Source organism: Podarcis raffonei, chromosome 13 (assembly GCF_027172205.1).
Source record: "Podarcis raffonei isolate rPodRaf1 chromosome 13, rPodRaf1.pri, whole genome shotgun sequence".
Taxonomy (NCBI): Eukaryota; Metazoa; Chordata; class Lepidosauria; order Squamata; family Lacertidae; genus Podarcis; species Podarcis raffonei.
Genome location: NC_070614.1, coordinates 15,615,292 through 15,903,649, shown reverse-complemented (window position 1 = coordinate 15,903,649; position 288,358 = coordinate 15,615,292). Strand labels below are relative to the sequence as shown.

Here is a 288,358-nt window from a genome sequence, read left to right as displayed (position 1 = left end):
TCGCTCTCAATGGGACTGCAGCCCACGCAGCTCTGGGAGAAAGAGGGGAGGGAGGGAGGGAGGGAGGCAGGCGCTGCTCCAAGCCCACCGTGGACTTTGCTAATTACAGTTTGTCTAGATGAGTCAGATGCAGGCTTTTCCTCCAGTCTGGGGTTTTGCATCGGAGCCAGCTAGCAGCTGCCTTGGCATCTTTGCAAGACAAAAGGGTTCATTATCAACCATCCACGCATTCCCTTGCATTGCTAGTTAAGCTTCCCTTTATTGGCCTTTTTTCATACCCACCCAAATGCTTTGCATCATCTGCTTAGGGCTACTGGTGGCCCGTGGGCTAAATCCAGCCCACAACCAATTACCTTTTTTGGCCGTTAGTCATATACCCCTCGATTGACCAAAAGGGGCCTTTTAAGCCCCCTAACCATGCCCCCCCCACATTTCCCTTCGCTTACTGGGGATGGGGGCAGAAAATAACCAGCATCCTTATAGCGAGTCAGGGCACAGATTCTTCATGCCTAATTCTGACCTGCTCGGAGATTTATAAGATTTCTGTTTATTTGGTTTTGCAGAGAATGCATATTTCATACTGTTCAATGATCTGTATAGATTATATAAAGAGTTTATATTGACATTGCATTGTTGTACTTGGTCACCGTGTTGCCTTGGATATTACTGATAATTATTTGCAACACAGGGGTTTAACTGCTCAGACTGGCAGCAGATTCTCCAGCAACCTTAAGCAGGGGAACTCCCCACTCAGAGATGTTAGGGAGAAGTTGAAGCATGTATTCTCCCCACTTGTCCTCCTCTCTTGCTCTCTCCAAAAGTCTGAGCCTTTGACTGTGTTCCTAGCAAATGCTCACAAAGGCCCTGCTGCTCCCCACCTCCAGATTTCCAGAAACTTCCTGTGGGGCAGAGAGAAGGGAGGGGTGCGAGCCAGCCCTCATGGACCAGGGGTCAGCAAACTTTTAAAGCAGGGGGTCGGTCCACTGTCCCTCAGACCTTGTGGGGGGCCAGACTATATTTTTTTTTGGGGGGGGAATTAACGAATTCCTATGCCCCACAAATAACCCAGAGATGCATTTTAAATAAAAGCACATATTCTACTCATGTAAAAACACCAGGCCAAATCACCCAGAGATGCATTTTAAATAAAAGGGCACATTCTACTCATGTAGAAATACGCTGATTCCCGGACCGTCCATCGGCCGGATTTAGAAGGCGACTGGGCTGGATCCGGCCCCCGGGCCTTAGTTTGCCTACCCATGACATGGACCATCTTTCCACACCGGGGATTGGACTGGAACTTAATAGTCCCAGCACCCATGGCAGGACAGTGATGCTGCACACATGATTCCTGATGTGATGACTTTGAGGTCTTCTAAGTGGGAATCACATCCCATCATTTATCTGCAAGGGATGCTGGGACTAGAAGCCCCAGAGTTAACCCACGACAGGGGCACATGCTTCACCAGGGCATGGGAGCAGTTCAAAAAAGCCGCCTCTAGAGCTGCGACTCCCCAAGATAATATTTTTTGGAGGGACCTTAGCACAGGAAGAGAGGCCACTGGCAAGTTGCAATATTTATTTCAAACATCAATTGTTCTAGATCTCTATGGCCCTACCTTTGCAAGGATCCTTGCAAAGGGACACGGGTGGCGCTGTGGGTTAAACCAAAGAACCTAGGACTTGCCAATCAGAAGGTCGGCGGTTCGAATCCCCGCGACGGGGTGAGCTCCCATTGCTCGGTCCCTGCTCCTGCCAACCTAGCAGTTCGAAAGCACAAGTGCAAGTAGATAAATAGGTACCGCTCCAGCGGGAAGGTAAACGGCATTTCCGTGCGCTGCTCTGGTTCGCCAGAAGCGGCTTAGTCATGCTGGCCACATGACCCGGAAGCTGTACGCCGGCTCCCTCGGCCAATAAAGCGAGATGAGCGCCGCAGCCCCAGAATCGGCCACAACTGGACCTAATGGTCAGGGGTCCCTTTACCTTTACTAGATCTCTATGGCCCTACCTTTGCAAGCATCCTTGATCTGAGTGCTCACAAGACCCACTAAAAGGGAACCTCCAGCAAATCTAGCTGGACACCAGGACTTTACACATAGACCCCAAAAACCCCACCTAGCATCAAATGATCTAGAGGACGGTAGGCAAACCTTAGAGATATACTGCATTGAAGAAAGCTCTGAAGGCTCTGCCCCGACTCTGGGTTCACAGCAATGAAAGCTGTGTCTTGTATGAGGAATGTCAGCCGCCACTGTTGAGGAAGAGGAGGTGACGTTCATAGTAGGATCACAATGGTCAGGCTCCCTTAGCTGGTCAAGAGAAACTCAGTCTAAAGAACTTGCTTATTTGGGGGAAAAAATGTGTGCCTTCCCTTCCATTAACATTCTCAGCATGGTTCACATCTGAAGTATAATGAAAATCAAAATATAACTAAGAAAACTAAAAAAATGTAGCTTAAAAACTCTGGAAGCATGAACAGTCAGCTAAAGCCTATAAAAGAAATAAGCTGGAAGCCTGGATTAAAAAAAGAAAGTCTTCACCCAGTGCTGATGTACCATTGAACTTGGTGCCAAGCAAGCTTCTCAGATGCAAGATGCCATCACTGAAAAGGGTCCCACTTTACACTTATTTAATTTCGGAGGTCCTCTCCCAAGCCTGAAGATAAATGTAAGTTTCAGACAAGCCTCGGTGGTCATTCAGTAAGAGCTGTTTGGCAGTGGAACGGACTCCCGATGGAGGTTGTGCACTCTTCTTCCTTGGAGGTTTTTAAGCAGAGGTTGTGTGGCCATCTGTCATGGATGTTTTAGCGAGATTCCTGCCTTGCATGGGGTTGGACTAGATGACCCTTGGGACCCCTTCCAACTTGATTTTATGAAATGGAAGAGCCATAGCTCAGTGATGAAATGCGGCCCTTGCTTGTACAAAGTCCCAGATTCAACCCCATTTTCCTTTAAAGAATGAAGAGCTGGGATTGATTTGTGCCCAAGACTGAGCACTACAAGGCTACATGGGCCACCAATCAATATAAGGCAGGGGCATATGAAGAGCCGCACGTTACTATTGATTTCAGCACAATTGTTTGATCACTTGACTTTTTTCTAATTCATTCTCAAGGGAGCAGTTCCTCCTGGGCTCGTGGGAAAACTGTAAAAAAAAGAGAAAGAAACTTGGCTTTTCTGAATCCTGGGAATGAGAATTGCGAGTCACCCCTGGACAAAACCTTGCTCAAAGAGGCCAACGCAGCAGGAGTCATTAGCTCTCCTAAATACTCTTGCAGCAAACATGGGCCAACACAACTAGAACATGACTGCCCTCTCCTGGGCTTTTCAGGAAAGTCAAGGAAATGAAGCCGTCTCGTCCCAGAACCGAATGAATCAAATTCACAGGAAGCAGGCTTATGCCAATAACTGCCCTGGCTTATCAATACCCATGCAGAACCTTCGCATCCACAGGCAGCAGCCTCCAGCAAGAATATGTTGGGATCAAACAGCAAGGAGCAGTCATCACCGCCATGACCCACATGCAAGATTCTCATCGTTCGGCTAACATGCCTGGCTGCTAGAAGAACCCATTGGTCAGATCCAGCAAGATGACTACCGTATTTTTCGCTCTATAAGACGCACCAGACCACGAGACGCACCTAGTTTTTGGAGGAGGAAAACAAGAAAAAAAATATTCTGAATCTCAGAAGCCAAAACAGCAAGAGGGATCGCTGTGCGGCGAAAGCAGCAATCCCTCTTGCTGTTCTGGCTTCTGGGATAGCTGCGCAGCCTGCATTCGCTCCATAAGACGCACACACATTTCCCTTTACTTTTTAGGAGGCAAAAAGGGAGTCTTAGAGAGCAAAAAATACGGTACATTTTACCCATTTCAAGAAATGCACCAAAGCCCTAATAGAAGCCATTTTTTCAAATGTTTGATGTTTTATTGCTTTATTATAATCATTATTATTAATATTCTGTTGGGAGCCGCCCAGAGTAGCTAGGGAAACCCAGCCAGATGGGCGAAGTATAAATAATAAATTATTATTATTAATATTATTATTATTATTATTACTATTATCTTTCTACAAAGCAAGGCTCCTCAAGGCTACTTCTCATCTGACGTGCTGCGCTCCAGGATGGATGTCCAATATAAATACACATGTAGAGTTTACCTGAGTGGCACATGTGCTTTTGGAATATGGCTGCTTTTAGAAGTATCTGAGGAAAGGGGGCCAGACCCTTTTCAAATTGCCACTCTCGTGTATTTTGATATAGTCATACCTTGGTTCTCGAACTTAATCCTTTCCGGGAGTCCGTTCGACTCCCGAAATGGTTTGAAAACCAAGGCACGGCTTCTGATTGGCTGCAGGAGCTTCCTGCACTCAACGGGAAGCTGCGGAAGCTGCGCTGGACGTCTGGCTTCTGAAAAATGTTTGCAAACCGGAACACTTACTTCTGGGTTTGTGGCGTTTGGGATCCGATTTGTTCGGGAGCCAAGCTGTTTGAGTACCAAGGTACCACTATATACACCAGGGGTCAGCAAACTTCTTTAGCAGTCCACTGTCCCTCAGACCTTGTGGGGGGCCGGACTATATTTTTGGAGAGGGAATGAACAAATTCCCATGCCCCAAAAATAACCCAGAGATGCATCTTAAACTCATGTAAACACACCAGGCAGGCCCCACAAATAACCCAGAGATGCATTTTAAACTCATGTAAACACACCAGGCAGGCCCCACAAATAACCCAGAGATGCATTTTAAATAAAAGGCCACATTCTGCTCATGTAAAAACACGCTGATTCCAGGACCACCCGCAGGCCGGATTTAGAAGGCGATGGGGCTGGCCCCGGCCCCCAGGCCTTAGGTTGCCTACCCACGGTATATACATATTCCACTTAGAACTTGAGAGTCAACCTACCCCCCAAAACACACACTGCAACCAAGCAAGCTCTGGACCCCCTAATGCACAGCTTTCCAAACTGTTCGTGTTGATGACACTTTTTAGACATGCATCATTTCACGACACAGTAATTCAGTTTCACTAGCAAACCAGCGGTCTACCTGCTCCCTTTTCAGCCAGTGCTCTTTTCTCCCAATCACAAGATGTATATGACAAAAGTGTTTCTCACTCCATGAAAACGAACTGGGGGAAATGACTCTGTAAGCTGAAAGTGGAGACGAAAGATGCACTTTCCCGTTTGTTTTGTAGCACAAGAAAATCTTTACTATAAACTTTATTTTATTTTTAAAAACGCATCTGGCTTGGAACAATTTAATCCACCCATCCCAAGCCCTTTCCAGTGGAGAAAGACATGGGGCCAATTTCCTTTAATCTGGGGACGGGGAGGAAGGAAGGGAAAGCTGCTCTTTGACATTGTCAGCCCCAGGGATCCCCTAAGCTATGAGGCGACACCAAGGGAGAGTGGTAACTCTGCTTACGGGTGCAGCTGTATTTTATACCCAATGATCTTCTGCCAGGTCACCCCTAGTGTAACTCTCTCAGATCATAAAAGCAAAAAAAAGGTTGATCTGCCCCAATCCTTTGCCCTCAGTTGGAAACTTTGGTGACTCAAAACACACCGCATTCTGCAGTGAGCAGTTGTTGCCCAGTGCTCAGCAGTGGCAGCTTGTGTCCATTGGCACTGGCAAGAATCCAGGGAGCCCAACAGTAGGTGGCGCCAGAGCCACAGGCAGGCAGAGCAGACTCATTCCAGCTTTGCTCCATTCCGCTTCCCAGCTGAGTTCTGCAAGGGCAACACTAAGACTAAGGAAGGAGAGGAAGCAGACAACGCTGGTTGTGGGCTGGCAGAGGTTGGTGGGGAGGTGCCCCATCTGCCCTAATGGACCAGCTTCCGCAGGTTAGCTTCATAAAATGCAAAGCTAAGGTGGTTGGTTGAAGCTCCCATGGAAACTCAAAAGTTTAAATAAAAAAGAGGGGAGGAAACTGCCTTGGTCTTCTGCATCACAGCTCTTCTGTTCCTACCACCAATCTTCCAAATATTTCTACATTGGGAGGGGCTGCAGGAGAGCTGTTTGACCTGGGCCTCAAGCTCAGAGGCGGTGCTCAGATATAGACCCAACTTGTGGTTATGCACATTGGGCCAGCCAAAATGCGGCATCCTCTCTCTCAGCTAGAGACCTCAAAAGTTGGACAAGGTCTGGGCCTCTCTGCTCCCAAGACAACCTGCTGATCTGCAGTAAGGTTTGATGAAACACCATTTTTGAGCTTTGGGCTTGGCAGCCAATCACAATAGCCAGCAAGGCTGCTCTTTCTTCTATCCTGGTTTGCAAAAGCATGTGCCCACTGCCTGGCTCAAGGGGGTGATGTTGCAGGAGAGAAGTGGGTGGCGCTCTCTCTCTCTCTCTCTCTCTCTCTCTCTCTCTGTGTGTGTGTGTGTGTGTAGCAACCCCTCTCCTCCAACCCACGCCACTGAGGCTGTGTCCCAGCCCAAGGCACCAACATTGTCTGATTTTGAAGGAGGGATTTTGTGTTGTCAACAGCTTTTTAAAAAGGTTATTCATGTACAGTGGTACCTTGAGTTAAGAACTTAATTTGTTCCGGAGGTCCGTTCTTAACCTGAAACCGTTCTTAACCTGAGGTACCACTTTAGCTAATGGGGCCTCCCGCTGCCACCACACAATTTCTGTTCTCATCCTGAAGCAAAGTTATTAACCCGAGGTCCTATTTCTGGGTTAGCGGAGTCTGTATTCTGAAGCATCTGTAACCCGAGGTACCACTGTACTGTACTGGAGTACACAAGCCAGTCACCAGGTGAGAGGTTTTCAGTTCACCACCAGAGGAGCCTGGAGTTTGCATAATTTGCCAGTGAATTAAAGGATATGGGGTCAGCAAACTTTTTCAGCAGGGGGCCGGTCCCTCAGACCTTGTGGGGGGGGGGGATGGACTATATTTTTTTGGGGCGGTGAACAAACTCCTATGCCCCACAAATAACCCAGAGATACATTTTAAATAAAAGCACACATTCTACTCATGTAAAAACACGCTGATTCCCGGACTGTCCGCGGGCCGGATTTAGAAGGCAATTGGGCCAGATCCAGCCCCTGGGCCTTTGTTTGCCTACCCATGGGATAGCGGCTACATGGTTTGCTTAAAATTCCTCTGGAAGTGGGAAGGCAAAACCTGAACATTTTTAAAAGGTGAAAAACGCATTTACCACCACTAGAGGGTGAGCCTTGCTTGCAAAAAGACTTCAGGGCTCTTAAACATCTCTTGGTCCGGCGGCAGCAAGTCGATTGAAGAGGAAACAAGATAACACGGGGAAGTTTTATCTCCAACACAAGTGTGTTTAGCCAGCATAAAGAGAAGGGTGTCCCCCGCTTTTGTGCTCTCAATCCCTTGAACCTAAAACTACGCACGATAAACTTTGGTTCCATGGCGTCAACAGCCTGGACAGCCGACGGCACAGTGCCAAACAGGGAAATAATTAACCACTTGCCCTATGGATCGCTTCTCTTTGCTCCCAGAAATCCCTGCAGTACCTATAGAATTAAGATTATTAGGGGCAAGCCGGGACCGGATACATTCACTAAGGATACGCTGGAATTTCAAACCTGGCGTCTGAACTGTGGTCCCGCCAGCTCAAGGAAGCATCTCTCCAGCACGTTCCTTGGGATAACTGGCTAGAAAGACTGTCATATTGGCCACTTGCCTGTGAGCCAACTTGGGTGGATGGTTGCCATTGGCTGAAGTGTGGAAAGGAATGGCTCACTCACTTGAGCCACCTGTTACCATTTGCTTTGCAGGGATACTTTCTGTAGCACCTCTACCTTGGTGCATACGGAGCATCGTAGTTGTGGATTGTATTAAGCAGATCAGGAGAGTTTAAGGTGGGTAAGGGGGAGTTACAGTTCTGGACTCTGTGGCCACTGGACCCCTTTCCCACCCCAGGCACACATAATTCCACTGGGTGCAGATTAGAATTTAAGTCATTTCCTTTCCCATCATAAGGCTTTGAAAAGATTTTTTTCCCCACCTCCACTCATGTTCTTTTGATGCACTTGAACGAAGTCACTCCGGGTTATAACTCTCAACACTGTGAATGTTCATGAACGTATAACAGTGGTTCCCAATTATCCAAGTACTGTAGATCCCCCGTTTTTCAAAAGTCAAGCCATGGCCCCCCTACTTTTGAAAATGCTGATATCTCTGTGGTACTTTTTGTCACGTGAATGGTGCCACAGACCCTCCGTCCGTGCGAAACCCCTGGGGTCCGTGAACCACCAATTGGGAGCCATGGCTCTATAACATCACTGTAACAGCCACTTTTACTCAGTTGCACGTAACCAAGGGTTGGGGGAAAAAGAATGAATGGAACTGGTTGCTTCCAAAGAAGAGAGACTTCTGCTTTTCTTGCTTAGGAAGTTTGGCATCCAAGCTGAGAAGGCCAGATTGCTGACTCTGATTATTTAGTGCTAATTGCTCATTTGCTCTCATGATGTCCCTCCTGCATCTCCCTGAAACCTACAAGAGTTACCGTATTTTTCGCTCCATAAGACGCACTTTTTCCCTCCTAAAAAGTAAGGGGAAATGTGTGTTCATCTTACGGAGCGAATGCAGGGGGGAGGCAGGCAGGAAAAGCCCCCAAGAGCCGCACACAAGCTCTGTGCGGCTCTTGGAGGCTTTTGCCCAGGAGTGAAAAGGGACTGACGCGGCCAGTCAATCCCTTCTCCCTCCTCGTAGAAAAGCCCGCAGGAGCCGTGTGCTCCTTAAAGGGTGCACAGCTCCTGTGGGCTTTTGCAGGAGGTGGGGGCATTGCCATAGCTGCGCACAGCCCCTCCTCTTTAGCCAAGGAAGCCTCGTGCAACCTCTCCAGCTGGGAGCAAAAGCCAAGGCAGCAAGCAGGATCCATCTTGGCTTCTTTGCTCTTTGGGGCTGGGGGGGGGGATAAGGTTTTTTCCCTTGATTTCCCCCTCTAAAAACTAGGTGCGCCTTATGGAGCGAAAAATACAGTAAATGCCTATTTAAACAAAAAACACGCGTACACAAACTCTCTTGGAATTCTACCTTAAAAAGAAAAAAATGTGACATAGCACATCTACAGATGCCTGGAAAACTGCTCAACTATAGATCGCCTCTTAAAAACAGCACCTGATTTTCCAAAGAGGGAAGGAAAGGCACTTCAGTTTGAAGAGGAAAAGGGTAGGCAAGGAACGCCAGAGTGGGGGGAAAGGAGTAGAGTGAAGAAACCGCAGCTAAGTTGAATGTTTACCCTGGCTATTTTGGAGCCGTTTTTAATCTGCTTGAACCAAATCAAACACTGTTGATATCAGTTTGAATGGAGCAAGAATCAAATACGGGGCCCAGATAGCGACTCCTACGTGACACTACAATGTTTATTTCAGCGCACGGCAAAAAGCTGCTGTTGTGCTAATGCATTTGGCAGGGGCAGAAAACGCTCCATGCTGCAACCCCTGATAACACAGCCATTAAGTGCAGCACGGCCTGTAAGTATGGGAATCTGCAACCAGAAGAGAATGTGTCAACTGTTCAGCGATGTGATCAAACCTGAGCACGTGGCACAGCCTTCCCTCAGGTCTCCTGCAGTTTACAGAGCCAGCTTTGCTGGCTGCAAGGTGGGGTAATATCGCTACATGTTTATCTCTAGCTACCTATAAGCAGGGGTGGTGCTGTGGTCTAAACCACAGAGCCTAGGGCTTGCCGATCAGAAGGTCGGTGGTTCAAATCCCCGCGACGGGGTGAGCTCCCGTTGCTCGGTCCCTGCTCCTGCCCACCTAGCAGTTCAAAAGCACGTCAAAGTGCAAGTAGATAAATAGGTACCACTCTGGTGGGAAGGTAAACGGCGTTTCTGTGTGCTGCTCTGGTTCGCCAGAAGCAGATGCTGGCCACATGACCCGGAAGCTGTGCGCCGGCTCCCTCGGCCAATAAAGTGAGATGAGCACCACAACCCCAGAGTCGGTTACGACTGGACCTAATGGTCGGGGGTCCCTTTACCTTTACTTTACCTATAAGCAGACAGAGTACTACTGCCCAGCTTCCAGTTTTTGCCTTTTCCTGTTGCGCAAAGAAACAAAAGCATTCATGAGAAACATTCCTTTTTAACCAGGCCTTTGGTTGATCTGATTTACATCCTATGCCCCTATAATATGTGCTTTTTTGGGGCAGCTACTGGGTTGTTGTTTTTATTATGTATTTTGTGGTTTTATATCTTGATTTTATTCTGTGAACTACCCTGAGTATAGGGCGGTATGTAAATTTAATAAAAATAAAATAAAATGAGATATTTGGAGATGGGGGCAGGTTACAATGTGAGTCAGCCAATCGTGTTCAACAGAATTTACGGCATTGCCATCGTAATCTCGAGAGTCATTAAAGCCAGGCTTCATCTTTGTAAGCCTCCACTTCTACCCATGAAGACTAGAAACTTTTAAAATTAAAAACTGAGACTCTCATATCCTTTGCTGTTGTGCAGGGTACTTGCTACAGCCTATTATTTGTGAACTGACCCAATGGCCCCAATTGTGATAAAACCTTATTTTATAAGTGAATCATAGAATCATAGAGTTGGAAGAGACCACAAGGGCCATCGAGTCCAACCCCCTGCCAAGCAGGAAACACCATCAGAGCACTCCTGACATATGGTTGTCAAGCCTCTGCTTAAAGACCTCCAAAGAAGGAGACTCCACCACACTCCTTGGCAGCAAATTCCACTGTCGAACAGCTCTTACTGTCAGGAAGTTCTTCCTAATGTTTAGGTGGAATCTTCTTTCTTGTAGTTTGGATCCATTGCTCCGTGTCCGCTTCTCTGGAGCAGCAGAAAACAACCTTTCTCCCTCCTCTATGTGACATCCTTTTATATATTTGAACATGGCTATCATATCACCCCTTAACCTCCTCTTCTCCAGGCTAAACATGCCCAGCCTTTTGCAAGTATCTTTGCAAATATATTATACTTCCAATGGCAGCCAGGATGTCCCCGCACAAACGTACCTACTGAGTCGGCAGTTCTGCCCCAAACCTTTTGCACCAAGAGCTAGCTTCTGCACGGTGGAGGGTGACGGCTGCCATCCATCACCCTGAATATTTTACTATTGTTCAAAAATGAGTTACCTTGCTGTCTAGCCTTCGGGATCTGCTTATTCTAAATAAGAGGCAGGCACACACCTTCCAAAAAAGAAGATCTTTTTGGCCCATGAAGATTTCTACTTGTTTCAGCCATGGCAGGACAATACTCTCCTTGCATCCTGGGACTATATAAAGGTAAAATAAATCAAAACCGCTCAGCTGACCACAACGTTCATGTATGTAACCTGGTTGGTAAGAACAGCAAGTGGGTCTGCAGTTCCACGGACTGCACAGTCGTGCAGTGTTCTTAGGTTCCGTCACAATTGCACAGGGGTTCTGTGACCACATGAATGTGCACCGCTCATGTGAGCAGCACATGACAACCGCATGCCAATGTCTGCTAAACCTGCGTGGGGCACAGAGAGACAGCCCACCACCTGGCTGAAGAATTACATCGCATCTCGGCACCGTGTGGCTTTGTAAGAACCCCTTCAGCACCAAGCGCCCGAGTCCACGTGAGCTGAATCTGAGCCATCTCATGATGTCGTAAGGAGAGTACATGACCAGTCCAGAAGGCAGGAGGTTCGCCATTACGTTGGGAGTCTATGAAGAAAGGCAGTCAGTCCGTCACAGTCCACTGAGATGTTCTCTCGCCGCTCACGTCAGGTACTGCACCACGAGGAACATGAGCACGCAGGTCACAATCATGCCTCCGATCATGAAGTACTTATCCTGGAAGGCACGTTTCTCAGTGAGGCGCATGACTGTGTTGGATAAGCCGAGCATGTTTACAACATCCAGGATTTTCTTCTGGGTGCCCTGAAGGTGAGAGAGAGAGAGATGCGGCAACGTTAGGGAAACGAACAGGCAGACTCTCTGAATGGCTTCGGCATCCTCCACTGTCAGGTGTTGTTTACTGAGAATCACAGAATTGTAGAATTGGAAGGGCCTCACACGGTCATCTAGTCCAACCCCCTGCAATGGAGGAATCTCAGCTAAAGCATCCGTGACAGGTGGCCGTCCAAGCAGAATGAGCTTTTACAGAACAAGGACTTGCTTTCCACATCCCTCTGAATCCTCTGCCTCCATCCTCCCCTGCTGATCTTCTGTTGTCAGGAGCTGGTTAGGTTTACCATGCCATCCCAAAACCATACTTTCAACACTTAAATTTTTTTTTGGGGGGGAGGGGGAATATGGAACCCTCTGTTTGATTTAGAAGTTTCCTTTCCAGCAACACTCCGTTTTAGACAAATGGACATACTGTTTTTTAAAAAATGGCAGCACCAGTGCTCTCACAAAGCATCTTAGGCTGGGTGGCAACAGGGTTGTGGGTTATGGCCCATATGCTGGAAGGTCAGTGCTAGAGAGGCACAGCTCTCACCAGGAAAGCACAATCTGTCCCATGGCTATCACCCACCTGCTTTTCCATGCAGGTTTTACCTGTGCTCCGATAGGACCAGGAAGCAGGAGGAGGAACAGCCTTCCACCAATCAGAATCAGCACAGTAACAAAAAAAATAAAAGTATATGACCCCTCCCTTCTTCAGGAGTCAGAAATCACTGGTAAGCCAGGGGGATATGGAACAAAATGCCACAGTGGAGAATGCCTTTTTTAAAAAAGAAAGCTTTGGTGGCCAAATTCCATATAGAGTGGTACCTCAGTTCTCAATTGTAATCTGTTCCAGAAGCCCGTTTAGCTTCCAAAAGGTTCAAAAACTAAGGCACAGCTTCCCATTGGTTGCAAGAGCTTCTTGCACTCAGCGGAAGCTGCGTCTCATGTTTGAGTTCCAAAAAAAGTTAGAAAACAGAAGCATCTACTTCCGGGTTTTCGGCATTCAAGAACCGAAACGTACGACAACGGAGGAGCTTGGGAACCGAGGTACCACTACATATATATACAGTTGTACCTCGGAACTCGAACATAATCCGTTTCAGAACACCGTCCGACTTCCGAAATGTTTAGAGTTCTGAAGCACGGCTTCCGATTGGCCGACAGCTAGGTTTTTGCACAGTGGAAGCTGTGTTGGACGTTTGTGTTCTGAAAACCGGAGCACTTACTTCTGGGTTTTTGCCGTTCAGGAGCCAAAACGTTCAAGAACGTTTCAAGAACTCGCTGTTCGAGTTCCAAGGTACCACTGTATTTCACTTTTAAAACTGTGTTTGGTGAAGGCTTTCACTTCACTGAGGTCCTCCCTTAGGAAGCCAGAATTATGCTGCAGACTCATGTAACCCCAATGCTTCCTTTTCCACAGGGAATCTGTCCTGGAGCAGTGCCACAATTGGTGTGATGGAAAAATCGGGAGTGGCTCCAAGAACAGCAGCAAAGGCGTGCTGTTGTGTAGGGCAACAGTGAGAAGAGAGCCAAGAAATGCTACAGGTGTGATACCTCCGTGCTGCCTACTGAGATGCAGATACACAAAGAATGAGAATTCTCACCCCAGAACTCTGAAAAGGAGCATTCCACATTTCCATCTAGGAATATTCAGCCTGTGAGCTCCCATCTAGGGAGAGCCACGTCGACATGCTCATCTGATCCGATGTGATTACCAACGGGATGCTAAAAGGCTACAGTTCATTTCCAGGATGACATCACTCCAAAATGAACATTCAAGCCTGCAAGGTCACATCCTGTAACGCCTTAAGAGGCTGGAGTGGGTGTTTGGACAGCTGTGTTCCAAGTGGGGCCAGGGCAGCGCAGGGAAGCGGTTTCTCTAGCTTGGCAAGAACATCAGGGGTTGCCCGGTGGCTCAAGCCTACCACACCCAGCCTGCTTCTTGCAGAGGAAAAGGGCTGGGGTTGGAATAAAAACAGGCACGGGGTTCGGAAACGGCATTTACGTCAGCGGCTACCAAGGACACTTGAGCTTTTAACCTCTGCACGGCAGGGAGTGGCGGCTGGGGAGACAATAGCACCCGGCGTGGCTTAGGGACCCCAGAAACTGCATGCCATTGATAGTGGAATGCCCAGAGAACAGGGCAGAGAGTTAGGAAGAAGACCCCGAGTGTAGAAAGTGACAGAGATGCAAGGAGGCAGAACGGCTGGTTGAAGGGCGGAAGGAGACCAGAGCCAGCAATAGCTAGAGGAGGAGGAGGGCAAACAGTGGAGTGAAGGAACGGTGGGCCAATGAGAAGAGGGAAGGTAGGGGAAACCTCATATGCAAATAGTCTTGCTCTTTTTAGGAACCGCTGGCATGGAGGATCCTGATTCAGGAAAAGGTTTTGGATAGGATAGGCAACCTTCAGATTCTCTTTTAATTCACAAGAAGCTGCCTTATACCAGGAACAAAGGAATGATCCACATTTTGAAAATTGAGATGAGTTGAGTTGAGTTGAGGGTTGAGGTTGGGGAGTTGAAGAAGGAAGAGGGAAGAATAGGCAGTGGGTTGGTAGAGTTGTATTGTGAGAGAGTGAGAGGAATTGTTAGGTGGAGTCAGATAGATAGTTGGAATAATCAGTTTGGAGCTGTTAGGAACTAAGAATAAGAAACTGACAAAAGAACAATTAACTGAAACCATAAGCTTGTTCCTGCATTTAAAAATAAACTTGATTATTTGTTTATGTTAACAACTGACTGGACTCCGTGTGTCCCCGTGAGATACGGGGTGGTGGCAGCAGAAAAAGCAATCGCAGTGGCGGCACAGGGTCAATAGACCGTCAAACGTCCGGGGGTCCTGTGTGTGATCGCTACACTTGGCTTTGCCGTACGGGGGGGGGGGAGGAACAACAGAGGAGTGATAGGGTGACCGAGGAGAAGTTGGAGAAGTGACACAGAGGGCAAGAATGAAAAGAACCTGCACCTGAGTTTTACTTCTCAGAATTCTGGAAAGTTATCAGAATTAAAAGAGGGGAGAGAAGAAAAAGTGGGTGCCTACTCCCCATATATAAATATATTTTAAAAAGCTGAAGGTCCCATCCTATGCCCACCTTTAATGTCATTCTCTGATCCCTCAGGCCCTGCAGAATGCTGGTCCCGCTGCCAATGAGATCGTCCATGCCACGGTGAGCATTTTGGAGGGACTCGTTATGCTGCAAGGTTTCATCGATCGGAATGGTGGTGTCAGAATCCTGCAAAGGGGGAGGAGGGAAGGGAAGCATGTTGGTTATCTTTCCTTGGCACTCTGAACCCAGAAGGAGAAGGGTGTCAACAAAAGCCCATGTTTTTTGTTTTTTTAAAAAAAGAATCGGCATTATTCTGCAGCAGTGAAGTTCAAACTTTCTGTCCTTACATTTTCCACATAGGACTGACTGCCACAAAATCGAGCTGCTGCTCCATGTGTCCTCAAAGACTAAGAAAACTCCCCATGTATTACAGGAGAAGATTGGCAGTGGTGGGAAAGTTGCCTTGTGTGAGTTTGGACATCGTTGCTGATCTCCTTAAGTGCTAAACCCCATGTTTTCTCGCCACCCAAAAAGACCCCATTTGAGAACAACAGCTGTTAAATAGATAAACACTGGGACACAGGAGGGAGGCGAATATTAGCACAAATCTACTGGTTTTACGGGATGACATACGTTAGTGGTGAATGTTCGGGCCAGAAGCTCCTCCCGCTGTCTCTCTTGCTGCTCCCGTGCGTAACGCCGGTGCTGGAAGTTCCTCAACGCCGTCTGCAGGTGCTGGATGTCGTATTTCAGCTGGTCGACTCGTCTGAGAATGACAAAGTCACAGAAAGGAGGAAGAAAGCTTTGATTTTCATGTAAATACAAGAACAACGTCTAGCTACAGTAACTTGTCCTATGGTACAGTCTTATTAAGTTTCATATGCAGTACACAAGCAATACAGTCGTATATTGGAAGTCAAATGGAATCTGGTTCCGGAAACCAAAGAACAGCATCTGATTGGCTGCAGGAAGCTCCTGCAGCCAATCGGAAGCCACTTCGGACGTTGGGGTTCCAAAGAACGTTCGCAAACCGGAACACTCACTTCCGGGTTTGCAGCGTTCTGGAGTCTAAAACGTCTCAGTACCAAGGCGTTCAGGTTCCAAGGTACAACTGTACATTTATTTATGCATTATCAGTTCAAGTAGTCTCCACAGAGATTCTTGTGCTGTGGGTGGAATAAAAGTATCTTCTGTCTTATTTATAAAGGAAAAGAAAGGAAGCCAAGTCTCGCCAAAAGTGTCTGTCCTTGAAGTGCCTTTAATTACCCTTCTGTGGCGAGTGAGGCATTCCGATAGAGCTACATTATTCCAAATATTATTTACCCAGATTTCAATGGGGATTTCTATGGGTTGTTTCCAGCATCAGGCTACTGTGAATCAGGTTGCTGATAATAGAAAAAAAACCACACTAAATCTCTGCATTCAAGGCTATTGTTTACATTTGAGTCTAATGGGAATAAGGCAAGAACTGAATTGGGTGGAAGGGATTGCTGTGTAATTTTGGAAATAATGGGAAACAGCTTTTCCTAAAAGGAGCATGCTATCATGCAACTCCACCAAGCATGAAAATATGAACCTATCACTCTGCAGCCTTTCCAGCAAGAGGAGAGATGCTAGTGTTTATTTTGGCTAGGCGAGTCCAGTGCCAGCGAAATATAATTTTAAGCGAGGCCTCCTGAAGACGAGCAGAGATTGTTCGTAGGGTTGGGTTGTGCCAAACTGATTGCCATGTATGACCTGCAATTATGATCCCCAAGTCTCTTTCCCATACCGCCCAAAGGCTTCTTGTATCAGCAGGTTTCTTTCCTCAAGAGCTCAATTTTAAGCTGCCTTCAAGTTCTTTTGGAAATCAATGCAATTAAGAAAACATTCACAGGCATAAGAAAGAGAAAAGCCTGCCACGTAGCCTGATTCGTTCGTAATAATAAATTTATGGCCCTGCACCTTCTATCCCATATGGAAGGCAGCAAGCAATGCAGTACCATCACAACCACAACCACAACTTGCCCCAAGGACAGGTCAGAAGGCTGCACTAATATATGTCCCAAGTCACAGGAAGTAGTTTGGGAGGGCAAGGAAGAAGGTAACTCACAGCTTGGCGTTCTGCCGCTTGCTAGGAGGCTCCTTGTTACAAAAGATTTCCAAGCGTTCCAAGTTGCTGAAGATCCTGTCTATTCGCGCCTGGATTTCATTTTCCACCACTGAAAGAGGAGATGAGAGGGGGGAAAGTAAGAAACATCAGGGCCAGATGGACACTCACTGTTTTAACCAGCACATACCTTCTTGCCAGGCTTTGCCAGTTAAGCCTTGCCCACGCTGTGTGAAATGGGAGATTTCTACCAGAGAAAGTGGAAGGTGCTCATGTTCCTAGTGCCACCCATCACGGAGCTAGGTGGAGAAGGTGCCCACCACAACCATCGGGCCAGGGACTGCGAGGAATGCCCTGCCACTTCAGCATGCGGAAAACACTTCGCCACTTGACAGTAGCGGTACTGCAAACATTTGTTTTGAGTATTTTATGGAATGTGGAAAATAAAGCAACAAACAAGGAACAAATCCCCTCTATTTAGGGCACAATGGGCAAATACACATACATTTTGGTGGGGGGCAGGACATTATATATATATCTATATAATATATGGGGACGCGGGTGGCGCTGTGGGTAAAAGCCTCAGCGCCTAGGGCTTGCCGATCGAAAGGTCGGCGGTTCGAATCCCCGTGGCGGGGTGCGCTCCCATTGCTCGGTCCCAGCGCCTGCCAACCTAGCAGTTCGAAAGCACCCCCAGGTGCAAGTAGATAAATAGAGACCGCTTACTGGCGGGAAGGTAAACGGCGTTTCCGTGTGCTGCGCTGGCTCGCCAGATGCAGCTTTGTCACGCTGGCCACGTGACCCGGAAGTGTCTCCGGACAGCGCTGGCCCCTGGCCTCTTAAGTGAGATGGGCGCACAACCCCAGAGTCTGTCAAGACTGGCCCGTACGGGCAGGGGTACCTTTACCTTTACCTATATTTTATATATATATATATATAGCCAGAGATTCATGCTGTCCAAATTTCTGCTGCTGTTGGCAGCAAATATTCTTGCTGCCAACATATGAGATGTATTTGTGAGAAATAACCACCTGTGGGTTCTTTTTTCGCTGCAGGATTCTGATACTGTGCATAATCTTCTCGGAAATTACAACTGTCCAAAAGTTTCTTAGCTAGGCAGCAGTATCCAAATCATTCAAGTGCCTGAGTCACCTTTGTGTTACTGACTACTGCTACCAGAGGACGCTTTATCAAGCCTTTAAATTTACATTTTAATTCCCTCTTTGGACACATAAACCAAGATAATAAAGCAAGCTCTGCTAAAAAAGCTGCCATTATTATTATTATTATTATTATTATTATTATTATTATTAACAACTCTCCTGTATGTTTTCCACAATCCTGATAAAAAGTTAGCCAGAATCTTTGCATTTTAGAGCACTATCACCAAAGTTGATTATAAAATCATAGAACTGGAAGGCACCACAACAGACAGCTAGTTCAAGCCCCTGCCATACAGGAATCTTTTGCCCAACATGGGGTTCAAACCTCTCCAACAATTTGGGCCAGCCTGTAGGGGCACGTGAGAGAGCCGTACAGGGGTCATGTACTAACTGCGGTATATTTCAGTGTGGTTTCTCTCAAGTTTGTTGGACTCCAACTCCCATCCGCCTCAGCCAGGATGGCCAATGATAAAGGAGCTGTGGTCCAATAACATCTGGAGGGCCACATGTTACCCACCCTAGTCATAGAAGAATGCTTCTTCTAAAATGTGACCTGCCAGCCACATTTCTTTTTTTGCAATTATTTGTATGTTGAAGTGCCTTTCCAAAAGGAAATTTACACCACTGGGCCAATGAGGATATAAAAAATCTACCACCCACAGCTTTCCCCATATCCTACCCTTCACTCACTACAGTGGTACCTCGGGTTAAGAACTTAATTCGTTCCGGAGGTCCATTCTTAACCTGAAACTGTTCTTAACCTGAAGCACCACTTTAGCTAATGGGGCCTCCCACTCCCGACGCGCTGCCACCACACAATTTCTGTTCTCATCCTGAAGCAAAGTTCTTAACCCGAGGTACTATTTCTGGGTTAGCAGAGTCTGTAACCTGAAGCGTCTGTAACCCAAGGTACCACTGTACAGCAAAATGGAATCAGAGAATTGTAAGTCAGAAGGGACCCAGAAGGTCATCTATTTCAACCCCCTACAATGCAGGAATCCCACCCACAGCTGTCCCTGGGTGGGCTTAAACTTCCAACCTTCTGGCTAACAGCCATACGCACAGACCCATTACACCACCTAAAGGTCAAAACATATTAATGGTTTCACTTGGACACATATTGGAAACACAGGTCAGGGAGCACTGGCCAAGCCAACAGTGAGGTTACCCTCTTCTATTAATTACTCACAGTGGACTGACTGCTTGTCTGATGTCTCGAGGCGGCCCATGTATGACTGGACCTCATGGACCTGCCTGTTGAAAAGAAGAAAAGTTCTAGTCAGCCACAAGGGTTCCGGCAGAAAAGGAGGATTTCTCAAGAAGGCAAACACACGGCAGAAATGAATCATCGGTGCTCAGAGCAATCAGAATATTGAAGTAAAACCCCTGGTATAACAGGAAAAATACTGTGCAAGTCAAGGGTAGCCAACCTGATGTTCTCCACATGTTGCTGGACTACAAATCCCATCATCCCCGGCAGTGCAGGCTGGAGCTGATGGGAGTCCAACAACATCCACAGCCACAAGGTACTATGATGGCCATCCTGGCAGTATGTAATCTCATACTTTGCAGAACAGATTTCCTTAACATTTCTCATATACAGTGGTACCTTGGTTCTCGAACGTAATCCGTTCCGGAAGTCCGTTTGACTTCCGAAACGTTCGAAAACCAAGGCGCGGCTTCCGGTTGGCACAGATGCCCCAGAAACCCTAGCTGACAACCGCATCGGACATTTGGCTTCTGAAAAATGGTTGGAAACTGGAAAACTTACGTCTGGGTTTTTGGCGATCGGGAGCCAAAATGTTTGAATACCAAGGCGCTCGAGAACCAAGGTTTCACTGTATTCTCTGAAATATTTACAAGGCAACAAGGACACAGGCAAAAGCAGAAATACAAAAAGCAATCTGCCTCATCACTTGTGGCAAGACTTGCTTCCAGGTGACCAGAGAGGGAATATTTGCAAAAGATGGCACTTCTCTTCTTATGGCAGAAATGACTGGCATGGAGATGCATAGTTGGTTTGAAATCTCTTTCCATTGGCTAAAGGAGCATCCAAATTCTGAATGAACACTGTAGCACTTGAGCCACTCTATAAGCAAGAAAGTTAAAAGCTGGGATATCTCGCCGTGCTTATCTGGCATTTCTCTTTGGGACCTCCTCCAAAACAAAGAGTGGGAATGGCTCAGCCCTGCCAACTAGAAAACCTGTTTTGGAAACAGACTGAGGATATCAGGCCAGAGGCAGAGAAAAGGCAACAGGACGTGGGAGATCAGGTAGGGCAAGGAGGGGAAGAATGCTCTGCCCCACGGGCACCTCCTGGAAACGGATGCGTGGCAGAAAAATCACTTGAGCACACCAAGAGAATGACTAAAAGCAGGGGTCAATAAAAGGGGGGGGGGTCATGAGACTCAGCATGTGACAAAGAGAAGCAGCTCAGGTGTGCTAGAGTCTGATGGGCAAGACAGAAAGGCTGCAACACTAGCAATGCCACAGAGAGCCATTCGCTTTGCAAGCACCTTCTTGGAAATCATCCTAGCCAACTATCACTAGAGCCTAGAAGGGATCAAGGACTGATTCAGGGGAAGCACCAGTTGCTGGATGCCAACTCCCATCAGCCCTAGTCAGCATGGCCAATGGTCAGGGGTGCTGAGAGTCCAACGACGTCAACATATGGAGAGCACCCACTTGGCTACCCCTGGATCTGTCGGTTTCTGCTGGTTTGGGACAGAGAATTGAATGAGATGGCCTTCAGTCCAACTCTTTATGATTTACTCAACTATCTGTAGCTCATTTTCATTTTAGTCAACACAAACAGGCTCCACCAGATGAGGAAACAAGCACGACAACAGCTTCAGCAACCTCTGAAGCCTCCACAACCTTGCTTAATGTTTTAACGTTTGGAAGGTTTTCAAGAACATGCCAACTCAACATCTGAGCACATGCCAAAACTGAGCACATGGTATGTCCATGACTAGCTCTGGACATTTTTTTAAAAAGAAAAACACCATAAGGGCATGTAATGTTCTTTTCATCAGATTGTCAAGGTGTATGGTTTTTAAAGCTTTAAAGATTAAACAGTGTAAGATGCAGGAATGTAGGACTTGGCTACAAAGTTCAGTGCTAGACTGTAGAAATAGGCTGGAACTGCACTCGCCAACATGGTGCCCATGGGCATAACGGCACCCTTGAGGTCTTCCCCTGGCACCCACTAAGTTGTGAACACCCCACTTTGTCATGAAGTACCATGGGTTGTTATCTCCCCCAACCCACTGAAAACTACAGAGTTGTAAAGAAAGAAGATGGAAGAGTAATGCTCTTTCCCACTTCCTCTTTCAGCATGATATATAGTTTTCAAGCTCAGATCAGCAGCTTAACAGAATATAAAGTGTCTGAGGTAAAAGGGAACGAGAAGCAAGTAACCAAAGAGAGAAAGGGAATGGAGACAGAGAGGGAGAAGGCATATATTGCTGGCATCCATCTGCCTCAAGAGACAATGGAAGAATGCACCATCAGAGATGAAGTCAAACCATTAGAAAGATACAGCAGCTGCTGTGGCTGTACAGAACAACAAGGGAGGGACATGTTTTATTGCAGCTGGGGCAGATGAAGACATCTGGTTTCGCTGTTACAGATGCACACACATAAACGTTGGATCCAGTAAAATAGATACTTTTGAAATTGCATACTTTTCTTATGAGTTCCCCTCATTCCCTAATCATCATCAAATCCATCTCCACTGACCAAAATATAAAAGTCACATATCTGGTGCTTTCTAGCACCACCATGATACAACAGGGATTCAACATGCATGAATTCTTATAGATCCTCATATTTCTCCTGAAAATCACCACCAAGTGATAGGAGACCGTTTTATCCACAAATGGTTTGTTGACGGTTTTAACATCCCAGGCAAAAATCATGAAGATCCATGCCGTGGGTCTGTGGTGGACAAACACCAGCTCCATATTCATACTGTGTGTTGCACTACTTTAAACTTTAATATAATGGTGGATTTTGGAGGATGCTGTGAATATCATGCAAATTCAAGAGGAGCCATGTTAGTTCCACTGGTTCCAGATTTTATCCAGACCTCCTGGAAGATCAAAGATTCTGTGTGTGCTTACTCAGTCTGGGGCAAGAAAGAGAAGCCGAAAAAGTGATGCCCATGGCACTCTCACAAGATTCCAAATTTGCCCATGGGTTCAAAATATTGGCAACCCTAGAGAATCACTCTAGGATTACAAGGGTGATGGCAAAGAAGAGTCTGTTTTAAAGAGGCACTGTGTTTAACACTCAGGATTTCAAAAATCTGAAAGCCATCCCTTCCACCCAGGCCAGAGTTGAGTTTGTCAGAACACAGCTACTACTCAAAGCCATACACAATACAAAAGGAATGTGTCTATGGCTGGGGGGGAATCCACTGTGACCCAGTGCCTAGAGAACAGAGTCTGGACCTTGTGTAGATTAAACTACACATGTAAATCTGGGGAATCAAAGTACAGCTTAATCTTAGATTTTAATGGCACAGCAATCGCTCTTAGTTTCAGTCTCGGTTGCCCAGTATCCAAATGGATGACCTTTGAGTTGTTACAAGGATGAACAAGATACAAGTGAGAAGCCCTCTGCAAATTTCTTATCCCCATTTCTCTGAGTGTAGGACCCATACAACTCAATGAGACTTACCTCTGAGTAGACAGGAATAAGATTACACAGTAAACAATGGTTAGCAATCACCTGACTCCTGCTACCAGGACTACTTACTCCCATTCCCAATTATGAAGTCTCTCATAGTAGAGAGGAGAAGGAAAGATTTCCAACAGCAGCCCTCATGACAGACACTAAGTTGGTGATCTCCCTTTTCTTCTATCCTCCAGAGCCCCAAGTGTATCCACTAATTTACTGGTGCTGATTTCAGGCAGAAACAGCTCCAAAGTAGTCCCTATTTGTGAACCTGTCCTTGCCACCTGATGTTACCCTTTGGTATCCCATATCAATGACTGTTTCCTCCCTTCTTCCCAACATAGATACTCAGCCTGCTTCCCAAGCTTCACGCTGCTTCTACCCCTACACAAAGAATCACCATCCTGATTCTTTCCTGTTCTCGCTTCCCTCCCAATATGCCCCCAATTATTTATCCCCATCCTGCTGTTCACAATCTCCCCCACCCAGGGCTGTGTTTTCAAAACTTCTTATTTCTGAATTGAAACTGGAGGCCTACCCAGTGGGATATAGCTGCTGAACGAGATTACAATGATGAGCCGCATTATGCTAAAACTTTCACCATGCTGTTCCACAGAGCCTTTGAGTCAGATGGCGTAACAAACATAACAAAATGGGGTGGGAATAATAATGCCTTTTTTTTCGGCCAGAACTCACCATAACTGAGTTCTGGCACATCTTTGGTGTGTTCTGGCACCTCTGTGCGACAGAGACAGAGGGTGGCATGGTGCTCGGGGTTACGCGGTGGAGTTTGTATTTTTTGCCGCGGCACTGCGGCAAGACTTTTTTAGGTCCTCCCCCTAAAAAAAAATCTCAGCAAGTTCCAGCAACAAGCGCCTATGCAGCAGATCTCATGACAGGAAGCAAAATCCTCTTGAGCGACAGATGGGCGTGAAACTCCAGTGCATTTGAATGCTGCTCTGTATCATTACATCTGACCAACTGCTGCAAAGAGGAATTACTGGCTGCTCTAGCTTTTGATAGCACAAAAACTTTTTTGGTGGCGCAAACAGACGCACCCCCACCCACCCTGCTTATCAAAAGTTTCTACCACTGTCTTTGCTGTTCGGCCGAGAATCAGTGACAAAAGCACCAAGGCTAACTCCCCCCCCCCCCCCGCGCAATATAGAAGGCGATGTGCTTCATATTCAAACACTGTCAGGCGAATGATTAAGAGACGTTGCATGAAGATTTTTCAGTGGGTAGGCAGGCAGGCAGGCACCAGAACCAAGTTACACTTCGTTCAAACTGCCACAGACTTTTTACTTACGTGGCCTTCCACTCAGCCCCTCCTTCTCGATATAAATACAGGGGTACCTCGGGTTAAGAACTTAATTCATTCTGGAGGTCTGTTCTTAACCTGAAACTGTTCTTAACCTGAAGCACCACTTTAGCTAATGGGGCCTCCTGCGCCGCCGAAGAACAATTTCTGTTCTCATCCTGAAGCAAAGTTCTTAACCTGAAGCACTATTTCTGGGTTAGCGGAATCTGTAACCTGAAGCGTATGTAACCCGAGGTACCACTGTACTCAGTGCTGACCTAGTACAGCAGGGCTGTTGCTACGATTCACCTATACGAACGGGGGGGGCATATAAATGCAGATTATGAGTTGGAATATTACTGCCCTCCGTCCCATTACCATGACTACCACTTCCCTCCCCCACAGCCACCCCACTGAAACCTCCCTCCACCCCACGGCTCTCCCTCGGTTTCCCCCCATTTACTGAAACACCTCCGCCCCGCCGCCGTCTTCCCTCCCGAGAACGAGGTACTCTTGTTATTACTATTATTATTACTATTATTATTACTACTACTACTACTGCAACCTCCCGCCCCGCACACGCACTTGTTGGTCTGGTGGTAAAGCGCCTCCATGGCGGCCGCTCGGCTGACTGGGCTCCCACACAGCTCCCACTCTTTAACACGTCACCCGGTCCCTAGACCGGCGCTTCCGGTTTCCGGCTTGCCGAAGGCCCCTTGCCTGTGACGTCACCCGCTCGGCGCCGTCTGCCCCTGCCGGCGCCTGAGCAACTGTTGCAGAGAAAGGAGGCGGGGAGCGGGGCGGAGCTGGCAGAAAAGTCAGCCGAGTTGATTTTTATCAAATCAAGTCGCTGCGCTTTCTAAGCCGGGGTTTTGGATTTAAACTGCCTCCCCACTACTACTACTACTACTACTACTACTACTAGTACTACTACTACTACTACCACACACAGTTGATGTCAGTTTGCAATCATGCAGTACGTTTTCATATTTGCATGCGCTGCAATTGACATATGCAGCTGAATAATAATATTAATGGCAAAGTCCATTCCATCTCTCTCTCCCCGTTCTGCAAGAGTACAGAAGGCGAAAATAACCCTATCTGTCCTCAGTCTGCTGGAGATTTTGTTATTTTCACGCGCTGAAATGGACACGCGCAACTGAATAATAAAACAATAATAACAGTGGCACCGCTCTTTTCTCTCTTTTCCTCAAGTGTTGTTGTTGTTGTTTAGTCGTTTAGTCGTGTCCCATTTAGTCGTATCCGACTCTTCGTGACCCCATGGACCAGAGCACGCCAGGCACTCCTGTCTTCCACTGCCTCCCGCAGTTTGGTCAAACTCATGCTGGTAGCTTCAAGAACACTGTCCAACCATCTCGTCCTCTGTCGTCCCCTTCTCCTTGTGCCCTCTATCTTTCCCAGCATCAGGGTCTTTTCCAGGGAGTCTTCTCATGAGGTGGCCAAAGTATTGGAGCCTCAGCTTCAGGATCTGTCCTTCCAGTGAGCACTCAGGGCTGATTTCCTTAAGAATGGAGAGGTTTGATCGTCTTGCAGTCCATGGGACTCTCAAGAGTCTCCTCCAGCACCATAATTCAAAAGCATCAATTCTTCAGCGATCAGCCTTCTTTATGGTCCAGCTCTCACTTCCATCCATCACTACTTCCTCAAGTGTAGAATAGGATAATGTTATTTGTCCTCTGCTCCAGAGATGCGTAGGTCTCTGGGTAATCTGAAGTAGATAGCAAGCAGGAGTGCCAACTTGGCCCTGTGGCCGTGGGTGCCATGCAGTGTGCATGGCCCTGGCACCCAGATTTGTGGGTGTCCAACCCCTTAATGGGGAATTTTGTGGGTGTTCGGGAACCCAGGGCCCCAGGGAGTTGACACCTATGTCACCAAGAAGAAGAAGAAGAAGAAGAGTTTGGATTTGATATCCCGCCTTTCACTCCCTTTAAGGAGTCTCAAAGCGGCTAACATTCTCCTTTCCCTTCCTCCCCCACAACAAACACTCTGTGAGGTGAGTGGGGCTGAGAGACTTCAAAGAAGTGTGACTGGCCCAAGGTCACCCAGCAGCTGCACGTGGAGGAGCGGAGACGTGAACCCGGTTCCCCAGATTACGAGACTACTGCTCTTAACCACTACACCACACTGGCTCTCTGATTCCCATGCCACCAACAAAGTGACTCCTCCAACCCCAGTTATGTTGCGGGAATGAAAATTGGAAAGAGAAGGGAGGGTGTAGTCTAACAAAAATTGCCACACACAAACTATTAACTCAGTCCAGTTCTTCCGTCTATAATTCTTTTTGCATCTGGTATCGGGTTTGTGGGTCTCACGGTTTACTTCAACCTTCCTGAAGGTTGCCCACCACCCTTGTCCACCTTCCATTAAATTCGCTACTGTCGTGATTCTTCTCAGCTCCCGCCCCCCCCCATGCCCACTCTCATGAAAGGGGAAAATTTCTGTGAAGAGCATTCATGCATTTAACAGAACCTCAAGGTTCTGATCCTTATTGTGGCAGTCTAAAAAAGGAAAAGGGCAAGAAACAAAAGGACCAGAAACAGCAATCGGAGATGTGGAGGGGAAAGATTTCTGACTTTCTTGAGGACACTAATTGATTGCCTGGATTGAGACAAACAGGAATGAAATAGAATTTCAAATCCAAAACTTTGCCCCACCTGTTGTGGGGTGTACATCCAGTGTGAATGACTATATTTTGCCTGAGTGAACAATTGTGCTCTTTCTGTGCTCTCTTTCCAAATCCCGCCCCTGGAAAGGCATTTGGTCTGGCTGGTGTTGCAAAATTCTGGACTACAAGAGGGACCTTTTGATCTGATGCAGCAAGGGAACTCTTACGTTGATGCTTACCTTATGAGAACTTAAAATGCTGGGTAATTTCTAAATACCTTCTTGGTATTATCTGAAGATAATTGCCTTTCAGGAAATTCATGGCATGACCTTCAACTGCTAATAGATTAAGGAGAAACGTGCTTCTAATTATTCAGCCACAGGTCAAACTGAGGACTTCGCAAATTTACAGGAAATTACCTTTCCACTAATATAACCAGCTCCACATTCCTTGACCGTAGCTCCCACCTCCACCCACTTCTGTTCTCCCACCCCCAGCTGGGGCCTGTATGGCCCTTTAGGAGTTGAGGACTGATGCCCCCTGATTTTAAGTGACGTTCTTGTAGGTTGGTCTTTCTCAAGCTCAGCTAACAATGGCACCTACAGTCCTGTCCCAGTAAATTAAGTCTTCTTCTTTGGCGATCACTCGTGGCTGAGTAAGATTGTCTTCCATAAACATGGTTTTAACAATGTAAGTGAGTGTGGAGGCCAATTCTGAATCCACATGTCCTTCCACAGTGGGGACATGGCGAAGGTTGGCCAAGCATGCCTTCCTCTTAGCACGTTTCTCCCTTGTGTCCAGAGTTCAAGCGTCTTCAAAGCCCATGACACCTTTGGTAAAGGCTGTTCTCCAATTGGAGGGCTCGCAGGCAAGTGTTACCCAATTGTTGGTGTTTATACTACATCTTTTAAGATTTGCCTTGAGACAGTCTTTAAACCTCTTTTGTTGACCACCAGCATTATGCTTTCCATTTTTAAGTTTGAAATAGAGTAGTTGCTTTGAAACGCGAGAATCAGGCATCCGCACAACATGAATTACCGGTAAGTATGGGTGCAATAACAGAGGACATTGAGGAGCTGCAACTAATATAGTCATATTAATGCACATGGATTACTGTTGGGGTTTTTTGTGTGTGTTGTTGTTGTTTTGCTGGCTGGTAAGCGCACTTTTATGCTGGCAGGCTTTTGCATACTAAGGTGTCTGAGGAAGGTGTGGTGCAAGATGTGAAGTTTGGGAGGAGCGTGGCTCACCTGGGAGAGTCCTGGGGGTTGGGTACAGAGGGCAAGGGATCCCTGGACCTAACGCTCCCCCATCCTTCTTCTCGTATTGCGGAGCTGCCTTTTAAAAATCTTTAGGAATGCCAACAAGTGCAGAAGACGGTAACCAAAATAGTTAACTGGTACCGACCACCATGAACATCTCACTCCAGGGTTAAATATCTTCAGTGGCTCCCAGTTTGTTGTCAGACACCGTTCAAATCTGCTGGTTTTGACCTCTAAGGAGCCCTCGACAGCCTGGGGCGAGTGTCTCTAAAAGCCTTTTCCCACATGAACCTGCCTGCCAATTAAGATAATCTTCAGAGGCCCTACTCCAAGTGCTTCTGCTTCTGGGGTCAGGCAGGTGATTACCCAGCAGAAGGACTTTTTCTGACACGATGTCCAGTCGAAGGAGAGCCCTCTCTCCAGACGCATGTTCACCTGGCACCATCTGTTAGGCACAAGGCCCCGAAGGAGGCAAAGTCTTGGGCGGACAGTGAGGAGGAGGCAGGCGATTGTGAGGGAGAGTTTGTGAGAGTGTTAAAGTGTTCCTCTTTGAAGGAGAACTATCTGAAAATCATTTACAGATGGTATCTAAATCTGAGCAGACTTGCTCAAATTTATAAGTCTGAATCGGAGAAGTGCTGGAGATGCAATGCTCAACCATAGAGCACAACATAAAGCAGAATCATAAAACCACCCCCAAACAATAAAAACTAAAAGACAAGCAGCTAAATGCCAAGTGTAAAGCTTTTAACAGGCCTGGGGAAACAAGAAAGTCTTAACCTAGGGCTGGAAAGATTGTAATGTCAACAATCTGTTGAGGCGGGTATTCCGAATATGGGGTGCCACCACGGAAAAGGCCCACTCCTTCACAAATATAACACATCCAGGCCTGTATGAGTTAGTTATGGCGAGACAGAACAGCATCAGGGTGGTCGTGTGAACCAAGCCACCAACACGATCAATTGTGCTTTCCCAGTGAGAGAGGTCAATTGATACTGCCTCTCTCGTTCTATATTTTGAAAACCGAATTTATTTGTTTGTTTAGTCCAGGTGCAGCTACCTGGTACATACATCTCGAGAAATGTGGATGGTTTGGAGGAAGGGGGAGACCAGTAAATTGGCTCAAATAGCCAGCACCCAGGAGCATGAAGGGGTGTGTTTAGCACACACACACAGAGAAAGCATTTTGTTTGAGGAAAAGCTGTTGTATTGTAAACAGGATAGAATGAGATGGAGACAATCACTTAAGGCTTGTCTGCTGTGTCCTCAGGTCATTCCTGGGCAGGATCCTTGCCAGCAGCATCTGATGGCGAAAAGGCGATTGCACATTAGCAGATCTTGTTAACTCTGAGGGCAAAGGTTACAATTTCCTTGGTCTGACTGAGTGATTTGCAGATATACCGTGCAGTCAACAAAAGCAGGAGATGGCCTCTCTGCTGGTCCTCCGCAAGGGTGAGAGCTACCCTTTTTTTGTTTGTGGCATAAATCCCTCACAACAGCCTTTCACCAATTCACCCCTCAAGCCTCAGAGGACGCTTGTCTTCTCATCTTCTACGCTGCCCAGGGCACTTGCCCTGGTAAAAAGCTGCAGCAAAGGAGCTTTCCATATCAGTCATTTTAAAGCATATATCAAAAGAGAATTGTTCATCAGAATGCAGAAGAATTGCCATGCTGGGTGCGGAATCTGAGAGGGAACAAAAGATCCTGCAATCCAACCCTCTTCCCTTCTGGACTGAAAATACAGGGTCATAACATGCATGTTGACACACTCAGTTTCCAACTATTAATTTCTAATGTTGTGGCATGTCAAGCATAGTGCTGTAAAGTTGGAAGGGATCTCAACCGTCACCTAGTCCAGCCCTTCTGCAATGCAGGAATCTCAACTAAAGAAGAAGAAGAAGAAGAGTTTGGATTTGATATCCCGCCTTTCACTCCCCTTCAGGAGTCTCAAAGCGGCTAACATTCTCCTTTCCCTTCCTCCCCTGCAACAAACACTCTGTGAGGTGAGTGGGGCTGAGAGACTTCAAAGAAGTGTGACTGGCCCAAGGTCACCCAGCAGCTGCATGTGGAGGAGCGGAGATGCGAACCCGGTTCCCCAGATTATGAGACTACCGCTCTTAACCACTACACCACACTAAAGCATTCCTGACAGGTGGACACCCAATCTCTGCTTAAAAACTCAGAGGAAGGAGAGCCCATTACCTTCTGAGGGAGTCTGTTCCACAATCAAACAGCTCTTACTGTCAGAAAGTTCTTCCTGAAGTTTAGTTGGAATCTCCTTTCTTGTAACTTGAAGCCATTGGTTTGAATCCTACCCTCCAGAAAAGGAGAAAACAAGCTAGCTCCATCTTCCATGTGACGGCCCTTGAGATATTTGAAGATGGCTGTCGTATCTTATCTCGGTCTCCTCTTTTCCAGGCTAAACATACCCATCTCCTTCAACCGTTCCTCATAAGGCTTCGTTTCCAGACCCTTGGTAATCTTGGTCACCTTCCAAGCTTGTCAGTATCTTTCTTAAATTGTAGTGCCCAGAACTGGACACAGTACTCCCAATGAGGTCTGACCAAAGCAGAATAGAGTGGGACTATTACTTCCCTTGATATTGACACTATACTTCTGTTGATGCAGCCCAGAACAGCATTAGCTTTTTTTTGCTGCAGCATCACACTGCTGACTGATGTAAAGCTTGTGGTCTGCTAACAAGAACCATGAACCTGGCCCGGAAACATACAGGCAGCCAATGCAAGATTTTAAACACCTGCATTACATTTCGCTGGCAATCTGCCCCATCAACAGTTTGTTGGCAACATTTTCCACCTGTTGCAACTCTGAAAGAATGTCAACTCCCACAAAGTGTTTCTAAAGAGCAGTTATAATTTTAGTGTTTTGTTTTTTTAATGATCCACTAGGTGCCTCCAAGCATTTAGGACAGGCATCCCCAACCTTCGGCCCTCCAGATGTTTTGGACTACAATTCCCATCATCACTGAGCACTGGTCCTGTTAGCTAGGGATCATGGGAGTTGTAGGCCAAAACACCTGGAGGGCCACAGGTTGAGGATTCTTGATTTAGGAGAGCACTCAAAGCAAATGGAACAGTGGCCCATCTTCAGACAGTCTCCAGATGTTTCCACCATCAGAGGTAAGGCCAATGGTAACCAGAAAGAGAGAGACAGAGCCTTCTGAGTGGAGGTGACTTTTATTAAGAATTCCCTCCCAAGAGAGACCTGCCTGGTGCCTGCATTGCTACCTTTCCATGCCTGGCAAATATTTATTTTCTCCAAGTCTTTTCAACGTGTATTAATATATTTTTTTGTCTTTTAACACACAGGTTGTTATATTCAATGTATATATTTTACCATGCTTTAGTAAGTATCCAGGAAGCTCTACTGAAATATGGTAGAGAAATAACTATGTTGTTAAGAGAAGCCTTGGTGCCCTATAGAGAGTTTATATTCAACTAACTTTTACTCAGAGCCAATGTACTGAAATAAACGGCTGTGCCTAGCCTAGGTCCATGAATGTCAATGGATCTACTCTGAGTAAAAGTTTGTTGGAGACAACCCCTCAAGATGTGAAGCGGCCTTTATGCAACTGCCCTTTTTGGAATTTGATCCAGACGCTCAGAAATGTCCCTTGTTTTACCAGCTATTCCTAAGCTGTCTAAGAAACATGCCTGCCCTTCTTAATACCAATAATTTTATAGGGGGTTGGGGTTTGTTTTTTTTAAAAGCGAAGGAGTGCTGGGCCTGAGGGCACAGTGAAGGAATGAGGAATTTCAGTTAAGTGCTGGATGGATGCCTCCACATTTGGTTGGTTGGTCCCCCTTCGGGCCACGATGGGGCCCGCCTGTCCGAACGTTGACAGATTCGCTCTTACACAAGCCAGAGCTCAGAAAAATGCCTCGAAGCCCTCAGAGGGGGAAGAGGAAAACAAGAAAAGTACCAGAGGCTCCCCCAACATAAATGCTTACGAGTGACAGTCGGCTTATGAGATCCCAGTTCCACCAAAAAACCTTTTTCAATTTTTTGAAGAGGGCCCTCAGTTCTGAGGGAACCACTTCTCTGGGCAAATAAAAAAAAGGCAATCTAGACTCTTTCATTATTTTATGGTTCCCACGTAGGAGGCCACTTGACAGGCTCCCCCAGTTTACAAAATGAGCTGCTTCTGCAGTCACGTTCAGCTGTCCTGATTTTATGTGCAAGGAACAGGAAGACCTTGTGAGGTAGGAATTTGCTAAGCACTCTTCCGATGGTGTGTGTGTTTTGTTGTTGTTGAAGTCACCAATATTCATAGTTAATTTGACCGAACGCAACCAGCTTGGTCTGGCACAAATTCTCTCCGCCAACTAGTAATAGTCTCCCTTTTCCACTTTGTACCATTTCGTGCAACTGCACTGGACTGTTGAAAAAGATCGGTTTCTATTTTGACATACTTCACTATTTGCTCTAGAACAGGTATAGGGGAACCAGTGCCTTTGGGATGTTGTTGGACTCCCGGTTTCCATCATTCTTCACCTTTGACTGCTGACTGAGGCTGATGGGAGTTGGAATCCAAAGTTTAGAGGACCACAGATGCAAAACAGCCTGCATCTGTTTGACTTTAGCTGCTTTGTTTTATTGTTGATGTGTTCACTGCCCTGGGAGGAATAAAGGGTAAAGGGACCCCTGACCATTAGGTCCAGTCGTGGCCAACTCTGGGGTTGCGGCGCTCATCTCATTTTATTGGCCGAGGGAGACGGCGTACAGCTTCCGGGTCATGTGACCAGCATGACTAAGCCGCTTCTGGCGAACCAGAGCAGAGCACGGAAACGCCATTTACCTTCCCGCCAGAGCGGTACCTATTTATCTATTTGCACTTTGACATGCTTTCGAACTGCTAGGTTGGCAGGAGCAGGGACTGAGCAACAGGAGCTCACCCCGTCGCGGGGATTTGAACCATCAACTTTCTGAACGGCAAGTCCTAGGCTCTGTGGTTTAACCCACAGCGCCACCCGCGTCCCTCCTGGGAGGAATGGCGGGATATAAATTTATTAAGTAACAAATCATAATAATACACAATCCCATTCTAACATTTTCCTCTACTTCCCACTCAGACATTGGACACATTCCTATAAGGCCCCCAGCACCATGGCAGAAGAGAAGATCCTGGAATGTCCACTTTTCCTTAGGATGCCTCTATTTTCATCAGAGAAACGTTGGAGGGTATGGTAGGACATCCCTCTTTTCATCAGAGAAATAATGGAGGGGGAGGATGTCTCTATTTTCATCAGAGACATGTTGGAGGGTATGGAATAGGATGTCCCTATTTTATCAGAGAATTGTTGGAGGGTATGGAATAGGATGTCCCTATTTTCATCAGAGAATTGTTGGAGGGTATGCTACAGTGGGAAGAAGCTTAAAAGGACCGAGTACCAGAACGGTGAGGTGCTGTCTTTACTTATGGACTTAACTGAGGGCACAGCTTGCCTGGTTTTGGTGCAAGTTCTGAAACCTGGAATATTAAGTACCCGTGAGAGGTTTCTGCTTGACAGATTGTGTTCCTTGTCCTGCTCACTAACTAGAAAGAGTCTCCTCCACAGACACACATGCCAGATGATATGGGAAAAGGCTTCCAGGCAGAGCCCGGGATGCTTTTTCGTTGTAGGCCAAAGTTGGAGAACCTGTTGTGTCTCCAAAAGTTGTTAAGAAGAAGAAGAAGAGTTTGGATTTGATATCCCGCTTTATGACTACCCAAAGGAGTCTCAAAGCGGCTAACGTTCTCCTTTCCCTTCCTCCCCCACAACAAACACTCTGTGAGGTGAGTGGGGCTGAGAGACTTCAAAGAAGTATGACTGGCCCAAGGTCACCCAGCAGCTGCATGTGGAGGAGCGGGGAAGCGAACCCGGGTCAACAGATTACGAGTCCACTGCTCTTAACCACTACCCCACACTGGCTCTCAGTGTGCTACAGTTCTCAGTTAAGCTACAGGTCCCTTCAGCCCCTGCCCAGTCTGGCCAACTGGCTGGAAATATGGCAGTTTTAGTGTGACAACACCGGAAGGGCACAGATTCGCCATCCCTGCTGGAGGCATTGTAGGTATTAAATCTGGAAGGAACCTTCTGGAACCTATTTGGATGCCCTTGTCACAGAACTATTTCCCTCACTCTCGCCCCACTTCCATTGCTAAAGACCCTGTGATGCTGTTCTATGGGACTGCAATATTTTCAGCTTTTTAAAACGGAGAACGTCTTTTCTTTTCTTTTTAAGTGCATTGGGGATTAAAAAATGTAGCTGCGTCTAATTACAATTGCCCCCAGGCTCCACGTGTTTCATGAAAGAAATTCAATGTCTTATCGCTTCTAGAACATGAACAGAGCTATTAGAAACAGGTCAAAAGTTGAAGGCACTCTTCTGGGCCCAGCTATGATTCATTGTGACTTTTTAATCCACCGTTGTGTGGCACCATTTCTCTGGCAGGAGTTCTTAGCTTTGAACAGCTATATGTGACGGGCTTCAATTCAGGATACGAATATTTCCCCCATCACTGCATTTTGATCCGGGGTGGGTGGGCAGACAGACTGCACTGGTTGAATTTCTGCCTAGCAAGTAGCTATTTAATGGCGCAGAATATTTGCCGAGGGAGAGAGGAACTGATAGGAAACCCAAATTCACCTAGTAGCCATTTTGGGACAGGGCTTTTGCAATGCAGCCGACAGCCGCACAGGCCTGTCACAAAAACTTTGGTTAACTTGTGACAATGCATGCCATCTGGAAATGCAAGACTTTTGGGTGGTTTCTGCAGGTGCAGCTACACTTCTCCCTATGCAGAAGAGATAACTGGAAGGGCATCGTACGCATGCATGTTCACTGTCTGCGTACATTATTTACCAATTGTACAAAGGTATGCTTCCTTTTGCCAACAAAGGTCCGTATAGTTAATGCTATGGTTTTCCCAGTAGGGATGTATGGAAGTGAGAGCTGGACCATAAAGAAGGCTGATCGCCAAAGAATTGATGCTTTTGAATTATGGTGCTGGAGGAGACTCTTGAGAGTCCCATGGACTGCAAGAAGATCAAACCTCTCCATTCTGAAGGAAATCAGCCCTGAGTGCTCACTGGAAGGACAGATCCTGAAGCTGAGGCTCCAATACTTTGCCACCTCATGAGAAGAGAAGACTCCCTGGAAAAGACACTGATGTTGGGAAAGATGGAGGGCACAAGGAGAAGGGGACGACAGAGGACGAGATGGTTGGACAGTGTTCTCGAAGCTACCAGCATGAGTTTGACCAAACTGTGGGAGGCAGTGGAAGACAGGAGTGCCTGGCGTGCTCTGGTCCATGGGGTCACGAAGAGTCGGACACGACTAAATGACTAAACAATAACAATACTTCCTTTTGTCTATTCTGAACCTGGAAATGCGGTCCATCTCTAGCAGTTTAGGAAGACTAGCAATACTCTGGGTGCCATGGGTGCCATAGCACGTTCCCAGCCTTTTACAGCTCTGTGTGGGTGCAGGATCAGGGACCCTCACTCTCCTCCATCCCAGCATGACACCTATCAATCAAGTTGATGGAGGCGGAGGAAGAAGAACGGTGCAAAGATAGGATTAAGCAAGACTCGGCAGAAAGCCCCCAATTTCTCCACATGGTTAATACCTAGCCACCTCACAGCTAGTTTAATGACAAGCATAAAATCAGATAAACAAAAGAAATTCCTGGCGTCTAGGAGTTTGGGGTAATTAGACTTTACCCTGGGATATTCAGACTGGCTGCCGTTGAGCTCTTGGAGTGTGAACAAAGTTGGAAGAAAGACAGAGTCAGTGTGGGCCAGGTCAGAGGATACTGTCACCCAGCTCTGACCCCCCCACGCATGGAATCTTAATTCTGGAAGGGGTCTGGGATGATATCGAGCCCAAAGCCCTGCTCAGTCCAGGATGCAACTTGAGCAGCTTCTGCTTAAATATCTCCAGCAAAAGAAAACTTTTGGAGGCAGACTGTTTCACTGCAGAACATCTCCTACCCCATGGAAGTGTCTTCTCTTGTTTGGCCAAAATCGCTTCCCTGCCCACTCAACTCATTGGTTCTAGAAGGCTGTGTACACACCACAGGTTGAAAGCACATTCAACGCACGTGATTTCCCCCAAAGAATCCTGGGAACTGTGTTTTGTTATACGGGTACAGGAATTGTAGCTCTGTGGGGTGTAAACTACTGTTCCCAAGTTTTTTTGGGGGGGGAAGCAAGGTGCTTTTAATGCGATTTCATTGTATGGTGCATACATCCCAAATCTGCTCCCTCTTCTGCATGATGGCACTTCAGATATATCTGAAAACAGCTGTCACACCTTCCATCAACATTCTCTTCTGCAGGCTGAGTACACCCAGTTCTTTCTACTGTTCTTCACATAGCTGTCAACTTACAGATTTGAAAATAAGGGACCAGCAGCCTTGAAAATAAGGGACCAGCAGCCAAAATAAGGGACCTGCAGCCTCACCTGTTCCAGGCACTCCAGTCTTCCTGTCCTCCTGCAGTCTGGTCATAGAATCATCATAGAATCATAGAGTTGGAAGAGACCACAAGGGCCATCGAGTCCAACCCCCTGCCAAGCAGGAAACACCATCAGAGCACTCCTGACATATGGTTGTCAAGCCTCTGCTTAAAGACCTCCAAAGAAGGAGACTCCACCACACTCCTTGGCAGCAAATTCCACTGTCGAGCAGCTCTTACTGTCAGGAAGTTCTTCCTAATGTTTAGGTGGAATCTTCTTTCTTGTAATTTGAATCCATTGCTCCGTGTCCGCTTCTCTGGAGCAGCAAAAAACAACCTTTCTCCCTCCTCTATATGACATCCTTTTATATATTTGAACATGGCTATCATATCACCCCTTAACCTCCTCTTCTCCAGCTCCCTTAGCCGTTCCTCATAAGGCATCGTTTCCAGGCCTTTGACCATTTTGGTTGCCCTCCTCTGGACACGTTCCAGTTTGGTCAAACTCATGCTGGTAGCTTCGAGAACACTGTCCAACCAACTTTGTAACCAGAAGTTCAACTGAATAGAATCTGAATCACATGCACCACAAGGCCTATGCAGCCTTAACTTAAGATGGCTCCCCGGCCTGGCTTTGCACTGCAAAGTTTGCAGCAGCACGTGCAACAAAATGGCGTCCAGCATTCAAAAAACCCCTCAGCTTGCATTAACTAGCCACACACAAGGCATGCAAGTTCCACCCCCCAGTTGTTCTTAGCCTTCTTATTGGGTGAGCAACACAGCCAAGCAACACAGTTGGAGCCTCCCTCCTCCCTGGCCGGCAGGGAAGGAGGGAGAGGCGCTGCCTCCTTTGAAATTTAAGGGACATCATTTAAGGGACATTTAAGGGGCATCCATCAATAAGGGACAGCAGCGGGACATGGCGCTGGAATAAAGGACTGTCCCTTCAAATAAGGGACACTTGACAGCTATGGTTCTTCGTTGGACTTGTTTTCTGGATTATTTGATGTATTTGTTATGTACTGAAGTCCCTTCACCACAAAAAGAACAACAAAAACAGATCACATCAAATACAAAGAAAATGTTACATATAAAATAAAGTTCTTCCATATGTTGAGACTTCCGTCACCCTCAGTATGGGTCCTTCGTTTCCTTGTTGACTGCATATTTGTATATTCTTTAATATGAATTATCCATAATCTTTGTAGCATATTACATTGCAGAAGTTAACCAAAGCATGTCAAGGATTTCATGTGAGAACAATGTTCTTTTAAATATAATCTGAATAAATCCCATTCTTTGTTAAACTTTTGGTCTGTCTGGTTCCTAATTTTTCCTGTCATCTTTGCCAATTCTACATATTCAAGTACTTTCACCTGCCACTCCATTTTAGTTGGTATTTTATCTCCCTTCCACCATTTAGCTATCAACATTCCCGCGGCGGTAGTTGTATACATGAATACCTTTCTCAGCTCTTTTGGAATATCTGCATCGATGATTCCTAAAAGAAAGGCTTCCAGTCTTTTGAGAAAAGTTAATTTAAACATTTTTTAGAAATTCATTATAAATAATTTCCCCAAGGAGGGGACGCGGGTGGCGTGGAGGGGATACGGCTGGCGCTGTGGGTAAAACCTCAGCGCCTAGGACTTGCCGATCGCATGGTCGGCTGTTCGAATCCCCGCAGCAGGGTGCGCTCCCGTCGTTAGGTCCCAGTGCCTGCCAACCTAGCAGTTCGAAAGCACCCCCGGGTGCAAGTGGATAAATAGGGACCGCTTACCAGCAGGAAGGTAAACGGCGTTCCGTGTGCTGCGCTGGCTCGCCAGATGCAGCTTGTCACGCTGGCCACGTGATCCGGAAGTGTCTGCGGACAGCGCTGGCTCCCGGCCTCTAGAGTGAGATGAGCGCACAACCCTAGAGTCTGTCAAGACTGGCCCGTATGGGCAGGGGTACCTTTACCTTTACCTTAATTTCCCCAAAGTTTCTTATCTTTTCACATTTCCACCACATGTGGTGCATTGTTCCCTCAGATTATTTCCATCTCCAACAAAGGTTTGAGCTGGTTTTGTCAGCTTGCTTGGTGTAATATACCATCGATAAAACATCTTCATATAATTTTCTTTTAAGGGAACGCATTCCCTTTTTATCCTGCAGACACAGCTGTCTCACTTCCAATGTTGCCAAACATCCATGCAGGTAAGTGACAGTTCATAAGCATGCCTAGATCCAGATTGTGTAGCCCAGGGGTTGTCAACCTGGTCCCTACCGCCCACTAGTGGGCGTTTCAGGATTCTAGGTGGGCGGTAGCGGGTTCTACAGCACAGCCAGATGGGCGGGGTATAAATAATACATTATTATTATTATTATTATTATTATTATTATTATTATTAGCTGAATCCTCCTTCCATCAAGCACTGGTGGGCGGTAAGGAAATTTTACCATCAAGAAAGATGCATTAGTGGGCGGTAGGTATAAAAAGGTTGACTACCCCTGGGCTACACAATCTGGATCTAGGCATGCTTATGTGGGGGACGCGGGTGGCACTGTGGTTTAAACCACAGAGTCTAGGACTTGCCGATCAGAAGGTCAGCAGTTCGAATCCCTACAACGGGGTGAGCTCCCGTTGCTCGGTCCCTGCTCCTGCCAACCTAGCAGTTTGAAAGCACGTCAGAGTGCAAGTAGATAAATAGGTACCGCCCTGGCGGGAAGGTAAACGGTGTTTCCATGCGCTGCTCTGGTTTGCCAGAAGCGGCTTAGTCATGCTGGCCACATGACCCGGAAGCTGTACGCCGGCTCCCTCAGCCAATAAAGCAAGATGAGCGCCGCAACCCCAGAGTTGGCCATGACTGGACCTAATGCTCAAGGGTCCCTTTACCTTTACCTTTACCCCTGGTGTAGCCAATGCCTATATTTTAATCTGTGTTAGTTACTGTGTACACTGGACATATGCGTGTTGGATTTTACGTGTGCACGTCCAATTTGAACGTGAATACTCTCATCTGGCTGTCTGGTGGTCTTGAAGGTAGAACAAAGGCCTCAGGTGGCAAAAGAGGAAGGCATGTTGTCGTTCTGCTCCCCCGTCAGCAAATAGAGTCAGATCTGGGTAAAAGCACTGTTAAATTTAGAAGCTAGTTGCCTTGAGTAGAGGATATTGCTAGTGACTCCATAAAAGCCAGGCCATCCTGTATATCTGATAGTACACAAGCATGCCAGTGGCTAGCCTGAAGCGGTAGGCAAACCCACAACACACACACAGACAGAAGTTTTCGGCTTTTAATGAATGCTAAATGTTTGTAGAAACCTTTGACCTTGCACTAATGGCTGAAGCTGACCATGTCAAGACCTTTTCTAATCACCGGCCCACCCATTAGATTCAGCTGCTCATTTCGGTGTCACAAATGGTACAGGGCAAAGTTGTTACGCACAAGATAGGTTGTCTGAAAGAAGGGGGGGTGTGTGTGTGTGTGAAGATTCCTGCCTTGAGGGAGATGAAGATAGAGAGAGAAAGGAAAGACACACTTCAGGAGAAAAACTTGTCAAACTCATCGCTGAGGGTATTTTACAAGAGAGGTTAAAGAAAGTCTGGCTGGAGGGACTGCAGCTAAAAACGGGGTGGCCAGAGAAAGAATTGAAGAGAAAGGCATGTTGAGAAATGTCCTTAGACAGCAGTGGTGGGGTGGGGGTGGGGACTTAATTCTCAGTGGATTGGCATCTGAGTCCTTTTGGTAGAGGCTGCCCCATTAGGGCAAATGAAAGCATTTGATTGATCTCTTTATCAGTTTGGTTTCCTGTTGGTGTTTACTCCACCCTTGGCTAGCGTAAAACAAATGAGAAACCCACACTGGTCAAGTTAGCTGGTATGGCTGGTTTCGCTGTACCTCGGTCCTCAAACGCCTTGGTACTCAAACAACTTGGAACCCAAACACTGCAAACCCGGAAGTAATTGTTCCAGTTTGCGAACTGTTTTCGGTAGCCGAACGTGCTCCGTTTGAGTGTTACGCTTCCGTTTTGAGTCCCACACTTCCGTTTTGAGTGTTACGCTGAGGTCTGTCTGTTTTTGCTATTTATTTTGCATTTTTGTTTTTGCGGCTCTTTTTTTTGTTTTTGTGACTGTGTGGAACCCAGTTCAGCTACTGATTGATTGATTGTATGACTGCAGTACATTGTTTATTGCTTTCATTTTATGGATCAATGGTCTTGTTGGATAGTAAAATTCATGTTAAATTGCTGTCTTAGGGGTTGTTTATAAAAGTCTGGAACAGAGTAATTCATTTTGCATTACTTTTTATGGGAAAGCATGCCTTGGTTTTGGAATGCTTTGGTTTTCGAACGAACTTCCGGAACGGATTAAGTCTGAGAACCAAGGTACCACTGTAGTGGCTAAGGAGCTGAGCTACATCTCAGGAATGTTGTGGTTTGAATCTCACCTCTACCATAAGCCTTCAGCAAGCGACTGTCTCTGAACTTCACCTCCTAAGAATACTGACCTAGCAACCTGCCTTATAGCAAGCCAGAGAATCGAGCCATGATTATTCTGGTTCCATGTTGTTTAGACTGACCTGCAACAGCTCCCTCCAGCATTTCAGACAAGAGACTTTCCAAAACTTTTAGGACTTTTCCTTAACTGGAGATGCCAGGGAAATGAATTTGGGATTATTTTTTTTTACATGCAAAACATGCTCTATCACTGATCTGGGAACCTGCCCCAAATATCCTTTTTCCCCTGCTGGAGGGCTGACAAAAACCACCCTCTTCCCTCACTATGGGAGCAAACAGTGTGTGTGTGCAGGGGGTCATCGGGAGTATGATGGAGGAGGAAAGATTAAAAGTTCCTTCCCTCATGCTGTGGTTCACACACGAACCCACATAGGTGTGCCGGGTACAGCCGATGGGAACTGAAGTCCAAAATATCTGCAAGGCACTACGTTGGGGGAAAGCTGGCCTAGGATATACAGTGGTACCTCAGGTTGCATACTCTTCAGGTTACATACGCTTCAGGTTACAGACTCCGCTAACCCAGAAATATTACCTGAGGTAATACTTTGCTTCAGGATGAGAACAGAAATCGTGCTCCGGCGGTGTGGCAGCAGCAGGAGGCCCCCATAGGCTAAAGTGGTGCTTCAGGTTAAGAACAGTTTCAGGTTAAGTACAGACCTCCGGAACGAATTAAGTACTTAACCTGAGGTGAAGGGAGAGGGGAACGGTTAATCATTAATATTATCTACACATAGTAAATTCCGGCACTCTGCTAGGATGGCTACACAAGCTCAAACTCAAAAATGCAGTTATTTGCAAAGCCTAAATCAGACAGGTCAGGAGACCGTTTCCTGTCTAACCAGCTATCTGAAACTGCTGATGCTAGCTACAGGTCAGAAGGTCGTTTCCTGCCTAGCCAAAAACTGCTGTCAACTAAAAACCACTAGCAAGATGTTTCCTGCTTTACTTCTGCTTTAAGTAATGCAAGATAAGAAGAGATACGAAGGAAATGCTTAGCTAGCAAAAGAAAGACACGTGTACAAGAAGGTGGGAGGGGGTGCTTACTGAGCAGAGAAAATGCTTAACCAGCAGAGGAAGTGCTTAGCTAGCAGCCTTAGCCAGCAAATATTGGGGGGGAGGTATGGGAGGAGGGTGAATGCTTTCAGGTATAAAAATGCTTGCTGAACATGGTAACAACACAGTCAGATTTCAGAAACTATATTCTGCTGACTGTCTCTGTGCACAGATTTGCAATAAATCTCTTTTCTCTGACCAAGAAGTCTCTGGAATTGTTTTTCCCCTCTGGCCACGGGGTTGGCGGACCGCTGGACCTCCGGGTACTGCTAATCTAAGGCTTCAGTTTTGGGGGCTCGTGTCCGGGATGGGTCCCCACCCCACGAAAGGTGGACCGAGGGGCCAGACTCGACCGGGTGAGCAACCAGGACCAGGGCTCGCAATCTCCAGCGCGCACCCTGCCAGTTTGTAGGGGGAGATCGCCACGCTGTGCCTGAGCCGAGACACCCAGTCGGGAGAGAAAAGAGGACTGGCCAGGAGGGAATCCGCAGCGGAAAACGGTAAGCCCAAGGGAAAGGGCGTGGGCCCCAAGGAAAAGGGGGGCGAGGTCTGATCAAGCCTCACCTGGTTGTGCAGAGGGCCGCCAGGAAGGGAACTGGCCGATTGCAGTAGAGTGCCGCCAGTAAGGTTGGGTAAAAGGGAAACAGAGGGGAAATTGTATTGGTGTGTTTTGTGTGTTGCATGTTGAAATTATAATGGTGTGATTTGTATGTTATATGTTGCATGTCGGATACCCCAGTGACTGAATTGTTGTCAAGTGTGGGTCGGGGCTTAGCGTCCCCTTGGCCGAGCGATTGCAGGGTTGTGCATTTTCTGCCAGGGCGACCTCGGCAGGTCACAATCTGTAGTGCGTGGAGTGTGAAAGAATTTACAGCCCATTAGGTGCGGGGTATCTGAAAAAGAAAAAAAAAAAAATGGGGTCTGGGGCAAGCCAATGTAGTCCTCTGGAATGTTTTTTAAAGAACTGGAAAGCGGCCACAAAGCATGATGATTGGGGGTTCAAATTGAGAAGACAGAGGATGAGGACATTGTGTGAAGTTGATTGGCCCCAACAAACTAACTGGCCCTCGGAGGGGAGCTTTGATTTGCAACTAATCAGCCCACTATATCAAAATATCTTGAACGTCCACCCAGACCAGATCCCTTATATTTCTACTTGGAAAACCAATGTAGAAAAGAATCCACCGTGGTTGAAAGCCTGCCAAGGCGACGCCCCACGAAATACAATCTGTACAGTTCGACCGGCAGGGAAGGCAGAAAAGCCCCCGGTGATACCAGACCCAGAAGATGAGGAGGGGGGAAGTCATTAAACCGCCGCCACCCTATGCTCCACCAGCTGCCCCTCTAGCGAATCCCCCAGGCCCAGGGCCCCAGGACCAGGGAGGAGCCGGCCCTCAGCCTGAACCCTCCAAGGTTGATGAATTAGAGAGCGAAGAGGAAGAGGATGATGAGGAGTTTATGAAGGGACTAATTGAGTTAGCAAAGAAAGGAAAAATGTGGACACAGTATCAGACATTGAGATTGCAACAGTATGTACAACCCTATGCGAAAGAAGTGGATGTTAGTTCCCATTTGTTGGCAGCAGCAGGATGTTTCCCAACACAAGGGAAGTAATGGCAGAAGGAATGGATAGAAGCAGCAACCAGTGCGTCCCTCTATAAGTCCCATAAGGCACAGAAAAAGGGTGGGACTGCAATGATGCCTCTATGCAGAGTGTATGACCCACCAGCCCCCCAGGACAGGGTGGGGAAGCACCACCATGCACTTATACAGTCCAACATGTGCCTTTTTCAAGTGCTGATGTGTGCAATTGGAGAAATTAGAACCCTACCTTTGAGGAGAACCCAGATGATATTGCCAACGCCCCATTATAAAGGCTGCCTTTGTAGCTCAGGCAGCGTCCAATATTCGCCAAAAGAAAAAATCCAGAAGCATGAGGGGTGCATCGGCCATGGGCTGGAATAGATGTTGAAGTTAGCTCAAACCACTTACAATCAGAGAGATGAGGAAGCCCAGAGGAAAAAAAAAAAAAAAAAAAAAAAAGAAGTATCAAACAAGGAAGTTGACGGCATTACAGGCTACCACACCCACCCCTCAGGAAAGAGGAAGTGCCCGGGGAGGAGGGCGAAGCCGTCTTGGGAGGAATCAGTGCGCCATCTGCCGACAGGAAGGGCACTGGAAGAGAGAATGCCCTATTCTATTATTAGGAAGAGATTTGTTGGTAAAGTTGCAAGCCCAAATTACTTTTAAGCCATCGGGAGAAGCCACATTGTCCACTATGTCACTTGGGGAACTGGTTGTGGAGGCACCCCTGAGGGAGTACTGGCGCCTCATGATAATAAAAGAAGAGGAGGGACCCATCCCCGCCAGTATTCTGGAACAAGTGAACCCCCCAGGAATGGCAAAGAATATCCCACCAATAATTGTGAAGCCCAAGCCATTTGTCAATCCTGTTGCAGTAAATAAGTATCCCATCCCACGAAGGGCGACTGAAGGAGTGTAGGTGCATCTAGAGCGACTGCTCCAACATAGGATCTTGAGGCAATGCCAATCACAGTGGAACACCCTTTTGTTACCAGTGAAAAAAGGAAGCAGGCTATTATCCTGATACCAGAGCCAAAGAACTGCAGAGAACTCTGTGGCTTTCTGGGGTCTGCAGGATTTTGTAGGATATGGATATTTAATTACAGCATCATTGCCAAGCCTCTACATGAGTCAACCAGAGGAACTGAGAGAGACCCCTTTGTTTGAAGCACAGAACAACAGCAAGCCTTCGTGGATTTGAAGAGGGCACTACAGCAAGCCCCAGCGCTTGGCATCCCAAACCCTGAGAAACCCTTTACTCTATTCGTGGATGAGGACCAAGGGACAGCGAAAAGGGTTTTGTGCCAAAATTGGGAAGCTGGCAACAGCCAGTGGCATACCTAGAGCCCTGACCCTAGCAAAGGGACAGAAGATAAACATTTATACTCTAAGTATGCCTTTCTGACTTTACATGCCCATGGAGCCTTATGGAAGGAAAGAGGTTTGCTTACCTCCAGAGGAAACCAGGTGGCCCACCCACAAGCCTTATTGAACCTTCTGGATGCTGTATGGGAGCCCAAGGCAGTGGCAGTTATCCATTGTTATGGACACAAAACTGGACTAGGAGAAGTGGCCAGAGGAAACCGACTAGCAGACAGGGTGGCCAAGGAAGCAGCCCGAGAACCAGCTCCCGCGTCAGTTATTGGAGCACTGGTCCCTGGAAGGATCTTGAACACCGCTGATAAGCCAATATACACCAAAAGGAGAGGGACACTGCAGATGCCCAGGGGCTGACCATGTCCAAAGAAGGATGGTACCTTACTCATGATGACAGAATATGGATTCCAGAGTCCCTTTCTCGGCAGATTACTCAGAGATACCATGAGTCCACCCACATGGGACCAGATGCCACAACCAGACAGCTGAAGCAGTGCTTCTACATAGCCCACCTCTACCAACTGGCAGCCCAGATCTCCAGGAAATGCTTGCTGTGTCAAAAGAATAATCCCAGAACCGGACCACTGGCTCCCCCAGGGATTCAGCACAGTGGAACGGCACCTATGGAAGATCTTGTCGTGGACTTTACTGAATTACCCCGTTGTGGACCATACCGCTACCTGTTCGTGGCGATCTGCACGTATACAGAATGGGTTGAAGCCTGGCCCACCAGAACTGAAAAGGCATTTGAAGTAACCAGGTGCCTGCTTAGGGAGATCATTCCCCGCTATGGACTACCTAGGTCAATAGGATCTGACAATGGACCAGCCTTTGTCCACTCAGTTTTGCAATAACCCCCCCCCCATGCTAGTCAAAATGTGCAGTTTAATAATTATGTGCAGTAATTCTCCCGAGATTTTCTCTCTGTCTTAACAGGTGGACCCAGGCCCACTGCTGTTGAAGTTGCTGACCTCACCCCTTGGGTCCACCACACTTAAGTGAAGAAGGCTATTTTAGACTGGACAGTTACACCAAATCCTGATGATCCTCTGAAGCTAACCATCTCCAGAAGAGCGCCAGACGGCTGGACAAGTGGATGGGAGGGACGCCCGCGGGCAGCGTCCCCAACGTAGAGACTTTTTTTTTTTCCCAGCAAATTCTGAGGCACCGCCAGGACTTTTGATATTGGGGCCAGAACTCTTTGATATGGTCACTCCGTGTGTCAGGCCTCTGCAAGGGTGGATATATATATATTCCTGTGGGTATATGTTAATATATGTAGAGGGAGAAGCCCCTTTCGGATACAGTATGTTGGGAGGAAATCATGAGAGTATTAAGCATCCACAAGGACAGGTGGGAAAATTGGTTAAGATAATAAGCTCCTCCTCAGAGAGGTGGGACACAACCTCCCAAAAAGCAAGGCAGCTGATAGAGCACGAGTATCAGTGGGCCCTTCAGCAATAAAATAGATATGTCCTAGATAATATTTCAGTCACCATTGATCACATGGAAACAATGATAGCTGAAAACCCGCTGAAAGCCACAGGGAGTGATGCATGGGGTTGGTTGTATTCCTGGCTGCCTGATGGCAGTTGGCTCAGGAATGTTATAGTATTATTAGCAGGACCGCTATTAATCCTTTTGCTTCTTTGCCTCTGTATCCCCTGCTTATTGCAATGCTTGCAGCAAATGATGCAAAGACTCCTGTCACGGAAGCTAGGACCCACAGTCATCGCTGTGATGAGGGAGTATAGGCCCATACCCCAGAACGAACCTAAGTATTAGGTTGTTCAGAAGAAGAGGAGGGAGTGAAGGGAGAGGGGAACGGTTAATCATTAATATTATCTACACATAGTAAATTCCGGCACTCTGCTAGGATGGCTACACAAGCTCAAACTCAAAAATGCAGTTATTTGCAAAGCCTAAATCAGACAGGTCAGGAGACCGTTTCCTGTCTAACCAGCTATCTGAAACTGCTGATGCTAGCTACAGGTCAGAAGGTCGTTTCCTGCCTAGCCAAAAACTGCTGTCAACTAAAAACCACTAGCAAGATGTTTCCTGCTTTACTTCTGCTTTAAGTAATGCAAGATAAGAAGAGATACGAAGGAAATGCTTAGCTAGCAAAAGAAAGACACGTGTACAAGAAGGTGGGAGGGGGTGCTTACTGAGCAGAGAAAATGCTTAACCAGCAGAGGAAGTGCTTAGCTAGCAGCCTTAGCCAGCAAATATTGGGGGGGAGGTATGGGAGGAGGGTGAATGCTTTCAGGTATAAAAATGCTTGCTGAACATGGTAACAACACAGTCAGATTTCAGAAACTATATTCTGCTGACTGTCTCTGTGCACAGATTTGCAATAAATCTCTTTTCTCTGACCAAGAAGTCTCTGGAATTGTTTTTCCCCTCTGGCCACGGGGTTGGCGGACCGCTGGACCTCCGGGTACTGCTAATCTAAGGCTTCAGAGGTACCACTGTATAATGTAGACACAGCATAGGGAGCCTGAAGCTTGCATCCTCTCAGGAGGCACAGTGAAGGTGCAGGCTTAGAAGTTGACCTCTCTTCTTCAGCGCTCCCCCTGCCCTGCACCTCTCAGCTCGCTCTGTTGGTGGTAGAGGAAGCCTGTGAGGTCAGGCGGTGGAATTTTAGCTGCAGGCGTCTCAGGCGAGATGCTGTTCAGCTCAGCGATCTAAGGTGTGGGGCTGCAGCTAAATAGGAGATCAGCCGTTTGGCGAGGCCAAGGCCTGGCCCGTTCTGGAGTCTCTCCAACATATTTATTCCTTTCCTTTCGCTCCCACCTGCAACGCCAGCCGTCAACCTTTATTCTTCATGTCTCTGGTTTAATCTTTAATGCGTCTCCCATCGCCCCAGGCTTGACCCCACCCACCCACTCCATGAAGCAGAGCCACGATGGAAGCCATAATTACTTTCTCCGCCATTTTTTGTTGGAAAGGTATATCTCGTAGGCGGCCTGATCACTGATTTCTACCAGCCGTCCCGCCTAGAACAAGGGCGGCAAGGTTGCACAAACAGGAGTCATGAAACAAAAGTCCCATCAAGGCCTGTGTGTGAGCCTTGTTGAGGCTTCCCCTTCCACACCTCATCAAAATGGCGTATACCAAGTGTTTCGACAAGAAGGCCTTATGGAGAGCTGAGGCACAGTGGCGTAGCACGGGCAGGGCAAAGGGGTGGTTGCCCCGGGCACATAATAGTTAAGGGTGCAACATTTCAACACCCCCTGCTGCCTCAATAAAAGGTAAAGGGACCCCTGACCATTAGGTCCAGTCGTGACCGACTCTGGGGCTGTGGCGCTCATCTCGCTTTATTGGCCGAGGGAGCCAGCGTACAGCTTCCGGGTCACGTGGCCAGCATGACTAAGTCGCTTCTGGCGAACCAGAGCAGCGCACGGAAACACCGTTTACCTTCCCGCCGGAGTGGTACCTATTTATCTACTTGCACTTTGAGGTGCTTTTGAACTGCTAGGTTGGCAGGAGCAGGGACTGAGCAACAGGAGCTCACCCCGTCGCAGGGATTCGAACCACCGACCTTCTGATCGGCAAGTTCTAGGCTCTGTGGTTTAACCCACAGCACCACCCGCGTACTGCTGCGCATTTTCATTGAAAACGGCTTCTCCATGCAAACCAGGAAGCGACCTCTCCAGACAATGGAACAGCTCTTCTTTTCTTATCTCCTGGGTGACACAGTTGCCGTTAGGCAGTTGAATGCACATGTGTACTCGGTCCATTTCCCTCCCTCCCTCCTTCCCCTCCGCACAGCCCCCAAGCACTGGCAGCCCACGCTACACCACTGCTGGGGCACATTCCGTGAACTTAGTATTGGGCCTTTATTTGCATTTTTCTGACTCATATTTACAACTTCCTTTTGTTGTATTAGGACTGCTTTCCCACACCCTTTTTCCTAGGAAGACTACCAGCTTCCCGCACCTGTCTCCTGAGTGGGCGCCTCCTCCATGCTTCAAAAGAAAGGGCAAGGATGGAGATTGGTTGAGGCAGCTGGTTGAGAATATCGGTGGTGCAGCTTGGATTTAATGGTCTTACCCGAGGGAGAGGGGTGCTTTTGACAGCCATGTGTGTTACTTCATTTATGGAGCATACAACGAACATGTTTCTTTCCCTATTCTCACCCCCTTTCCATGCTGTGCTGCTTCTTTTAATGTTCCCTACAAACAAACAACCAGGGACGTAGGTGGCGCTGTGGGTTAAACCACAGAGCCTAGGACTTGCCGATCAGAAGGTTGGCAGTTCAAATCCCCGTGACGGGGTGAGCTCCCGTTGCTCGGTCCCTGCTCCTGCCAACCTAGCAGTTCAAAAGAGCATCAAGTGCAAGTAGATAAATAGCTACTGCTCTGGCGGGAAGGTAAACGGCATTTCCGTGTGCTGCTCTGGTTCGCCAGAAGCGGCTTAGTCATGCTGGCCACATGACCCGGAAGCTGTACGCTGGCTCCCTTGGCCAATAAAGCGAGATGAGCGCCGCAACCCCAGAGTCGGTCACGACTGGACCTAATGGTCAGGGGTCCCTTTACCTTTACCTAAGGTGCCACTGGCCATTTTTAAAATTTTTTTAATTTATTTTGATTGGCAAGTTGGTTAGGGACAACAGAGTGGGATATTGCAGGCCTGGCAAAAACTGGAAACCATAAATGGAGCCTGGCAAAGTCCAGTATCTTTTGAGATCCCAACTTTGGTTACCCCTGAGCAACTTTTCTTCTGCCCCCTTTTTTGTTGTTAATTGAATCAACAAAATATTAGCGGGTTGCCAGCCTCGCACCTCAGGCACTTCTCCGAGCAAACATCTACGGCAGTGGCAATCCCTTCCTCTACTCCTCCCAACACGTTTGCCCTCTGATAGTCCATGAGGAATCTAATAAATGACTGCCCTGAGGAATTCCTAGCAATGCATTCCTTCCTTGACACCCTCTATCATCCGGGCAAAGCTCTCTCCTTATGCAGGTCTTCTGACACATTATGAAACCGCAAGTATTTTAAGCTGAGTCAAAGGGAATGACAGTGGTCTGTAATCCAAACTGACAAGCAACCGAAAGGGCACTGGTGGGAGGCAGTCGGGAGAAGGAGAAGAGTGAGGGAAAAGCCCCCAAAGAACAAAAATAATTGTCCTTTGCAGCTGCTTTCGGTGGGGCATGCGGAGGTGTTGAGGAGAGGTGATGAGCAGAGGTGAACCAAATGCCTCTGGGAATAGGATGTGCATGTAAGGCCTCTGGTGGTCAAGGGGAAGTCTTATTTGTCAGGAACAGTACCCAACACATCTCCAGCATATTCTTGCCTCATACAAAACCCTCCAAGGAAGCAGACCCCACAGCTGAAGGCCACCTGGTGGGTTGAGAGCCAGTGTGGTGTAGTGGTTAAGAGATGTAGATTCGTAATCTGGGGAACCGGGTTCGCGTCTCCGCTTCTCCACATGCAGCTGCTGGGTGACCTTGGGCTAGTCACACTTCTTTGAAGCCTCTCAGCCCCACTCACCTCACAGAGTGTTTGTTGTGGGAGAGGAAGGGAAAAGAGATTGTTAGCCGCTTTGAGACTCCTTCGGGTAGTGATAAAGCGGGATATCAAATCCAAACTCTTCTTCTTCTTCTTCTTCTTCTTCTTGATGGTACATCAGCAATGTCTAGGCAACATGATGACCATGTACATACGCAATAGACATTTTTTATAGAATACCTTCAAACTATAACAAGTACAAAATGAAATCTTTAGTCTGAAAGTCTCTGAAAATCTTTAAATGAAGCGAGGTACCAGCGTGGTGGGAGGATATAGAATTGCTTCATAAACCCATCTTATTTTGAACGAATGTATGTAAATGAAAATATCAATGCTCCTGTAATTGTCATTATTACATGAGCACTGTTCCACAGCATTTTACATACATTCATTCGAAATAAGATGGGTTTATGAAGCAATTCTATATCCTTCCACCACGCTGATGGAGAACTCTATGAAACAGCAGTCAATATCCAGAATCACTTTTCAGTGTTGGACATCATATTTGCTGAATACACAAAGCTTCACAGCTTGTCTTTCATCATACAAAGTCTGGTACCTCGCTTCATTTAAAGATTTTCAGAGACTTTGAGACTAAAGATTTCATTTTGTACTGTTATGGTTTGAAGGTATTCTATAAAGATTGTCTATTGCGTATGTACATGTTCATCGTGTTGCCTAGACATTGCTGACGTTCTCTTTTCAACACAGGGGTTAGTTTGCCTACCTACGGGTTGATGGTACAGGCAGGGCTTTTTTTTTCAGCTGGAACTTTCCAGAACTCAGTTCTGGCACCTCTCAGGTGGGCGCCATTGCCATTCTAAGACAACACAGGAGGCATTCGTGGTGAGTTCCAGCACCTCTTTTTCCAGAGAAATGACACTGGGTAGAGGTGAGATTCAAGTCACAATGTTCCTGAGATATGGTTCAGCTCCTTAGCCACTACAGTGCCAGTGTGGTGTAGTGGTTAAGAGCGGTAGTCTCGTATTCTGGGGAACCGGGTTCGCGTCTCCGCTCCTCCACATGCAGCTGCTGGGTGACCTTGGGCTAGTCACACTTCTCTGAAGTCTCTCAGCCCCACTCACCTCACAAAGTGTTCGTTGTAGGGGAGGAAGGGAAAGGAAAATGTTAGCCGCTTTGAGACTCCTGAAGGGGAGTGAAAGGCGGGATATCAAATCCAAACTCTTCTTCTTCTTCTTCTACAGCTAAACCAGCCATACCAGTTAAGTTTGCCAGTGTGCGTGTCTCGTTGGTCTTCTCAAATATCCCCAAAACAGGACATCTGTTCCTTGTTTCTACCACAAGTGTCCCTAGATGCTGGACTGCTGCTTGCATCTCTATCCATGGGCTGGGGAGTTGGCCGCTGACAATATCTGCATAGCCACAGTTTTTCCACCCCTGTTGTGGTGGAGATGAGAGCGCCACTAGCAGCAACAGGGGAACCTACACGTATGTGACAGAGACAGCTGGAGAGATGGGAGTCTCGCCACCATTTGGTCGAGCAGATCTGATCCTGGAGCAGCACAAGGCCAAGCAGGTGTGGGCCTGAGTTCAGCAGTGGAATAAAGAAAGATGGCAAACCTAAGAGTGGTTCGGAGTAAGTTAGAGCAAACCTGTTTGCCTCCAGTTCATGGTACTTTGGTGGTTTCTTATAGTTCAGTCGGTAGAGCATGAGACTCTTAATCTTTGGGTTTTGGGTTCAAGTCCCATGTTGGGCGAAAGATTCAAGCATTGCAGGGGGTTAGACTAAATCCCTCATGGTCTCTTACGATTCTGTGATTTTGCATGATTCCGTTCCGTTCCAGCCAAGGGCACTGTGAGAGTAGGGAGGAAAAAAACATAATCCCTAGTATTTTTTGCATCAGGCCCCACCCATTATTATTATTATTATTATTATTATTATTATTATTATTACACCACTCATCTGGCTGGGTTTCCCCAGCCACTCTGGGCAGCTTCCAACAAAGACCAAAAATACACTAAGATGTCACACATTAAAAACTTCCATGAACAGGGCTGCCTTCAGATGTCTTCTGAATGTTAGGTAGTTGTTTATTTCTTTGACATCTGATGGAAGGGCGTTCCACAGAGCAGGCGCCACTACCGAGAAGGCCCCCTGCCCGGTTCCCTGTAGCTTTGCTTCTCGCAATGAGGGAACCGCCAGACGGCCCTCGGCGCTGGACCTCAGCGTCCGGGCAGAACGATGCGGCAATGTTTCCGTTTAACTTAATCTATGTGTGGGGTTTTGTGTCAGCGTCGTTTGTGCAGGTTCTCTTTCCTAATGTCTCAACAAATGAAACTGACCTGTATAAAATGTAACTTGAAAAAAAAGAGACATTGCACATACTTTTGTAAACCAAGAAATCTTTAATAAAAAATACATTTTAAAAAAAACATGGATGTTTCGTCCTCTCTTACAATGACTAATAGTTTTTATTAGATGCATCTTCCACGCAGAAGTGTTAGTATCTGCAGGGTTGGGGGAACCCCAACATTGCAGAAGTTTGGAGGGGGGAATATATATGTTTGGGAGAGTGGGAATCTAAGGGAACCCTGAGATCTCTGCATATAGTAAAGGTAAAGGGACCCCTGACCATTAGGTCCGGTCGTGGCCGACTCTGGGATTGCGGTGCTCATCTTGCTTTACTGGCCGAGGGAGCCGGTGTACAGCTTCCAGGTCATGTGGCCAGCATGACTAAGCCGCTTCTGGCGAACCAGAGCAGCACACAGAAACGCCGTTTACCTTCCCACTGGAGTGGTACCTATTTATCTACTTGCACTTTGACGTCCTTTCGAACTGCTAGGTTGGCAGGAGCAGGGACCGAGCAACGGGAGCTCACCCCGTCGTGGGGATTCGAACCACCGACCTTCTGATCGGCAAGCCCCAGGCTCTGTGGTTTAACCCACAGCGCCACCCGCGTCCCTCTGCATATAGAGTGGTGTATAAATTCTAATAATAATAATAATAATAGGAGAACTAAAACAGCCCAACAAGGTCTGAGCATGTGGACACAAAATGCTGACTGTTGGGTGGGAGGAAGGAAAACTAACATGGGTGGTGGAACTGGAATGGAGTCTGATGGGATAGGGCTTGGCTGGGTGGCTGGCTGGGATTCCAGGAGCATTTGTTCTGTTTCAATGAGATGTTAGGCAACCCCCAACCCACCCCATTATCTTGTGGCAATGAATTGTTCCTTGTCTTTTGTGTAAAACAGTAATTCCCAAGCTATGGGTTGGGGCACATTAATATGTTCCTGGAGTGGAATGCCTCCGGTTTCATTCATTCCTTCATTTATTTCCGTGTGCCCAGTATTAGCAGTTGCGCTTGAGGGTTTTTGCAGCGACATCTGACTTGGGCACACTCCTGGGGATGGAAAACGGGACAAGGCGATTTCTGCTGGGTTCTCGACAAGGCGATTCTTCTTACGTCCAACCCTGACACACAATGCCCCGCTAGATGGACTTGTGTCTTTGGGGCCAGCAACGAGGAGGCCCTGTTTAGCTCTCTCGCGTTTTTTGTGTTAACTCCAGTGATGTCACGTTACCCGCCTTGATTCCCCGGAATAAAGCGGGGGGGGGGGTGCGCGCGTAAGCTCGATTGCAAGAACGCCGCGTTGTGCTATCGCATCCTTGCACATTCCTGGAGACACACCCGCTGGTTTTAGTTACACCTCAGAGTTCAAAGTTGAGCACCACAAGGCATTATTATTTCTCGGGACATGTTGTTGTCTGTCCTGAAAGAATCCTACTCTCGGTCCCCCTTGGGGCTAATAGTCGCAGGAGATTCCTCATGTTTAAACCTGACCCGCCATCCTCTGCACTTTGAGCGGGAGGAAACTTGAGAAGCAAGGCTGGCAGCTACAGGGTTGCAGAGTGCGAGCGAGTGTGCACGCGAGCGAGCGAGAGGGAGAGAATGTCACTTGCGTGTCTCTTTCCACAAATACCTTCCCCATCAGCAGTTCCTTGATCCCTTCTCTGGAGCAGGAAAGGCGCACACCTGTGCTCCTATGCCGTTTGGATGCCTTTAGGCTTAGAAATGACATGGTGCAGCAGAGGAGGAGGAGGAGGAGGATGGGGGTAAAGAAGAACTTTCCTTAATCTGCAAATGGCGGTTTCGGATGACCCCCCCTCCCCCTTTCCCCCTGGATTCTATTTCATTCCCTTACTCAGAGCAAGGCATGCCAGGGGCTGAAGCTGAATGGAAGCCAGGAGTATTGAAAATAGTTTGTATCTAAACCTCCTGGGCTAGTCCGGGCACAAGGGCAGTAAATTGCTGGCAAAGGGGTGGGGTGGGGAATATTCATGTCCCTTGGAATGTTCCTCCATTCCCTAAGAAAGGCCGATATACAACTGTTTATATACTGCCCACCTAGCAGTTTGAAAGCACATCAAAGTACAAGTAGATAAATAGGTACCACTCTGGCGGGAAGGCAAATGGCGTTTCTGTGCACTGCTCTGGTTTGCCAGAAGCAGCTTAGTCATGCTGGCCACATGACCCGGAAGGTGTCTGCGGACAAACGCCGGCTCCCTCGGCTTATAGAGCGAGAGGAGCGTGCAACCCCAGAGTCGTCCGCGACTGGACCTAATCGTCAGGGGTACCTTTACCTTTACCTTTATATACTGCCTTCATCGGAAAGGCCATTGGAGCTGGTGAAGTTTGAATGATTGAGGATAATAATAATAATAATAATAATAATAATAATAATAATAATAATTTATTACTTATACCCCTCCCATCTGGCCGGGCCTCCCCAGCCACTCTGGGCGGTTCCCAACAGAATATTAAAAACACAATAAAACATCACACATTAAAACATTCTCTAAACAGGGCCGCCTCCCACACTTCAAACCTCGTCAATGTCACACCAATGGGGTGGCCTTCTGGGTCAGGCCAAAGAGATGGAGCCCCTTATAGGTTTTGAGGGGCTCTCCTCAACATGTCCTCTTGTGGGGCCCTTCCTCTGTCAGTGGGCTGTGGCCAGCTGACCTAGCTGTGGTGGCAATGCTATGGCCAGCCTTGGCTGGCGGGTCTGGCCACTTTGTGGTTACCTGAAGTTTCCCAGAATGATACTAGGTCATCATTCTATTCCATGGTGTTGGTGGTGGTTATATTTATACTCCACCCCTCTGACTGGGTTGCCCCAGCCACTCTTCCAACATATTTAAAAACATATGGTAAAGGTAAAGGGACCCCTGACCATTAGGTCCAGTTGTGGCCGACTCTGGGGTTGCGGCGCTCATCCCGCTTTATTGGCCTAGGGAGCCGGCGTACAGCTTCCGGGTCATGTGGCCAGCATGACTAAGACACTTCTGGTAAACCAGAGCAGCGCACAGACTGCTAGGCTGGCAGGAGCAGGGACCGAGCAACGGGAGCTCACCCTGTCGCGGGGATTCGAACTGCCGACCTTCTGATCGACAAGTCCTAGGCTCTGTGGTTTAACCAACAGCGCCACCCGCGTCCCTATTTAAAAACATAATAAACCATTAAACATTAAAAAAACTTCCCTATAAAGGGCTGCCTTCAGATGTCTTCTAAAGGTTGTCTAGTTCCTGACCTCCTTGGCTGGGAGGGGGTACCCTCCAACATTTCTCTGGTGAAAAGAGGGACGTCCTAAGGAAAAGCAGGACATTCGGGGACCAAAACAGAAACTGGGGTGGCTTCTGTGAATCCAGGGCTGTCCCTGGAAAATAGGGACACTTGGAGGGTCTGTGTCACTGCAGCAAAGCATGCCAAGTGTTTTGAAACCTGAAATGCGTCTCCATGGTCTGAAGACATTTTGCCGCCTGAGGCAGAGAAGAATATGACACACAAAAACCAACTGGAACAGCAGCTGAATCTGACTCCATCGTCTTCCATCACCCTGAAGGCAACAACAAGCCACCTTAGCTTGATGCCATCCATGCCACACAGCTCTGTCCTTCAAGACCTCTCCGCCACTCACAGCCTTCTGCTTCCTCAGGCCACTGCCTCATTCTGCCCAATGGTAGGGATAGATGAAACTCTCTTAACACTTTAAACACCTGGAATGCAAGTTCCCTTGTAGATTACAGTAGATTACAGATTACAGAGGAAGGTTGCAGAACGACAACTTGCATCAGCCCTAGCAAGCATGGCCAAGGGGCAGGGATGGTGGGAGCTGGAGCTCAGCAACATCGTTCCTCACACCTGGTCTAGGGCTTTGCCCTGGGAATTACTGCCATGAGAGAACATCTGAAGGTGAATTGCAGCCCCAAGGCTGCGGTGGAAGAACCCCCTCCCTGTTGAGGTTTGCGACTATAAAGAGTGTGTATGAAATATATATGCTCTTTCACAAGGCTTTTGAACTCAGTTTCTCAGGACATTATTTTTTTTTTTAATATGTGCAGCTGATTATTTCCCTGCAAGGTTTTCTGGTTTTCATTTCATTTGCATTTTAGGGGTTTTTTTTAATAAAATGATTTTAAATTAGATTTAAAATGTTTATTCCACTTCTCTGTAAGAGTAACCAATGTTCCCGGCGGGAAGGTAAACAGCGTTTCCGTGCACTGCTCTGGTTCGCCAGAAGTGGCTTAGTCATGCTGGCCACATGACCCAGAAGCTGTACGCTGGCTCCCTCGGCCAATAAAGCGAGATGAGCGCCGCAACCCCTAGGTCGGCGGTTTATAAACTTATGTTCATAAATCTACAAGGCAAATACATACATACACACATACATACATACATACATACCTTAGAATTCCTATAACATGGTGAAGGGCAGGGAATAAATAAATAGTTGTTGTTGTTGTAGCAGCATCTATCTGTCTCGAGAGATAATGGAGTGTGCCTCCAGGGGTGAATTCAAAACGCTGTGTTAGCAGCACCAAAGTGACCTCCCCGGGGTGCAAGCCTGGGCAGTGTGTCTGGAGGTCCTGGGCTGCCCAGACAACAAGACCCCTTCTTGGCCTCGCTGACGTGGCCCAAACGAAAATAGGGCAATATATTTGGCACCAGCTTGGCTGCGGGAGTTGCCGGAAGGAGGTGTACAAGGCACCACTCAACCTTCTTAAGGACTCCACTGCAGATTTGTGTAGAGCACTGGTGGCCAAACTCAGCCCTCCAGGTGTTTTGGGACTACAACTCCCATCATCCCTAGCTAACAGAACCAATGGTCAGGGGTGATGGGAATCGTAGTCCCAAAACATCTGGAGGGCCGAGTTTGGACACCACTGGTAGGACTTACTCCTTAGTCTTTTCTTCTCCTGAAGATATCCTGCAAGGCAGCGGAGCTCTGGAGTTTTTTTTTCCCATAAATCACAACACAACTCAAATTACTGTTGGAGCAGAATAATGGTACAGTGGTACATCAGGTTAAGTACTTAATTTGTTCTGGAGGTCCGTTCTTAACCTGAAACTGTTCTTAACCTGAAGCACCACTTTAGCTAATGGGGCCTCCTGCTGCTGCCGTCGCGCCACCGAAGCACAATTTCTGTTCTTATCCTGAAGCAAAGTTCTTAACCTAAAGCACTATTTCTGGGTTAGCGGAGTCTGTAACCTGAAGCTTATGTAACCTGAAGGGTATGTAACCTGAGGTACCACTGTACAGTGGTACCTCGGGTTAAGTACTTAATTCGTTCCGGAGGTCTGTACTTAACCTGAAACTGTTCTTAACCTGAAGCACCACTTTAGCTAATGGGGCCTCCTGCTGCCGCCACGTTGCCAGAGCCCAATTTCTGTTCTCATCCTGAAGCAAAGTTCTTAACCTGAGGTACTATTTCTGGGTTAGCGGAGTGTGTAACCTGAAGCTTATGTAACCTGAAGCGTATGTAACCTGAGGTACCACTGTACTGTACATTGCACATCTCTTCCCAGTAATAACATATTACACTTCAGTTCGAACCTAAGCATGAGGAGGAGGAGGAGGAACGGACACGGAGCAAGGGGAACTGCATCTCTTCTAAGCTCCGGGGGAATTTTTACGGAATGAATTTCTTTACCACCCGACATCCTGTCCGATTTCCCCCTCTGCTTTCAGAAGCAAGCTGAGGCCTGTCTGCCAAGCAATTTGAGGATAACATTTCTTGCATCTGCCTTGACTTGGATGCTGTGGTTTCTTCAGGTCAGTCAAGTGATGTGTCCAGAAAATTTGTGTTTATTGGGTGGCCGTGTGTCCATCTGGACAACTGCCAGAAGTTATTCCTCTACAGTGGTACCTCAGGTTACATACGCTTCAGGTTACATACGCTTCAGGTTACAGACTCCGCTAACATAGAAATATTACCTCGGGTTAAGAACTTTGCTTCAGGATGAGAACAAAAATTGTGCAGTGGCATCGCAGTGGCAGCAGAAGGCCCCATTAGCTAAAGTGGTACCTCAGGTTAAGAACACTTTCAGGTTAAGAACAGACCTCCAGAACAAATTAAGTTCTTAATCTGAGGTACCACTATATTTGAAGGGACATCTGGTCTGAGTCCAGTTTAAAGATAAAGAAGACATAAGAAGGGGCAAGTAGATAAATAGGTACCACTGTGGCGGGAAGGCAAACGGCGTTTCCATGCACTCTGGTTTCCGTCGCAGTGTTCCATTGCGCCAGAAGCGGTTTAGTCATGCTGCCCACATAATCTGTGGACAAATGCTGGCTCCCTCAGCCTGAAAGCGAGATGAGCATTTCAACCCCATAGTCACCTTTGACTGGACTTAACCATCCAGGGGTCCTTTACCTTTTTTTTAATTATTATGTCTACCCCAGCTGCACATTCTGCACCAGAAGCACAATTTTGCTAGTGTTGGGTTTTGTCTGTTCGTCCGCAAGCCCTCCTGATAAACATTAGTCAGGCTTGTGATGTAGAAATCAGGTAGATATATAAATATCAGAAGGGCCCTTGGCCTTCAAGAGAAGCATTCTGGGAAACTCCCGAGGATTAACACCTGTATGCCGCACGAGCGGTGGGAGGAGAGGCAGCGTGCGCCAAGTCCTTAGGAGAGTGGTATGGAATGTGGTTGCTTTGTTAGGTAACACTTTGGAAAAAAGCCCCAGCACCTGCAATATCATCACAGCAAAGGTAGCCAGCGGTTTGCAAAGTTGGGAAGCTCTTGAAACCTAAGAAGAATACACGCATGCCTTTATGAATAAGGTCACACCTGGGCCCTGAAGGGAAGATGAATACATATATATGTCTGAGCAAGATATGTGTGTGATCTAATATCAACTTATTGCAAAAGAGAGAAAGGAGGCACACGACACCAGTTGGTGCTTTTTGAGCACAAGGCAGCTCCCCGTAATCATCTAAAAGCTGTAGCTCAAAGCTTCTTTGCGTGTCTTGGTGCGTAGCACTTTAGGCCTTGCGTGGGGTATACAAAAGATGGCCAAACTCTTGCTTCAGTAATACTGCTCAACAAATACATTTTTAAAAAGTCACAGTAAGTTTAAAGAAAAGAAAAGTAGTTGTTCATCGCCATTGTAGTAACTTGATATAAGACAAATATCAGCATTAAGTCTCTCATAAATGCACACCATACATTTCAAAGAGTCATAGAATTGTAAAGTTGGAAGGGGTCCCGGCGGTCATCTAGTCCAACCCTCTCCAATGCAGGAATCTCAACTGAAGCATCCATGACAGATGGCCAACCAATCTCTGCTTAAAAACCTCCAAGGAAGGAATATCCACAACCTCCCGAGGAAGTCTAACAGCTTACTGTCAGACGGTTCTTCCTGACGTTTACAGTGGTACCTCAGGTTACATACACTTCAGGTTACATACGCTTCAGGTTACAGACTCCGCTAACCCAGAAATATTACCTCAGGTTAAGAAATTTGCTTCAGAATGAGAACAGAAATCGTGCTCCAGCGGTGCGGCGGCAGCAGGAGGCTCCATTAGCTAAAGTGGTGCTTCAGGTTAAGAACAGTTTCAGGTTAAGAATGGACCTCCGGAACGAATTAAGTACTTAACCCGAGGTACCACGGTAGTCGGAATCTCCTTTCTTGTAACTTGAAGCCATTGGTTCAAGACCTACCCTCCAGAGCAGAAAAGAAGCTTGCTCCATCTTCCATGTGACAGTCCTTGAGATATCTGGTTATCACATCTCCTCTCAGTCTCCTCTTTTCCAGGCTAAACATACCCAGCTCCTTCAACCATTCCTCATACGGCTTGGTTTCCAGGTCATCTTGGCCGTTGTCCTCACATTTCATGCAAAAGAATCCTGGGAACTATACTCTGTAGCTCTGTGAGGGGGAACCTACAATCTTCCTGATTCTTAAAGGGGGTGTGCTTTAAACAAATGGTGTGTGCCCCCAGTCCAAGTTTTGGAGGGATGGATTAAAAGATATAAATGACCAATATATCTCGTTGACTGCCAAGGAGTCACCAGCGATGGGAAGAGTGACACAATGGAACACCTTCAGAGAAATTGCTTGGCACATTGTAGTCAATCTAAGACATCGGTTTTCCCCAAATCTTGGTCTTTGGGCTTTCTTAGGGACTTGACAACTACCAAAGAACTTCCATTGCAGGCCGTGCAATTTGGGAACGGCATGATAACTGCTTCCTTTGCAAATTATGAGGAATTCATTATTGGAGGGATTCATGGTCATCAGCTAGACTTCCTGGAGGGCCATTAGGGTGATCAGTAGCAGGCCAGTGGTTCAACCACTACAATTCTAAACTGGCCTGCCAGCAAATATTTTTCACCACAGATACCCCTTTGTCTAATATCCTTTGTCCATTGTTTGCCTGTGAAGAGTGTGTAGCTAGAATTTACCTCTCTCGGTGGGTCAAAAATGGCTCAGTGGCCTCCGTTTATTCAATCTTTGAACCCAGATTTTCCATAGAAGACTGTCTGCACTGTTTGGGGAGGAGCCCCTTATCTGAAATTCAACATTATTTCACACACCTGTAATTAAAAGTCACTACAGTACGAAGTACGGACTACTGTGAAGGTGACCCAGAAACTACAACTAATCCGGAATGCGGCAGCTAGACTGGTGACAGGGAGCGGCCGCCAAGAGTACATAACACCAGCAAGAATACTTATTGCAAAGTATTGGAAGACACAAGATTTACCCACCCTGGAAGAGTGGCAGATGAAGGTGATGGACTATATGGAATTGGCGGAAATGACTGGCAGAATTCGAGATCAGGGAGAAGAGTTGGTGGAAGAAGACTGGAAGAAATTTAAAGACTATTTACAGAAATATTGTAAAATTAATGCATGTTAGAATGATGTTGGATTGAAATTAAGTGGTTTCTAGCTGTAATGGTATAAAAGAACATGAAAAAACGGTTTTTTATAAGTAAAAATCTAATGTTATAATAACTTAAGATTAAAGATCTGGGTAGAATAAAGAGGGAAAGAAACTGCTAAGTTAATAAATTGAACTGGAATACAAAAAAGGGAGGTAAGAGGAGGTCCGGGAAATAAGTTAATGAAAAATAATGTGATGAAAAGATTGATTGTTTTTAATTGTTTTTATTTTGTATTTTGTATTTTGTATTTTTCTATTTTGTAATGTAAAAACCCTAATAAAAATTTTATATATATAAAAAAGACTACATAACACCGGTCTTGAAAGACCTACATTGGCTCCCAATATGTTTCCAAGCACAATTCAAAGTGCTGGTGCTGACCTTTAAAGCCCTAAACGGCCTCGGCCCAGTATACCTGAAGGAGCGTCTCCACCACCATCATTCAGCCTGGACACTGAAGTCCAGCTCCAAGGGCCTTCTGGCAGTTCCCTCACTGCAAGAAGTTACAGGGAACCAGGCAAGGGCCTTGTCAGTGGTGGCGCCCTCCCTGTGGAACTCCCTCCTATCAGCTGTCAAGGAAATAAACAACTATCTGACTTTTAGAAGACATCTGAAGGCAGCCATGTTTAGGGAAGTTTTTAATGTTTGATCTTTTATCGCTTTTGTTGTTGTTGTTGTTGTTGTTGTTAATAATAATATTCTGTTGGGAGCCTCCCAGAGTGGCTGGGGAAATTCAGCCAGGTGGGCAGGGTATATATAAATATATTATTATTATTATTCGGAGAAATGGAGCAAGGTGAATGGAGAAAGATCTGGCTAGATGGAGGAGAAGTCAGTTGGGAGAACAAATGCAGAGAGAGTTATGGTGGGGATGAATTAGAAGGCGTAGGATGAGAATCAAGGTAAACTGTGTGCATACAGGTGCACAATCTTCTGATTTCTCTTTCCTTAATATTTATTTCATTCTTCACAGCTCAGTGTGGGAACATACTCTATTGAAAAGCATTGCAATTCAAGTGAGGCATACAAAGGTTTTATTTCTTTTATCAGTATGTTTCCACCATTTGTAGCCTGTCTTAACACACACACACAAACACATCGGTGTTGCAAAATAGACATGAGCTAAGGGGAAAGTCACTCATTAGAAAGCCTTGGGAATTGAAACCTATTCACAGCCCACTTAGAAGTCAGGAGATGGGACTTGGCTGAGCAGCTCAGGAAGAGAATTCCAGTTGTGGAGCCACCACTAAAAAGCTCTCTCTGGGGCTATGTTTTTGCCGCACTAGTCATTGTTTTGCTTCACTTGTAGAAGAGACCTCATAGAGAAGCCCCAAAGAGCTCCTAAAAACCTGGCCTTTTTAATTGTTACCTCCTACCTTTGTATGCCCCAGCCTAAAACTATAGGTTGCTCCCTGATCCCCACAAACATCTCGCCTCTGAACTGTGCTGAGGTAACAGGGTTGAGAAAGTCTCTCATGCTCCCTCGTTCTCATCAAAACTGGGATTAAAATGTCATGGGAAATGGCTCCTTGGCAAACGGAGTGAGCAAGAATCTGCTCATCCATGCTGAAAATCCCATTGCCTCCCTCACCTTCTCCACTCCTCCCTCCCTTCCCCCCAGACCTCCATAAAACTTTATAAGCAATGGATTGGTGGTAGTTGACAGTTGGCTTTAGGCCCGCTTCTGAAGAATCAGGGATGAGAGAAGTTCTCATAGCCAATGTTTGCTTTTTTTATTAACCCATCTGGAATGCATAGAGAATTTCACCATACTTTAAGGACACCATGGATGTTTGCCCTCCATCTTAGACCCTGTTCTAGCAGCAGCCATTCCGGTCAACAAGACCACCATCTTCGAAAGCCTTTCCCATGTTTTCATGCTATGAGATACGCAATAAGGAAATAAAATGGAAGCATTAATGGTTTTTCCAATGGTCATTCCGCAACAAACAATAGCTTCTATCCAATTGCAAGTTCTCTCAAACCTTTCAGCAACTCTGAAAGGCACCTCTGCTTTGCTGAGTGAAATATACTCCAAGTCACATAGTGATTTCATGCTCTTTATTGCAGCTCATAAACAGTGAATGACTTTCCCCCCAAAACCTCAGGCTTTATATACATTATTTACACAATGGGTCCCGTGTGATTGGCTGACAATGCTTCCCTCCTGGAGCCTGATTGGGCTGCTCCTGCAGGCCAATCGGTTGTTGCATTCTAGGATCCTACTGACCTAATAGGCTGATTAACTTCCTCCTGGGGCCTGACTGGGCTGCTCCTGCAGGCCAATAAGATTGTTGCATTCTAGGATCCTACCTACCTATTTTTCTAGGATCCAAGCTCAGTACATAACACCGAGGTTTTTGTTGGATGCTCAAGACAGCAGACTTGGCCTCAAAACAATCCCATGAGAAATGTTAGGCTGAGAGTGTTTGAGATCACCTAATGGGCTTCATGGCCATGTATGTATTTGAATGTGGGTCTTTCCCTCCAAGTCTGTAACTTTAACACAGAGTTGTAGCCAAGATGGTGTCCTTCAGGGTTTTTTTTTACTACAACTCCCATCATCCCTCATCATTTATCATTCTGGCTAGGACTGATGGGAGTTGTAGTCCAAAAAAATATGTGGAGGGCAGTGAATTGGCTACTCCTGGTTTAACACCATACTGTAAGTGTGGCAGGTGATGAATAATCAGTAATGTGATTTAAATGGGTTGACGCAGCTAACTTTAATCAAAATAGGAACTACCCCAATTGTTGAAGAATGTGGTTTGCAGGTATCCAGTGTACTCAGAACCTATATACTCATTTTTCTGGAAGTGTCCTCAGTGTCTACTGTGTATGCATCCTTGAACTGCTATAATTTTCACTCTGCTCAGCAGCCACCTCCCCTATGACAATATCCACTTTAAAACCGAACAAACAGAGCTCCTTTTAAAAGTGAAAACTGAACAAAAGATATTTATGGGATTTATGAGCACGTCAAAGATCAGCGCAACAGCTCTGGAAAAGCACAAAAGCTACAGCAGTACAAGATACACATATCTATATATACCCATTAAAAATTAAGACATACACTGCGTTAAGTACAATTAAAAGTCATACACAATGAGGACAGTGACAAAACCCTATCCATACAACTTTATGGGAACTGTACAAAGGACATAAATAATATAAATATTCTCTCCCAGCCTAAACAGCTGTACATTTTTTGAGGTAGGAAAAAACCTCACATCTTCCCTTAATGGAATTAAGAGTTTATTACAGTCAGTACTTTGCATTGCATCCAGCGGTTTGTTAAATTAACAAAGATAAACAGACCGTTCCCTTTTTAAAAAACAGGTCAGCAGTACCCACAATGCATTGCTCTGGAGGCATGTTTCTACTAAAGAGAGAATTCTTTCAGCATTATCAATTCTGCCTTCCTTACAGGATTGTCAAAGTCCGGGTCTACAAACATCTAGTTCTTTCTCAAGAGTACATTTCTGGAACTGAAAAGTTGCTGGACTACAGTTCCCATATTCCCTGAGAGTCCAGCAACACTTGAATGGCCAAACCTTAACTGCCACTGCCCAGACTATCTCCTTAGAAAATCTCCAATTGCACCTCCCCACGTTCAAGAATTGAAATTTTTAAACGCCATCTACTGTCCTCTGCAATGATTCAGATACCTACCAAGTTGCCCGCTTATGACTCCAGTTGCTCTGTCACTAGGGCTGGGCGATATATCATCTAAAACTGGTTAGAAGGCTCTATCGTGATATTGGTTTCATAATTTCGGAACTGGCAATGTATTGCGAATCATGATGCGTGTGTGCTATGAAAAATCACAATCTGGGAAAAACCGTGAAGCCAACCAATGCCTCTACAGTGGTAACTCGGGTTACAGACGCTTCAGGTTACAGACGCTTCAGGTTACAGACGCTTCAGGTTACAGACACTTCAGGTTACAGACTCCGCTAACCCAGAAATAGTGCCTCGGGTTAAGAACTTTCCTTCAGGATGAGAACAGAAATCACGCCGCGGCGGCAGCGGGAGGCCCCATTAGCTAAAGTGGTACCTCAGGTTAAGAACAGTTTCAGGTTAAGAATGGACCTCCAGAACAAATTAAGTTCCTAGCCCAAGGTACCACTGTACATTGCTCCATCCTCATTTCAGACATGGTGATACATTGGTATATTGCAATGTTTAACTGGTGATATATCGCCATGTTGAAAACCGGATATTGCCCAGCCCTATCTGCCACCGTGCACCAAACGTGCGAACTTCAAATCAAAACACTTGTCAAAGTTGTTTGAGTTCATGTGCGAATCCTTTCTCATTTGAGGTCCACCCAGGCCTCAGCTCAGCTTCCTAGTAAAAGAGAGGACGTGAAGAGCTCAGCACCAATTCTGCGCATCTCCAGATAAAATATCTTGGGTAACAGGATTAGAAAAGCCTCCTGCCTTTGCCAGCAGCCCAGCAAGGAACCTCTGAACCACAGTGCCTAATATAGACCCTCCAGGTATCCCTGTTTTCCAGGGACAGTCCCGAAATTAGAGAAGCCATCCCAGTTTCTGATTTGATTCCGGAGTGTCCCACTTTCCCTTAGGATGTCCCTATTTTCATTGGTGAAATGTTGGTAGGGGATGGAGTTATGCAACCTCTGAGCCAAGGAGATAAGTAACTCTACAACCTTCAGAAGACATCTGAAGGCAGCCCTGTATAGGGAAGCTTTTTAATGTTTCATGTTTTCATCTAATTTGGAAGCCGCCCAGAGTGGCTGGCACAATTCAGTCAGATGGGCGGGGTGTAAATAATAAAATTATTATTAGTAGTAGTATGGAATAAAGGTAAAGGGACCCCTGACCATTAGGTCCAGTCGTCACCTACTCTAGGGTTACAGCGCTCATCTCGCTTTACTGGCCGAGGGAGCTGGCGTACAGCTTCCGGGTCATGTGGCCAGCATGACTAAGCCACTTCTGGCAAACCAGAGCAGCGCACGGAAACGCCGTTTACCTTCCCGCCGGAGCAGTACCTATTTATCTACTTGCACTTTGACGTGCTTTCGAACTGCTAGGTTGGCAGGAGCAGGGACCGAGCAACGGGAGCTCACCCCGTCGCGGGGATTTGAACCGCCGACCTTCTGATCGGCAAGTCCTAGGCTCTGTGGTTTAACCCACAGCGCCACCCACGTCCATGTAGTATGGAATACGACATCCTAATTTTCATTGGAGAAATGTTTGACGGTATGGAGTGATGCGACCCCCGAGCCAAGGAGATATGTAACTATACAATCTTTAGAAGACATCTGAAGGCAGCCCTGTATAGGGAAGTGGTTTTTTTAAATGTTTAATGTTTTATTATTATTATTATTTTGGAAGCCACACAGAGTGTCATAATAATAATAATAATAGAATAGGACGTCCCTATTTTCATCAGAGAAATGTTGGAGGGTATGCATATACAGCTCATTGGACCAGTCCCGCCCCCAACACACTTGCAAAACCAACCTGGTAGACCACACACTAGGTTGTGTGCGGCATGGCAAGTCAAAAGTCATGTGAGCCAGCTCCTGCAACTGGCTTGACTCATTTGGAGTTATTTAGCACCACAGGCTTGGTCAAGCTGTCCTCTGCATATGGACCCACTGCAGGCTCTAGTACTGTATGCAGATTATTGTGGGGGAGGGAGAATAAATAAAAAAAAGTCCCTCCTCTTCTCTCCCCCCCAATCCTCCTTTGATCCAACAAACCAGCCAAATGTCCTCAAATCCCGTGGGAAGCCTCGGAGAGAATGTTCCTTAAGGATTAACACATAAATAATGGGTCAGCTCATGCTTAATAATTGCCAGGGTACTTAGGGTGGTTGAGAATAACGACCAATTAGAGCCCAGCTGGCAAACATGTGGAGATTATCATTGCATCAAATGGGATTTGAGCTCTAAGGATGCCTTTGGCAAATGCAAGAGTATGCCAGGAGAAATGTAGCAGTTGCGCGCTGGTTAAAAGAGAAGGTGAAACCCCCAGTGGCCCATGGAACATAGAATGCGGTCCCCAACATGGAATGCAGAGAACCTCTTGTTGTAAAGAAAGGAAGGTTTCCATTCTTGGTCACAAACAGGGCTGCTAGGAGCAATGGCTGGGGTGGAAGACAGAAGGAATAATCTGACCTGCTCCTGTGGATGTTGGCAGATAGCTCAGTAAAAGGGACAGGACCCCTGGACGGTTAAGTCCAGTCAAACTATGGGGTTGCGGCGCTCATCTCACTTTCAGGCCGAGGGAGTCGGCGTTTGTCCACAGACAGCTTTCTGGGTCATGTGGCCAGCATGACCAAACTGCATGGAAACTTTGCTTACCTTCCCGCCACAGCGGTACCTATTTATCTACTTGCACTGGTGTGCTTTCAAACTGCTAGGTTGGCAGCAGCTGGGACTGAGCAACGGGAGCTCACCCCGTTGTGTGGATTTGAACCGCCAACCTTCTGATCGGCAAGGGGCTCAGTGGTTTAGACCACAGCGCCACCCGCATCCCCTAGATAGCTCAGTACACAGGGGAGACCCAAGGGTGCAAAGCAGGGCTGGTGAGGATTGTGGCTTGGGGGGCACAGCTGTCAACTTTTCCTTTTTTAAAGGGAAATTCCCTTATTTTGAATAGGATTCCTCGCAAGAAAAGGGAAAAGTTGACAACTATGCTTGGGAGGGTCCATGACCTATAGAGATTCTAAGAGATTGATAAGAAGATATCTGAAGGCAGCCCTGTATAGGGAAGTTTTTAATGTTTGGTGTTTTACAGTGGTACCTCGGGTTAAGTACTTAATTCGTTCCGGAGGTCTGTACTTAACCTGAAACTGTTCTTAACCTGAAGCACCACTTTAGCTAATGGGGCCTCCTGCTGCTGCCGCACCGCCGGAGCACGATTTCTGTTCTCATCCTGAAGCAAAGTTCTTAACCTGAAGCACTATTTCTGGGTTAGCGGAGTCTGTAACCTGAAGCATATGTAACCTGAAGTGTATGTAACCTGAGGTACCACTGTACTGTGTTTTTTATAATTTGTTGGAATCCGCCCAGAGTGGCTGGGGCAACCCAGTAAGATGGGTGGCATACAATTAATATTAGTAGTAGTAGTAGTAGTAGTAGTAGTAGTAGTAGTAGTAGCAGTAGTATTAATTATTATTATTATTTGATCCTGGGCCTGAGGTTCCCCATCCCTTCAGCTGATCTTTAAGTACATTGGTCCTGTACTCAGCTCTCACCTGTGGCTCCTAGAAGCTGTCAGCATGTGACAGTGGCCAAATCCTGGGAATGGCTTCGACCGGCTGGATAAATTGGGTGAGGGTAGCAAATGGGTCCCAACCGCTCTGTGACTTAGGGACTTCCCCTGCATGAGAAGACAGGCTCCGGTGGATTGAGCAGACCTGACCAATAGTGGGTCCAATGGTCAAGAAGGCAGTTTCTGCACGTGATGTAGAGGGAAGACAAATGGGGCATGTCAACCTGGGAAGGTAGCCCATCTAGAAGGAGGAAAACGCTGGTCCTAAACCTCCGCTGCCTTGCGGGATATCTTCAGGAGAAGAAAAAGCAAGGAGTAAACCCTACACAAATCTAAAGTAGAGTCCCTAAGATGGTTGGATGGCGCCTTTTACGCCTCCTTCCGGCAACTCCTGCAGCCAAGCTGGTGCCAAATGTATTGCTCTGTTTTCCTTTAGACCCCATCAGCGAGGCAGCCCAGGACCTCCAGACACACTGTCTAGGCTTGCAAGAACATCACTTTGGTGCTGTTTGACTTCACCCCTGGAGGTACACTCCATTGTCCCTCGAGACAGACGGATGCCAACAACACCCATAGCTGTGCGGCTGATGTGTTGCTACTTCCTCTACATCACAGACAGGCCGCATACACACCATGCATTTAAAGCACAAAGAATTCTGGGAACTGTAGTTTGTCAAAGGTGCTGGGGGAAACTATGATTCACAGCAAGGGACCAGCTGAGAATCTGACAAGAATTGCTTGCGTAGGACTTTTAGTAAGCAGGAGATAAATTATTTCCCTCCATAGCATCGAAATCCAAGCTATCACAGTTTTTTTAACCCGTTCTTATTGGCCTTAAGGTTTTGTGGCAGAGCAGGGAGGCTGAACCCTCCTCTCCCAGGTCAGCCAGTGTGCTAGCAGGGGCTGATGGGAATTGCAGTGCAGAACACCTGGAGGATGCCAAATTGACAAAGGCTGCCATACACTTGTCCCACTCCTCCCCCCCCACAATATGGCCATCAAACTTTAATACTTTGCAGGGCTGGTGTAAGCCAGGCTCCCTTAGCCACAGCCCCCCTTCCCCTCCCACGATATGGGGATAGCAATGATGGATTTTATTAGCATTGGAAGGATAATTTTAAATATATATATTTATGAACCTTTTAAAAATAGTTACATAAGACCAAAGTTTTTTTAAAAAAACAAAACAAAAACTCCCATCTTTTTAGTTACCTGAGCAGCAACATTACCGCCCAACCGCAGCTACACAAAAAGTAAAGATTTCTCTGTTGTTTTCTATGGGTAGTTATTACTTCCGCCTCAGGGAAGGCCAAAAAGCCCCCAGCATCAAGCTGAAGTAAAAACAGCATCAAACTGGCTCCCTCCTTCTGATATTGGGTGGGTCACTTTAGATTTTTGGTCCGTTTTACTCCTTTGTTGCTGCGACATCACGTCTGGTTTAGCTTCATGACACTAACGAAGATCACACAAGCCGCTACAGCCAAGTAACCAAAAAAACACACACCAGTATTGTGGGCAGCTGAGGCCAAGGGCTGTGAGGGCAATGAATGATGAACGGCATCTAAGCAATGCAATAAAACACTCTTTTTAAAAACACACACACCAAGAAAATCACATGAAAGAAAGCAAGTATGTTTGACTCAGGCTTACAGACAGACCTGTCATGGAAGCTGCCCAGTCCTTAGCCGCTTTAACTCTTTGCTCGTTTCACATAAAAACAAGTGGACCTGTCCATCTACCCTCGCCCGCAACTATAAATAGTTCCACTGGAAATAGTGTCCACATTCCCCCGTCATTGCCCAATAGATGCTTCTATTTGCAAATTCAAGCTATGAGAGTTTTCTTCTTCTTCTTCTTCCCCCAAATCTTAGCCTAACAAAATGGAGGCAGGTGCTGGCATTCGTCCATTCGCACTTCCTGAATTCTCTGCTCCTCCTCTTTGTGCTCGGGTCCCTTAAGAACGCAGCACCTCATCTCTGCCTTCTCAGGTGTGATGCCCCACAACCCACCCCAAATTCACTGCAGGGCAGAACCAGAGACCATGCTTATCCCTAGGGGGGTACAGCCCAGTTCTCCTTTGAGCAGGTCGTGTGGGGTCACGCAGGGTCAGGTCCAAATTTTTGTGGCGCACGACAAAGTGCCTTCTCACATAAGACACCTCAAATGAGTCCTGGCAGCAGCAGTAGCCTGAATCCAGCGCCGGCTGGCATGGGGCAACCGTTTAGATTTCTCACAATGACCTCAAGCGATGTTACGCCAGGCATTGTGGGAGATTTAAATGGAGGTGCTCAGCTGTTTTTCTAAAGAGGGACCGGTGTAGAAATCAGTAGTGGGCCCTGCTGGCGGGGCTGCAACAGCTGCCCGAGGGTGCCATCGGCCGAAACTGGCGCTACCCAGAAAGAGGCACGTGGTTCAAAGAAAATGCTGCGTTGGGGCCATGGAAAACCCATCCATTCACCCTCCTGGAAGCTCATTGAAACAGATCTTCCTGGGCTAGCTGCGACTCAAGACCCCTGCCTTAAACCAGACCCTTGGGCCTTGTTCTAGAGAAGTTCTGGCAGCTTGGTCCATGCTTTGCACAGCTCAGGTTCCAGTTTCATTTGCCGTTTAGAAAATTTGGCTGGGGAAGACCCCTTGCGCAAGACCTCAGGCAACCACTCCCAGCCAAGAGTCCTGGGCTGGGCTAGATGGACAACGCAAGGCAGCTTCTTAGATATCTTACAAGAATAGGTCCTTGACTCTTTTCTTGGTGCCGGCCTTCCCACAGCAGAGGCAGTCCTGGAGATTGGCTGCTGGTCCACAGAACCGTAAAATCCAGGGCTGCAGAACTCCTGCAGCTTCCAAGTCCCACCCCTTGCTAACTTCCATATCCGATGCAAAGGAGAGGACCGAGTCGAGCTGCCGGCCTTCTGTGCGGTCCAAGGAACAGCAGGCCGGTCTCCCCGCAAGATCTGCCAGCGCCCGCGTCTCACTGCTTGCAGCTATAAACCACTTCCTCCTGCATGCACTGCTGGCATTCGACGTAGCAGCACCACTGCACCTGGCAATGGCAGGAGAAGGTCACCATGCGCGTCTGGATGTTGTAGCCCCGGCCGCAGCACATGCTGTCGCAGTTGGCCTCCCGGGAACAGGTCCTCCCGGCCGTGCCCACTGAGTACCGGCTGGGCCGGCAGAAGCTGGGAGAGTCTTCCATGTAAACCAGGTCGGTGGGGCGTGGGCCGGCGGGGACTTTGGGCAAGTGGCTGTGGGGCTGGGGGCTTGCCAGCTCCGACTGGCCCACCGCGTCGTTGGTGGCACTGAAGACCTTGACGGCGCCGTCGTAGCGAAGCTTGAGGAGCTTCCCCGTCTCGTGGAAAGGCGACAGCTGCTTCCAGCAGGTCCGCACGGCACACGAGCCAGAAACCCCGTGGCATTTGCACGTGGTCTTGAGGCCGTTCTTCACGGCCTGCGGGAGGGAGAGAAAGACGGGCATTTGCTAGGGTCACGAGTGGAAAGCCAAAACGCTGCGAGGGAATAAAGGGGGGAAATCCTGAGGCCACTGAACAGTTACGCACTCTTTTGCAGTCGTACCTCGGTTCTCGAAAGCCTTGCGACTCGAACGTTTTGACTCCTGAATGCCGCAAACCCAGAAATAAGAAGTAACGTTTTTTGGAAGCCGAACATCTGACGCGGCTTCTGATTGGCTGCAGGAAGCTCCTACAGCCAATCAGAAGCCACGTTTTGGTTTTTGAATGTTTTCAGAAGTCGAACAGATTTCCGGAATGGATCCCTTTTGAGAACCAAGGTATGACTGTATTTGTTTTTTAAAAATCTAGTTACTGTTGAACGGAAGTCCTCTTTATTTTTTCCATTTTTGTTATTACCTTTATTTCTTGTGTTCTCTCTTTATAATAATACAGTGGTACCTTGGGTTACATACACTTCAGGTTACATACGCTTCAGGTTACACACTCCGCTAACCCAGAAATAGTGCTTCAGGTTAAGAACTTTGCTTCAGGATAAGAACAAAAATCGGGCTCCGGCAGCGCAGCGGCAGCAGCAGGAGGCCCCATTAGCTAAAGTGGTGCTTCAGGTTAATAACAGTTTCAGGTTAAGAACAGACCTCCGGAACGAATTAAGTACTTAACCCAAGGTACCACTGTAATTTTATTGTTTGTACCCTCCCCCCTCCAGCTGGGTTGCCCTAGCCACTCTGGGTGGCTTCCAGAAGATATAAAAACAAAATAAAAGCTTAGACGTTAATGTACACCCTAACTGTACAAAGCCCATGCTTCCCATTTTCTGGACCCTGCCCACCACTAGCATGCGTCCCTTGAAAGGTTCCCCATGTGGTAAACATGGCCCTCACCGTGAAAAATGAGTCCCCACCTCTGAGGCAGAGAGTTGGGACTCTCAAAAGCAAAGCTTTAGTGTCCAATTGCTTAATACACGCTTGCGCCGTGCAACTGTGAAAAGGCACACAGCATGGAACATTAGTTCTCATGGAAGGACAAAGATATGGCATTCCAGGGCCTAGCTTGGCTCTTGAGGCTGGAGATTGGGGAGAACCAGGGACAATCTGCTTTTGCTACCCCCCCCCCTCTCTCTCTCTAGGCAAATTGTGTGGTTTGTGATAGGAATTGTGAGGTCTTAGATATATGTTAAATGTTCATAAGTGTACCAACCAAGCACATACATAGATCAGCACAGGAAGACCAACCTGGAACCATTTTGATTCCCAAACTGTCCCAAACTGACCAAATGTTTTCTCTGCAAGGTCAAAGGAAAATGGAAAAGCCTCCCCATTGTCTTTTCCTTCACAAATCCTGTCTTAAGGGTATGTCTGTGTTTGAATAGGGTATGAGCCTGTGACATGGCCCAGGAACTAAGTATTTATCATTGCAAAAGACTGGCCAGGCTACCCAGGCAATCCAATCAAGTAACCTGCCAGACAGGAGAAAAACAATATTCAAATTTCTGTTTTAGACCGCCTTTTCTGTGATGAAGGTGTGATGTATCTGAGGGGTGGTCTTAGGTTACACCCCTTCTGTGATGTATGTATGATGTTTCTGGGGGTGGTCTTGATCTAAAAGGTAAAGGTAAAGGTACCCCTGCCCGTACGGGCCAGTCTTGACAGACTCTGGGGTTGTGCGCCCATCTCACTCAGCGCTGTCCGGAGACACTTCCGGGTCACGTGGCCAGCGTGACAAAGCTGCATCTGGCGAGCCAGCGCAGCACACGGAACGCCGTTTACCTTCCCGCCAGTAAGCGGTCCCTATTTATCTACTTGCACCCGGGGGTGCTTTCGAACTGCTAGGTTGGCAGGCGCTGGGACCGAGCAGCGGGAGCGCACCCCGCCACGGGGATTCGAACCGCCGACCTTTCGATCGGCAAACCCTAGGCACTGAGGCTTTTACCCACAGCGCCACCCACGTCTTGATCTACAGGGTGGCAATTTCAAAAGTCTTTATAAGGCCTTGTGCGCCATTGTTCTGTGTTCCTCCTCCTTTCCTGCGGGTGAGGGGAGCACCCTGTTGCAACAGATCAATAAAGATCAAGCTTACTAGCTGCTTTGCTTCTCAATATTCTCTGGTTGGCCTCTGTTATTCTCTCCTACCAACAGGGAACCTATGGGCTCTTGGATACCCCATAAGGGAAAAGGGCAATTTTTGTTTACAACAGGCTCCTCTGTCCTCACCTTAATGCCAACGTTGGTGTTGTGGATGTCCACCTTGGCGCGCAGGTCTTTCCCGACCTTCTTCTGGCCCAGGAAGTTTTTCAGGAACCTCGTGCTGTACTTGAGGTTGTCTCCGCACACTCCCCACTGCCACGCCTTGCGGTTCTCCAAGTCCGGAGAGTCGTCACAGGTGCAGCGCTCCATGCGCCCAGCGCTGCAGGCCCGCGCGAGGGAATGGGTCAGAGCTGCCGAGGACACCGCGTACAGGAAGGCTGTTTCCTTGAAACCTGAGGGAGAGGAAGCCAGGGAACCCAGAGAAAAGGAAGTAAGAAAGAGTAGGGAAGCCAGTGTGGAAGAACGGCAAGGGTGTCTGACTACGAACTGGGAAAGCCGGGTTCAAATCCCGCTTGGGCATGAAGCTCACTGTGCGACCTTGGGCAAGCCTAACCTTAATGTACCTTGCAGGGTTTCTGTGAGGATTACCTGAGGAGCGGGAGAACCATACATGCCACACTAAACAGCCTTGGCCCAGTATACCTGAAGGAGCATCTTCCACCCCCATCGTTCAGCCCGGACACTGAGGTCCAGCTCTGAGGGCCTTCTGGTGGTTCCCTCCCAACGAGAAGTGAGGTTACAGGGAACCAGACAAAGGGCCTTCTCGGTAGTGGCGCCTGTCCTGTGGAATGCCCTCCCATCAGATGTCAAGGAAATAAACAACTATCTGATTTTTAGAAGACATCTGAAGGCAGTCCTGTTTAGGGAAGTTTTTAATGTTTAATTCTATTTTTAATATTCTGTTGGGAGCCGCTCAGAGTGGCTGGGGAAACCCAGCCAGATGGGCAGGGTATAAATAATAGATATTATTATTAATAATAATAATGAGATCCTTGGAGCAAAAAGTAGGATAAAGGTAAAGGTAAAGGGACCCCTGACCATTAGGTCCAGTCGTGACCAACTCTGGGGTTGTGGCGCTCATCTCGCTTTACTGGCCAAGGGAGCTGGCGTACAGCTTCCGGGTCATGTGGCCAGCATGACTAAGCTGCTTCTGGCGAACCAGAGCAGTGCATGGAAATGCCGTTTATCTTCCCACCGGAGCGGTACCTATTTATCTACTTGTAGTTGATGTGCTTTTGAACTGCTAGGTTGGCAGGAGCAGGGACCGAGTAACGGGAGCTCACCCCATCGTGGGGATTCGAACCGCCGACCTTCTGATCGGCAAGTCCTAGGCTCTGTGGTTTAACCCACAGTGCCACCCGCGTCCCGAAAAAAAAAGTAGGATAGAAACACAATAAATAAGCAACTGTTTTTTAACAGCAGCCGGTACCCTAGTTGCTCAGAGTAGTGAACAAGCGTGACAAAGGTTTTCACAGGGGGTTCTACGTTATCACTTGATCGACTCTGGCCGTAAGGTGTTCAGAAATGCAAACCTTAGAACCTCTACCCTGGTTTGCTTTTCTTTCTTCAATGATGGCGTTGGGGGGGGGTGAGGAGAAGGGGGAAGACCCAAATAGAGAAATCCTAGATTTTTCTTCCCACCCCAATTTTTGGAAGCAGGCACTCATACCTCGTTTCAGGAGGTCAGCCCGTCCATCCAGACTGCAATTCCAGCGCTCGTTGCGAAACTGATACTGGCACTCCACAACCCCGAGGCGGATGGCATCCCGTAGGGTCTCGGCCAGGCCTGGCTCTCGGCGGCAAAGCCTTTTCTGCTTACGGGATAAGCGGAGCAGGTCGCATTGCTTCAGGTGAGCCTTCCAGTGGGCAGGGTTGTTCGAGGGCCCCAGCAGAGGAAACTGAGTTAGCGTTTCCTTCCCAGTCAGGCTGAAGGGTAGAAGAAATAAGTTATGGCCTTAAACAGAGTAGAACCAGCAACAGCTATTTCCCTGCTGCAGATTAACATTGGCAAACCATCAATAATATACCTGTCCCTGGGATGTCTCCCAGGTGTGTACAGGTCTGGTTCACACATGCAAGTAAGAAATCAAGTGGTTATCCGTTTGACGAATGGCAAGGGAATGTGTGAACCGATTCCATTGAAAATTACAGCAGGCCAAGATGAACTAGGAAAGCTCTCTATGTAGTTATATGTGCAGTGCTCCCAAGATACACACTGGCTCTGATATGCAGAAGAATGAATTATTATTATTATTAGTGCATTTTTTCTTGGGGTACGCAGGGGTACGCATACTCCTAAACATTTTTGTGAATCTAAGTTTGGCCTCATTGAGGGGCAGTATTTCAATATGAGTAGGAAATTGAGAACACCCCTAAACATTTTTTTAAAAAGCACTTATTATTATTATTATTATTATTATTATTATTATTCCAAGATTTGAATAGTGTCCAGAATGAAATCCCAAAGAAAGCCTTGACGGTATTTATGTAGGTGACTACAGCGGCAAGGATCCTCTATGCTGAGAAATGGAAGGAGGAAGGAACGCACTCCAAGGAAGAATGTTTGATGAAAATCTTGGAATATCCAGAGATGGCAAAATTGACGGCGCTGATAAAAGATACAAATTTAGAACCTTTTAAAGAGGACTGGAAACCCTTTCTAGTCTATATCAAAAGTTACTTCCCATGTATGAAGACCACAGCAGGGTTTGAAGTGTAAGAAAATAGCAGAATATATTAAGAAACATGCTTGAGAAAATGAAATTAGGTAAGATGGAACCTTAAAACACAATTCTATGTAATTCGGGTTATAAACATCGATGTCTCGTGAGCAGGAAGTCACTAGTTTTCTTGAATCGGAATGTAATTGTCGAGTAACAAATTCACTTTCTATATGGAAAAAACAACCCTAAAATATGATTTAAAAATAAAAAGCTGAGCTTGAGGGCTTGTGAAGAGCTAGTTAAAGGAAATGTTCAGTATTAAGAGCTAGAGGAGGAAAAAATATAACCAAATTGCAACCCTCCAACTGACTCCCATGTGGTGGTACCTACATGGTTTGTTGAAGATGTATCTACAGGCCAAGAATCCCTAATGATATCATACAAAATATGGGTGGGACCCAAAACACCTAGGAACATAGGAAGTTACCTTATACAGAGTCTAGCTACGTATTGTCTACATTGATTGATAGCAGCTCTTTTCTGGATAGGATAGCCCAGAGCATGGCTAGACTCTTAAGTCAAATCAAGACAGGTCAACGTCAACACAGTATACATGGATGAAAGCTGCCAACTTCTGCAAGCAAAACACAATTGCTAGGGTTTTAAGCACAGCTTGGTTTAGGAACCAATCCCGAAAGTTTTCTAGATAATAATAATATAATAATGGTTTATTATTTATACCCCGCCCATCTGGCTGAGTTTCCCCAGCCACTCTGGGCGGCTCCCAATCAAGTGTTAAAAACAGTACAGCGTTAAATATTAAAAGACACAAGCTTGTTAGCTTTAAATCCCTGTATGGCTTGGGACCAGGATACAACCTGCCCCTCCACTAAGGCCAGCTGTGGAAGTTCTCCTGCATACTTGCTACACCTTTCTGGTAATTGGCAGGAATGTTAGAAAGCACTTTTTCACCTATGGAACTCCTTGCCCCAGGATGTTGTTCCTCCTTTATGGCATTGTACTATTGGTTTTGTCAGACCTTTGGCCTCATTGCCGGTTGGCTTTTATGCTGCCCTCTTCCTCCTTTGGTTGTTTTTCCTCATAATTTTACTGGCTGCTGTGCTTGATATTTAATTGGTGCTATGAATAGCTTTTATCCTGTTGTTAGCTTCCTTGGGGAGTCTGGGACATGTCGTGAGTGATGTTATAAATATAATAAATTGGCCTTCTTGGTGTCTTCCCAGCCTTTGCTGCTTATTAATATTGAATATCACCGACAAGCGTCTATTGAATCCGAACCAGGTATCTGTGACTGCACAAGCTTTACATTGTCCTAGTTGAGAGGAAGAAAGTATTTGGCCAACGAGACTGAAAAGTTAGGGAGGAAATATCAGTTACTCATGCAGGACACCACTCCTTTAACACCAACAATGGAAATTATTGCAACAGCTCACCCAATCAAGTTAACACACATCTGCCGGCCACTCCTTCCCTCAACCCCAAGACTTTGCTTAATCTTAAACCAGGGCCTAGCGCTGTCACCAATGTCATCGTTCTCACCAATTAAAGAGAACAACACCAGCATACAGCCAGCACAATAACAACTGTGAACAGCAGCGAAACCCTGAGCCAAGCTACAAATGAAAGGATGTACGACTGGTCCTATGAATAAATTTTAAAAGTCTAAAATGAAACGCATAGCCTTCAGGTCTGCAAAATTTGTTCCTTTTCACTACAGGCTATTTTTTGCAATTAAAACCCTGACCCCCAGCAAAGTTGCTTTGCCATCTGCAAAAGAACCAAAAGACGGTGCCCATATTTTATTCCCGTAAGTGGGGAAGCAGCTTGGGAGCAGGGATTGAAAAACCTGTGAGGGTGGGGGGAAGGGCTGAAATGCACAAGCCCCCTGCATAATAGTAGTAGTAGTAGTAGTAGTAGTAGTAGTAGTAGTAGTAGTAGTAAAAATTTATTATTTATACCCCACCCATCTGGCTGGGTTTCCCCAGCCACTCTGGGTGGCCCCCAACTGAATATTAAAAACACAATAAAACATCAAACATTAAAAACTTCCCTAAACAGGGCTGCCTTCAGATGTCCTTTAAAAGTCAGATAGTTGTTTATTTCCTTGACATCTGATGGGTGGGCGCCACTACCGAGAAGGCCCTCTACCTGGTTCCCTGTAACCTCATTCTTGCAGTGAGGGAACTGCCAGAAGGCCCTCGGAGCTGGACCTCCGTGTCTGGGCTCAATGATGGAGACACTCCTTCAGGTATACTGGGCCGAGGCTGTTTAGGGATTTAAAAGTCAGCTCCAACACTTTGAATTGTGCTCGGAAACGTACTAGGAGCCAATGCAGATCTCTCAGGACCGGTCTTATATGGTCTCGGTGGCCACTCCCAGTCACCGGTCTAGCTGCCGCATTCTGAATTAACTGCAGTTTCTGAGTCACCTTCAAAGGTAGCCCATTGCAGTAGTCCAAGCGGGAGATAACTAGAGCATGCACCACTCTGGCAAGACAGTCTGCGGGCAGGTAGGGCCTCAGCCTGCGTACCAGATGGAGCTGGTAGACAGCTGCCCTGGACACAGAATCTCTGCTGCAATCAAATTCACAAACCATATTCCCCCCTTTTCACAATTAATTTGCCCCTGGGTTTGTCTTGGCAAGCAGGAAAAGCATGATCCCTTTATATTTCTCTCCCGATGTTCCCTTTAGTAGGGTAACTGGTGGTCGGCCGCTTCTTTTGCGATGCAAAAAGCCCATTCCCAAAGCTGGACCCTTGCTGGATCCGACACAACACAGCTTGTCCCCTGAAGATGCTGTGTGATAGAACCTGTGATCTATCAAGCATGCCTTTGCCATAGTGCAGCCAAAAGGCCTCCAGCACTAGGAGAACAAGCCAACTGAGAGATACTTATCGCTTGCCCTCCCTCCACAACCCCGGCAGTGGAATGCTCCTACCGTCTCCGCTCTCCAGAACTCTTCTTCCGGCCGGTGGGCGGCGGCGGTTAATCATTAAACGAGTAAATTTCCAAACTACCAAATCAAGATGGTAGCAGTTTCAAGGGGATGTAAGCCCTAGGTCGGGGTGGCCCCGATACAGCTGCAGTCCTTTTCCCTGCAACTCCATCCATCTAACTCCCAGGTTTCTATCAGTTCAGGAAGTAAAACAGGCTCCACCCCAAAAGAAGACAGTTGTTTCTACATGCTTAGTGGACTCCAAGGACCCTGGAACAAGGCATCCAGACAGCCTTCCCGGTCACTCATCTCTTTGTCTCTTTTACATCTGCAGGTGAGGCAGTGGAAGAGCTGGACCGGTGTCTTGCCTCGATAATGATGAGAGCCAACCAATTGAAACCCAATCCAGATAAGACTGAAGCACTGTTTGAGGGTGGTACCCTAGACTGGATCGCTGGGAGGCTGCCTGCTCTTAATGGGGTTACACTTCCTCTGAAGGAGCGGGTTCATAGCTTGGGGTTATCTAATCAAATACCTTTATTGGCACCACAGTACAGTGGTACTTCAGGTTACATACGCTTCAGGTACATACACTTCAGGTTACAGACTCCGCTAACCCAGAAATATTACCTTGGGTTAAGAACTTTGCTTCAGGATGAGAAAAGAAATCGTGCTCCAGTGGCGCGGCAGCAGCAGCAGCAGGCTGCCCCATCAAGCTAAAGTGGTGCTTCAGGTTAAGAACAGTTTCAGGTTAAGAACAGACCTCCAGAATGAATTAAGTACTTAACCCGAGGTACCACTGTATAATATTTATTTATACATACATACATAGCCCGCCCATCTGGGTGGGCTTCCCCAGCCACTCTGGGTGGCTCCCAACAAAATATTAAAAGACAGTAATGCATCAAACATTAAAAGCTTCCCCAAACAGGGCTGCCTTCAGATGTCTTCTAAAAGTCTGGTAGTTGTTGTTCTCTTTGACATCTGGTGGGAGGGCGTCCCACAGGGCGGGTGCCACTATCGACAAGGCCCTCTTCCTGGTTCCCTGTAACTTCACGTCTTGCAGCGAGGGAACCGCCAGAAGGCCCTCGGCGCTGGACCTCAGTGTCCGGGCAGAACGATGGGGGTGGAGACGCTCCTTCAGGTATACTGGGCCAAGGCCATTTAGGGCTTTCAAGGTCAGCACCAACACTTTGAATTGTGCTCAGAAACGTACTGGGAGCCAATGTAGTATAAACATTTCAGGTCACTGGGATAATTAAAAGGACAAGGGTGAATCTGTTGAGGGTCATAAGGTCACACTGTGATCGTGTGCACTTAGACATTCTGCTTTGCTCTGTCTGTTCCCCGAAAGGATAGTTCATTGGGAACCCTTTTCGGTAAAATTGTGGCTAAAAAGGAAGCTACTAAAACAGTAATATCTTTGTCCCGATCTGCCAGGAGAAACCTCATTTGACTTCTTCTTGGAGTTATAGGCCAGAGGTCCAACATTTTGCTCAGCATCAGTTGGCGAGGTCTACTATGTAGCGAGCAATCAAAGATAATGTGGTCCATTGAATCTGGTACTCCGTGGTTGCAGGCACACAAGACGGGCTTGATATGGAGTATGTGAGAATCTACCTTTGGTCACTGTAGAGGGGAAGGCATTTAATCTCGCGAGCATAAAGGCTCTTTGATGGGAAGGTAGTAGTAGCTTGGGGTTATTCCTGGATCCTTTACCATTACCTGAGACTCAGGTGGCCTCAGTGGCACGGAGTGCCTTCCATCACCTTTGGCTGGCGGGAAAACCTAACTACTGTTGTCTATAACTCTGTTGAGGAGGGGCGGGGTTATTGGGTTGCTTTTGTTTTTATTAAGTATTTTGTGTTTTTAGATTATGATTTTACGTTATAACCGCTGCTATAGGGCAGTATACAAATTTAATAAACAACAGAGAAGCTTAACCCTACTTGATGAACTCCCTGCCCTTAAAAACACTTGGAAACCCAGCTCAGAAAACCCTCTGGCAGACGTCTAAAAACTTGCTGCCATTGTAGAACTCTTTGCACACCCCTACCTACTTGGCGGGTGGCGCTGTGGGTTAAACCACAGAGCCTAGGGCTTGCCGATCAGAAGGTCGGTGGTTCGAATCCCCGCAACGGGGTGAGCTCCCATTGCTCGGTCCCTGCTCCTGCCAATCTAGCAGTTCGAAAGCATGTCAAAGTGCAAGTAGATAAATAGGTACCGCTCCAGCGGGAAGGTAAACGGCGTTTCCGTGTGCTGCTCTGGTTCGCCAGAAGCGGCTTAGTCATGCTGGCCACATGGACTGTGGACAAACGCCGGCTCCCTCAGTCAGTAAAGCGAGATGAGCGCCGCAACCCCAGAGTCGTCCGCAACTGGACTTAACAGTCAGGGGTCCCTTTACCTTTACCTACTTTGCATCCTCAGCAAGTTTGTCAGACAGAGAGAGTGCTGGTCAGGATTAAAAGGAATCCTCATTACTCTTCAGGTACTGAGAACGCAACACAGGTGCCCAGAACTTCCTGCATCTGAGCATGGCAGGAGAAGAATGGACAAGTTCACGGAAGATCACCTGCCGTTACTCAGTTTCTTGTTGCGGCCGAGAAACCCCTAATAAGAGTTCCCCCCAAAACGACCGTCTGAAGACCAACGCACCGTTTCTGACAAACAGCTGGGTGAATGTTCCGAAAACTAAAGGCAGGCAGCTGTCGCAAGGCTGCTGCTCCCTTAAGTTGCTTAAACAACCAAAGGCAATAAGGCACCTAAGGCAATAATCAATATTTGTTTTGTGTCAAGGAAATGATAGCTGGAAGGAAAAGGGAATATTGCCTCTTCTTGCTTAGTAGAAGTCCCGATGAGTGTGTGTTTGTGTTTGCGTGTGTACACTTCCTGAAAGGAGAAAAATCTCATTTGGTATCCTGTCCATTCCAGGAATTTCCTTGCAATTAAAAGTGGCTTCTGACCCTGCTAGGCCACTCTCCCCGCCCCCACAAAAATAAAAAAACTGAACGAAACAGGTGCTCCAACAGTATTGAGCAGAGACTGTCGAATCTGGGAAGAGAAGCATTCAGACTCTGAAAAAACACAACACGATGCCAATGCGCAGGCAGAGTCTAAAACTTAAGGCAAACTCCAGAGCACACTTTCATTGCTGGTGGATTAGCCACAATCCAGAGATACCCTGCAGCTTCTTGAGAAACCCTCCTGTTTTGACATATTTCCCCCTTGGTTTGACTTCACCCCCAGAGGCATACTCCACTGTCTCTCAAGATTGATGGATGCCAACATGAGCACCGCCATGCTAACTGGAACTGATGGGAGTTGTAGTCCAATACAACTAGAGGGTGCCATGCTGGCAAAGACTGATGGGCAGAGAGCTAGGACTTGATGCTTCAAAGAGGAAAAAATAACAACATGCCAATCTAAGTGGCATGTGCTCTCAAGAACTGCCAGTCCCAGAATTCCATAGTCTTCAATGGCAATCCCTACACATAGACAAGAGGACAACTGAGGACACTGGGAGCCAGCATTGTTGATAGGATTCACAGGTGAGTAAATTATAGAATCATAGAATTGTAGAGTTCGAAGGGACCCCGGGGTCATCCAGCCCAACCCGCTGCAAAGTAGAAATCTCAACTTAGGTCACTGGTTTCCACAGAGAACAGATAAACACGGACAAGAGAGCTCAGGAGTAAGGAGCAATGGGTGGTATTCAACAAGTTTTAGTCTAGTCGTTGGACTAGTCCACTGTTTCCCAAACTTGGGTCTCCAGCTGCTTTTGGACTACAATTCCCATCATGCCTGACAACTGGTCTTGCTAGCTAGGGATGATGGGAGTTGTAGTCCAAAAGAAGCTGGAGACCCAAGTTTGGGAAACACTGGTCTAGTGCAACGATTTCAATGGTTCTGCTATGAGTAAAACGAAGTTACGTACCACCCAGTGCCTAAAGAGCCTGGTATTAGTGAGTATGCTGCCACGTGTGGTTGTAAATATGAACTTGGGCAGCCAGGAAAATAGGTTTGAACAAAAGGATTGACTGCGAATCCTCCAGTCTTCCAAAACATACATAAAAGGCGTTTTGGGGAGGGGGGGACGGGACCTAGGTTTACAAATCTGTACTAAGTCCAGGGAAATGATGCCCAGGCACTTCTACAGTTGTGCGGTACCTTTAAATGCAAAAGAAGCAGGTTTCATCAAGTTGAGCAAAGCCTCTTCTATCTCAGCTATGGATAGAAATCAACCTCTGAGCTTAAAAAGGAGGCGAGTTGTCAGGAGAAAGCTGCCTGCTTTTTTCACCAGCCTCTCTCCTCTCTCGTGTCTTTAAGCAGCAATTCAATTTGTGTAACGAGAGAGCAAGCGCTATCACTTTCTGCAGGCCATCAAAAGGCTGTTTTATCTGCAAAAATGCAGGTTTGATGGGGGCCAGGCCAGTGTTTCTTTTATTTCTTTTTTATACCGCCCTTCATCCGAAGATCAGTTTAAATATAAAAACACAAAAATCTATGGCATAATAACAAACAGAAACAATAACCACTACCCCACACACATAGTTTAAAAGACGGCTTAATTAGCCAAAGGCTCATTATGCTAGGAGCCATTTGTACTTGTGTTAACAGTATTTATGACGGCTCTGTTGGCTTTCAGGCACAACTCAAAAGCGCTAGGTCTGACCCAATACTTACTACAACACATCCTCATCTACAAACCATTGTGATTCTTGTGCATCACTTCCTTAACCTACCACTAAGAGCTGGACCATAAAGAAGGCTGATCACCGAAGAATTGATGCTTTTGAATTATGGTGCTGGAGGAGACTCTTGAGAGTCCCATGGACTGCAAGAAGAACAAACCTCTCCATTCTGAAGGAAATCAGCCCTGAGTGCTCACTGAAAGGACAGATCCTGAAGCTGAGGCTCCAATACTTTGGCCACCTCATGAGAAGAGAAGACTCCCTGGAAAAGAACCTGATGTTGGGAAAGATGGAGGGCACAGGGAGAAGGGGACGACAGAGGACGAGATGGTTGGACAGTGTTCTGGAAGCTACCAGCATGAGTTTGACCAAACTGCGGGAGGCAGTGGAAGACAGGAGTGCCTGGTGTGCTCTGGTCCATGGGATCATGAAGAGTCGGACATGACTAAACGACTAAACAACAACAAAACTTCAGATGCGGAAAAGGCTCCTCCTTGGCCCTACATGTTTATATCCTCTTAAAATGGTAATGGCACCCACCTGAGAGATGCCGAAACTTAGTTCCAGCTGGAAAAAAGGCCTGGTTATGAGCATTTCTCTGCTGAACAGGCACTACAAAACCTAACATTTCGCACTTATCAAGTATTTCGCACAAATTAATCCTTACAACAACAGCCCTTTTAAATGGCAGCCCAGTATTATTTGTCCCATGTTGGAAGAGTGCAGGTCTCGAACTTAGGTGGCCTTACGCGATTAATTACAGTGGAACCTTGGTTTGCGAGTGTCTTGGAAGCCAAACCATTCGGAACCCGAACGCCGAAAACCCGGAAGTAATTGCTTCTGTTTTCAAACGTTTTTTGGAAGTTGAACGGCCTCCGGGGAGTTTTCTTCTCCTCCCCCACCCCAATTGACTTTGTGGCCAGCCCATTAATCCTCGGTTTTCGAATTTTTCAGAAGCCAAACGGTCTTCTGGAAAGGATTATGTTCGAAAACTGAGGTTCCACTGTATTGGATTTATGATTTGAAATCAGGGACCTGCTAACTCACAGCGGGGGCGTCTATCTTACACCCTACACCAATAGTTTGGGCATGCCTTTGTAAGGATCAGCTTGAGAGCATTTATTTTCTTCCTTTTTCTTTTTAAAAAGAATGTTATACAGTATATACTCTGTTTCCCAGTCTAAGACTCTACACTGAAGTAAGGTAAAGGTGAAGGTGACCCCTGACCATTAGGTCCAGTCGTGACCGACTCTGGGGTTGCGGCGCTCATCTCACTTTATTGGCTGAGGGAGCCGGCGTACAGCTTCTGGGTCATGTGGCCAGCATGACTAAGCCGCTTCTGGCAAACCAGAGCAGTGCATGGAAACACCGTTTACCTTCCCGCAGGAGCGGTACCTATTTATCTACTTGCACTTTGACGTGCTTTCAAACTGCTAGGTTGAAATGGGAGCTCACCCCATGGCGGGGATTCGAACCGCCGACCTTCTGATCGCCAAGTCCTAGGCATGCGCTGCTCACAGGATAAGAAAACACAGGATGCGAAAAGCACCCAAACAGAAGTATTTCATCCATTTGGCCTTAAAATGGATGGCCAGCTATATTCCTGGGCTTCTGACTGAGAAAGTGCATATCATGACCCACCCTCACTGTGCATCTAAGGATGAGGGTTATTCAGTTGTACCCGTGGAACTTTGCAACTTGTTTGAGTTTCCAAGCTTGCTTTTCACTCTGGGGTGCATCTTACGGTACCACATGCTTGCAAAAGGTTCAGATGCTCAAGCTTACCCAGGAATCACAAAACCTTTCTCCTGAAGAATCCTCGATATGTGGAGGCAGAGTGGAGCCACTCGCCTGTGAGGCAAAGGCACTTTGCACAAACTCAGGAGCACTCTTATCACTTCCCACAGCCAAAACAAGTTCCTTGTACAGTGGTACTTCAGGTTAAGAACTTAATTCATTCCAGTGGTCCATTCTTAACCTGAAACTGTTCTTAACCTGAAGCGCCACTTTAGCTAATGGGGCCTCCCGCTGCTACTGGAGCACAATTTCTGTTCTCATCCTGAAGCAAAGTTCTTAATCCGAGGTAGTAATAATAATAATAATAATAATAGTAATAATAATTTATTTAGGTACTATTTTAAGAAATAGGTACTATTTCTGGATTAGCAGAGTCTATAACCTGACGCATTACCAGACGCGTATGTAACCTGAGGTACCACTGTATAAGGAATGCAGATGACCCTTGTACATGCATATGCAATCCACCTCAAAATTCGGAACTTTTGAAATTCAAGATTTCACATTCTAATTAGTTCTTAGTGTTTTCCCGACTTTGTACATCTTTCTCAGAAATCTGATTGACAAGTTGTTGTTTTTTCTGGTTCTGCCCCAGGGTGCCAAGTATGAAACTCAGAATTTTGTATATTTACTCACAGAAATAAGAAGCAATGAGTATTATTTAAAGTGTGCATAGGGTTGCAGTCTTAGATTCAGTATTTCCCCTAAGGCTGCACTTATCCAGGCGTAACACAGAAGCCAGCCCCAATGAATGGATCACACAGCATGTGTCTATTTGAATCATTTTTAAGGCCTTCTTACAAATGAAGAATGAGACTATTCTAATTATATTTGGTGTTATTTCCAGAGCTCCCTCGTTCTGCTTGGGGGAGAGGGGAAGAACTGATGTACTAATCTAACCTGATGTATTCAGACTGCAAAAAGGGAAGCTTGATATTTGTTTTGCAATGGAAGAAACAACATTTCAAGCAGAGGTGCAAACTCAGAACTGAAAGGTAAATACATATAGAATAATAAGATCAGCAAAAATAATATTGTTATCCACCATTATATTTTAAAAAAATAGCCCACAGTGAAGCACCATTTCTTTCTTTATCAAAACACAGCAACACTTGCATTTGTCAGTGCAGTGTTAAGAACTTAGTTTTGCAAAATGGAAGCTTGCGTTTTGAGAATCCAAAACTTGCATGTAAAGCAAAATGAGAGAAACGAAACAAGAATCCCACACGTTGTCATCAAGAAGGGTTCGATATACAGTGGTACTTTGGGTTAAGTACTTAATTCATTCTGGAGGTCCGTACTTAACCTGAAACTGTTCTTAACCTGAAGCGCCACTTTAGCTAATGGGGCCTCCTGCTGCCGCCGCACAGCTGGAGCACAATTTCTGTTCTCATCCTGAAGCAAAGTTCTTAACCTGAGGTAATATTTCTGGGTTAGCAGAGTCTGTAACCTGAAGTGTATGTAACCCGAGGTACCACTGTACACTGTTTATCGCCTCGGAATATTGGAATGTTGACAGCACAATCCCATGGATGTTACTCTTAAGACAGTATTGCCAAGTTAAGTGGAGCTCAGTGTCAAATACGTTTGTGACTACAAGTTTTCCGTTTCAAGAGCTGGAACTCACGTGCTTTTCACCCCAAAGCGGGAGAGTCATTTGATACTTCAAACACACAAATATGCACCCTTGAAATCCAAGTCTTAAGAAACCCAGATTTTCACACATCTGCGTTTCAAGACAGAGGCACGCACACACATGTTCATCCCTCAATTTTGCACCCGTTCCAGTGCAAACCCAGATTTTGTAAAACAGCATCCATGTGATCCTTGTGTTTACTGGAAAGACCAGGGAAAGATAAGCAGGTGCAGAACTCTTTGTGGATTAAGAGACATAAAATATGCAATTGGTTGCAAGATGACACATGGAACTGCCTTGAAATGGGGCATTTCCCTTCTTAAACCAGAACATAGGACTCCTGTTCAAATACAGAGAATAATGAGACCTTTAATCTAAGGGTCAAGGGTTCAAATCCCACGTTGGGCAAAAGATTCCTGCATTACAGGGGGCTGGGCTGGATGACCTTTGTGGTCCCTTCCAACTGTATAATTCTATGATGAGTACAGTGGTACCTCGGGTTACATACGCTTCAGGTTACATACGCTTCAGATTACACACTCCGCTAACCCAGAAATAGTGCTTCAGGTTAAGAACTTTGCTTCAGGATGAGAACAGAAAACGTGCTCCGGCGGTGCAGCGACAGCAGGAGGCCCCATTAGCTAAAGTGGTGCTTCAGGTTAAGAACAGTTTCAGGTTAAGTACAGCCCTCCGGAACGAATTACGTACTTAACCCTAGGTACCACTGTATAATAAAGAGGTTTGTCTCCCCGCTCCACAGGTCAACCTGCATATTACGCCCCAAGCACAGCAGAACAAACTCACCCATACTAGCAAAAGTTATGGATAAAGCTCTTTTTTAAAAAAGAAGAAGAAACAGGGACAAGCGAACTCCAGAATATGTATGTCAGTCATACAAACCCTAAACATCACCAGGTTGAATGCAAGCGGTTTCAAATTCAGACAAAAATGGAGAAAGGAAAGATCCGAATATCCACCTCTGTGCAAAAACAGTTACATTCACACATGCACGCACGAAAACATCGCCTGCACTGAAAACTCCAGTCTTGAATATTTCCACTGCCAGATCTCTTCCCACCACCAAATTGCTGTTGTGCAAAGCAACATCACTTTTCTATCAACTGCTCCGATGCATTTTGCAGATGAAAGAGATTTCTGCTGGTAGAGATCTGCTGCTACAAGTGGAAACACAAGCTCACTGAACAGCGGCAGGAGGAGGGGAGGAAGAGAATCTCATTCTTCAACACCCCTAAAATGAATGCAGGATCCAGGAGGCTGGACCCTTCAATGATCCCACATTTTCCCAGTGCATGTGCACAAGCCAGTGTCTCAACTATGTGCAACAACCTAGCAGCTGGTGTGCAGCAGGATCCCGGATTCTGCGGGGCTGGCTTAAAGTGTGTTTAGGATCGCAGCCAGGTCGTGAAGCTGTAATCCACAAGGCAAGTTAACCCAGCAGATTGGCTAACCGAAGAAAAATACCTTCGAAAACAAGATGCAAAGTGAAGAAGAGGAGCGCGTGAACTTTGAAAAGCAGGGCGAGGAAGTGAAGAAAAGTCGAAAGCTAAGGGAGGAAAAGAAAAGCAAAACGAGAAGGAAAAGGTAGAATTTGCGCACAGGAATGGAAGGAACTTCAAAACATAAGAGCCGGGATCGCACAAAAAAAAAGGGAAAGAGACTAATAATTGTATAGTTGATGTAAAAATATGCAGGGATTTATGTATGCAAAATGAGCCACGGAAAGAGAATAAGTCATTGATATTTTAAGGTTGTTTAAATGCACATTTCAAAATGCAAAACAGAAAATAATAATATAAAATTATGCAACAAAAAAGAGAAACTACAGACAAAAAAAGGAGTGTAAGTGCAAAAAAGGGAGGGGAAATCTCACCAAAAAATTGGGGAAGGGAAAATGTAAGGGAAATTGCATGCGGAAAGTCTGAGCAAGCCCGATCGCGCAAAAGGGGGGGAAGCGAAGCGCCGCTGACCCGAAATAGGCGTCCACCTGCAGGAGCAGCAGGCAGCAAGCGGCCGCGGCGACCGAGACGCGCAGGGGCGGCGGCAGCAGCAGCAGAGGTTTCTCCGGCGGGCGCATGTTGCCGGCCGCTGCTCCTGCGTCGCGATCCTCCGCCGTCTCCCGGGCTCGGCATGGCGCTGCGCAATCGGCGCCCGGGCGCCTCGGCAGCCCGTTAAAAAGGGCACCTGGCGGGGCGGGAGGGGCGCGCCCTCCCTCGGCCCCGCCTCCCAGCGGGAAGGTGAGAGGCAAAGGGCCGCCCGGGGTGGGGTGGGATGGGGTGCGGGGCGGAGACCTCGCCCGAGGCGCCCGGAGATCCTGGGACTGGCCTTCGCGCCGAGGGAAGGAAGGAGCACTTGGAAGGGAAGCGCGGGAAGGGCGCCCCTGACCATGTGCAGAGTGCGCTCTCTTCTGGCGCCTACCCTCTCCACTGTGCAACAGCACAGCATCATGCTGAAGAATCAGTGCCGGATTTATGTACAGTGGTACCTCGGGTTAAGTACTTAATTCGTTCCGGAGGTCCGTTCTTAACCTGAAACTGTTCTTAACCTGAAGCACCACTTTAGCTAATGGGGCCTCCTGCTGCCGCCACGCCGCTGGAGCACAATTTCTTTTCTCATCCTGAAGCAAAGTTCTTAACCTGAAGCACTATTTCTGGGTTAACAGAGTCTGTAAACTGAAGCGAATGTAACCTGAAACGTATGTAACCCAAGGTACCACTGTATAAGCTAAACAGACTATATAGCTTAGGGCCCCACTCTCTTGCTGGCCCCCCAAAAAAATTAAAGGGGAAAAAACCTGGATGTACATTTCCAAAATACAGTCATACCTCGGGTTGAATGTGCTTCGGGGTGAGTGCTTTCGAGTTGCGCTCTGCGGCAGCCCGGAAGTAACAGAGCGCATTATTTCCGGGTTTCGCCGCTTGCGCATGCGCAGATGCTCAAAAATGACGTCGTGCAGCGGCGAAAAGCAACATGCATGTGCGCTGACATGCCGTTGCTGGTTATGTTTGCTTCTAGATCCGAACGGGGCTCCAGAACGGATCCAGTTCAGATCTAGAGGTACCACTGTATAAGATAAAAAATAAAATAAAGCCTACATAGAGTAACAGTGTTTTGTGTTGTGTCAACTCCTGGGATGTAAGTCATGGGCTCCGCCTGCTCCCTAAAATATCACTGGAAGATGTTGGACTTTTTGGAGCTAGCCGACCTGACTGGAAGGATCCACGACCAGAAAGAAGAGGAATATCAAGAAGATTGGAAGAAATTTAAGGATTATTTGAATAAATATTGCAGTATAAATAATTAGAAGTCACTTGAAAGTACCAGATAGGCCTAGGATTAAATTAGGATGTGATTGTGAGTAAATTAGATTTAGAATAGTAGGAAATGAGAATAAGATAGTTAATTGCTGGAATTAATTTTAGTTAAGAATGTTATTGGAGAGCTGTTACCTGCAGATATAATGAAATTCAAAAGGGAGGGATCTGAGGAGGTCAATTAGCAATGTAAGAGAAATTGGGTTTTTTTCTCGAAGGGATAGGTGTTTAAGATCCCATTTTGGTTTTGTTCAACATTGTATTGTGTTTTCTTTGTGTGTATTCTTTTCTTTTTTCTATGTCATATTTGTTATGTGGAAAATTTATTTTTAAAAATTTGGGGGGGAAATAAAATCACTGGTTTGCTCATTTCTATATATAGGGTGCCTGCATTCTGCATGGACTGGTTGCATGGCAACATGTGCCAATGGCTTTAGATACCTATTAGGTCCAGAAATTACCATATACCATATATTCAACACAAAAAACCCGACAATTGTTGACAAAGGACAGCTGGACATATAAAGGGCCCCATTACCTTCAGTAGCTTAGGACCTCCTCAAACCTAAATCAGGCCTTGGAGATTTCAGTCACCAACCTGGTATCCAGAGATCTCCACATGGCCACAACTGGACCAGCACCTGAGGAATGCTTTGCAGAAGTTTTGTTCCCAGTGGACTCTCATGCCCATTTTGGGGCACCGCATGAGATCGTGGCCCTGAAAAGGCACTTTTTTGGGCGAGATTTCAGCGTGAAATTGTGCGAGATTACGGCAACCAAAATGGCCGCCGTGCTCTCGTGGAAAAATAGGATGTTCCATTCCCTGCCCCCCCCAGGGACGCTTGCAGGGTATTGGGCCCCCATGTGCACAATACATTTAAAGCATCATCACACCACTTCAAACAGTTATAGTTTTCCCCCAAATGGGTTTAACAGTTAATCTTTCTTTCCAGGGAACTCTGGGAATTGTAGCTCTGTATAAGGGAATGGGGGTCTCCTAGCAACTGTCAGCACCCTTAACAAACTGCAGTTCCCGGGACTCTTTCAGGGGAAGCCATGACTGTTATATGATACTTATTTATATGTGTAGTGCACCCTAATCGTAGCCAAGAGACGGATACTTATGAACTGGAAGAACAAAGATACGATGCCCCTTAATTAATTGACAACAGGACATCATCGGCAATATATGAACTGACAGCTTATAGATGCAGACTTTGGATAAATGCAATGATATTTGGAATGAGTTTACAGAGGATATATTAGGTTATTGACAATTTTATGTGTATTAGAATAAGAATATACATACCTGTATGGTAATGTAGAGGGACGCGGGTGGTGCTGTGGGTTAAACCACAGAGCCTAGGACTTGCTGATCAGAAGGTCGGCGGTTCAAATCCCCGCAACGGGGTGAGCTCCCGTTGCTCGGTCCCTGCTCCTGCCAACCTAACAGTTCAAAAGCACGTCAAAGTGCAAGTAGATAAATAGGGACCGATCCGGCGGGAAGGTAAACAGCGTTTCCGTGTGCTGCTCTGGTTCGCCAGACGCGGCTTAGTCATGCTGGCCACATGACCTGGAAGCTGTACGCCGGCTCCCTCGGCCAATAAAGCGAGATGAGCGCCGCAACCCCAGAGTCGGTCACGACTGGACCTAATGGTCAGGGGTCCCTTTACCTTTTATGGTAATGTAACTGTATTTTTTCTTTTTTTGTTCTTACTCATCCTTTCTTTTCTCACACTGTTTATAAATGATATTCTTCCAATAAAATATTAATAAGGATAAAACACTACCCACACTTGTCAATGGATGAAACTCAGAGATATATGTTTTTCATCTTTCCCATGACCAAGAAGCCTGCTTCCCTTATTCCTGCAACTTTCTCCTAGGTTTAAGTCAAACTAAGAAAACTATGTGTTCCTTCCATTGTTGGGGGTGTGATGACATGACAGACACCCTCTCCCCAGTTTGACAGCACAAATCCGCTCTCCACATTGCATTTGGTCCTTGTCACTGGAAGCATGATGCAGGTTAAAAAAGGTAAAAGACCCCTGTATGGTTAAGTCCAGTCAAAGGCGACTATGGGGTTGTGGCGCTCATCTCGCTTTCAGGCCAAGGGAGGTTTGTCCACAGACAGCTTTCCAGGTCATGTGGCCAGCATGACTAAAACACTTCTGGTGCAACAGGACACCGTGATGGAAACCAGAGCGCACGGAAACACCGTTTACCTTCCCGCCGCAGTGGTACTTATTTATCTACTTGCACTGGTGCAGTGGCGTAGCATTGGGGGTGCAGGGGGGGCCGACCGCACCGGGGGCAACATCTGGGGGGGTGCGCTCGCACTCGCAGCTCTCTGCCCGAGTGCTAACATCCACGGGTTAGGGGGCGCAAATTACTTGCCTTGCCACAGGTGCTGACAACCCACGTTACGCCACTGCACTGGTGTGCTTTCAAACTGCTAGGTTGGCAGGAGCTGGGACAGAGCAATGGGAGCTCACTCCATCGCGGGGATTCGAACCGCCGACCTTCTGATCAGCAAGCCCAAGAGACTCAGTGGTTTAGACCACAGCGCCACCTGCTCTCTCTTCACATCACATTTGGTCCTTGTTGCTGCAGGCATGATGCACACACAGCAGGTGAACTCTGGTGATGCTTCCATGGACACCAAGAGCACTCCTGTCATTCTTGACACTGCTCTTTTATTTTCCGTTCTGTATGTTTTTCTCCTGCACTGAGCGTGCGTCGGATCTGGCAGCCGTTCCGCTGGCTCCAGCTGCAACACAGCATGAGTGGAGCATGGCTCCATCATTCTTGCCCACCCTTCGAAAAATTCCAGCAAAAATATAACGTCACACTTTGTGACCCAACCTGATGCAATCCAAGCACTGTTGGGATCCAAACAGGGCCCCTCACAAGCCGCTCTTCATGACTGGACAGGCTCCGAGGAGAGAAGGAGGTCCTATAGGTGATGAGGAACTATATGTAGGTGACTAGGCATACGATACGATCTTTATTGTCATTGTCCCATACAGAACAACGAAATTGAAGAAAAATCTACATAAGACATTCAAAACCAACAACCCTGCTATCCCAGCTATCCCAACCTGGTTAGCCTCCTAAAAACTCTGATACCCCATTTTAAAAATACAATACACCCCTATAGAGACTCCTTACATTGTGTTTAAAACCAAAATCGCATTTGGGTAGAAACTGTTTCTCAGGCGGTTAGTCCTAGTCTTTATAACCCTGTACCTTCTTCCAGAAGGCAGAAGCTGAAAGAGATCATTTCCGGGGTGCGCACTATCCTGCGCTATCTCTGCAGCTTTCTTATAGTACCTGGAAGCACAGATTTGATCCAAAATGATTTCTCCCTTCCTCCAGCAGCCCATTGCATCTCTGTGCTGCCCGTGAAGGAAAGGAATATCTCTCCTCCAAACATAGCATAGTGTCATTGGTCTTGTGCCCTGCTAGTGGGAGCAATCTGTGCCAACTTTTAAAAACCTGCTGAAAACTTTTCTATTCTGCCAGGCCTGCGCATAGGCTAGTATGTAGGGCTGGGCAATATAATGATATAGCGTCCAAAACTGGTTTGAAGTCCGTATCGTGATATCGGCTTCATAATTTTTGACCTGGCAATATATCGTGAATCACAATTGTGTGTGTGTGCCCTATGCAAAAATCACAATGTGGGAAAAACTGGGAAGCAAACCAGTGATTCTCTCAATTCCTTCAGCCTGTTAACTCTGCTTGCTCAGCCGTCCTCTGCCTCATGCAGGGAGCAGCAACTCACCAGAGCAGGTCGTGGCAAAAATCACGATGCAGGAAAAACCGTGAAGCCAGCCGATGCCTCTACATAGCTCCATCCTTATTTCAGACATTGTGATATATTGGTATATTGTCTAGCTGGTGATATATCAAGATGTTGAAAACCAGATATCACTAACTAATAGGATGTATCATCTTAGGGGGGAAACTTAATTTTTGCAAATTTCTTCAGAGACGGGTTTTTGGGTGTGAGGAATTCAGATACACTATTATTTTTGTGCTCCGACAATACAGTGGTACCTCGGGTTAAGTACATAATTCGTTCCGGAGGTCCGTTCTTAACCTGAAACTGTTCTTAACCTGAAGCACCACTTTAGCTAATGGGGCCTCCCGCTGCCACTGTGCTGCCGGGGCACGATTTCTGTTCTCATCCTGAAGCAAAGTTCTTAACCCGAGGTAATATTTCTGGGTTAGCGGAGTCTGTAACCTGAAGCGTCTGTAACCTGAAGCGTATGTAACCTGAAGTGTATGTAACCCGAGGTACCACTGTATTTAGCTGGGTAAGTCTGCGTTTGATGAAGCAGTGCATAAACTGTTTTCAGAAAACAAAAGAATTTTAATTTTACCTTCTGAAAATGTCATGCTAAATAATCATAATATACAAGTTACAGAAAGGTAGCCGTGTTGGTCTGCCATAGTCAAAACAAAAAATTTTTTCCTTCCAGTAGCACCTTAAAGACCAACTAAGTTAGTTCTTGGTATGAGCTTTCGTGTGCATTTAGTTGGTCTTTAAGGTGCTACTGGAAGGAAAAAAATTTTTTGTCATAATATACAAGGTAACTGTATGTATGTGGTAATCATTTTAAATGTTTTCTATGCAATTTTACACACATTTTACTTACCAAGCAAAACTAAATTATGCTATTTTAACCAAAATATCTTTTCAATTCCCAAGCCATGTTACAACTTTTTAGCATCCCTCATTTTCGGAATTTGAAAGTTGAAAAATTCAACACACCCTAAGAAGCCGGGCCTATGCAGGCACTTAAGAGTCCATCCCTTACAGTGAGCTTCTAAAGTTTGTTTTTAATTCTTTTGCTCTTGTTTTAATTTTTTTTATTATTTTACTGTGTGTTTTTATGCTTTTATATCGTTGTAAACTTCTGTGATATATTTAGAATATACAGCAGTATATATATATATATATATATACATAAAGGTATAGGTAAAGGTACCCCTGCCCGTACGGGCCAGTCTGTGCGCCCATCTCACTCAAGAGGCCGGGGGCCAGCGCTGTCCGGAGACACTTCCAGGTCACGTGGCCAGCGTGACAAAGCTGCATCTGGCGAGCAAGCGCAGCACACGGAAACGCCGTTTACCTTCCCGCCAGTAAGCGGTCCCTATTTATCTACTTGCACCCGGGCGTGCTTTCGAACTGCTAGGTTGGCAGGCGCTGGGACCGAGCAGCGGGAGCGCACCCCGCCACGGGGATTCGAACCGCCGACCTTTCGATCGGCAAGCCCTAGGCGCTGAGGCTTTTACCCACAGCGCCACCCGCGTCCCTATATATATACATATTTTTCCATAAATAAAGGTCATATACTGTCAGGACTCCCAAGTCCAGCTGTGATTTTGACAACGGCAAATAGGGCAGGAAGTCACCAAGCCTAACTCAGCCTGAGCCCAACAACCAGAGGCCCCCCAGACCCAAAGACTCTGGATTGTGGACCCCAGAGACTGCAGCCCTCAAACCTCGTTCCACTGGGCAGGTGGTGTTCTCACTGTGCATCACTGATCCAGCTCACCAACACAACAAGTGTGCCCCACGTGAAATTATGGAGAAGTACCAGAGGACTTGGCATCCATTTAAGTTTCTGCACTTTTTTTGCAGAGAGGCAGAACCTAAAATGGGTAGTCCAGCTCAGTTAGCACAGATGGGCCCTTTTTAACAACAACAACAACAACAACACACTTTTTATTAAAGATGTTCAGATGTTCATTATCAATTCACCCACTCACCCCATGTACCCTTATCCCCCACCTTAAAAAATCAAGAAGTTTTTACTAAAGGTTTTCTTGTATAACAAACATTAAGAGTCAGAAAGACCAAAATTTTAATAAGGAATGGGGAAGATTTATAACTTATCTTAAAGACCATTGAAAACAGTTAAAATTGTTAGTAGGATTGGAATATCACTTAAGGTTGAATTCTGGACATGAAATGATTAATAATAGGATCCAAAAAGGGGAGGATGGAAGTCCAGGAGATTCCTTGGAATCTTATTTTTATTATTTATATTGGATATATCTCTGTAAAATTTTAATTTGAAAAACCAAATAAATACATTTTCAAAACAAAGAAAAGTACACATAGTGTCTCCACTTTCAATTCATTGAGCATTTTTCACAGTTTGTTTGCATTCGGTATGAGAGTCTACTGTCATATACATTATGCAGTTGGGGGAAAGAGAGGAGAGATGGGGAAAGATCGTAATCCTTCGTTCTATTGTGCAGTATTTGCGCAGGGTTTTTGTGAGAGCATCACATGGGTAGGTCATTATATATACAGTGGTACCTTGGTTTACGAACTTAATCCGTTCCGGAAGTCCGTTCTTAAACCAAAGCATTCTTAAACCAAGGTGTGCTTTCCCATAGCAGTGGGGGACTCAATTTACACTCAACAGGAAGCAGAACATGTTCTGCTTCCAAGGCAAAGTTCACAAACCAAAACACCTACTTCCCGGTTAGCAGCGTTCTTAATCCAAGTTGTTCATAAACTAAGCTGTTCTTAAAACAAGGTACCACTGTATATGCATTGCGAGAGATTGGCAGGTCCAAAGCTTGGTTGCTTGCATTCAGTTGCTTGCAGTGTGGTTTGTTTGTATGGAGAAGTGGGGCATTGCTGAGTCAGATAAGCCATATCAATTTGTATGCTATAGCAGGGGATAGGTCATAATCTTGCACTGTGTATGTGATAAAGGGGAGAGCTATCAGGAGTGAATATAGACCACTGGCACCAAAATGTATGAGAAACTGCCCTATTAGAACAGTTAACCAACAGGTAAAGTTAAAGGACCCCTGGACAGTTAAGTCCAGTCAAAGGCGACTACGGGGTTGTGATGCTCATCTCACTTTCAGGCTGAAGGAGCCAGCGTTTGCCCACAGACAGCTTTCCGGGTCATGTAGCCAGCATGACTAAAACGCTTCTTGCGCAACAGGACACCGTGACGGAAACCAGAGCAGCGCACGGAAATGCCATTTACCTTTCCGCCACAGCTGTACCTATCTATCTACTTGCACTGGCATGCTTTCAAACTGCTAGGTTGGCAGGAGCTGGAACAAAGCAATGGGAGCTCACCCCGTCGCGGGGATTCGAACCACCGACCTTCCGATTGGCAAGTACCACCCGCGTCCCTGAAAGCAGGGTATTGCTGAGTCAAATAAGCCATATCAATTCATATTCTGTAGCGGTGGATAGGTCATTATCTTGTGTGGTGTGGGTGATAAAGGGGAGACCTATCAGGAGTGAATATAGAACACTGGCCCCAAAATGTATGGGAAACCACTCTATTAGAACAGTTAACCAACAAACCGAATGGCTCACTGGAGTCCAGATTCTTGTCAGAATAAGTTGTCTGCTCCCTGGGCTCTGTCCAGGGTCCTACCTGCAACCCCAACCTCTTTATTTTTGAGAATCCTCTTCCTCAGGCACTGAACCTCGTCCGTCCTCTTCTTCTGAACCCCCCTCCCCCCCCCCGTGTAACTGTTGGACTTCACCAAGCTGACAAGAGCTCCACTTCGCCATGGCTGGACAGAAATCAGCATTTTGAACTGGGCCTAGAAGTGGATTGAAAACAGGTGAAGTTGCCTATTAAGGATGTCATGGGATTTATATTTATTGAATCATAGAATCATAGAGTTGGAAGAGACCACAAGGGCCATCGAGTCCAACCCCCTGCCAAGCAGGAAACACCATCAGAGCACTCCTGACATATGGTTGTCAAGCCTCTGCTTAAAGACCTCCAAAGAAGGACACTCCACCACACTCCTTGGCAGCAAATTCCACTGTCAAACAGGTCTTACTGTCAGGAAGTTCTTCCTAATGTTTAGGTGGAATCTTCTTTCTTGTAGTTTGGATCCATTGCTCCGTGTCCGCTTCTCTGGAGCAGCAGAAAACAACCTTTCTCCCTCCTCTATGTGACATCCTTTTATATATTTGAACATGGCTATCATATCACCCCTTAACCTCCTCTTCTCCAGGCTAAACATGCCCAGCTCCCTTAGCCGTTCCTCATAAGGCATCGTTTCCAGGCCTTTGACCATTTTGGTTGCCCTCCTCTGGACACGTTCCAGTTTGTCAGTGTCCTTCTTGAACTGTGGTGCCCAGAACTGGACACAGTACTCCAGGTGAGGTCTGACCAGAGCAGAATACAGTGGAACTATTACTTCCCTTGATCTAGATGCTATACTCCTATTGATGCAGCCCAGAATTGCATTGGCTTTTTTAGCTGCCACGTCACACTGTTGGCTCATGTCAAGTTTGTGGTCAACCAAGACTCCTAGATCCTTTTCACATGTACTGCTCTCAAGCCAGGTGTCACCTATCTTGTATTTGTGCCTCTCATTTTTTTTGCCCAAGTGCAATACTTTACATTTCTCCCTGTTAAAGTTCATCTTGTTTGTTTTGGCCCAGTTCTCTAATCTGTCAAGGTCGTTTTGAAGTGTGATCCTGTCCTCTGGGGGATTTGATTTGATTTCAGAGCATCTACATGCTGCTTTGTACTTCAAAATTCTCCAAGTGGGTTAGAAGATGCCAACAGCTGGGTCCGGTCAACAGCATGGCTGCCATGTTCTGGACTGGCTGAAGTTCCCAGACAGTTTTCAACAGCAGCTTCAGGTAGCACTCATTGCACTAATCCAGCTGTGATCCAACTAAGGCCCGTTGGCTGACCTGATTTCCCTATAAGACCTACATTGGCTCCCAGTAAGTTTCCGAGCACAATTCAAAGTATTGGTGGCAACTTTTAAAGCCCTAAATGACCTCGGTCTTGTATGCCTGAAGGAGCGTCTTCACCCCCATCGTCCACCCCATGAGGTCCTGCGCCAAGGGTCTTCTGGCAGTTCCCTCACTGCGAGAAGTGAGGTTACAGGGAACCAGACAGAGGGCCTTCTTGGTAGTGGCGCCCGCCCTGTGGAACACCCTCCTATCGGATGTCAAGGAAAATAAACAACTATCTGACTTTTAAAAGACATCCGAAGGCAGCCCTGTTTAGGGAAGTTTTTAATGTCTGATGTTTTATTGTGCTTTTAATTCTGTTGGAAGCCGCCCATAGTGGCTGGGGAAACCCAGCCAGAGGGGCAGGGATAAATAAGTTGTTGTTGTTGTTGTTGTTGAGGGCAGAGAGGCTCATTGGGCAAAACTGGCTTAATTGTCAATCCCTCATCACAAGGAATTCTGGGACATGTAGCTTTGTGAGGGGAATAGGGGTCTCCTAGCAACTCCCAGTACCCTTAACAAACTACACTTCCCAGGATTCTTTGCGGGGGGAGTCATGATTGTCTAAAGTGGTGTGATCCTCCTTTAAATGTATAATGCAGATGGAGGTACTGTCTTGTCTGATTTAAGCTTCAGTTTGTTTGCCCCCATCCAGATCATTACTGTCTGGAGCTGCCAGTGCTCAAACTGGGATCTTCAAGTTGCCCCATGTGACATGGAACATCTGTCTAGGGCAGAAAGACACTCTCAAGCTCTGGACTAGCTCAACCTGCCTCACTGGTCATTGGACTCTCCTGGGCAGGAATACGCCCATTTCTGAGACACAAACCTTCGTGGGGCTGATGTATTCCTGCAAATTCTTTGCTTTCACTGTTCAGCCCCTTGCCCAAGCTGAGGTCCAGCGCCAAGGGCCTTCTGGCAGTTCGTTCCCTCATTGCGAGAAGCAAAGCTACAGGGAACCAGGCAGAGGGCCTTCTCGGTAGTGGCACCCACCCTGTGGAACGCCCTCCCATCAGATGTCAAAGAGATAAACAACTACCTGACATTCAAAGACATCTGAAGGCAGCCCTGTTCAGGGAAGTTTTTAGTGTGTGACATCTTAAAGTGTATTTTTGGTCTTTGTTGGAAGCCACCCAGAGTGGCTGAGGAAACCCAGCCAGATGGGCGGCGTACAAATAAATAATAATAATAATAATAATAATAATAATAATAATAATAATAATTAATAGCTTGTTCCGTTGCTCTAACCCAGTTCCTCAGCTCCAACACTGTGGCCCAGCTCCTGACACCCTTCTCACCTCTGACTGCTACCTGCGGCTCAGCCCCAGGGCAAATGCTGACCTTGAGTGCTGGTTTGGCACCTAGACATCTACCACAATGCCTGGAATGTGAGGGAAAGCAAAGACAGCCCTAGATGACATTTGAAGACTATGTAAAAAAAGCCCTCCCCAAAATTCTGCATCCTATTTGCAGGCGGTGAAACTGGTGGAAATTCACCAAATATTCTCCAAATATTTATTCCCATGAGTTTCAGGATATCAAAGACAGACAGACAGACAGACAGACAGACAGACAGACAGACAGACCAATGCAGTTACATTTCATGAAATGTACGACTCATTGCTGCTTTTCCTAAAAAAACCACACACACAGTAGTCTGCCAAAAAACCAAAACAAATGCAACTCCACTTTTTTTAATAAAAAAAAATCCGGTTTAGCTTGCTGGTGGCTGGTTGTGGTTGCTTCAGGGTCCCAAACCAGCCCGTGGGCTTCAAACTTATTAGCTGTATCCTACATAGTCCATGGGGACACAGGTGGTGCTGTGGGTTAAACCACAAAGCCTAGGACTTGCCGATCAGAAGGTCGGTGGTTCGAATCCCCGCGACGGGGTGAGCTCCCATTTCTCGGTCCCTGCTCCTGCCAACCTAGCAGTTCGAAAGCACGTCAAAGTGCAAGTAGATAAATAGGTACCACTCTGGCGGGAAGGTAAACGCCGTTTCCGTGCGCTGCTCTGGTTCGCCAGAAGCGGCTTAGTCATGCTGGCCACATGACCCGGAAGCTGTACGCCGGCTCCCTCGGCCAATAAAGCGAGATGAGCGCTGCAACCCCAGAGTCGGCCACAACTGGACCTAATGGTCAGGGGTCCCTTTACCTTTACCTTTTTACATACTCCATAAGGCAGGTGTGATCAACCGGGTGTCCTTCAGCTGTTTGGGACTGACTACAAATCCCATCATGCCTGGCTCTTGTTCATGCTGACTTGGACTGATGGGAATGGCAGTCCAAAACATCAGGAGGTCGCCTTGTTCATTACCCTGTCATAAGATATGAGATAGGATTTTAAAATTATGTTGTCTCCCCCATATTATGCAATGAGATTAAGGAGATCCCCCCCAATCACAATCTCTTTTCCTTTCTGTTCTACTCTATTTTAGTCCTCATTTCTGGTTTGCCAAGTTCCTTTCGCTAATCTTTAAAGTAGGACTCTCAAGTTCTCCACCAGATGGCAATATCGCCGCACTCAAGAAATGAAAAGTTTGATTATTCAATTCATCACAGAATCCACCTAGTGGCACTGTACCCTCCCAAATAAAATCTCACTGCAAATTCTCAAGGTCCTTCCTCTGGCTAGAAAGTGGACTGCACAACTGGGGGTTGTTGCTTTATAAAAAATAACTTTTTAGAAACCTGTGTGCTTCCCCCCTTTATACGTTTGCAATCCCCAAAGGATCAGGCAATGGGAGTGACATCTTGTCTCCAACAACGGCTGACCAAACGTTGCCAGGATGTTCAGTAAGTTTGTTATTGGCATGAGCTTCCGTGTGCATGCATGTATCTGGAGAAGTGTGCATGCACACGAAAGCACATACCAATAACAAACATAGTTGGTCTCTAAGATGCTACTGGAAGGATTTTTTATATTTTGTTTCAACTACGGCAGACCAACACGGCTACCTACATGGAAAGAGAGGAAGGCAAGCCATTGATAATTTAAGGTTGTTGAAGTGAATATTATAAAATGTAAAACAGAAATTTAATAAAAAAAATTAAACTCAGGTGGGCAGGTTATAAATGTTGTTGTTGTTGTTAAATACAACGTCCCTATTTCCATCAGAAAAAAGTTGGAGGGAATGCCACGCAACCAGCCGCAGAAATTGACATGATTGCGTTTCCCCCCATCTCAGTATTGGGGAAAGCTTTCCCTGTTGAACATCTACCTGTCATTGTGCAGCTGTGAAATGTGCTGAAGGAGCCCTGTCAGAAGCAAAATCCAAACAGAACATGTCCACCTTCCTTGAGGGTGGCGGACTGGGAATGGTTTCACAAAGAACGACACCCTGTCTCTAATGGTCGGGAATAGGGGACAGGCCTAGCAGAGCGGTTTGAATACTTTAAAAGTGTCATAAATACAATTCTAGCCCCCGTTGCGTTCAGGCTGGAGGTCAGACTGTGATCAGCGGCAGCGGGAAAGGAGGGCGAGGGGAGTCTGTAACAGAGGCCAAGTAGAGGCTCACTCCCAGTTCCTTGAGAAAGGAAGTTTTAATGACACAAACAACAACAACCATCACCACCACCGACAAAAGAGGAAAAGGAGGAAAGTTAGAAAAGCCTCCCCCCCCCCGCAGGGCCAGTTCCCATGGAGACCCCAAGGAAGTTTGAACCAGGCCTGCGCTTTTCACAGCCGCCTTTGAGTCATGGAGGGCATTATGGCCATTGATAAAGGGAGACGTGCGCTCTTTTGGTCGCAAGGGCCGGCCTCTCTAGTTAGCAGCAGCAGCCCCCCCCGACTCATTTTCCCCTCTCGCCAAAAGGGGGGTGGGGGGAATCTAGGGCAATCCCATCCCTGCTCCCTCTCTCCCCCTCCCTCTCTTTGGAATCCCTTTTCAGGAACTCGCAGAGATACTGTGTTTAGCAACCAGTTTTCCAAGCCTCCGTCCACCCCCTGCCATCAATTTGGGGTGCAAGCACACACACACCCCGATTCGCTATAGGCTCCCCCAGTTGACATTTATCTGCCAGGGGCTATATCCCCCACCAGAGTCTGTGGCTAGTAAATCACTGCTGTCGTTAGACTTTACAGTGGTACCTCAGGTTAAGAACTTAATTCGTTCTGGAGGTCTGTTCTTAACCTGAAACTGTTCTTAACCTGAAGCACCACTTTAGCTAATGGGGCCTCCCACTGCTGCCACACCGCCAGAGCACAATTTCTGTTCTCATCCTGAAGCAAAGTTCTTAACCCGAGGTAATATTTCTGGGTTAGCGGAGTCTGTAACCTGAAGCGTATGTAACCTGAAGCGTATGTAACCCGAGGTACCACTGTATTTTGCTTTCGGAGGAGACTTTCAGGTGCCTTCTTGAAAATTTCACACAAGCTCCAGAGTTCTGGACCTGAGTTTCTCATGTCTTTGATTTTAAACCTCTGGCAGAGGGCCCTGATATTCTAGCACATATGCAGGTAAATGGAGGCGCATTGTCCAATAGCTGCTGCAGGGCTATTCCTTGATTTTCTCTCCCTCCCATCACCCACCCCAATAACTGCCTGAGCACATTTTAAATGCTTCTGAGCGATAAAAATGAAAGCACATTTGCAAAGCTAAGCAGGGTTGGGTATGGTTTCAAATTGGATGGGGGACTCCACACTGAGATTCCTGCATTGCAAGGGCTTGGAAAAGATGAGCCTCATCTAGGGTTTTTCCAACTCATGATTCAATTCCAGTCATACCTTGGAAGTCGAATGGAATCCATTCCGCAAGTCCATTTGACTTCCAAAACGTTTGAAAACCAAAGCATGGCTTACGATTGGCTGCAGGAAACTCGTGCAGCCAATTGGAAGCCCCGTCGGACGTTTGGCTTCCAAAAATAGTTCGCAAACTGGAACAGTCACTTCCGGGTTTGCAACGTTTGGGAGCCAAAACGTTTGGGAAGTAAGCCATATGACTTCCAAGGTATGACTGTACTCCATAATGGCCACAACCAGAACCATTCTGGCCTTGAGCATCTCACCAGATGTTATTTGGCTGAAGAAAATTGTTGTTTCATACATGCTGTACCTTTAAAGTGCCTCCAAAGCACATCCATTCCCAGAGAGAATTCTGGGTGCCGTAGTTTGCCGGGGCTTTCTGGGAATTGTAACTTTGTGATGCGTGAACTACAGTACCCATAATTCATTGAGGAAAAGAATTGGTTTCGAGTGTGTTTTAAAGGCCAAGTGTGTACACAGCCTACCAACGCTCCTGCTTCAGAAGCCAATGTAAAAGGTAAAGGTAAAGGGATCCCTGACCATTACGTCCAGTCATGACCAACTCTGGAGTTGCGGCGCTCATCTCGCTTTATTGGCCGAGGGCATGACTAAGCCGCTTCTGGCGAACCAGAGCAGCACACGGAAACGCCGTTTACCTTCCCGCTGGAGCGGTACCTATTTATCTACTTACACTTTTGAGGTGCTTTTGAACTGCTAGGTTGGCAGGAGCAGGGACTGAGCAATGGGAGCTCACTCGGTCGTGGGGATTCAAACTGCCGACCTTCTGATCAGCAAGTCCTAGGTTCTGTGGTTTAACCTACAGCGCCACCCGCGTCCCTCTAGAAACCTATGTAGGCCCAAGTAAATCAGGCTACAATCCTAACACACATTTGCTGGGAAGCGAGCCCAAATGAACACGTTGGAAGATATAGGGGTATGTTGTAAATTCGCGGAATAGCTGCTGAAGAAGAACCTTCAGCAGTGCATAGTGGGAGTGGGGAAGAGAGCAAGTCAGAGAATGATCCTTGGGGAAATAGCAGGGGTGTAACCGCATATTCAAGAGCAGCCTTATTTTCATTTGTGCAATGTTGGGTGGGGACATGTTTCGCTGGGATTATTTTATTAACAAATATTTGATGCATTTGGAGATAAGAAGGAAGTTAGTTGCAGAAGTGTTCAGAGCCACCATTCCATCAAGGAATGCTCATGGCAGCTGCACCAGATTCTTCTTCTTTCATGTCCTGCTTTTATGTCCCTTGAAATGAAGCTGAGGCTCAGCCACACTCCTGTTTGTTCCGTGATTTCCAGGAGAGGCTCTTCCTTTGTGCCGCTGCCTTTCTCAGGAAAACCTGCTGTTTGCTGCTGTTTGCAAGCGTCCGCCATGTTTTCTGCAGGTTGAAGTTTGTTCCGATCCAGTGGGAAACCGAGGTTTCCTGGGGAGAGTGGTGAGACAAGAGAAAGGCTCTTTCGGAGTCGTGCCTAGAAATATAAGGACAAATGAAGGAATAGTGGGACAATGGGAAATGTGGATGAGCCCGAGCACTTGCACCAGCTTTCGGTGATGGGGGAATTTCAGCACAAGAGGGCCAGTGTGGTGTAGTGGTTAAGAGCAATAGACTCACAATCTGGTGAACCAGGTTCGCTTCCCCACTCCTCCACATGCAGCTGCTGGGTGACCTTGGGCTAGTCATACTTCTTTGAAGTCTCTCAGCCCCACTCACCTCACAGAGTGTTTGTTGTGGGGGATGAAGGGAAAAGAGATTGTTAGCCGCTTTGAGACTCCTTTGGGTAGTGATAAAGTGGGATATCAAATCCAAACTCCTCCTCCTCCTCTTCTTACGATTTGAGAAACCACCTGCCCTCTTGTGCTGAAATTCCCCCATGACTGAAAGCTGGTGCAAGTACTCAGAGGAGTGGCCAGGCACTGGAACTTGTGTGACAGCAATGTACTGTAGGTCAGATCTGCATTTACAGCCGGGGTGGAAATAATTCATAATAATAAATTTATTATTTATACCCCACCCATCTGGCTGGGCCTCCCCGGCCACTCTGGGTGGCTCCCAACAAAACACTAACAACAGAATGAAACTTCAAACATTAAAAACTTCCCTAAACAGGGCTGCCTTCAGATGTCTTCTAAAAGTCAGATAGTTGTTTATTTCCTTGACATCTGATGGGAGGGTGTTCCACAGGGAGGGTGCCACCACCAAGAAGGCCCTCTGCCTGGTTCCCTGTAACCTCACTTCTCGCAGTGAGGGAACTGCCAGAAGGCCCTTGGAGCTAGTGTCTGGGCAGAAGGATGGGGGTGGAGAGGCTCCTTCAGGTATACTGGGATGAGGCCGTTTAGGGCTTTAAAGGTCAGCACCAACACTTTGAATTGTGCTTGGAAATGCACTGGGAACCAATGTAGGTCTTTCAGGACCGGTGTTATATGGTCTTGGCAGCCACTTCCAGTCAGAATGGTTTTCTCTTGCAACGAAAACAACAAAGGCCATTTCCGCCCGGGGAATTTTATTGTGGACCCATGAGTACATGTTTTGAAGTGTCTACATGCTGTTGGCCTCACCCAAATACCATCCCATATTACTTTCCCTGGGATTTACTGTTTCAGCTGGAAATATGCAGAGTATAACACCCCGCAGCAGAAATGGTGAATCCAGATTAAATGGTGGAGAAAATATACAGGCTGGCATTTTGGTGAGAATAATGGCATGCGACACAGCAAAAATCTTGCAGGCATGGACACATTGACTACATTAGAGCAACTTCTGGGTGGCCTTCAAGATCCTTTCGCACGTTAAGGGCTAACGAATGTATTATGGCATAACCCTTTGCAGACTACACTTCATGATGCCTCTGATGACGTGGACTGTGGTCCATGAATGCAGTAATAAAATTATTAGTATTTAAAGTGCCACAATACCCTGCTGTTATTTGTATTTTTGTTTGTCCATTTGCCATAGGTAAAGGTAAAGGGACCCCTGACCATTAAGTCCAGTCGTGATCGACTCTGGGGTTGCGGCGCTCATCTCGCTTTATTGGCCGAGGGAGCCAGCGTACAGTTTCCGGGCCATGTGGCCAGCATGACTAAGCCGCTTCTGGTGAACCAGAGCAGCGCACGGAAACGCCGTTTAACTTCCCGTCGGAGCGGTACCTATTTATCTACTTGCACTGTGACGTGCTTTCGAACTGCTAGGTTGGCAGGAGCAGGGACCGAGTAACGGGAGCTCACCCCATCTCGGGGATTCGAACCGCCGACCTTCTGATTGCCAAGTCCTAGGCTCTGTGGTTTAACCCACAGCACCACCCGCGTCCCTCCATTTGCCATAGGGGAGCATTAAAAAATGAGATTTGTCCTCATCTGCACTCTGAAGTGGTGTGGCACATTATACTATCTGAGGACCCCAAGACTCCATTCCCTGCTGGTGGAAATGTAGAATTTCTAGAAGTTGACAAACAGAAGAAAAGTCTATGTCCGTCTTCACCAAGCTGTGGCCTTCGAGATGTTTCGAACGACAACTCCCATCAGCCTTGGCTAGCTCAGCTAGATACTAGGTTGGTGAAAGCTAGTCAATTATGGCAGCACACACACAAAAAATCAAGGCAATTTTACAAGAATATTATGCTTCCTAACACACAATACATTTTAACTCAGGGCTTTGTGTTCCCCACTGCTATATCTGAGGAAAATAATGGAGCACAGAATTCAGCATGTGGACAATCTCAGTTTATATACTCCCTGCCCTCCCTTTTAGAAAAGCTAGTTTCTAGTCCTCAAGTAAGCGAAGCCATTTGGAAAGATTGGGGATCTAAGCAGGATTTCAGCAGTCAGTGTGAAATGGGCTTAGTTCAATTCCTCCTCTCCGCATGACTAACAGAGGCAGAATCAATTATACAAAACAAGCAGCCATATCTACATCTGTTTAATTTGCATAAACTTGTTCAAGTTATAGAATCGCCTTGGCACAGAATTAATTGCAGTGCTGTTTGTGCAGCTCCTGTTCATTTCTGCTGGGTTGGATACTTGGAACAAAACAACACCCCAATGGATTGTGTACCTAGATCTAGAGCAGGCTTATCTTAGATCTACTTTGTTTTCTTACTGGAACTCTAAATATCTACCAAACGGAGCCAGGTGCAAAAGGCCTACATTTAGAATGAAAGAACAGGGCGCCTCTGAGCATATTCTGATCTTAGTAATTTTGTCCTCAGCAGCGAAACAGAACTGAGCTTTCATGCAAAAGCCCGTTTCTAGTTAGTCTTCTTCAGTAGCCTAACGTAAGTGGGGAAAGTCATTAGCTGATCAACTGGAGATCACTCAGAGATCTGCCAGTACATCCTGATCTATGACAGAAACACTTTGGGGGCAGCCTGAAAGAACTGGACACCACCCCCATGAGGAACAACACAGAAAGAGCCAGTCCACTCATTGCACTTCCATGACATCTTTCCATCAAACACAACCAGCTAGTCTTACCACTGTGCTCTCCATGAGCGACTGTAAGAGGTCAACATCGTGGTATCTGCCTATAGAGGTTTGAATCTGTCTCAAGTCCCATCTGCACTATACATTTAAAGCAGTATCATCCTGCTTTAAACAGTCATGGCTTCCCTCAAAGAATCCTGGGAACTGTCATCTGTTAATGGTGCTGGGAGTTGTTAAAGGTAAAGGGACCCCTGGCATTAGGTCCAGTCGTGGCCGACTCTGGGGTTGCGGCACTCATCTCGCTTTATTGGCCGAAGGAGCGGGTCATGTGGCCAGCATGACTAAGCCGCTTCTGGCGAACCAGAGCAGCGCACGGAAACACTGTTTACCTTCCCGCCGGAGCGGTACCTATTTATCTACTTGCACTTTGACGTGCTTTCGAACTGCTAGGTTGGCAGGAGCAGGGACCAAGCAACGGAAGCTCACCCCGTTGTGGGGATTCGAACAGCCGACCTTCTGGTCGCTAAGTCCTAGGCTCTGTGGTTTAACCCACAGCGCCACCCACGTCCCCTATTTCCTTCACAGAGCAACACGTTCCCTGCAAACAGGGATTGACTGTTGCCTCTAGGAATTTACACATCACTTGGGAAGACAGGCAAACTAATGCCAGTGGACTGGAAGAAGTAAAGATCACCAGTGTCGAAGCTATGATTCTTCAGCATCAACTTCGTCGGACTGGTCATGTTGTGCGGAAGCCTGATGATCATCTTCCAAAGCAACTACTCTATTCCAAACTTAAAAATGGAAAGCGTAATGCCGGTGGTCAACAAAAGAGGTTTAAAGACTCTCTCAAGGCAAATATTTTAAAATGTAGTATAAACACCGACAACTGGGAAACACTGGCCTGCGAAAGCTCCAGTTGGAGAACAGCTTTTACCAAAGGCTTTGACGACACTCAAACTCAGGACGAAAGGGAGAGGAAGGCATGCTTGGCAAACCCTCACCGTGATTAACTCCTGCCCAGAGACCTATGTCCCCACTGCGGAAGGATGTGTGGATCCAGAATTAGCCTCCACGGTCACTTACGGACTCACTGTTAAAACCGTGTTTTATCTTACTAGGCTATGAGTGATCGCCAAAGAAGAAGATTTCCTTCACAGAGCAACAAGTTTCCTGTAAAGAGAGATTGACTGTTGCCTCTACAAATTTACATGTCTGGTAAACAACCATCCTATCACATTGCCCAGACTCAATCCCACAAGGCCTATGCCTCATTGGAGCTCCCAGCACACCCAGCCACTGCAGGAAACAGACATGACGGGGCATTTGTCATCCTCCAGGTATTAGCCGTACAAGCCAGGACTACATTAGTTATATAAGCCACCTTAGTCATGACTGCTGGGAGGAGCGCAGAGAGAAGAAACGCCATGGCGCATCTGCATCAGCACAACCGGATGCCTTCACCTGCCCCAGCTGCAACAAAACATGTCTCACGCGTATAAGTCTCTACAGCCACTGCAGGCGCTGTAACTCTCCAACGGTCTGGCTCTTCCATTGTCTCCCAAGATGGACAGATGCCAATGTGTTCGTAGTCATGTGAAACAACTCAGATTTCTCGTGCAGAAGGTCCCCGGTTCAAATCCACTAGACAAGGCTGGGAAGGTCTCAGTACACACACAGAGAGAGTATCCTGGCTCCTGCACAGGCCATTTATCTACGCCTCTCCCTGGAACCAGTACTGATGAGTCTTGGCCCAGCAGGCCTCATTGTCTTAGGGCGAAACTTAATTTTTGCAAATTTATTCCATGATGGGTCTGAAAAATATGTTTCGTGTGTGAGGAATTCAAATCTGCTATTATTTTTAGCTTGGTGAGTCTGCGTGTGACGAAGAAGCCCATAAACTGCTTTCGGAAAACCAAATAAATTTAATTTTACCTTCTGAAAATGTCCAATTATAATAATAATAATTGCAAGTGCTTAGCAATCATTTTTAACAATTTCTATGCAATCTTACACACATTTTACTTACCAAGCAAAAGTAGATTATAATTAATTTAACCAAAATATATTTTGAATTCCCAACACATGTTACAACTTTTTATCATCCCTCATTTTGGGGGGCAATTTGAAAGCCGAAAAATTGAACAAGCCATTCATCCTTGGTGCCAGCTGTCTTGTATATCATGGCAGTGATTTCTATTCCACTCACATTCTCTGAGATCTCTGTTGCCTCTGAGTGGGGAGAGAGTGTAGGGATCTTCTTCTCTGCCCACCCCCTTGCCCAAGTCCAGTTGAAGTGGCAATGAAGTTTATCTCAGTGAAGACCTTACTTGGAAAATCAATACAACCCAGGTGGTTAAGAAGGCGCAACAGAGACTCCATCTCCTCAGAGTATTGCGAAAGAACGATGTCAATCAACATTTGATGATCTCCTTCTACCGGTCCACAATAGAAAGTGTCCTTTCATACTGCATCACGGTGTGGTACACTGGTTTGACATCAACTGATAGGAAGTGCCTACAGAGGGTGGTGAATACAGCACAAGATATTATGGGCTGTCCTGTGAATCCACTGGATGACATCGCGGAAGAACGTTGCCTCAGGAGAGAGGAAAATTCTCAGGGATGATTCACACCCTGGCCGGCACTTTCTTGATCTCTTTTGCCCTCAGGCAAAAGATATAGAAGCATGATTAGTTGCACCAACAGGGTAAAGAACAGCTTCTATCCATGGGCTGTTAGGCTGCTGAATGAAAAGATAACAACGGGGCAACTGACTTTGGGGTTTGGTGTCTGTGTGTCAGTAAACGAGGGGAATTAAGACTAAGAGAGCTAAGTGGGGGGTGCTCGTGTAATCTCACTGTATACAAGTTGTACAAGTGACAATAAAGTATTTCTATTTCAATTCCAATAAATGAACTAATGGGGAGGGTGCTTCCTATCTACCAGCCTCTGGAAGCAATAAAACAAACACCTGTGCTATACCGAAAGCTTTTTATTGAGCAGCCTCCTTAGAGATCTAGTAGGTTCTGAAAGGAAAGAAACATGGATGGGGTTGCTGTACGTTTGCCTGTGGAGGGATCCTCTGCCTTCAACAGTTGCGTGACAAGTAAAAATAAATAAATGTAAAGGACCCCTGGATGGTTAAGTCCAGTCAAAGGTGACTATGGGGTGCAGCGCTCATCTCGCTTTCAGGCCGAGGGAGCCGGCGTTTGACAACAGACAGCTTTCCAGGTCATGTGGCCAGCATGACTAAACCACTTCTGGCGCAACGGGACACCATGACGGAAACCAGAGTGCACAGAAACACCGTTTACCTTCCCGCCGCAGATAGATACCTATTTATCTACTTGCACTGGCGTACTTTCGAACTGCTAGGTTGTCAGGAGCTGGGACAGAGCAACGGGAGCTCATTCCGTCGCAGGGAATCGAACCGCCGATCTTCTGATTGGCATGCCCAAGAGGCTCTATGGTTTAGACCACAGCACCGCCAGCATCCCCTGCATGTCAAGACAGCAGAGCAACAGGCAGGGTGTTCCTCATGGCTCCACCTCCATGATGGGCATTCCTTCACCTGTCCCTTAAACATGATCTGCCATGAGGCTTGCCAAGATCCAAGGTCCTGTCTGGAGCAAATAGGTTGGCAATCCCACAGGAGAAACAACTGGGATTGCTCCAGTCTTTGCTGCGAGTCATGGTGTGTGCATAGCTACCTTGTGTGTTTCCTCATGTGCAGGCTGGGCAATGTGGGCATGGAGAAGATGTGGTCCTCTGCACTCGATGGGCTGACTCAGGGGCACCAAAAGGGGAAGCAGTGATGAGCATCAGTTCAACTACAGATAAGTAAACTCCCACATGTTCTCCATGGATGAACCTGGACATGAATAGATGTGTTGTAGTTTTTAAGGAAGCAGATCAATTCATTTCTCAAGTCAATCTCAGGACTCGGGACCACGATACCTCAAGGACCGCCTCTCCCCATATAAACTGACCCAGACTTTGTGATCATCACCTGAGGCCCTTCTTCGTGTGCCTCCTGCATGAGAGGTCCAGAGGGTAGCAACCTGAGAACAGGCCCTTCCAGATATTGCTCAGCTACAGCTCCCGTCTTCCCTGACTGGGCTGATGGGGGTTGGAATTCAATATCTGGAAAGCCACACAGAAAACCTTTTAATTGTAGCATCCCTCTTTGGGGACAACCTCCCGCTAAATATCCATGAGGCACCTTCACTGATTTGGGTGCCAGGTTCATTTCCCCGCCCCCTTGCAGTGAAAGGGCTTTGTCCTTTAAGGAATTTGGCTCAGTTTTAATGCCGCTTAATGATATTGTGTCTTCACTTTTGCTTTTATTCATTGGCATTCAGCATTTGAATTGTTTGATTATACATCTGGCTAAACGCATGCCACTTTGGGTACACAGGTACAAAGGTAAAGGGTAAAGGGACCCCTGACCATTACGTCCAGTCGTGACTGACTGTGGGGTTGCGGCGCTCATCTCGCTTTATTGGCCGAGGGAGCCGTCATACAGCTTCCAGGTCATGTGGCCAGCATGACTAAGCCGCTTCTGGCAAACCAGACCAGCGCACGGAAACGCTGTTTACCTTCCCGCCGGAGTGGTACCTATTTATCTACTTGCACTTTGACATGCTTTCGAACTGCTAGGTTGGCAGGAGCAGGGGCCGAGCAACGGGAGCTCACCCCGTCGCGGGGATTCGAACCGCCGACCTTCTGATCGGCAAGTCCTAGGCTCTGTGGTTTAACCCAGTCTGAGGCAAAGCGGTTTGTCTAAGGCAGGGATAGGGAACCTGCATCCTAGAATCATAGTGTTGTCGAATTGGGAGGGACCCTGAGGATCATCTGGTTCGACCCCCGCGATGCAGGAATACCCAGCTGCCCCATACGGGGATCAAACCCGCAACCTTGGCGTTTTCAGCACCATGCTCTAACCAACACAGCTATTTCCTCTGAGCCACAATTCCCATCATCCCTGCTGTGGCTGAAAGGAGTCAAGCAACATTTGATAGTCTCCATTCCTGCTCTAAGGCCACCGAGTTGAGTTTTATGACAGGGATGAGGGGGGAAACGAGCTTCCCGATTCTTCGATGTTAACATTCGCTCTTCAATGTGGCTGCTCAAATTCTTCCTCAGAGGTAACCCACTCCGAATCCTCCTTCTTTAAACCAAGATGTAATCTATGGAAAGCTATGATGTTAAAAAGAACAGCAGTAATAAAAGGTTTATTGAAATGAATGGGATGCTTCCATGAGGGGACTTCCTAGTAGATGGTGCCTCATCCGTCTGTCAGCCACTTCACTGCAGTGGCCTGCGAAGCTCCTTCGCTTTCCCCACGATTAGCGGATTAGCATGATTAGCAGAAACAGAAAGCAAAGTATGCAAAGCAGCTTAAATTACCAAGAAAATATGCAAGAGAACCCCTGTAATTTTTCTTAAGCTACAGAATTAACAGCGCAGGCCATATCATTCAACTTTTCTCAAGCACAGAATTTCGATCCCTTTCGAATATAGCAGAGATACGATAGCTAGGTTTACAGTTTAACCTTCCTCTGAATATTGGCTGCCCGGAGGTCGGGAGACGACAGGAAAGAGAGTTCTTATTGCTTTCATTCCCCGAATTTCCTGGAGATACCCGGTTGGCCACTCTGAGAAGATGCTGGGCCCGATGGACTCTTCTTCCTATGTCCTCATGTCCTTTTCATGCTGTATTTTTTATTTATTTAAACACCATATTTTTCGCTCTATAAGACGCACCAGACCACAAGAGGCACCTAGTTTTCGGAGGAGGAAAACAAGGAAAAAAATATTCTGAATCTCAGAAGCCAGAACAGCAAGAGGGATCACTGCACAGTGAAAGAAGCAATCCCTCTTGCTGTTCTGGCTTCTGGGATAGCTGCGCAGCCTGCATTCGCTCCATAAGACGCAAACACATTTCCACTTACTTTTTAGGAGGGAAAAAGTGAGTCTTATAGAGCAAAAAATACGGTATCTCTTTGCTTTCTTAAAAAAAACCCACGACAATAAATAAATTTAAAATTGTTGCAAAACTCCTTTGCGGCGGTTGCAGGGGCCAATCAGCACTATGCACTGTCTGCCGCCTCTGCTGAGCTAGATAGGGCCCTAACCCGATTCATCGGAGATGGTTTTACATCTTTTAAGAGTCAGATTTTGTGCCCTGTCATCCTGATCTCCTGAACGTGACAAGCTGGCACAGTACAGCCTCCGGCTGTGCCCTTTCCTCTTCCTGTCTGGCTTTTCGGATCAGGAGTTTTTTTGTTTTCTGCTGACTCTCCTAGACACAACCGACCATTCCTTTGCCTGCGTTCTAATTGTTCACCTGACTTCCAAAACCAGTGTAAAACTCTCCCCCTCAGGGTAGATTTCGTGGAAGTCAAGGCAGCTGCTTCGGAGATGGCTTTCACCTTTGCAAGGCCAGCCGGCTGATTATGCTGCAGAATGTGGGACAAGTACAGGCAAACTCTCCTCGGACGCGTCATGCGCCCTGTGGCAAAATCCACCGGCCATTTCCACTCTGGCTTTTTCCTAGGGTTAGGGCGGGAGCGGGGGAGAGCTTTCTGCAGGAGAGAAACAACATAGCTAATATATTTAAATTAAAGTCCAGGAGTTGAGAGCTAGTCAGCTTTATGGAAAACATGACCCTTCTTTCCCGAGCCAGGCTGCAACAGGACGGGTTAGGTGAAATTTGCTTGTGTGCTCCTTGAAGCAATGGCATGGGGTTCGCTCGCTGGACGTTCAAATTGGATCTGTGGTGTCCTGAAAAGAAGAAAAATAGATTCCTGCTGGGTCTTTTCATGGTCCACATAGTTCCACATGCGGCCTGCCCAAAGTGAAGAGCCAAATGCCCCGATGGGAACCCCACGAGGAGCACATTGGAGACGAGCGCTGTTATTATGATGCTTATTTTACTATTAGGCTGTCTGTCATTATGGGGGTTTCTTGCAAGGTGGTCCGAACACCACTCTCATTCCACAGAAATCACTTGGGAGCTACCTGTGCCTTTTGCCTCATAACTTTCTCTCTAGGAGAGCTAGAGACTTGCTTTAAAAAGCGGGGGGAAGAGTCTGCAGGGCCAGTGAAAACCACCAAGGGTGCCATGTTGGCAACCCTTGGTGTATTAGGTTACAGTCCCCTCTTAACTGATACACATGCATCGAAATGGGCTGTGGCATGTTTTGGATCGCAAGGATTCAATCCCCACAACGTGTCCACCAGATAGGACTGGAAAAAACTTAAATCCTGGGAAACTGCTGCTGGTCATTGTAGAAGAGGAATTGTCAACGTGATACCTATGAGCACCAGTGCTCAAAAGCACCTCCTGTGGCACTGTGAATATTCCCTCAAATGGGATACAGTCATACCTCGGGTTACAGATGCTTCGAGTTGTGCGATTTCAGGTTGTGCACCGTGCCGAACCCGGAAGTACTGGAATAGATAACTTCCGGGTTTTGGTGCTTGTGCAGAAGCACTAAATCACACTTTGCGCATGCGCAGAAGCGCCAAATCGCCAAATGTGCCACTGTGGGTGGCGAACACTGCAGGTTGTGAATGTGCTTCCCACACGGATCACGTTCGCAACCTGAGCGTCCACTGTACTTCATAAACAAATTCCTGCTCAGTTCCTGTTTGCATTGGCTCAGCTTCTCTTGCATTGAACACCCCACACCTAAACATGTCCACATTTCATTGGAGGTCAGAGTTGGGGACCCAGCTTCCCATCTTTTCTGAATGGAGGAGAGGTGTAAAGAACTTCTCTCTATGAGTGTGCCATTTTGGAGCCATTTTGTGCTATGCCGTGCCCTGCCCCCTCAGGCAGCCATTTTGTGACCGGCCTGCAAGACAATTCCAATGTACCCACTGGTCCAAAAAGGTTGGCGATCCCGGCTGTAGACAGTGCTGGACTAGGCAGGCCAATATGGTCTCTCTCAATTAAAGGCAGCTTCCTTTATTCCTCTAATTAAAGAAAGGAAAAGGGAAATCAGAAATGCTCCTATTTACTGCAATTGAATCACCACATTGTTTGATACAATAAAGTAGCCAAATAAAATGAAGTATTCAAGGGGGGCAAGTATTCAGAGTTATGTGATATGTGCACATTAATCTGCAATGACCATTTCAGCTTGTCACTTGCGTTCATTTATATTATGATTTTAAAATTATGAAGTTACTTCTGTTAAGTTGTTGGTGAACATATCAGACGACACAGCGATTCTTCAAACAGCTCTTGTTTATTCACAGGCCAGAACAGAACTGAACTGAAGGGTTCAGCCAGCCTGCTTATATAGAGCTCCACTAGAACGCAACAGTAACCATTTTCTGTAACTATCCAATCACTGAATGTCACTTTCAATCCCTTATTTGCATATGTGGACCTGAGTGAAAACTATCTACAGTATCCCCCTGCTGGCCCAGGGTGAGAACCTCAGTACATAAACAACTTTTTAAAGCGAGCTGAATAACTTGCGCATGCTCTCTAGTGCCTTTGGAGTGGTAAACCGCTGCTTGCGGGATATCAGATTTGAAATTCCTGCTCTCTGTCACAAAACGCACTTTGTTAATCACCCTATGATCCATGAGTGCTGTAGGAACTCCGAAAGGTCTTGCAGCTGTACCCACCTGCTTGTGAGGTAAAACCATCTGTTTATCTACAGACACACACCGGATCTAGCTGTGCCATCCACGTCATGTTACACGCAGAGAGCAAAAGCGATGCTATGGAAATGTGCTTGTGGAGCAAGCAGCTACAGATCGCTCTTGCAAGGGAGCCAAGCCGAAAACTTAAGGGAAGGGAGTCACTCTTAATGCACACATATGGCTGCTACTGGTGATGAGCCGTCAGTCTCAGATATGGCAATCAATCAATCAATCAATCAATCAATATCAATCAATCTTGATTGATTTGGCAATAAACAAAGCTCAGGTCGTGAGCAGAACCCCATCCACCAAGGGACAATTCATACGTAATGAATCTACCGTTATATTACAGTATGAGCACTGTAACACCCACCCTTAGTGTCAATGTTTTATTTATTTAAAGGGTTCGATGGCTTATCTTTCCTAGCAATTTTGATGTGCAAGGCAGCTAGCAACAGATACAGCGAAACAATTATTTGAGAATAACTGGTGCAAGTGAAGAGTGAAGTGGCCTCCCCAAAATAAATGCACCGGCTTTCAGCTTTTGGATAAAACCTCCAACCAGCTTTCAAATCCTCCTCAGATGGCCAAATTTGCTGGGAAGCAAGCAGAGATTGGGCTAGGCAGGCTCACTCAGGGAGCAGTTCCTGCAGCTGAAGTGTGGCTCCTGAAAAAGGAAGACATGGAGCAAGGCATTAGATTTCAGATCACACGCATGGATTGACCTAACATGGTCTAAGAAGCCACAACATGCCCTTATGTCTCTGTGTGGGCTGTGAGCGGTGTGTGTGTGTGTGTGTCCACAGATATTATAATTCTGGGCCCATTCTGTGTGTTAGGAAGAAGCAAGAAGTTGGCTGAGATGGTAAGATTCTGCACTGGACAACTTAAAAATTCAGGTGAGGGCAGTGTCATATTTTTGAATTTTCTCCCTCATTTAAATCTTTCCGCTGGCATGAAAAAACCACCACAGGCTGCCAGAGAGAAATGTGAGCATAATTCTCTCTCTGATACGCTTGTTTACTACTCCCAGGGTGTCGCTGTTTAAAGCCAGGAAGCATTCAGAAAACATCCTCTCTCTCCTGCAATGTGAAGTGGTGCTGTCCAGAATTGCACCACTTTAGCCTGCCAAGTCAGTGTAATTGTACAGAAGACACCCCCCCCAGTGAATTTATAAGGCAGGTCCATATTGTGTACCCGTTTGACACACAACACCCAAAGTTCTTGCTCATATGAATCGCTTTGGGCATTTTCCATGGGGTCAATTTTTAACATGAAACTGCACCGGCTGTTGGCGTCCATCCCCTTCAAGACGCCTCTGCCTCCCTCTTTCTTGCTCGCACCTTAACAACATTCAGACGTGCATGCAAAGGGGGAGGAAGTTTCTGACATCAAGTGTACAAAAATCCCCACAAACAAACCCCAAAAATTCTTTTGCTCTGGGCAAAATGCCATGCCACTCGTAGTTGTGGGATAAACCTCTGTGAAGGAGACGAGAATCTCTCCTCATCCCAGTGAACTGTTCTTCTCAGACTCAAAAGTGCCCTGCGAAGAATGTGAGCAAAAGCTGAATTTCAACCAGACCTGAGCCCTTGAGCTAGGGTGGGAAAAACGTCTAAATAAAATAGGAATGGGGCACTCAGTGCCTAGTTAACATGGACCTGCACATCGCGAGCTGCACTGAATTTTGCTTTTTGCCATGTAGCTACACCTAGTGCATTTTTCCTGCACTGAAACGAAATTCAGAATCTGGCTACTCCCTCCCCCTTCCCGCCCCCCCTTCCTTACCTTCCAAGAGGCTTGCCTTATCGTGTCACACCAGATGGGCCATGCAATGCACATCCCTGGGAGATTTTTAAAATATATATATATAAATATATATAAAGAAGAAATCTTGTTAGCCTGGAAAACTGTCTTTCAAGGTTTGTCTGTTCCCTTCCCTTGGCAAGCGGTAGGAATAAAGTTGCAAAAGCAAGTGGGGGTTAAGAGAGAGAGAGAGAGAGAGAGAGAGAGAGAGAGAGAGAGAGAGAGATGTTGGAATGATTGACAGCTCTGAACTATAGGCTCATCCCTTACCTTAGGCCATGCAATCCGATTGGCTGTCTCCTGACATCCCCAAAGCGCAGCACTTTTTAATAGAAGCTTTGGGTAGATCGTCGGGGGTGGGTGGGGGAAAAGGTTCAGTGAGGTGCATTTCTGACAAGGCATAAAGTCATTTCCCCCACTTTGGGAAGACTTTTCCCTGGGCTGCTTTTGGTGGGGGTGGGTGGGTGGGGGTAGAAAGGGCCTGGGTTTTTTTGATTTACTCGTTTTTTTTGTACTTAAATGTTTTTCTGCAAACTTCGGGGAGAGTGGTCTTCTCCTCAGCACCAAGCCTGGACTAATGGATTACCACGTGCTCGGATTAATTTTAGCTTTCCTCCTCGGTGATGCCAACGTTTTAGCCGGTTATCCCATTTGGTGGTAAGGCTTAACTTTCCCCCTCGCCTCAAACTTTTGGCAGCTTGTTTTGCCCATTTCCATCCTGTCTCTGCACATCCTCAATTCTCTCTCTTAGTGCCCTGCTTTCATTCACACGTTTCTATTCTCCCACTTTTGCTACGGTTAATGCAAGGTTTCTTGCTTTGGAAGGGTGACATGCTTCTTAATAATTTTTTGCATTGATAACTTGATAGTTCGCCTCCCAGCCTCAGCCCTCAGTAGCTTCATATAACGCCTCTGAATGTAATTTTTAGGCAGCGGACGAGAATGTTGCAAAGCCAGTTGCAAAGGATGGCATCTCAGAGGGAGAAGTATAATTCAGATTCATTGTTATTAAGTGTTTTGGCAAGGAATACTGGAATACTGACAATGTTTTTTAAAAGGCCATTCATCAGATGTGTCTTTTTGTTTTAAATAATGTGACCATCCTTCAGTCTCCTCTTAAGTACTTGACCTGAATGAGTAGTGTGTTTCTGTTTTCTTTGGCTATGCTACAATTGTTCTCTTTAATAATAATGATTTGGTCATATGTAAAGTCATTGGGCTACAGAAACACGGTTAACGAAAACCGAGCAAGTTACAAGTTCTGATTTGACGAAGATTTTTGTAACGGCTTGGAATTTTACTTCGCCGCTTTGCACGGAAAAGCAAATAAGCAATTTTCGCTCCTACTGGAGTTGTTTCTAGGCTCCAACAAACCAAAAAGATAATCACTAAAGAAAATGTGGTCAAAGACTTTGTATTTTGGGGGGCAGAGACTTACAGTAAAGGCAAATCTAAGGTTCATTGAAAGATGTCAGTATTTAATAATTCAGTATCCCTTCCTGGCATTTTCTCTCCTGATCTGTTAAGATTCTTCCTTGAAGTATATGTGGTGGAAAATGCTCAGCCTAATGTGACTAGAAATCACAAAAGCAATGTTAACTTGAGTAACACCTAAAGAAGCCTCTCTTCCATCTTTCAAGAGTCCTTTTCATATTATTCATTCCTTAAGTCCTTTCTAAGCCGACACAACAAAGAAATGAGCTAAAGTAGACTGTGGAAATAGGCTAAAAAGGGACCGTATTTTGAAATTCGATGATTACTGTAAAGCTCTGCTTGGTTTCCCTATTTTAAAAACATGGAAGAACGAACATTTAGCACATCGGGCAGTATTTTATATTATTATTGTCTCGTTATGTGGGAATAATATAGAGACTTAAATGCTGACAAAAACAAGCCCGTTTCCCTTGCTCTGTGGACATGAGTCAAACACTGAGGGCACAGCCAGGATATTTCTTCAATTCAACATCCCTTCATTTAGATTAATCAGATCTCTCTTAACCCCAGTTTGATAAAACCAGCTTCCTGCATTGTTTATTGGGCACATCTGAACAACATCAGAGTTAAAAGCTTTGTTAGAATTGGAGAAAGTGCCAATGAGAGATGCATTTGGTTACCAAACACAGCTTTCAGGGAGTCCAGTTGGGTTTTCTGACCAAAACAGGCCCCTAAATCTTAATTAAGTCAACCACTTTTGAAACACAAAGAGGTATCTCGATATTTCAATGGCAAGATCTGTTCTTTTAGCATTCTCAAATAATGGCAATAAGAAGGGATTAATTGCCTTCTTTCCCTATGGTTTCCAAAAAAAACCTGTCCCCACCTCCTCAGATCCACTAAGGGTATCTTCAATGACCTCATAGAAAACAAAGGATGAAATTTCTGGTTGCGAGAATCTAGATGACGTAACATACGTAATTTAACAGGGTTTGCATTCAACATATTTTAGGAGATCAGTTTTTAAAGGGTCAGCAACCATTTCAGGGAGGCAATATATCATTGTCTGAATTGAACTTTTTGCTTCGATGATTATGAAGTAGGACGGCAAATACTATAAGAATTTTGTTGAGTACTAAGACCACAAACTTTGTTTTGCTTTTCGTTTAAAGGTGATTGCAGATTTGAGTGCATTAATGTGCGGTTGAACCTGAGTGTACATTTGTCACAAGCTGATATGTATGTTCTAAACTTGGATCTATCTTTTTACTCTGGATATTTTCTGCCTTTTAGTCTTTTGCTTCCCTCCCCTTCCAGTCCAGTTTATTGTTTTCGGCTGACATAGCGCAGGGCTCCCCAACCTTTTGGGATATTGGGAGAAATTATTGCGGAGATCGTGAAATACTCATTTCCCAGGAGAAAACCTACTGATGTTCAGAAAAACAGCTGAAACGCCTGTACACATCCCAAAACAAATAAAACACAGACAAAAAATGGGCAGTGCTTTCCCCCTGAGGAAGAAAAAAGCATCAACAGCAGGCAAAAAACAACAACTCCTAAATATAAAAATAAAAATTTGGAGAGACATAGAGCTTTGGCATGAGCCAAGGATGGTGTCAGGCTGCTGTGGTGCCCATGGGCACCACATTGGAGAGACCAGATAGAAAGTGTTAGTTCCTCCAGCTTGCATTTTTCACCAGATATTAAGAAGTGGGTTGCAAAGAGCTGGATTTCAAATCTGGACCACGCCAGAGAGTCCCTTGCAACTCCCCCTGCAGGATAAATACATTTGGGAAGAGCTTAGACAGTAAATTAACCACATGCATGTCAGCTCACAAGTAAGCTCCATTGAGTTCAATGGGACTTATTTCCAGGTAGGTGTGTATAGAATTGCAGCCTAATACAACCTTCAAACAATGCAATAGAGGCAGATTCTATAGCCTGAAACATACCCATTCAAGCCCCTTCATGGTTTGGCGGTTTAACAAACACTGAGCAACGCTATCTGAAAGGACACAAATGCTTGCAAGTATTTAAATAAATTACTTAGCTCTTTTTCAGCAATGAGGTGGACGCTGTAGATCAGCAGCAAGCCACAGACTTTTAAACCCACATGGGAGAGTCGCAATCCACTTCTACCTTTTAAAATACTTATACCTCATTGTTTCAAACAAGCAGAAAACAACGCCTCCCTAATTCTCCAGTCTAACCAGCAATCTAAAAAAGAAATAATGTAATTAGGAATGCAGTTCTGGATATGGGGCCAAATTTAGACTTGTCGGGTTAAAAGTATCCAGTTTATTCCAGCTGCAAAGTCTGAAATTCCCGGTGCAGGTGGTACCTTCTCTAGAGGAACTATTTAGAGGTGTGGTTCTGGGAAACAAGGATGGAGTGGCAGTAATACGGGGAAAATAGAAAAGAGCAGGAATGTCTGCACAGTTTCCAACTTGTCTGGAATTCTGGGGATGAGCAAGGATTGTGCTGGGGGAGGGATACACAGCAATGTGTGCAAAACGCAAGCAGCATGGGCAAGAAAGATATTTAGCTTCACCCTCGAATACGAACTGCCTGCATGTACAGCAGAGATATCCCTGCTATGAGGGAACGATTTATCTCCCTAACTTTCTACCTGCTGCTTTGTTGTTTCTGCTTGTCCTAATTGGCTTCCGTTAACACATCGGATGTGTTAGCTGCTGCATATTTCATCATTCAGTTGCCATTAAGCGGTATTGTTGGCAAACAGACTAGGCATAGTCAGTGCAATCCAGTGGAGGTTTTCCGAATCCTTCCACTGAATCGAATGGTGTGTCCCGATCTGTAGAAACGGCAGAGAGCTGTTGCAAGGGCTATAGCTTCAGGCAGTTAGTCGGGAAGGGCAAGTGGTGTTTGCGGATTAACTGTGAGAAGAGCAGTCGTCGCAGGAAGATCAGCTTTGCAAAAAAGAAGAATCTCTATCCAAAACAGAGCTCTCAGTTCCTGGGCAAGACCGTTCAGACGGTGCTATCATTCTGCGACGAATGTGTTGAATTCTGTGACCACACCCAGCCCAAATCATTTATTTATGTATTAGATTTATTCTATTTATAACTCCGTCATAAGATGTCAGGGCGGTTCACAGAATAAAATCATCAATAAAGTAGGCTGGGGGGGGTGATATTGCCACTGCTCGAGGTGCATGCTCCTCCAAACAATTTGGAAACGTCTTTCTATGAGTTGTTATCTTAAAAAGAAAAGAAAAGGGAGATTTGACTTACAGTGCCATGGAGCAAAAAAGGGAAGCAAGGCATGTGCTTGCAGTCTTCTCATGCCTTGCAGAATTCAGCCCAGTGATGAGTGCAAAAATGTGTAGACACAGCCGAAGGTGTGACCTGCAAGCAGGAGGATATACTGTACCAATGTTCTCTATGAACCTAGGCCATGTCTGGGTCAAACAGGGGTCAGAGGTCAAAGCCTTCTCCTGGAGGCAGAAGGTGACAATGCCAGGGTCAAGAAGCAGAGGCAAAACAAGACGCAAATTATAAGCCGGAGACCACAGAAGGTTTACTTAAACCAGTGCACACTCAATGACTTTGTTCTCATCCACGTCAATAACATTCAAACTTGTGCACAAATAGCACATATAACCTGAACATGCACACATGTGCATACACACACACACACACACACACCAGGGCTTTAAGCCTGTTGCATAGGACTAAGCTTGAAACTAAATACAGTGGAACCTTGTGTTACGTACAGTGGTACCTCAGGATGCAAACGGGATCCGTTCCGAACCTAACCCGTGTCCACGCGTCTGTGCGTGCGTGGGTCACGTTTCGGCACTTCTGCGTGTGCGCGTGACGTCATTTTGAGCGTCTGCGCAAGCAAGCGCGGCGAAACCCAGAAGTAACACGCTCCGTTACTTCCGGGTCACCGCAGAGTGCAACCTGAAAATATTCACCCCGAAGCGTATTTATCCCGAGGTATGACTGTACTGTCCTCCTTACAAATTCGGGATATGAGTTCCGCTGACGCGGGTGGCGCTGTGGGTTAAACCACAGAGCCTAGGACTTGCCGATCAGAAGGTCGGCAGTTCGAATCCCCGCGACAGGGTGAGCTCCCGTTGCTCGGTCCCTGCTCCTGCCAACCTAGCAGTTCGAAAGCACATCAAAGTGCAAGTAGATAAATAGGTACCGCTCCGGCGGGAAGGTAAACGGCATTTCCATGCGCTGCTCTGGTTCGCCAGAAGCGGCTTAGTCACGCTGGCCACATGACCCGGAAGCTGTACACTGGGTCCCTCGGCCAATAAAGCGAGATGAGCGCCGCAACCCCAGAGTTGGCCATGACTGGACCTAATGGTCAGGGGTCCCTTTACCTTTAACCCGGAAGTAGGTTCTCCGGGTAGCGAACTTTGCCCCGGGATGCGAGCGGAAGTCATGCGCCGGCGGCACAGCGGGAGCGGGAATCCCCATTAGCGAAAGTGCACCTCAGGTTAAGAACGGTTTCGGGCTAAGAACGGACCTCCGGAACGAATTAAGTTTGTCACCGGAGGTACCACTGTATGTACAAGATTTAGACCCCTCCTCCTAACCTTGAAGACCCCTACCCGCCCTGTGCCCTCTATTTGACCCATGGCACAAAAACTGAGGGAGGGAGTGGTTGCCTTGGTTTGATTTGTTCTAGCGGCTCAGCTTCTGCAAAGCTTAGTTGGAACGGTTTGCAGAGGGGCACCTGTCTTGCAAAGTGTTTCTGTTTCTAGAGCCCGGCAGGCTGGTGTGTTGTCATTGCAAAAGAAAGGGGAAATGTTCAGGGAACTTAAATGAAGATGAAACAGTTTCGAAGATATCAGGGGATGAAAGGAGACCGGTTTAACATGGGGGAAGCAGTTTGATCACTGGAGCAGTTACGTACGGTGTAACTTGTTGCAAAGAAAGGACCAGGTTTAGGGCTGCTTCATAGGGAATGGCACTTTCTAATTGCACAGCGATGCCATGCTGAAATTTCTGGGGGAAATGGATATATGTGTGTGTGTGTATCTAGTACAGTGGTACCTCAGGTTACAAGCACTTCAGGTTACATACGCTTCAGGTTACAGACTCCGCTAACCCAGAAATATTACCTTGGGTTAAGAACTTTGCTTCAGGATAAGAACAGAAATTGTGCTCTGGCGGCATGGCAGCAGCAGGAGGCCCCATTAGCTAAAGTGGTGCTTCAGGTTAAGGACAGTTTCAGCTTAAGAACGGACCTCTGGAACGAATTAAGTACTTAACCCGAGGTACCACTGAATACATCTGTTTTATTGGATTCACGTGTTCTGAAAAGTCACACTTGGCTGCAACTTCCCAACATGTGTACACACAGCAATTTAGACGCATACAGTAATCTACACACTTTTTTCCACATTTGCTCCTAATACTGTAGGCAATTCACCACATTTGAAATGCCGCTTGGGATCACTTATTTATTTATTTAATGGCTTCTTCTTGCACAGGCCACAAGGCAGCGTACAAGAAAAACAAGTAGATAAGAATACATAAAATCCATTAAATACGTACGTACGTACATACATACATACATACAAACATACATACATACCACAGTCCATTAAAAACACACAACAAATCACTGAACGGCAATTGCTAAGAGCAAAAGCAGCAACCAGGGGTCTCCTTCTCCAAATACCCTCCCCAAAATAGGTGTTTTCTTGACTAACTGACTGAAGCTATAGACATGTACGCGTTAGTTGTTTGAAATGCAGTGAGTCTCCCCCCCTCCCCCCGTTTCTCAGGTGGCATTCCTACATTGCTCCATAAATGGAGCAAGGATGTCTCCACCCAAAGCCCATAACCTGATTTATTTCCCTGTGCTGAACTCCAATTCAATGAAGCTGTTGCCTGACCTATGCACAATAGCTGAACTGTACACACATCAGCTTCCGTTTTCTAAAGGGATAGAAGCTGGTGCGTCGAAGGGGGCGTTTCTTAAGAAGCTACAGGACACCTACAGAGTGCGGCCGACATCATGTGCACTCGGCTTCAAACACCAGCAGGGGGAGCATACTGAAGCCGGAGTCAGCTGCGATGTACACATAACCATAGAGAGGTGTGGCCAGACATAGCTCAGTAGGGAGAGAATTCTACTTGCAAGGAGCCACCACCAAAAAAGCCCTTTCTCAGGCCCTCATACCATGTATTTCATCCCACTCAGGGACTCCTACGAGGGCCTCATCTGCTGATCTCAAAGTGCAGGCAGGTCTTGTTTAAGTGAAACACCTAAGATACCTTATATGTTGTTGTTGCTAATTAAATTTGTATACAGTGGTACCTTGGTTCTCAAACTTAATCTGTCCCGGAAGCCCATTCCAAAACCAAAGCGTTCCAAAACCAAGGCACGCTTTCCCATAGAAGGTCATGCAAAATGGATTAATCCGTTCCAGACTTTTAAAAACAACCCCTAAAACAGCAATTTATCATGAATTTTACTATCTAACGAGACCACTGATCCATAAAATGAAGGCAATAAACAATGTACTGCAGTCACACAATCAATCAATCAATCAGTTGCTGAACTGGGTTCCAGACAGTCACAAAAAAGCCACAAAAACGCAAAATAAATAGCAAAAACAGGCAGACCTCAGCATAACACTCAAATCGGAAGCATAACAATCAAAACGGAGCACGTTCGGCTTCCGAAAAATGTTTGCAAACCGGAACAGTTACTTCCGGGTTTGCAGTGTTTGGGTTCCAAGTTGTTTGAGTACCAAGACGTTTGAGAACCAAGGTACCATTGTATACCTGGAGGTCTCAAGGTAGTTCACAAGGGGGGGGAAATCACAATATAACATACATAATAAAAACTAAAACAAGAGCACTCCCCAACACTTATTAAATGGGGATTGTATGTCACTCAGCCAGGGGCCTGGATTTTGCCTGGCACCTAAAGGTGTATAATGACCAAACCTCCCTAGGGGGAGCATGCAGAAAAGGCCCATTTTCATGTTGCCACCCTCCGGACCTCTCGTAGAGGAGGCACCTAAAGAAGGGCCTCAGAAGATGATTCTGTTTCATATCGAGACAGGCATTCCTTAAGGTATTGGGGCCCTGAGCTGCAATATACGGTATATGCATCCTTGAAAAAGAAAAGGACAAAAGCAACCAAAATAATTCACTGTAATTCAGTGTGGGGAGAGTTAACAGCTGCGACCTACACACTCAAACTTGAGCCTCCACAGGTTCTCTGTTCAAGGCTCATACCTGTACTAGTAAAACGTGAAATCAAGATGTCATCCCTCTCCAAGAACACAAGGAAGGCTGTGGGCGTTTTGTGGCATGGCTTGGGGTTGTTTCGAAAACCCGCCATCGCCAGGAAACAAAATGGATCAAGTTCCCTGGGGTCTCATCACAAGAGCACTCAGATAAGTGAACCCAAAGAGGCTATCTTGGCGGCTGCCCTCCAACTCTGGAACTTGCACCCAGAAGTATTTTTAGAGACTGGATTTCGTTTTCCTCATCCAAAATTTTGACTGCATGCTTCAGACACTTAAAAAGAACAAAGCTTGGCAGCCAATAATGTTGGCGGCTAGCTGCCAGCCAGTGGGCAGGCGGCAGCTGAAGTGAACCAATGAGATGCCACCGCCGTTTTGCCCGTGCGAATCCAAAAAATCAGCATCCATGCCAACTTTCCAGGTGACGCAAATGAATTTTGGAGGATGAGCCATCGAAGGGAGACAGTGGCTGAGCTGAGCTTTGGCAGTAAAAACAAGCTCTAAGCTAAATACCATCAAATCCTTGCCCAACTTATTAGGCCAAGCTACAGATTCGCAGTGTTATGGGGTATCTGTAGGATCTTCTCACCTCCACCCTTACTTCAGAGACAGGCATTGATAAATAGAGCATACTTGAAAGATGGCTGTCCAACCGTTCTGTGAAAACCTCCCAAGACGGAAGCTGCCTTCAAAGGCAAGGGCGAAAGCACTTTGGACAATCTCAGACGCCTTCATAATTTTCCCACTTCCCCTGCAGTCGTCCTAAACCAACTGCCCATCCCAATTCTTTAGTGGCCTTTATTTTCTTTATGAAACCCTTTTAAATGTTTGAAAACATAACATATTGTAAGGTAAGGTAAAGGGACCCTTGACCATTAGGTCCAGTCGTGGCCGACTCTGGGGTTGCGGCGCTCATCTTACTTTATTGGCCGAGGGAGTCGGCGTACAGCTTCCGGGTCATGTGACCAGCATGACTAAGCCGCTTCTGGCAAACCAGAGCAGCACACGGAAACGCTGTTTGCCTTCCCGCTGGAGTGGTACCTATTTATCTACTTGCACTTTAACGTGCTTTCGAACTGCTAGGCTGGCAGGAGCAGGGACTGAGCAACGGGAGCTCACCCCGTCGCGGGGATTCGAACCGCCGACCTTCTGATCGGCAAGTCCTAGGCTCTGTGGTTTAACCCACAGCGCCACCCATGTCCCTTAATATATTGTACTGAGTGCCATAAATGTACTGCATGTTAATGTTTAGCTGTAAGATTTTAAGATGCCCAGTAAGAAATTTCAGGAAATTCTGATACTTACTGGTTAATCTCAAGAACAACCAGATGCCTCCAGTAAACGTTGAGATGTCGTGCTCAATCCATCTGAAAAAGAAAACCAGCTGTTCGATTGTTTAAAAAAGGCACATGACACATACGTTCCCAGTGGACACCTGAATTGTAGGAATTGCCCGTAAATGTTAAGATGCACCTTTTCCCTGACATGGACCACAGTATATTTGTGTGTATATCTAATATTTTGCACTCTTTTAAAACTGTTGCCATCTGAGTGCCTAGCTTAGGAATGCAAACGGTACCCACTTATGTAAATGGCAGACCAAATAACAATATTTTGTTGTTGTTGTTTAGTCGTTTAGTCGTGTCCGACTCTTCGTGACCCCACGGACCAGAGAACGCCAGGCACTTCTGTCCTCCACTGCCTCCCGCAGTTTGGTCAAACTCATGCTGGAAGCTTCGAGAACACTGTCCAACCATCTCGTCCTCTGTCATCCCCTTCTCCTTGTGCCCTCCATCTTTCCCAACATCAGGGTCTTCTCCAGGGAGTCTTCTCTTCTCATGAGGTGGCCAAAGTACTGGAGCCTCAGCTTCACAATCTGTCCTTCCAGTGAGCACTCAGGGCTGATTTCCTTCAGAATGGAGAGGTTTGATCTTCTTGCAGTCCATGGGACTCTCAAGAGTCTCCTCCAGCACCATAATTCAAAAAATAACAATATAACAAATAACAATAATCAGAGTCCTTGGAAGAAGTCTGCCGCAATGGCAAATTGCTCGATTACGGTATATTCTCTATACACAAAGGGAGAAATGCTCCTGGTTTGGACCTGACATTTCTATATGGCACCGTCTCCCGCAAAAATAAACTTGGTTTTGCAGGCAAGATGCCCTCCTTGTTCACAATTTTATTTACCGGTAGCCTATTTCCACTGTCGTGGCCTACCTGACACCCTTCAACATATACATTGGGTTTTTAAATGTGGAATTCCTTGTTATGTTTTGGCAGTCAGTTTAGGCTGGCAAGCAGGGGAGCAAAGCGCCTTGACACAGTTGCATAAATTCATGGAGATGTTCGGGCGATTTCCATCTCTGTGATTCCATCACGATCCAATGAAGTAAGGAAGGATTTCCCCTCATCCTTTCCCTGGGGCACCAGAGATTGGATGTTGTATTTATAGCATTTATTATAAGTATTTGCAAATTACCGTTCCATAAAAATTCCCAGGGCAGCTTACATAAAAAGAAAATGCAGAGCAATTATGAAGCAGGTACAACCAATCAAAACCATTATGAAGCGCAGTAATGAAAAGGCAGCAAGATCTTAAAAGCCAGATAAAAACAATCAACAGAAGCAAAATTAATTCTAAAAAGGCCTGGCTAATGTTGAAAGGAAAACAAAAATAGCTGAAAGGTGAACATTTCTGGGAAACACAGAATGGACTCAAACCGTATCAAAATATCAGACTTCAAACTTTTTTTCCCAGATGGGGATTCCAACAAAGGCGTCTAAAATTAGGATTTCATCCAAATATGCTTTAGGCTGCAATGCTATACACACTTACCTAGAATGGGAGTCTATTATTATTATTATTATTATTATTATTATTATTATTATTACCCCGCCCATCTGGCTGGGTTTCCCTAGGCACTCTGGGCGGCTTCCAGCAGAATATAAAAATATAATAAAAAATTGTACTCTCAATGAAGTTTACTTTTGGGTAAGCATGCATAGGATTGTATTGCTAGCAGGGACGGAAGGTAATGTCAAGTTTGGGTTCTCTCAGTTTCTCATTTTTTTTCAATCTTAAGCTCAGTTCTCCAGGTTTCTGCAGCAAATTTCCTTTTTAAAAATCCTCATGAAAATCCTTCAGGATTGTAGTGTGAATTTCTCCCGGTGCACACATTTTTTCTCTGAAGCTTGGACTAATGTACACATTTTTTACAGGAGTTTTCTCCTGATATAATGCAAGTTGATGTTATTTACATTACTATATTCATATTTTATAAATGTCGCCCCCCCCCCGACATCCTGCATTTTTGGTAAACATTGTTTGGTTGGAGAACTGCATTGTAAAATTTGGAGAAGCGAGATTTTGAAGGATGGCAGAGTTCCAGTTCTTATCTTGTTTGGGAAAATGCGAATATGATAAATGCAGCTTTATATGCAAATCAAATCTATTTTTTCCCCCTCCACCCCTAACTGCCAGAACATAATTTCCTTGCAGAGGGAACACTTCACAGTGCCGGATTTACATATAAGCTAAACAAGCTATAGCTTAGGGCCCTACTCTCTTGGGGGCCCCCAGAAAGCTGGATGTACATTTCCAAAATATAAGATAAAAAACAAATAAAATAAAGCCTACATACAGCAACAATGTTTTGTGTTGTGTAGGCTCCTATGATGCAAATCATGGGCCCCGCCTGCTAGCCTGCTCCCTAATATATCCCTAGTTTATATATAGGGTTAAGGGACGTGGGTGGTGCTGTGGAGCCCAGGACTTGCCGATCAGAAGGTCGGTGGTTCGAATCCCCGCGACGGGGTGAGCTCCCGTTGCTCGGTCCCTGCTCCTGCCAACCTAGCAGTTCAAAAGCACGTCAAAGTGCAAGTAGATAAATAGGTACCACTCCGGCGGGAAGGTAAACGGTGTTTCCGTGCACTGCTCTGGTTCGCCAGAAGCGGCTTAGTCATGCTGGCCACATGACCTGGAAGCTGTATGCTGGCTCCCCCGGCCAATAAAGTGAGATGAGCGCTGCAACCCCAGAGTCAGTCACGACTGGACCTAATGGTCAGGGGTCCCTTTACCTTTACTATATATAGGGTGCCTACATTTTGCATGTGCCAATGGCTTTAGATACCTATTAGGTCCACAAATTACCATATAGCATATATTCAACACAAAAAACTGTGACAATTTGTTGTTGACAAAGGACAGCTGGACATATAAAGGGCCCCATTACCTTCAGTAGCTTAGGGCCTCCTCAAACCTAAATCCTGCCCTGACTTCACACATTAAGTGTCCAACTACAAAAAAGAACCCAGTGTGTAAATGTCACAAACATGCTTTTGCAAGATCTGTATATATCATACCACGAGTGCCTGCAGCAGCTCCCTGTTGAATGCAATATGTGAGATGCATTTACCTGGAAGTGAGAGTAAAGCTTGCCTGCTACTGCTGATGATGATTTGGGGGGGGTGCAAGCAAATGGGTTGATGGAAGGTGCTTGGGGCACCTGGAAGGTGCAACAGGAGTTGACCGAACTTTGTGGAATGTGAACTGCTGCCGTACAGTAAGGGCACGGAGCGCAGCTTGACAAGCTCCCAACCTAGAAGCTCCAGGCTGATCTGATAAAAGATGACAAGACTCCTGAAAAATGTTTAAACCTGTTTCTCCTTCCCCCTTTCTTTCTTTGTGCTACGATGCGGGGCGGTGGGGGAGCTAAGGAGCTGCAAAATGGAAAGGGGGGGTTGAGGGAACAAAGCAGGAAAACAGCGGTAGCTACAGGAAGACAATACTAGAGTGTCTTTATTTATCGTTGTTGTTATTTATAGAGCAGCTAAGGAAGTAAGCTGGAAAGAAGGTCCTTTTCTAGGAAACGGTGGCCTGCTGAAATGAATTGTCTCAGACCTGGGAAACGCACTGATTTAGGGATGACCTTTGCCTTTCGATTCTGAGTTAGCTTCATCAGAAGTGCTTAGGGAGCCCACAAAACAACCATACCGCCAATTGAGAGAGCAGAATAAAATCTCTATAAACGCTAAGTTGCTGCGATTGAAGCAGAGCTCTTTGCAACAGCTCAGCTCCTCTGCAAAGGAGCCGGGTGTGTTTTTGCAAGAGCCAAGCCGGTGAAACGAAATCGGCAGCCGCAACAAGAGCACAGTTTTTCTGCAACCAAGTTTTTAAGACTAAGCAGGTGAAACCTGCACAGGTAATACTCTCGAGGCAAATCAAGACCCCTTGCAAGACTTGAGCTCCTCCACAAGACGTTTTGGGCTTGAGCATGTGTCCTGATCCCTCACTTGATGCACAATGGGCCAGTACATTAACCAGGTTGGTGGTTTTAGCCCACCTAGGGACAGCTGTGGCCAGGATTCCTGCAGTGCAGGGAGCTGGACTAATGACCCTCAGTTTCCCTTCCAACCCTAGATTTGGAATGGCCCAAATGTTATTTTGGGGTGTAAAACCCTTGGCCCCAAATTCTTAAGTGTGGCCTGGAGAGATATGAAGTCTCGAATCATAGAATTGAATCTGGTCCAACCCCCTGCAATGCAGGAATATGCAGCTGTCCCATACGGGGATCAAACCTGCAATGTTGGCATTATCAGCACCACACTCTAACCAGCTGAGCTATCCAGACTTCCCCACGTCACTGAGAAACTGGCACCCTACAGGAAGCATAATTGCTGACCCAGTGCTACCATGCCCAAACCAATAACTGCCAATATAGATATATATGAACAAGAATATGGGGCAGTACACCCCCCCAAAGGCTTTGGGCCAGCCAAATGGCACACCTGCATTGCTGGTTGGCTGTCGTAGTTGAGTTGCATGCCAGGCCTCCTAAGAAGTGTGGGGTGTGAAACACAGAGCAGTCAAATACAACGTTCCTAGAGTGGACATGTTTAGACATGAAGAGGGATGTTTGTCCAGCCAGTAGATAAACTTCCTGTTTCCTCCTGTGCTGAGACAAACTTCCTCTACATGTGACCAGAGGTGGGCGTGAATTTACCTATGCAGGTAACAAAAGCACAGGACTGGCCACCACATCTCTCTCTGACTCCATTCCTTGAAGAAGCAACATCTCCTTAGCCTGAGATGCTCTCTTGGCTTCCAGCCAAGAAACGACAAAGGAACTATCTCTTTATGAGATAGATTCCACGTGAATATATTTTGTAACTTAACTCTGCCTTCTGGGATCCATTTGTGAACAGAACGTGTGAGTAAACTCTTTTAAACTTTCATACAAGGCTGTGTCGTATCTATTCTTTTTAGGTAAAGGTAAAGGGACCCCTGACCATTAGGTCCAGTCGTGGCCGACTCTGGGGTTGCGGCGCTCATCTTGCTTTATTGGCCGAGGGAGCCGGCGTACAGCTTCCGGGTCATGTGGCCAGCATGACTAAGCCGCTTCTGGCGAACCAGAGCAGCGCACGGAAACGCCATTTACCTTCCCGCCAGAGCGGTACCTATTTATCTACTTGCACTTTGACGTGCTTTTGAACTGCTAGGTTGGCAGGAGCAGGGACCGAGCAACGGTAGCTCACCCCGTCGCGGGGATTCCAACCGCCAACCTTCTGATTGGCAAGTCCTAGGCTCTGTGGTTTAACCCACAGTGCCACCCACGTCCCACCTCTATTCTTTTTAGGAGGGAATAAAAGAGGAATTACCAGGAAACTTATTTTAGAGGCTTATGCAAGCCTGGCAAACCTATCCGCTGTGTAAGTTTAAAAGGGGAATGTTACTCTGCTAAATCACAGGACTTGTTAACACAAGTTGGGAAGGATATAATTAAACAATATATCCTCTCCTGCCTCCCTGAACATTCCCACAACAAGAGCCTGTTGGACCAGGCCAATGGACCATCTCGCCTGGCATCCTGTTCTCACAAGCCAACCGGGTGCCTGTAGGAAACCCACAAATTTGGGTTTGCAGCAGCTGGCATTCAGAAGCATTTCTGCCTCTGAGCACGGCCCTCGTGGCTAGAGGCCATCGAGAGCCCTCTCTTCCATGAATTTGTCCTATACTCTTTTAAAGCCATCCAAGTTGGTGGCCATCCCTTTGTGGGGGCAGTTTCCATAGTTAAACTATGAGCTTAGCTGTCAACTTTCAGATTGGAAAATAAGGGATCAGCAGCCTCGAAAATAAGGGATCAGCAGCCTCACCTGTCCCGGGGACAGTCTACGGGATATCTAACAATCCGGGATAGCAGCGGGAAACGGTGCTGGAGTAAGGGATTTTCCCGCCAAAAAAGGGAAGGTTGACAGCTATGACTGAGCTGTGTGAACCTTCCAACAACACTTCATTGGATAACCACGAGTTCAAGTGCTACGAAAGAGGAAGGAAAACTATCCCTACTTACCATGGTGTGCTTAATTTCATAAACTTATAAAGTGTCGCCCAGTGCTTTCCCCCCCCTAAAAATATAATAATGTTTAGGGTTGTCAGGGGCTCAGGAGCAGAAGCACAGGGGAGAGAGGAAATGGAGAGCGAAGGGGAGGAATCCGAGGGGAGCGTAGGGGAGTATGACAGTGACCCGAGAGATTCCATGAGCTTCTCCAGCGAATCAGAAGATTCCCAAAAGGGGGCGCCGATGGTGAGGGCAAGGGGGGTCCCGGGGGGATGCACCAGAAGCAGGGGGCCAGCGGGGACTCCCAAGGCAGCAGCGGAGGATCAGGACCAGTTCCCCCACCAGAGCACAGTGGGGGGGAAGAGTCACATGTGTCAGGGCCAGCCTCTCCTCCAGCGGGGAGAGAAGATGAGTCAGGGCTGACCACGCCCCCATCGGAAAGTGGGGAAACGGAGGGGAGGTCAGTTCCAGCTAGCCTCCCCGAAGGAGGGAGTAGTGACAGCAGTGTAACGGTCAGAAGGAAAGTGGGAGGCTGGGCGCGCGCGCCAAGTTCAAATGTACAGGCGCGCGGGACAGCAGGAAACCCGGATTGGGAGCCAGGTCCTAAAGCCCGCCGGAGGGAGGGGGAAGAGTCAGGGGACTCAGCGTCAGAGGAGTCTAGGAAGGGAGAGACCCCGACGGGCAGGCAGACCCAGAGGAGGAAAGAACAAAGGAGGAGGTGGAGCAAGGCTAGAATCTTAAACTGGTGTCAGGGGGGAGGAGATTCAGATGGAGCTTCGGCGGTCTAGAGTTTGAGACGTAGTGCTGCACGCTGCGGCTGTGGAAGTGAAACTGAACTTCAATAAAGACTTTTATACTAAACAACGAAGCAGCGTTGGTCCTTGGTGAGCTGGGACCTCGGGCGGCACTGACAAGGGTACTCTCATTTTCCTACTCATATTGAAATACTGCCCCTCAATGAAGCCAAACTTAGATTCACAAAATGTTTAGGCGTATGCGTACCCCCAGAAAAAAACACTGATGTCACCTCTTACTCCCTCTCAACTAAAAAGCCCCAAACCCTACAACCTCAACACATAGAGGAATCACTCCATTCTCTTGATTGTTTCACTTGCTCTTTTCTGAAACTTTTCCAACCCTACAATCGACTTTTTGAGGTGATTGTAACTGGTACAATCTGGTACACAGAACCTTTTGTGTGTGAAATGCAACAGCAAGCTTGCTGGGCCCATAGCAGTAGTGGCTAATAATAATATGCATAAATGAGGATTTGGGGGCGTGCATCCCAAAATAAGCTTTGCACTGTCATAAACCATACATCCACATGAAGGGCTTTCGCCTTCCAGGTGCCTTTCTCTGGCACAGCATTTCACTTTGGGGTAAATCACTCTGAAGCAGGCTTTTCTCCCAACTAATATACAGTGGTACCTCGGGTTAAGTACTTAATTCGTTCCGGAGGTCCGTTCTTAACCTGAAACTGTTCTTAACCTGAAGCACCACTTTAGCTAATGGGGCCTCCCGCGGCCACTGCACCGCCTGAGCACGATTTTTGTTCTCATCCTGAAGCAAAGTTCTTAACCCGAGGTAATATTTCTGGGTTAGCGGAGTCTGTAACCTGAAGCGTATGTAACCTGAAGCGCTTGTAACCTGAGGTACCACTGTATGTATAAATGCATAAGAATCTGGGAGGGGGATGTATACCCCAAAAGCTTGGAAGTAGAATGAGAACACCGAAATGCAATTATTATTATTATTATTATTATTATTATTATTATTATTATTATTTATTTATTTATTTATTTATTTATTTATTTATACCCCACCCATCTGGCTGGGTTTCCCCAGCCACTCTGGGCAGCTTCCGGCAAAATATAAAAACTACAATAAAACATCAGTGGTTCTGATGTTTCACAAATATAGTGGTTCTTCCTTATACGGAGGAACTCCCTCATTAGTACATGTAAGTGTATGCATTTTTTAATTAGAAGGGGGGGGAATGTTTTTTAAACACTGAAACGGAACATTGTGGTTCAGTCGAGAAAAGAAAAGTGTGGGGAGGAAGAAGCCTGTTCTCCTGTGTCGCTCCTGTTGTTGGACTCGCATTTCCCATCAGCACCAAATTGCATGACTAAGAATGAGGGATGATGCCCTGGAGCAGGGGGTTAGGAGAGGAGGGTTGCACAGTGGCATAGTGTGGGTTGCCGGGGCCCGGGGCCATGCAGAAGAGGTGGGAGGGAGGGAAACAGATGGAGTATACATGCACATTCAACTGCCTATAGCGTCCGCGTCACCCAGCAGATTGCAGAGATAAGAAGAGTTGTTCCATTCTCTAGCGAGGTCACTTCCTAGATCACATGGAGAAGCCGTTTTCAACGGAGCCTAGCGATGGAAGCATGTAGCTGTATCGAGGCAGCACGGGGTGTTGGAATTTCGCGCCCCTGTGCCCTCCCCCCACTGGGTGTGCGTGCTGCAAGGTTAAAATCCCCTTTCCCTGCACCATACAAGCATAGAGAAGGGAAATAAAATTTTGCATGCCCGTGCACACACACAAACTGCTATAAGGAAACTGCTTAATAGCAGGCCACACCACATGCCATGCATTTAAATAAACAAACCAATGGCAAGTGATCTTACTAATGGTTGTTTTTGCCATTCTGAATACCTCCAAGAAGGTCCTTTAAGCTTGCCTCCCTGCACCTGAAAGGCCTTCTCCCCTTTCCCCATAGACATCTGGACTGGTCATGGTGTTCCCTGGTTTTAAGATGTCCGCTTAGCTTCCTCCAACCATCACCACCCCAGATCTCCTTCCGAACATCTCTCTCTAGCTCTTAGTCCCAGTCTCTTTCCCACCCGCCCCAGACCCCTGATTTATTCGGAGCTTGTAGCCTTCAAAACAGGAACGCTCCCAGATCCCAAGTCATCAGCCCAGTTACCTAACTTGGAAGTCCTCTTGGCTTTGGCAAGGAGGAGGAGGCGCAGAGCGGAGCTGGTGCCAACTTCGTACCTCTCCTTGCTGCTAAAAATAAGCCGCTGCTTCTTGCCCCCAAGTCAGGTTACCTCCAGAGGTAATGACAACAAAGCAAGCAGCCAGTTAAAGAGCAATTATCTCAACCTAATCGCTTCCCCGGGGCAGGGAAGGCTGCCAAAGCTCAGCACTGCTGCTCTGCGGAGATGGGTCTTCTTTTTAGAGCGGGCCACACCTCTCATTGTACGAGGAAAAACCTTCCATACCTACAGGGGCCTGTCCTGCCAACTAACTCCCCGAATCTGGCCTGATAACCCACCCCACCCCCTGAGCTTTTAGAGTTTACAGTGTGCTTGTTGCAGATAGCCCCTGGAAACGTTCGTAATTTCCCCCATTTCCCCAGTAGTATTAAATTTGAATATATTATTTCAAAGCAGCGGCAGGGAACATGTTGTTGAACTACCGTTCCCATCATTCCTGACCATTCCCATCATGCTGGCTGGGGCTGATGGGAGCTAGAGTTCAACAACATACAGCGTGCCCATGGTTCCCATCCCACGCTTTAAATCCCCCAGGAAAAGAACCGGAAGGGGCTTTTATTTATTTATTTTAACTGATTGCCGGAAACCTCAATAAAAGCATCTGGGATATCACTGTACCTTCTGATCCTGATTACTCAGAGCCAGGAAAATCCCACTTTGCACATGCTCAGAAAAACTCTTTTCAGCTGCAATGAGGGTCAAAGACTTTTTGCCTTCCTGTTGCAGCATAAAAAAAGAAAAGTTTTGCGGTGGCGCATTTACTATGGCATAAGAATTAAAGAACCTTTTAATGAGGGTGAAAGAGGAGAGCGCAAAATATGGTCTGAAGCTCAACATCAAAAAAATGAAGATCATGGCCACTGGTCCCATCACCTCCTGGCAAATAGAAGGGGAAGAAATGGAGGCAGTGAGAGATTTTACTTTCTTGGGCTCCATGATCACTGCAGATGGTGACAGCAGCCACGAAATTAAAAGACGCCTGCTTCTTGGGAGAAAAGCAATGACAAACCTAGACAGCATCTTAAAAAGCAGAGACATCACCTTGCCAACAAAGGTCCGTATAGTTAAAGCTGTGGTTTTCCCAGTAGTGATGTATGGAAGTGAGAGCTGGACCATAAAGAAGGCTGATCGCCAAAGAATTGATGCTTTTGAATTATGGTGCTGGAGGAGACTCTTGAGAGTCCCATGGACTGCAAGAAGATCAAACCTCTCCATTCTGAAGGAAATCAGCCCTGAGTGCTCACTGGAAGGACAGATCCTGAAGCTGAGGCTCCAATACTTTGGCCACCTCATGAGAAGAGAAGACTCCCTGGAAAAGACCCTGATGTTGGGAAAGATGGAGGGCCCAAGGAGAAGGGGACGACAGAGGACGAGATGGTTGGACAGTGTTCTCGAAGCTACCAGCATGAGTCTGACCAAATTGTGGGAGGCAGTGGAAGACAGGAGTGCCTGGCGTGCTCTGGTCCATGGGGTCACAAAGAGTCGGACACGACTAAATGACTAAACAACAACAACAAAGTGTTATCATCATCATCATTATTTATTAGCTTTATGTGCCACCCTTTATCACAAGATCCCAGGGCAGTGTACTGCATTAAAAACATACTTGACAGTGCATCGTAATAATAAACATAACACAAAGCATAATAACAGACAGCATAATAGTAAAATAATCAGCCCCCACAACCACCTTTCACAGGCCATAGATTATTTAACGGCTAAAGGCATAGCCTGGGTAAAGAGGAATGTTTTTAGCCAGATGCCTAAAGACTTGCAATGTTGTCGCCCGATGAGCTTCTCTAGGGAGAGCATTTCACAGATGAGGAGCCACCACAGAAAAGGCCTGTTCTTATGTGGCTACCCTCTCAACCTCTCAGGGAGCAGGGGCGTAGAGAAGGACCTTGGACGACAAGCGCACGGTCTGGGTCGGCTCATATGGGGCAGGCGGTCCTTAAGATAATTTAAGTCCTGAGACATGTGAGGTTTTATCGGTCAGCACCACAACTTTGCCAGGTTTGGCATTAGATGCTCAAAGTACTTGTAAATGTAGGAGTCCATTTCATCAGATGCAAAGAGATGGATGGCAGGTATGGAGGAGCAAAAGTTGGGTTCAACTAGCAGGCAGTTAACCTAGCATCCATGGTGATGATGATTCAATCGAAGCCTAAGGGCTTAGGGTTAGTATTGAAATTGGGTTGATTCAGGGGCCGAGCCTGGTCTCAAACCGAGCCCTGGGGAAGCCCCGTACTAGCACTGTTTGTCTTGGCTCATGAAACCATACCTTAAGACTTGTGGGAAGCCTGGGGTCCTTTTTATGGTTGCTGGATGATGATCCCTGGCCATGCTGGTTGGGACTGATGTGAGCTGGAGTCGCAAGTACAACAGGAGAAACACAGGATTTTCACTAGCGCATTGCAGGGCTGACAGATCTCATTTTTGGAAAGTGCTCAGAGATTGCTCAGAGGTGATGCATAAATTGAGCGGATAGCTGGATAGCTCAGTTGCAAGAACAGGAGACTCTTAACCTCAGGGTCGTGAGTTCGAGCCCCACATTGGGCAAAAGATTGCCGCATTGCAGAGGGTTGGACTAGATGACTCTTGTCATCTTGACCCTTCCAAATCCACAATTCTAACGCCCTATTGTTATAAGTGCTCTTCAGGTTAAGTCTGTGTCCAGGGCAGCTGTTTATCAGCTCCACCTGGTACGCAGCCTGAGACCCTATCTGCCCACGGACTGTCTCGCCAGAGTGGTGCATGCTCTGGTTATCTCCCGCTTGTACTACTGTAATGCGCTCTACGTGGGGCTACCTTTGACCCAGAAACTACAATTAATCCAGAATGCGGCAGCTAGACTGATGACTGGGAGTGGCCACCGAGACCATATAACACCTGTTCTGAAAGACCTACATTGGCTCCCAGTACGTTGCTGAGCACAATTCAAAGTATTGTTGCTGACCTTTAAAGCCCTAAACGGCCTCAGCCCAGTATACCTGAGGGAGTGTCTCCACCCCCATCGTTCAGCCTGGACACTGAGGTCCAGCTCCAAGGGCCTTCTGGCGGTTCCCTCCCTGCAAGAAGTGAGGTTGCAGGGAACGAGGCAGAGGGCCTTCTCAGTAGTGGCACCCGCCCTCATCAGAGGGAAATAGACAGCTATCTGATTTTTAGAAGACATCTGAAGGCAGCCCAGTTTTGGGATGTTTTGATGTTTTATTGTATTTTTAATATTTTGTTGGAAGCTGCCTAGAGTGGCTGGGGAGGCCTGGCCAGATGGGTGGGGTATAAGTAACAAATTAGTAGTAGTAGTAGTAGTAGTAGTAGTAGTAGTAGTAGTAGTAGTAGTGTGGGTTGTGTTGATTGCATGCTGATTGCAGCTTCTGGGATTGATAATATTTGTACCCTGTCCATCTAACCGGGTTGCCTTAGCCACTCCAGGAGGCTTCCAACATAGATAAAAACACCACAAAAACATTGTCTTCAGATGTCTTCTAAAGGTTATATCGTTACTCATCTCCTTGCCATCAGGGTATAAATTATTATTATTATTATTATTATTATTATTATTATTATTATTATTTTGCTATTATTTTCATACTTTTCATGAATGCAGGAATGTGCAACCTACCACCAACTGTAGCAGGGAGATGTAGCATGCTGTACTACAACTCCCTTATCCCCTAACCATTGGCCCTGCTGCCTGGGACTTATGAAAGCTGGAGCCCCACGATATCTAGAGAGTCCCAGGTTCCCCACCCTTGTCTGACAAGGTCGGAGGAGAGGGGAGCAGAGAAGGTTGCCTGGTAGCAAGCCTTCCTGAGAGGGAAGCCCCCCTAGATTCCCAAGGAAGCTTGTGGCCTAGGGCTGCAAGCTCAGGAGAGCCTCCATTCGCCACATTTCGATGGCGCCTCCGTCGGCCGCCTGCTCCAGCCGCCATCCCTCCCGGCGCAAGCGGCAGACTTCCGTGCAGCTTACATGGTGGGCTGATTCCATTGTGGGTTCAGCAGCAGAAACCTCCCGCCCCCACGGACAAGAGGGTATAAGCATCTTCTAAGGAGGTAGCCAGGGAAACGGCCCGGTGGGGTTAAAGATGCCTATAATGTCTGCGGTTGCCCTTTCGATAAGGAGCACTCTCAGCAGGGGTGGAAATAAAGGATCACAAGGGGAAAGGCTTTAGAAAATGCCCAAGGCACAAGATACTCAAATGCCTGTCGGACACTCCCCCTGGCCTGCTTGTCTTATAATGAAAGTGCTCCGAGGTCAGGCTGTGGCAGATGAATGATATGTCCCCGTTTTCAAGTAGGAATGCTTGAGAAACACCCCCCCCCCATCGCTCTGTCCTCTAAACCACCCTATCTTGTTTCCTGAGGTGCACTAATACACTTGTGACCCACGGTTCTTTGGTATTTCTGGACTTTGTCCAAAGACCTCCTCCTCCTCCTCCTCCTCCTCCTCCTCCTCTTCTTCTTCTTCTTCTTCTTCTTCTTCTTCTTCTTCTTCATATATTTATGCCCCAGCCACTCTGGGTAGCTTCCAACACATACAGTATAAAAACATAACAGAACGTCAAACATTAAAAACTTCCTGCCACAGGGCTGCCTTCAGATGTCTTCTAAAAGTTGGGCAGTTCTTTATCTCCTTGACATCTGATGGGAGGGTGTTCCACAGGGCAGGTGCCACTACCAAGAAGGCCCTCTGCCTGGTTCCCTGTAAATTCGTTTCTCACAGTGAGGGAACCGCCAGAAGGCCCTCGGAGCTGGACCTCGGTGTGTGAGCTGAACGATGGGGGTGGAGACACTCCTTCAGGTATACAGGGCCAATTACGTTTAGGGCTTTATAGGTCAATACCAACACTTTGAATTGTGCTCGGAAACATAATGGGAGCCAGTGTAGATCCTTTAGAACTGGTGTTATATGGTCCCAGCGACCGCTCCTTCACCATTCTAGCTGCCACATTCTGGTTTAGTTGTAGTTTCTGAGTCACCTTCAAAGCGCATTGCCATAGTGTAGTTTGCTGTCGTTTTTGTCTTGTGCATTCCCCAACCCCTTGCAGGGGCCAGCAAACATTTTCAGCAGGGGGCCGGTCCACTGTTCCTCAGACCTTGTGGGGGGCCGGACTATATTTTTTGGGGGGGATGAACAAATTCCTATGCCCCACAAATAACCCAGAGATGCATTTTAAATAAAAGCACACATTCTACTCACAAAAAACACGAGGCAGACCCCACAAAGAACCCAGAGATGCGGTTTGAATAAAAGGACACATTCTACTCCTGTAAAAACACCAGGCAGGCCCCACAAATAACCCAGAGATGCAGTTTAAATAAAAGGACACATTCGGCTTATGTAAAAACATGCTGATTCCCAGACCGTCTGCGGGCTGGATTTAGAAGGCGATTGGGCCGCATCCAGCCCCCGGGCCTTAGTTTGCCTACCCCTGCCTTACAGCTTACTGATAAACACTAATGCATGCACTCGCAGCTAAAAACCAAAGCGCAAAATGATCACATTCCGTTTCCATTTTGCACTGCTTAGAATTACTGGCATTGGTAAATGAGCCATCGCAGTTGAAATGCAAGCCGGTTTCACAGCGATTCAGAAGTAACGCACATAAATTCAACAGCAATTTATAGTGGAGTCAGACCACGTATTTCCCTAAGTGTCACCTAATCTGGTGATGACGAATCAAGGAATGGTCATTTATGTGTGAACTATCCACTAACATCATGTCAGATAAACCTTTGTAGTACAGACCGCTAGACTACAAGCAAAGAGAGCGGGAGACTGCGTAGTAATAAATTCAGATAACTCAAGTCCTGAGGCAAGCCACATTGTACTAGAGAAAAACAGGCATTAACCCAGCTAGGTGTGCTTTATATAAAGTGTTGCATGGATATATTGGCATCCTGGGGCCCTGTCAGATTATAACCTCTGCTGTTTATCCCCACCAGGTAATTGAGGCCCAAGCACTTCCACCATTTCAAAGTCAATTTAATACTTTCTGATCTCCCAAACCTTTTAGGGGCTTTCCCTTTATTGCTCTCTTGTTGCTACTTATATTGATTTTATACTAGTTCTATTAATCTTCTCTGTCCTTTAAATAACCTTGTTTTTACCGCCACTGTCCGCTGTGTCATTTTATATTGTCGTTTTATCTTTTGTTAAATAGAAAAGCAGCCTGGAAGCACAAAGAGACAGTAGACAATTCAGGGCCGGATGCCAAGGTTGATCTGGGTGGGAAAATTCCTTCTAGATCAGCGGTTCTCAACCTGTGGGTCCCCAGATGTTGTTGGACTACAACTCCCATCATCCCTGAGCTCTGGCCTTGCTAGCTAGGGGTGATGGGAGTTGTAGTTCAACAACATCTGGGAACCCACAGGTTGAGAAAGGCTGTTCTATTTTTTTTTTAATATAATTTTTTATTAAAGAATTTTTTATAACAACAAAAACATAACAATACAATACAATAGACACAACAAACAATCAAACAGAAACAAAAAACAAGTACAATTTCAAATCTTATTTTCTTATACCTTACTTCTCCGACTTCCTCATGCCTCCCTTTTCTGTATTCCAATTTCTAATCATTTATTCAGCAAATCTTCCCTTATTTTAATTTAGTTTGATCTTACTTATTCTCCTTATCTTATCCATTACTAATAGTAACCATTTATTTTCTAATCCAACATCATTTTAACTTTCATTAATTTTGTAATATTTCTTTAAATAGTCCTTAAATTTTTTCCATTCTTCTTCCGCTGCTTCTCTTCCCTGGTTTCGGATTCTGCTCGTCATCTCTGCCAGGCCCATGTAGTCAATCACCTTCATCTGCCATTCTTCCAGGGTGGGTAGATCTTGTGTCTTCCAGTACTTTGCAATGAGTATTCTTGCTGCTGTTGTAGCATACATAAAAAAAGTTATATCCGTCTTTAACACCCCTTGGCCGACAATACCCAAGAGAAAGGCCTCTGGTTTCTTAGGGAAGGTATATTTAAATACCTTTTTCAGTTCATTATAGATCATTTCCCAGAATGCCTTAATCTTCGGGCACGTCCACCAGAGGTGAAAGAATGTGCCTTCCTTTTCCTTACATTTCCAACATTTATTATCAGGTAAATGGTAAATCTTTGCAAGCTTGACCGGGGTTATGTACCACCTATAGATCATTTTCATAATATTTTCTCTTAGGGCATTACATGCCGTAAATTTCATCCCGGTGGTCCGAGAAAGGCTGTTCTAGACTCTTAAATTTGGAGGTCAGTAAGAACCTGGGTATGAACAATCACCCGTCCACTGAGAAAATCGGGGTGCAGGGGGAGAAGGCAAATCTGCAACACCATCCATTGTCCCCAGATGATGTATTCCCCAATGATCCCCGAGGAAGAGGACCATCCCATGATACTAGAGAAGGACAAAGCTCTTCCCCATACTTTGCTTGGAGGTGGGGGAGGATAGAATACTAGATAACCTTTAGCTAATTTGACCAGTTCTCTGAAATCCCCAAAGGTATGTAAGCCTTAAGACTTGATTTGCAGAGATGAATGAATTGCCCAATAGCTCAATGGACCCGTCCCAGCTGAAGGTGTAAATTGCATCTACTGAACTATTTGGGAGACTGAGGCTACACTGATGATGACCATGGTAAGTTTCCTTGCCCTAGCATAACTTGACCGTCCAGCTCATCCTGCCAAATGATTAAGGACAATTTTACCACACATCATCAGCTAATGAGGAGTTGGGGGGGGGACCTTTGACCCAAAAGACATTGGACTACAGATCCCATCGGCCCTTGCCAGTGGTCAAGGATGATGGGAGTTGTAGTCCAACTACATTTGGAGGGCTGAAGTTTCGCCCGCTGCTGAGTTAATGTATTGGGGAAATGACAGTCCAGATAACCCCCATGTCAGGTGATAGGGACACTCCGTTCATGATCCTCAATGATCCTCAACTTCCCATATTCAAGTTCCAATACGACACTCCAGGTTTTTCATCCCTAAGAGACCTCTCTTCCCTCTCCCTCAGATACCAAAGATGAAAGGTACAAACATGGTTTTATGTATTGGGGATGGGTTTGGTTCATGTTTCAGATGACCCAAGGCCATATTTCGAACCAGGAAGCAATTAGTAAATGAAATTGGGAGAGAGTTGGCTTTTCTGTTGGGAGTCTCTTGGAATAATTTGCTCTGTGGTTGTTTCCCTGGATTCCACCCGCTTCTGGCATGAGGCAGGCTGTAGTTTGCTGAATTGCAAAGGACTGAATGGTGGAGGATTGGTGGGCCATGGAGGGATAATCCTTTCGGGCCAAGGGTGGGAGGGATGGAATTAGCTGAATAATATGCCACCTGTGGTTCATTCCAGCTCTTCAACTCTATGGTGCATAAGCAAAGTGCCAACTGTCACCTGAAACAGAGGTTGGCTGCTCTGTAGCATTGCTACCCAACCCTGGGATTTAATAACTAGCCCTAGTTGTACTGGAGAAGGGAAGGGAAATAATAATAGTAATAAAATAGGATGTTGACAAGTGTAAGGAATGGGGTACGGAGGAAGGGAACCAAAAGAGGAGGGTTTGAAAGACAGAGAACAGTGTGACAGAGAACAAACGGTGTTAGGGGCAGGCCTGGAAGACTTGAACATATACAGTCACAATAATTAATAGGATGGCAAACTTTGATGCATTTATTTGTCAGACAGATCAGTGAATGCTGGCATGGGGAGCCTGTGGCCCTTGAGATCATCCCCCCCGACCATTAGTCATTCTGGTTGATGGGAGTTGAAACCCAACATCTGCACAGACATGCCCCCTCACCCAACAAAAGCACTGGTTGGTTGGTTGGTTGGTTGGTTGGTTGGTTGGTTGGTTGGTTGATGGAAGTCAATTTTCATTAGGGAGAGTGACTTTTAAATCAGTGGAGTGTGAGCAACAGGCACATTTTTGGAGACAGCTTTTGGTTCTGGTATATTCACAGGGAACAGGGTGGGTGGGAATGCTTAGACAAACTTTCCTTCTAACACAGAGTAACTCAATCCTAATGTCCCTTTAACGCAGGCTTCCACAACCTCGGCCCTCCAGATGTTTTGAGACTACAGTTCCCATCATCCCTGACCACTGGTCCTGCTAGCTAGGGATTATGGGAGTTGTAGGCCAAAAAACATCTGGAGGGCCGAGTTTGAGGAAGCCAGCAAGCCTCTGGAAACACTTGAAAAACCCCAAAATACACCAAACTCTCCACCGCAATCGCTCCCTGAAAACCTCCTTTCTCAAACTCCAACTCTCCACAGGCCTCACAGGTTGGTGCAAAGGCTCCTGGGATTGCACTTGCAAAGGCTTGTGGGAAAATGTGGTTTTCGTCTTGAAGCACTGGTGGTAAGGTTTGAATTTCAAAAGGTTCAAAACAAGCCAAGAAGCAGATATCTAACTAACAAGGGGGGGGATTTCTTTGGTGAGCCAAGAGCCCTAAGGAAGGAAGGAGAAAGGGAGGGAAGGGGACGCCGGGGTGTGACCAAGACTAAGAGTCACCTGGGGTGCTGCTAAATAGAACAATTCCGTTGTGCGGCACAGCATCCATGGATTTGCATTTTCAGCGAAGGCAAGGAGGCAGAGCAACCCAGAGCTGTGATAGATGTTTGTGCATGTGAGTCTGTAATAAACCGTACTAGGAATACAAGTGAGTGAGAGAGAAGGGTGCTGTTTCTATCCACCACTCCCCCACACTACTGATATAAAACACTGTTACATATATAAACCCTTTTTCCAGTGACGTATGGACCATATACAGGACGCGGGTGGTGCTGGGGGTTAAACCACAGAGCCTAGGACTTGCCGATCAGATGGTCGGCGGTTTGAATCCCAGCGACGGGGTGAGCTCCCGTTGCTCAGTACCTGCTCCTGCCAACATAGCAGTTCGAAAGCACACCAAAGTGCAAGTAGATAAATAGGTACTACTCTGGCAGGAAGGTAAACAGTGTTTCCGTGCGCTGCTCTGGTTCACCAGAAGCGGCTTAGTCATGCTGGCCACATGACCCGGAAGCTGTACGCCAGCTCCCTCAGCCAATAAAGCGAGATGAGCGCCGCAACCCCAGAGTCAGCCACGACTGGACCTAATGGTCAGGGGTCCCTTTACCTTTACCTTTACGGACCATATATATGGGGTTACTCCATTTTATCTTCCTATTAACCCTGCGAACTAGGTTCGGCTAAGAGAAAGGGATTTGGCCCAGGCCACCTAGTTAGCTGTGTTGCAGAGTCAAAATGTGGATATGTGTCTTCCTGGTCTTTCAGACAGACATGTTGCTGTCTGTCTGAAAGCACCTCGCAACATTGGTATGAGATTATCCTAGGAAGTAAAAATTGGTAGATTTGTAGATTTCCTGCTGGCAGCAATTAAAGAAAAATCTCTTTATTTGGAGGACTGAGGAGGAACTGTGTGGCTGGGTAGATAAGCACCATTCCCTATTTCAGGACAAGATTTTCCAATGAAAGTTCAAGAGGCTCAAAAGTTGTTTCCACACACACACAGAGCTTATCTTAAAAACAAATCTGGCTGAAGATTTGGAATTTGCCCAAGCCAAGTTGTTTCGTCATGGACTTTGACTAAAGTTCAATTCAGTGCCACAGATTTAAAACAAACTGAGGGCACGTCTGATCTCAAAATCGTAAACATGACTTTGGAGAGATGCTTTTTTAAAAAAAATTAGAATGACAAGGCCTTTGATGTTTGTTTTTGCCTTTCATCCCTTCCTTTTGCTCTTCTGTGCTAAAGTTTCATTTAGGACAGAGAGATACGGGTGCCTTCACGCATCCAGTCTGTTAGCACAAAATGACTACCCGCCACACCCAATACCTTTAAAAATAATAGCCTATGAAATGACATGGATTGCAGTTAAATTGGAAATGCCCTAGCCAACTCAGGTTACCACATTGGGGCCCTCATAATCTCCTGCAGGTGGGCTGCTAAACTCCCAAAACATAGGTTCAGCACCTTCATTTGGATAGCTCCCTGTGCAGGGAGACTGACCAGCCAGCTAGCATTCAATGTTTCCCATTTGTGAAAAAAAAACATTTACAGCTCTCGATTCTCAATAGTGACGTATTCTAGTATATAACAGTTGATTCAGCAATGCAGGCTGGTACAGAACTCACAAGTATGCAGTGGTCCCTGCCCCAGTGATCTTACAGTATGTAAGTGTACTGGAAGAAGCCAAACTCACCAGTGTCGAAGCAATGATTCTTCAACATCAACTTCATGTTGGGGAGATGCCTGATGATTGTCTTCCAAAGCAACTACAGTGGTACCTCGGGTTAAGTACTTAATTCGTTCTGGAGGTTCATTCTTAACCTGAAACTGTTCTTAACCTGAAGCACCACTTCAGCTAATGGGGCCTCCTGCTGCTGCCACGCCGCCAGAGCACGATTTCTGTTCTCAGACTGAAGCAAAGTTCTTAACCCAAGGTACTATTTCTGGGTTAGCGGAGTCTGTAACCTGAAGCGTCTGTAACCTGAAGCGCTTGTAACCTGAAGTACCACTGTACTCTATTCCGAACTTAAAAATGGAAAGTGTAATGCCAGTGGTCAACAGAAGAGGTTTAAAGACTCTCTCAAGGAAAGTCTTAAAAAATGTAGTATAAACACCAACAACTGGGAAACACCAGCTTGTGAGCGCTCCAATTGGAGAACAGTCTTTACCAAAGGTGTCATGGGCTTTGAAGATGCTCAAACTCAGGCTGAAAGGGAGAAACGTGCTAAGAGGAAGGCACACTTGGCAAACCCTCACCATGATCAACTCCCGCCTGGAAACCTATGTCCCCACTGTGGATCCAGAATTGGCCTCCGCTGTCACTTACGGACTCACTGTTAAAACTGTGTTCATGGAAGACAATCCTACTCAGCTATGAATGATCACTGAAGAAGACAGTATGGAACAAGAACAGAAGGACTGCCTGATTATTATACAGTGGCATCGGCATGCATGGCACTTTTATGGGCTAAAAGAAAGCAAGGGAGAGTCAGGTCCCTGACTACCCCAAGCGATTGTACTCTAAATCCATGGTAGAGAACGTTTCTCAGCTCAAGACCACATTGGAATTGACTCCAGGAAGACTTGCTCCCTGCCTTGCTGACCTTTTCCACCTGGCCTGGGAGGGTGGGACCTGGACTGACTCCAGCTACAAAAAATTAAGCTGCTGAGAGGACTCTTGGGCTGGGGTGTTCTTTAGTGAGTGTTGTTGGTTGTTGTTTTTTGCTGGTATTCTTAATATCATTTTTTGTACCTTTATTTTTAGATCTTACTATGATTTATGAGGAAGTCGTTCAGTTTGGCTGTGTACTTTTTGATGAGTTTTATTTATTGGTCATGACTACTTTTATTTGTAATTATGTGAGTCTTTTCCTATTGTAAGCCACCTTGTGCATGGCTTGAGCTATGGGAAGGCGGTGACATTCCCTCGCGGACAATCGTCCAGGTGTATCCTGGCAGTGGATGTGACCGATGGTGGTTGCAAACTGGGGCTGATGGAGCTTGTGGCCTGCAGACAATCCTGAAGCCTGGAAAGATAGTCCTGGAAGGCTGTCTTTGCCCCCAAGCCGAAGGTTCATCCTGCCCCTGGTCTAGATTATGGTAGCTGGAAAGGAGGAGTATAAGAAGATGTTCAAGATTTGTTGCCCTGGACTGGCTGGATTCAGAGGAGTGGTGGGAGGCCATAGCCGGGAAACCCCAAGGGAAGAAGGCTCAGAGCCTTCTTGGTGGTGATGAGATGGTGATGAGTGGTCAGAGGGAGCAGATGGAGAAGACTGGGAGGAGGAGGTGTTGGAAGTTGAAGAGGTAACAGGGTTTAGTAAGCAGGAAGAGGCTGTGGCAGAGGGCAAAAGTGGAGAGTGGAGAGGAGAAAGGCCAAGAGGCAGAGATTAGGCAGGCTGCTGAAGAAACCAGGGGGTCTCCCTCTCCTGCTGTGACTAGCTACCCTCCCACTGGTTTGCCAGAACCAGAGGAGGTATGAAGAGGGCACAAGGTGTTGGAGCCTCAGATTGCTTGGGAAGGACCTGTTGGGATACTGCCAGGGAGACAAAGTCCATCATGGCTCCACGTCACCTCCGGATGTCCATCGATCTCCCGTAGACACACAGTATCAGCAATTAGCGACACGAGCTCCAGAAATAGCTTGCCACATTCCAGAGCTGATGCACGCTCTATCAGCAGATAATGCACAGCGAAAGATGCATGCAGGAGAGCATTATTTATAAGTTTATTCAGCGTTGCTCAGAACAAAGAAAACATGACTGCCTGCTTCAGTGTTTCAGGCACAGAGAGAGAAACGAAAGCAATAGAAAACATAAACTTCCTGTGAACAGGAAATACGCAGACTCTGTGACTCACAAAGCCTGCTCCCTTTTAAGGTGGAATGAAAATATCCTAACAGGACCTGGGGTAGAGGAGACTTCGGGAGATGTGGGAAGGCGGGGGACCTTCAGTCCTTGCAACTGCAAGACCTACTGGGAAGAGTTGCTGTGCTAAGCTTGAGCTCTTTTGTTTCTTTGAATAAAAAATTAACTTCACTGACACCTTGTGAGTTATTGCTGACCTGCACATTACTGGGTAAGGTTGCTGCTGGTGAGCAAAGAACCCCAAGGTTCCCCAAAAAGATTGTGAAAACCACCAGGTTCAGCGTAGAGGGCCATCCATTTGGTCCATTCTCCATCCAAGAGGGGCCACGCCAAAAGGCTTTGGGCAGGTCACCAAAAAGAGAGAGCAAAAGTATACCTGCATGAGCCACAATGTTGGGGACTTGATCAATGGAGAAGAGACATGATAGCTTACAGGCATTGATTGTGTGTGGACAAATATTATGATCTTTTCAAAGCATTTATTAAAAATATAGCAGGTTATAAATAAATATATATGTATTAGAATAATAATTTCATTTATATTCTTAATAATAATAATATGCACTTTTTGCTTCTTTTTCATTTTTTTCACTTAATTTTGTTTAACTGAGATATTTTCAACTGAAAAATAGAATAAACTGTTGGTGGCTTTATAGATCTACACCAGCCTCTCAAACTTATTTCCCCCTCAGATTCCTATATTTGCTGCATAGAATAAAGTTATCAGAATAGTTATCAGTATAATCTGATAGTGTGTTTCCCCCCCCTCCTGTTTATTAAAATAACAAGCCAAGAGATCAAGAAAATGTGGACAAGAATTGAAAGCAGCACTTCTCTTGTCTAAACAGCAGCTGGCTATAATACCACTTTATATTATGGCAAGGCAAATGCCCATTGGATAAAAATAAATAAATTGTGCATGCTTTCTAAAAATGAGTGGGCCTGAGTCATGAACAGCCCTGAGATCTACGGATAAAGGGCAGTGCACAGAAATAATAAAGTTTTTTATGGTTGATGTTTTGCTGTGCTTTTAATATTTTGTTGCAAGCTGTCCAGAGTACCTGGGGCAATCTAGCCAGTTGGGCAGGATATAAATACTACTACTACTACTACTACTACTACTACTACTACTACTACTATTATTATTATTATTATTATTTGGAAGGAGACTTCACTTCAGCTAAGCAGTGCACAGACTTAAAAGGCACTGTTATGACCACAGTCCCTTGAACTATGCCCAGGAACCAATTGCTAACAGTACATTCTTTGAGGACAGGTGTACTATGGTCCCTATGGCTAGTCCTAGTTAGGATGGGAGTCTAGCTCAGGGGTCAGCTAACTTTTCAAGCAAGTCCACTGTCCCTCAGACCTTGGGGGGGCAGACTATATTTTGGGGGGGATTAACGAATTCCTATGACCCACAAATAACCCAGAGATGCATTTTAAATAAAAGGACACATTCTACTCATGTAAAAACACGCTGATTCCTGGACCGTCCGCGGACCAGATTTAGAAGGCAATTGGGCCAGATCCGGCCCCCGGGCCTTAGTTTGCCTACCCATGGTCTAGCTGCTGCATCTGGACCAGGTGTAGTTATCTCCTGCATGGACTACTGCAATGCGCTCTACGTGGGGCTACCTTTGAAGGTGACCCGGAAACTGCAATTAATCCAGAATGCGGCAGCTAGACTGGTGACTGGGACTGGCCGCCGGGACCACATAACACCGGTCCTGAGAGATCTGCATTGGCTCCCAGTACGTTTCTGAGCACAATTCAAAGTGTTGGTGCTGACCTTTAAAGCCCTAAACGGCCTCGGTCCAGTATACCTGAACGAGCGTCTCCACCCCCATCGTTCAGCCCGGACACTGAGATCCAGCTCCGAGGGCCTTCTGGCGGTTCCCTCATTGCGAGAAGTGAGGTTACAGGGAACCAGACAGGGGGCCTTCTCGGTAGTGGCGCCCACCCTGTGGAACCCTTCAGATGTGAAGGAAATAATCAGCTATCCTATCTTTAAAAGACATCTGAAGGCAGCCCTGTTTAGGGAAGTTTTTAATATTTAATGCTGTATTGTTTTTAACACTCGATTAGGAGCCGCCCAGAGTGGCTGGGGAAACTCAGCCAGATGGGTGGGGTATAAATAATAAATTGTTGTTGTTGTTGTTGTTGTTGTTGCAAGTAACCTTCAAAAGGCAGATTCCACGTAGAACCAGCCTTGTACGTAGAATCTAATCCCAGCATTGGACGTTCCTAGAAAATACAAGCAGGGTGCTAACACCGCACACTCCATCATCTCCACGCAATGCCTCTCTGGGGGGATAAATTTGCACAGGAACCTGGGCTCTCCCCAAGGTTACAGCTGCCGCTTCCTGGAAAGCAGGCTGGCTTCCACCACAGCAAAGGAAAACGGTTCTGCTGCCAAGTTAGCAAAAAAGATTCTGAACGACAAGACTTGAGCACCCTGAAAGAAAACAAGGGCTTTGATCTTTGCACCGCAGCTTAATGCAGCGCTGGTAAGAAGATAATGAGGTGATATAATTGCCTGTGTGCTTTCGTGACATGCAGCACTTCCCCAGTCTTAATGAGGGGTTGAGGCAGTGCGGTTCAGCAGAGCATCAGGCTCAGGTTCGAATCCTACCCAGGTCATGAATGTGCAGGGTCATTTCAGGGGCAAACTGCAGGTTCTTTGTCTGAGTTCTCCCAAATCTATAAAATGGAAATATCACAATCCATTCATCCCCCTCCACCCCACAAGGTTGTCTTAGGTCTATTAAGGAAACGTTGTTTATCCTGGGATTCAGGAGGTGACGGTGCTGTGATCGCTTTCTGTGTACCACAACTGTAAACATGGGAAAGGACTCAGGAGAGAACTATGCAAATTGATAAAGGGTAGAAGAAAAACCAGTATGTTTTATGTTGGAATCATGACTTCACTATGCTGGGATGTCTCTCCCTCAACATTTATGTTTCTTCCTTTCTTCCCTCCTATCACTTCTGCAAGGATTTTGGACTAATCCCTTAATCCTTGTTCCCAACTGTAGCAAAGTTTAAGTGCTTGTAGATGCAATTGCTCATATCCATCCCTTGCTACCCTTCCTTCCTTCCTTCCTTCCTTCCTTCCTTTCTTTCTTTCTTTGTCCCCCCCCCTCTCTCTCCCTCCCTCCCTCCTTCATTGTTAATTTTAGACTGCAATATCTTTAGGGGCAGAGACAGTTCTCAGTTTGATTTAGGAACGTTGATAAACTGCCATGCACAATGAATGATAGTAAGAAAGACAAAAATGAACTGGACATATTTACCCCCGAGAAAAATGCTAAAGAGAGACAGGATGGGTATGCATTGTTTTCAAACATTTGAAAGATTTTCAGAAAACAGAGTGGAGCCAGGTGGACCTTTGATTTGGGACATTTCACATAGAAAGAAGAATTAGCTCTCTGGGAGCAGGTTCAATAGGCAGATGTCAGGATTGTTTTCAATACATGATATCCTGTCCCGGGGCAGCCCTTTGACTAGTTATGACTTTAAATATCCCAAGGCAACCCAGGTCTCCCAGAACCAGAAGAGGCATGTAAAGGGCAGAGCCGAGGTTGGCTTCAGGCATAGTCTCAGATTGCTTGGGGGTAACCCTGGAGAGGAGGGGGCTTAGGCAGCCGTGGGGAGGTCTCAGCAACCTCTTCATAGGGGCAAGATCTGCCGGAGAAGAGTTGCTGTGCTCCTTAGGCCTGACAGATCCTCCTGTGCAGATCCTGGTTTTGCCAATGAAGAGTTAACTCTCATTTGCAGGGTGTGATTTACTGCTGGCTCCTGACAGTCTGCCACTGGGTGGAAGAGTCACTGCGGGCATACAAAGTGCCCAATGCCCTTTCAAGCAGGGGGTTGTATATGTTCTCCCTTTGCAGGTCCCTCGCATTAGGCCAGCAATATACCTCGTTGGGCTCCCAGCCGATCCTGTGCGGTTCCATTCCTGGCTTAGTGCCCAAGCAGCTCCGGTTCTGCCGCAACTACATCGAGATCATGCCCAGCGTGGCTGAGGGCGTGAAGCTAGGAATCCAGGAATGCCAGCACCAGTTCCGGGGGCGCCGTTGGAACTGCACCACCATTGATGACAGCTTGGCCATTTTCGGGCCTGTTCTCGATAAAGGTACAGCACAAGCCAGGTTAGGGGAGGGGCACCCATAGCTTGCCAGTAGTGGACCACATTTTATTAATTATTATGCATTGCTTCCCCCACTTTTTTTCCTCCTCCCAGCAGTTCCAGGTTCTCCCAATCCGCATTTATTCCCTGCAACAACCCTGTGAGTTGGCTTAGGCTGAGAGGCATCGACCCAGTGAGCCAAAAGGAGAAGGCAGCTTCACAATTATCGTATAGAACATGCCAATAACTGGCACCCAGTTTGTGCAAAGCGTGACCTTAAAATATTTTAATTTTTAAAAATTACAGCTGATTTTTAAATTATTTTTAAATGGCAACAGTTTAAGGGCATTAATGTGGAGCGTTGACTTGCAAAATAATGCGTGTGTCACTCTCCTTTTTTTTAAAAAATACATCTGATTTCAACACCAAATTTCATGTTGCTGGAAATATATATAAACAGCTTTGTTGCAAACAACAGAGGGAAGCTGCATAGGTTGCCCCAGTATAATCATGCATTTACTGTAAGCTGCTCAATAAGTCAGATCTAAGATCTCACGTACAGGTATACTTCACACCCTCTCTGTCTAAGGGCAAGTACAGATTAACAAATTACCGAGCCTGTACACACACAGAGACACCCCCAACAGCCCACAGGAGAATGATACAGGCCTTGTGGAGCAAAACACACCATCCAGCAATAAGATCTCCTGTGGAAACCCCAATGAATTGAATGGGAAACTGTGAAAGTAACCTACCAGGCCATTGCAAAGTTCTCAGCCATCTCATTGGACAGGTGGCCTTCCCAGTGGATCACGCTCAAGGTCCACTGGGATTAACACGTACTATTAAATTTGTACATTTTATTTTCCGAGGGAGGGAGACAGGTGACAACTCGCGGTTGTAAAAAAACACCATTTTTAATGGATATTTCATTCTCCAGGGGGGCTGTTTATTTAATTCCCGTTTTCTCTTATTGCCCGCCCACCCATCTCATTAAATTTCAGATCAGCAGTTTATCGAGAGGCAACTTGGAATAATGGGCAAAGTGAAGAGAATTTCATTCCATGTCTGAATAATCAAAAATCTGGGGAAATGGTAAAATCCCCTCTGCCTAGACGTGATTAATGTATCAGTCAGTCGTGATTTATTAGCCAGCCGGCCATAACAACATGATTGATGTAACCCCACGATCGATCAATTTGGAAAGAAGGAACCAGGGAGGATATGAATTGCATATGCGTGCACGCCCAAGTTAACAAGCAGCTTAAATTTAATAAATAAAACCAAGGTGGAGCAGAATCTGAAATCTGAGCCCAACTTAGTGCCACGCCTTAAACCAGCCATATTAACTGTACCATGTTTTCATGTTAAAGGAAGACTAAGAAAGTGGAAGAACAATTCCATTTCCTGGTCTCGGCTTTTAAACTGTGGGGGGTGGGAAACATGATCAAACGCTCCCCCAGGCAGACATTTCCCTTGACATAGAAAACTAGCTTTTCAGCCGAAAGGCTAGGGGACAATAAATCTCCTGAATATCTCATTGCCTAAAGCCATGGTTCCCAACGTGGGGCACACGCCCCACAGAGGGGCCAATTTGATTTGGGGGGAGCAATTTGAGAATGAGTTAGACCAAGTTGATGGCCTTTTAGGCTTCCTCCATGTGAATAGGAGTTCACTTTTTGAATAATAAGAATTATATGTCACAGGGGAGAGGCATCAGGATTTTAGAGATGCTAAGGGACGCGGGTGGCGTTGTGGTCTAAACCACAGAGCCTAGGGCTTGCCGATTGGAAGGTCGGCGGTTCGAATCCCCGCAACAGGGTGAGCTCCCATTGCTCGGTCCCAGCTCCTGCCCACCTAGCAGTTCGAAAGCACATCAAATTGCAAGTAGATAAATAGGTACCACTCCGGTGGGAAGGTAAACGGCATTTCCGTGCGCTGCTCTGGTTTCGCCAGATGCGGCTTAGTCATGCTGACCACATGACCCGGAAAAACTGTCTGCGGACAAACATCGGCTCCCTCGGCCAGTAAAGCGAGATGAGCGCCGCAACCCCAGAGCCGTTCGTGACTGGACTTAACTGTCAGGGGTCCTTTACCTTTTTTAGGTGGGGCATGGCCAAAAAAAGGTCGGGAACCACTGGCCTAAAGTGAAGTGTGTTGTGTGTGTTTTTTACACGTAGGAGTCTGACAGCTATCACCCACAGCCTGAAGTAGCACAGCTCAGACACAGGTTTTTAACCACCTCAAGGCCTCAAAAATAAATAAAGGTTTCTGAAAGGCTGAGGTGAAAAAATGGTTAAAGGTGGGTCTCATGGTGCAGAACAAGGTTAAAGGTGGGTCCCCTCAGCACTGAAAAGGCTACCTCCTCAGGGAGCCGTAGCAAATGACTCTCTGTGTAAGAGAAGCTGACTGCATTTCCCTGGAACAAATGTGGCGAACAAAACCTGCATCTCCAGGGCCTCGGCTGAGGAAATCGGAGACTGCGAAATGGCCCTACAGCATTGTGATAACCCAGCAGTGTTCCTCAGCTGTGACACAGATGACAAATTTGCATTTAAAGAGGGGGACTGGATATAAACGCAGGAGATTTAAAGGCAGCGGCGGGTGGTGGGGAGGGAGAGAAAATGAGCTTATATCCAGGAGAAAAGAGCTAAGCTCCCATCCCCACTGTGCACCGGGGCAGGGGGATATCGTTCCAGACCTTGAACTGTTTCACAACCCCGCACCATTCACACGCCCTTTCGCCACCCGGAGCCCAGGAGGGGAGGACCGGCGGCACCAGAGGTCTCAATAGAGATTTCCTAGCCTGACTGGTGGGCTCGCGGGGGGATGGCAGGGCAGGGCGGTCGCGGGCCCCGTTGCCAAGGGGTGGCCGCGGGGAATGCCAGCCCCGTGGGTACTGCCGGGCCTGGCAGAAACATTCCACATTATGTGGGTAATACAGTGTGACACTCCGCAAACAATGGCAAATTGAGTGTCCCAGCAGGTAACGGGGTCTGGATAGGAGACCGTTACAGTCGAGCTCTGTCAAGAGCCCCTAATCCACCCAGGCTCTGCCCCCCAACCCGGCCCCCTCAGCGCTTCTGGGAACTTTCAATTTTGCCACTGGGAAATCTCTCTCAGGCAACCCCCCCATGCCTCATGGGGTGGGGTGGAGAGTTGGGCTTTTTTTCCAGACGGCCTTTTCCTGAATCTTCGGAAGCCTCCGTCGGTTTCGAGGTGGCAACTTTCCCCTCAGAGTTTTTATCTTCGCACACCGTATCTTACTTTATTTTTGAAGGCAGCCTTCCTGAGGGGAGCTACTTTGGCTCTAGTCGGTTCCAAAACATCCAAGGCCAGAGGTACTCTTGTTTTTTAGATTTAAAATCGAAGGTGCACTCTTTTTACAGCTGAAAAGCGTTTGTTTTTGGAGTTTTTAATTATACAGGACAGTCATTGCAAAGAAAAGAACTAAGCGTCAAGTCTATGGCATCATTTTACATGGTCTTAAAATGTTGGCAGTCCATATAGGTTCTCCACAGACAGAGAACCTTTTTCCCTTATGTATGAAAAAAGGGGAGGCCAGGTTTCACCAAAGATGTTCTTTATAATAAACCCATTTGCAATTCTTCTAAGCCCAGTTAGTCGTTCTGAACTAGTTATAACCCAAATTTTGTTGAACCCAGTCTCAAGAGGTAGTTCCACCTGGGATTTCCAGTGATACGCTGTTACTAGCTATGCAGCTACCAACAGAAAAGGAATTAAATATTTATGCCAGAGTTTGTAAATGGACAATGTCACGTTTTCCAAAGACCCTAACCCCTACATTTCTGCCCCAGTCCCTGTTCTGAGCATAGCTCGGCAATGGATTATTCCTCACTGTTGGACGCAAACTCTCAAAGCAGCTCTCTGCGACACTTCATGCAAAACAAAAGATAGCACATAATCTCATTTTTTAAAAAGAAATACTAAAAGGGCAGATAGCAGGAGGCAGAACTTGGAAGAAATCTAATTCTGCTAAAAGAGAACAAAGACGGGACTTTTTGATTGTGGGCCTGAACTTTCAAATCCAAAAGCCATAAGCTGCTTCATAAGGGAAGGCAAATGATAAGATCACAGCTTGCAAAATAACCGGGTCTTTTTCTCCCTCTTGTTCGCAGCCACGCGAGAATCTGCCTTTGTCCACGCCATCGCCTCAGCCGGCGTGGCCTTTGCCGTCACTCGCTCCTGCGCTGAAGGCACGTCCACCATCTGCGGTTGCGACTCGCATCACAAGGGGCCACCGGGCGAAGGTTGGAAGTGGGGAGGCTGCAGCGAGGACGCCGACTTTGGCGTGCTGGTTTCGCGGGAGTTTGCCGACGCCCGGGAAAATCGCCCGGATGCCCGCTCCGCCATGAACAGGCACAATAATGAAGCTGGGAGAACAGTGAGTGTGCCCCTTCACCTTTTTGTCCTTTTCTTAAGACAGCATGGGGAAAGATGTCCTGCCCCATTTTGCCTAGCTTACTTGCTGGAAAGGCCTCTGGTGTAAGAACAGAGAAATCCAAAATGTGACTAAACCCAGGCCTAAGGAGGCCATCTTGTCTAACCATTGAAGTTTTGGTCTTATTGGTTCCTGAGTCTTCAGGTCAGTTTTGCCATTTTGGCATAATCCAACAGTTTAGTTTGCCATTCCTGTCTTGTCGGGATTGTGTCTTCTTTCCATCTCTGAGCTAGTAACATCCGTGCGGCTGTCGTTCCATACATAAAAAGTATTTTCTGCTCCTTTGGAATATCGGTACCTACCATTCCTAATAAAAAAGCCTCTGGGTTTTTCCACAAACATTATTTTAAACATTTTTTCCCCAATCCATTATGTATCATTTCCCATAATGTTTTTACAGTGGTACCTCGGGTTAAGAACTTAATTCGTTCTGGAGGTCCGTTCTTAACCTGAAACTGTTCTTAACCTGAGGTACCACTTTAGCTAATGGGGCCTCCCGCTGCCGCCGTGCGATTTCTGTTCTCAGCCTGAAGCAAAGTTCTTAACCCGAGGTACTATTTCTGGGTTACCGGAGTCTGTAACCTGAAGTGTATGTAACCTGAAGCGTATGTAACCCGAGGTACCACTGTATTACCTTACACCTCCACCACATATGGTAAAAGGTGCCTTCTTTTTCTTTACATTTCCAGCAGATATTTGCACTTATTCCATAGCCTTCCTAGTGTGCTCTTGGCAGGGTCAGATGGGCACTTTGCAGTTTAGACACAATGCTAAGCCAAATCATGGTTTAGCCCCAGGTAGTCTAGCAACCGTGGTACTGGGAAAGGAGTGACTACAATCTTCTCCTCAGAAAGCTGCACATCTGCTCATTCGTGCTAAACCATGGTTTGACATAGCGCAACCTATGAACTGATCTTGTAGTCACCCAATAAAAATTCAGAAATATTACCCAGAACTGAGTTAAGTAAATATGACATCCAAGAGTATGGGAGGAATATACAGAAGAGAGGGAGGCCTTGGCCAACAGAGGAGAGATAAAGAAAGCCGCTGAAAGCTGTCTGCATTTACTAGCAAGTAAATGTGCATTGGATTGTGCTGAAATCATGCCAAAATGCAGATATGATTTAGCAAGACAGGAATCATATATAGTGTGACATGGTAGTTAAATGGCTGAGCTGCAAATAATTTGACCTCTGCCATTAGTTTCCCTTAGACAAACTACTCTCATCCTCAGAGCCCATCAGCAATATGGGGGATAATAAAATAAATTTGCCTTTGCAGGGCTGAACAATCTAAAACGCTATTCAAACACCTTACTATTCTATCATAATTACCACCCAATTTCCTTATTAAATCAAGACCTTAAGGTCTGAATGACAATTCATGGAGCAAAGTAGTGGTTGGCAGCATTTTTCCTTAATGAAGAAGTCTAATGAGAGAAATTTGCATAAAAGCATTTGAGTGCAGAGTTCACTTTCAAGAAAAAAATGATACCGTTAAAAAGGAACTATGCAAAGATGTCTCTTCGTCCCTTTTTATTTTCCTCAGTAGCTTTAGAATCGCTAACCCTGGCCAATTGACAAAATATTAACATTGAAGAAGTTGAGGCTGAGACAACTGTACAATTAACCTGTATGCTGATCATGTGATTATATCGTTGGGAAATCCAAAACAACCACCACCACCAAACACAAAACTCAAAATTTTCACTACTACATCTAGTTAGTGGAATCTTTGGTTATAAAATCAGAATTTAAAATAAAAAGGAAAGAGAGAGAAAGAAAAGAAAATGGAAAAGGATAAAAGACTTCCCGTTCTCTGTCTGTCAGCTCAATATAGTGTTCACTCAATAACATCCAGCTATTTTATTTTTTATAAGCCAATATTTTTCCAGTCTTCAAATCCAAATATTACAAGTCCATTTTCTCTTTCCTGCAAAAAGTCCATAAGAAGTTTCCAATCCTTAATCAATGCCAACGATTTTCTCTCTCTAATTAAACGCGTCAACTTTGCCATCTCAGTCCAATCATTTTATCAACCATCCCTCCATAGCAGGACTGTATCCTTCCATCCTTGTTCATGTAACAATCTTGCCCCTATAATCTTATATATACTGTACAGTGGAACCTCGGTTCTTGAACGTAATCCATTCCAGAAGACAGTTTGAGTTCTGAAACGTTTGAAAAGCGAGGCGCAAAGGCCTGACTGCAAATTCAATTGAGAAAATTGAAAAACACGCAGCAGAAGGCGTTTGACTTCCGAGTCGCATTCGGAAACGGAAGCATTTACTTCTGGGTTTTTGGCGTCCGGGTTCCGAAACGTTTGTCAAAGGAGACGTTCAAGAACCAAGGCACCACTGTACAGTGGCACCTCTAATTGCGGACATGATCCGTTCCGGGGTGCCATTCGCACCCCAAAAAGTCTGCAACTAGAGCAGCGCTTCTGCGCAAGCGCGGAGCGTGATAGAGAACTTCTGTGCATGTGCGAAGTGTGCAGAATGCTTCTGCACATGCGCAAAGTGCACAGAACGCTTCTGCGCATGCACAGGCAGCGAAATCTGGAAGTATACACTTCCAAGTTTGCCGCGTTCGCAAGCTGAAAAGACGCAACATGAACCTAATGCAACACGAGGTATGACTGTCTTAGAATAATCTTGCCTGGTCCATGGCCTTGGCCCCAGTAGAGCCTAGATGGAAGATGCCCTGTGGGTGCTTCTCTGTGCTTCTCTGAACTTGACTGGCATGTTTTCGTTTCGCTTTGGTTTAGACGATCTTGGACCACATGCACCTGAAATGTAAGTGCCACGGGCTGTCGGGCAGCTGCGAGGTCAAAACATGCTGGTGGGCCCAGCCGGATTTCCGCGCCATTGGGGACTACTTGAAGGACAAATACGACAGCGCTTCAGAGATGGTGGTGGAGAAACACCGGGAGTCTCGCGGGTGGGTGGAGACGCTGCGTGCGAAATACGCCCTCTTCAAGCCGCCGACGGAGCGCGACTTGGTCTACTACGAGAACTCGCCCAACTTCTGCGAGCCCAACCCTGAGACCGGCTCGTTCGGCACCCGAGACAGGATGTGCAACGTGACCTCGCACGGGATCGACGGGTGCGACTTGCTCTGCTGCGGCCGCGGCCACAACACCCGGACGGAGAAGAGGAAGGAAAAGTGTCATTGCATCTTCCACTGGTGCTGCTATGTCAGCTGCCAGGAATGCATCCGAGTTTATGATGTCCACACGTGCAAATAAAAAGGTAGGCGGTGGATGGATGGAGGCTAACAGATTGAGGTTGAATCCTGGCAAGACAGAAGTGCTGTTTTGGGGGGACAGGGGGCGGGCGGGTGTGGGGGACTCCCTGGGCCTGAATGGGGTAACTGTGCCCCTGAAGGACCAGGTGCGCAGCCTGGGAGCCATTTTGGACTCACAGCTGTCCCTTGAGGTGCAGGTCAATTCTGTGTCCAGGGCAGCTGCTACCAGCTCCATCTGGTACGCAGGCGGAGACCCTACCTGCCCGCGGACTGTCTCGCCAGAGTGGTGCATGCTCTGGTTATCTCCCGCTTGGACTACTGCAATGCGCTCTGCTTGGGGCTACCTTTGACCCGGAAACTAAAATTAATCCAGAATGTGGCAGCTAGACTGGTGACTGGGAGTAGCCGCCCAGAGCATATAACACCGGTCCTGAAAGACCTACATTGGCTCCCAGTACGTTTCCGAGCACAATTCAAAGTGTTGGTGCTGACCTTTAAAGCCCTAAACGGCCTTGGCCCGGTATACCTGAAGGAGCATCTCCACCCCCATCGTTCTACCTGGACACTGAGGTCCAGCTCCGAGGGCCTTCTGGCGGTTCCCTCATTGCGAGAAGTGAAGTTACAGGGAACCAGGCAGAGGGCCTTCTCGGTAGTGGCACCCACTCTGTGGAATGCCCTCCCATCAGATGTCAAGGAAATAACCAACTATCTGACTTTTAGAAGACATCTGAAGGCAGCCCTGTTTAGGGAAGTTTTTAATGTATGATGTTTTACTGTGTTTTTAATATTCTGTTGGAAGCCGCTCATTGTGGCTAGGGAGGCCTGCCCAGATGGGTGGGGTTAAATAAATAAATAAATAAATAAATATATAAATAAATAAATATTGGTGTGGGTTGTGTTGATTGCATGCTGATTGCAGCATCTGGGATTGATAATATTTGTACCCTGTCCATCTAACTGGGTTGCCTTAGCCACTCCAGGAGGCTTCCAACATAGATAAAAACACCATAAAAACATTACACATTAAAAAAAGCTGCCCTACACAGGGCTGCCTTCAGATGTCTTCTAAAGGTTATATCGTCTCCTTGACATCTGATGGAAGGACGTTCCACAGGACGGGTGCCATCACTGAGAAGGCCCTGTGCCTGGTTCCCTGTAGCTTCACGTCTCGCAGCGAGGGAACTGCCAGAAGGCCCTCAGTGCTGGATCTCAGTGTCCAGGCTGAATGAAGAGGCTCCTTCAAATACACAGGGCCCCTACCTGTCCCAAGCCTTCTCCAGCTGAGGAATTACACACACCCTCCCAGAGCTAGTGAGCCCCACCCGGCCAGCTAGGGAGATGGGCTGTGGACCCTTGCTTGCCTTGGGCTCCTAGAGCACCCTGCCCGCTGCTCCCTACACTTCAGAGCCCGCCATGTTGGTGGAGACAGGGGCCCCTCTGGCTCTTGTGAGGGATCCTGTGCACTGACTCCCAGCCCCTTGCCATCCTCTGTCAGCTTGTGAGTACTTCCTGCACCAACCTCTCCTTCCCCATCCCCAGTGGTGTATCCCAGTTCCGGAGACACGTCTCCAGGATCTTCTCTTCCTTCTCCCCGTTGCCCTGCCAGTTCAGATGATGATAATAATAATAATAATAATAATAATAATAATAATAATAATAATAATTTATTTATACCCCACCCATCTGGCTGGGTTTCCCCAGCCACTCTGGGCGGCTTCCAACTGAATATTAAAAACAATACAGCGTCAGACATTAAAAACTTCCCTAAACACGACCGCCTTCAGTTGTCTTTTAAAAGTAAAATAGTTGTTTATTGCCTTGACATCTGATGGGAGGGAGTTCCCACAGGGCAGGCGCTACTACCGAGAAGGCCCTCTGCCTGGTTCCCTGTAACTTGGCTTCTTGCAGCGAGGGAACCGCCAGAAGGTCCTCGGCGCTGGACCTCAGTGTCCAGGCTGGATGATGTGGGTGGAGACGCTCCTTCAGGTATACAGGACCGAGGCTGTTTAGGGATAGGGATGTTAAGGACTGTTTAGGTCTTGGGTTACCCCGATTCGACAGTAAAATAGCTTAGGAGATCTCAACACCAATATGAACACCTTTTACAATGAGAGTAAAGATTACGTACAAGATGTGGAGCGGATGATAAGGATGCAGGCTGCCCCATATTATGGCACAGATGGCAGAATAATATCCCTCTTGCTTAGTCTGCCTCCTGTCTCCTTTAAGGAGATTCCAGGACATGGTTCATGAACCTGTGGCCTTGTAGAGGTTGCTTAACGACGACTTCTATCTTCCCTGAGCGTTGGCCATGGTGCTGGGAGTCCAACATCATGTTCCCTATTGAACATGGCACACCTGGCAATAATTCTGCATGAAACAGCGTGAAACCGTCCCCTGTTCAGACACCATGAGTTTAAAGCACTCTTCTAACACTAGCAGTCAGGGCTCTCACAAGGAATCCAAGGAACTGCAGGTTTTCTGGTTTTCTTTTTAAGGATGTGGACCTCACAGAACTAAAGTTCCCAGCACCCTAAACAACTGCAGTTCCCAGGATTCCCTATGACTGTTAAACACTGTTATGCTTTTAAATGTATGGCATAGCTGTGACCAAGACAGTATGGAAGTCCTGTTGGCCTCCCTTGTATTTTTCAAAAAGATTAAAAGCAAGCATGAGGGTGACTTGGGACAGGCCGTTCCCTAGTGTGCAGTTTCCCTGACTGAAACCTTTCTCTGAAGTTGTTTGCTCCCATGGAGCATAGATGCTTTTCAGAAGCCATTTTGATCAAGAAAGCAGTGGCGCTCTTCCCAAGCTGCACAATGTTCCCAATTTGACTCCCTTCCCCACCCTATGGCGGATTTTCATTTAAAATAAAATTCAAGGCAGGAGAGCCAGCGATGGACAAGGTGACTGTTGTTAAGACAGGGGAAAGAAACCCTAATAATAATAATATTGGCAGTGATCGTGCTGTTGTTGTTTTTTCTTGCTTTGTCTTCCTGAAAAGAGGCCCTTGATAGAGCGGAATGATAAATGTGAAGAGACTGCCAGGAAACACCAGCGTTGCAGCCCCTGACGCCTGAACACGGAGAAGAAAAAACAAGAGCCCTTTTCTCCCTCCTTCCTAGCCAAGGCAGGCAATGGCGGAAGAACCACCCTGTTGGAAATCAACGTAACAAGACTTCCTTGGCCCTTCTGCCAATCCTGCCAGCATCTCCCTTCTTTCTTGTTAAAACAGGTTCCTGATTTCAAGCCGAAACAGTTTTGGGGTACGGGAGGGGGTCTGGTTTTTTTGTTGTTGCACATATCAGAATATAATATATTTTTTAAAACCCTAAGGACTGATCAAGGCTGTAGCGACGCTGACAAGAGGGGCATGGTTGCATCTGCTCACTGCAGTTACCGAGGTGCAGGAAAAGAATGTCGGTGCTCAAGAAAACAAAAGGCAACCCTGTGATGGCCGCCTCAGGCCTCGGAGTCATCAAGCGACGACTGCGGTTGTTTTGCGAATCGCTTCATACGTTAAAACCTTGAGCTTCCCTCCGCACTCACACACCTGTATGCCCGGTCTGAGTTTTGAGTCATCCACTGTGGAAGCAGCATTGATTTCGGTGTTGAAGGGGGCGGGGTGGGGGAGGAGAGAGAGTAAAGAGCGTCTCATCGTTCTCCTTTCAACGGGGTTTCCCCAAACCCCCTGTTTAATGTGTATATACAGTTGTGTTGCTATAACCCGGGCACATTCCAAAAGAACTGGCATGGTGGCGGGGGGGGGGGTCCTTGGAAGTAGCGGCAGCGCCAGCCCCTCCTTCAAAATGTAAACCTTTGTTAAAACCTTAACAGCATTTCCCAGCAGGTTGAGTTAACAGGAGGGCAACTGATGGGATCTGCAACAACAAAACGTTGAGATGGATCCTTACCGCTCCCGTTTGAGGGTTCCAGCCAGCCAACCAGCCTCTTGCATATTATAAGCTATTAGGGGTTCACATAAGCCAATCCCCCTCCTCTCTTTTTTCCATTTTCCTCCACCCAACACTCAACAGCTCGTGGAGACCGATGGCCGTTGCTTTTAAATTTACAAACGTGGGCTTCTGCACACCTGGCGAATTTCCTGTGTAAAAATTTCTGCTCGTTTTTTGTTTGTTTCCAAACTGATAAAGGCACTTGGCTGTTTGAATCTGCTATTAGAGGAAACAAGCGGAACTTGCAAGAAAACATTGCATTTCTCCTCCCCCTAAGAGAAGTGCTTCTTCATGGTTCCAGACAATGGAATGGGAGCCTTGTAGTGCTGTGAAGGCTCAGGGTTGGTGGGTGGAGTTTCAGGAGCAAGGAAGCAATAAAAAACACACCCCTGCTTACCTTTACAGCATGCTAAAAGGCTGTCATCCCCAAACCTGGGTATAAGGTCCACAGTTCTGGAGATGGAATAGGTACCCCCCAACTCTTATCCTTCCCTTCCCATTTTAGGATACTTACAAAAAGCTGTCAGGGGTTTGAGCAAGTCACTTCTTCCTTCTCATCCCATAATACTTTTCCTTTTGATGGGGAAGGGGGTTTGGTCAATTGTCCTTTCACGTCTCAAAATGCAGACATGATTGGAACACTCCCATTACCTCCCAGTCTTCCAGTTTCTTTAGACCGTTTTTTCCTCTACAGGCTCAGCTGCCATCAAGATGCTCACAGGTTCCCGTCAGGCAGGTTTTAGACTGTTAAGAAACACCGTTATCTCTTTATTTGCAAATGCACGTATTTCTGTGGGTCAGGAGAGACCATCATCTTATTTTGGGGCGAGAGAATCAATCACTGGAGTTTGCTTTTAGAGTAAGTGAGGTCTGCAACAGCGCATCGCAATGTGTCCTCTCTCCCAAAAGGAGTTCAGAGTTTCAAGCAAGGCATTCCAACTCTCTGCAACATTCATGGTCGTTGAAGTTGTGGGGTTTTGGGGGGGATGGGTTGGGTTTTTTGTGGATGGGACGCGGGTGGCGCTGTGGTCTAAACCACTGAGCCTCTTGGGCTTGCCGATCAGAAGGTCGGCGGTTCGAATCCCCGCCACAGGGTGAGCTCCCGTTGCTCGGTCCCAGCCCCTGCCCACCTAGCAGTTCAAAAGCACGTCAAAGTGCAAGTAGATAAATAGGTACCCCTCTGGCGGGAAGGTAAACGGTGTTTCCGTGCGCTGCTCTGGTTTCGGTGTTCTGTTGCACCAGAAGTGGCTTAGTCATGCTGGCCACATGACCCGGAAAAACTTTCTGTGGACAAACGCCGGCTCCCTCGGCCTATAGAGCGAGATGAGCGCCACAACCCCAGAGTCGTCAGCGACTGGACTTAACTGTCAGGGGTCCTTTGCCTTTGCCCCCCCCCACACACACTTCTGCAATCTGGGATCCCTCAAGCGTGCTAATACTTTCCTCTTGTTTCTCTTAAAATCTTGTCAATCAGGATCACTTTTATTATGTCTTTTTGTCCTAGATATGTCTCTTTTTCTCTCTCGCTCCAGCAGTCTCTCCTGTTTGCAAAAGACTGCAACAGTACCACCAGATCAAACTGCCTTCGTGGCAGGGAACCCATGGCTCTGCAGATGAGGACCTCCCAACTGCTGTCAACTTTGACCACTAGCCATGCTGGCTGGGGCCAAAGGAAGTTGGGAGTCCAACAAGATATGGAGTGCCACAGGTTTCGGCTCCCTGCCTCAGACTTACTGGACAGCTCCAAGCAGAAGGAGATGGAAAAGAATTATTCATTCTCCGAGATATTTTTTTAAAAAACACTGGAAAGATGCAAGAGAGATTTGTCCCACATTAATATTTTGTTTCCCCTGGTCTGAACTGACACGATTTCATTCCTCACAGGGATTTTACCTTCTTGATCATTTCCACAGCTCTCCTTTTCATCCTTCCCAGCTTGTCAATGGCCACTTTTGAAGCCTGGGAGAGGCTGATACTAGAACTTCCAGTTCTTGGAAGCAAGGGTCCTTGTTGGCAACATAAAAGACTTGCATTACCACTGGTACCTTGGTTCTCGAACGGTTTAGTTATCGAACAAATCAGCTCCCGAACACCACATACCCAGAAGTAGGTGTTTGGGTTTGTGTACATTTTCCAGAAGCCAAATGTCCGACGCAACTTCCGCAACTTCTGATTGGCTGCAGGGCGCTCCTGCAGCCAATCGGAAGCCACACCTTGGTTTTCGAATGGTTTCGGGAGCCGAACGGACTCCCGGAACGGATTAAGTTCGAGAACCAAGGAACCACTGTATTGACCTTTTGTGAGATGGGACACACTCAAGTTTCTCATCTGCCATACCTCCTAAAGCCATCTCCACAATGCTGGTTGAATAGACCTTTACCCACAGCCAAAGTGTCTGGGCGTTTATAGCATTAGCCAGAAGCCAGCCAGAGTACATACCGTATTTTTTGCTCTATAAGACTCACTTTTTCCCTCCTAAAAAGTAAGGGGAAATGTGTGTGCGTCTTATGGAGCAAATGCAAGCTGCGCAGCTATCCCAGAAGCCAGAACAGCAAGAGGGATCGCTGTTTTTGCTGCACAGCGATCCCTCTTGCTGTTCTGGCTTCTGAGATTCAGAATATTTTTTTTTCTTGTTTTCCTCCTCCAAAAACTAGGTGTGTCTTATGTCTGGTGTGTCTTATAGAGCAAAAAATACGGTATTTAAGCCCGCTGTCTACTCAGCAGCAAAAATTCCCACACTAAACAGACCCCTGTGCTGCTGTAGACCTAACATGGGAGTTCTCTCACTGAAGTTGAGAGCAGCTGGGAGTGGGCGATGGCATCACAAACTGCGATCCGCAACTGAGGAAGAGGTCAATATTGTTAGCTACTACTAATGCTGATCAGCGGTCAATGGTAAGCTTCAGATTCTGGCTAAGAGGATCCCTGGCTAGCATTAACTGCGCTTAACTTCACGGCTGATTTTTGTGATTAAAAAAAGGAATCTGTTCCAGAGAGGCAGTGTGGTAGCTACAGGGGTGCTAGCCAGGTTTTTCTGCCCTGGGTGAAGCCTCCAGAGGGGCAACATTGAGACTCCCAGCCTGTGTGTGTACCAAACTGGGTGAAATAAATCCTAATTTCATTCCTGCAGTCACTCAGCCTGCCCTCGATCTCTTATCCACTATGCTTGACTAGAAAGGGGCTGGTACAGGCATATGCATACTAATAAACTATATATTCCAGTCATCTTTTGGGGAACATTAAGTCCCGCCCCCCCCCCCGGCCTCCCTTCAACCTGCTGTATCCAAAGTTCTTTACAAAGCCGTAGAGGGTTTCCAGCCTTTTTTGAAAGTTATATTCAGAAAATGCTCTTTTTATAATTATTTATTATACAATGTATATATACCTTTGAGTTAACTAAGATTATATATTATATAAATATATATATATTATATATATTTGAAGAAGAAGAAATATATTTCACCTCTCTTTGGTCCTCTTTAAGTCAATAAAGTTAAAGGCACTTAAAAGCAAACTTAAAATTGTTGGAATATTTTTTGTCGTGTTAGTGTGCAAGGCTGGGTGTGTGTGTGGGTGTGTGTGTGTGTGTGAGAGAGAGAGAGAGAGAGAGAGAGAGAGAGAGAGAGAGAGAGAGATAAAGTGCTGTGGAAAGGAGGAGCTGGCTGCCTAGGGTTAATCGAAATTTTTTAAAATGTCATTACTCGTTCCATGAGGGAAAAGAGACACGAGAAAGCTGTCAGAACCCACGAGGCACAACGGAGGAGGCAATTTGCACTCGAGGACTTTTACAATTCGGGAGTTATTAGCTCCCCGTTCTTTTTATCTCGACTTCTAAAGGCACAGAGCACTGATTCTGAAATATTTAAAAGGGAGAATTATTAATGGGAACGAGAGCAGGGAGTGGGGGCAGTGGATTTGATTTTTCATTAAGGCGAGGGGGAGGGGAAAGGAATCTGGGACTTGTGGGTTTGAAATGGGAATCTCTGAGTCCTAACCTAAAACTTCCTGGCACTGGGTATACTGAGGTGGCAGAACCCTCTTCAGCTATGGAAGGGAACTGGAGCAAGCAAGACTTGGAACTGCCAGGCAGTGTAAGGCCTGTGTATAAGGTCAGGCCTGGTATAAATCCTGGAATCCTGGTCTTCTGCTCCTCATCTGGTTGACTAAGCAGGACCCTCTGCACCTCTGGCATCAGTGGTACCCAACCTTGAGAATGTACCCTCCAGGTACTGCTTCAATACACAGTCATACCTTGGATCTCAAATGCCTTGGTTCCCAAACAAATCGGCTCCCTTTCGGAACCCGGAAGTGAGTGTTCCGGTTTTCAAACGATTTTTGGAAGCCGAACGCCCGTCGCGGCTTCCGATTGGCTGCAGGAGCTTCCTGCAGCCAATCAGAAGCCACATTTTGGTTTTGGAAGTTGAATGGACTTCCGGAACGGATTCTGTTCGACTTGCGAGGTACGACTGTACACAGACACTTCTCATACCCTCCAACTTTTCTCCAATGAAAATAGGGACACTCTCAAGCCACATATCTGCTGAACAAAGCTCTGGCCTTTAAAGCTTCACATTGCGACAAGCTAGTTGAAACATTTCTGTGGCACTGCTTGCGTCTTTGATTGCACAGACATTCCAAGGAGAGCCGAACGACTCGCTCATCTCCCGCGCCGTTCACAAACCACCCGAACACCTGGATATCTGTGCCTTTTTATTGCATCAGTTTACCTGCGTTTTAAACATACAATCAATCAATATATACATATAAATTTGTATTTTTCTCTCTCTCTGTGAATATAGCTTTGGACAAAAAAGGAAAAAAAAACCACAATAAAAATGTTTTACATCATTTGGTTCCAAGACGTTACGTTAAATACAACATGTGTGTTTCCCTTTCGCTGGAAGATGAAAGAAGGTGGAGAAAGGAGAAGGTTCTTGAGATTTGGGCCGGGTGGGGAGGGGGGGTGGAGGCAAAGGTGCAGCTGGAAACAGAGCAATCGCACAACTGAAGAGGGGATTTTACAGCTCCACCAGGGATTCACATAATCCTCAACACTAAAAAAAGGGGGGGTGAAACTAAAAAAGAGGATAAAGCTGCTAACCCACGTTATAATAAATGCATCCATTGTGATTCAAGTACATTGCAGCAACTTCTAACACCTGTTTTCCTTTTGCTGCACAGGGCGGAAAGGAGTCAAGTGTAGTTTTCAGCTGCCTGATTGTAGCAACTTGGGAGAGGTGGGGAATGAGGACCCCGTCAGTGATATATAGGGGGGTTTCAGCAAGACGGAAGGTCGGTCCAGCCACTCGCTTGTGTTGTGGATGAGGTGGAGGAAGATTATTCAGGGCCATTAAACCATCTGTATTTCTACAGAGGAGTGTTAAGAGCTGATTCAGAGGAAGCAGAACCTCTGTAATTAATTTCTTACCCTCCTGTCCCTATGGGCTTAGCAGAACTCGGTACTATGTGCCCCTCTCAAGTAGTTTCCTCACTCCCAAACCGGCTGGAAAATTGCTGCTGATATGACAGGGAAACTTCTTGATGGTACAGGCAGGATCCAGGTGGCAAGTTCTGCAATAAAACGCAGCCGGGCGGTGGCGACAGGTGGAATAACTAATCCGGCTCTAACGTAAACATTGCTTGGTGGTTTCCCAAGAGCAAATGGGACTATTGGTTCACTATTGCAGAGGAAGCCTCTCTGGAAGAAGCTTAACAGCTTTCCGCCTTTGGGATGCCGCTACGCTGAAAAGCAAGAAGCCGACAGCAGAGACCAAGGTCTCTGATAGCCACCTGGGAAGATCGCTATGCGCTCATGCCTGTGGCAACCGCATACGGAGGAAACTGCACACCAGGCCTCCTGCGACAGATCTGCGGGACATCACAAGGGGCCAGACTCCAGCGAGGAAGGGCACCGCAACAGAAAGCTGCAGGCTGTTTTCAAACTTTTGCAGGAATACTAAGCTGTCTGCATCTACGGGTGGGACCACGCTGCCTGTTTTATAGGAAACCATTAGCAAAGCGATAGCCCATGCGGGTGCGGTGGGGGACTACAAATTCCATCAGCCCCAGCCGGCATGGTCAATGGTCAGGGATGATGGGAGCTGAAGTCCAACAGCATCGGGGTAGCCCTGCGCTGTCTACCCCTGCTTTAGTGCACCAAAGTCCGGCTGGGTGTCCAAAGTCCATGCCCAGTGGCCAATAGCCACTGGGAATTAACTAGCCGCCACCACTGCAAATGTTGTTGAGCCTCTGAAGGGAAGGGTGCAGCCACCATTTCCCCTCTTTCCTAAAAACTCTCTCTGGATCCTGGTCTTGTGATGAATACTTCATTCTCCGTTTTCCGCTGGGACGAGTCTGAAGCTCCACAGCGCAGTATTGGCCCACAAGGACCAAACCGCTTGTGTGAATGTGTGGGAGAAAGGGGGAACTTGGGGATACCAGCAGCTTTACGGAGGACCATACACGGGTCTGGAATGAGGAGGACTTCCCTGTGTTTGGGGCCTTAGGGGCTACTGCCAGATTGCGCGTTAACATGGACAGGCCTGCATGGGGCACGTTCATTTCCCTCCCCCCTGTGCGCCAAAACCAAGTGAGCAGGTGCGGCAGGCAGCATAATACGAAAGCAGTTACTCTAGATAGAGAGTTTTGATTTGCCACGAGACACCAGGATATCGAGGACGATAGATAACAAAGGGCAGAGTGTTCGGCTGCGTCCGACATGCAAAGAGGAGGGTTGAGGGGAGTCTCTGAAGGAGGCTGAACGTTAGGCTCTTGTCCAGACACACCACACGGAAGAGGAGGAGGAGGAGGAGGTGGGCTCTCGCTTGGCTTCTTCCCCAGCCACCGGCTTCTGCCCAAGGCTTCCCTCTTAGTCCAGCGGGCTGCTGCAAAGAAAAAGAGGGCAACCGGTTCCACAAAGGGCGGGCATATCTTGGGGGAGGGGTGGTGAGTGGCACACGCAGCTGGGCATCCAGAGATGGGAAGCGCATGCGGAGTCACAAAGATGGCCGTGCATCAGGCATTAATCCTCCAAGCTGCAAAAAGAAAGAGGTTCAGCGGGCTATCGCTCGGCACTGGAGCAGGCTGAGGGGAAACAGCACAGCCCCAAAGCAGGCGACCCACATGCTGCCTTTAGCAGAATCTCTCTTGCGTTACCTCACCCCGGAGAGGTACAGAACTTTGTCCGGATCTAAACCAGGGGTACGTGGAAACTCCTCCCTTGAACCCATGAAGCCGCGTGTGAACGCATTTGCCTATACCTCTCTCCTAGCCCCTTAAGGGAGCTCTTCCAGGAATCACCGCTTCCGCTGTGAAAGAGCTAAACCTACAGATTTACTGGCCCAGAGGTGGGCCATGCCCTGCAACCAGACGTGCGTGGGGAAAACCGGAACAGAAACGGCTCCACAGCCCAACGCGTTCAAAAATATCCATGTGGTACCGCCATCTGGGTGTGCACAACTTCATAGGGGGGGAACAGGCATGATTGTAAATTCCCCTCCATCAGAACCTCCCTCCATGTGACGGAGGAAAGGGTCTAGTTTCGCCTCCTCCTTGGTGTGCTGCTTTTCTACATGCAGGGGGTCTGAACACAATCCTCCCCCACACAACTGCAATCTGAAACAGAGCATAGCAGGAGGAACGGTGCTTTTTTTTTTTTTTTTGTAATACGCTGCTCAGCTCGCGGCATATAATCTTGAGCTTCAGCTTGCTGGTGACCCAGATTAGTGGCCAGGGGTTTGGTTATAAGGCAGTACATCAGCTGCTCTTAGCCACTCACAATGATGTCAAAGCCAGGCCAAAAAAAGTATGAAAGCAAGGGGCTTTGTGGGGGTCAGAAAGTATGGCTATACAGAAAGGATAAATGACACGCCTATCAGCTTCCGGGCCCAATTCAAAGTGCTGGTTTTGACCTACAAAGCCTTAAGTGGCTCAGGACTGCAATACCTCCAGGACAGCCTCTCTCCATATGAACCTACCCGGACCCTGAGATCATCTTCTGAAGCCCTCCTTCGTGTGCCTCCTCCTCGAGAGGTCCGGAGGGTGGAAACATAAGAACGGGGCCTTCTATGCAGTGGCTCCCCATTTGTGGAATGCTCTTCCCAGGGAGGTTTGCCGGGCACTTTCAATATACACCTTCAGGTGCCAGGCGAAAACGTTTCTCTTCAACAGGGCCTTGGGCTGATTGACATCCAATGGCCTTTTAAAATGTGTTGGAGAGGAGGGAATTATTGGGTTATTCTTGTTTTTGTTTTTATTATGTATTGTTTGCTTTTATACTGTGATTTCATGCTGTGACCACCCTGAGGCCTGCGGGTATAGGGTGGTATACACATATGAATAATAATAATATGGTTCCTATGCAAGCTTGAGCCACAAAACTCCCTCCCTTTTTACAGACACACACACACACATATGAATGGATGCAACACATTTTCGCACACACTCATGTCGCTGGTGAATAAGCAAAATGTTGAAATAAGAAGAAAAACCCCAAACCTCGAAAGTAGGATGAAGCAGGAATGGAGTAATTTAAACAGCCACCAAGGACGAAGATGAAACTTTTTTCTTTTTGTAAAACCAAGGTTTTACAAAAAGGACTCTTGCTAATATTCTGGCCGGGGCCAATGGCACATGGCGAGTTATTAAGCATGCAGGCAGATTAGGCAAGAATAAGCGGACACACCCCTGTCAGATGCTCTTACTGTCACTTACGCTCCTTCTTCTCTTAGAAGTGCCAGGAATTTTCGCACACGGTACTCGGGATCCATCTTCGCAAGTTCAAAGGGAAGACACAAAGAGAGAGACAAAATCAACCAGTGAACCACAGCAAGCTCACCTTTCTAAAGGGACAAGGAGCAGGTGAGGGCAGTCGGGGCTAAACCAACTCAAAACTGTCTTATTATTTCTTCTTAGGCTTCTATCTTCCTTCTTCCATGAGCTCAAGACTGTGGTCGTATACACACACACTTATTTCACCCTCACAACAGCCCTGTGAAGTAGGTAAGATTGGGAGGCAATGATTCAACCCAAAGAGACTCATAGCTGAGTGGGACTTTGAACTTGGGACTCCCTGGTTCTTAGTTTAAAAAAAAAAAGGAAAAGGACCCCTTGGATGGTTAAGTCCAGTCAAAGGTGACTATGGGGTTACAGCGCTCATCTCGCTTTCAGGCCAAGGGAGCCGGCGTTTGTCCACAGACAGCTTTCCGGGTCATGTGGCCAGCAGGACTAAACCGCTTCTGGCGCAACGGGACATCGTGATGGAAGCCAGAGCGCACGGAAACACCGTTTACCTTCCCGCCGAAGTGGTACCTATTTATCTACTTGCACTGGTGTGCTTTCGAACTGCTAGGTTGGCAGGAGCTGGGACAGAGCAACAGGATCCTTTACCTTTTACCTTACCCTGGTTCTAGCTGAACACTATAACCGTTCATAGGCGCCGACTCCATGGGGCTTGAGGGGGCCCGAGCCCCCTCAAAAATTCGTTTGGGGGGGCTCCGCCCCCCCAATAATCTCCGGCGCCCCTCCAGCAGAGCGCCATCGCCGCCCCTCCCCCAGCCCAAAATGCACAGGGGGGGCGGGCTGCATGCCTCCTGCCCTCCCTCCCGAGCAAAAGCTCCACCCAATTTCCTTTGGAGCTGATTAATAGGCGCAGCACGCTCTCCCCTATTCGCTCACGAGGAGGCGGCGCCACTTTATTTGCATATTCATGAGCTTATTTATTATTCATGAGCTTTCCCGGGCCCCCCCAATATTTTTTATAAGTCCGCGTCGCTGTAACCGTTACACTGCACTGCCTCTCTTGAAACTCAAGTTTGTATTCTGCGGTTCTTTGCACAAGCCTGGAAATTTGTACAGGGCACAATTTAGCAGCCCGAGATGCTGAAAGGCCTGAGAAGTGTGGAGGCAATGCATGGAAAACCTTGAAAGACAAAGGAAGGGAAGGCGTGAGGTGAGATTTTTCAAATACCCCTCAAATATGGAGTCTCCCTACTAAACCTGGGTTTTGTCAGTGGAAAGCAAGTAGCCCCTTACAAATAATGCTGAACGCTTCTGAATGAGCCTTTAACACATCAACATTTCAAAGGGCTGCAGCCTCCTTCAAAAACCCAGTTGATCAGACCCATTTAGGTGCCAGTAAGTGACTGAATCTTTGCACCCCAGTGAGGAGGGGGGAAACTTAGCATGAGGGGTTGCCCCCCCCCATCAACACCCTCACACTAATCCAAGGGGTTCTTGCAACAGCCTATTTAAAAAGTTTTGTAATTTTTCACTTTGGAAAAATGTAAGGAATCTAACATCTGTAGGTGATCTTAAAAAAAAAGTGTTCACATTAAATTCCCATGCTTATAGTGCTATAAATTTGGGGTCTAAAATTCTGACCCAGATATGAAATTCTAGATTGGTTGTGTGATTATTTAGAAGCCACATTTTAATGCAAGCAAACAACTTATGGGTAGTGATGAGCAGGTAGGATAGCAGTCAATGGCTTTTTCTGATAAACCGATTTGTAGAAGATATTATGGCCAGCGTGCAAAGAGCCACAAAACCAGTTCCACTTGCCCGAAAGGACTTGGGGTGCCCATTTTTTTAAATTGCGTTGCTCACCCCCATTACCACCAGTCCTTTAAGGCAACATGTTTTTGAAGCTGGGGGAGCTTTCAAAAACAGATTGTTCCAGTCCTTGGGAGCCCATCAGATCCTGCGATTCGAGTTGAAGCATTTTGCTACTCTCGTTTCTCAGAATACCAACCCCAAGTCTGTGGCGAAGTAGGATGAGGTGGGAGAGAAGCCGCTAAACACCCCATAATAGTCACTCTTTTTTGGAGATGCACTCACTCTTCACTTTGTGGGGAATACCCCAAAATAATACAATGTTGCCATCAGGCTCAGTTTATGAAGTTTCCTGGGTAATCTGGCTGGGCAGGGGCAGAAGAAGCAATGGCAAACTGGATGGACCATTGATATCACCTACTATGTGAGTTATTTTGGCTCCTGTGCCACCAGCTGTGGCACAAAAATATAATAAATCCACTTTCCGCCTTCTTGTCAGTGCAGAAAAAAGCATGCTTCTTTCCCTGTCCCCTAAAGCCCCTCAAAAATATCCCAACCACAGGGGTGGAAGCTTAATTTGGTCTTGTTTCAAGTCGAGTTTTGGACTACAGCATGCTACCTCATTGAAAGCAGCACACTCAGGTTTCTGAACATACCGTGTTTTTCGCCCTATAGGACGCACTTTTCCCCTCCAAAAATGAAGGGGAAACGTGTGTGTGTCCTATGGGGCGAATGCAGGCTTTCGCTGAAGCCTGAAGAGCGAGGAAGCTCTCCACAAGCCTTGGGAGCCCGGCGCGACTTCCCGCTGGGCTCCCAAGGCTTGCGGACAGCAGCCTGCAGCCCGAAACCCAGGGAGCGCAGCGGAGCGCACCCCGGGCTTCGGGTAGCTCTCCGCAAGCCTTGGGAGCCCGGCTGGCTTCCCCACCCCAGCCCCGCGCCTGGGGGCGAAATAATTTTTTCCCCTTTATTCCCCCCCCCAAACTAGGTGCGACCTATGGGCCGGTGCGCCCTATAGGGCGAAAAATACAATATTCTAGGAGTAGCAGGGAAAGTCAAAGGCCACCTGCCTTCCAGGAATAAACACCTCCACCACTAGGAAATCGCAGTTGCAAGGAACGTGCGATACAATTTGACTCCGGCTCCTGCCTTCATTCAGACCCCTTCTTCTCTCACAATACCACTGTCCCACCTCTGAAACGTTGCATCTTGGAAAGCAAGGCCCTAAACTTCAAACTTCCTGCCGCCCGCCACCCCGCTGCCAAAAGATAAATATTTTTTTGGATGCACGTCCACAATTCTAATCCAACTTTAAAAAGCGCCCCGAAAAGGGTGAAATTGGCCGTAACCTTGCAGATCTCTGCCCATTATATACACTTTAATAGGTGTGAGCAATAACTTACTGACTTTTGCCTGCGGGTATGGAATTAAAGAGTCAAGGGGAAGAGAGAGAGGGAAAAGTAATCTAGATAAATGACTCTGTACCCTCGGGTGACATCCAGTCAGAGCAGATCCCCAGCCCTGTGCAAGTTTCAACAGAATCGCAGAGAACGAGCCACACGGGAGGGAAGGGGCGGGGGACGGGCTTAACACATTGCCGAACTGCTTGCCTCTTGGCTTGCGCCTGGAAGCCTGTCCCAGGAAGGTGCAAGGAATCTCTTCATTTAACCGCACCTGAAGACAGGGCCCGGTCCCAGGAGAGTGAAGAGGCATTGCCCGCAGATGACGGAGGGCACCATACACAGGGATAGCCTCCCCTGTGAGCTCCCATCAAAGTTGGAGCAGAAGGCAAAAAAGCACAATTCCTGGGAGTCTGCAAAAGACTCAGACCGGGGATGGTGCTGTACATGGCGAGAATATAAATATACGAAGCTACTGGTCCATCACACCCAGGTTTGTTGGCTCCGGCGAGCTGCAGAGCTGCAAGCAGAGATCTTTCCCTGCTGCCAGAGATCCCTCAGCCGGAGAAGCCAAGGTGTGAACCTGAAATTATGACTTTTCCATATCGGATCAAATTGTCATTAGATCTTTGCTGTCTATTTAAGCTGTTTCTTCAGCTTGCAAAGCACCTTGTAATATCGAAAGGCAGCATACAGATTAAAAGTGAAATGAAATTGAATGTGTGCAAAAGGGCAAGCTTTATCACTGAACCCCAAGTAAGAACTGCTTGCTGGGCCAGGCCAAAGTTCAATATTTTGAACTCCAGCAATGGCTAAATTTGGCGATGATGGATAGCCTTTCCCTGTTTGCCTGCAACATCCAAAAGCATAGTGCTTCTATATATGAACAATTCCATCCAGCTGTTGTTAAAGTGGCCATCGGTGTTCCTATCCTCTGCTGATACTTATCAGAGTTGGGGAACCTGCAGCCCTACAGATGTTAGCCCAGAACATTGGTTACGTCAGCTGGGGCTGATAGGAGCTGAAATCCAGCAACGTTGGGAGAGTCACAGGTTCCCCATCTTACATACAATGGTACCTATAATTACGAACTTAATTCATTCCAGAGGTCCATTCTTAACCTGAAACTGTTCTTAACTAGAGGCGTGCTTTCGCTAATGGGGCCTCTTGCTGCTGCTGCGCCGCCAGCACACAATTTCCGTTCTCATCCTGGGGCAAAGTTCTCAACTCGAGGTAACTCTTCCAGGTTAGCGGAGTTTGTAACCTGAAGCGTTTGTAACCTGAGGCGTTTGTAACTCGAGCTACCACTGTATATATCTAGTGACGGGGAGGGAAAGCAATTTGTGTTTTATCCAAAGTAGTGCTAAGTAACTTGGTCCATCAAGGCAAGGAGTTTTGCTTGGGCAACAGAACTGCCCCTGTAAATCTTCTCTAGGGGTTCCCCCCACCCTCCAGAGCAGATGTGAAGTGGGGTGGGAGGGTGGGCAGGGGAGAGTCCTACTGTACAAGCAGCAATCCTTGCGCATTAATTTGGATACCGGCCTTTTCACGCAAGTTATTATTTTACAAAGCAGTCGTCTAGCTGCGGCTCCAGCTGCTTTCGAAATGCTACAACAAGAGAGCTAAAAACCCGCTAAGGAAATCTTCCTTTTCCGACGCTACAGACAAACGCCAGGGAGGGGCAAATCCAGCCTGTCCTCCGTGGTCAATTTGCCCATCTAATTTGCAGCAAAGAAAAATATACACAGACTAGATGACAAGTTCTTGGGATAGGGTCTGTAGTTTTTGAACTGTTAAATCGTAGCTAGGAAGCAACCCCTGCAGTACATGCTTTTTTTTTTTAGCTTAATCATTACTGACATTTTAATGTGTGGGTGTTTAGGTTGTCAAGAGCTTTGAGCCCCTGGGAGTTGAGAGAGGCAAAACCAAGTGGGTGTCTTATTACCCCACACCTAATCCAGTTCCAGACTCTGGCTTGACCAGAGGGCAAGGCACCTTACCTGCATTGACATCTCAATCAACATCAGAAGCTTCTTGATCCCAATCCAGACCTTCCTCCCTTTGACGTTCTGGGCAATGGTGGAGCGTTCCTTGTCTTTAAAGCTGCCCAGGAGCTGCGAGGGGACAGAAGAGAGAAGCCGGCTGTGTTAAGAAAAGCACTCAATGGAAGACCTTCTCCAACAAGCAAGTAAGACAGGTAACATTGGCAAGATGCTACACTGTGATACAGAACTTGAAATTGATCCTCCATGCCACTCTCCATCGCAGAGCCTCTTACTTCACTGAGTGGCAATGTCGTAAAGGATCTGTCTACTGATCAAGCGCACAGGTATCGGATCACACAAGCCATAGGTAAAGGTAAAGGGACCCCTGACCATTCAGTCGTGGCCAACTCTGGTGTTGCGGTGCTCATCTCGCTTTATTGGCCGAGGGAGCCAGCGTACAGCTTCCGGGTCATGTGGCCAGCATGACTAAGCCGCTTCTGGCGAACCAGAGTAGCACACGGAAACACCGTTTACCTTCCCGCTGGAGTGGTACCTCTTTATCTACTTGCACTTTGACATGCTTTCAAACTGCTAGGTTGGCAGGAGCAGGGACCGAGCAATGGGAGCTCACCCCGTTGCGGGATTCGAACCGCCGACCTTCTGATCGGCAAGTCCTAGGCTCTGTGGTTTAACCCACAGCGCCACCCGCGTATCGGATCACACAAGCTATAAGGACAGGGAAATATGTCCAGTACAGCATCAGGTGGGTCACAAGGAAGCTCCTCTCCAGCCCCTGAAACAGGAACCTCTTCTGTGCAATCCGCATGCCAAAGGTTAACCAGCTTGCCTCTTAATATTTACAACTTCCTCACAGACCAAAGCAGCTCCCAGGAGCAGAGCAGAGCAAAGAAATTTGGGGGGAACGGGACTGTGTGTTGCAGAAGAATCGAGGCCACTAGCCACTCCCACAGCTACAAGTACAGGAGCTGTGCCTCTGCTCCCCACAATTTTTCACCCCGCAGATTCAGCGGGTGACCTTTGGGGGGGAAAGTTTCTGTACTCTCCCTTAGGTGCTCGCATTAAATTGAACAGATTTATTACTGCAGAATGCCCATCGTGGTATGTAGTCCTTAGAAGACTACCTGGAGAGGCTACGCATAATCCTGCAGATGAACAGGAGTGGGTTTTTGAGGGGGAGGGTTGCTTTTTTCTAAAAACCAAAACGAAACAGCAAATGATTCCAGATTCCGCGGCTGGGACCCAGAACTTGGAAGTAAACTGTAAAGGACAAGGGCTCTGTTTGCTATATAAGAGACATGCTTCTTAAAAGTTTGAGTGTGTCACCCACAGTTTTCATAAGTACCGTATTTTTTGCTCTATAAGACGCACCAGACCACAAGACGCACCTAGTTTTGGGAGGAGGCAAACAAGAGGAAAAAAATTCTGAATCTCAGAAACCAGAACAGCAAGAGGGATTGCTGCGCAGTGAAAGCAGCAATCCCTCTTGCTGTTCTGGCTTCTGGGATAGCTGCGCAGCCTGCATTCGCTCCATAAGACGCGCACACATTTCCCCTTACTTTTTAGGAAGGAAAAAGTGAGTCTTATAGAGCAAAAAATATGGTACTTATATTTAAAGATCATGTACATCTGAATGCTGATTTACTAATTAAGGACACTTTTTATTCTGCCATCAATTAATTGATTAAAAGTCACAGTCCTAGTACTCATTGTTCCATTCTTAACAGTTTCATTTCAGGTTATATAAACCCGCTGCCTAAGCTTGTCTTCCACCTCTCCTTATATTCATATAACTCAGAGATTGACATTCCTTTATAAGTAGTAGCAAAGCTGATTTATCGATTCCTTCCCCCCACCCCCCCCGGTTCCAGAGCCGTGGTGTTATATAGCACAGTTCTCCAATATTTTGCACAACCACCTTGGACCTTTGGGGTGGGGGCAGCCTGGAGACTCATGCACAATGGCAGATCACAAAGCAAAAACAGGAGTGAAAGTCCCAGGGCTGGAAGATTGGGCATTAACAAATCTGACCAAGTAAATGCCCCCAAAACATCTGGAAATGGTTCAGGTGATGGTTTACCCAACCAGACCATGATGGGAGATTAATGTATTGCCAATTGCCCCCTCTTCCCTTCTCAATTCCAAGATGAACGCTGAAATGTTCATGCCACAACTCCACAATAGGTTTTTGGGTCTACTGCAGACAGTAGCCAGGGACTCAACTACTCAGTTTGCCCAGGCTTTCGGGCCCATTGCAGGCAGTAGCCAGGGACTCAACTACTCAGTTTGCCCAGGCTTTCAGGCCCATTGCAGGCAGTAGCCAGGGACTCAACTAATAATAATAATAATAATAATAATAATAATAATAATAATAATAATAATAATATCTTTATTGTCATTACCCCCTCTCGGGGACAACGAAATTACTTGACTGCTCCATAAAAACACTAATTAAAACAATATAGTACAGTGGTGCCTCGCAAGACAAAATTAATTCGTTCCGCAAGTTTTTTCTTCTTGCGAGTTTTTCGTCTTGCGAAGCACGGTTTCCCATAGGAATGCATTGAAAATCAATTAATGTGTTCCTATGGAGACCGCTTGCCAGGCTGGCGGTGCGGAGAAGGGCTTTTCTCCCCACCGCAAGCCTTCAGGACAGATACAGGAACAGAGGGGAAGGCGCGCAGCGCTTCTCCTCTGTTCCCGGGGCTTGCGGTGGGAGGAGGGTTTTTCCGAAGCCTTCCGAAGGCTGGCGGCGGGAGGAGGTCTCTCCGCCCCACCGGCAGCCTTCGGAGGAGGTCCGAGGACAGTGGGGAAGACGCGCTGCGCTTCCCCGCTGTCCCGGAGATTTCCCTATGGGCTTTCGTCTTGCGAAGGAAGCCCATAGGGAAATTTGTTTTGCGAAGCGCCTCCAAAACGGAAAACCCTTTCGTCTAGCGGGTTTTTCGTCTTGCGAGGCGTTCGTCTTGCGGGGCACCACTGTATAGTACAGCAAGGAAGATTAGATGACTTTCAAAGTCCAGGCTTCCCATTCATGGCTGAGATCGCTCTGGAGAAGAAGCTGTTCTTAAGACGGCTCGTTCTTGTCTTCATCGTCCTGTATCTCCGTCCCGACGGCAGGAGCTCGAAGAGACAGTGACCAGGATGCGATGGATCTTTTACTATGTCCAGTGCCCTCCTATGGCACCTTGTGGCATAAATCTGCTCTAAGGCAGAGAGTGGGCAGCCAACAATGCTCTCTGCTGCCTTAACAACTCTGCACAACCCCATCCTGTCCTGGGTAGTACAGCTTCCGTACCACGCACATAAGCCATAAGTGAGCACGCTCTCAATGGCACAGTGATAGAAGGCAAGCAGCAGTTTCTGCGGAAGATGGTTTTTCCTTAGAATTCTCAAAAAGTACAGTCTCTGCTGTGCCTTCTCCACAAGCCCCCTTGTGTTGACACTCCAGGACACTACCCAGCTTGCCCAGATCTTCCCATTCCTACAGCCCCAAAGAAATTCAGCTCCTCCCTCAGCTCCCTTCCCCAGCCATTCCCAAGTGCCTCCTGACCTCCAGGGCTTCCATGAGATGGTCTCCTGTAGCAATATTGGGAACATGGATAGTTGTGCTGAAAGCATCCAGCATCTCCATCTCCTGCAGGACATCCTTGCGACTGGTGGTCCCAATGATCAAGAGCTTACGACCCTGCGCATTTAAAAAGAACACAAGGAGAGAGAAGGGAAAAAATTCATAAGAGGAAGTCATTGTTATTGTACTACCGGATAGGCGTTTTAGACATTTAGCATTATACATAGTTTTAAATTTTCCTGCTTTTAAGTTTCCAACTGCTGCATTTTATCTTGCTTTGAGACCTTTTGGTAAACCCCAACTAACAAATGCAATTATTCATTATTATTATTATTAGTAGTAGTAGTAGTAGTAGTAGTAATAAATGGCCTAGACTTCCATTTCTAATAGGAGCCCACCAGAGACCTACAAAAATGTTGAAGGAGGATGGATATGAAGACAACAACCACCCAGCCATAGTTTGTGTTTATTTACATTTATTTCCCAGTATTTTGAAACTGCTCTTCACTGAACATTTCCATACAGCCTATGTATGCTTGTAGCGCAGCTTGTATTAACCTTTAATAGCGAGAAAAGTGGCCGCACTCTGTTGCCTATGAGCTTTCCCAACAGCCACAGAAAGACAAAATAATGGTTGTTCTTGCGCAGAAAAACCAGAGACTGGGACCTAGCACACACAAAGGGCTAAAAATGCTGAAGCTTTGCTCTAAACTCTATCAGTTCCTGATTCTGAAACACATCTACTTTCCCCTTCGTGAGACATTTAGAGGACTAAGTAGGAGATCATAGTCCATAACCCAAGAGAAGTCCGTGCCTCTGCTTGAAAGATCTCGAAGGGAACCCAGTAAGTAATGAAAGAAGTGCCACCTTCTCACAAATCAATTTCCTTCCTGTTTCTCAAGAGGAGCACAGCACCCAAGCTACTGCTTTGGCAAGTTCTCCTCCCCATTATAAATCCAGAATAATGGGGAAACATCCGAACGAGAAACAGCCTTGCTGAAAAGCAGAAAGCCATAAAAAGAGATCACTGCGACGAGAGATGGAGCCCACCCATAAAATGATACAGCGGTGCCAGCGGGAAGGAAGGTCGCAGAGTTTAAACGTGCCCGCTGGTGAGCTGGATTATCAAACGCTTGCTGAAAAATGTCGAGAGTGGGCTGTCAGGCACGCCCTCCATCTGAACGGGGAACGTGCTCAATAAAACATTACATTATGAGAACTGCTCTGTGGTCCAACTCGCACAGGATCGTAAGCCTCTTCCCCCACAAAACAAAAAACCGTGAAATGAAGGAGCCAATCTAAACCTTTGGGGATAAAGAACTGGGAACCTCAGCCAGCAGCCTTTGCTGCCAAACAGTAGGTGCAATCTTTGGGAGAGAGGTGAGAGGCAGTTGGAGGGGGCTAAGCAACTTTCAGGAGCATACAGTACATGTTTCATCAAGGCAGGGGAAATAGCAGGGCAGGGGGTAGTTATACAACTTCCTTTTGCCTGCCTGTACTTTCCTGTGAATCACAGGAGCCAATTTATGGCAAAAAAGTGTAGGGTTCTCAAACCTGTGCTTGCCTCTAGACAAAAAAAATCAACCCTAATGATCAGATTTTAAGTGTGGCACAGTTGTCCTAAAGAAGACTGATCGCCGAAGAATGGATGCTTTTGAATTATGGTGCTGGAGGAGACTCTTGAGAGTCCCATGGACTGCAAGAAGATCAAACCTCTCCATTCTGAAGGAAATCAGCCCTGAGTGCTCACTGGAAGGACAGATCCTGAAGCTGAGACTCCAATACTTTGGCCACCTCATGAGAAGAGAAGACTCCCTGGAAAAGACCCTGATGTTGGGAAAGATGGAGGGCACAAGGAGAAGGGGACGACAGAGGACAAGATGGTTGGACAGTGTTCTCGAAGATACCAGCATGAGTTTGACCAAACTGCGGGAAACAGTGGAAGACAGGAGTGCCTGGTGTGCTCTGGTCCATGGGGTCACAAAGAGTCGGACACGACTAAACGACTAAACAACAACAAATTGTCCTAAATCAGGGGTCAGCAAACTTTTTCAGCAGGGGGCCAGTCTACTTTCCCTTAGACCTTGTGGGGGGGCAGACTATATTTTGGGGGGGGGGATTCCTATGCCCCACAAAGAACCCAGAGATGCATTTTAATTAAAAGGACACATTCTACTCATGTAAAAACGAGCCGGATTGAGAGGGCGATTGGGCCCCCGGGCCTCAGTTTGCCTACCCATGTCCTAAATGGTCTGCTGAGGTTTGCCCTCTGTTCCTCCATAAGTAAGCCACAGCAGTTTATGCAGAAATTGTGACCAGGCTATAGATTTGGGATAAATGCAGGAAAACCTTTTACGTTAGCGTATCTCCCATTGCCCTTTACACGCTGGGGGTCTAGATTTCAACCCAAGACACTGGTGTCAAGATTATTATTCTTAATCATCATTTGCAGAACTTTTATACAGCCCTTCATCTGGACATCAAAATACAAATACAAAATCACAAAGAACTCGGTATAACGCGGTACTACCTTCTGTACGGACTGGGTTAAAGAGGATCAAATTAGTTGCGACAGGGCTGGAAGAAATTGGCTCCCCCCACCCCAAACTGCTTTCCCCTCCCCCCCTTTTTAAAAGTATCTTCAAATTAAAGAGTTTGCTTTTCAAGTGATTGGACAGGAAGTGGCCTGGGGCAAGCTGGAACACTTTCTAGTTTGGAATATATACCGATTTAAAAATCCAAGGCAGCATTACCCTAAATATAACAAATCTAGCTGCACAAAAACAATAACTTTTACAGTTGCATCTACTCTGTGGGGGAAACTGTGGGGAAAGTGATGGCAGCTAAGGTTAACGCGGACTGTTCAAGCTTATGTTGGAAGGAGAACAGGTGACTTTATTTATTGTTGGTGGTCTTATGAAGAGGCCAAAAAGTACTGGAAATAATTCTGAGGAGCAACGCTTCATATTACTGTGGCAGCTAAATTACTATAAGTACTGGCGGAATAAATAAACAGAAATGATGTATTAAACAGGGACCTAGGAGCGTTGAGCCAATTAACATGTCCCATCTGGGTTCATCAAAGAGCATGTAGCACAAATAGTTTTGAAACACGAGTGGAAACACCGGGGGGGGGGCGGGAATACCATAGTTGATCATCCTTTTCCTTCATTATAGCATGCTTTAGCTTCTTTTTTTGCTTTTGGCATTTCCAATATCGGTTTCTAGATTTCACAGGGGTCTCAACGTCCAATAAAATTCCGAACAGGATTACAAGTTCGTCGGCAACGTCTATGCGCTGAATGCCGTTTCAACCGGGAAACAGCTTCTGCAGAACTTCAGATGTCCTGGCAACAGCTTATTTTAAAAACACAGGTCTAGAGAGCGTCGCTTTTTCAGACGCAGAAGCCCGCAAGTCTCTTGCAGGGGACTGCAGGGTCACTTTAACTGCAAGGACTGCAGCAGAATTTAAAGTGAGCGGGCCCTGCGGAAAGGAAGCAGTTAAAGGCCGGACCTAACACAGTTTTTGTTTAGTTTTCCAAAGATGCATGCAAATGCAGCTTTGCGGGCGCGCGGGGGGGGGCGGCGGACGGCGATGACGACACCCTTAGCATCTCCAAGGTCCTTAGATGGACGGTCGCTGCGCTAAAACTTTGGAGTAACGCAAGGACGCCAATCTTCGTTTCTTCCCTCTGCCTCCCTGCGGAAATCGTGCAGGGGAAAAACTGGGGAAGAAGTCTTAAGCAGGCCTTTCTAGGGAGCACGCCACCCCCCCAAAAAAAGAGTCCACTGGACTTCTTATAACACTGACCAAATTGTCTGTCCAGCTTAAGGACGGCTTTGGGGGGTTGGGAAGGGGGTGGGCAGAGATACCGCAAGGGGCTTTCACCCTCCGAGCCCAATTGTTAGCTTTTTCAGAGGAACCAGCAGGGAACCACATGTGAAACCTCCATGGGGTTCCCGAGCATCCAATGCCTTGTTTGACTCTGCATGTAGATGAAGCGAGCCTCTTGGTTTGGCGAGATGTTGCTGCTCCGTTCTCAGAGAAGCCTTTTTCTCTCTGGCTTGGCTCCCCGCTGAGACAACGCTTTTCAGTCTCCTCTCCCTTCTCTCTCTCTTTCCACCCCCCCCCCAACAACCATTCCTCCCCTCAACAATCTCTTCCCCTCGCAAAAACCCAGGGAAACCTGACTGAAATAAAAGAGCAGGGAGGAAGAAAAGAGTTTTATTTGATTCCCTTTCACTTCATAACAGCTTTGAAACAAAAAACATAAAAACCCTCAAATTGGTGATGTTTTAAATTCTCCTTGGACTATTTATAACATGTAAATAGACGTGGCGTTCGTGTCGTATGTCGTATTCTCGCCTTATATCATAACACTTTGCAGTTTAGGGGAAGCGGGACAGAATATGGGGTTGTCAGGTTCCCAAAATGGCTTTGCACCGAATGTTTGCAAAGCTGAAGAATCCCAGGAAGTCTGGGTACTTTGCAAGCAGCAATACAGTGGTACCTCTAGTTACGAACATAATTCGTTCCGGAGGTCTGTTCTTAACCTGAAACTGTTCTTAACCTGAGGTACCACTTTAGCTAGTGGGGCCTCCAGCCGACGCCACCGCGCGATTTCCGTTCTCTTCTTTTTTAAAAAAATAATTTTTATTGAAGATTTTCATGAACTACAAAGAACGTCTCTCGCTTTTTTTCTTTACAAAAACATTGCAGACAGTCAAACCTCGGTTGTCGAATGTAATCTCGCGCGATTTCCGTTCTCATCCTGAGGTAAAGTTCTCAATCCGAGGTACTACTTCTGGGCTAGCGGAGTCTGTAATCCGAATTGTTTGTAACCCAAGGTGTTTGTAACCTGAGGTACTACTGTATTCCTAATGAATTCTGTGGGAGCAACAAAGTGGTTTCTGGAAGGAAAAGAATCTGAATTCATCCCTGTGAGAGAAGTGTGTGTGTGTGGGGGGGGTATTTATAGGAAGCTGTAAGGCAGACAGGCTGCACGACTGGCAAGCAACGTGGAATAATAAAACCCAGCCGCTGCATACAGAACCGTCTCACATAGCTTGGTTCGTGGATCGTGGAAGCAGTCACGCCACAAACTAGGCTTTTTTTATTCAGCTGGTTTCAGCTGCTTACCGAACAAAAATACCGCATGAAAACCTCCACACGGAAGCTTCACCAATGACGTGTGGGAAGGTGCCTGGACAAGTGTGCCACCGTGTGGAATAATATACACTTAATTATCTGTCACACCAGTACCTCAACCCTTCCCTTCAAGGGGCTCAGAGGTGCCTATGTCGGGTTATCCCCGTGGTCTCAAGAGCAGTAACCCCAGAGCTTAATGGGAAATAGCCTGGTCAAGGTCAAGCAATTAATGCAAACATGGCCGTTCCTGCTCCGATTGGGTTCCTCTTGCACAAACACCTTTCTGCCTGAAAGATGCAAAGGTGAAGAGGCCACCTGATGTCTTTGGTAAGTTTACACACACACACACACACACACACACACCCTGCAGGAATCAGCCTTAGAGAATCCAAATTCTGTAGGTTCGCTGGCAACATAATACAGTGGTACCTCGGGTTACAGACACTTCAGGTTACAGACACTTCAGGTTACAAACTCTGCTAACCCAGAAATAGTACCTTGGGTTAAGAACTTTGCTTCAGGATGAGAACAGAAATCGTGCGGTGGCGGCACAGTGGCAGCAGGAGGCCCCATTAGCTAAAGTGGTACCTCAGGTTAAGAACAGTTTCGGGTTAAGAACGGACCTCCAGAACGAATTAAGTTCTTAACCTGAGGTACCACTGTAATAATAATACAGTCATACCTCGGGTTACAGATGCTTCAGGTTGCGTTTTTTTCGGGTTACGGACTGCCGAAACCCAGAAGTACCAGAACGGGTTACTTCCGGGTTTCGGCGGTCACATATGCGCAGAAGCGCTAAATCGTGCTTTGCGCATGCGCGCCAAATCGCAAACCGCGCGTGTGCAGACGCGCCGCTGCGGGTTGAGAACGTGCATCCCGCAAGGATCACGTTTGCAACCCGAGCATCCACTGTAATAAGCAAATCAGACTTTGCCCTAGAAACTTTGAGTAGCTTACAATCCACGAAGAAGGGCTGTATTCGCTGCGATTTGGCAGCTTTGTGGTAGTAAAGGTAAAGGGATCGGCTGAGAATTCGACTGAGATCCACGAGGGAAGTCCCACTTCCTGCAGAAGACTTAATTAATTAATAATAATAATAATAATAATAATAATAATAATAATAATAATAATAATAATATATTATTTATACTCCTCCCATCTGGCTGGGGTACCAGAATATTAAGTGGCTCACAACAGAATACAGTATTAAAAGCACAATAAAACATCAAACATTAAAAACTTCCCTAAACGGGGCTGCCTTCAAATGTCTTTTAAAAGTAAGATAGTTGCTTATTGCCTTGACATCAGATGGGAGGGCGTTCCACAGGGTGGGTGCCACTACCAAGAAGGCCCTCTGCCTGGTTATCTGTAACCTCACTTCTCGCAGTTGAGGGAACCGCCAGAAGGCCCTCGGAGCTGGACCTCAGTGACTGGGCTGAACGATGGGGGTAGAGACGCTCTTTCAGGTATACTGGGCCGAGGCCTTTTAAGGCTTTAAAGTCAGAAAGACCTGCCCTCCCAGCCCGGCAATGTTTCCCTCATATTGCATGGCCCTCCTGTGCTCAAGGAGAGAAACACATGGGCCACCTCAGCAGAACGTATCAAAACCGCTAGGTATTTGTGAATGGGTCCTGCTCAGCTTTCCCATTGGCCCAACGCAGTTTGCAAACATTGCGCTCTGCTGCAAGAAATGGAGACTTACATGAGGGGGCGCTTTCTTCAGCAGCACCAGAAGAGCCTGTAACACTAGGTTGGAGAACCGGGGGCCAATCGGAACGTAATCTGAAAGAGGAAAGGGGACAAGGTGACTCACTGAGCTCCAACCAAGTTCAGTTGTGGCTTTTTTTCAAATGTTGGGTGTCTGGGTCGGTGCTGCTAAGTGCCATACACTCTTTTCAGGTCTGGGTGGGGCCTGCAGGGACGTAGGGCAGGCATTCGGCTTATATGCTGTTCCCCAGCTCTGGGTAGCCCAAAGGGAAGGGGCTGTGGAGACAGCAGCAGAGCTGGAAAAACTTGCAGTCCTCCTGATGTTGTTGGGCATAAGGAGGGCCACAGGTTTCCTTCTGCATGTACTGTAGAGGGAAGAGAGGGGCAGGTGGGGCTCATCAACCTGGGAAAGCAGCCCATCAAGGAGAAGGAGAATTCTCATCCTTTTTTAATATAGATATATTATTTTTAAAGGTAAAGGGACCCCTGACCATTAGGTCCAGTCGTGACCGACTCTGGGGTTGCGGCGCTCATCTCGCTTTATTGGCCGAGGGAGCCGGAGTACAGCTTCCGGGTCATGTGGCCAGCAGGACTAAGCCACTTCTGGCAAACCAGAGCAGCACACGGAAACGCTGTTTACCTTCCCGCCAGAGCGGTACCTATTTATCTACTTGTACTTTGACGTGCTTTCGAACTGCTAGGTTGGCAGGAGCAGGGACCAAGCAATGGGAGCTCACCCTGTCGCGGGGATTCGAACCGCCAACCTTCTGATCAGCAAGTCCTAGGCTCTGTGGTTTAACCCACAGCACCACCCGTCACCAAAACACAAACGGTGAAATCCCCCAGGCAGCTGATACATTGGGTATACAATATTCAATAATATACATATTCAAAAGTATATTCAATAATAACATATTCAAATTAACCATATGTACACTTCTATATACCTTAACACTCCTCCTTCCACAAAGTTTATTTAACTTTTAACATTTTAACTGCCCCAAATTGTTCAAACCTACTCAAATAATCCAATATCTTCTCAAACCAATCCTCCTCTTTCTCACTGACCTTAAACCCTTTCATTCTATGCTATCTTCACAGTTAGGTAGAGAACTCTGATCCTAAACTGCCTTTGGTTGGGCTAAGAAAAGGCTAAGGAATAAAACCAGCACTTCCCAAACTTGGGTCTCCAGCTCTTTCTCGGACTACAATTCCCATCATCCCTGACCACTGGTCCTGCTAGCTAGGGATGATGGGAGTTGTAGTCCAAAAAAACCAGCAGCGGCTGGAGAGCCATGTTTGGGACACACTGGAGTAAACCCTACACACATCCAGAATGGGGTCCCTAAGATGGTTGGATGGCGCCTTCTGGCAACTCCTAAAGCCAAGCTGGTGCCAAGCGTATTGCCCTGCTTTCCTTTGGACCACATTGGCGAGCCCGATGTCATCTGGGCAGCCTGGGATCTCCATAAAAACTGCTCAGGCTTGCACCCTGGGGAGGTCACATGGGTGCTGTTAAGGCAGCGGTTTGACTTTGCCCCTGGAGGTGCACTCCATCGTTTCTCGAGACGGACGGATGCCAACGACAACACTCTCCATTAGTGCCAACCAGCATGGTTGCCGGTCACAGACAATGGGAGTGCAAAACTCTATGGAGGGCTAGTGGTTCTCTAGCCCTGCTATAAAGGATTCCATGTCAGATTTGACTACTGTAATTCCGGGCTTGACTACTGTAATTTGCTCTACACGGGGCTGCCCTTGAAGCTGTCCCAGAAACTCCAGCGGGTGCAGAATGCAGCAGCGAGGCTCCTCACAGGGTCTCTGCCATGGGAGCATATTCACCCAGTGCTTTTCCAGCTGCACTGGCTCCCGGTGGAGTACAGGGTCAGATTTAAGGTGCTGGTTTTGACCTTTAAAGCCTTTCACGGCCTAGGACCCTCGTACCTACGGGACCGCCTCTCCCGGTATGCCCCACGGAGAGCCTCAAGGTCCATAAATAACAACACTCTAGTGATCCCATGCCCTAAGGAAGTTAGATTGGCCTCAACCAGAGCCAGGGCCTTTTCAACACTGGCTCCGGTCTGGTGGAACGCTCTGTCTCATGAGACCAGGGCCCTGCGGGATCTGATTTCTTTCCACAGGGCCTGTAAGACAGAGTTGTTCCACCTGGCCTTTGGCTTAGAATCAGTTTGATTCCCTCCCCCTCTTTCTTTTTTCTTTTTCCTTTCTCCTCCTGTGAAGAGGCTGCATCCTAATGTTTTAATGTTGTATTTTAATCTTTTTAAATTGTATTTTAATCAACTTGCTTTTATTATTGGTTGTTAGCCGCCCTGAGCCCAGTCTTGGCTGGGGAGGGCGGGGTATAAATAAAAATTTATTTTTATTTTATTATTATTATTAGCCCAAGCAAATAAGAGACTGGCTCTTGTCTATGCACAGAGGGCCTTCAATGTTCTTCCCTGGTCTTTGCTTCAGTCTGCCCTCAGCAACCACCTACTTGAGTCAGGTTCAGGTGCTCCAGTAACAAGAGCCCTAGGATTGGGGAAAAGGCTACAGAAAGGAAGATCTTGCCTCAGAAAAATGCCTCATGCCAGACCCCCCACAGTCACCCCATCTTCCACTTCTCTCACCTAGGAGTCTTTCAATGTCGTCCACCACAACGCAGCTGAGCTGAGACTTGTAAGCATCGTCAAAGATCTGTTTTTCGGAAAGCGAAAAGTTAATTTTTTTACCTCTTAGCTACAATGACTGTACATTAAAGGGGGGGGGGAGCCATGAAGGGTAGAAATTAAATCCTTAGTTGCGAACACATGATTTGATTTATTTATTTGCTTTGAAGGAACAGACAAAAGCCAAATGCATGGTTGGCGTCCATACAAAACGCAGCGTATTTTAAGGCTGTGGAAAAAAATTTCTTAGAATGCGAGACAAATTCCAGGAGCAACAACTTGGCAATGGTTGCTGTCCCTGAACAGGCACAGTCAAGCCTGAAGAACAGGTGTTTTGAAGTCTTTTTCTAAAAACACGGAGATTAATGAAGAAATATCATGCACATTATATATTGCCAGCAATTTTGCTCTCCTCCTCTGGAGAGGTTGTTAGATGTTTGGAATTCTTGAAAGGAAATGCCCCCATTTTTCGGAAAAACCAAGCCGCCTCTCTGCTTGTCCGTATTCAGTTCTTTCAAACTACCTCCCCCCCAGTGCAGATCCTGGTGAAAAGCAATTTAAAAAGCAACAATTTCCCGACATTTGGAAGGCCGTATAATTAACTGTGGCTCAGATGTCTCTGGGGAATATGCGCTTTCTAGAGATGGAATAATATTTAGGATTCTCAAGTCAATCTTTTCTTTGCCCTATGTATTCATCCCATTAGGGGATGTTTGCTTCATCTTAACTCTCTTTCTGTGAGGGTCCCACATAAATACAGACAGACTGCATTTATTTCCTTCTTAAGCCAGGGAAATGGAAGGTATCTTCCTTTTGATTTACTGAATTTTTTCATTCTTTGTTCGTTCCATTCAACTGAGCAATCGGTTCAGATGATCTTGCTCACTGTCTATTCTTGACAAAGCCACTTCCGCCTTAGGAAGGTGGGGTCAGCCCTGCGCGATTGGGGGGTTTCCCGCCTGCGCCACTGCCCAGGCAACCAAGCCAATTGCTCTGGGGGTGTGGCCTGCTTGGTTTAATCAGGACGCAGCGGGAATCTCACACCTTTCCGCGCTTCCAGCTGCTCCGGTTTTCCCACCCTCCCGCCCTTTAGGTTATTTCATCTCTTGACCTTGCTATGGACTGTGGTTGGTCGCCACTGAGGGGCCTGGTAGGACTTTTTCCACTTGGCAAATTGGCTCCGCCACTGGGTTTTCGCCTAAAAAGCTAAAGGTAAAGGGACCCCTGACCATTAGGTCCAGTCGTGGCCGACTCTGGGGTTGCGGCGCTCATCTCGCTTTATTGGCTGAGGGAGCCGGCGTACAGCTTCCGGGTCATGTGGCCAGCATGACTAAGCCGCTTCTGGCGAACCAGAGCAGCGCACGGAAACACCGTTTTACCTTCCCACCGGAAGGTACCTATTTATCTACTTGCACTTTGACGTGCTTTCGAACTGCTAGGTTGGCAGGAGCAGGGACTGAGCAACGGGAGCTCACCCTGTTGCGGGGATTCGAACTGCCGACCCTCTGATCGGTAAATCCTAGGCTCTGTGGTTTAACCCACAGCGCCACCCACATAGCAAATTGTCACAACTTTGTAAGGTTTGGCGGTTAGGCATTGGAATATTGCTGGAGAAGAGAGATAGGGAGGTAGCGCTATCACCTCCTCCACACATTGAAGGGTATTCCGTTAAAGCAGTGTTTCTCAACCCGTGGGTCCCCAGATGTTGTTGGACTACAACTCCCATCATTCCTAGCCAGCATGACCAGTGGTCAGGGATGATGGGAGTTGTAGCCCAACAACATCTGGGGACCCACAGGTTGAGAACCGCTGTGTTAAAGGATTCTGGGGGTGTGGCCCTGTCCAAAGCCTGGGGAGGCTAGGGTCTAAGGCACGACCCCTATTGGTGACCCTGGGGGAGCTCCTAGTTAATGTGCATCATCAGGACTCCCCCTACTGGTGGTTAACCCTTCACGGACTCCGCGCAGACAGGCAAGAGTCAGATATAGTCGGTTAGGTCCAATGCCTAATCCAATACCGCTCACAATCTGTAACCAATAAAGTTGTGGCCTTTTTTAGCCAATTAACCTAAAAAACTGGTGTCAAGTGTCTTTATTCAACCTCGTGGAGGGGTCGGGACCTTGCCACGCAACTTTCTATAGTTTGTGGCATCATTTTATAAATTTGAAAGCAGCACAGGACATCGACGGAGTAGTAGGGAAACAGACACAACGCCCGTGACATCTAGCAAACAAAAAATGTGGCGTGGAAGGGATTCGCAAAATATACCTTCTTCATCGCCTGGCATTTGGCAGTTTCTGAAAAGCCAATCATCTTATCTGGAGAGCAGATCTTGATAAATGGGAAGTTAGATTCTTCTGCAATCTTTGCAGCCAAGGCCGTCTTTCCGCTGTGTGGGGGACCTGTAAGGATCACAGGACAGACAGAATTGAGTAAGAGGTAACAGCAAATTCAGCAAGGCTCAAGGAAAATTAAAAGTTGCATGCCCGGCCTGAAACCATCCAATCTCACTTGAAAAAGATGCCCATTCGTTTCCATGGTTTGTTTTTTACTGTTTTGTCATGGATCTAGAACAGGGGTCAGCAAACTTTTTCAGCACTATCCCTCAGATCTTGTGGGGGGCCGGACTATATTTTTTTTGGGGGTGAATAAATTCCAATGCCCCACAAATAACCCAGAGATGCATTTTAAATAAAAGCACACATGCTACTCATGTAAAAACACCAGGAAGGCCCCACAAATAACCCAGAGGTGCATTTTAAATAAAAGGGCACATATTCATGTAAAAAACATGCTGATTCCCAGACCGTCTGTGGGCTGGATTTAGAAGGCGATTGGGCCGGATCCGGCCCCCGGACCTTAAGTTGCCTACCCATGATCTAGAATATTGCATAACCTGAATTGCAACTCAAATTATTCTGATCAGGTGCCCATTGAGCAGTGTTGCACTTCTGAATGTGCAGTATTGAGTGTCCTTGAAGATGGGTATTCACAGCAGAGAAAGGATTCTGCTCACATCCCATTGGCCAAAGAAACATGGCAATGGTGGTCTGAACTAAGCATGGTTTGCACTAACCATCGTTAAGCAACCAATCTATAGCTTGTGCTCTCAAATGCACAAAAGGCAAATCATGGTTCAGAACTACACCCAGATTCATGAATTCAAGGTTGTAGGAGTCTGTGGCAGTGGAGCAATGGCTTTATTTGAAGCCATACATCCCACTAAACCATAGTTAGTCCGAATCACGGTTTGCAAAGTCATTTCAAACTATGGTTTCCTATTTTTGTTTGCTGGCTGATTACATACCACATCCTGTCAATTGAAATCACATCAATCAGCTTCCTTATCATGGTCTGACGTGATGTCTGACTTGAATCACGGCAAGTTATCAGTGAGGGAATCAGTGACAGAACAGTGCTCACTGATTCCCTGAAAACATGAGTCTTCTTTTTCCACCAGGGCGCCAAACATGCTTTTGCTTAATCTCTTGAAGATTCCAGTACCTTTCCCATCCAAATTACAGGAGTTCTCAAGTGCTAGAAAGTACTTAAGTCAAGCAATTTTGCTGTAATGGCTGTAGGAGTGGACAGCATGTAGCCCATAATGAGCCCCGCCAGACCATTTGGATGACCCACCTTTCGCAGGTGCGATGAAGCTTCAAGCTGCCCAACACTCTGTGAAACTTTAAGTCGGAACTGGAAGCAAGGAGGACTCAGGAGCACACTCTAAATTTGATCCCAGCTTTTCCTTTGTGGGCAAAATACAGCACTTTTTGAATTTGACGACTTTTTCTCTTTCCTCGCATGGCTTAGTTTGGCTTGCAAAGGAAGAACTGGGAGCACATTTAAACTGTGTTCCCAATTTGTCCTGTGCAGCTAGCCAGGCTTTCAAAGAGAGAATATTGCCCTGGCTTGAATGTTCAGTTAAAGGTAAAGGGACCACTGACGGTTAGGTCCAGTTGTGGACAACTCTGGGGTTGCGGCGCTCATCTCGCTTTACTGGCCGAGGGAGCCAGCGTACAGCTTCCGGGTCATGTGGCCAGCATGACTAAGCCGCTTCTGGCGAACCTGAGCAGCACACGGAAGCACCGTTTACCTTCCCCCTGGAGCAGTACCTATTTATCTACTTGCACTTTGATGTGCTTTTGAACTGCTAGGTGGGCAGGAGGAGGGACCGAGCAACGGGAGCTCACCCCGTTGCGGGGATTCGAACCGCCAACCTTTTGATCAGCAAGCCCTAGGCTCTGTGGTTTAACCCACAGGTTCTCCAGTCCTAATCTGGCTGAGAAGACAATGTGGAGAGGGAAACCTACCTTCCAAAAGGACGCTGACCAACGGGGTACGGTCACTGTTTTTGGCCTGCTGAACAAGAAGCTCTCCGTCGTCCAGCACCCGAGTGACAGGGTCACCCCATTTCATGATCCCATTCATGATGTAGCTTGCATAATCCTCCTGATTGGTCCCAAATGCCTGCAGGTTGAAGAAAAGGAGATGGTGCAAAATCAGGACGTCATTGTCAGTTCATTAAAGCCTGCCTCTGGTCTTCCACAGAGGGGAGCAACACAAATGTCTGCGGGATTAAAAGGGGTTCACTCACCGGCTTGATGTCATTCTCCAGAGAAGTTAAGAAGTCTACCCTTGTCACCTGCAGGCACTCTGCCTTCTCCATGTCAACTTCCACTTTGGTGGTGGCCTGATCGCAAGAGGAGATGGCATGTTAGTGAGATAGCCAGCAGGAATAAGAAGCTTTTTTATTAGGAATCATAGGTACCGAGATCCCAAAGGACCAGAAAAGACTATTGATGTATGCGACAACAGCCGCACGGATGTTACCAGCCCAGAGATGGAAAGAAGACACAATCCCGACCAGGTACGAATGGCAAACCAAGTTGATGGACTATGCTGAAATGGCAAAATTAACTGGAAAGCTCAGGACCCAAGAGGACAAGAACTTCAAAAAAGAATGGGGAAAATTTATAATTTACTTAGGAGATCATTGTAAGCAGATGGAAACATTAGCAGGATTTTAAACTCACTGGTAAGGTGACAAAGACTATGGATAACTCGGATGGATAAAATATGTGGATAATGGATTGATAAAGGTAAAGGTAAAGGTACCCCTGCCCGTACGGGCCAGTCTTGACAGACTCTAGGGTTGTGCGCCCATCTCACTCAAGAGGCCGGGGGCCAGCGCTGTCCGCAGACACTTCCGGGTCACGTGGCCAGCGTGACAAGCTGCATCTGGCGAGCCAGAGCCGCACACGGAACGCCGTTTACCTTCCCGCCAGTAAGCGGTCCCTATTTATCTACTTGCACCTGGGGGTGCTTTCGAACTGCTAGGTTGGCAGGCGCTGGGACCGAGCAACGGGAGCGCACCCCGCCGCGGGGATTCGAACCGCCGACCTTTCGATCGGCAAGCCCTAGGCGCTGAGGCTTTTACCCACAGCGCCACCCGCGTCCCCACAATGGATTGATACGCAGGTGTAAATGCTGGCATTAGGACCCATGGAGGGGATGGGGGGGGAGTCTGGAAATTCAGAGGAATCTCTTTATATGGAGCTATAATGGTATTTGTTACAAATTTGTATTTGTAAAACCGAATAAAAAATATTTCCAAAAAGAGACAGAGAGAGAGAGACAGCTGGAGGCACATGTTCACAGAGAAAGCTGCTGAGGTCAAGAGGCGAGGCCCTGTGGAAGCCCTGCAAAAATCTACTTTTAAATATGGAGGTCTGGCTGGAAGAAACATGGACCTTATTGGGCTAGAGCTTCTCCGAGATTTGGTGTTTAATATCAAGGACTATAAAAAAAACCGGCAGAGAGGAACTGAGAGAGAATTAAGAGCCTCGGGCGTGAGATCTCCAGGCTGATAGTAGATGGACTGATGGACGTTTGTTGGGGATTGAAACCGGGAAAGGGGGGGTGGAGTTTGGGAATCCAAAGGGTGTATAATCTAACCTGTTCTGTTTTTATTTTGTTTGGATATTTGTATGAAAATTGGGGAAATCATGGAAGGGAATTTAGGCCGATTTTAGAAAAAGGTTTAAAGAATAAGCAATGATGTATAAATATGAAGTCTATAAGGCAAAATTGGTTTTTTTAAAAAGAACTAAATATAAAAAGGTTTAAAAATAGGGATAAGAACTTGTTGAACCAACAATCTGAACTGGAATACAAGAGGGAGAGGAGTGGGGAAGTCAGGGAAATATGTTATAGAAAATAAGGATTGTGAACTTTATGTGTTTTAAAACTTTCTTTGTTTTTTCTCTTTTTTGATTTTTTATTGTACTATGGTGGAAAATCTTAATAAATACCTTTTTTTTTAAAAAAAAAGGAAGCCCTGCAAAAATCTAAAGAGTCTCAGCTTCCGTTGAAACAGAAGGGGGAAATGTGTTTAGAGCTTTCTGAGGATAAAAAGGAGCTTGGGAGAAGAATTGCATGGGTCTTTCCCCTTCCCATCTCTCTTCCCATCCTACCCAATCATATTTTGCTGATCCCCTTTAATGATGAGAACCAGTCAAGATGGCTGCTTTGAATTATCAGCCTGAGCTCTATAGTCTTCCAGGTGTTGCTGGACTGCAACTCCCATAATCCCCTGGTCCTTTGCTTTGCTGGCTGGGGCGGAAGAGGGTTGTGCCCAACAGCTTCTGAAGGTGCACATGTTCCCCATTCCTGGCCTTCTTTTCTGTGTTGCTCTTACACAACAGGGGCATTTGTGTACAGCAGCCTTTCTCGACCTGTGGGTCCCCAGATGTTGTTGAACTACAACTCCCATCACCCCTAGCTAGCAAGGCCAGAGCTCAGGGATGATGGGAGTTGTAGTCCAACAACATCTGGGGACCCACAGGTTGAGAAGCGCTGGTGTACAGTCTTCATGTGGTTCCTGTTGAGGATGTGAGCAGGTCAGCAAACCTGCAGAGGGTAACTAGCTTGGTAATGCAAACCCGAAGGGCTTTGGGGGGGCAGGTTGGGATGTTGGTGGAGCCAAGGGTCTGGACCCCATCGCCACCAAATCTTTAGGGTGCCTTTTCAAGCCAGTAACTGGCCACAGCACTCTTCCCCCTCCTGAAATCACTGCACAACATTAAAACTTTTACACCAACGCCTGCCTGTTCCAGGGTGCATTCCTGGCCCTACACCTGTGGCAAGCTAACAAAAAAAATAATATAAGCATTTCAACACTCTTCAATAGCAAACCCTTATTTTGCATGTTCCAGCTAATCTCTAACCTTCTCACTCTGACATTTCGCAGCCTGCATCACTCATTTCCTATTAAAGGCACAGTGACCTTTACAACTTAAAAAAAAGGGGGGGGGACGGGGGAAGAGACAAACACCAACTACATCCCATCTTGAAATCTCAGCTCCGGGAGCTGAACAGCAACACAGGCACACGACACATATGCTTGACTTTTCTGCACAGCTGTGCACAGAAAGAGGCCTCTGTGCAGATCTATAGGTTCAGTACATGCAAGAAGCAATGAGTCTTCTGTTGAAAGCTTAAGTTGTGTCTCACGTAATCTTAGTCTCTCCTTAGAGCTGCAGAGAAAAAGTGTGTGGCAATGTCTTATGAAAGTTTAGACCCCAACAGTGGGATGGGGAAGGGTTCCCAGTACAGTCATACGTTGGTTGATGAGCAGAATGCGTTCCGGGAGTCTGTTCGACTCCCTGGAACCGTTCGAAAACCAAGGCGTGCCAGACGTTCAGCTTCTGATAACTGAAATGTTCGGCAACTGAGCCGTTCATCAACCAAGGTATGACTGTATTAAGTGACTGGAGAGGTGCAAACCAACTCCCCACCTCTGAATCCTTCCCCTTTATTACTTTCTCGTTCCTTTTTTACTTTAATCTTTCTGTTACTTTTCCTTTTTTTGCTTTGTTTTGCTTTTGTTGTCCCCTAAAAAGGTAAAGGACCCCTCACAGTTAAGTCCAGTCTTGCTTTACAGACCAAGGGAACCGGCGTTTGTCCGCAGACAGTTTTTCCAGGTCATGTGGCCAGTATGACTAAGCCGCTTCTGGTGCAATCATCAGAGCAGCGCATGGAAACGCCCTTTACCTTCACACCTATTTATCTACTTGCACTGGCGTGCTTTCGAACTGCTGGGTTGGCAGGAGCTGGACCGAGCAATGGGAGCTCACCCCGTCGCAGGGATTCGAACCGCCGACCTTCTGATCGGCAAGCCCAAAGGGCTCAGGGGTTTAGACCACAGCGCCACCCGCGTTCCTACTTGTTGTCCCCTACTCTGGGTTAATGAGGAGACTGTGCACAACTGAAGGCGACGGCTGGCTGGTGAAGGACCCTGTGTGAGAGGCTGGGAGGGGAAAATCTCCCAGGGTGGGAGGCTGGGAGTAGAAAGGGAAGCTCTGGGTTGAGATCTGAGAAGGTCCACCTCTTTTTCTTTAATGGAGGCAGGGGAGATGTTCAGAAGCATTATTGAATGATGGAGGAGGAGGAGGAGGAGGAGGAAGAAGAAGAAGAGGGAGGCAACAGAAGATCCATCTTGGATTTATAGCCAATGCCATCTGAAGGGAAGAAGCAAACCTTAATGTGTCTGTTCATAGCAGTGGATTGTGCTGCACGGACCAGACCCTCAAGCTCAGCACCACTGAAGTTCTTGGTTTCTACAGCCAGCTCCGAAATGTCAACATCTGAGGCCAACAGCTGGTGGGTCCGCATCCTTGAGGTGTGGATGTTAAGAATCTGCATCCGGCCCTTTTCATCCGGCAAACCTAAATGAAATCATCAACACTGTGAATTATTTGCATTGGAAAACAACTGTCTGTTCCACGGCCACAATACTAGGTGCTGCAATGCAATAAGCCATCCTTCTCCAAAACCCAGGGCTCTGACGGGCTTCTTGGGAGAGAAGAAAGGAAGTCACGTGGCACTCTAGCTTCATCTAGAATGAAAAGGGCCATTCAGAGGGCACTGATGGGACGTCAAATTGGTGGATTTCAGACATATGCGTGTGAGCCTTGGCAATTCTCAAGCTTGTGTGCTCACTCTCCTTGTAATTTGTGAACCACTATTTTTTTACTACCTAGACTGAAAGGTCACCTTCTGAGGCCCTTCTGTAGGTGGCCCAATAAATGAATTGAGGAAGACAGCTACTAAAGAGAGGGCCTTTTCAGTGGCGGGACCTCTGCTTTTCAGCATCAGATGAAGATATTTTTATTCACCAAGGCCATTTGGGGTGGAAATGTGTGGTTTTTATAGTTTTTAAATATCTTTTGCACTGCTGTTTCCTCTGTCATTTTATCTTGTGATGTTTAACTCTGTTCTAGATGTTTGTTTTATAGTATGCATTTTTATTATTGTAAAGCCAGTGTGGTGTAGTGGTTAAGAGCAGTAGTCTCGTAATCTGGGGAACCGGGTTCGCTTCCCTGCTCCTCCACATTCAGCTGCTGGGTGACCTTGGGCCAGTCACACTTCTCTGAAGTCTCTCAGCCCCACTCACCTCACAGAGTGTTTGTTGTGGGGGAGGAAGGGAAAGGAGATTGTTAGCCGCTTTGAGACTCCTTCGGGTAGTGATAAAGCGGGATATCAAATCCAAACTCTTCTTCTAAACCTCCCACTGAACATCAGGCAGTATAGAGATGACATAAATACATGAACTAACCCCAGTTAAATCCATGACACCCAGACTTGGAGAAACTGTGGCTTGTTTAAACTATGGTTAACAAATAAAACTCCAAGGTGGCTGTCGCCAATGGAAGCTAAGGCAGTTAAAAAGTTAAACATGGAGCCTAAGTGGCCAAGATACTGGGAAATTTTGGAAAAGGAAGGGGACAAACTGAGATTGCAGAGTTTTGAGAAATTAAAAGGGAAGGTGAGAGATTGGTTGCACTATCATCAAATAAATGAAGCGTTTAAAGTGGACAGTAAAATAGGCTTTCAGGTGGAAAAATCAAAATTGGAGACAGAACTGTTAGAACCCAGTACTAAGAATTTGTCAAAAATGTATAATTTGCTGCTGAAATGGAATACAGAAGATGAAACGGTTAAATCAGCTATGATTAAATGGGTTCAGGACATTGGTCATAATATTTTGTTTGCTGATTGGGAAAAGTTGTGGACCACCGGGATGAAATTTACGGCATGTAATGCCTTAAGAGAAAATATTATGAAAATGATCTATAGGTGGTACATAACCCCAGTCAAGCTTGCAAAGATTTACCATTTGCCTGACAATAAATGTTGGAAATGTAAAGAAAAGGAAGGTACATTTTTTCACCTTTGGTGGACGTGCCCGAAGATTAAGGCATTCTGGGAAATGATTTATAATGAACTTAAAAAGGTATTTAAATATACTTTCACCAAGAAACCAGAGGCCTTTCTCTTGGGTATTGTTGGCCAAGGGGTGTTAAAGACAGATATAACTTTTTTTATGTATGCTACAACAGCAGCTAGAATACTTATTGCGAAGTACTGGAAGACGAAAGATCTACCCACACTGGAAGAATGGCAGATGAAGGTGATAGACTACATGGGTTTGGCAGAAATGACGAGCAGAATCCGAAACCAGGGAAGAGAAACAGCGCAAGAAGAATGGAAAAAATTCAAGGACTATTTAAAGAAATATCACAAAGTTAATGAAAGTTAGAATGATGATGGACTGAAAGTAAATGGTTACTATTAGTAATGGTTAAGACAAGGAGAATAAGGAAGGTTAGCTTAAACTTAAATTAAAATAAGGGAAGATTTGCTGAGTAATTGATAAGAATTTGGAATACAGAAAAGGGAGGCATGAGGAAGTCGGGGAAGGAAGGCATAAGAAATTAGGATATGAAATGGTACATGTTTTTTGTTTTGTTTTTGTTTTTGTTTTTGTATGTTTATGTATGTTTATGTATGTTATGTTTATATGGAAAAATTTTTGAATAAAAATATTATAAAAAAAAATAAAAATAAAAAGGCAAAAGGCAACCAAATAACCAATAAAAAAAACAAAAAACTATGGTTAACAAAAACAAGCCAGGATTTAAAACCACAAAAGCTTACAGACTCCTCCTCTGGCATTCAGAAAGCAGAGGGGAAAGGCCAGCAAGAACATGGCGACAATGATAACTCCTATGTACTCATTTGCGAGTCTGCTCAAATCGAACAAGCTTTCGGTTCTTTTTCTGGTTCACACCATCAGCCTGTGGCCATGAGCATTCCCTCGACTTACTTACCAATCTCCATTTTCACCTCCAGTCTTCCAGGTCGCAGGAGAGCCTCATCTATCAGGTCCGGCCTGTTGGTCATTCCTATGTATCAGACAGAAGCCGTTAGCAAAAGCATCAAGAGCACCTTCAATAGCTTGAGCCCAGGGACCACTGTCACCCCTCGGTTCCTCTTTGCAGAGTTCTCATTTCCCCAAGGACAAATGGCGATGTGCAATGGTTCCTTATCCCCATTTAGAACTCACCCCTTCGAGAGGATGAGGCAAGAGCCATTTCAAACATTACAGCTGAGGTTGCTTTGCTCACACATTGTGTGTGTGTTTGGGGGTGTCTATCTATTGATATTGACCATAAAGAAGGCTGATCGCCGAAGAATGGATGCTTTTGAATTATGGTGCTGGAGGAGACTCTTGAGAGTCCCATGGACTGCAAACCTCTCCATTCTGAAGGAAATCAGCCCTGAGTGCTCACTGGAAGGACAGATCCTGAAGCTGAGGCTCCAATACTTTGGCCACCTCATGAGAAGAGAAGAGTCCTTGGAAAAGACCCTGATGTTGGGAAAGATGGAGGGCACAAGGAGAAGGGGACGACAGAGGACGAGATGGTTGGACGGTGTTCTCGAGGCTACCAGCATGAGTTTGACCAAACTGCGGGAGGCAGTGGAAGACAGGAGTGCCTGGCGTGCTCTGGTCCATGGGGTCACGAAGAGTCGGACATGACTAAATGACTAAACAACAACAACGTCTATTGATCAGAATGGTGTGAGCCAGCAAGCTCACAGGGCTAAATTGCAGCACATCCAGCAATACAGCCGTACCTCAGCTCCCAAATGCCTTGGGAGTCGAACGTTCCGGCTCCCGAATGATCAAAAACTGGAAGTGAGTGTTCTGGTTTACGAACGTTCTTTTGGAAGGCAAATGTCCAACAGGGTTTCTATGACTTCCGATGGGCGGCAGGAGCTTCCTGCCGCCCATCGGAAGCAGCGCTCTGGTTTTCGAACGTTTCGGAATTCAAACGGATTTCCGGAACGGATTCCGTTCGTCTTCCAAGGTACGACTGTACAGTGGAACCTCGGTTTTCTAACATAATCCGTTCCGGAAGTCCGTTTGAATTCCGAAACATTCGAAAACCGAGGATCAAAGGGACGTCAGCAAGTTCAATGGGGGAAATTGAGAAACGCGCCTCAGAAGCCCGTTTGACTTCCGAGGCATGTTTGAAAACAGAAGCATTCACTTCGGGTTTCTGATACATTTGACAGCTGAGATGTCCAAAAACTGAGGTTTGACTGTACCTAAGATTCCAAAAGATGCTCTGGAGATGTTTAAGCACTGCCAGCTGCCAGCTGATGTTTGACTGCTTACACAAATAACCACACACGTAAGCTGCACACAGTAACATGCAGATCACTCCTTGGGTAGCCTTTTAGGGTTAAGAAGTAAAGGCTTTTCTTTACTTCTCTGAACAGACAAGGCGAGGGAAACTAGCTGTTTCACCCCTTACGTTTTTAGTGCATCTAAGACTTAGCCCATTATTTATCGTTTTGTCCATTTTATGACTCACTTAGAGCAAAGTGTCTTTCCCACCATATGTCTCAATGCATGGGGAGATCAATGCATTATATACAGCAGGCTTCCTCAAACTTGGCCCTCCAGACTACAATTCCCATCATCCCTGACCACCGGTCCTGCTAGCTTAGGGATCATGGGAGTTGTAGGCCAAAAACATCTGGAGGGCCGAGGTTGAGGAAGCCTGATATACAGCATATGCACTTTTAGACGAGTAAGACCGTATATTTTGTCAAGATGAATTATTTGCTGCTGTGGCCTCGAAAAAAATGCAAGAAAGTACCTTGGAAAAAGTGCCCGTGGGCCGTATACACTTAAAAATGTAAATTGTGAGCAGGACAGATATGCATTTGGGAAATATGCAATATACAGGTAGACTCAGCAGCTATATCCCTTTGTTAAACACAGACTCAAGGGCAAGCCTGTCTATATTTTCTTCATTTATTTCTAAGCTCTTGTGCTTCCCTTGCTATTAGTGGAGTCCTTGTGTGTTTGGAAGTACTGCTGCAACCTATTTTTAGCCCACAGGAAGGAACAAGGTATTAATATTAAGCAATAAGGTAAAGGTAAAGGTACACCTGCCCGTACGAGCCAGTCTTGACAGACACTAGGGTTGTGCGCCCATCTCACTTAAGAGGCCAGGGGCCAGCGCTGTCCGGAGACACTTCTGGGTCACGTGGCCAGCGTGACAAGCTGCATCTGGCGAGCCAGCGCAGCACACGGAACGCCGTTTACCTTCCCGCCGGTAAGCGGTCCCTATTTATCTACTTGCACCCGGGGGTGCTTTCGAACTGCTAGGTTGGCAGGCGCTGGGACCGAGCAACGGGAGCGCACCCTGCCGCGGGGATTCGAACCGCCAACCTTTCGATCGGCAAGTCCTAGGCGCTGAGGCTTTAACCCACAGCGCCACCCGCATCCCCATCATTAAGCAATAATGATGCGTCAAACACCATCTTACTGGGAAGTTTAGGTAGTATTCAAATTTATCTTTCCCTCTTCCCCCCCCCCTCTACTTGGTTTGCTTCCTCGTTTGCTAAATTTACAATCAGAGCACAGCCCAGTCTTGTTTATGTTGCTCTCCTGTTTCTTGCAAAAGGGTTTTTATTTCAGCGTTTTAATTTTTATCCTATACGATGCCAAGAGATTTTATTTTACGAGGCGTCTCATAAAACAGAAATACAAACCAAGGTGCCAGGTACAATTATGGTGCTATAAAGATAATAATAATAAATACTAACGTTATAATAATGTGAAATTGGTGCTATAAAAATAAGAATAAGCATTCTTTTCTCGCAAAACAGGCGTTAATCAAGTAATCTTCAAACTGAACCATCTAGTATTTGTACAAGTCCTTCCCTACAGTTCAGCAAAGGGGCAGCGCGGAGCAGAAATTCAGGAAAGTTGTGCCAGAGTGAGCTATGACAGTCTGAGAATATTATGCAAAGAGACGCTTTCAAGAGCAAACATGAGCCAGGAGTGGGCAAGATATTCAGCATTGAGGAACTCTAATATTATGAGCCATGGGGTTGCAGCTACCTTGTTTAATACCATGAGCTTAGTTTCAGGTACAGACTACATTGTTATCCGGAACATTTTTCGGATGAGGGCGGGCTCATGTAATAGTTCTGCCACTGAAAAATCCCAATAATCAGAAAGGTGAAAAAACCCCACAACTCGGGCATTTAAACGCAGCACATTTTGATACTGAACAGTTTACCTCAGAAGTCGAACGGAATCCATTCCGGAAGTCCGTTCAACTTCCAAAATGTTTGGAAACCAAGGCGTGGTGTCCGATTGGTTGTAGGAAGCTCCTGTAGCCAATCGGAACCCACAACGGATGTTTGTGTTCCAAAGAACATTTGCAAACCGGAACACTCACTTCCGGGTTTTGCGGCATTCGGGAGCCAAAACGTTTGACTCGCAAGGCGTTCGCGAACCAAAGTATGACTGTATTTTGAAAGGAGCAGGCCTTTTCAGAGACAGCATCCTGTTTTGTGGATCTCCCCTTCCAGAGAAGCTACCAGGAAACCTCTTGATGTTTTTTTGATGGCTCCCGAAAACATTTATTACAGAAGGTAGATCGAGGTTTTAGCTGAAAGCTGTTTTAATCTCACTGTGTCTTTTGGACCGGTTTTATCACTTTTAATGGCTTCTAAGCACTTTACAACTATCAAACCAACTATAAAATCCAGCCATAATTAAAACGCACAACAAACCAATTGCACCAGAAGATTAAAACATTCACAGTTACAATGTACAATAAAACCATATATAGCTTTACATTGATTTTACTGTTATTTATACAATTCAAAAGCTCCCAATGCCTCCTTAAGTGAGTTTAAAAACTGGCCAGCATTTTCCTCGTCTACCGCAAGAACTGTAAAAACCTAGGGAATGGAATGATCCATTTAGGAATGAAATCATTCTTAAAACTGAATGTAAATATCAGCCAATCTCTACCCACCCAAAGCAAAGCTTGGCCAAAATCCAATTTAACTGATTGCCCGAGGCCACATTTCTTGTGTATTTCAGGTATCCTAAAATCTGAAGATTAAGACATTCGAACAACAAATGGCGCCCAACACAAACCCTGCAGAGTCTACGCCCGACATGAAGCTACAGCAGAGTCCCCCACCCCAAAACAGAACAAATAGCTTTCATACCAATGACCAAGATGTTGTTTAGCTGCTCGACCCCATCAATTTTTGACAGCAGCTGGTTCACAACCGTGTCGTGGACGCCGGTGCTGCCCGCCATGCTCCCGCGCTGCTTGCATATGGCATCGATTTCATCAAAGATGATGATGTGGACGCCGCTGTTTGCACCAAGCTAGTGAAGAAGAAAAACAGAAACATGCCAGAGATCATGGACCCCAAAAGGGCTGCTCCTCCTTTTTCCTATCTAATAATAATAATAATAATACAGTGGTACCTCAGGTTACATACGCTTCAGGTTACAGACTCCACTAACCCAGAAATAGTACCTTGGGTTCAGAACTTTGCTTCAAGATGAGAACAGAAATCGTGCGGCGGCAGCGGGAGGCCCCATTAGCTAAAGTGGTGCTTCAGGTTAAAAACAGTTTCAGGTTAAGTACGGGCCTCCGGAACGAATTAAGTACTAAACCAGAGGTACCACTGTACCTTTATTGCCATTGTACAATGAAATTAAACGAGCCTCCCTCCCCCCAAAAAACCACTCAATCTCTTATCAAACAACACACCACCTTGCAAGTCAATTTTGCTACGTTATTTTTCGTTCAACAGCCTAACAGCCCACAGATAGAAGCTATTTTTTAGCCTGTTGGTACGGCTTATTATACTTCTGTATCTCCTGCCCAAGGGTAGAAGATTGAAGAAGTGGTGGACGGGGAGTGAGTCATCCCTGAGAATTTTTCTCGCTCTTCTAAGGCAACTATCCCTTGCGATATCATCTAGCGGACTCAAGGGACAGCCCATGATATCATGTGCTGTATTCACCACCCTCTGTAGAGACTTTCTGTCCGTTGCTGTCAGGCCAGCATACCACACTGTGATACAATATGAAAGGCCACTTTCTATTGTGGCCCGGTAGAAGGAGTTCATCAGTTGTTGTTGAACATTATTCTTTCGCAAGATCCTGAGGAAATGGAGTGTCTGTTGGGTCTTTCTGACCCCCTTCGCCGAGGGGGGTGACATTTGGTGCACCGCCTGCCGGGACTCCCAAGCCTACCCCGAGCCGCCGGGGGAAGGGGGGAGCTGCATCGCTTTGCCGGCAGTATTCCCCCCTTCCCCCTTCGTTTTGACAGCTTTGGGGAGGCTTGTGAGTCGCAGACGGGCAGCGCGCCGAATGTCCGCCATGGGTGATTAGCTCCACCCCTGTGGGTGGCTAGCTCCGCCCCCGGGTGCTGCAGGGAGCGATCGCTGTTCCATGCACCTGAGTAGAATCATAGAATCATAGAGTTGGAAGAGACCTCAAGGGCCATCGAGTCCAACCCCCTGCCAAGCAGGAAACACCATCAGAGCACTCCTGACATATGGTTGTCAAGCCTCTGCTTAAAGACCTCCAAAGAAGGAGACTCCACCACACTCCTTGGCAGCAAATTCCACTGTCGAACAGCTCTTACTGTCAGAAAGTTCTTCCTAATGTTTAGGTGGAATCTTCTTTCTTGTAGTTTGGATCCATTGCTCCGTGTCCGCTTCTCTGGAGCAGCAGAAAACAACCTTTCTCCCTCCTCTATGTGACATCCTTTTATATATTTGAACATGGCTATCATATCACCCCTTAACCTCCTCTTCTCCAGGCTAAACATGCCCAGCTCCCTTAGCCGTTCCTCATAAGGCATCGTTTCCAGGCCTTTGACCATTTTGGTTGCCCTCCTCTGGACACGTTCCAGTTTGTCAGTGTCCTTCTTGAACTGTGGTGCCCAGAACTGGACACAGTACTCCAGGTGAGGTCTGACCAGAGCAGAATACAGTGGCACTATTACTTCCCTTGATCTAGATGCTATACTCCTATTGATGCAGCCCAGAATTGCATTGGCTTTTTTAGCTGCCGCGTCACGCTGTTTGCTCATGTCAAGTTTGTGGTCAACCAAGACTCCTAGATCCTTTTCACATGTACTGCTCTCAAGCCAGGTGTCACCCACCTTGTATTTGTGCCTCTCATTTTTTTTGCCCAAGTGCAATACTTTACATTTCTCCAAGAAAACTGGCAATGCAGTGATGTCACCCCAAAGGTTTTGAAACAGGAAAGAGAGAAACAAACAATGCTCCATCATGTCTGATTCCAGCAGGAATCTTCATCCACCTGCATCTTATTCTTCCATTTTTAAATTTTTTTTAAAGGCAACTTACCCTCCTCTGTTCTTCTTCTGCATCTGCAAAGAGCTTGCGAATGTTGGCCTCCGACTCCCCGACGTATTTGTTGAGGATTTCCGGCCCGTTCACTATTTTGGGCTCTCTGGCATTCAGCATCTTGCCAATCTGCCTGGCCATAAGGGTCTTGCCGCAGCCAGGGGGACCAAACAGCAGGATGCCTTTGACGTGCTTGCAGCCTGGAAAGGAAGAAAAAAGGGGGCAGCTCGTCATGAAGTCAAAACAAAGGTTCTTTTCTGGTTGGAGGTAACCAAAAGAAAATGACACGTTCTACAAGGGGCCACTGAGGAAGACCATTCGAAAAGGATGATACAGAAAATACAGCAGCTGAGATGGTAACTGGTGCCCATATCAAACAGTGACAGTGTTCACAGAACTATACAAGCTGGGGAAGATGAGGCTCATCCAGCTGAGAACGTGGCTCATCTAAGAGAAGGACAACTCTGATCCTAAACCTCCACTGCCTTGCAGGACATCTTTGGGAGAAGACGAGGATCAGGAGTAAACCCTACGCAAATCCGGAGTGGAGCCCATAAAATGGCTGGATGGCACCTTGTACGCCTCCTTCCAGCAACTCCTGCATCCAAGCTGGTGCCAAGCGTTATTGCTCTGCTTTCCTTTGGACCACATCAGTGAGGCTGAGAGGGAGGTCTTGTTGTCTGGGCAGCATAGGACCTCCATACACCCTGCCCAGGCTTGCGCCCTGAAGAGGTCACTTCGGCGCTGATAACGCAAGAGTTTGACTTCACCCCCAGAGGCACACCCCGTGGTTTCTTTTTTTAAAAAAAGTTTTTATTAACAATTTCAACATATCAAAACATATCACATTCATTATTTTTCCCCCTTCCCCCTTCAACCCCCCCCCGAGACTTCCTTCAGCTCCTCTCTCTGATTTCTCAGCACGTATTATTCTCTGCATGTTATAAAATTATACATATCCTTACATTATCTATCTACCATGTTATCAACTAATAAATTTGTGTATGTTTATTCAAAACCTGCCAAGGAGTCCAATTCATTTTGTTGTCTTTTTAGATAAATTGTAAAAAGCTCCCATTCTTCCTTAAAGTTACAGTTGTCCTTGTCCCGCAATTTGTATGTCAATTTAGCCAACACTGTAGCTCATCAATTTTTATTGCCACTGTTCTTTCATTGGGATTTCCTCATTCTTCCATCCTCGTGCTAGCAAGACTCTTGCCACTGTTGTAGCATACATAAATAAGTTCTTTGTTTTTCTTGGCAGGTCTTGTCCTACAATCCCTAACAGAAATGCCTCTGGGTTTTTTTTACAAATGTCATTTTAAACATTTTTTTTCAATTCATTATATATCATTTCCCCCCAAAAATTAACTTCTCTACATTCCCACCACATATAATAAAAAGTCCCTTCTTTCTCTTTACATTTCCAACATATGTTTGACCCGGCTTTGTACATTTTACACCCCATGGTTTCTTGAGACAGATGGGTGCCAGCAACAACTATGCTGGCTACCAATTAAAGGCATATGAGCTGTTTGACAGTGGATCAGTCTCCCTCAGACTCTCCTTCCTCGGAGGTTTCAAAGCAGAGGTTGGACCATCCGTCATGAATGCTTTTGTTGAGATTCCTGCATTGCAGGGGGTTGCACTAGATCAGGTATAGGCAAACTCGGCCCTCCAGATGTTTTGGGACTACAACTCCCATGATCCCTAGCTAACAGGACCAGTGGTCAGGGATGATGGGAACTGTAGTCCCAAAACATCTGGAGGGTCTAGTTTGCCTATGCCTGCACTAGATTAACCTCGGGGTCCCTTCCAACTGTACGATTCAATGACCTTTTGCAGCCCTGCTTTGCAAGCTCCTTTAACTGGGGATTGAATCTGAGATCAAGGCATATGCTCTGCTACTGAATCATGGAGAAATACGCTGAAGCAAACATGAAACAGCAGCAGTTGATTATTCCCCGCCGATCTCTGGGATTACTATCCACTCAATCTTGAGTGGTACCCGAAATGGCACCTCACGGCGCTGCAGCTCGCAGGAGCAGAACTAAGGCAAACTTGTTCCCTGGTTTGGAAAGGCCGGTGTGTAGCTCTGAAATGGGCTGAGTCACAGCAGCAAATTTGATAATACTGTTGGCATTTGTGAGTTGTTGTTGTTGTTATTTACAAAAGAAAAACAAAAATGATTCTCCGTTGCTATTGCCTTGATGGAGAGTTGGATAACGAAAAAATTTATTAGTCAGCTCTCAGGCATTTGAGAGAGACAACCAGAAAAGCAAATATACACACAGTGTATAAATGGGGGAGGAAAGAAAAATATCACTGGAGGTGAAAGACTAATTTTACACATGAACCAGCAAGGTGGTGATAAATTAAAAGTGATCCTTGTCAAATTAGTGTCAGGGTAGAGCCGGTTAATTCAGCATACTGGGGGAACACGATCTCTTGTGTAGCCAAAAAAACAGTGAGGCGGGATTCGAATGATGAGTGATGCCAGCAAAGGGGAATCCCAGCTTGCCGAGACGAGAGAGGCTACGGAAAGGCTACGAGCAAGTTGGGGCAGATTTCGCACAAGCAGGTTTAGGGAATTTCTGTTGTCAGGCAAGCCAGATGGACGTAATCCCTTGCTGCTGTGTGCCTGCCCCCTTGAAACAGGAGGCCACACGGTCAGGTGAAGCACCCAAAGGCTTCACTTATTTGAGACTCGCCGTTATCAGACAACTGGACAATAACAAGAATTATTGTGAATCGATCTGCAGACGTAGTCACATGCATTTCATTGCTGGACCGAAAGATTATACTCAAAAACTTGCTCCTTGCCCATCACAAGCATCAGAGAGGGGATGTGCGCACATCTGTACTCTCAGAAAACAGTCGTTCACTCCAGCAATAGCTTCACCACTAAAGGACTCTACTCCTGAGCTGTCCACGTTGCCAACACAATAGGGAACAAACTGAGTCGTCAGTGCAGACAATACAAAACTGTGGTTGTTTAGTGTTAAATTATTGGTGGAGTAAGGTAAAGGGACCCCTGACCATTAGGTCCAGTCATGACCGACTCTGGGGTTGCGGCGCTCATCTCGCTTTATTGGCCGAGGGAGCAGGCATACAGCTTCCGGGTCATATGGCCAGCATGACTAAACCGCTTCTGGCGAACCAGAGTAGCGCACGGAAACGCCGTTATCTTCCCGCCAGAGCGATACCTACCGTATTTTTTCCTCTATAAGATTCACTTTTTCCCTTCTAAAAAGTAAGGGGAAATGTGTGTGCGTCTTATGGAGCGAATGCAGGCTGCGCAGCTATCCCAGAAGCCAGAACAGCAAGAGGGATTGCTGCTTTCACTGCGCAGTGATACCTCTTGCTGTTCTGGCTTCTGAGATTCAGAATTTTTTTTTCTTGTTTTCCTCCTCCAAAAACTAGGTGCGTCTTGTGGTCTGGTGCGTCTTATAGAGCGAAAAATACGGTATTTATCTACTTGCACTTTGACGTGCTTTCGAACTGCTAGGTTGGCAAGAGCTGGGACCGAGCAACGGGAGCTCACCCCATCGCGGGGATTCGAACCGCCGACCTTCTGATCGGCAAATCCTAGGGTCTGTGGTTTAACCCACAGTGCCACCCGCGTCCCCATTGGTGGAGTAAGCGACTGCTATTCCAGCACACAGTGATGATGTGTCAGCAAGTGAAAATTCTAGTAGATCACAAGGAAGACTGGTCCACATATGAGGGAAGCAAGTCACAGCAAAAGGGGGAGACTCCCTTGGCTTCTTCAGCAGCCTGCTTCATCTCTGTCTCCTGGCCTCCTTCCTCTCCTGCCTCTGATTCTGGACTGCTCTCTGTCCCAGCCTCTTCCTGCTCACTAAACCCTGTTGCCTCTTCAGCTCCCAACACCTCCGTTTCCCAGTCTTCTCCCTCTGACCAGTCGTCATCATCCCACCACCAGTCCCCTGGCTCTGAGCCTTCTTCCCCTGTGGGTTCCCGTTCCCCAGCTGCTGCCTGCCACCAATCCTCTGCATCCAGCCAGTCCATAACACCAACCCCAGGTTTCCACAAAGCACCTTGCTCTGTCACCAAGGCTCCGTCCTGTTTCCAGCAATGGCAGCTACGTGCCTTTGGGACACCTGCAAACTGGGCAGGAAGGCAACAAACCTCCCCACAGCTTACAGCACTGAGAGGTATACTGCCATAGTTCAGTGGCAGAGTATCTACTTCAATCCCTGGTGTCTCCAGGTACGGCTGAGAGGCGCTCCAGTTTGGAGCTCTGCCACCAGTCTATGTGGACAACACTGAGCTTGATGGACCTAAGGGTCAGACTCTGTGTAAGGCAACTTCCTGTGTCCCTGTGCTTCTGAACAGGGGAGGTTCCATGTTAGGTGCAACACCTAAAAGCACAGATATTAACCTCTAGAAATGTTTCTACAGTGGTACCTCAGGTTAAGTACTTAATTCATTCCGGAGGTACGTACTTAACCTGAAACTGTTCTTAACCTGAAGCACCATTTTAGCTAATGGGGCCTCCTGCTGCAGCCGCGCCGCCTGAGCATGATTTCTGTTCTCATCCTGAAGCAAAGTTCTTAACCTGAAGCACTATTTCTGGGTTAGTGGAGTCTGTAACCTGAAGTGTATGTAACCTGAAGCGTAAGTAACCTGAGGTACCACTGTAATCCCCTTTCAGAGTGATCTAACTGAGCAGCAACCGCCACATTTCGTGGCAACGAACTCCATCCATTAATTCAACACTGCAAAGTCTCTTTTGTCTGACCTGAACCCACTGCCAATGAATTCCACAAGATGCTCACAAGTTGTTGTTGTTCAGTATATTTGTATACCGCCCTTATAATGCGGGTGGGCGCTGTGGTCTAAACCACTGAGCCTCTTGGGCTTGCCTATCAGAAGGTCAGTGGTTCGAAACCCCGCAACGGGGTGAGCTCCTGTTGCTCTGCCCCAGCTCCTGCCAACCTAGCAGTTCTAAAACATGCCAATGTGAGTAGATAAATAGATACCGCAGCGGTGGGAAGGCAAACAGTGTTTCTGTGCGCTCTGGTTTCCATCACAGTGTCCCGTTGCAACAGAAGCATGCCTACATTACCCAGAAAGCTGTCTGTGGACAAACGCCGGCTCCCTCGGCCTGAAAGCGAGATGAGCGCCGCAACCCCATAGTCGCCTTTAACTGGACTTAACCGTCCAGGGGTCCTTTACCTTTGACCTATACCCCCCTACATCTGTGCTTACAACATAAAATCACAATATCAAAATGCACAATAAAAACAAAAACAACCCAATAATCTCCCCTCCCCAGCTAAGTTCTGGCATTACAAGGACAAAAGCCATCACAACTCAAAAGCGGCCCGGGAAAATTGATTTGCCGTCTTTTGTTTCGCTGGAGATACCATCCACTAAACCTGGGACCTTCGAGAGAGACTAAGCATGTTCTCTGCCGCTGGTCTCGCTTCCCCCACCCGCTCACCTCTTCTCCACCTGGAGAGCTTCCCTCTAAAAATCGCGCCCACCTGGCCAACATGGGAAGCAATGAGAACACGGAGACAGGCTTCCATTCAAAATAGGAAAGTGATGACAAACTTGGAAAATGTCACGACTCGAGACTGTGCCGTGGACTCCTCCTGCAGCGAGACAACACTTGGCTTCGTAGCTTATCTCCGCTCTGGGAGAAAGGCAGGCAGTGTCTCCAAATGTCAGCGCGGTTAACAAAGAACCTTACAAAGCGCACCCTCTTCCTCTGGGCGGGCATTTCTGAATGCCTCCGTCTAGCGCGAGGACCATTCCCCACCGAAGGTCACTCGCGTTAACAGGGCACCAGGGTTATCGAGCGGCTTTTAATTACTCTCTCACCCGCTCACAACAGGAAACAAATAAGCCAAACAACGAAATAAGAGCAACAGATAAATCAAGGGCCAAAGACAACGTTGTCATCACTGAAGCGGGCTCCCCACAAACAAAGGAATTCTCAGCAGGTTGACATATGGTGCAAATTAGACAGAGACAACCGTACTCTCATTGTATCTTGGGAAACGGGTCTGTAAAGGTCAGCTTCAGGTGCCATTCATGGGATTAGCTGCTCCCAACCTACCCACCCGACTCTTCCAGTCTTTTCATACTACTCAGGTGCATGCATAAGTGACATTTGTAGGCTGGGAATGTTGCTCAGTGGGAACAGAACAGACTTTATTTGATCATTTCGTCAACCTACAGGTGTACCCACAAAAGGCGGGCACTGAAATGGGTTGGGAGGGGGAAGCTGTGAGATGCTACCATTTAGACAGCTTCATTAATGTACGTAGCATTGTACAGAGTTTCGTGAGGTTGGGGCCTCCAGCCTTTTTAGCTAGTAATAATAATAATAATAATTTATTTATATCCCGCCCTCCCCAGCCGAAGCTGGCCTCAGAGTGGCTAACAACAGTAAAATGACACAACATTCTAAAATCATTTCATTATAAAATGATGTCTGTGGCCCAGGACCTCCAAGGTGTTTTTGCTTGAAGACCGTAAGGTCCTCAATTTCAACATACTGTAATAAAAGGCAACGAAACACACCCATTTAATACACCAGAGCAAAACAAATCAATTAAAAGCAGGGGGCAGGTAAACTGAATGGCCTGCAAAGCTAAAGCAATATAGTGAACAGCAGTACAATCTCTTGAGGCAGAAAGAAGGTCTTTGCCTGGCATCCAAGAGAAGTATGGCGTTCCACAAACTGGGAGCCACCACTGAAAAGACTCCATCACTCACAGCCCCCTATCGTATCTCACTTCGCAGAGGCACTTGAAGAAGGGCGCAAATGTCTCAAGATACATGCAGGGAGAGGTAATCTTCCAAGTACCAAACTAAGAAGGGATTTAAAGATAAAAAACAGCACTTTTTGATCTGGGCCAAGCAATGGAGCCAGCGGAGATGGCAAAGTCCTGCCAAAGCATTCCATAACACCATCCCAGTTAGCCCTCTTGCATTCACGTTCCGTGCCCTGTTCTGATTTTCGAATTACACATCATTGGTGTCTGACGGCAGGGGTCAAGAAGTGGAACTTCACACCACACCACACCACAGCGCTGTGATATCTTGCATACTTTTTACGCAACAATACAGCAGGAAGACAGTAACTGAATGAGCGACGGCTGTTTCTGGTGGCTGTCATGCACTTAGCGTAACGTCTATTGACCTCTAGTGTTACGTTTTATTCTAAGACCACCTGCAGGAAAAGTTGACAAAGAAGGAAGATGAATTGGAACCAACGGACCTCTAGGATTTATGTGAACTGCAGAACAATTATCTCCTTCTGATGGAATGTGGAGGAGATCAGATTAAAGCAGGAATTCTTAACACACATACAGAAAAGCCCTGGGCTACGAAGTAAAAATTGCACACATTTTTAAAAACACACACACACAGAAAAACTTTGAGCCCAAAAGTGGGACTCAAGGCTTGCTCGCTTAAAAAATAATAATAACTATGTTTCATCATGTAATTTTAGGCTTTTAGCAAAATCGCAGCCGCAGAGGAGACATGCCAGCAGCCTCATCCACTAAGAGCTTGAAAATGAGAAGGCGGCCGAACAGCTGCTTGAAGATTGTAGGAAAGGCCACCAGCACGGGGAATGGGTTGCAGCTCGCTGAGGCTTAAGTTTCAGCCATCAATTGCAGGCAGCATTTTAGGCATCAGGACTGGCCCTCATCGTTGGCCAACTGTCAGCCAATGTGGTAAAGGTAAAGAAAAAGGGACCCCTGACCATTAGGTCCAGTCATGGCCGACTCTGGGGTTGCGGCGCTCATCTGGCTTTATTGGCCGAGGGAGCCGAAGTACAGCTTCCAGGTCATGTGGCCAGCATGACGAAGCCGCTTCTGGCAAACCAGAGCAGCGCATGGAAATGCCGTTTACCTTCCCACCGGAGTGGTACTTATTTATCTACTTGCACTTTGACGTGCTTTTGAACTGCTAGGTTGGCAGGAGGAGGGACTGAGCAACGGGAGCTCACCCTGTCGCGGGGATTCGAACCGCCGACCTTCTGATCGGCAACTCTTAGGCTCTGCGGTTTAACCCACAGTGCCACCCATGTCCCCTCAGCCAATGTGGTACTTATGGTCAAATAGAGAGCTATAAATCCAGTCCCTCTCTCTTTCTCCATCTCCTCTGGAACAAGAGCGCTGAGACACACTGGCTCAACGTAACACAAACCAATTTGCCAACCATGGTTAGGCATCCCAGAAGGAGCTGAACATTTGAATCCTGCTCCTTTGCACAAAAATGTGCTGCTCCCTGCTTCCCTTTGGGGAGCTAGGAGCCGGTTCACACATAATGCTAAGCCAGAGAAGAGTTCACAGCTGCCCCTTCTCCAGTCCTGCAGCCGTTGAACTGCTTTAACCAATGTTTGTTATCAGGTTTACAGCTGGTGTATTGCCAGGAGGGTATGAACCACAAGCCCTGGTTTGGATGACACATGAAGCCAAGCCATAATTTAGCTTCCAGCAGCAAAGCCAAAGGATTGCAGGAGGAGCACAGCAGCTAGGATCTCCTCTTCAGGAGCGATCACATTTGAAATAAGCCACGGTTTAGCTTAGCATTACAGGCAGGGGCCAGAAGCTTGGTTTTAAAATAAAAGGTGAGATGCCAAAGGATTGACTTGATAATAGAATTTACCTTCCGGTCTAGTATTTGCTATGCCAAGGTCTGTATAGTTAAAGCTATGGTTTTCCCAGTAGTGATGTATGGAAGTGAGAGCTGGACCATAAAGAAGGCTGATCGCCAAAGAATTGATGCTTCTGAATTATGGTGCTGAAGGAGACTCTTGAGAGTCCCATGGACTGCAAGATCAAACCTATCCATTCTGAAGGAAATCAGCCCTGAGTGCTCATTGGAAGGACAGATCCTGAAGCTGAGGCTCCAATACTTTGGACACCTCATGAGAAGAAAAGAAAAACCCTGATGTGGGGAAAGATGGAGGGCACAAGGAGAAGGGGACAACAGAGGATGAGATGGTTGGACAGTGTTCTTGAAGCTACCAACATGAGTTTGACCAAACTGCTGGAGGCAGTGGAAGACAGGAGTACCTGGGGTGCTCTGGTCCATGGGGTCACGAAGAGTTGGACACGACTAAACGACTAAACAACAACAACAACATGCAAGAGCAACTACGCTGGAAGACAAAATCTCTGCAGGAACCAATTCAAAGGGCTGTCAACATTTGGCTTAGGATAGGTCATGGGGCACTAGTGATTCTGCCACTGCAACCAGCAACTATAATAAATGAGGACAAACAGGAATGTCCCAGGTCTTAGCCGGAAACCCATACTTGAAATGGAAGGAAGCAGAATGGGACAGGAACCGTAGGTAGAGCACAAAAACACCCAGCCCAAAACTGTTTTAGGCTGCTACCCAGTTCAATTTGAATGCTTCCTTTCCCCCTCATAATTGGGGAGCAAACATGGCGGAGGAGGAGAAGCCCTCCATTGTCCCAGAGGATGGAAACTTTGCTACGTTAATTACCACTAGGATGGTCCGGCATAATGTCAAATCCAAGGGCCCCTCCATCCTCCTCCATTCATTTTTATGTACCCCAGCAATCCAGCAAGTCACAGATGCTAGAAGATGCCTGTCCAGGCTCTCTCTCTCAAGCCCAATCTAGAAAGCAGCAAAGAGGGTTTTGGTTCCTTTAATATTCGACATACATATTATGGCCAGCTCTCCTATTGACTAAAACCTACTGTGTCATCAATGTCCACGGAACTTTATACCGTGATGGATTTATTCGCATTATTGCCACAAGAAACAAGCACGGCTACCCATTCTCTTCTAGAATTTGGGGATGGGGCTCACGAGAACTTAGTTACTTCCTAGTTTTGCTCCGTACTCATGTCCGACCCGTTTGCTTTACTGGGGCTGTGTGACCCACCAGGGGCCAGATCTGCTTGCCTCCACCTCCGCCAGCCTTAATGGCCCCCCAAAACCCACCGCCTCACAGATGCAGCACAATGAAGTGGATTTATAAAACTCCTTCTCCCCTCCTCCCTTTCATAAGAGTTGGTGGAAACCACGCTGAAGCAAACAGAAATGCAAGATGGGTCAATTTGGCCAAGCTGCAGCTGGCATATTTACTGCTGCTCACTTGTGAGGCACAAGAGCAGGGAAAGGCAAGAGAGAGAGAGAAAACACAAAAGGGGTTCTTGGGGGGGAGACCTGCGACTGCTACTTTGCGCAGGGCTGAGGAATGGCTTTCTTCTCCTTTCCCTCCCCCTCATGAATTATTACGGCGGACCCGAGCAGATGTCAACCTGGCATCTGAGCCCTGAAATATAGTTGGAAGAGCAAGTCATAACTAATGCACGGCGGGGGAAGGATGAGTGTCAGGAAGCGGCACTTTTCTTCAAATTTCAGATAAGCTTCTTTCGCCTAAGGGAGGCCTGTCGAAGAAGAGAAAGGGAACTGGGATGGAAGGCTTAAAGCTCTGCTTGCTAGCCAGCAAGCGTCCATCTCGAAGTGGGCCATAGCATGTTGAGGAACAAGCGCTCAGCAGGAACAACAATGACCCTGGCAGGAATAGATATTGATTAGCAAGTCCATATACTTTCACTGTGCATCTGGATGCTTCTAAAGCTTCATTTATATGTTCCCTGGAACAGCATGAGGATTCTATCTTCAAATGTCAAAGTTCAACATTTTACAGTAAAACTGGGAAGAAGTTATTATGGACAAAGGGGTATCAGAAAATGGGCTGCTAGTATGGTAGGTTCACTGGAGGCAAGCTCATTCCAAGACCTGAACCCACTGCCAATCAATTCCACAGGATGCTCCCAAGTTGTTGTTGTTCGGTATATTTGTATACCACCCTTACAATGCGGGTGGGCGCTGTCTAAACCACTGAGCCTCTTGGGCTTACCAATCAGAAGGTCAGTGGTTCGAATCCCCACGATGGGGTGAGCTCCCATTGCTCTGTCCCAACTCCTGCCAACCTAGCAGTTCGAAAGCATGCCAGTGTGAGTAGATAAATAGGTACCACTGCGGCGGGAAGGTAAAGGGCATTTCCGTGAGCTCTGGTTTCCATCACAGTGTCCCGTTGCACCAGAAGCAGTATAATCATGCTGGCTACATGACCCGGAAAGCTGTCTGTGGACAAACGCCAGCTCTCTAGGCCTGAAAGTGAGATGAGCGCCGCAACCCCATAGTCAACTTTGACTGGACTTAACCATCCAGGGGTCCTTTACCTTGTAGGTGTTTCACACAAACGCTCCTACTGGGGTTGGAAAGGGGTTAGTTTAACTTCCAGTTTGCTAGTAAAACTGAATTACTAAATCCTGAAATGCCTGTCTAAAAAGTGTGTCACCAACATGAAGAATTTGGAAAGCTCTGCTCTAACCGCACAAGGTTGAAGTTAAGAGTGAAGGGTGCCTCCAGTTACGTGCCTCAGGTTAGAATCCCAATCTCACTTACCCGGGAGTAAGACCCACTGAGTTAAATGGGACTCCTGAGTAGATACAGTTAGTGTTGCAGGGTCAGACGTTTTGATGAATTCAGAGTTATGGGAACCAGCCAGCCAAGAAGCTGCACTGAGCAGAGCGGGTTACAGCTCCCCATCTTGTGGCTTCGATTATTCAGAGGGGAATCCCATTAATTTAACCCTAGCAATTCAAGCTGTTTTCAGCGGCTGCTGTAACCAATGGGAGGAGCCCTTCCGTTCCATTTTGGGGCCAAATCAGGTGAAATCCCTAGGGTTCGCCTGCAATAGTTGCACCGAAGGAACCTGAAGCACACTGGGCACCCGGCAGGCCATAACTGGCTGTTCAGCTCAGGCGTATAATTTGATTTTGCCTGGTCCAGTCTCCACTGCTCCAATCTCCACTTCATCTTTATACTCCATGAAATCAAACCCTAAAAAAAGACTGCCCTGTTTTGTTTAGCTACCACTGCCTAAGGGAGAGGGGGAAAAATGCTGTAATATTTGATAGTCCTCGTGGCTTGCATGTCTGAGTTTTCCACATTTCCTGCTCCTGTCACTTCTCCTCTCCTTAGTCATCTCCTATTTCACCCCCTTTGTACATCACTATCCGTGGGAAGCAGGTGGCGCTGTGGTCTAAACCACTGAGCCTCTTGGGCTTGCCTATCAGAAGGCTGGCAGTTCAAATCCCCGCGACGGAGCTCCCATTGCTCTGTCCCAGTTCCTGCCGATCTAGCAGTTCAAAAGCACACCAGTGCAAGTAGATAAATAGGTATTTCCGTGCGCTCTGGTTTCCATCACGGTGTCTCATTGCGCCAGAAGCGGTTTAGGCATGCTGGCCACATGACCTGGAAAGTCGTCTGTGGACAAACGTCGGCTCCGTTGGCCTGAAAGCAAGATGAGCGCTGCCGCTCCATAGTCGCCTTTGACTGGACTTAACCACCAAGGGGTCCTTTACCTTACCTTTTACCTTTACGTCATCATACTTTGTGAGACCCCCTTGGACACCATTGTGGGATTTTGTTCTCCCTCAGCTTTAGTACTCACCCATCTGTTCCACAATCTCAGGTGGGAACACTCGGGAGGCAAAGGCCCGCCGGAAGATGTCAGAGAACTCCTTATCAAGACCCCCAATGCCCATCTTCTCAAAGTTCCAGTCAGGGTTGATGATCGACTGGCGATTTTCTCTGGTTTTGGATTTGCCTGTGGGAAGGGAGAAAGGAATCAGCTCAAGGATGACAAATTCAGTGAGCGCATGGAAATGTTGCAGAGTTCTGTTTCCTGTGTGCAAGATGCTAAAGAAAAATTCGAACACAGTGTCGTGTGTGTGTGTGTGTGTGTGTGTAGAGGTTAAGAACAAGAACTACAAATTTAGGGCTGGATTAAGACCTTTAGAGACCCTAAGCACTTAAAAGATTTTGGTGCCCCCATATATATCTAATTCAAAATATAAACGATAACAACCCGCAAAATAAATTTCTATTTTTTGAAATGAAACAAAGCCTACAGTAAGATGGAAAATATTTTTGTCTACTATCACTTTATTTATATTCGATAAAAATTTCTCCTACTTTTTCTAATTGCAAAGTCTTTGCTCAGATTGTCAAAACTAATCTTACATAACACACATCTGCTTCCATACTTAGTAGAGATAAGGCCTTGAGCCTGCCTTGCTGAATAGTTGTTCTGTTGGGATTTTTAATATACAGCCGTACCTTGGAAGCTGAACAGAATCCGTTCCGGAAGTCCGTTCGACTTCCAAAACGTTTGAGAACTAAGCTGTTTGAAAACCAAGGTACGACTGTACTTCAACTGAGAAAATGAATGCTCAGATGAGCAATTGGTGACCGTTAATGTGCAAGGGACGCGGGTGGCGCTGTGGGTAAAACCTCAGTGCCTAGGACTTGCCGATCGCATGGTCGGCGGTTTGAATCCCCGCGGTGGGGTGAGCTCCCGTCGTTCGGTCCCAGCTCCTGCCCACCTAGCAGTTCGAAAGCACCCCTAGGTGCAAGTAGATAAATAGGTACCGCTTTATAGCGGGAAGGTAAACGGCGTTTCCGTGTGCTGTGCTGGTGCTGGCTCGCCAGAGCAGCTTCGTCACGCTGGCCACGTGACCCGGAAGTGTCTTCGGACAGCGCTGGCTCCCGGCCTCTTAAGTGAGATGAGCGCACAACCCTAGAGTCAGACACGACTGGCCCGTACGGGCAGGGGTACCTTTACCTTTAATGTAAAAAAAAACCGGCAATGGAAAATTTCTGTGGTGCCCCTCTTCCCTTGATGCCCTAAGCACATGCTTATTTTGCTTAATGGTTAATCCAGCCTAGCAGAAAGTACCTGTTCACATCTCAGTTCAGCCTTGGATCTGCTGAACGGACCCAGGAAGGCAACCCTATCTCAGCTTCAGCCCCATACTACCAATCTAACCTGGGGATTATAACCCTGATCTCCTTGCAGAGTTGTAAAGATTACAAAGATGTGAGCTAAATGCATTCCATATTTAGAAGGAGGTGAAAGAGAGAACATCATAGGAAAGGATCAATCCTGATGACTGGCAATTAATTTAAGCAATTCATCAAATACTTGAGCTAACTTGAGGGTGTGGAAAGGTGCGTTCTCTTCCATGGAAGAAAAACACACACCAAGCACCAGGAACCCAATACACTCCTGTCGTTATAAATATACTTTTAACTGCAGCAGAGGGAAGCCACAGGTGATGTAGAACACATAGCAGTCATTGCTGGTCTAGACCCTATAATTGATTTCACATTGAAAGTACTGTAAGTAGAAATCAATACTGCAGTAGCCCTGACATCAAAGGGGAAAGTGGGTTTTTGTTTGATTTATTTCTTTGGAAAAGGTAACTAGCAAGTCCTATACACATTTACTCAAAAGCAAGACCCGTTGCATTCAATTGAGCTTACTCTCAGGTATGTGAATATAGGAATGCAGCCTAAACGACTCAAGAGACTTTCAAAATTACAGTATGTTTCGTTTTTTAATTCTATTTCTTATAACAGTGGTATATTTCTGTCAGGGAACTCCCATCGCAGCCAGGAGCGGAGGAAGGGCTCCCAAGCGATGCCGGAGAAGGTCCCAGCAGGGAAAGAGGGGACTCAGCAGCTGGGGAAGGAAATCAGCGTTACACAAGGGAGAAAGGCGGGCAGAGGCGGGCTTCGGAGAGATGGCTCCAGGACTCTTCGCCAGAGACCAGCGGGGAGAGCACAGGTCCTCCACTGCCCACACCCACCCTGCGCAGAAGACTTCCACGCAGAGAGGCTAGGCGGAGACTATCCGTCAAGGAACTTTTATGTTGGAAGAAGTTCAGGACACACCCACTGACGGATTCTGCGAGTGACTGAGACAGATGCGGAATCAGGACTGTTCAGCCAGGGAAAGGTTTATCCAGGCAACCTCGCCAAGAGTGGCGGCAACTTACGCACGAGCGACCCCCAATTCCCATTACAATTTCTATTACATTTTAGAATTGACTTTCAACCGAATGCATAACGCTTCACATTTGTGTAACACATAGAAACCCTAAAAACAATATATTTGTACCTTGGTTGTCAAACGCCCTGGAACTCGTACGTTTTGGCTCCCCAACGCCACAAACCCAGAAGTGATTGTTCTGGTTTGCAAACATTCTTTTGGAAGCCAAATGTCCGACGGTGCTTTTGGGGCTTCTGATTGGCTGCAGGAGCTTCCTGCAGCCAATCAGAAGCTGTGATTTGGTTTTCGAATGTTTTGGAAATCAAACGGACTTCCAGAACGGATTCGGTTTGATTTCTAAGGTACGACTGTATGTTTTCTTCTGAAGAAAGCAAACCAGTTACTACCTTTTAAAAACACAGTACTCTGGTACCACCATTCCATTCTCTGGTCAGAGCAGAAAATTACCCAGTGTGGAAAAGCATCAGGAAAAAACTGGGAGAAACAGCATCTTTTGGATAGGTTGGTAAAAAAATAATAATTAGGGCATAAAATTACTCTCCAGCCTTAAAGTTGCTTTTATCTTCTGTGTTATTGTTTCCCAATTTACTGCCCCAACAAAAGCACAGCAAGTCCCTTTATTTTATCTTGCACAGCACATGCAGAGGTGATGCCTCCTGGTTAGCTGAGCTGGTTTAACTGCAAAGAATGCTCTGCTAACCACAGTCCAGCTTCTGTGAAGGAAGGGGAAGTTGTCGGTTCGGCTGGGATTTAATTACAACCGTGCAGGCACAAAGTCTAGCTGAGGACTAGGGAAGAGGCGCTGGGAGGTAGGGAAGCTAGAGGACAGGGAGACAAGATGCAAGAAGGCTGGGGAAAGTTACAAAGCAGACAGAGACAGGTGGAGAAGAGGCCGGGGGAGAGAATGCTCAGAGAAAAGGGCAGAGAAAGGCAGAGTTGAGGCAAGGAAGGGCAAATGGGAGAGGTGGCTCCAACGAAACTCAGCAGCGCTTGAGGTCAGGAGGGCCTATATGATATGGGGTCAAGAATGTTAGGAAGGTGGCCATGTGACAGGGGCCTTAAAAAGTGAGCAGGTCATGGCCTGAACAGAGGAGAACCTCAGCAAATCAAGGATGCAGGAGATATGGAATCAAAAAGAGGTGCTCAGGCGGTTGGGGGGGGGGATAGGTTTGGGGCAGAGCTACACAGGGCCTAGACCAGGGGTCTGCAACCCGCGGCTCCGGAGCCGCATGTGGCTCTTTTACACCTTTGCCCCGGCTCCGGGGCTGATACTAGCGAGGGGAGGAGGCGCATTGTGCACCCCGACACTCCCCACTGTGGCGGGCGCTGTACTGGCTGTGACGTCACATGGGGGCGGTGCGTGTGTTAGTCACGCACCGTCCCGACGTCACCTTCCCGGTTTTGCGGCTCCCAGTTTTTTTTTCTTCGGAAACGGGTCCAAGTGGCTCTTTTTGTCTTAAAGGTTGCAGACCCCTGGCCTAGACTCTAGAACATGGGTAGGCAATCTATGGCCCAGGGTCCGGATCCAGCCCAATCGTCTTTTAAATCCGGCCCGTGGGCAGTCTGGGAATCAACGTGTTTTTACATGAGTAGAATGTGCCCTTTTACAGTGGTGCCTCACAAGACGAAATTAATTCGTTCCGCGAGTTTTGTCGTCTTGCAATTTTTTCGTCTTGCGAAGCACGGTGTCGGGAAAGTTTTGGGAAAGCTTCAAAAATCACCAAAGTCTTTAAAAACCTCAAAAAAGGCTACCACACCGCGTTCTATGAGTTGCTCCTCGAAGTCAAGTCGCAACTGTATTAACGGTGTTAAGAAAAAGGAAACAAACTTGCAAGACGTTTCCGTCTTGCGAAGCAAGCCCATAGGGAAAATCGTCTTGCGAAGCATTCGTCTTGCGAGGTACCACTGTATTTAAAATGCATCTCTTGGTTATTTGTGAGGCCTGCCTGGTGTTTTTAAATGAGTAGAATGCGTACTTTTATTTAAAATGCATCTCTTGGTTATTTGTGAGGCCTGCCTGGTGTTTTTATATGAGTAGAATGCATACTTTTATTTAAAATGCACCTCTGGGTTACTTGTGGGGCATAGGAATTCATTCATCCCCCCCCAAAAAAATATATATAGTCCGGCCCTCCACAAGGTCTAAGGGACAGTGGACCGGCCCTCTGCAGAAAAAGTTTGCTGACCCCTGCTCTAGAAACATGTGGGGCTCTATAAACTGGCAGGAAGGAAGGAGGCGAGGGAAGGAGGCCCAAGGAGCCATGCCACCAAGTGGACTTAGGACTGCTTGGATTGCAGCAGGAATGGGGAGCCTGTGATTCTCCTCCACATGTTGTTGGACTACAATTCCCATCAGCCTCTGGAGGGCCACAGGCTTCACAGACAGAGCGCTTTAGAGTCAAGTGAATTCTGCCTGCTGTGGTTCCGACTGCTATATGGGTGTAGCTTTGTGATCCATCAGCACTAAGGAGGGGTGGCAAACCTGAAAGAGGCACACATGTATCGATTTATGTATTGATTTAAATAGCGCAGCCAGTCTTCGTCTGCAGGCTTTTGGTGTTTTCATTTATTTTGTTTCCTGCAGGATGGCTGCAATTATACGACCTCTTCCCAGAGTTAGCTGGCCTCTTACGACTGCTTAATTTTTACCTTTTACTTTTCTGATTCTCTGCTGCCACACGCTGGTTGTGGGCTGTATTTTAAAATTTGAAAGCAACGTGCCTGGGGCCATTCATTCGCTCAGAAAAACTTTATCCGCTTGATTCCAGAGTCTGATTTTACAATACTGGCTTGTTAAAGAGTGAGGTTTTAAATGTGCACAAATGATGTTATCAATAGAACAAGCCACTTAAAGCAGGGCAAGGCAGATCCTGCTGGAATTAGCACACTGCTGATTTTAAAAAAGCAAAGGTTTCGACTCAAGTAGTCACCAGCACCTTGCGCAAACTCAGTGCTAAATATATCAGGGTACACAACGCACCAATAATAATATCCAAGTTGAAGCTAGATTGTGGGTTGATTGATGCTGATGAAAAACAAAAACCAGCAGAACCCCATTTCCAATGCAAGGAGGCTAATTTCAATGTCAAGCCTGCAGTACTACCACACCCAGGTACAGAACCCTGCAACTGTGAAGTCTAACTGCCGAATGGACAGGGTTTTCCCAGGTCCAAATCAAAAAGTAAGAGCTGCAGAAAAGTATCATTGTTATTTTCCCAAACGGTTAGCACAGCGTAGCCCTGATTTCACAATAGGTCCCAAAAGATCATACCCCTGTTCTGCAAAGGCAGAACAGAGGGGCCCTGCTTAGCTAAAAGCTGATTTTTACAGGGCACTTTTTCCCAGTCAGTGGAGATAAGTACGTAAGAGCAGGGATTTGTGCATTGCCGTGATATTTCTGGCACTTGTGGCTTTAGAGATCCACTGCAACCAACACCTGCAGCAATCTCAGAAGTCAGAAGTGCGGCTGAGGAAGATTTCCAGTGGTTGGGGTGGGGCTCCAATTCTCTACAGAGATCCTTGCTTCTCCTTGCTACATCAGAATAGATTATGCAAAGTAATAGAAACTGCTCGATTTGAAGAAACGTACAGTAGTACCTTGGATCCCGGACGCCTTGCAAGTCGAACGTTTTGACTCCCAAACGCCGCAAACTTGGACGTGGCTGTTCCAGTTTGCAAACGTTCTTTGGAACCTGAATGTCCGACACTGCTTCTGATTGGCCGCAGGAGCTTCCTGCAGCCAATCAGAAGCCGTGCCTTGGTTTCCGAACGTTTTGGAAGTCGAACAGACTTCCGGAACGGATTCCGTTTGACTTCCGACGTACGACTGTATACATGCTAACAGATTTCAACTTCTCCGGACGCAAAATTGGGACTGCCTGGTCACTGAACCTTTAACTTTAAGAAAAAGTTCAGCCTTGTCTATCAACTCTCCTTTTGATTTGATCAGTTCCCCAACCCACATACAGGTATTTCTCTTCTTTCTCGCATAATTTTTGCTCCCTGCAACTCCTCCTACCCTCTCCTGTTCCAGCCATGCAAGCGGCTAAAAAGGGGCCCATGCAGAGCAGTTTTCCTCCCGGCTTGACCCACTCACCCAGCCAGCTCCTCTGCACCTTCCGAGCACAGAGGACAAAGGAACGAGAGCCAGAGAGCAAGTGGGCATTCGAGGGAACGAGTGAGAACCAGAATGCAAGTTCCTGCTGGATGCTTTGGCATAACCCCACTTCCCCATGGCCTGCCCTGTCTCCTCCTGCAGCGACAAGAGACACGAAGGGGAGCCGAGTGGAATATCCATCCTTCTAGAGGGACTCAGCAGGGTTAGAATTCGCCCCACCTGAACACTCCAAGGAGGCCTTGTCTTCGCTGCCAGAAAAGCCCTAGTTCTTATCCTTTGGGCTGAGACTTGGCTTTTTCCATTCCTTATCTTCTCCCCGGGGACACACCTCGGTTGCTTATACAGTCGTACCTTGGTTCCTGAACGGAATCCTTTCCGGAAGTCTATTTGACTTCCAAAACGTCCGGAAACCAAGGCACGGCTTCTGATTGGCTGCAGGAAGCTCCTGCAACCAATCAGAAGCCATGTCGGACATTTGGCTTCCAAAAATAGTTCGCAAAATGGAACACCCATTTTCGGGTTTGCGGCGTTTGGGAGCCAAAATGTCCGAGAACTAAGCTGTTCAAAAACCAAAGTACGACTGTACTCTGCTTTGATTTGGGCATACAGTGGTACCTTGGTACTCGAACAGCCTGGCTCCCAAACAAATCGGCTCCAGTACACCGCAAACCCGAAAGTGTTTCGGTTTGCGAACATTTTTCAGAAGCCGAGCATTCGACACGGCTTCCACTTGAGTGCACGAACCTCCTGCAGCCAATCGGAAGCCACACCTTGGTTTTTGAATGGTTTCGGGAGTCAAACGGACTCCCAGAACGCATTAAGCTCAAGAACCAAGCTACCACCACATCTGCAAATAACCCCTTTTTCGGTCAACTCCCTCAGCCTAAAAGAGCTCCTGGGAATTTGGAAGTTTTAACATGGCTTCTTTTCCCCCACGGAAGCTTTTCTCCCACAAACCTTCCGCCACAAGACTTGCTCCAAGCCCAGCTAGGAGAAAAGCAGCTACGGGGAGGTGGAAAGTTTCAGCAAACCTTCCCATGCCAACACCTCACCCACTTAATCTGCTACTTGGAGGCAGCCCATAATTGAAGGCAAAATTCTGCTGCTATTCTGTGTGGTTCTACCTTGATGGATGCCCTGCCTCTGGGCCCCATCCTGCCCCACTTTTATCAGCTTCATGCAACACCTGTTGCCTACATGGTGTGAAAGGAAAGGAGCATTGAGAGACTAATAATAATAATAATAAATTTTTATTATAACCCCAGGCAACTACTAAGGGGAGAGATATCCATGGAGCTAAGAGCCAGGGCTGCTTGCTAGGCTCTAGCAAGAACACAAAGCTAAATATTTTTTGAATATGGTTAGAGAAGGACACAAGGACAACGTGCACGCCCCCATTAAGTGTTTCCTGAATTTGGCAAATGCAAATATAGCCTAAAGAAAGATTTGTAGTGAGGAGTAATTGTAAAATAAAAGAGGAAGGAAGTTGTTGTTGTTTAAATAGAGGGACAGACAGATGCAAGCTATTATACAGTATTTTGTTCAAGGGTACAGTATCACCTAGGGACGCGGGTGGCGCTGTGGGTTAAACCACAGAGCCTAGGACTTGCCAATCAGAAGGTCGGCGGTTCGAATCCCCATGATGGGGTGAGCTCCTGTTGCTCGGTCCCTGCTCCTGCCAACCTAGCAGTTCGAAAGCACGTCGAAGTGCAAGTAGATAAATAGGTACCACTCTGGCGGGAAGGTAAACGGCGTTTCCTTGCACTGCTCTGTTTCGCCAGAAGCGACTTAGTCATGCTGGCCACATGACCCGGAAGCTGTACGCTGGCTCCCTCAGCCAATAAAACGAGATGAGCGCCGCAACCTCAGAGTCGGCCACGACTGGACCTAATGGTCGGGGTCCCTTTACCTTTTTACAGTATCACCTACAGTCTGGAAATTCTTGAAGTTAATTTATGACTCCGGAGCTGAATGTTTGCGCAGTCTCGTGTTGATTTTTCAACTGGGCTGGCTACCTATATATCTGAACAAATTAAGGTAGCTAACACAAAACCACAACTGGCAAAGTTGGCTGGTGAGAGTGCTCAAATAGCAACTGATCTCTTGCGGTGATAGGGGGCACTCTCTCCTTTCTTAACAATGAAAGGCTGAGGAGAATGCAGGTTGAATCCACAAGATTTAAAAAGGATTTTAGCAGTGTTTCCCAACCTTGGGCCTCCAGCTGTTTTTGGACTACAACTCCCATCATCCCTAGCTAGCAAGACCAGTGGTCAGGGATGATGGGAATTGTAGTTCAAAAACAGCTGGAGGCCCAAGGTTGGGAAACACTGAACTAGAGGTCTCTGTCTAGGACCTTGGAGAGCTACCGCCATTAATCTGAACAGACCAAACTTTGGTTCTCAAACTTTTTTCCTCAGGGCCACACTTTCAGAATATATATATGTGTGTGTGTGTGTGTGTGTGTGTGTGTAAGAAATACATTGAAAAACAAAAACAAGCAAAGAACTTCTATTTATAGCGTAGAACACAAATATCTTATAATCTCCAAAAATTATAAAACAATGCAACTACGTAAGAACATGAATCATTCCCACACACTTGACACTCTTGCTTTCATGTTGAAAAGGTATCTATCCACATTATGCAAATAAAAAAAATTTGTTGATACTATACTACACTGAAATGTTCAAATGTTTCTTTGACTATCCTTGAATCTTTTACGAAAGAATGGAAATGGTTTCTTGAATATTTACAGATAAATTGTAAACAGATAAGAACATTGGCAGGTTTATTGTAATAACCTGCAGTTTTGTAAGAGTATATAATTAAAGTAGATGAATAAATGAGCAAATTAAGTTAATTTGGACATGCAGAAGTTATTAAAAATAAATTCAAGCAACCGCAAAAAGAAGGGAAAGGAAGTTGAGCTTTGAAATGTTAAAATGATTGTAAAATTAGTGAAATGTATGAACTTGAAAAACATAGTTTTTTAAAAAAATGTGCTGATTGAGGGAGAAAAGATTACCCTTGAATCTTCCTGCCAAACTTGCTATCCTCTTTAGTCACACCAGTGTGGCAGACCACACCCTTGAGAACAACTGGAATGGCTGATGGTAAGCTTGATGGACCAGTGGCTTGATTTGGTATACGGCAGCTTCCTATGTCTCCCTGGGAGATGCTACAACCTTGTCCTCTGATCTCTCCTACCTCAATCCCCAGCAGAAGACGCCAGCAGCCAGCTACTGCCAGCAAGACAAGGAAAAGAACCCTGCTGCTTTGCCTTCTCCAGCTCTGGATGCAATCAGAGAGGAGGCCTCAGCTGCCATCTGGTCCTTGCATGTCAACAGCACAGGCCTTTGTTACTGAAATTCCCTTTTGCTACCTGCAGAATGGCTGGCCATTGGAATTTCTTCTGCAGCACAGCTAGTAAAGTCTTTTAAAATATAATAATAATCCCTGTCACTCTCTGTTATGTGTCTTGATCTCTTCCTGTTCACTCTTGCTATCTTTCCACTTGAAAAAAGAAAATAAAGGAAGCTAAAACCAAAAGAGCATCAGCACTGCTGGTTAAGATACAACCTACGTGTGTGTGTGTGTGTGTGTGTGTGTGTGTGTGTGTGTGTGTTTGTGTGTGTGTGTGTGTGTGTGTGTGTGTGGTTTTTTAGGATCTGGAATAGTAATAGTGGTACCTTAGTTCTCAAATGCCTTGGTACTCAAACGCCGAAAACCCAGAAGTGAGTGTTCCGGTTTTCAAACGTTTTTCGGAAGCTCAACGTCCGATACAGCTGTTGGCTATTGTTTCCGGGGCGCCTGCACCCATCAGAAGCTGCACCTTGGTTTCCAAACATTTTGGAAGTCAAATGGACTTCCGGAACGGATTAAGTTTGGTGATTCTGTTTTTGCTATTTATTTGGCGTTTTTGAGGCTTTTTCAGTTGATTTGTTTTTGTGACTGTGTGGAGCCCAGTTCAGCTACTGATTGATTGATTGATTGAGGGGAAATGGATAAAATCCTCCCATCCAACCAATGACTATCATCAGTGCAGGTAAGAAAAAAAAATAATTTTTATCATCTACAATACTGCCTTATTTATTTTATAGTGCAGTACATTGATTATAGCTTTCATTTTATGGATCAATGGTCTTGTTAGATAGTAAAATTCATGTTAAATTGCTGTTTTTGTTGAATGGTCTCTTTAAATGTGAAGGTTCATTATTGTTCCACAAGATGTGTATTTCTTTAAGGGCCAGAGCAAATGAGACCTAGTTTTACTGCTGTGAAACAGTATAGCAGGTGCTGCTAAGTTGTGTTAATTCAGCTGTGTCAGCAATTGGGTATCGTATATAAAGAGCAGCACCTAGCTCTCTCAGGACCCTAGGGGATGGGTCATGCTTGTTGATATATTCAGTGTAAAAGGAGTTTTTGTTTTTGTTATTAAAACCTTGTTAAAGTTATTTTTTAGTTCCTTGTAGTGCGTGGTCTTCCCAGCAAGCTTTCTGCAGTGCAACTAAACTGCAAATAGCCAACAGTTTTAGGGGTTGTTTTTAAAAGTCTGGAACTGAAAGCGTGCCCTGGTTGGCTCTGGAACGCTTTGGATTTGGAACGGACTTCCGGAACGGGTTTGAGAACTAAGGTAAAGGTAAAGGTAAAGGTACCCCTGCCCATACGGGCCAGTCTTGACAGACTCTGGGGTTGTGCGCCCATCTCACTCAAGAGGCCAGGGGCCAGCGCTGTCCAGAGACACTTCCGGGTCACGTGGCCAGCGTGACAAGCTGCATCTGGCGAGCCAGAGCCGCACACGGAAACGCCGTTTACCTTCCCGCTAGTAAGCGGTCCCTATTTATCTACTTGCACCCGGGGGTGCTTTCGAACTGCTAGGTTGGCAGGTGCTGGGACTGAACAACGGGAGCGCACCCCGCCACGGGGATTCGAACCACCGACCTTTCGATCGGCAAGCCCTAGGCACTGAGGCTTTTACCCACAGCGCCACCCGCGTCCCGAGAACTAAGGTACCACTGCATAAACTAGCTAAAAATTAAAAGGGGAGAGTAGATGCAACTTGAACGAAGAGCCCAGGTCTATGTTTGACAGTCATGTAGATAAGGACGCAAGGGCAGACAGGCTAGTAAATACTGCTGTGGACTAGTAATTTTCGTGGACTTGCCGATAAGGAAGACAACAGACTGCTTGGAATGTATAACTGTTGCCCCAGGGCCACACTTACCAATGAGAGTGAGGGAAGAGCTCTCGGCCTTTTCAAACGCAACCTGGCTGTTGCCAACGACAAGACCAACTTCGATCTGAATGAACGAAAGCCGCAATTAAAAGCCTTGAAGAATAGTAACAGACACTCATGCTCCGTGTTTCCCAGAGAGCCTCAGAATGGAAAGAGAGGGCCGTTTTTATATTAAGACAAGCTCCATAGCAGCAGAAACCAGCAGGCGGCATGAGATGAAGTCATCCCAGCGCAGCTGGTGCTCAGCTTCAACAAGATTCCTAGTGGCATATGGTCAAAGAAGACCTATTTGTGACGATCCGCCCCCGTCTCAAGCTGCGAAAACAGGGGAAAGGACTTGGACTTCAGGGCTCCGGAAAGGAAATCAGCTGCCAGAACAGAAGGCAGGTGAAGAAAGAGCTACAATGCTGTTTCACTCAAATCAGTGGGGTGCTGGCACAATATATAAAAGTGGGCAGAACGAAAACGAAGACGCAAAAGAGATTTACCTCTTTATGAAATAACACAGATCTCCAGGGCAGGGAGTGTGGAATTGGCACAAACCCTGGTTAATTAAAAGCTGATTCAAACCAGCATGTTCCCCATTTTGGCAGAAAGATATTCCTGACACATTTGGGAGGATTTCAGATTAATTCCTAGAAGCTTCTGGTGAGTCATACTCCATTTTTTAAACTCTAGGTATAGCAGTCTTCCATTAACTTCTGCCCCCCATTTTCCTCTCTCCTTTTTTTTTAAAGGATTGATTTGGTTGTTAAGTAGGATTATCTTGGTGGGGGTGAAATTATGGAATCATTTTAGCTTGACAGCCCAGGGTTGGGACTTTGCTTGTATATTTTGCAGAATGAAAAGGAGATATTAATCAGATGCTCGTTCCCCCACTAATTAAGATGGGAAACACATGTGTGAATAAGCCAATGCAGATCAGCATTTAGGCTACAGCTGGTCCAGCACTGAATGATAAGGTGCTCTCAGAAAGTCCACAATCAGGGCATTGCCTCAGGATTAGTGGACTCTATTCACATATCCAATCATTGCAATTTACACTGAGGTACCTCAGAAAGGGAGATCCAGTTCTTACCTTCTGTTTTTTCCCTGTGGCCGGCTCTCCTTTAAGAATACTGGGATCCATGGCTTCAATGTCCTTGACCAAGAGGCCAAAAAGCTTGTCGTTGAAGCTAAACACAAGCTGTGCAAACAAAGGGAAGGAAAATAATGTTATTGAAACACTTGCCTGCATTTTCGGGGCTAGGGCGGCAGCCAACAAACAAATGAAGCTCCAGTTCAAGATTTATTTGAGTCCCTCTCTCCTAAGCCATCTCACCGGTCCAACAGGACAGCAAGGAGAGGCAATGTCTCCCTGCAGGCCAGCCCTTTCAAGGACTGCAGTTTTCACAAAGGGAATGGAGCCTAGGCAAGGTAGATTGGACCCAGAAGCTCAAAAGGCTTCAGTTGCAACCTCTAGCCTTTGCTGGAGGAAGTTGCTAATTGGAGCTCTCCGTGGTCCTGAAATTCCTGGCTCTGCTTGCCCCATGGGCTCTTTCACTAGACCAAGGCACTTTTCCTCTCACAAGTCCGACTGTGAATATCAAGCAGCACTTCTGTAAGTTATTTCTCTTTGGGTGGGCTTTTAACAATTGGCTAAGGAATATGGGATAATGCCTATATATAAAAAGGTAAAGGTACCCCTGCCCGTACGGGCCAGTCGTGTCCGACTCTAGGGTTGCGTGCTCATCTCGCTCTAGAGGCCGTGAGCCGGCGCCGTCCGAAGACACTTCCAGGTCACGTGGCCAGCGTGACGAAGCTGCAGCTGGCGAGCCAGCACCAGCGCAGCACACGGAAACGCCGTTTACCTTCCCGCTATAAAGCGATACCTATTTATCTACTTGCACTTAAGAGTGCTTTCGAACTGCTAGGTGGGCAGGAGCTGGGACAGAACGACGGGAGCTCACCCCGCCGCGGAGATTCGAACCGCCGACCATACGAACAGCAAGTCTTAGGCACTGAGGTTTTACCCACAGCACCACCTGCGCCCCCATGCCTATATATAAAGGGACCCCTGACCATTAGATCCAGTAGCGGATGACTCTGGGGTTGCGGCGCTCATCTCGCTTTACAGGATGAGGGAGCTGGCATACAGCTTCCGGGTCATGTGGCCAGCATGACTAAACCACTTCTGGCAAGCCAGAGCTGCATGTGGAAACGCCGTTTACCTTCCCGCCAGAGCGGTACCTATTTATCTACTTGCACTTTGATGTGCTTTCGAACTGCTAGGTAGACAGGAGCAGGGACCAAGCAACAGGAGCTCACCCCGTCGCGGAGATTTGAACCGCCGACCTTCTGCTCAGCAAGCCCTAGGCTCTGTGGTTTAACCCACAGCAGCACCCGTGTCCCTTCAATGCCTATATATATGTATATGTCATCCTGTTTTTACTTTTTTCTCATGTTATTGTTACAGTCATACCTTGGTTTTTGAACAGCTTAGTGCTCGAACGTTTCGGCTCCCAAACGGCGCAAACCCAGAAGTGACTGTTCTGGTTCGCAAACTATTTTTGGAAGCCGAACGTCTGACGGAGGTTCCAGTTCCAGAAAGCTCCTGCAGCCAACCAGAAGCCGTGCTTTGGTTTACAAACATTTTGGAAGTCGAATGGACTTCCGGAACAGATTCTGTTCGACTTCCAAGGTACGACTGTATTTGTCCCATATGGCTGGAATGAGGTGGGGAAGAAACTGAATAAATATTTTGTCAGTTTGGCAACTGGTAGATGCTGCCCGCATTTTTTGATGATTCTGATCCTTTGTAGTCTAAAAATGTCTCTCTGTGTGTGGGAAGGGGAGTAATAAATTGATCTGAGGAGATGCACCATAGTTCTTTCAATCTGTAACTTTGCCCAGGTACAAAATTTTCTTGGGTAGTAAATCTGGTGCTTTGGCTTCTTAGAAAATAAGCAGAAGATTTTGAACCAAATCTTGTAGACTTTGTACTTCAGATTTTAAAAAATCATACTCTTAGTGTGTGAAAGAGAATGAAATGAATATGTCAATAGACTATCCAGAAGGCTCTGATAAGACTCCAAGATCCTTGGGTCTTTTGTCAAGCCTGGCTTTGGCCTCCTTCACACATACCGTATTTTTTGCTCTATAAGACTCACTTTTTCCCTCCTAAAAAGTAAGGGGAAATGTGTGTGCGTCTTATGGAGCAAATGCAGGCTGTGCAGCTAGCCCAGAAGCCAGAACAGCAAGAGGGATCGCTGCTTTAGCTGTGCAGCGATCCCTCTTGTTGTTCTGGCTTCTGAGATTCAGAATATTTTTTTTCTTGTTTTCCTCCTCCAAAAACTAGGTGCGTCTTATGGTCTGGTGCGTCTTATGGTATATTCTCCTATATACTAATAGAAAACTCCTTCTTCAAATATGGATCTTTCTGCAGTCTAAATGGCACCAACCACAAACAAGAGCCACCAGACTCATGGAAGGCCAAAAATCTTCAGTAACATTTTTGTTAAAAAACCCAAGAGGGAGAAATAAATGACCACAGAATGCTGGCCAGTTGTAGGGCTTTTGGGAGGGGGGGAGCGCCAAAAAACCATATGAAAAGCATATGCTCTCTCCAGCCTCAAGGGTACTAGTGCAGAACCTAAAGATTCTTCTTTTTTTAATGCAACTCAGAATTTCAGCTTTCATGGTTCTCTTTTTTTATCCTTCGTGGTTGCAGCAACTCTGCCTGTATATACAAGCTCATTATTCTGGGTCAAGAACTCCTTGAATGGGCTTTTAAAAAAGAGCCTTGTCTAACGCTGGTCCTAAAAAACCCCCACTTCTTTTCAAATAAATCCTCAAAAGGGTCCAGTCTACAAGAAGTGTACAAGCCATCCACCTACAAACAATTCTTTTTATCATTTGCTGTCTAAAAGAAAGAGCATGCAACTGATTTCTTTGCAAAGATTCGCTTTCTAGTGAACTGCGGTTGGTGATTTGCAAGACTGGAGTAATCGAGTCCTCAGAAGGGAGAAATGGTTTCAATGCTAAGTGAGAATCGCATATAAAGACCACAAACCTGCTGCCCCACTGTGAATGCCTGGTTGTTGAACTGCTGGATAAACTCGGCCGCCATTTTGTCAGAATCATACGGGTTGGAGTCGACGCTCTTCTTCTGCAGGAAGTCTATCTCAATAGTCATTGTGCCAACGCACTGCTTGGTCTTATCAAAGTTATACACGGAAACTGTGTGGGAGGCATGGAAAGCACAGACGTCAGCGGAGTGCTGAAGGATCTCAGTTCAGGTCATTTGCCAACATCCCCTTAGGAACCACGTCCCCAAAGAACATAGAAAGGGTCTTCAACAAATGCTTAAATCAACAAACACTTAACCAAGGAAATGCAAGTGATGAATAATGGCAGTGCCATTTTAATGTGATTATCAACTATTTTATGACCTTGTGCTGTAAAGTACGGTGAGGCCTCCTTGGAGGGTATAAAAATGAACCAAGAGTATCTTGGCTGACTCTTAGTGCAGACCCAGGTCATCGAGCCTGAACTTCCACAACCGTCACCCGCCATAAACCACCATTGGCAGAATTGACAGCAAAAGCAGTACATACAATCAATGCTTACAATAATATTTCATTCTCTTGTTAATTGTGCTGTTTTAAATGTGCATTTTATACTTGACTTCCTTCAGTAATGTTTTATTTTGAAATCTTTAAGATAATATATTAGTTACCTGTTAATTAGGTTGCTTTGAATGTATACTTTATACAGTCGTACCTCGGAAGTCGAACGCCTTGCGAGTTGAACGTTTTGGCTCCTGAAGACTGCAAACCCGAAAGCGAGTGTTCCAGTTTACGAACGTTCTTTGGAAGCCAAACGTCCAATGTGGGTTCCATGGGTTCCGATTGGCTGCAAGAGCTTCCTGCAGCCAATCAGAAGCCGTGCCTGTTACGAAAAAGGAGCAATGCAGAAGCAAGCACCAGGTGGCTGGAATGGTAAACAGGATGTGGATGTTATTGGATTGTACCGTGGGAACCTGGCACAGTCTATTCACTGCTCTGAGCGCCGGAAGTTAGCTCAGAGTGGCACATGACCCTGTACTGGAAGTACATGGGTGGAGTTTTTTCTCTCTCTGCAGTTGGGAAGCAGAGTGTGCAGACATGTTTTCTCTGTACTGGTGAAAGACAGGAATAAAGACATGTAAATATATTTCTGTCTGGCTCTTTCCCCCTCCCTGGGAGAGGAGTGGGAGGAGTGGTGTGTTCTCCTTCACGTTGAGGAGAATCGCCGATTGGAGACCTCCCTTGATCTTGCCGGGAGTCGCAGACGGGAGGTCATAAGGATTCAAGCCGGGCACCTGGAGGGTGGCCAAATTCCTAAGAGCTGGAGGCTCTGCTGGTTTGAATTCCGACATCTGGTAGCAGACCGATGGTTATCTGATCTATGAGAATCTGCATGAGAGGTGAGAGGTCGATGAATCGTTGCCATCCTCTGCACCTAAGGAGATAAAGAAAAGCGTCTGCCTGCAGCCAGAAGCTGAACAGACAAGCTGGACACCGAGAGGAGTGTGTTTCAAGGCAACGGAGCCTGGAAAAAGGTATGCTGCATTTCGGGCTAGAGAGAATGAACGCAGAAAGGCTTATTTTCTGGTTCACAATAGCTGCGTTTGAAAAACAGCTCTGAAAGAGCAAGCTTGCATACCAGGAATTCCTGTGGTGAGATAAGGAGTTCCGTCCTGAGCAGGTTGCTAGGCAACGTCTGCCAGTTACTGAGTGGCCTAAAAAGAGCCTGGGAAATCGAAAGTGTATCTGCGCAGCTGTGCAAGGGTTTTGAAAAAACAGCCCAACAGTTTGCCTGCCAGTGAAAGCAGTAAACAAGCCGAGAGACTTTTGGAGTTTACTGGCTTGAGAAAGTGAAAGCTGGCTTGAGATTGAGTGTAAAGCTGACCCTTGGATTCAGCATGGATGCCAAGAAGGGGGGAGTGCCCCTGAGTGCCGTGGTTCAGGATGAACACAGCCGGCATGCTGCACTGGAAGTAAAGGACAGGGGGAGGGAGGAACGGAGTTCTAATTCCCCCACCGATGAGGCTACTGGAAAGGATGCTGTAGCTTTGAATGTTGTCCAGTGTTACAATTGTGGACAGGCTGGGCATCTTCAGCGGAGCTGTAAGACGCCACGTCAGCCAAAAGGAGCGAAGGGCCGCTCAGCAAAGCCTGAGGCGTCAGGCAAAGGTCACACCAAGCCTATGGTGAAACCTGCAAAGGCTTTGATGGCGAAAGGAACCACGCCAGAAGTTGGGAACTCGTTTGTTATTGACACGGGAGCCACGGTTCATATGTCCCCACACAGAGATCTTTTTTCATCGTTTAAGAAGCAAAGCTTCGCTGTGAAACAGGCCAACGGTCAGGAGCTGGAAGCGGCCGGCGTGGGGACTGTCTATCTTAAGAGTCTGGACTTGACAATAAACAATGTTTACTTGGTTCCAGAATTGAAGATCAATCTGCTGAGTGTTTCGCAGATTGCAAAGAGAGGACTGAAACTGTCCTACGATGCTGAGAGCTGCGAGATCTACAAAGATGGAGAGTTATATCTTTCTGCCAAACAGAAGGATGGACTATATTTGTTGACTTTTGCACAAAGTGATTACATGGAATGTAATTCATCTGTGTCTAACCTAGTTTCTCTTGCAGGTGTGAGCAAGAAGGTGACCGGAGTCAACAGAGCATTTCAGCGGGTGTATGCTGATGTGATTGGTCCTCTAGAACCATCTAGAGGCAATGCAAGATATTATCTTGTGTGTGTGGATCATTTCTCTAACTATGTCTGGGTTTATGTGTTGAGAAAGCCAAAGGAAGCCTTGGAGAGGTTTCAGGAGTTTTGTGACAAAGTTAAGAGTATGCATGATGCTAACATTGATTGTCTATTCACAGATGAGAAGCAGATTTTTCTTTTACAGGATTTCCAAAGGTTCCTGCAGAAGAAGGGGATCAGACACAAGATTGCTGTTTCAGCGGAAGCGTGGAACAGGGGTGTCTGTGTACGGGTGAACAGAGAATTGCAAAAGGGGATGGAAGCGCAATTGCTAAGTTCACATCTGCCACATGAGTACTGGGCCGAGTCTCTAATGTCGTTCTGTTATACGAAAATGAGAAAGGTTTCAAAAGAGTTGGGAAGTTCTCCTTTTGAGAAACTGTTCCACAGAAAACCTTCTGTTGCCCATTTCAAGGTTTTTGGGTCTCATGTGAGAACAGAAGCTCCAGGTGGAGTAAAGAATGCCAGAGGCATTTTTGTGGGGTATGAAAAGGGTCTCTACAGAGTAATTTTGTCTGAATCTGGTCAGGTGATTCTCACAAAATTTCTAGAGAGTGCTCCTGAACAGGAGAGAGTGATAGTACACTTATTTCCCACTGAGGACGATTTAGATGATGATGATTTCACTGATTTCAGCTGTACAGAAAGTGATGACACTGATAGCTCGGAGAGCTCAGTTGTCACAGTCATTGAGAGGAAGTCTCACACAATAGATAGGCCTTCACAACTGAAGGATGAACCACTGTTTACCATTGGAACTAGTTCTCCAAAGAGTCCTGAGACTGGACCAGTCAGCAGAGAGGATCAGCACCTCATACGTAGGTCTGAGAGAGTTACAAAGGGTCAACCACCCAAGAGGTACTCAAAAGAGTTTGCTAACTTAGCTGTTGCATGTGTTGCTGTTGTAAACAACCGAGGACAGGTTGGAGCTGTGTCTAAGTCAGAGACAAAGACACAACAGAGAGTTGCTAACCAAGGGAATGCAGATGCACTCATTCCTTGGAAACCAGACAACCAGAGAGGTACACTGGGGAAACCAGTGGCGGGGAGTTCCAAGGGTGGAACTGAAACAACAGGGGAGTGTTATGTGTATAACAACTGTTTGTTTTCTTCTCTGGATCATGCCTTGCTTGCTGCAACACGCATTGATTCTTTTGGGGGAGGATGTTACGAAAAAGGAGCAATGCAGAAGCAAGCACCAGGTGGCTGGAATGGTAAACAGGATGTGGATGTTATTGGATTGTACCGTGGGAACCTGGCACAGTCTATTCACTGCTCTGAGCTCCGGAAGTTAGCTCAGAGTGGCACATGACCCTGTACTGGAAGTACATGGGTGGAGTTTTTTCTCTCTCTGCAGTTGGGAAGCAGAGTGTGCAGACATGTTTTCTCTGTACTGGTGAAAGACAGGAATAAAGACATGTAAATATATTTCTGTCTGGCTCTTTCCCCCTCCCTGGGAGAGGAGTGGGAGGAGTGGTGTGTTCTCCTTCACGTTGAGGAGAATCGCCGATTGGAGACCTCCCTTGATCTTGCCGGGAGTCGCAGACGGGAGGTCATAAGGATTCAAGCCGGGCACCTGGAGGGTGGCCAAATTCCTAAGAGCTGGAGGCTCTGCTGGTTTGAATTCCGACAGTGCCTTGGTTTCTGAAGATTTTGGAAGTTGAACGGACTTCCGGAACGCATTCCGTTCGACCTCCGAGGTACAACTGTATTTGATTTTATTCGGTACAGTAATGTTTTATTCTGGATTGTTTTATTTGATGTTTTTAATGTGTTGTAAAGTGCTTTGAGATTTTGTCTTAAAAATATAAAACGGTATAGAAATGAGAATAATAATAATAATAATCAGGAGCAGGAAACTCTCCTTGATCTTCTGGATGCTCCTTGAGCCAAGAAAAGCTCTGGTGCCTCCATTAGGGAAGGAACAAGGAGGAAAATTTCTGAAGTAAGCAGAAATCAAAGCATAATGAGCAACAGGGGTTATATATATTTTTCAAAAGCGCCAAAGCCATTAACTTTGAATTAGATTTTATGGTTGGTGTCTATTAAGAGAGTGAAAACCATGAAATCAATATATCAGGCTGTTTCAGAGACGAAATGAACTAGTCTCATGGTCAATCCATTTTGGGTTTTGTTTTTAAGTCCGTCTAATTTTTGCAATTTCCCCCTTAATATTGTGATAACAAAATAAAGCAGACGGCAGCTCTGGTTGCCTCCGCTAGAGAAGAAAAAAGAGGCACCCTGGTTCCTGTTTCCTGGGGACACTGAAGGGTGAGAGAAACAAGAATCTGACATTCATGCATCTACTTGATATATGCTTCAGCCCTCTGAAGCATAATGCCACCTCCATAATGAACATGTTGTAAGCATCCAATTGGTAGGGGACAGTTTCCACGCTGCCTACAGGGAATTTGCTTCCTGGCACAAACCTCCAGAAAGAAACCTCTAAGTGGAAAGAGAATACAGTCATTACGCCTGTGTGAGTAGTTCCCTGGCCTTCTCCTGCTCTTAGCAAAAATGATAAACATTGCAAGTTGGGACAGATCTTCCGTTTCTCGTCGCAAGTTCCAGTTATTGGAGACGCATCACAATGCCAACTGGGGCCTCTGTGCTCTCTTTTTCAGAGTGAATGAGAATTAAGAGCCACACCAAAGATGCAGCTGATGTAATTACTGCTTTAAGGCATCATTAATGACGGCACAGCTTTGTCTAAAACACCAGTATACAATGCCCTGTAGTGCTGTTAGTTTTATATTGCTGGGCAATGTACAAATTCACTTTTACTGCACAATGCAGGGTTAGCCACAGCTTCCTGCTTCTTTAATATCCTATTTATATCCCCTGCCCATTCCCAGAATTATACCAACTGCAACCTAGGTTTCCATTAACTTGTTTTTCCAGCACCTTGGACAGCGCACAGTGATATCACTATTAACAGCGCACCTTTTAGAACAGGGGTCAGAAACCTTTTTCAGCCGTGGGCCGGTCCACTGTCCCTCAGACCATGTGGTGGGCCGGACTATATTTTGAAGATAAAAATGAACGAATTCCTGTGCCCCACAAATAACCCAGAGATACATTTTAAATAAAAGCACACATTCTACTCATGTAAAAACGCCAGGCAGGCCCCACAAATAACCCAGAGGTGCATTTTTGGAGATTGGAGCTGAGGGAAGTTGGGGGGGTCGTTTTATGGGGGGATGGGGGGAATTAAGGATGATATGTTTTAAGATAATATGTTTTGTTCAAATTCCTAATAAAAGTTATTTTATTTTATTTTTTTAAAGAGAGGGCGATTGGGCTGCACCCGGCCCACGGACCTTAGATTGCTGACCCCTGTTTTAGGAGATAAGGGACAGGAGAGGGGGAAGGTTTGACAACTGTCGCCAGGGCTCCCGAACGATTGAAAACTGGAAGTGACTGTTCGGGTTTCCAAATGTTCTTTGGGAAGCCAAATGTCCAACAGGGCTTCCAATTGGCTGCAGGAGCTTCCTGCAGCCAATTGGAAGCCGTGCTTTGGTTTTCGAACGTTTCAGAAGTTGAACAGACTTCTGGAATGGATTCCGTTCAACTTCCAAGGTACGACTGTACTACAAACTTACAGGTAACACTTACCATCGATGTCTTGCCCGATGGAAAGTCCAGCCCATTTTCTCTGAAAGAAAACAAAAAGATAGATATAGATATAGATGATATAGATATAGATAGGAACTAGAAAAAAACATCTCTTCGTCACAACTAAAAACAAAATTTCAAAGTGGGGGGAAGGATATGCAATTTTTCACAAGCATGCTACAAGTCATATCCTCAACAAGACTTCATGACACTCGTGTGACTATAGCCTATATGAGAGTCTGGACAGCATGGTAGCCAAAAGTTTGAGCTAATGTCAAGAAGTCTCTGTCACAGCTCTTTACTTTGACAGCCATCTCCCAAATGCCCCACCCTACATGCAACTGGGGGGGGGGTGTGACACACCACTGGCCTACCATACAAGGTTGTTGTTTGGACAAACAAAAAGATAATGTGATGTGTTTTGAATACGCTAAAGTGCCAGTGGAAGACAGGCATGCCTGGCATGCTCTGGTCCATGGGGTCACGAAGAGTCGGACACGACTGAACAACAACAACAACAAAGTGCCATATAAAAGCTAGGTATTATATGCAGGTCCCCTACCTTTTGAAGGCAGCCCTGTTTAGGGAAGTTTTTAATTTTTGATGCATTACTGTATTTTCATATTTTGTTGAAAGCTGCCCAGAGTGGCTTGCCAAGCAAGCAAGTAGGTCTCAAGCAATTTTGTAGCCACATTTGTTCAACTAGGTTTGCGAATCCATAGCACGGATTATGCTACTGCATTGTTGCACTGACCACCAAACCCCTATCATATTCTGTTTATTGTTGTTTAGCGGCTTAGCCATGTCCGACTCTTCGTGACCCCATGGACCAGAGCACGTCAGGCACTCCTGTCTTCCACTGCCTCCCACAGCTTGGTCAAACTCATGTTCGTAGCTTTGAGAACACTGTCCAACCATCTCATCCTCTGTTCTTCTTGTGCCCTCAATCTTTCCCAACATCAGGGTCTTTTCCAGGGAGTCTTCTCTTCATTCTGTTTAAAGCACTGCTAATTAACTTTAAAGTGAACTCTGTCCTTATTGTTCAACTTGTTCTCGCCTCAAACTCTGCATTCCTGCTTTCTGAACCAGAAAGTTCCACTTCCGTTTCTGAGCTGTGTGCATTTTTGCCAGCAGCTCCCAACATTTGAAATGGGGAGATCCAATCTGTTCAATGCCACCCACTTTAAGAAGGTGTCTCAAAACCTACTTGTTTCAGTTAGCACTTGCCAACGCAATATATATATTTAGCTTCCTCTCCAGGTTTTTTCTTCCTCTCTGTTGATTGCTTGGATTACAGGCATAAGCTTGTGAACAGGATCTCGGTTTTAATTTTTTGCAAAATGCTTAGCTGTATTAGAAACTTAGTAGTTTTATTCACTTCCAGTAGCACATTAGAGACCAATTAAGTTAGTTATTGGTATGAGTTTTCGTGTGCATGCACACTTCTTCCGATATCTTCAGATATCTTAGTTGGTCTCTAAGGTGCTACTGGAAGGAATTTTTTTATTTTTTATTTTGTTTTGTTTCGACTACGGCAAAACAACACGGCTACCTACCTATAACTAGTTTTCTTCAGATTGCTATTTAGCCTGACCCATCTAAGCCTTTTGATTAGTAACATGATCTCCTCGCAGTGGCTCTGCAGAGTTATCTTTATCTTCCTCACTCCTCAAGGCTGGGGAACAGAGGTTTTCCATAACACCTCCAGATGAGTCAGAGACAGAAACAAAGATTTGCAGCCTGGTCTCCAAAGCAAGCACCCTTACATAGTTGTTGAATAAAAAAAGAAAAAACAGAGAGAAAATCCTCTTTTGCAATTCACAGCCCTGTAGGCTATTCCCCATTTGCTGTTTTGTTGACAGAGGAGAGGAAAAATCTCACCCAGCAGTTCACTCCCCAAGCTAGGCTGCACTTGATTCACAGGTTCAAAGTGTTTGCTGACACTGCAGGAGGTTCAGGGAAGCCAAGGAGATTAATCACACACTGCAAAGTGTTGCTGCTAAATATCCAGCGATGCTGGCATTACATTTGACAGATTTCTTCTGCGTGGAGATTTGCAAGTACCGTATTTTTCGCTCTATAGGACGCACTTTTTCCCCTTCAAAAATAAAGGGGAAATGTGCGTGCGTCCTATGGAGCGAAGACGCCATAGCCCCGCTACCCTCTCCCGGCTGGAGAGGTAACGCGCGGCTATGGCAGGAGCCTCTATAGCCGCGCGCCATCTCTCCAGCCGGGAGAGCACGCGTGGGGCTAAAGAAGCCCGGCTTACTCTCTCCCGGCTGGAGAGGTGACGCGCAGCTATGTCAGCAGCCTCTCCACCGCGCCTTTCCGCTGCTCCCTGACCTGCTCTTTGGGGCTGGTGGTGGGCTTCCCCCCGCCAGCCCCAAAGAGCAGGTCGAAAGGAACCTGAAGCCTGGAGAGTGAGAGGGGTCGGTGCGCACCGACCCCTCTCGCTCTCCAGGCTTCCAAGGTAGCCGCCTGAACGCACCTTAAACGGCACCTTGTTTTAGAGCGGGAAAACAAGAGGGGGGAAATTCTCCCACTCTCTGCGCAGCGCCTCCTGCCGCTTCGCTGAAGGGGCACTGGGCAGAGAGCAGAAGAATTTTTTTCCTTGTTCTCCCCCCTCTAAAACAAGGTGCGTCCTATTGTCCGGTGCGTCCTATGGTGCGAAAAATACGGTACTGTACCAGATCACTGGGAGATTATTTAGCAGCAGCCGTGCTTTCCCAGGGAAGCTATAACCCTCTGTTCCACATTGCTTGTGCTTAAGAGGGCTGAAGCCATGGCAGGGGATCCAAGCAAAATAATAATAATAATAATAATAATAATAATAATGTATTATTTATACCCTGCCCACTCTGGGAGGCTCCCAACAGAATACTAAAAACACGATAAAAGATCAAACATTAAAAAACTTCCCTAAACAAGCCTGCTTTTCTAAAAGTCAGGTAGTTGTTTATTTCCTTGACATCTGATGGGAGGGCGTTCCACTACTGAGAAGGCCCTCTACCTGGTTCCCTGTAACCTCACTTCTCGCAGTGAGGGAACCACCAGAAGGCCCTCGGAGCTGGACCTCAGCGTCCAGGCTGAACAATGGGGGTGGAGATGCTCCTTCAGGTATACTGGGCTGAGGCCGTTTAGGGCTTTCAGGGTCAGCACCAACACTTTGAATTGTGCTCAGAAACATACTGGGAGCCAATGTAGGTCTTTCAGGACTGGTGTTATGTGGTCTCGGAGCAGCTGGCTGATGGGATGCATCACATGACAGTAGCCACCCTTTCTGAGGAATGAGATGAGAGATACTTCACAGCTCTCTACTCTCAAGCAATCTTGCTTTCCGCATAACTTTCCTGTAAATTAAATTGTCTTGCCACATCAGACCAAAAGGTGCTCCCCAACAGTGACTGACCAGATGTCCCTGGGAAGCCAACTTTAATACGCAAGCTTTGCATTTTTGTGGGTTGTTTTTTTTAAAAAAAAACCACAAAAAACAACCATAGCTTTTAGTATGAAGTTCCATTTCACTCTTGGCCAATCAAGCAATAAACAGTCAAAAACATACCTGCGGTAAACTGAAGGCAATGCTGCCTGGGACAACGGAGGAGTAAGTTCTTAGCGTAAAAATGTATTTGTGGTTCGGGGAGGTCTTCACAACTACATGCCTGCAAGGGGGAAGAGAAATGGAAATTTTATTTACAACATAACATAACCCCCCCACTACAGAAATCCACCCTCATTAAACGTGAACATAACATACAATGAGCATAACATACAACAATACAAACAACCAAATAAAATACCGTATTTTTTGCACCATAACACTCACTTTTTTCCTCCTAAAAAGTAAGGGGAAATGTCTGTGCGTGTTATGGAGGGAATGCCTACGGATGGCATGCCTACGGATTTTCCTCCTCTAAAAACTACGTGCGTGTTATGGTCAGGTGCGTGTTATAGAGCGAAAAATACGGTACTTCCTTTATCCTGTAACTGGCCTCCTTATTTACTTCTTATAAGCTGTTTCCTTTATGAATAATTAAGATTTTTCTAATTATAACTTAAATATCCACAAAGTCTCCTGCAGACATTAATCTAAACAAGTCCAGGTATGTATTTTGGGGCACTATTTTGTGAAGTACCGTATTTTTCGCTCTATAGGGCACACCTGACCATAGCGCGCACCTAGTTTTCAGAGGGGGAAATCAAGGGAAAAAATATGATCCCCCCTCCCCAGCTCTGCGAGCAGCGAAATGGAAGAGAAATGGACAAGGATTGCTACACCCCATGCAGAAAGTTCTAGCCTCAATCTTTGGCATCTTCCAGGTAGTGCTGGGAGAGAACACTGCCTGAAACCATGATAAGTCAGTCAATGTAGATAATATCGAGCTGGCTGGGCCGACAGTCTGATTCAGTATAAATCAGAGAATAAAAGACCCTCAGAGAACATGTTCTTCAAGTCACAGCTATATAGCTCTTTCCATGCAGATTCTGGCTGTCAAGAAGAGCAACTGGGGTCAGTTCTGGCCGCCTTGCCCTTGATAAAAGAGCAATCCCTTGTGGGAAGGGCTCTTCCCATCAGATCTAGCAGAAGACGAAGTGACGGTGTCCAGCCCAGGAGGACAGAGCAGCTTCCTGCTACACAGTTCTGCCCTCAAGCATATGCACATTCAGGAAAGAATAAGTGAATTCCATATAGCTTACAAGGCTGGGATCCAAACTATCTGCACGGTGACTCTATTAAAATCCTTCAGAAAAGTTAGTCGTGACTAACTTAAGCCCCACTGATTTCAATGGGAACAAAATGCAACAAACATGGGGCTCAATACTCCTGTGATTTCTTTTCATGGGTCTGAGAGGGTTTCTTTTTTCTTGTTCCACTGCTTTCCACGGTTAAACCTGCTGGTTACTACTGAATCAGGACAAACATCTATCTGCAGAAAACCTGATCAATATCTTTTCCTTGATTCAGTAGTAAACAGCGGGTTTTAAAAGATTAAAAATTCTCGGACCCGTGACTGGAAATCGCAGGACAAGTGGAATTGTAGTTGAGCCCATAATCTGTATGCAATCCACACAGGTTTCAGCTTTAAGGCGTGCCTGAGCAGGTAGTTTTCTGCAGGGCAAATATCCATTTCAGGGATTTTACCAGCGTTGGTCTGCAGTATAAATGAAACGTGAATGTCAGCCTTCACGGTTGCAGAGAAAAACTGGGAACACAAAGGAAGCCGCAAACGTATATACACACGTCTCCACTGACTCATAAGGAAGAGTGCCATAAACAGTGTTCTCTCACTAATGTACAGAGAAAGCAGAGTTTCCCATCCCTTACACCGGTTACCATGGGAGCGTCCTCGTCTTTTCCGCCACCACGCTCCCCCCACACGGGCCTTTCTAATCCCAAATGTGACAGGTGCTGAAGAAAAACCATCCATGTAGTCGCTACAAATGAGACTGTGATGGAGAACGATATGAATTTATCAGCACTGATGAACATACATGGTTGCACAATCGGCGATGTTATGAGTCCCAGCTGATACCTCGCTGTCACCACAGAAGGAGGAGCTGGGTGCTGAGCGCCCACAGTGGGGCGAGGGAGGACAGTCCCCCCCCAGGGGGGTGAAACGTAACTCCCAGATTCCCAGCTTTCATTTAAAAAAACAAAGGTGTCTCTAGCTGTTGTAGAACCCGAGGTACGAGACAAAACGTGCAGACACAATTCTTCTCATTTCTAGGGTGAGAAATTAGCTAGCTCTCACCTTCTGTGTTTTACTCCCCCCCCCCATGGGGGGGGGAACTACTGATGCCCATCAAACGCCTTCTTGTTAGTGTAATAATAAAATTTAAGGTCTTATATATATATAATAGGTAAAGGTAAAGGGACCTCTGACCATTAGGTCCAGTCGTGGCCAACTCTGGGGTTGCGGCGCTCATCTTGCTTTATTGGCCGAGGGAGCTGGCGTACAGCTTCCAAGTCATGTGGCCAGCATGACTAAGCCACTTCTGGCCAACCAGAGCAGCGCACGGAAACGCCATTTACCTTCCCACTGGAGTGGTATCTATTTATCTACTTGCACTTTGACGTGCTTTCGAACTGCTAGGTTGGCACAAGCAGGGACTGAGCAACGGGAGCTCACCCCGTCGTGGGGATTCGAACCACCGTCCTTCTGATCAGCAAGCCCTAGGCTCTGTGGTTTAACCCACAGCGCCACCCACGTCCCTATATATATATATGTTCATAAATGTACCAACCAAGCACGTACATACATAGATCAGCACAGGAAGACCAACCTGAAACCGTTTTGACTCCCAAACTGACCAAATGTTTTCTCTGCAAGGAGGGAGGGGGTCAGGGAGCCTTCCCATTGTCTCAGGAATTGGGAAATCACCATCTCAAAGGGTGACAGACTACCAGGAAAGGCAATCAGATAAGGCATTATCAGATAACCTGGTAGACAGGAAAAACAACATTCAAATTTCTGTTGTAGACCACCTTTTCTGTGATGTATGTATGATGTATGGAGGGGTGGTCTTGAGCTTCAGAGCAGGGAATTTAAAATGTCTATATAAGGGCAGGCACACCTCGGTTCTGGGTCCTTCTCCTTTCCTGCTTTTGAGGGGAGCACCCTGTTACAACAGATCAATAAAGATCAAGCTTACTAGCTGTTTTGCTTCTCAATATTCTCTGGTTGGCCTCTGTTATTTTCCCCTACCAATAGGGAACCCACGTAAGGATTCTATATGGGCTCTTGGATACCCCATAAGGGGAAAGGGGCAGATTTTGTTTACAACATTAGACAATAAAGGACAAGGTCTGTGAGGGAGCGAGACTCATGAAATTTGCAGTGTTGTGTCCAAGCATCCTCTGTGCCTCCAAGCCACATTCTCACATCAAACAGGCAGCTATAACTGGGTTAGAGGCACCTATGTCTCTCAGGGAATATTTTTGGTGTGGCATTGCCTTCTGCAAAGCGGAATCGTTCCTAACAAAAGGCGCCACCTCAAATCTCCACTAGAAGAGATTGGAGCCATTCTGAGCGATAGACCTTTAGACTAATGAAACTGCAAATGCTTAATTGTTTGCTTTCAGGAAACATAAACACACATTTGCACCTGAGAGCTTTTTACTATGCCCTGTGGCTGGCAGGTTATGAGTGTTCCACTTTTATGAGGCTGAGGCTGCAATTTTCATTGGTTTATTGCTTGGAGCAGGTAATTGTTTTAGATTTATGTCATTAATTCATGAAGTGCCTTCTATTCTAGTAAGAGAAGCAATCTAAAGCAACAACATTTGAATGACTGTTTTTTGGCAACATTGCACCTTTAGGGGATCGGAACCTGGGAGCAATATACTGCCCAACCAGCCCAGACAACGTCCTGCAAAACTCTGGGGATGAGCTACTAAAGGCTCTGGGAAACAGCAGGTTCCTGTAAATTATTTCCCCCAGTCACCGCAAGAAAAGGCAAATTCTCCATTAGAGTGTGAGGATAATAACCACCCAAACTTACAAGCCAGACTGAAAGTCCTTTTCGTTGACCACCGCACAGTTGCTTAAGGAGAGTTCGTCCGTGGGACATCTCGCAGCTTGCATAGTCTGTGAGGGAATCAGAGAAGACGCAAGGAAAGGTCAGAGCAGCAAGACATCATAGGACATGCATACAAGACGGCTTTGCTCTCTAAGGTCCACATTTTAATTAGCCGGAGGGAACAGGAAAGGTAAATTAGCTGCTTACCACTTGCTTGGCATTCAGAATACTAGTACAGCGATACCTTGGTTCTCGAACTTAATCCGTTCCAGGAGTCCCTTTGACTCCTGAAACCGTTCGAAAACCAAGGTGTGGCTTCCAATTGGCTGCAGGAGCTTCCTGCGCTCAATCGGAAGCCGCGTCGGAAGTTCGGCTTCTGGAAAATGTACGCAACCGGAACACTTACTTCCGGGTTTGCGGTGTTCAGGAGCCAATTTGTTTGGGAGCCAAGCCGTTCAAGCACCAAGGTACCACTGTACTCTAACGCAGCGGTTCTCAACCTGTGAGTCTCCAGATGTTGTTGGACTACAACTCCCATCATCCCTGAGCTCTGGCCTTGCTAGCTAGGGGTGATGGGAGTTGTAGTTCAACAACAACTGGGGACCCACAGGTTGAGAAAGGCTGCCTAAGGGGACACCTCCGCAGAACAAACATGTTAGTTGGTGCATGTGGGAACCTGGTTCTGAGAACACTCATGACGTAGAGGAGGAAGGAAACTGATCAGACGGAGGAAGCAAAGCTGTGTAATAATAAATAATAATAATTTTATTATTTATACCCCGTCCATCTCGCTGGGTTGTGTCGCTTTGGAATGAGACTCTCGTGACTGTATGGCTTCACCATACAAGGGTCCTTGTACGTTGAAAGCCAGCACATCAAGGAAGAAAAGAAAAAGGCCAACCTTTCCTTTGACTCCTACTACTACTTATTGTGGGACGCAGGTGGCGCTGTGGGTTAAACCACAGGGCCTAGGACTTGCTGATCAGAAGGTCGGCGGTTCGAATCCCCGCGACGGGGTGAGCTCCCGTTGCTCGGTCCCTGCTCCTGCCAACCTAGCAGTTCGAAAGCACGTCAAAGTGCAAGTAGATAAATAGGTACCGCTCTGGCGGGAAGGTAAACGGCGTTTCCGTTCGCCAGAAGCAGCTTAGTCATGCTGGCCACATGACCCGGAAGCTGTACGCCGGCTCCCTCGGCCAGTAAAGCGAGATGAGCGCCGCAACCCCAGAGTCATCCGCGACTGGACCTAATGCTCAGGGGTCCCTTTACCTTACTACTACTACGTATTATTATTATTATTATTATTATTATTATTCAGATTTATATACCGCCCTTCATCAAAAGATCCCAGGGTGGTTCACAAGACAAAAATACAAGATAAAAGCACAAATAATTAGTTAAAACAGAAACAACGGAACAAAACAACCTCTCCTCCCACAAACATGTTTTAAAGGCTGTGGAATATTAAACAGCCAAGGCCTGGTTGAAGAGCATATTGCCCAACCTGCCCAGATAGAGGTTTTAATTAAGACATTTATCACGTCTTTCTATTAAAAAAAAAGTCCTCAAAGAATCTTGCAGCAAAAAGACTAAGCTACAAAATACAATAAACAGACCTCAACGTTAACAATTAGAGAGTTAATTTGACAGAGAGTTGAGTTTTATTCAGGGCTGGTTATTTGCCCTGTGTTACCATTTCCCCATTTTATTATGTTTTAATTATTTTATCACACACTGCCATGATAGTCCTCTTGCCCGTTGGTGATTTATGTATGCTCTTACATAGAAAACAAACAATTTAAAATCAACCAAAACTATCACAGATACAGGAGGCAGAATCGAAAGCCCATTGGCCTAAGACTATATATATATATATATATATATATATATATATATATATATATATATATTAAAGATAATGGTTTATGTAAAGTGGCTTTATTAGGTGTTCTACTGGAGTGGATGAAGTGAATAATGTTTATATATTTAGTGGGCAAATGAAGAGTCGTAAGTTCCTTAGCTTCTGTCTTTCAAGTGGAACAAGTCAAGAAATGGTACCCCCATATTTTTATATTTTTTCTGAAGCTTTGTATCAGATCTCCAGACAATGATAATTTTGTGACAGGGGTCCCCTAGAGTCCCCCAAGACACACGTCCCACAAGCAGCGCTCAAAATTTGTCATGCACCAGGCACATTTTGCACGTGGCTATCAGCTACGTGCGACCAAGTGAAGATGCCCAGGTAACATTAGGTTGCCACCTGATGTCTCCAACATCTGGAGATGCCTACCTGGGGATGCCAGGATCCTGACTGTTTTCACACACTAGCAACACATCCTGTGGAATTCTATCCGTTATATATTATCTGAACAATCAGGATGAATTTCAGGAACCAACAAGTCGTACTGAAAAAATAAGACTTTTTTAAAAAAACCAGAAGCATTTTTACTTGGCATTATAGGTCAGGATATTAATAGGCAAGATGTTAAATTGTTTTTATATGCAACATCTTCAGCAAAAGTGTTGTTAGCCCAGAAATGGAAACAAGAAGAAATTCCGACAAAAGAAGAATGGCAGGCGAAATTAATGGACTATGCAGAATTGGACAAAATGACAGGATTCGAAACCTGCGGGACCAGAGATTTACAGAAGATTGGAAGAAGTATATGAATTATTTGAAGAGCAACTGTAATCAACAAATTACGTTAGTAGACTACAAGAAGTTTTGTAAAGAGAAATAGACAAAGTGTTACAAAGTACAAAAAGATAAAGATATTGGTTAAGAGTTTGAAATGTAATAGGGAAGAGAAGAAATGCATACTGAGAGATTAGATTGGAAAATTTTCAGACAGGATTTATGGAAGTCAAAAATTTGAATAAGATGTAAAAGTATGTTTAATTACTGTTGAAAAGGATATGTTAAAAAAACTAATAAAAAATTATATACCGTATTTTTTGCTCTATAAGACTCCCTTTTTCCCTCCTAAAAAGTAAGGGGAAATGTGTGTGCGTCTTATGGAGCGAATGCAGGCTGCGCAGCTATCCCAGAAGCCAGAACAGGAAGAGGGATTGCTGCTTTCACTGCGCAGCGATCCCTCTTGCTGTTCTGGCTTCTGAGATTCAGAATATTTTTTTCTTGTTTTCCTCCTCCAAAATCTAGGTGCATCTTGTGGTACGTGCGTCTTATAGAACGAAAAATACGGTATATATAAAAAAAGAAAAAATAAGACTTTTGAGGCGTCTGATCCAAAAATGGCAACTAAGCATTCCATTTCGACAACTGTAACTTTGGTTTAAGGAGCTGTTTGGTACCTAGCTTATATATCAGAGTTTCTAACACTGCCCACAAGTCAGGCGTTTGGGACCTGACAAATTATCACAGGTTATCCACATGCATGGTGCCTTACGTAGCTGTGCAAGCAAAAATAGAGAATTTGGTGCTTCGCAAGCAGATTACGATCTAAAAATGGCTCTGAACTGCAAGCCAGGAGAGCCTCACGTCCTGACATATATTGTACATGCAAACCCTTGGCATTAATTTCCACAACACAGAGGACAAGATTAACTTGGGCACTGATCTGCCGCAAGACAAGGGAGCAAGTGTGCGCAGCAGAAATGATCTATGAGTCATCTGCAGCCTGACAGGGAGCAAAACGGGTGAACCCAAAGCAATATGAAAATCTGTGATGTGACTGAGGACGCAGGGTGCCTCAAGCTCTCTTCCAAAAAGAGAAGAGGCCAAGAACAGAGTGCCCTCAAAAGTGCAGAAGGGAACATGAATAAGGGAACAATGCTAATGGCTCGTCCTGTTAGATCCATCAGGTTCTTCAAAGAAGTGTCTCCAAATGCAGTCAGGAATCAGAGTGTGAGTCTGCCTACTTAAAAACAATGCAACTCAGAAGGCTGCTAAGTGACGCAGTTTAGTTTAGTTTATTATTTATTTCCTTCAGATTATAACTCGTTACATAAAATATACGGTGGGCTAACCAGGCATTTGTTTTTAGATGCTTTCATCCTGTGGTTTTATTGGCTTCAGGTTGTATTTTTGTTTTTAATGATGCTGTTATCATTTTTAAAAGATATTGTTTACGGCTTAGAGATTTAAAAATATTAAGAAGATTATAAATGCTTTTCAATCAGGGGTTATTAAACGTCTCCACCCTCTCCCACAGATCACTTGAAAATGGGTGAGGGGTCTCAGTAGACCAAATCATGATTTTTCTGCCTGTTTTAGCAATAGTGACACACCGTGCTAGATGCTGCACGATTTTCTGTGATGTCTTTAATGGCTTCTTTTATTCCTCATAGATTGTATCTTACTGTGTTACAATTTAAAAGCAGCCATGAAACTAAAAATCACTATGAATATTCATAGTTGTCAACTTTTCCCTTTTCTTGCAAGGTATCCTATTCGGAATAAGGGAATTTCCCTTTTAAAAAGGGAAACGTTGACAGCTATGTGAATATTCCATGTGGTGGAATATTCAACCAGAAATCCACAGGCCTGCCCTGGGCCACCTGAATGAAGTCTGCAGAACACTGGTGGTCTATAGACCACAGTTTGAGAACCCCAGTTTTCAATAAAGAGAAGCGTGAGCCATAGCTCCCATGCTGACTGGGACCACACGTACATGATGACACCTTTGTATGCCACATTCGTCTACTGCCTTCCTCCCCCCGACCTTTTCCATGCTAGCATAACCCCTCCTGGGAACTGGAGAGATGTCAGTCTCAGAAGAAGCTGTAATATGCGACTCCTCTGTCTATCTCTGTCTCTCTCTCACACTTACACAAGCTTAGAATCACAGAATCGTAGAGTTGGAAGGGAGCCCAAGGTATGCAGCCTGAGACCCTACCTGCCCGCAGACTGTCTCACCAGAGTGGTGCATGCTTTGGTTATCTCCCGCGTGGACTACTGCAATGCACTCTACGTGGGGCTACCTTTGAAGGTGACTCGGAAACTACAATCCAGAATGCAGCAGCTAGACTGGTGACTGGGGGCGGCCGCCGAGACCACATAACATCGGTCTTGAAAGATCTACATTGGCTCCCAGTACGTTTCCGAGCACAATTCAAAGTGTTGGTGCTGACCTTTAAAGCCCTAAATGGCCTCAGCCCAGTATACCTGAAGGAGCGTCTCCACCCCCATCATCCAGCCTGGTCCAGCTCCGAGGGCCTTCTGGCAGTTCCCTCACTGCGAGAAGTTACAGGGAACCAGGCAGAGGGCCTTCTCAGTGGTGGCGCCCGCCCTGTGGAAAGCCCTCCCATCAGATGTCAAAGAGATAAACAACTACCTGACATTTAGAAGACATCTGAAGGCAGCCCTGTTCAGGGAAGTTTATAATGTGTGACATTTTAATGTATTTTTAATCTTTGTTGGAAGCGGCCCAGAGTGGCTGGGGAAACCCAGCCAGATGGGCGCAGTACAAATAAATTGTTGTTGTTGTTGTTGTTGTTGTTGTTGTTGTTGTTGTTGTTGTTGTTATGTTTTCTTTCTGTGCAGGAATCTCAGCTCAAGCATCCATGACAGGTGGCCACCCAGCCTCTGCTGAAAAACCTCCAAGGAAGGAGACCCCACAACCTTTCGAGGGAGACCTTTCCACTATCAAACAGAATTTACTGTTAGAAGGCTCTTTCTGATGTTTAGTCAGAATCCCCTTCCCCTTAGCTTAAAGCCGTTCGTTCAAGTCCTACCTTCCAGAGCAGGGGGAAACAAGCTTGCTCCATCTTCCATGTGACAACCCTTGATATATTTGAAGATGGCTATCGTATCTCCTCTCAGTCTCCTCTTTTCCAGGCTAAACATACCCAGCTCCTTCAAACGTTCCTCATAAGGCTTAGCTTCTAGACTCTTGATCATCCTAGCTGACCTCCTCCGCACACGTTTCAGCTTGTCAACAACCTGCTCAAATTGTGGCACCCAGAATGGGACACAGTATTCCAGGTGTGGTCTGACCAAGGCATAACAGAATGGTGCTATTGCAGGGTGTTCGTAACCTCAGGTTACGAACTTAATTCGTTCCAGAGGTCTGTTCTTAATCTGAAACCATTCTTAACCTGAGGTGTGCTTTCGCTATTGGGGCCTGCCGCCGGCACGCGATTTCCATTCTCATCCTGGGGCAAAGTTTGTAACCCGAGGTATTACTTCTGGGTTAGCAGAGTTTGTAACCCAAAGTCTTTGTAACCCGAGGTACCACTGTATTATTACATCTGTTGATGCAGCCTAGAATAGCATTTGCCTGTTTTTTTGCTGCTGCATCACATTGTTGACTCATGTTAAGCTTGTGGTCCACCTTATCAGCCTTTAGCCAGAAAATTTGCAAAAGAAAGAAAGAAAGAAAGAAAGAAAGAAAGAAAGAAAGAAAGAAAGAAGCTGATAGTCTGAGTAATCTGGTAGATGTCCTAGCTCTCGTGCCACAAATCACAGCACTGCTACAGCTGTACAGTGGTACCTCGGGTTACAGACGCTTCAAGTTACAGATGCTTCAGGTTACAGACTCCGCTAACCCAGAAATAGTACCTTGGGTTAAGAACTTTACCTCAGGATGAGAACAGAAATTGTGCGGCAGCAGCTGGAGGCCCCATTAGCTAAAGTGGTACCTCAGGTTAAGAACAGTTTCGGGTTAAGAACGGACCTCCAGAACGAATTAAGTTCTTAACCCGAGGTACCACTGTACAATAAATCACAATGAACCTCGCTTCTTGGCCAGGTACATGTTATATAAAGTGCAGATCTAGCAATTGCCACATGAGACACAGAGCTTTTGAAAAATCAAGCCCAGGATCTGCAGATGCAGCCCTAAATTATGCTAAGTCATTGATGCTTTGTTTATGTTTAAATAACTGCCTTAGGTGCTGAGTGGAAAAAGCACCAGGCAGAGGGGTTCTGGGCTCCTTTGATGCTGAGGCCTGGTCAGATTTTTGCACCTCAGCAGATGCATTTTCTCAACCTGTAAGCATGGAAAGGAAAGTCCACAAAGCCATCTTAGATTGCAGTGCTTCTGGGGGGAGGCGGGAGAAGGACTTGGGAGGGTTGCTCTGAAAAGCCTGGAAATAAAGGTCAAGAATATGGGCTTATAAGCACAACTGTCCTAAAAGCCAGAGTCTGTGCCTAAAATATAAGGCACATGCCAACCCGGGGGAAGAAAGGGAAATAAATCATCAGCATCCCATTATTTAAATCTGCCTAGAGCCTTCAAATGTCACCCAGGCTGCCAGAGTTAGGCAGTGGTGGGGCACGAAATCTCCTGGAGATTTAAATGCTATTTTGTAACCTGCTCTGCAGGGATTAGAGAGTTAAGCTTTTTCCTATGTCACATGAAGAGCATATTTCTCTCTCTCTCTCTCTCTCTCTCTCTCTCTCTCTCTCTCACACACACACACACACACACACACACACACAAACACACACACACACACACACACACACACAAAAATGCTAAACAGTATCTCCTAAGTGATGGAGAACTGCCATTTTTTTATTATTTTTACGGGGGAGTGTCAAAGAAAGCACTGTATCATCAGACCATGTTCAGAGATTAATTTTGTTCACTGGATCTGAAATCAGCCTAATTCTCTTGTTCATACTGATTTTTCTACCTCTGGATAAATTGTGGCCATTACTCATAAAACGGACCAGTTACGACTAAGCAAAGTGCGTATCATTTCAGGTCTCAAACTCTATTACAAATTATACACTCTGGTCTGGAATCTGGAATCTGAAACCCCGAAATGCAGGTTTGTAGAAAGACTAAGGGCTGTGTGTGTAGGCTGAGTTCTGCTCATGCAACGGGGCTTCCCTTTGCTCCTCGTCCCCCACAATCTGCTCCAAAGGGTCACCCAACCCTCTGGAGCAAATTTTGAGGTTATTTGGGGGAGGGGCTCCAGGAGAGGGAACAGTTTGTTGTGCAAGCGGATATCTGCTGCACAAACAATACAACAGCCCTGGACGCAACCCCAGACCTCAAACACATAGGCCAATATTAGTACCTGGCATGCTTGTAAAATGGAGTCGTTTGATCCTCTCTCTAGAGGTATATATGCTGAGGTAGGAAGGAATTTAGACCACAATTGCCAGGGTTCTTAGGGAAAATGCTGGATAGTGTCTTTAGCTAATGCTGCAAGGACTCCTTTTAGACTTGATTTGAGTCTTCACAGACTAAGGAGTTGCTAACTGCTAAGAGCTCCTGTGTAGGAATTTCGGGCTCAAAATCAGCCAGGCGCCAGGCATGTTTTGCGACTGGTGCGGGTCCAATCGCGCCCACGTAGAGATCTCTTGAGTGCCAGGCTGGTGACTGGGGAAAGCAAAATGTCACCTAGAGAAGGATCTGAAATATTTTTCTTGAAGCTTGAATCAGTTTTATTCTGGGTTCTTTTATTTGATGTTTTAATGTGCTTCGAGATTTGTTCTTTAAAATATACCGTATATATTTGAAATGAAGGGGAAATCTGGGTGCGTCCTATGGGGTGAATGCAGGCTGTCGCTGAAGCCTGGAGAGCGAGAGGGGTCGGTTCGCACCGACCCCTCTCGCTCTCCAGGCTTCGCGGACCTCTCCGCAAGCAGCGGGAGCGCTCCCGCTGCTTGCGGAGAGTTGCCTGCATGCCGAAGCCTGTGCGCGCTGAGATCAGCGCGTCCAGGCTTCGCGGACCTCCCCGCAAGCAGCGGGAGCGCTCCCGCTGCTTGCGGAGAGTTGCCTGCATGCCGAAGCCTGTGCGCGCTGAGATCAGCGCGTCCAGGCTTCGCGGACCTCCCCGCAAGCAGCGGGAGCGCTCCCGCTGCTTGCGGAGAGTTGCCGGCATGCCGAAGCCTGCGCACGCTGAGATCAGCGCGTCCAGGCTTCGCGGACCTCCCCGCAAGCAGCGGGAGCGCTCCCGCTGCTTGCGGAGAGTTGCCTGCATGCCGAAGCCTGCGCGCGCTGAGATCAGCGCGTCCAGGCTTCGCGGACCTCTCCGCAAGCAGCGGGAGCCAGTGCTGGGCTCCCACGGCTTGCAGAGAGCTGCCTGTTTGGGGGCTGGGGTAGGGGGAAGCTCGGGCCTCCCCCGCCCCAGCCCCGCGCCTGGGGGGAAAATAATTTCCCCCCCTTTATTTCCCCCCAAAAAAACTAGGTGCCCCTTATGGGACGGTGCGTCCTATAGGGCGAAAAATACGGTAAAGTAGTATAGACATGAAATTATTATTATTATTATTATTATTATTTACAATCAGGGGGAGGATAAGGCGCCTAGACATTCCATTGTGGTGATCGCAGGCCAGGTTTAAGGTGCCATTTGGTGATTAAATTATATACAGTGGTACCTCAGGTTAAGAACTTAATTCGTTCTGGAGGTCTGTTCTTAACCTGAAACTGTTCTTAACCTGAGGTACCACTTTAGCTAATGGGGCCTCCCACTGCTGCCGCGCGATTTCTGTTCTCATCCTGAAGCAAAGTTCTTAACTCAAGGTACTATTTCTGGGTTAGCGGAGTCTGCAACCTGAAGCATCTGTAACCTGAGGTACCACTGTATATATCTCAGCTTCTAACATACTTTGGGGAACCTAGTAAAAAATAAAGCAGGCTATGCCGGACTGAAGTCATCTACCCCTGATGTACAGAGTTGGAATTCACAACCACAACAACGACGAAAAGTTTTCTCATCGTAAAGTCCCAGATATTCCTTCAAATTCCTTCAAAGGGCCAAAACAAACAAGATGAACTTTAACAGGGAGAAATGTAAAGTATTGCACTTGGGCAAAAAAAATGAGAGGCACAAATACAAGATGGGTGACACCTGGCTTGAGAGCAGTACATGTGAAAAGGATCTTGGAGTCTTGGTTGACCACAAACTTGACATGAGCCAACAGAGTGACGTGGCAGCTAAAAAAGCCAATGCAATTCTGGGCTGCATCAATAGGAGTATAGCATCTAGATCAAGGGAAGTAATAGTGCCACTGTATTCTGCTCTGGTCAGACCTCACCTGGAGTACTGTGTCCAGTTCTGGGCACCACAGTTCAAGAAGGACACTGACAAACTGGAACGTGTCCAGAGGAGGGCAACCAAAATGGTCAAAGGCCTGGAAACGATGCCTTATGAGGAACGGCTAAGGGAGCTGGGCATGTTTAGCCTGGAGAAGAGGAGGTTAAGGGGTGATATGATAGCCATGTTCAAATATATAAAAGGATGTCATATAGAGGAGGGAGAAAGGTTGTTTTCTGCTGCTCCAGAGAAGCAGACACGGAGCAATGGATCCAAACTACAAGAAAGAAGATTCCACCTAAACATTAGGAAGAACTTCCTGACAGTAAGAGCTGTTCGACAGTGGAATTTGCTGCCAAGGAGTGTGGTGGAGTCTCCTTCTTTGGAGGTCTTTAAGCAGAGGCTTGACAACCATATGTCAGGAGTGCTCTAAGGTGTTTCCTGCTTGGCAGGGGGTTGGACTCGATGGCCCTTGTGGTCTCTTCCAACTCTATGATTCTATGAAATTCCCTTCATCTAACTGCTTTCCTCCAGGCTCCATGCCCCCACAAGTTCTAGCCAGATTACTGGTCTGCGAAACCTGGGTCTTATTCTTTGTTCAGGATGGCCTTGAGTTAAGTCACATCCTCCCAGGAACACAGGAATTGGAACAACCTCCTAGTAGCACAAGGTTGTTGGAGAGATCAGCACAATTCATAACACGCACATGAAAAGTGCTACATACCATATTTTCCCGTGTATTAGACAAAGTTTTTTTTATTGTGTCAAAAAACTGGAGTCATCTAATACACGGATAGTGGCATGGGGGGGGGGAGAAGCTCAACAACTTTGGGCCATCTCCCCTCATTTTCTTAAAATTGAGTCCCCCAAAATTGGGGGGGGGGTGTCTTATACACGGAGGCGTCTTATAGATGGAAAAATATGGTAAATGACTCTAAGTTGTTAAGTTTGAATTGTAAAAGGGGAGTGAAGCACATTTCCATATATTCCGACTCCGTCCCTTTACCAAGAATTCCACCCCCTCCACATGCAAAAGCTAGAAATGTCCATTCCTCATAGCCCTGGGACACAGGCAAAAGAGAAAAGCCAATCGGCAAGAAAATTGTTGACTGAAGAACGGGTTGTGAATTTTCCCATTCTTAAGAGAGTACCAATAGAAGGACAGAAAGCTTGTAGGGGGGGCACACACATTCAGATCATGCGCCAGAGGTTCTCCACCGCTATTGGAGGTAGTCACAGAAATTTGGGTTTGACAGGAAGATAGCAGGGCGACAAAACACTATACAGTCATACCTCACGTTATGTCCGTTTCATGTTACATTCTTTCAGGTTACGTCCCGCAGTGACCTGGAAGTACCGGAAAGGGTTACTTCCGGGTTTCGCAGCTCACTCATGCGCAGAAGCGCAAAATGACGTCACGTGCATGCACAGAAGCGGCAAATCGCAACCCGCGCATGCACAGACGTGCTGCTGCGGGTTGCGTTCTCTTCATGTTGCAAACGAGCCTCCAGAATGGATCCTGTTCGCAACCAGAGGTACCACTGTACCTCTGTACCACTGTGCAGTGGTACCTTGGGTTACAAATTTAATTCCTTCCGGAGGTCCGTTCTTAACCCAAAACTGTTCTTAACCTGAGGCGCGCTAATGGGGCCTCCCGCTGCTGCCGCGCCACCGGCGTGCAATTTCCGTTCTCATCCTGGGGCAAAAGCTCGTAACCCGAGGTACTACTTCCGGGTTAGCGGAGTTTGTAACCCAAAGCGTTTGTAACCCAAGGTACCACCGTACAGCTGTTATTCAGTTCCCTCTGTAGAATGACATTCAAAAGGTGTCCAAAACAGAGAAAAATCAGCCCCATCCAAAAACCCTAGTTAATAGTCTTCTCACCGCAGAAAACCAAGTGCCTGTTGCTTTTGCTCTTGTCTCATTTCCCCACTGTTCTGGTGCTGGTGACAGCATTTACCAACTCATATACGCAGAAGAGAAGGCGTAGAAAGAAGCTATCTGAAAACCTGCATCTGACAGGAAGGATTTCTGACTCACTAACAGCAGCAGCAACAACAACAAAAGCTCTCTCTTTCTAAATGCTGCTGAAACGAAGAACGTTTGGGCAAGAAACGCAAGTGGGTGTTTTGTGCAAAAGGACCTAACTCATTTCTAGTATGGACTGGGCATGTGTTCAGAGACAGTTTGCTGTTGTTTTAAAAAAATCTAGGTGTACATCTAACACTATTATTCCAAAAGCCATTGTTTGGTACCTGGATCTTGCTGCTGGATTGGACTTTTTATAAAAAAAACAAAAAATGCAGAGTACAACCTAGAAGGCCACATTTGCAGTGTAATAAATGAAAATCTGCCCTGATTCCCTTTTGGGGGACACAAGAGCCCTTATAGAGTCCTTTGCAGGTTCTCCATTGGTCGGAGAAAATAACAGAGGCTAACCAGAGAATATTGAGAAGCAAAGCAGCTACTAAGCCTGATCTTTATTGAACTGTGCAACAGGGTGCCCCTTTCACACGCAAGAGAAGGCAGAGGACCCAGAACCCAGGTGTGCCCGCCCTTATATAAATATTTTAAATTGCCCGCCCTGGAGTCCAAGACCACCCCCAGACACATCATACCTACATCACAGAAAAGGGTGTAGCTCACAACAGAAATCTGAGTGCATTGTTTACATCCTGTCTGACAGGTTACCTGTTAATGCTTACTTGATTGGATACCCTGGGGAGCCTGGCCAGTCTTTTGTAATGATAAATACTTAGTTCCTGAGCCAGGTCACAGGCTCACCCTATTCATACACAGACATACCCTTAAGCCAGGATTTGTGAAGGAAAAGACAATGGGGAGGCTTTTCCATTTTCCTTGACCTTGCAGAGAAATCATTTGGTCAGTCTGGGAGTCAAAATGGTTTCCAGACTGTTTTCCTGCGCTGCTTCAGACATGTGGTTTATATATTTATGTACGTGTTTGCTTGGTACATTTATGAACATTTATTATATATATATATAAGACCTTAATTTTTTATTTCAGCAGCAAAGTGTCCACAATTAAAGGAGAAGGCCGAGACTAGAGAAGATTGTGGCTCAGTGTTCATCGTGCACTGTTAACAAGAATGAAAGGACACAATGCAAAGAGCACCAGTAGCATTAAAGAATTACTTACATTAAATAACCAACACACAGATTTCACAGTGAAACATCTGGTAGCAATGTAGTCCACCTTTCCTTGCATCATTCCATCAGACCTAGATTCAAAGCTTCAAGCATGCAAGCCGAGAGCTTGAAAAACATGGCAGTATGTTCAAGGGCAGAGATGGGGAATTGATGGCCCTCCAGATGTTACTGTAGCACAACTCCCACCAGCCCCAGCTAGCACAGCCAATTGCCAGGGGTGATGGGGTTTGTAGTCCAACACCTGGAGAACCACAAGGAGCCCTCCCCGTTCTAATGAATACTGGACTTCACTATCCAAGGTTTCTCAATGTAAAGCTCAAAAATGGTAGGAGAGCGTCCCAGAGTTGCCTTGCCTTCTACCAACAAGATGTCCTTCTGATATGCAGCCACTGGGAATAGGGGGCATGTTCTAAGGTGCACTGTCATATCACGTAGGGCAGTGATGGCCAAACCTGGCCTTCCAGCTGTTTTGGGACTACAACTCCCATCATCCCTAGCTAACAGGACCAGTGGTCAGGGGTGATGGGAATTGTAGTCCCAAAACAGCTGGAGGGCCAAGTTTGGCCATCACTGACGTAGGGCAACAGTGGGACCTCACAGGCCTACCCAATGTGCCGCAAAAACCGAGGGCGCTCCCAGAATCCACTGTCCTGCGTAGGACTTCCTTGACGAGACAAGTCTGAGAGGTTTTTCCTGAGGTGCGCATTTCGAAAACAGTTGCAGCGCTACACAGCAATTACAGAATAAGCTTAAGAAGGAAGGTGGGGAGGGATTTTAAGATTTAAGATGATGTCTTATAGGTAAAGGTAAAGGGACCCCTGACCATTAGGTCCAGTCGTGACCAACTCTGTGGTTGCGGTGCTCATCTCGCTTTATTGGCCGAGGGAGCCGGCATACAGCTTCCGGGTCATGTGGCTGGCATGACTAAGCCGCTTCTGGCGAACCAGAGCAGCGCACGGAAACGCCGTTTACCTTCCCGCCGGAGCGGTACCTATTTATCTACTTGCACTTTGACGTGCTTTCGAACTGCTAGGTTGGCAGGAGCAGGGACCGAGCAACGGGAGCTCACCCCGTCGCGGAGATTCGAACCGCCGACCTTCTGATCAACCTTCTAAATACCAGCAGTCAACAACTCCCTGATACTGGTAATAATACTGTGATAATTCTGCTATGGGGTCTCAGGAAAGCATCCAAGTAGCTAAACATGTAGCAGAATGCTGCTGCTGCTTGTATTCTTCCTATCTCCACTAGGAACACTGCAGTGTTAGACATGCTAATTCTGGAACGAGGACAAGGCTGCTGCAGGCAAAGGACATTGTTTCAGACCTCCGAAATCCTGGGAGATTCAAGGTGTGGACGCAGAATTCCCTAAGAATGGACTGTTTGTGTGTGCCCTGGGGAATAAATGCCTTGGGTGGGGGTGGGGGACACACAAAGCGGATGCTTCTGTTTTCTCACTAGGAAAAAGCAAGCTATCATTTAGCAGCAGGGAAACAGCAGGAGACCAATTATCCCTGGAAAGGTTTAGCGCTAGAGACATCCTTTCAACCAGGACCACAGGTCTCAAAGGTGGCAGGCAGGCAGGCAGAGGAAACAAGGTGGGGGGGGGGAGAGAAGAAATGCATTCCAATAATAATAATAATAATAACATTTTTTTATTATTTATACCCCGCCCATCTGGCTGGCTTTCCCCAGCCACTATGGGCGGCTCCCAACAGAATATTAAAAACATGATAAAACCTCAAACATTAAAAACTTCCCTAAACAGGGTTGCCGCCTTCAGATGTCTTCTAAAAGTCAGATAGTCATTTACCGTATTTTTCGCTCTATAGGGTGCACTTTTCCCCCTCCAAAAATGAAGGGGAAATGTGTGTGCATCCTATGGAGCGAATGCTGGCTTCAGGAAGCTATCCGCAAGCCTTCGGAGCGCGGCGGGAGTTCCTGCCGGGCTCCGAAGGCTTGCGGATAGCAGCCTGCAGCCCGAAGCCTGGGGAGCGCATAGGTGCGCCCTATGGTCTGGTATGCCCTATGGAGCAAAAAATACGGTATTTCCTTGACATCTGATGGGAGGGCGTTCCACAGGGCGGGCGCTACTACCGAAAGGACCATCTGCCTGGTTCCTTGTAACCTCACTTCTCGTGGGGAGGGAACTGCCAGAAGGCCCTCGGAGCTGGACCTCAGTGTCCAGGCTGAACAATGGGGGTGGCTGACAAAGGTCAGCACCAACACTTTGAGTTGTGCTCAGAAATGTACTGTGAGCCCATGTAGGTCTTTCAGGACCGGTGTTATATGGTCTCAGTGGCCAATGTAAATATAGACCTTTCAGAGAAATACGCCTCTGTCAAAGGCTAACTGGAAAGGCTATTTGTTGTTGGACCACAATTCTCTGCACCCCTGGTCTTTGGCCATGGTAGATGGGGCTCGCAGGAGTTGTGGTCCAACAAGCTCAGTCAGTTGAGCATGAGACTCTTAATCTCAGGGTTGTGGGTTTGACCCTCGTGGTCCATTCCAACTCAACAATTCTATGATTCTCAAATAACATCGTCCATTTTTTCTTATTTTTTCTTTGTAGTGATGTATGGAAGTGAGAGCTGGACCATAAAGAAGGCTGATTGCCGAAGAATTGATGCTTTTGAATTCTGGTGCTGGAGGAGACTCTTGAGAGTCCCATGGACTGCAAGAAGATCAAACCTCTCCATTCTGAAGGAAATCAGCCCTGAGTGCTCACTGGAAGGACAGATCCTGAAACTGAGACTCCAATACTTGGGCCACCTCATGAGAAGAGAAGACTCCCTGGAAAAGACCCTGATGTTGGGAAAGATGGAGGGCACAAGGAAAAGGGGACGACAGAGGACGAGATGGTTGGATAGTGTTCTTGAAGCTTCCAGCATGAGTTTGACCAAACTGCAAGAGGCAGTGGAAGACAGGAGTGCCTGGTGTGCTCTGGTCAATGGGGTCACGAAGAGGCGGACACGACTAAACGACTAAACAACAACAGTCTGTTAGCTACACAATAAATCTGAACCACTCTGATCCTCTATTCCTATGATTGTGTCATGCTCAGATATGGTCAAGATATTCCTGAGCAATTCCTGTTTCTTGATTCTGCCTCTTTTAATCTATAGCGTGCTTATGTTTTAAAAAGGTTTTTACAGTGGTACCTTGGTACTCAAACAACTAGGAACCCAAACACTACAAACCCGGAATTAAGAGTTCTGCTCTGCGAACTTTCTTCAGAAGCTGAACGTGCTCCATTTTGAGTGGTACCCTTCCCTTTTGAGTGTTACGCTGAGGCCTGTCTTTTTTTGCTATTTATTTTGCGTCTTTGTTTTTGCGGCTTTTTTGTTTTGTTTTTGTGACTGTGTGGAACCCAGTTCAGCTACCGGTTGATTGTGTGACTGCAGTACATTGTTTATTGCTTTCATTTTATGGATCAATGCTCTCGTTAGATAGTAAAATTCATGTTAAATTGCTCTTTGAGGGGTTGTTTTAAAAGTCTGGAACGCATTAATCCATTTTGCATTCCTTTCTATGGGAAAGCGCGTCTTGGTTTTGGAACGCTTTGGTTTTGGAACAGACTTCCGGAACGGATTAAGTTTGAGAAGCAAGGTACCACTGTACTGCAGTTTTGTAAGCTATCCCGGGAATCTATTCAAATGGCAGGATATACATTCCTGTTAAATAAGTATTTGTTTTTTTCAGCCTCACGTTGCATGATGCTACAGCAGATAAAGCAAGTGGAGACAGAATAAAGAGATTACGACCACAATTGCGCTGGCAGAAGCAATTTATCCAGAAAGATTAAAAACCATAGGACTAAATGAGAAGAATAAACCCAGTATCCTGGATACAGATCATCCTTGCAGGTATGCCTAATCAGAAAAGGCTGTATTTCCATTCTGCTGATTAAAGAGTTCTGTGCTGCTTAAAATCTTCAATACTTATATACCTTTTCAGTAAGAAAGTTTACTCCTGCTAGGCTTGTTCTCTGAAACAAGTGTTGCACCTGTCACCCTCACAGGCAAATTTCTGTAGGAAACAGGTATAGATTCTGGCAACCTCAGAATTGATTCATCAAGCAGAATTGACCTCCCAAGCATTTTTTTTCTGGTCTAGGCTCTGTCTTTCCTAACAGCCAATTCTCCTTGGACATCCTCACAGTGGGTATATGGTACTGAACATATGTAGAGAGTGCAAATCTTCAAGCTAGCAGCTGGGAGGAACTGTGACAGAGTTACGGCAAACCTGGGTTTTTTCTAATGTTCAGAAAGGTTCAGTGCTCAATTCTATGAGAACAGACAAGAGGGTGTTTTCGTAGGATGAATGAGTAAGCGACAGAAGTCTAATTGATCAACTTGTGACAGGATTGTACCACTGCAGCTCGCTGATGGAATTACCTTTCAAACGATGAAATAATCTTCCCTGCTCCAAAAAATAAACTACATAGAAAATTTCCCTACATAGAGAAAACAGGTAGGGAGACATGTTAGAATGCTTTCCCTTGGCAACCTGGTTTTCTACACAGCAGGAACTATTTTTGTATGAAAGGAGTATTCCATCATGCAAAACACCATATGTACCGTATTTTTCGCTCTATAAGATGCATCAAACCATAAGACGCACCTAGTTTTTGGAGGAGGAAAACAAGGGAAAAAATATTCTGAATCCCAGAAGCCAGAACCGCAAGAGGGATGGCTGCACAGGGATCCCTCTTGCGGTTCTGGCTTCTGGGATAGCTGCGCAAAGCCTCTTCAGGGCAGCGGGATGAAGGCCCCCCCTGCCCTGAAGAGGCTTCGCACAGCGAAGCCAGAACAACAAGAGGGATTGCTGCGCAGCCATCCCTCTTGCTGTTCTGGCTTCTGGGAAAAGCCCCCAACAGCCACACTCCCTTTAAAGAGCCGCACAGAGCGTGTGTGCAGCTCCTGGAAGAGACTGATGGGCTGCCCTTCTCCCTTCTCAGAGAAAAGCCCCCAAGAGCCGCACACATGCTCCACACGGCTCTTTAAAGGGAGCGCTGAGCAGAGCCTCCTGCCTGCATTCGCTTCATAAGACGCACACACATTTCCCCTTACCTTTTAGGAGGGGAAAAGTGTGTCTTATAGAGCGAAAAATATGGTACAGTGGTACCTCGGGTTAAGTACTTAATTCGTTCCGGAGGTCCGTTCTTAACCTGAAACTGTTCTTAACCTGAAGCACCACTTTAGCTAATGGGGCCTCTCGCTGCTGCCGCACCACTGGAGCACGATTTCTGTTCTTATCCTGAAGCAAAGTTCTTAACCTGAAGCACTATTTCTGGGTTAGCGGAGTCTGTAACCTGAAGTGTATGTAACCTGAAACGTATGTAACCCGCAGTACCACTGTAGTTTGAAGTGCAGCATTTCAGTTTAGTTTGAAGCCCAGTCTCAGCACTGAGCCTGCCTTGGTTGCCCAGGCTGGTGGCATTTCTTGGGAGAGAGATGAGGGAGTGTGGCCCTATTCATTCTCCTTGACCTCTCCAAGACTTTTGATACCATTGACGATAGCATCCTTCTGACATGACTCCAGGGGCTGGGGACTGAGAGCACTGTGCTACAATGGCGCCACTCCTGCCTTCAAGGCCAGCAAGTACAGTGGTGCCTCGCAAGATGAACGCCTCGCAAAACGAAAAACTCGCAAGACGAAAGAGTTTTCCGTTTTTGAGTCGTTTCGCAAGACGAATTTCCCTATGGACTTGCTTCGCAAGAAGAAAGCCCATAGGGAAATCCCCGGGGACCTCTTTTAAATTCTGGCCATCGGGAGCAAAGACTTTCGCCCACCGCCGGCCTTCAGAAGAGGTTCTGGACCTCTTCTGAAGGCCGGCGGGGGGCCAAAGTCTTTGCTCCCCCCCACCTGCCTTCCCGGGACAGCGGAGACTTCTCCGCTGTCCCGGGGCGATCTGAAAATGCTGGCGGGCGGCAGCGAACGCTTCGCTGCCGCCCGCCAGCATTTTAAAAGCCCCCGGGACAGCGGAGAAGTCTCCGCTGTCCTGGGGGCTTTTAAAATGCTGGCGGTCGGGAGGAAAGCCCTCCTGTCCCCGGAGCTTGCATGGTGGGAGGTGGGGAGAAGGGCTTTTCTTCCCACCGCCAGCCTTCAGAACAGCCTTCTGAAGGCTGGCGGTGGGAAGAAAAGCCCTTGTCCCCCCCCCCAGCCTTCAGAAGAGGTCGGGGGACAGACTGTCCCCGGACCTGGTCTGAAGGCGGTTTCCATAGGAACGCATTGATTGATTTTCAATGCATTCCTATGGGAAACGGTGCTTCGCAAGACGAAAAACTCGCAAGAAGAAAAAACTTGCGGAACGAATTAATTTCATCTTGCGAGGCACCACTGTAGTTATGGGTGGCTACTGCTTGACACCATGTGATGCAGGTGGCACTGTGGTCTAAACCACTGAGCCTCTTGGGCTTGCCGATCAGAAGGTCGGCGGTTCGAATCCCCATGACGGAGTGAGCTCCCGTTGCTCTGTCCCAGCTCCTACCAACCTAGCAGTTCGAAAGCACACCAGTGCAAGTAGATAAATAGGTACCGCTGTAGCGGGAAGGTAAACGGTGTTTCCATGCACTCTGGATTCCGTCATGGTGTCCCGTTGCACCAGAAGCGGTTTAGTCATGCTGGCCACACGACCCGGAAAGCTGTCTGTGGACAAACGCCAGTTCCCTCGGTCTGAAAGCGAGATGAGCGCCGCAACCCCATAGTCGCCTTTGACTGGACTTAACTGTCCAGGGCTCCTTTACCTTTTTACCATGCGAGTTGCCTGCTGGCATCCTACAGAGTTCCATCTTGTTACCCAAACAGGGCTCTTGGTTTGTGTTATTTTAACGGCAGCCCTCCCATCGCCCATTCCACCTGGCAATGAACTTTGAAAGCAAAAGGATTTTCAAGCAGATGGTAATATGGAATGGAAAGAGCTTTCCAGCGATGCTGAACCCCTTAGCCCCCTAGCCTAGGTTTGGGAGAATTATCTGGGGGTTTTCTCCCCAAGGAATGAACATACAGGCTATTTCTATTACTGGAAATCTATCCTTTTCTGCATCCTGGGGGAAAGGGAGAACTTGAAGCATTTCCTAAAGACAACAGCTCTTCGTGTGACCATAAGGAGAAGCTTCAAGCACTGCTATTATACAGAAGAAAACCTTATGCAAGAGTTGTGTAACTTGTGTGTCACATGTTACAGTTAGATACCAGTACAACCTTCACTCTCCTCACAGTCCAAGCCTATCCATATTTACTCAGAAAACCTTTTAACGGTTCTTACTTCCAAAACATTTCTGATTAAGATAATTTATTAATGAAACCACGTTTGTGCCTCATAGGGAGATGAAAACAAGGGAAACCGTTTGTGCAGGGACAAGAAGAGAGACTTTCTAAGGCCCAGAAAACCAACATATTGGCAAAGATGGTGCATTTCGCAGCTTGCATTGCATTTTCCAGTAGCTAGTCTGGAGGTTGCTGACTTCCATTGTCGGGAAGGGACCTCTGCATTAAAGGACCTGCTATGACCACCTGGCTACACAATTTGAGGATACCCTGGAAAAAAGCAGTGGCATTGCCACTCGGAAAGAAAATGGCCCTAGACTCTTTGGTCTGGAAGAGCTACTGACCAGCTGCAAATATCCCCTTCCTAGAGATGTCATGGAGAGGGTCATGGCAGGAAATCTTGGATGACACAGATTTTCAATTTGGGTTCAGGCCCAGCCATGGAACCAACCTTGACTGAGAGCGGTGTATCGTGAGTGCAACTTTGCTCCTGCTTCTCCATCACTCTATGGCAGGGATGTCCAACAGGTTGGTCGCGATCTACTGGTAGATTCCCCGGGAGGTTTTGGTAGATTGCGGTCGATCGCTGGGTCCCTTTCCTTAGTAAAATATAATCTGGCCCCAGCCCCTCGCCCCACCCTCCATTGTTGCACGATTTGCAGAACAGAAGAGAGAGTTTACTCAGTGAGGCTGTTTGTTTCCCCAGCGATCTGTTGGTGATTGGCTGTTCCCCTTTTTCCCTTGAGCTTAGGCTAGAATTGTGAAAAATCGGGGCTCTCCTCCTCCCTAAAAAAGCTCAACAACTTTGCCCTGAACCCCCAAAAAGGGGGTAGATCACTGCCAGTTTTTAATTCTGCGAGTAGATCGCAGTCTCTTAGGAGTTGGCCACCCCTTATAGCTCTATAGCAGGGGTCAGCAGCCTTTTTCAGCCGGGGGCCGGTCCACCGTCCCTCAGACCCTGTGGTGGGCCAGACTATATTTGGGGGGGGGGAATGAACGAATTCCTATGCCCCACAAATAACCCAGAGATGCATTTTAAATAAAAGGACACATTCTACTCATATAAAAACACCAGGCAGGCCCCACAAATAACCCAGAGATGCATTTTAAATAAAAGGACACATTCTACTCATGTAAAAACACGCTGATTCCCGGACCGTCCGCGGGCCGGATTGAGAAGGCGATTGGGCCGTATCCAGCCCCCCGGCCTTAGTTTACCTACCCCTGCTCTATAGCTTGTAGGTGAAAGTGCTGACTTTCACCTACAAAGCCTTAAAGACTCAGGACCGCAATACCTCAAGGACCACCTTTCCCCATATGAACCAACCTGGACCCTGCAATCATCATCTAAGGCCCTTCTTCGTGTGACTCCTCCATGAGAAGCCCAGAGGGTGGCTACACAAGAACAGGCCTTTTCTGGGATGGCTCCCCTCCTGTGGAATGCTCTCCCCAGGGAGGCTCGTCTGGAGCCTTCATTACATATCTTTAGACAGCAGGTGAAAACATTCCGCTATAACTAGGCCTCTGGCTGATTCAACACTCTATGGCCTTTTAAATTTGTTTGTGGGAAGGGGGGTTATTGGTTTGGTCTTTGCTTCCAGAATTTTTTTTTTATGATGTATTTTGTGTTCTCATTCTACATTTTTATGTTATGAGCCGCCCTGTGATCTTTGGATGAAGGGTGGTATAAAAATTTAAATACTAATAACCATAACAATAATAAATCCGGTCTATAAACAGCCACACAGCTAAGGCGAGTAAAATTTAGCCAGTCCTTTTCCCCATGAATGTGGCCTAAAATGACCAAAGCAGCAATCTTATGCACATTTAACTTGGGAGTAAATATGCACAGTATCAAATCATATAACAGGTAACAATCAAATCACAAACAAATCATATCTGATTTGGGTTTCAGTGTTCTCCTAAGAAGAGTGAACAAAACTCTCAAACACATTAAACAGGAAATGTGTTTGATTGTTTTTAGCTCAAGCTTTGAGTGGGGAATTTGTTAATTGTGAATTCCTATAAGAACAGACCTGATCTGCAACTTCTGGACTGCCTTTCATACTTCTGAAACACTATGATGCTCAAAATATGTTTAGAAATGTGTAGTTTGAGAGAACACACATTTTATGATACTTATTTAAGTTAATATCTACACACACGTTTTTGTGAGGACTAAAATAAAAGTTGCAGATAAAGGTAGAAATGGGGTGGAAATAAACCACGAATGAACATATGAAAAAAATGAGTTGACCTAGAAATAGATACCTGCCTGTCCCTAGTTCTGGGGGCCACTGAAAAAAGTTACTCCACGGAAAACATATGAATAGCAACTAGGCTGACATTTTTCATCACTAGGATGTTGATGCCAGTAATCTGGTGATTTAAATTGCCCTGGCAGTTTCAGCTAAAGGATCCCCTCCTTGCTGTAGATTGTTATATAAGAAGATAGCTCTCCAGCTAAGACCATGCACCTCCTACATGAGGTGTCATTTCTGCCACACACGAGGCCAAATATCAGTTGAGGGCAACAGATGCTTCTGAGAGCTCATTCACCCAAGGTGTGTGCCTGGGGTCCTACAGAAATTCCACAGGGTGATTCACATGTTTATGGTGGAGCAAGACAAGATCAACAGAGAACTCTGTGTCGACTTACAGCACTCATAATCGCAGACCTGCCTGGCCACATATGACAAGCAGAACCTCTCAGTTCAGTTGTGAGAACCCAGTGACCCAGAGACGGAGACCAAAACAATACTCTATGTAAAATGGTATTTGTGCGTTTCATTGGTCACTGAGCATGTATGTGCCTGAGATGCATGTCAGCAATCACTTATGAGTGAGCGATAGATAAATTATGCCTTTCTTCCTTGCGCACATCAAGATTTGTGCGAAGGGAAAGAAGCAACTTTTAGTGTCTGCTGAAATGTGAAGATGGGCAATTGCAGAGGGTTATTTATCACAGTAATTCATTGCAGGAAAGATGGCCTATGTGTGTCTGACAAGAAGTTTATGCCACTCATCCAGGCCTGCAAATATGAGAGAGTGACTGCCCATCTTCTGTTCCACTCACAGAGACCAGTCTTCCTCATCATCTTCTAAATCCCCATCATGGTGTTCCTGTTGGTTTCACCTCTCCCCAGTCTTAGTGTGGGATACCCCAAACAATGGCCTGGTCACAGTTACAGGGATAGCGTCATGTGTGCAATCTCCATTGCTCAGTCTTGTATACTGAGAGGTCCGGAGGGTGGCAACATGAGAACAGGGCCTTCTCTGCAGTGGCTCCCCATCTGTGGAATGCTCTCCCAAGGGAAGTTCGCCTGGTGCCTTCATTATACACCTTTAGGCGCCAGGCAAAAACATTCCTTTATAAACAGGCCTTTGGTTGATTTGGCATCCTACGCCCTTTTAAAATGTGTTGGGGGGGTTATTGGGTTGTTGTTTTTATTTTGATTATATATTTTGGGGTTTTATATTTTGCTTTTGTTCTGTGAAATTCAAATATACTAATAATAATAATAATACTGTAATAATACAGCAGGTAGAAAGGACATATTGTTGCCACAGAGTGTGCATTCAGCATCTCCAATAATTAAGCAGAATCAACACAACTAAGGGGAAGGGGTTACTTAGGAAAACGTTTCCAGTATGTACCAGTTTATATGGCAAAGGGCCAGTTAAATCCTTGGTTCACTTTCCTTTGTGCCATGCCTGCCCCATGCCTGCTTCTTTGAACAAGAAAGCAATAAGCATGGATGGACTTTTAAATACTTTTGCATTTTGCCTCCAAATTTTTTTATAGTTATCAATCAGAGTTATCATGAGCATTTTGAGACTTGACCATTGTCACTTCCTCCTTACTCTTATGGAGAAGAGTAAACTACCATTTATTTTAATGCTAGTTTTTGCATTTTAAGCCAAATCCTACAGGCATACGCTGTTGTTCTCACAACTCAAGTAACGGGTTTTTCATTGAACCATTACCACAAGCCAGTGGAAGAACCAAACCTGCTACAATTCTGGATGATGCCGTTTTGCGGAAAACCACTATTATGCTTCCAAAATCCCCAATCACCTGTTGTGTTACATCCTGGTTTGTTCCCCTATATATCATCCCTCCCGAAGCTTCCATAATCTGCCACAATCTGCAGGGAGGGAGAACATTTTAAATGATCCTGAATCAACACTCCTCCTTCTATATACTAAATGGATATTCTTCATGGCATAAGGCCAATAAAGCCTTTTTGGTGTTGGGGAGTATCTGCGTAACAGAAGGTAAATGTGAGAAAGGTACATCCATTAGCCTTTCCCCAATTGCTAACCTGCCTGCACTGCACCCGTCATTCTAGGGGATTCAAAGTACTAGGCACATGTTGGGTCACTAGGAAAATAAAGCAACAGCAATCTGACATCATTGTAACCAGCAGCATCGCCACGAGTTCGGTTCATATGCAACCCGAAGACAGAGTCTTCCACTTGCCAGCCAAGTGTGCACTGCAGTAAAGGTGCTCACCGCATAAACAGCTTGATCCTCCCAGCTTTTCACCCACCAGACACTATTGTTGCAGTAACAGCTTATTAACTCCAGGTCACCCAGAAGTATTTATGACACAGCAAACAATTCCGGCATTAACCCTTCAGGCTGCCCTTGTTCCTGCAATGTCCTATTTAAGGGTAACAGATGGGGAGAGAAGGGCAGGCACATTTTTGCCAAGCCGCCTTTGAGGAAAGCCATTTTACATTAAGAATGCAAAAAAGTGAGCTGTTCTCCAATGTCTCAGCTACAATGCACAGATGACTGAGAGACCCAGCGCGAGAACGGCGCGCTGTTTTTCTTCTTTTCCAGCACGCTAAACAGACCCATTTATCTTTCAGCAAGCGGACCGACCGAGAATAAACGGAAGGTAGAAAGAGGTTGTCTGTGCGCTCCTTCGCAACAGCCTGCTGAGGTGGGCTAGCCTGAGGAGGAGGGCACCGCATCACTGAAGGATCTGTGGCGGAGGATCTGCACTCGGGTCTCCCCTAAGTGCGCACACGCCGTGAATTTGAAGAGCACACCTCAAAAGAATCCTGGGAATCGTAGCACCCAGCACCCTTAATAGGCGACAGTTCCCCGGTTTAAGAATCCTGGGAACTGTAACTCCCAGCACCCTTAACAAGTGATAATCCCCAGGTTTAAGAATCCTGGGAACTGTAGCTCCCAATACCCTTAACAAGTGATAATCCCCAGGTTTAAGAATCCTGGGAACTGTAGCTCCCAATACCCTTAACAAGAGATAATCCCCAGGTTTAAGAATCCTGGGAACTGTAGCTCCCAGCACCTTAACAAGTGATAATCCCCAGGTTTAAGAATCCTGAGAACTGTAGCTCCCAGCACCCTTAACAGGCTATAACCCCCAGGTCTAAGAATCCCGGGAACCTTAGTTCCTAGCACCCTTAACAGGCTATAGTTCCCAGGGGGTGTTTTTTAAAGGGTGCGGTGTGGGATGAGCTGAAAATGTACGGCATATACGCAGCAGTGTCATAGGGAGCAGGGAAGCCTCCCTAACTGGGCTGGGTGGAAGGGCGGTGGGCTGCTAAGAGAATGAATGGGAGGCAGAAGCCGCCAAGCTGACACGTCACTATCTCCCCCCCACCCCGCCCGTCATTCAGCCGTCCACTCACCCGAGCCGCCATCTTGTTCCGCCGGCGACGAAGCAGCGACTGACAGATGCGAGATGCGGAGCGCGGAAAGCAGCCGGCTGGGAGGAGGCGGAGCCACGCAGAGCGCGAGGGTGTGGCTTGTCCTCGCCCCTCCCACTTCCGGACTCTTTTTATAACTGCCTCGTTCTCGCGTCTGCTGACCCCGCCTTCAAGAGTTCAGGGAGCCGCAAGAGGCAGCCGCCCGCATACACTCACGGGAGTCCAATGCGATGCCGGCAGAGGTTGAGTTCAAGGTGCGGGAAAAACAGAGGGGCACAATTACGTACAAGGAAACAAGGAGGAGGAGGGGAAAAGGGCATTTCCCTGATTAATTTTAATATTTAATTGGTATTTAAGGCGACCAAAGTGTGCTAAGGGGGGTTCACTCGAATTGCAGGGATAAAACCCCAAGCAAAATGTCAACATCATGTCAACATGCCATCAAAATCCCAATGATATACGATATCTTTTTTGTCATTGTCCCATACAGAACAATGAAATTGAAAATCTACATAAAACATTCAAAACCCCCTAACAACTCTTAAACCCCATTTTAAAATACAATATACAATAATATACTATAGGATAGGGTGCTGGGATAGGCAAACGCTAAAACTGAAGCGATCCCTCTAAAAAAAATTGGTGAGGGGACGCCCAAAAAAATCAATGCAAACAAATAAAGGGACAGAGGTATCCCATTAAAGAGATATTATTATTATTATTATTTTCAAAGAAAACTAGACAGATAGGGTTACAAGGAAGACATTTCTCCAGTTTGCACAATGCATACATTCATAATAGCAATATGATTGTGTATTAAATAAAAAATTAATTTAAAAAAGAGATCTGTCGCTTCGCAGAAATGTCTTAATAAATCATGACTCATCGTGTCTTGCAAATGTATCCGGACTCTGAAGAGTAGCAGCTGGCTTGTGACAAGACAAAGCCCTGCATTCCGGCACCTTGAAAACTAACCAAGGTTACTTCTACTTAGATGTAAGTCCCATTCGGTTTAATGGGACTTACTTCCAGGTAAGGGTGTGTGCAGTATAGAATTGCAAGCTTACTCGTGGACCTTAAGAGACGCATTTCTCTTTCTCTGCATTACTGCCCCGCACGTGGAGGCATTCCAATCAGAACCAGAAGTGAGGGTTGAATATTTAAGCAATCCTCTTTTCCTTTACATTTCTATGGCCTTCAATCACGTCCGCAGAGAGGCAGAGATATTAAAAAGTTGAAGACGACTATCTTATTTTCTCTATACGCTGCATCCGGGTTTAGATCGGGGAAGCCATTTTTAAATGTCTCCCGGCAGACCTTGGAATAGGGGAATTCAAGAGCTAAAGCATAGATAGCTGTGATTGTGCAAAATAATTATTTATTTAATAATAATAATAATTGCACTTTTTAGTCATTTATTTTTTTTACAAAAGGGAACCCAAAGCGACTTGCAGCACATACGTCACAATGAACATAAAATTAAAACAGAGTAAAATCTAAAAGATATGTTTCATTTTGCTCAAAAAACTGAATGTCGCTTCCGTTTTCCAACATTTTAAAAAATAACCTTACTTACCACTGCATATTCCAATACAAATGCAGTCCATTATCCTCATATTAAAGGGCGGAAGAGGCTTTGGGTGATACAATAGTCCCACAGTTTCCTCTAAATATTGCAAGGTGGGCACCAGGCTGAAGCTCCTTGCATGGTTTACAACAACCCTAATATGTAGTCCAGTTGCTGAACCTATTACAGGTTGGGGCTGAAGTTCAGATACGCTATCCCTGCCATATCAGTCTGCAGAAAGTAGTGTACAACAACCCTGCAATATAGGCCACTGTTTTTATACTATCAGTATATTGCAGGAAGGGCCTGATGAAGAGATGGATTTATGACAGCCCTAGCCCTAGCCCTGCAATGCTGTCTGCTGTTAATATTGCAAATCAGAGATCGGGCTTAGATTTGAATTTCCAGTCAAAAAAGCTCAATACAAAACAAACCCGTAGGTTGCACACTGTCAATCTGCTTAAATTGCCTATTGAGAGGCCTAGACAAGAATTTCAAAAAGAATGAGGGAAATGCAGAGAGTACCTGTACTTTACCAAACAGTGCTCCAAAATATACACCTGGACTTGTTTCGATTAATTTCTACAGGAAACATTGTGGTTTTTTAAGTCATAATTAGGAAAAATTGTAATAATCACATATAAAAGAAACAGTATACAAGAAGTAAATAACGAGGCCATTTACAGGATAAAGGAAGTCTCTTATTTTTATGTTTTCTTTGTGAAAGGGGATAGGAGTTTAATTTTGATAATTAAATTGTCAATGGTGGTGGGTTTGTTTGTGTGTATGAGTTGTTGTGGACTATGTTGTAAATAAAGTAGTAATAATAATAATAATAATAATAATAATAATACTGTAATAATAATATTGCCTATGGAGAATATCCCCTGGAAACAAATCCAATGCCTAGTTGCATGCAGACCCCTCATCCTCTGTGGATTTGCATGCACGTGGCTTGTGCTTTTAACTGTTCAAAATCTCAATCACAAAATCACACTATAATGTTAGTTAGATGAGAGTTTCCTGTCTCTACTGCTAGATTTTCTCCTCTCTTTTTGGGGGGCCGGGTGGGGCAGGAGGGAAAGGACACCTGTTACCCAAGCATCAGAAGAAGGATGTTCAAAAGGCGAAGCCAACAGGCATTGGACTCCCACTCCCATAAACCCTAGTCTGTGTGACGGATGATCAGGGATGATGGGATCTGTAGTTCTGTTCCACCAAAAATGCAAAGTATGTCGCTCACCACACTTTTTGTGTCTTTGCGCACAGAGCAGCTGACGCAGCCAGGCTTCATCTCTGTTAGCACCACAGTTTCCTCGCTCAGTTGTTACTGCCAGTTCTTCCTCCTCTCCTATTTCCATTCAATCCTTGTCATTCTGAATGACATCATACTCTAGTATCACTGCCTGGTCCACAAAGATAAGAAAATAATTACACAGAGAGAGGCATCTGGCTGTGTGTGTGTGTGTGTGTGTGTGTGATTTCCAGGTTCAGATAGGAGAATCCATTTTTAAATGTCCCCCGGGGAGGTAGGGCGAGTTGCCAATATACATCAATAAAACAATCCAGCATTTTATTTTCCTTTTTTGGCCATTTAATAACTGGTTTAGTAGATCCACAGCAAAGCAACACATAAGATTCCTGACATACATATATTTATTGACTAAATAGATTCATTCAATACACATATTTAATAGTATAATAAAAAAAATTAAAAAATTCCTACTTGCATTGCATATCTACCCAATTCCTCATTTGTTAGACGGCAGCTTGCATCACCTTTGACCACTGGCCATGCCGGCTGGGACAGATGGAAGCAGAGGAGTCCAACAGCACTTGGAGGGCAAACAATTCCTCCACTCTTGCCCTAGAGGACCGGGTTCAAAGTTTGGAGGCACCTTTGGGTGAGTCTGATCAGATATCGGCAGGGCTGGCCCAAGACATTTTGACACCCGAGGCAAACCACAAAATGGTGTCCCCCTCCCCACCAGGGAAGCAGCTGCAGAGGTGCAGCATTCGGACCCTGTTATGTACTGAAGTTCTCACCCTGGGCCAGCAGAGGGATGCTGTAGATAGTTATGCAAATGAAGGATCGAAAGTGACGTTCAGTGATTGGATAGTTTTAGAAAGTTGTTACAGTAACGTGGCACTGGAGCTCTATACAAGCAGGCTGACTGAGTCCTTCAGTTCAGTTCTGTCCTGGCCTGTGAATAAACAAGAGCTGTTTGAAGAATCGCTGTGTCATCTGATATGTTCACCCACAGCTTAACAGACCCCATGTCATGGACCATGGGTAGGCAAACTAAGGCCTGGGGCATAGCTGTCAACCTTCCCTTTTTTTGCGGGAAATTCCCTTATTCCCTTATTCTAGCGCCGTTTCCTGCTGCTTCCCGCGGTTATCCCGGATTGTTAGATATCCCGTAGATTGTCTCCGGGACAGGTGAGGCTGCTGATCCCTTATTTTCAAGGCTGCTGATCCCTTATTTTCAAATCTGAAAGTTGACAGCTTTGGCCCGGGGGCCGGATCCGGCCCAATCACCTTCTAAATGCAGCCTGCATTCGGTCCGGGAATCAGCATGTTTTTACATGAGTAGAATGTGTGCTTTTATTTGAAATGCATCTCTGGGTTATTTGTGGGGCATAGGAATTCGTTCATTTCCCCCCCCCCAAAAAAAATATAGTCCAGTCCCCCACAAGGTCTGAGGGACAGTGGACCTGCCCCCTGCTGAAGAAGTTTGCTTACCCCTGTATGGACTGACTGGAGGCATCAGTTGGGGATTCCCCCGAATGAAGAAGGCTCAGAGCCTGGGGATTGGTGGTGGGAAAGAGAAGATTAAGCTGAAGCGGTAACAGGGTTTAGTGAGCAGGAAGAGTCTGTGCAGAGAGCAGTCCAGAATCAGAGGCAGAAGCTGAAGCAGTAGAGGAGGGAGGCCAAGAGGCAGAGATGAGTTGGGCTGGTGAACAAACCAGGGGGTCTCCCCCTCCTGCGGCAACAAGATTCCTCTCCCCTCACCCACTGGTCTTCCAGGACCAGGAGAGATATGAAGTGAGAGGAGCAAAGGCAGGCGCAGACCCTCAAAGTGTTCCTAGTCCCACTGGGCTAGTCACTGTCTACCTCACAAGATTGTTGTGAAAATAAAATGGCAGGAGGAGAACCATGTACACTGCCTTCAACTACCACCATAGATTTAATAAAATAAATTATTGTTATAAAATACACTGCAGAGGTACTACGGAAACAACAAAATATCTATCCTTCACAAACTGTTCTGTTGACCAAAGAGCTTTGATCAAGGTCTGTGTAGTCATTATCTTAGTTTATTATCATGTCTGATTTGTATAAGGGCTCCATTTGCACTATTAATTTAAAGCAGTATTGCACAACTTTAAACAGCCACGGCTCCCCTCAAAACATCCTGGGAACGGCAGTTAAGGGTGCTGAAGGGGTGCTAGGAAACCTTTTTTTGCCCTTCCAGAACTACATTTCCCAGCGTTATCTAGAGAAAGGGATTGGTTGTTAATAAACCATTCTGAAAATTGTTAGCTTTGCGTAGGGAATGGGGGTCTCCCTATTCCCTACCTCCTTAACAAACTAAAGCTCCCAGAATTCCTTAGAGGAAGTCATGACTGTTTAAAGTGGTATAATAATGCTTTAAATGTACGGCGCAGATGAAGCCGAGAAATGAAAAACCCAAGTCTCTTCCCTCAGGCTCGCAATCTCACAATTATTATAGCAGTCTGTTTTCCAGCCGTAACCACACAGATGCTCCTGGAAGTCGGCAGAGGAGGGTGTGAAGGTCAAGGCTTGGTTAGATTGATGACACTAATAATTCCGTGTTCTGCTCCCGTGCTTTATATTAAAGAGTCGGTTTACTGCAGTCTGTGGTGGTCATACTGCAGTATTTGGGATGTTGCTATGAGGCAGCTAGAAAGGGAACTGCTGCATTGTACAGGAAAAAAACCATACAGTTTGTGTACTGAATACGTGTTTGTGTGTTTGAAGGAGCCTATTTGCACAGATCTCTCTTGTAGAGAACAGTTGTGTTTCCCAAGGTCATATGTTTTATATATATAATACTGAGAAGCGGAGCAGTTTTGCAATGTCGTTTAAAGAATGTTCTGGATAATATTAGGCTTTACAGTGGAAGAAAGGGGAAGCATCACCATGGAAACCAGAATTCTAACAGAAGCTGCAAATTCTGCAGTCTCCCCCTGTGGTGTGTCACTCTAAATATGTCATTGTTGGAAATGCAAACTTGGAATAGGCGCTAGTATGTATGCCGGGGACTCCAGTAGTTGTAATTGGACTCCCAAGTCCCATCAGCCCCAGCCAGCATGGCCAATGGGCGGAGATGAAAGGAAGCATATAGGTTGTTTGAATCCCTGCTATATGGTGTGGAATACAATACAGTACTGTCAACAAAGGTCCGTATAGTTAAAGCTATGGTTTTCCCAGTAGTGATGTATGGAAGTGAGAGCTGGACCATAAAGAAGGCTGATCGCTGAAGAATTGATGCTTTTGAATTTTAGTGCTGGAGGAGACTCTGGAGAGTCCCATGCACTGCAAGAAAATCAAACCTCTCCATTCTGAAGGAAATCAGCCCTGAGTGCTCACTGGAAGGACAGATCCTGAAGCTGAGGCTCCAAGACTTTGGCCACCTCATGAGAAGAGAATACTCCCTGGAAAAGACCCTGATGTTGGGAAAGATGGAGGGCACAAGGAGAAGGGGCAGCAGGGGACGAGATGGTTGGACAGTATTCTCAAAGCTACAAACATGTGTTCGATCAAGCTGTGGGAGGCAGTGGAAGACAGAAGTGCCTGGCGTGCTCTGGTCCAGGGGGTCACGAAGAGTCGGACACGACTAAATGACTAAACAACAACACTGTCACTGATAAGTAGTGTGTAACCTAGGAAGAGCTTGGTTCATGGCTCACTGAATAAATCAGCCTATTCTAACCTGGTGCCCTTTAGATGTTATTGACAACTCCCATCATCCCTGACCATTGGTCCTGTTAGCTAGGGATTGTGAGTGATCTAATAATAATAATAATAATAATAATGTTATTATTGTTTATACCCCACTCATCTGGCTAAGCTTCCCCAGCCACTCTTACAGCACATAAAAAAATGTAAAACATTAGGCACGAAAAACTTCCCTAAACAGGGCTGCCTGCAGATGTCTTCTTAAAGTAAGACAGTTGTTTATTTCCTTGACATCTGATGGGAGGGCGTTCCACAGTGTGGGTGCCGCTACCAAGAAGGCCCTTTGCCTGGTTCCCCGTAACCTCACTTCTTGCAGGGAGGGAACCACCAGAAGGTCCTCAGAGCTGGACTTCAGTGTCCGGGCTGAACGATGGGGGTGGAGACGCTCCTTCAGTCAAAAACACCTGGAGGACATCAGGTTAGGGATGATGTTTGAAACTCATTAAGGTGGCTTTAATTCTTAAACCGCAGGTTAATAATATTGACCTATTTGCCACCAAGCTGCTGTAATTACTGAGATAATGCACGGGAAGCGTTTTTTATTATATCTCCTTGCCTCTGTGGGCTGAAGCTTGGATTTACTTTTACACTGCTAAAAAGGGAATCATAGAATTATAGGATTGTAGAACTGGAAGGGGTCATGCGGGTCATCTAGCCTAACCCTCAGGAATTCAGGAATCTTTTGCCAAATGTGGGCCCATGAACCTGAGATTAAGTGCCTTGTGCTCTATCAACTGAGTTATCCAACCACTTTCAGTGAAGAGGAAGAGGAGCG

The 288,358-nt window shown here is 46.5% G+C and overlaps 4 protein-coding genes and 1 long non-coding RNA gene across 13 annotated transcripts; 1 reads left to right on the top strand and 4 right to left on the bottom strand.

The window, feature by feature from the left end:
- Nucleotides 1-11,130: 11,130 nt before the first annotated feature.
- On the bottom strand, nt 11,131-24,849 carry GOSR2 (golgi SNAP receptor complex member 2). 2 transcript variants are annotated; one of them, XM_053363708.1, is made up of 6 exons: nt 24,725-24,849; nt 19,349-19,413; nt 17,000-17,108; nt 15,541-15,673; nt 14,953-15,093; nt 11,131-11,849 (listed from the first exon to the last, which is right to left on the bottom strand). In XM_053363708.1, the coding sequence occupies exons 1-6, from the start codon at nt 24,751-24,753 to the stop codon at nt 11,688-11,690; spliced, it is 639 nt and encodes a 212-aa protein (XP_053219683.1). In that variant the 5' UTR covers nt 24,754-24,849; the 3' UTR covers nt 11,131-11,687. The 2 variants fall into 2 exon arrangements, with proteins under 2 accessions (XP_053219683.1, XP_053219684.1); XM_053363709.1 differs by lacking the exon at nt 14,953-15,093.
- Nucleotides 24,850-71,348: 46,499 nt separating this feature from the next.
- WNT9B (Wnt family member 9B) lies at nt 71,349-90,858 on the bottom strand. 2 transcript variants are annotated; one of them, XM_053363703.1, is made up of 4 exons: nt 90,257-90,858; nt 76,178-76,434; nt 74,635-74,900; nt 71,349-72,402 (listed from the first exon to the last, which is right to left on the bottom strand). In XM_053363703.1, the coding sequence occupies exons 1-4, from the start codon at nt 90,715-90,717 to the stop codon at nt 71,926-71,928; spliced, it is 1,461 nt and encodes a 486-aa protein (XP_053219678.1). In that variant the 5' UTR covers nt 90,718-90,858; the 3' UTR covers nt 71,349-71,925. The 2 variants fall into 2 exon arrangements, with proteins under 2 accessions (XP_053219678.1, XP_053219679.1); XM_053363704.1 differs by having other exon boundaries at nt 90,240-90,466.
- Nucleotides 90,859-117,749: 26,891 nt separating this feature from the next.
- Nucleotides 117,750-120,421, bottom strand: LOC128400958 (uncharacterized). The gene is made up of 2 exons (XR_008327401.1): nt 119,963-120,421; nt 117,750-118,841 (listed from the first exon to the last, which is right to left on the bottom strand). It is a non-coding gene; the product is annotated as an uncharacterized LOC128400958 (long non-coding RNA).
- A 40-nt stretch (nt 120,422-120,461) lies between these two features.
- WNT3 (Wnt family member 3) lies at nt 120,462-167,841 on the top strand. The gene is made up of 5 exons (XM_053363707.1): nt 120,462-120,637; nt 156,272-156,513; nt 160,647-160,912; nt 163,736-164,219; nt 167,220-167,841. Exons 1-4 carry the CDS (start codon nt 120,558-120,560, stop codon nt 164,213-164,215), a joined length of 1,068 nt encoding a protein of 355 aa, XP_053219682.1. The 5' UTR covers nt 120,462-120,557; the 3' UTR covers nt 164,216-164,219; nt 167,220-167,841.
- Nucleotides 167,842-172,868: 5,027 nt separating this feature from the next.
- Nucleotides 172,869-281,139, bottom strand: NSF (N-ethylmaleimide sensitive factor, vesicle fusing ATPase). 7 transcript variants are annotated; one of them, XR_008327400.1, is made up of 22 exons: nt 281,015-281,139; nt 254,937-255,022; nt 250,996-251,095; nt 247,434-247,473; nt 241,075-241,241; nt 238,102-238,209; nt 237,012-237,087; nt 225,268-225,423; nt 212,778-212,977; nt 210,609-210,774; nt 206,390-206,464; nt 203,757-203,944; nt 199,813-199,908; nt 199,529-199,685; nt 197,484-197,617; nt 195,177-195,243; nt 192,542-192,621; nt 185,673-185,807; nt 182,120-182,233; nt 176,884-176,939; nt 176,148-176,368; nt 172,869-175,205 (listed from the first exon to the last, which is right to left on the bottom strand). XR_008327400.1 is itself a non-coding variant. In XM_053363690.1 (21 exons), exons 1-20 carry the CDS (start codon nt 281,024-281,026, stop codon nt 176,880-176,882), a joined length of 2,217 nt encoding a protein of 738 aa, XP_053219665.1. In that variant the 5' UTR covers nt 281,027-281,139; the 3' UTR covers nt 172,869-175,205; nt 176,855-176,879. The 7 variants fall into 7 exon arrangements, 6 of the variants coding, with proteins under 6 accessions (XP_053219665.1, XP_053219667.1, XP_053219666.1 ...); XM_053363690.1 differs by lacking the exon at nt 176,148-176,368 and having other exon boundaries at nt 176,855-176,939; XM_053363692.1 differs by lacking the exon at nt 176,148-176,368 and having other exon boundaries at nt 172,869-175,055; nt 176,855-176,939.
- Nucleotides 281,140-288,358: the final 7,219 nt, after the last annotated feature.

Bases quoted from the DNA above. Each gene is read 5' to 3' on its own strand.
- GOSR2 (XM_053363708.1), bottom strand. From the start codon at position 24,753: ATGGAGGCGCTTTACCACCAGACCAACAA. The intron at 15,674-16,999 runs GTGAGTTACCTT...TGTCATTCTCAG, and splicing joins AAGCGGCAGAACGCCAAGCT to ACGAGTCGACCAGCTGAAAT. The intron at 15,094-15,540 runs GTATGTCATCCC...CCCCCTTTGCAG, and splicing joins CCCGAACATTCACCACTAAC to GATTCTGACACCACCATTCC.
- WNT3 (XM_053363707.1), top strand. From the start codon at position 120,558: ATGGATTACCACGTGCTCGGATTAATTTTAGCTTTCCTCCTCGGTGAT. The intron at 120,638-156,271 runs GTAAGGCTTAAC...CTCCCTTTGCAG, and splicing joins GCCGGTTATCCCATTTGGTG to GTCCCTCGCATTAGGCCAGC. The intron at 160,913-163,735 runs GTGAGTGTGCCC...GCTTTGGTTTAG, and splicing joins ATAATGAAGCTGGGAGAACA to ACGATCTTGGACCACATGCA.
- WNT9B (XM_053363703.1), bottom strand. From the start codon at position 90,717: ATGATGCTGTGCTGTTGCACAGTGGAGAGGGTAGGCGCCAGAAGAGAG. The intron at 74,901-76,177 runs GTATGAGTGCCT...CCTCTCCCTCAG, and splicing joins GGCTGACCTCCTGAAACGAG to GTTTCAAGGAAACAGCCTTC. The intron at 72,403-74,634 runs GTGAGGACAGAG...TCCCTCCCGCAG, and splicing joins ACACCAACGTTGGCATTAAG to GCCGTGAAGAACGGCCTCAA.
- NSF (XM_053363687.1), bottom strand. The intron at 251,096-254,936 runs GTAAGTTTGGGT...TCCCCCTTGCAG, and splicing joins AAGGACTTTCAGTCTGGCTT to GCATGTAGTTGTGAAGACCT. The intron at 210,775-212,777 runs GTAAGTTGCCTT...CTTCTTCACTAG, and splicing joins CAGAAGAAGAACAGAGGAGG to CTTGGTGCAAACAGCGGCGT.